Source organism: Camelus ferus, chromosome 28 (assembly GCF_009834535.1).
Source record: "Camelus ferus isolate YT-003-E chromosome 28, BCGSAC_Cfer_1.0, whole genome shotgun sequence".
In the NCBI taxonomy this organism is placed as follows: Eukaryota; Metazoa; Chordata; class Mammalia; order Artiodactyla; family Camelidae; genus Camelus; species Camelus ferus.
In genome coordinates this window covers 2,445,408-2,731,877 of record NC_045723.1, presented here as the reverse complement: position 1 = coordinate 2,731,877, position 286,470 = coordinate 2,445,408, and the positions used below count along the sequence as shown (strand labels likewise).

General features: G+C 47.1%; 3 protein-coding genes across 8 annotated transcripts in view; all 3 read left to right on the top strand.

The window, feature by feature from the left end:
* The window catches only part of VWA3B (von Willebrand factor A domain containing 3B), a 122,905-nt gene extending 30,426 nt beyond the window's left edge, over window positions 1-92,479 (top strand). Inside the window, 21 exon segments of the mRNA XM_032469556.1 lie at window positions 8,602-8,727; window positions 14,941-15,131; window positions 19,799-19,953; window positions 21,671-21,809; window positions 22,884-23,015; window positions 31,045-31,143; window positions 36,013-36,195; window positions 41,534-41,661; window positions 44,019-44,176; window positions 49,860-49,973; window positions 51,403-51,490; window positions 51,576-51,732; window positions 59,150-59,268; window positions 62,426-62,476; window positions 66,405-66,588; window positions 75,111-75,222; window positions 79,079-79,203; window positions 80,885-81,022; window positions 83,589-83,689; window positions 91,376-91,618; window positions 91,620-92,479. Coding sequence (XP_032325447.1) covers window positions 8,602-8,727; window positions 14,941-15,131; window positions 19,799-19,953; window positions 21,671-21,809; window positions 22,884-23,015; window positions 31,045-31,143; window positions 36,013-36,195; window positions 41,534-41,661; window positions 44,019-44,176; window positions 49,860-49,973; window positions 51,403-51,490; window positions 51,576-51,732; window positions 59,150-59,268; window positions 62,426-62,476; window positions 66,405-66,588; window positions 75,111-75,222; window positions 79,079-79,203; window positions 80,885-81,022; window positions 83,589-83,689; window positions 91,376-91,618; window positions 91,620-91,776 — 2,900 coding nt within the window. The 3' untranslated portion in view covers window positions 91,777-92,479.
* Window positions 92,480-118,300: 25,821 nt separating this feature from the next.
* On the top strand, window positions 118,301-145,604 carry CNGA3 (cyclic nucleotide gated channel subunit alpha 3). The gene is given in 9 exon segments (XM_032469580.1): window positions 118,301-118,378; window positions 118,380-118,417; window positions 125,976-126,089; window positions 128,338-128,517; window positions 131,652-131,705; window positions 137,622-137,693; window positions 138,987-139,094; window positions 139,937-140,043; window positions 142,572-145,604. Coding segments are annotated over 9 exon segments (2,139 nt in total). The 5' UTR covers window positions 118,301-118,315; the 3' UTR covers window positions 143,975-145,604.
* A 14,398-nt stretch (window positions 145,605-160,002) lies between these two features.
* INPP4A (inositol polyphosphate-4-phosphatase type I A) lies at window positions 160,003-277,345 on the top strand. Of its 6 annotated transcripts, none has more exons than XM_032469587.1 (26): window positions 160,003-160,272; window positions 222,514-222,584; window positions 223,506-223,714; window positions 224,305-224,349; window positions 230,843-230,961; window positions 233,170-233,286; window positions 233,554-233,633; window positions 235,188-235,299; window positions 236,088-236,178; window positions 236,642-236,789; window positions 239,193-239,323; window positions 241,166-241,270; window positions 241,776-241,884; window positions 243,196-243,213; window positions 245,699-245,882; window positions 247,189-247,407; window positions 248,402-248,540; window positions 252,279-252,311; window positions 256,449-256,621; window positions 257,467-257,590; window positions 258,461-258,587; window positions 258,838-258,978; window positions 261,116-261,213; window positions 263,307-263,419; window positions 265,991-266,145; window positions 274,686-277,345. In XM_032469587.1, the coding sequence occupies exons 3-26, from the start codon at window positions 223,609-223,611 to the stop codon at window positions 274,816-274,818; spliced, it is 2,820 nt and encodes a 939-aa protein (XP_032325478.1). In that variant the 5' UTR covers window positions 160,003-160,272; window positions 222,514-222,584; window positions 223,506-223,608; the 3' UTR covers window positions 274,819-277,345. The 6 variants fall into 6 exon arrangements, with proteins under 6 accessions (XP_032325478.1, XP_032325476.1, XP_032325479.1 ...); XM_032469585.1 differs by having other exon boundaries at window positions 248,402-248,657; XM_032469588.1 differs by lacking the exon at window positions 243,196-243,213.
* Window positions 277,346-286,470: the final 9,125 nt, after the last annotated feature.

Below are 286,470 nucleotides of genomic sequence, written 5' to 3'. Positions count from 1 at the left end.
ATCTTTAATTAGATGTTTAAGTTTACTGGCCCATCCCTCAGGCTTGGCACTGCTTCTTTGTTTCTAATCTCTAATTTAATTTAGAAGCACTGATTGGTGCCTGTTTAGAGCTGACTGAGAGCAGTTCTCTCAGAGGGCTCCTTCCTGCTCCCCAGAACTCAGTTTAATCCCGTGGATGGAGCAGGAGCAGCTGCACGTCCAAGACTGTTGCCACAGTGCAATTTACAAGGCTGAGACTTCAATTATCTCAGAGTCTTGTTCCTTCTAATCATGGCTTGCCTTGGATTCCTTATTACATCTATGAGACAATCCGTTGGTTAGTTAAGCATTTTTTAGTGCCTTCTGTGTGCTTTAGAGTCTCATTAGGGGTGAGGAGGAGATTCAAAAGGAATAAAAGACAGGTTTCCCATTCAGGGAACCCCAAACTCTTATGATGTCAGTTAGACTTCTGCTTGATGCATATAAATTGCTCCTTCCCACCATAACTCCAGGATCTCAGCTCAGGAGTTAAGAATTGCCCATCTACCCTTCACCCTCTTCTTTCCTTAGTTCACACCTTCACCTGATGTGTGCAAAGGTCTAGTTCTCCCAACGAGCGAGTAAGTCTCTTTAAGGGCAGGGAACCCCTGTATTCCTTCCCCCATAGTGGGTTTATATTCTGAGTTCCCTGTTTATTCTTAGCTCCAGGCTGCTATACAGCCATATAACCGGGACACCTGCCCTGCTCTCTGGAGCCTTCTCTTGGCCCCTGGAAGTGTGGCGGGCTCAGCCCAGTTCTTTGGTACCAGCATAATCAATCTTTTAGGGTTACACCGAAATAATTGAGTGGATCCACATCCCGCATCACTTAACAAAACATTGAGAAGTCTCTCAAAATTCTTTTAAAAATTAAATTGAATTACTAGGAAACAGACCTAGTGTGGACTTCTGATTACATTTGAATACACTTGTTCTGATTTTGGGATGAGAGATCTGCTCCACATGTGTTATTTGAAAGTGGAGCATTGTACTGAGCTCTGAGGATACAATGATGAAAAACAGAGGAGGTTCCTTCTCTTCTAGACACTTATGTTCGGGAGCAGCCTGTCTGGACTTGCCTACCGGGTGTCAGAGACGTGACAGGAAGAATAGTTACGAAAAGGGGTAAACGTAGTTCTATCGTCAAAGAAATCACAGTTTGATAAAGGAGATAAGCATGCAGCTAGAAGAAGCCCAACACTGGAGACCTCTCAGACTTAGTAACCCCATCCTGCCTGTCCAATGGTGACTGCCAATCCCAGTGCAGGTAGATCACAGCTCCTCTGGCAGGTGTGTGCTGCGACTCATCAGAGTGTCACATTAGGCCCTGGCCTTGGGGATACAGCTCACCAACCATCATCACCTACATAGCAGAATTGCAGACTGGGTGGTTTCTGTACTGGGAAGACATGGGCCTATAAGGCCCTTGAAGGAAGCAAAAAACAACCCTTATATAGCAGATGAGGTTTGCTTACACAGATCCTGTGTTGTGATAATTTTCAAGGATACACAAGGACAGTGTTCCACATGGAAAGAGTATGGGGGCTTTGGAGACGGAAAGAGTATGGGGGCTTTGGAGACAGATAGACCCGAGGCTGAAGCCTGACTTCATCACTTGTTAGTTGTGTGGCCTGGCACAAGTTCCTTAATTTCTCTGAACTACAGTTTTCTCATGTTAGATGGGAGTGATGATCCCTACTGAGATGATGGTTCTGAGAGCAAGTTTGTTTAAGTGCCCGATGCAGTGGCTGGCACGTAGCAGGTATGAAGTGAATTTTGCTTTCTCCCTTTTTCTCTCTCTTTATGTATCAGCAGGAAGCAGCCATTATAAAATACACCTAAAATGAGCAACACTCTTAGAAGTAGAACGTTAGGAACCATATCAATGAGAATGACCTGGAACGGGAATCTAGAAGATGGTTATGTCAGGGACTCTCCAGGGCTTTGAAGGGAAAAGAGCTCTGACTTCTCTGAGGGGTGTTTTTTAGAGCAGAAATGGGGACATCAGGGTATTAGAATACTGTTCCCAGAAATCATGCAACTTTACTTTTTTTTCTCCAAAAATATGCTAGATAGAAATAATTTGTTTACATGCCTGACTTACCTAAGAGACTAAAGCTTCGCAAACGTTTCTTGCGAACTAATCACGGGGGTGGCTTTAAGAGTACCATTTCCTCAGAATGAGTCTGGGGGGTGACCTGGGAACCCGCATTTGGATAAGCTGGTCAGAGGGTTCTGTCACAGCTCTGGGGACCACACTGTGGGAGGACCACACTGGAGTGAGAGCCTCTTCAAAGCTCACGCTGTTTCCTGTTCGCTCCGTGTCTCCAGTGGCCAGACAGAATGGACACTGATGGGGTTTTGTTGAATAAATGAGTGAATGATGATTCTCCAAGAAGACATCCTGTTGTGAAGAGGATATTTTTAAATAATTGGCTTCCTGGTTTCTAGGTCAGTCTCTTGTGAGTTTGAAGAAAATAACGAGTCCCCTAAAGCTTGCTCATTCCTGGATGACCCGGCAGAGCTGGGGAGAGACCTCACCATGTGAGTGAGACCCAGGCCCAGTAGCCCACGTGACCCGCTGTCACTAAAGCGGGCTTCCATGGAGGACAGCAGATGCTAGCGTGCTGTCCCCACCCCCACTGCCCTCAAATGGGAGTCCTAGCGTGTTATTTCTCTGTCTGTTCAGGGTTGGTTGATAGAAATCAGGGAGTAGCCCTGTGACCATCTTGCATTCTTCTGGGGGCATTGCAGGTCCCTTAGAACCAAGAGAAGTTCAGTTCCTTTTTTGTGATTGGAAAAACTGAAAAACAAAAATAAATTAATCAATTTGCTTTAAAGGAAGCACATAAAGCTCCCTTGAATTTACCATTTCATTAAAATACTTGCCTTATGAGTTGGTGTCTTTTAAATGGTAATAGCTATTCTAAATAGAATTGATTTATTCAGTGGAACTTTAGCTCATAGGCATTTGGGGCATTTTTTCTTTGGCTATTCCTTCTTTATCCTTGTGTCCAGTTCTTTATCACCTGCTCTCCAGAAGCACCCAGGGTCACGCTTCTTCCTGGGTTTGGTGGAACACTTGTTTACTGCGTGGGGAGAAGAGTGGTGGTTTATATTCAGATTTTCCATGCGAATGTCAGACAATTAGGCTGCATTACATTTGCATTTTACAGTGTTCCACTTAGAAGAGACAGGCCCCAGGAGAGAGCACCTTACCCACCCACTGCAAGTTGCCCATACTTGATGTTTGAAATTGCTTTTAAGACATGATGCTTGTGAAACACCTATATTCATTGTCCCAAGAAAACATGAAGACATTTATCAAGATGGTGAAATGACTCTATTTGCTTTAAATCAATTAGTGGCTAATTTCCATAGGGTGAGACTGAGCAAAACATCTCCACTACATAATTTAACACAAGGGACTGGGAATTTTTCCATTACAACAGAAACTACTGATTCCACTACTTTCAATCCCTTGATGGATGTCATATGCCCCCTTTTACCAGATCCATGTTGTAATTTTTGGTTTCTGTGAATTTTCATCACTTCATAGTTTGTTATTATTTTTAAATGTCTCATCGCTTTCTGAAAATAGATGTGCCGAGTTTTCCTGAAAATACTGCCTTTTGATGGTTCTGTTCAGCTCTTTCAGAGCCTCATGACCAGGGAGGAGTTCAGGGCTCAGGCAGACAGCAAAGTCTCCACCCCGTGGGGCCAGATGTACCTCAGGAATCCTGGGTGATGGGGAAAGGGCCACAGTCAGATGAGCCCACAGTAGGACCAGGGGATGGTCTGGGATTCATGGTTGCCGAGGGTGGTTTTGATTTAATTTACTTGCTTTTCCCCTCCCGCCCCTGGCATGGCTAGTATGTCAGATACGTGGGCAGCTGTGGCACAGGATCTAAAACGAAATGACTTACTGCTGTAGGGTGTGTCACTATTAATGTCTGGGACACCTCAGGCATAGCCATTTGCTCCAATGATATAAGTCTGTTACATACCGTTCGGAAGAGTTTCTTGCATTTTAGGGGGCTGTCAATTATGAGACAGGGCGATTCCTTGAGGAAAGAACGTATTGAATGTGCGGTCATTGTTTCTTTGTAATGAGGACAAATAAAAAGAAGGAAGGATAGGAATTCTTACTGAAAACCCCGGATCCTGTGCTGGGTGCTGGGGAGGATGCAAACAGAGAAGAGACATTGTGCCCACCGGCAAGACATTTGCAAGCCATTGAGCAATGCCAGCCGGTGCGGACACACACTGTAAGCCAAGACTGCGGGCTCGTTTGGTGGGAAGGCTGTAGATCACAGCTCCGAGCCGTGGACACACCGCTGAGTGGTGAGCTGTCTTGTAAGCAGCTGCTTACTAAAAATAAAGCCTCGTGTTTGTGAAGGATTGACTTAAATTAGCCTGGATTCAAGGTCTCAATATACTAATTCGGCACCCCCGGCTAGTGCTTTTTCTGCTCTTTGGAATTATTGGAGGCTGGGGAGCTAGGCTGCCAGGGGTTCCATGTGCCGCCCACCTGTCTCATGGCTAGGCCCGAGAGTGTGTCCTGGCAGCAGAAGCACTGAGAGCAGTGGCTGTGGCTGGTTCATCCCTCGGGAATTGGGAGGGAGCAGGAGGCAGATGGCTGTTTCCTGGGGTGGCTGGGCACAGCTTTGTGGTGGAGTCAGGCTGGTGCCTTGAATGGAGGTTGAGGCAGGGTGGGGGCAGTGGAGGCCTGTGAGTCCCCGATAGGGAGGACAGTGGGCTTGCAGGGGCCCTGGGGGGCTGGAGGGCCAGTGCTCTGGCTGGGTTCATGGTGGCAGAGTATTACAGGGGGTGTGATGGGGGGACCTTGAACCCTGGACTTGAATGCCAGCACAGGGAGCAGGGCCCTGTTCACTGCTGTGCCCTTAGCACTGGCAGGGCCCACCCACGCCACGGTAAGTACTCAACAAATATTTGTCAAGTGAGTAGTTGAATGAGTTGGACTCTGACAACTGGACTTTATCTTGCAAGTGAGACAAGGAAGCTTTGACAGGGAGGTGGCATTTTGTGGCAGGGACCCTGTGGGCTGTTCCCCCGACCCATCGAAATGTACCTGACTGGGGTCTCCTTCATTTGTTAAACTAGCCAGTCTGTGAAGTCAGTCCCTGGCGCTGAGGGAAAACAGCAGCTTAGTGTGGCACGCCTCCCAGCAGGTGTCAGCATTCTGTGAGCCTGCGAAGTGTTACCACACAGCACATGGGGGATGTCAGGGGTGGTATGGGAGGGGCCCATTTAGGTTGGGGGATCTTTTAGGTCACCTGGATGTCTCTATGAATAGCCATATCCGGTTTCTGTGCATGGCAGGTCTTGGCTGGCTTATACCTCGATGGTCAAGGTCCACGAGGTTTCATCGTGGTTTCGTCTCCTCCCTGGCTGAGCCTGGAGACTTTCAAGCTCACAGCACTCCCAGAACACTGAAATTTCCTGTGACTTCTCCTCCCTGCTCGTCTGATCCCAGTGGGGCTGCCTTCCTTGGCTGCAGCTGTCTGATTCCCCAGCTACGTCCCTTGGACGTGGCCCAGATGAAAAGGGCAGCCCTTCCTCACTGCCTGTAGAATAACTTAAATTAAACCTCTGCCTTCTGAGTTAGGCTTTTTATTGCCTGTGGTTTCCTCGTTTACTTGCTGGTCTTGTATCCTTTTGTTTTGCTTTTAAAGCAGACCTCTTTAAATGGATATCGAGTTGTTTTGTTTTCTGATCACCAGCGTAGGAGTCTGCAGCTGCTGAACTGTGACGACTAACGCAGTGTAGTGTTAGTCTAATTACTACTTGCGCAGGGGAGGCCGTCCCAGGTCACTGCTGCTGCTTCAACACACTTTCGTGTCCCTAGATCAGCGAGAGTCAACTGTGTTTCCTTGGAAGTTTTCCTCTGATGCTGACCAGTGTCTACTCCTTCTTAAGATATTGTTGACTAAGTCTGGGGGAAATGGAAAGCCTTGACTCAGTTGAAACTTCTTTAGAGAGAATTCTACTGCTTAACAGCTCCAGGCTGAAGAAAGCAGCTGGAAGTCTGTTTTGCTTTCCCAGGGTCAGACAGTCCTGTGGGCCCCAGGTTTGCATTTGGCAGCAGCCTGCGATATTTTGGGAGCTCTGACGTGGAGCTGGGTTCACATTGCATTGTAGTCCCTGGTGTGTTGATGGCTGCAGAGCCCTGGTGGCCATCTATCCCTGTCAGGGCTCGTCACTTGCTTCTTAGTGAACACAGATATTAATCCTCTCTCAGTTGACCTGGCCAATTTCAGGAGCTCTGGTGTCCCATTACTTCTGCCCTGCCCTCCTGGGCAACATTTCAAAAGTCAGAAGCCTCGACCCTGGTCTTCCCCTTTCTGTTCTGACAGCTTAAGATCAGTCCTTTTTGGCCCTGGGGAGGTGAATCTCCTGGGGCAGCCCCTAGACCTGCTGGTGGCCCCTCACTCTCCGTGCCTGTGGGATCTCATGCATCTGTGACCTGTTATGTAGACGCACTGGTAAAGTGGATTTCATCAGTGGCTGGAGGAGGGTGCTGCAGGGGTCCCCTGGAAACCAATCATCCCTTTTCCAGGACAACCGGTCAGGGTGTCTGAGTTGGTACAGTCACACCAGCTTGGACTTGGCACCCTGCTCTGTCTCTCATTGACGGCGTGAACTTGGACAAGTAGCTCTGCCTCAGTTTACACAGCTGTAAAGTGGGGACAGGGCTAGTATTTGCCTGCAGAGTTGTGGTGAAGAGAAACAAGAAAATATTTAGACAAGTCTAAGCACAATGCCAGACACATAGCAGGTGCCTTAAAGGGCTATTTATCTGAGAATTTGAACTCAGCTTACTTAAATACTAACAGCATCGGCATTCTTTGAGCCAACTGTATACGGTCTGTGAAATAGATTTGTTGTGCGTGTCTTTTTAAATAGACTTTTATTGGAATGGAATCTTAAAAAATAGAGAATACGTCTGCTAAATTATTGTCCGTACAAGCTTTTAGTAGCATCCCAAAGCAGGGACTCCCCTGTAGCACCCATGATGCCTTGAGTGGGGCCAGGCCGGTGGCTGGGCCCACAGATGCCACTGAAAATGGGTGAGTGGCATCTTTGGAGTCACCACTGTCCTCGTGTGCACAGCAAGTTCTGGCAGAGAGACGTGCAGAGAGAATTGTAGGTTCACGTATAGTTGTAAGAAGTAATAGAGATGCCCACGTGTTCTTTACTGAGTTTCCCCAGAGCAACATGTTACAGACTAAAGGCCGATGTCACAAGAAGGATATTGATACTGATGCTGTCAAGATACAACTGCAGGTTCCCTATGTTGCACTTTTATAGTCACACTTCTCTCCCTCCTGCTCCTTCACCCTCCTTAACCTCTGGAGACTGCTGATCTGTTAGAGGCAGGGTCTTGGTGGAGGAAGAGCCTCTATCCCAGCCTTGGACCTCTTACCCATGGGATGAACTTTGATTGACTGATGGATTGCTAGAATGATATAAGTATCTATATTAATTATGACATACTGTTGCAGCAAAGTGTGTTACAGCTCAGTGTTACAGCTCAGTTGTGACCACAACTTGGATCCTTACAAGAGACCAAGCAGCACTTGGAGAGTTGGAGAACTCAGGTTTATTACACGGGCGGGCCCAGAGGAGTTAACACTCCAAGCTCTGGACCCCATTTGTAGGTTTACACAGGCTTCTATAGGCTGCCAGTCTAGACTTTGCAACATCATATACAAATAAGGTGTAATAAAGTTGACTAATCAGGAATGAGCTTTTTAGAAATGGACCAATCAGGAGTGATAGAAATGGACCAATCAGGAGTGAGTTTTATGCAAATGAGGTGTTACAATTGGACCGATCAGGAGTGAGCTCAGGGAACCAACAGAATCTTAGGGGTAAGTTCCGCTTTCCTAGAAGTAAGCCATTTTATAGAGGCAAAAATCGAGATAATGCTGCTGGGCCAGGGAACCGGATGGCGCTGGCAGGAAAGTAGTGGCTCTGCCTGGGGGTCCTGCCGGTCTTTTTCATGGGGCTTCCCACCTCAATATCATTAAAAAAAAGTCACACAGCCAAACCTAGCCCTTAACTGAGACAACAGAGGTCCAGAAAAAGAGACTAAAGAATTGTTATTACATTAGGGAAAAAGACAGCTGTGAAGGTGGTTTCAAAGAAGCAGGAAATCTCAGCTAAGTCAAGAAAGGTGAAGGGGTGTAACTTTCCTATTCCACTGAGTTCCCCTTCCCCACCGTGGTCACCTTGGCTTTTATTAGGTGCTTTTGAATATTTGTATCCTTTATCTTATTTGGGGGGATTATCAATAATTCATCTTAAAATATCCTGGCTCCTTAGAAATATTTACTTTATGAGGATTTATTGCATCCTAAAGTCTTGAGGATTTCTTGAGATGACCGCATTTTCTTAGGGATTTCACCTCTGAATCTCGGAAAGATATTAGTGGGGAAAGTGGAACTGGATGTTCAGAAATGTTCTGGAAACTTGGCCAGGGTGTGCCAGGCCTGCTAGGAGCACCAGATGGTTCTGGGGCCTTCCACAGACGCCTGCTCACATGCGTTTCTCTTCCAGGAGCTGGGGTCAGAGAGGATGTGTTTCTCATCTGGAGGGAGATGGAGGAGGCCAGTAGCACGCTGGCCCAGATCCAGAGGCTGGTGGCTGAGCCTCCCAAGACCGACATGGCCACAGCAGACCGTGGTGGGTACGGTTTATGGTCACCAGTGTAAAAGAGTCATTCTGTGGCTGGAGGGGATGGGGCTGGTGCCATGTCCTTACCAAGGACAGCTCCTTCGCCTGGCTGTGAGCGCTCGTGGGGGGAGCCTCCAGAGCTCTGCTGTGGTGGTGGGGGGTGGGGGTGTCATATGCGTGTGTGTATGCACATGTGTGTATGCAGGTTGTTCAAGCCATACCAGAGCTGGACAGTCAAATGGTAAAAACAGGTTCTATTCAGAGACTATCACAAGAGGGGAAAAGAAACCTCAGTGTGGAACTGGCTCAGTTATAAATAAACATGGACAAGTGCAGGTTTACAGCCACGGAGCAGCATGGAAGGTTGGCGGATGGAAAATTCCTGAGAGGAAACATCAGGGTGAAAAGGGGATTTCTGGCTAAACCCACCTGACAGGATTCTTGCTGAAGGCAGGCAGGTGCCCAGGCATCACCTGGCCAGGGTGGGAAGGTGAGGGATGGTAATGAGGAATTTGCAGTTATGGAGGGTGGGGGATTCTGGATAAACTGTCTTAGCAGGATTTTTGCTAACGTTGGGCAATGCAGAGACAAACACAGAAGTCCTAAGGTCAAGGTCTAGTTGAAAAGAGGATTCAGAGGAGCCTGAGTTTGGAGGGAGAGAGACCTGGGTGTAAATCCCAACTCCTTCACTAGATTAAGCTGTATCTGTCTCGTTTAGCCTTAGTTTATTCTTCCATTAAATAATTATAATATTGGCCTTGAGAGATTATTGTAGAAATTCAGTAAAATAATGCATGCTTTGCACCCAGCAGGTACTCGGGAAATGTTAGCTCAATCTTTTCCACTTTCACGGTTAGGGGAGTGAGTATATTAATTCTCCTTTCTGAGCTCTTGAGTTAGTGATGGCTTTTCCTCCGAGCGCCCTGGTTTCCTTTCAGGCCCCGCTAGTGAAAATGGTAGTTAACAAGGCATATACCTTACATGGCAGGTGCTGTTCTAGGCTCATCATGAGTATAAACGCATTTAATCCTGACCACCATCGTATAAGATAGATGCCACTGTTATCTTCATTTAGGGTTAAGTAACTTGCCCAAGGCCACACTAGAAGTTGTGAAGCTGGGATTCAAAACCTCCTTCCTCCGGAAAAATACTGATGTCTGGCTCCCAACCCAAACATTCTGACTTAGTCTATAAATGATGCAATCTGGAGACTGGGAGTTTTGAAAGCTCCCCAGGCAATCCTAATGTGCAGCAAGATTTGGGAACCTCTGCCACGCTGTATTGCCTCCTGGTACCTACCCTGCCCGTATTACAGAGTCTTAGTGTGGAAGGAGAGCAAAGAGGCCTCCTTGCTAGGGACAGGCATGCAGTTGAGGAGGAGAAATGCGGAGGGGGACATGGGTAGAGGGAGGAAGAGGTGGAACCAAAGGTGAGCTCACCCTGTGTGACCTGATGAATTTCTGGTGACAGTGACTTTGTCCTGTGAGTGGGTGTCCTGATGGGGGACCGGAGCGGCAGCAGCTGCAGTTGCTTTGCCAGGACCAGCTCTCTGGGGTTTCCGAGGAGGAGCTGAATCCGGCTTGTCTGGAGGGGGCCGCTCACTTGTAGTCACACCCCCTCAATGTGAGCTTAGCGTTGAGAACTCAGAGAGTCCTCTGTCATCCTGAGAGACTGCAAGTGAAGCAAGGGACCTGGGATATAGTCAACATCCATGCCAGGCAAACAGAATGGTGACCCTGCTGCAAAGGTGTGCATTTAGGGGGGCGCCATGGGCTGAACTGTCCCCCAAATTCATATGCTGAAGCCCTAACTCCAGTGTCTGTGTTTGGAGATAGGGCCTTCAAGGAGGTAGCTAAAGTTAAATGAGATCGTAAGGGAGGGGCCCTAATCTAACAGGACTGATGTTCTTATAAGAGGAGGAGAGACGACGGAGACCTCAGTGAGAAGGTGGCTTCAGCAGAAACCAAACCTACGGGCACCTAGATCTTGGACTTCCAGCCTCCAGGACTGTGAGAAAATGACTTTCTCTTCTTGAAGCTGCCCAGCCTAGAGTATTTCGTTATGACAGCCCAAGTAGACGAATACAGGGAATATTTAAGCCTGGGGTAGTTAGTCTTCTGGGTTAATGGAAGGTTTTATATACTATTCTAAAGGAAACAGAAGAGCTGTTTGCCTCTGTAGTCTTTAGAAGGATAGATCGTTATCCTTTGTTTCAACCTAATACACGCACCCCCCCAAAAAACTAAAAACCGAAATGACTCCAGGTATAAAATTTCAAAAGATGCTTTAAATGTACCACCTCTATTTGAAAAGGAAAATTTGGTCAGGACCTTTCCACTGTTGGGTACCCACTGAAGCTTTTGTAACCTTGCTGTGGCTCCCGAGGCCACATGTAGTGTTTGACTCGCTCCTCTTGCCCCCCACAGCCCACGTAATTGAGGCAAAGGCCGTGTCAGCCCAAGCCCTGGGTCTGCTTTGTGTGAAGGCAGCAGCCATTCTCTGAGTTTGGCTGCCCAAAGCCTGCAGGTGGTGATCAGGGAGCCATCTAGGAGGGGAAGGGCCAGGATGGAGGCCATCAGGTGGGCTTCCATTGCCCATGAAACCTTTATGTGAATTAGACAGCCTCCCTTCCTGGGCATAGCAGCTCCCACCGGCCCCCTGGGCTGCGCGCACTGGTTCAGAACCAGCTGGCACCTCTAACCACAGGACCAAGAGGGAAGTTTCTGGCAGATGCCAGTAGCCTCATGCCCGGAATAAGAAGATGGTGAGGCCACACACTCTGGCCATTGGTTATTTTGACCTCTTTTAATTACCAAGAGCAGGACATGAGAATTCCCTGAGGGGAAAAAAAAACTGACAAAAATATATGAAACATTGGTCTTTTAAGACACTGGACATCAAGCAACAAAGGCCAGTGGTCCCTGGGGTACAGGAAGATCCAAGGTGGACTCTGCTTCTCCCAGCTTCATGCTTTGAGAGAGTTTCCATGGTGTAGGGAGAAGGGCCCCAGGTGGAGCACAGCAGGCTTCCAAGTTTGGGAGATAGAGCTGAGAGTTCAGGGAGGTCAAGCAATCTGTAAAGTTAGTCTCACTTTAAAAAACCTTCACAGAAACATCTAGAGTATTGTTTGGCAAAATATCTGGGTAGTGTGGCCCGGCCAAGTTGACACATAAGATTAACCCTCACCATGGGGAGGGCAGTTATGGTGGTGGTAAACCCTTGATGGCTGTGAGCCTCTGGGGAGGAGTGGGCACTGATAAACTGTGTTCAATTCGCCTTTTGGCTTGGCAGTAGCAGTGATGTTTCAAAAGCATTGGCTGGTAGGTCTCACTCATTAAAACATGTTCTGAGATTGATCAGTAGGACAGGAGGACTAGACAGGTTAATCCTGCAGCATAGGTGTGATTTGCTGTGTGAGTCTCCTGCCCGTCTGTGAGAGAAAATCGTTACAGTCTGGCGCATAGAGTAGGAAAGCCCTGTAATCAGGATGCGCTGTGAGCTCACTTCTCTGTCATAAATGAAGGTGTTATCCTAGGCTCTGTAGGTGAGAATATATGTGACACTTTTAATTCAGATAACTGCAGGAAATTGGGAAGGACCCCTTAGTAAGTGACTCTAATGAACACATGACACCCTCCCCTCTCCTCTCCCTGGGAATATGAGGCTCAGACACTGGTGGTGTAATTAGCACTGAGAGTGAAAAGATCTCCGCCTCTCTCTCCCTTCTTCAGCTTTGTTTCCTCAGGTTCTTTGTTTTCACAAGATTGACTGCCCCTTCTTTCCTTTATGAAGTTCAAGTTGCTTTGGGGTCTTCCTCCCAAACCCCTTTTCAGAGGGTAATTGGGAGCCTGAATCATGCCCTCAGGGTGACTACACTGCCTGGTCCTGGGTGAAGCGAGGAGTCAAAATTAGTCTCTTCTTAGAACTAGATGTGTTTCTAGGTTTGACGTGTTTCTAGGAGGTTCTTTTATGGTCAGCTCGAGTTTATAATTGATAAAGGGCTCTTGTCTTTGTAAAACAAGGCAACCTGAAACAGAGCGGAGCAGGTGCCAGTGTGTATGTTGCTATGGAAATAATTGAAAGAAAAGTTTATTTCCTGCCACACCTATTGATCATAAAGAAGGGAGGAGAATAATGTAGGAATAGAGAGGAGACAAAGGTATAGAAGATAATCAACAATCATTGAGGAAAAATAGTCACCCAAAGGGTTTCTCCAAGGAGGCCGACCCCACTGACAAAAGTGGCTCCATTCTCTTTTTGCTGTTTCCCTGTGATGCAGGAGAACACGCTGGAGCACCTTGAGTCAGAAGTGCCGGGAAGCCTCTGATTTCAGCCCCCGGTCGGTGCAGGGTGAAAAGACACTTTGTGAATCACGTAGAAACCAACTGCTGGCATTGGCGATGGTGCCCAAAGGGGCTTTTGATGCCAGATTGGCTTAAAGTTCAAAAGCAAAAATCGAGCTTCTCTGAGAAGTTCCAGCTCTAGTAGATTTCAGAGTGCATTATTTAAAAGCTCTTCTATTAAAATTTCAGGACGTGGCTTGTATGTAATATTAATGGACAGACCCTTTATATATTACTGAGAAAAAATTGGCCCTGAAGTATTTGATATCTTCAAACATTATTCTAACTATAAATCCCCTTACATATACTAATGGGTAACTGTGGGTAATATTTTTGTTTCCCCAATAATGAGTGCTACTTTTTAATTAAAAATATAATTTAACTCGAACCTGCATTTGGTAGAAGTGTTAAGTCATGGGATACCCAGGTTAGCATTTAGAAAGCTCTCATCATCTTCCTCTAGGTGCAGAGCTTGGCTGCACAGTATAATCACCTGGGGAACTTGGAAAAATCATTCAATATCCAGATTGATTAAAACAGAATCTAACTGTGTGAGGCACAGGCATCAGTATATTCTAAAACTCCTCAGAGGATTCCAATGTGCAGGATTGAGAACCACTGACCTAAGTAAAAATGTACAAACTCTGTAGGGCCGGTAGATCTCATGTCTGGTAGCACCCGTAATCAAAACCACGTCTCTGCCCAGCACCGCCTCCCGGTCGTCCTAAGGCTTTGCTGGTCCCAGTGGGGCCAAAAGCTCAGGGTCCTTTCTGCCTTCCTTCCAGGGGCATGCAGACACATGTTATCCAACGCCCTCTGGAGTAAGAAAATCCTAATTTGTAGCATCTGCTGATTTTCAGATTCTGTAAATTCTCCCGGCATGGTCAATTTCACCTTACGACGTGCTACCACTGAATGTGAAGTCGGGAAGGGCCACACAGTCAGCTCTCAGGGCCAGCTCCAGACACCCCTGCCTCCTCTGTGCCCACCCCCAGATACCCCGCTCTCCCTTAGGTGGCAGTAGGGGTTTTGAGCCTATCTAGATAAATACTTTGCTGTCTGTATCATAAGCTGGAGTCTGTGGCATGTTCTGCTCAGTTAACTAACACCTCCTTCCACTTAAAGAAACACCAAAGGAATGTGCCTAAGGCTAGGGATATTTGGGCAATTGGCCTTCTAATTGAACCTGTGACCCTGATGTAGGTGAGTCGTAGATACAGCTCCAGGCACCTGAGCTGATAGGAGCTTCCTGAGCCTGCAGAGTTGAGAGCCAGGCCCTGAATCAGAATAAATTCACCACGGGAGAGCTCGCGGGAGGCGGCCTGCCAGCCTTCTAGGGTTGCCTGACTTCCACCTCAACGCAGGCTGTATGCCCGTGCTTCGCCTGCCCCCTCGTTACAGCGCACTTTCACGTGGCTTTTCATGTTGATTCACTTCCACGCACTTGGGAAGGCCGAGCAGATGCTATCTGCAGGGGAAGATTTCTGCCGAAGCTCAGGGGGTTCAGTGGGGTGACTCACCCAAGTTTGAGCAACTTGCCCAAGCTAGTGATTGATGGAGCCAGGACTTGAACCCAGAGCTTCTGACCCCAGGTTTAATGCTCTCCTGACACACTGGTCTATCAGCCACCTCCACCCAAGCATGGGTCCAGTCAACTTAGGTAGTGGAGGAAGTAAAGTGAAAACTAGCAGATTCCTGCTTTCCGGTCTTGTGAATGAATTCTCTGCCAGTCCTGCTTCGGAACGCATGCTTCCTGAACCGAATGTGATCTGACAAAGAGCATGTTTCAGCTTGGGAAAAATACTAAGTTGAGGATGACATATGAATGTCTTGTGTAATATGAATGGTTGATGAACTGTGATTCCCAAAATACAATCAGGAGCAACCTCTGTTGAAAATGAGTCAAATCCAGAGGACACCTGGGACTCTGAGAAGTGGCTACAGAAATATGGTTTGAAAGCCCAGAAGCTGTCATTTTATGATGTCATCGCTGACTGCGCCTTCCGCCATGCTGATGGAGTTGTTGATATAAAAGCCAAACCAGAGGACGAGTCCCTGCAGACCAGTGCGGTAAGTGAGGTGAACTCCTGGGTGGGGCTGTGGCCTTCCCTTGATGCCCCAAGTGAGGCATCAGGGGCCAAGGTTGGACCCAGAGCAGGACCAAGGTTGACAGGAGGATGCCCTTTCTGCTTCTCTGAATGGTACTTGTGCGAGTGGAGATCAAACCTTGAGAATGGCTTCTACGAATAAATGAGTTAGACAATAATTATACATAAGCCAGGAGCTGCGCTTGTAGAAATGCAGGCATTATGAGCCATAGAATTATTCCACATTATGTCAAAAGGATGCCCTTTGTTCCCCCCATACTGAATGGAAGAGAGAGACTGCTGGTGCATGTACCCCAAAGCAGGCACTTCTGTGGTCCCCTGGTATTGTCACTGTCTTGGAGGTACATTATTTTAGTGACTATCCGCCAGCATTTAGTGGATTCCCAGTAAATATAAAATCATATTTTCTAAGGGGTTATAGCACGAGAAGGGTCTGTATTGTAAACTTCTGGAAGCTGCAGTTCCATTGTGACAGTGGGTCTGAAAGTGGCTTCTCAAGGTGCCCGACTCCAGCTCACGAAGGAGGGATGATGACCTGTAGTGGTGGCTCCTCCCTCTAGCATGCATGAGTACGTGGGTTTGAGGCCAGGCCCAAGAACCTGCATTTGTAACAATGCCCAGTGGACGCTGAAGCCGCTGGTCCAGGGGCCACACTTTGAGAAACACTGATGTGTGAAACAGGACCCAGAAGACTGTCCAAGGTTTAGAATTAAGGAAAGACTAAAAAGCATTTCAGTATGAAACGGAACATCAGGATAAAACGAATATTCTGAATTTGTAAAACTGTAGGAAGTCTCTTTTAGGAGGTTACTACCTTCTAAGGACCCAGATAACACACTGTGAGCTGACAGCTAAAACTAAAAGCCTCAGAGCAGACATGCCAGTAGTGGAGAGACTGCTGGCGGAGGAAGTCAAGGTCCTTCCCAAAGGCAGTACCCCTTTTTGTATTCAGTGTCAAGATCATCAGTGCAATGTCTCTCAGCCCTGCAGAGGTGGAGCCCCTGTCTCTTTGACGCTCCCTCTGAGGCGGGCTGGCCCCTGGGCTCCGCACGTCCTCCGGAAAAGAGGGCTGTTTTCTTCGGGGCCACATTAGCCACTTGATGCTCTGCTTTACCCTCTTACTGCCATGTGTTTACAATGAACTGCAGGGAAGAAAATACTGAAATTGAATTAGAAAAAAAATGCAGAACTGACGCAAGACTGGCTTCCTGGCTGACATATTGGGACCCAGAGTAATTGTTCTGTTGCAGGGAAATCTCATTTGTGGGTTTCCTCCCCCACCACAGTTTTCTGATTTTGTAGACATCATTCGGTAATGCTATTAGTTTAGGAAATCATACCTAATTAAACTCTCATTTTTAAAATATATTCGGCCCTGGATTTTTAAAAATATTAATTCCTGTCCACTTGAACACAGCTTACAGCCAGCCCCTGACGGTGTGGGGTGCTCCGTTCTTCTCTACTGCTGATTTTCCCCTTTCCTTTCTGGACAATTTTAAATGAACTTTTACAGGGGCAGTTTGAAGCATTTGGCTTATCAGTGGGCGATTTTACCTCAGATTTCTGATGCTAACAAATAATAATATAGTAAAAGCTGAGAAGGGTACCGTATAACTATCACTCTTTCACAAATATTGATGAAAAGGGGACAGTTTTATTTTTAGTATTTGGGGCTACCTGTCTCAACTGGATTTGCACCTAAAATGTATATAAGTTGCATATAAGGTGTATAAGGTGGAGAGAAACTGAGGCTGTGAAATAGGTTGATTACTTGGGGTTCCTGCAGACTCCCACTGGGAAGGACCCCCTAAACTTTTAACTATAAAAACTGGGTTGGAGGTACGGATCCAGGAAATTCATTGACTAAAAATAAATAAATGACTGAAAAAGGTCTTGCTCTGTGCCATTTCTAAGATGAGTGAGCAGGTGAAAGGAGGAGATAAAATGCATTTTTTTTAGAGTTTTATATATATATATATATTTTAACCTTTAATTTCATGGCCATTTTTATTATAAAGGTGAACCCTGGTCTTCATAGTGGGCTCATTGGTAGGGTTTCTGATAGTGAGCACGGGCACCAGGACCTCCAAACCTTTTGGATTTGCAGCGACGGGGAGCAGCTACCAGTAGGATCTGGCCATTTTGGATGAGCATGTCTTTGATCTCCTTTTTTGTTTTTGTTTTTTGGAGGGGGAGGTATTTAGGTTTGTTTATTTATTATTTATTTTTAATGGAGGTACTGAGGATTGAACCCAGGACCTTGTGCATGCTAGGCACATACTCTAATACTGAGCTTCACCCTTCCCTCCCCACTAAAATGCAATTCTAATTAGGGAATTTCAAGCAAAATCTAGTAACTTGATACCTGGGGGCACCCCTGAAGTCACCTTGCATTCATGGCCACTTGAACACAAAGCCAGCCCTGATGTTCAGAAACTCACTCCAGTCTCATCATTTATTCCTCGAACAAATATTTATTGAACCTTCACCACGTACCAGTTAGTGTGGTGTGGTGGAAAGTGAGCTGGATTTGGATGAGAAGACCTGGGTGTTAATGCTTCCTTTTACCAGTTTCTGACTATGAATTGTTGAGCAAATAATTTAACCTGTTTGAGTCACACTCTCCACATCTATAAAATGGGTGGTGCAAAGTCCATAAATTTAAAAATTGTATGTCTGAACCCAGCGCCTGGCACTTAGGAGATGCCCAGTAAACTTTACTTTCCTTGCTTTCTTTATTGCAAACATTTTGAGTCAGAAAGGAGCATACATTCTCGAAGTGATCTTGTCCGGCCCCGTGGCTTTTAATACTGTGTGCATACTTTCGAATACTTTTAAATATAAGTCTCCAGCCCAAGTCCTTCCCTGACCTTCACCTGACTATTTGCCGCGTTACTGGGGTGTCTAATAGGCATCTGGAACCTAACAAACACATCAGACACCAAATCCCCATCTTTCCCTTCAAGGCCACTCTCCCAGAATCTTCTATCAATTTATTGCCACTCCACTTTTTTAGTTCTCTGGGCCGAAAACCCCTGTCATTCCTGTCTCCTCTTTTATCTCACACCCGCATCTGACCTCTCATTAAATCCTATCTATTCTATCTTCATAATATTCAGAATCTGGCCACTTCTCACCATGTCTGTTACTACCCCGGCCCAAGCCTCCGAACTGACCTCCTGACTCTGCCCTTGACTGTCTACAGAGTATCCACAGTAATGAATCAAACTTTCAAATTATACGTAACACTTAAAGCTATAAATTGTGTCATTTCTCTAAGTGAAGAGATCTTTAGAGTTCTCATCACAAGAAAAAAAATTGTAACCAAGTGGTGATAGATGTCAACTAAACTTATGGTGATCACTTCTCAGCATATCCATGTATCGGATCATGGTGTTGTACACCTACAGCTAATCTTAAATGGCAATGGGAGCTCAGTTTAAAAAAATTAAAAATATTAAGACCCTTGGGTGGTTCCTTTTTCTCTTGTGGGAAAAGCCAGAATCCTCTCCATCAGTGAGGAGGCCTTACAGCATCTGCACCCTGGTCCTCCTCCTCGTGTTTCTTGGCTTCATCTTGCTCTTTCCCTGCTCCCTCTATTTCAGCTACACTGGGCTTCCCCAAATTCTATAGACCCGCACAGGCTTACCTCAGGGCTTTGGTACTTGCTCCGTCCTCACACACACCCCTCCACTCCCCACCTCCCCTTCCCTCCAAAGGGCCACACTCTTCACTCCTTCAAGTTTTGCCCAGATTTCACCTTATCTTTGAGGCTTTCCCTTGTAGGTTTTAACTTGTCCCCACCCTTCCCCTCTCCCCCGGTACCCTCTGTTCTCCTTCCTTGCCTTATTTGTCTCCATAGCATTTGTCATCATCTGAACTTCTGGGTAATTACTGGTTTATTATCAGACTCTTTTCCTGTAATGTGAGCTCCATGACTGCAGGAATTCTGGACTTTGTTTATGGATGGTGTTCTTGGTGCCTAGAGGAGGGCCTGGCGTGGAGCAGTGCCTGATACATTTCTAGACCGGTTGGACAAGTGATAGAGAGCAAACGGCCTTATGAAAGCTCTCCTTGGGGGAAGACATTTGTCCCCGGGCCAGTGCTGTATGTCCAGGAGAGGGTGCTCCATGTGGACTGGGTTCTTCGCTACTTTTCTTCGTTTGGGGCTGGGAGTAGCAGTGGAAAGATGTTTTGTGTGTCTCAAGTCCCATCTGCTTTAGATCTCCCCGACCCTCTAGTCCACTGTGAACTCTTTCTTCTTTGCCAGAACTTCCCCTGTCATTACTGTCTCAACCCAGGACCAGGTACTAGGTATCTAGTGCTCTGATTGCTACTTTCTATGTGTGTGTGTGTGTGTGTGTGTGTGTGTGTAGTGTCTCCCCACTGGAAATGTTAGCCTCTCTCAGATGGGATTGCACATGTTTTTCTGACCATCATTCATGACGTCCAGCACAGGGCTCAGTGTGGAGCAGGTCCTGGTATATGTTTGGTTGAACCAACTGCTAATTTTACAGTAGGAGTGAGTACTAGGAGCTGGATAAGTAAGGCAGAGGTGGAGGCGTCATCTGGGGACTGTTCTTCTTTGAATGGTTTCTGAGTGGCTACTGACCTTTGCCTTCTCCTTAGGAGACCAACAAGAAGACAGTCCATGCGAAATACTGCAGCAGATTTGTCCACGCTCCCTGGAAGGATGGGAGCTTGGTCCACGTCTGCATTACCAAGGAGAAGTGCATGTGGTACAGTGAGAGAATTCACGTGGTCCTGGCCCGGATCCAGAGGAGGTTGGGATATTTGCGGGGAGGTACAAGTGGTCCAGTCTCTTGTGAAATTCAGATCTGCCTGCCCTCTTGGTAGAGCTCAACCAAGAGAAATGGCCAATGAGCGTTGTTATGTCAAAGTTGCCATCTGATAGTTAGTTTGTTGGTGGCATTGTTGTTAATAACATAAGGGGATGTTTGGATGCAGATTCTGAGCTGCCTTGATGCCAGTGTAGAATCTTAAAAACAGCAAGCAAAGCTGTAGTTATCAGGACGATTGTGCATCACTGCTGAAGGTGAAGGAGCGCCTCTGCTTATGTCTTGCATTTTTTTATGGGCCTTAGGCATAGAGAAGACTGTGTTATACCTGTCCTCTGTCCTCTCGAATATTACTTTTCAAGGCAACTATTACAATGTTGTGAAACATTTGAATACAAAGGACTTTTATATATAATTATATATATTTATTTGTTTCTAAATGTATATATTTTTTAGTAATCAGCTAAAAATAGCTTGATGTAATCCCTCTCAACCCTGATGGTTCTTAAAATCTGGCAATGCTCATGAGCATCTAGTGTTCTAGTCCTGTGACCTCAACACCAGCTCCGTGGGGTGACCTTCCTTAATGCTTTTACCTCCTGGATGCCAGGGGATCCATGCTCTAGACCATGAAGACCAAGTCCATTTAGGTGCCTGGGTTCTAAGGTCAGATAGAGCTGGATTCTAATCCCAGCCTGCCATTTGCTGTGACTCTGGGCAGGTTAGTCAATGTCTCTGTGCATTAGCTTTCTCATTTATAAAGTGGGAATAATGTCATTTATAAATGTGTTCTGTGGGTTAGATTAGATACTAAATCTAATGAGTTTAGGCTAGTACCCAGCCTGCAGTAGCAACTTGCAGTCAGAACTCCTGCCCTCCTTCCGTGTTTTCTGTTATACAGCCACAAGCTGCAGACACCTGTCTGCCCCTATACATACATACTCTGCAGAGCCCAAGTTTCTCAAAACTCTGGCTGGTTGGAAGATGAAGTATTCTCAGCCTTGTGCAAGCTCTGAGGGGTCGGTCCCGCTACTCCTTTTTTTGGTGATTCGTTCTCTGGCTTCAGTAGTATCTTCGCAGGCATTCCCTAATCATTCTTTTGCCAAAATCTCCAGGGCACCCTTCTGCAGATCTCTCTCCGTTTTGCTCTTTCCATCCCTCTCCTACCCTGTTTCTTTCTTTTTATGCAATAATCTCTTCTTCAGTGTTTTGCCCTATAATATCTAGTTGTCTGGGCCTCACTGAACTCTGAACTCATTTTAAGCATTTCTTTTGGTCTGCCCCACCCTCTCGCCCAGGCATTGCCAGCAGCCATGAACTTAATTTTAAGTCCTGTGTTGGGATCCTGAGCCTGGACCACAGAAACAGCCCTGCTCACACAACTACCTAGCGCTTGGCTATTATTGGGATCTGGGGTTGCTTGATTCTGTCCATAAGCATCATTGAAGCTTCAGGAATGTGCTGGCATTACTAGCTTGACTGTAGTCAGCAGGGATAGAAGAATAAATGGTATGAATTCATAGCTGAGGGCCTCAAAATACCAGATGATTGGAAGTCATTTACTTTTGGCTTTGGAGCCCAGTATTGGATTCATTTCTCTGTCCTGTTGATTTTCCTTTGTAGATGTATCATTAAGTTCTTAAGAAATTACTCTCATTGCCACAGGCTCTAACCTTTCGCTTTCAACCTGTTTCCTGCCTAGAATTAAGTGGCTACAGGATGGCAGTCAACTCCTCTTTGGAAAAGTGCGTAGTGATTGTGTCTACATCCTCATCGACACGTCTCACTCCATGAAGGCAAAACTGGAGCTGGTGAAGGACAAGATCATCCAGCTCATCCAGGTGAGATGGAGCCCTCGGGTCTGTGCATCTGGGCGCCTGTGTGTCAGGAGTGCGTCTCCACCCGTCATCCCCTGCAGTGGTTATGAGAGTGCACAGGCCAGGTGTGCTCTCAGAAACCCACAGGGAAGCCACTTCAGGAAAAGGCTCCCTTTTGCCAGTGAGAGAATCGTCAGTGTCCTTTGCCAGCAGACCCTTCCGTCACTGGGTCCCACCTGTAAGGTTGCTAAGGGAGTTTCTATGTCCATTGCTCCAGGCTTTCTCTGTCCTGAATCTGTGGTGTGCACACAGCCGTGTTGCTTTCCCAGATACTCTGTAGCTCAGCGTTTTTATTTTAATTTCCACTACGTACTAGGGATGCCACGTGCCCTGGCCCCAAAACTGACATGTGGGAGGAGCACAGGCCGATGGGCAGGAGATTCCAGTTCTTTTTCCACCTGTGCTGCCTCCGAGTCGTGCAACCTGAGGCCGACTGCTTATGACCCCTAACTATTAGTTCCCACACCTATAAATGGGTATCAGAGTACTGTCCTGAGCTGGTGGTATTGATGTGAGTATTAACCACAGAAAACAATCGTGGGGAGTGTTTGACAAACACAAAATACAATTTTTAATTTGATGAACTTCTACTGGAGAAACGTGGGCCAATGGAAGGCAAGTGAATAAATCTGCAACCGAATAATAGCCTTACCGAAAAAGACAAGGACCAAAATGACGACACTGTTTTGGATTTCTTTTTTTTTTTTTAAAGCAAATTTCATTTAGTGTGCATATCCAGCATACCATTAATGTCAGTATTAAAGACAAGATTTGATGTCACATTATACATACAAGCTTATACATTTATGGGATATATATGTTCATACATATGTACATTTGTAAAGATTTAACATCCAAACTGTAAATTTTATTTAAATGCCTTTTGTACTAGAAGAGATTTTCTCTATCGAATGTAATTCTTAGCTTCTAGGACTGAAATGGATATCATAGTGAGTAAAATGTATCAAACCATGGCCTGTACTAATCTTTTCTCACATTTGAGTGGTTTTATGGCTAAATAATAATTGTCTCTTACAGGAACAGCTGAAATATAAAAGGAAATTTAATTTTGTGCAGTTTGATGCTCAAGCCATTGCTTGGCGGGAAAAACTTGTTGAAATCAATGAGGATACTTTGAAAGGGGCCCAGGCCTGGGTTAGAGACATGAAGGTAAGGAGGAGGCTGGGTCTGGGAGAGGAAGCAGGACGTAATCCCCTGCTGAGATCAGGATAGAGATGCTTGAGAAAGTGCTCTGAACTCCAAGGATGGCCTGTCTTTGCCTAGGCATTCATTTTGTCTACAAAGGTCACATAAATCCAGTCTTTTTAGTCAATATCTTAACTTTTATTTATTTTTTTAACATTTTTTATTGAATTATAATCATTTTACAATGTTGTGTCAAATTCCAGTGTTCAGCACAATTTTTCAGTCATATATGGACATACACACACTCATTGTCACATTTTTTTCTCTGTGAGCTACCATAACATTTTGTGTATATTTCCCTGTGCTATACAGTATAATCTTGTTTATCTACTCTACAATTTTGAAATCCCAGTCTATCTGTTCCCACCCTCCGCCCCTCTGGCCACCACAAGTCTGTATTCTCTGTCTATGAGTCTATTTCTGTCCTGTATTTACGCTTTGTTTTTGTTTGTTTGTTTGTTTGTTTTTGTTTTTGTTTTTTAGATTCCACGTATGAGTGATCTCATATGGTATTTTTCTTTCTCTTTCTGGCTTACTTCACTTAGAATGACATTCTCCAGGAGCATCCATGTTGCTGCAAATGGCATTATGTTGTTGGTTTTTATGGCTGAGTAGTATTCCATTGTATAAATATACATCTTCTTTATCCAGTCACATGTTGATGGACATTTGGGCTGTTTCCATGTCTAGGGTATTGTAAATAGTGCTGCTATGAACATTGGGGTGCAGGTGTCATCCTGAAGTAGGGTTCCTTCTGGATACAAGCCCAGGAGTGGGATTCCTGGGTCATACAGTAAGTCTATTCCTAGTCTTCTGAGGAATCTCCACACTGTTTTCCACAGTGGCTGCACCAAACTGCATTCCCACCAGCAGTGTAGGAGGGTTCCCCTTTCTCCACAGCCTCTCCAGCATTTGTCATTTGTGGATTTTTGAATGACGGCCATTCTGACTGGTGTGAGGTGATACCTCATTGTAGTTTTGATTTGCATTTCTCTGATAATTAGTGATATTGAGCATTTTTTCATGTGCCTTTTGATCATTTATATGTCTTCCTTGGAGAATTGCTTGTTTAGGTCTTCTGCCCATTTTTGGATTGGGTTCTTTGTTTTTTTCTTATTGAGTTGTATGAGCAATATCTTAACATTTAGATAAGCTTCTATTGGCAGCACTCCATTTCCAGATATGCCCTTGGCTCAAGTCTAAGCACCTTTATGAAAACAAATTTCAGAATATAATTTTCTTTAACTCAAACATTTTTATTTGTTTCTTTTGAAACTTCATTATTGTTTCGAACGACATATTACCGCTATTTTTAACAGTGGACTTTCTTCATTATACCTGTTGATATAGTGAGTTACGTTTATTGGTTTTTTAAATTCTGAGCCAGCCCTGCATGCATAGAATAAATCCCATACAGGAATGGTATAGTATTCATTTTATACGTTGGATTAAATTTGCTAAAATTTTGTTGAAAATTTTTGCATCTAAGTTCATGAGAGATGTTGGTCTGTAGTTTTTGGTTCTGTCTTTGTATGGTTTGGGTAACAGGGTAATGGTGGCATCATGAAAAGAGTTGAGAAGTGTTCCTTCCTTTTCTGTCTTCTGGAATAGATTGTGTAAAGTTGGCATTCTTTGAACGTTTGATTAAATTCTCCAGTGTAACGTTTGATAAAATTCTCCAGTGTAAAGATTTCTTTTTGAGGACTTTTTAATTACAAGTTTAATTTAATAGGGAGAGAAATACTCAGATTATCTTTTCCATCTTGGTGGAGTTTTAGTTGTTTGTGGCTTTTGAGAAATTGTTCTATTTCTTCTAAGCTGTCAAATTCATAAGCATAAAGGTTTTTGTAATACTCTCTTATCCTGTCAGTAGCTGTAGGAGATACTGTGATACCCCCTGTTTTGTACCTAATATTGGTGACTTGTGTCATTTTTCTTTTTATCTTGTCAGTTTCACTAGAGGCCTGTCAGTTTTATTGATTCTTTTTTGAATAGCCAGGATTTTGTTTCATTAATTTTCTCTATTGTTTCACTGTTTGAATTCCAATGATTTCTGCTCTCACCTTTATTATTTCCTTCCTTCTGCTCTCTTTGGCTTGATTTTGCTCTTCTTTTTCTAGGTCCTTGAAACAGGGACAGAGATGATTGATTGAGATAGTTCCTCTTTTCTAATGCAGGCTTTGAGTGCCAGAAATTCCTTCTCAGCACTGCCTCAGCTGCATCCCACAAATTTTTATCCAATTCCATGCAGCTTTTAATTTTCTTTGTGATTAATTTTTTGAGCCATGAATTATTTGAAGCATGTTCTTAAATTTTCTTTCCATATGTTTGGAGATTTTCATGTTGACATTCTGTTACTGATTTCTATTTTGATCCCACTATGGTTAGAGGACATACTCTGTTTGATTTCAATTGTCTTAAATTTGTTAAAGTTTGCTTTATGACTCAATTTATGGTCTGTCCTTGTGAATGGTCAATGTTTGCTTGAAAGTAATATGTATTCTGTTGTTGGGTGGAGCATTCTATAAACGTTAATTTGACGTGGTTAGTTTGTTATTCAGCTCTTCCGTATCCTCGTTGACAGTTAAGTAGTGCTATCAACTGGTAAGAGTGGGGTATTGAAATCCCCAACCATATTTGTTGATTTGTCTATCGTTCCTTCCAGCTCCATTAGATTTTACTTTACATGTTTTGAAACTCTGTTTTTTGACACATACATATTTAGAATTGTGGTCTTCTTGGTGGAGTGATCTTTTTATCATGTAATGTCCCTTTTTGTTCCTAGTAATTTTCTTTGCTTTAAAGTCTACTTTATGTGATATTAATAAAGTTACTTATTGTTTTTAAAAATTAACATTTACATAATGTATTTTTCCCATTCTTTACTTTCAACCAACCTATGTTGTTATGTTTGAAGTGAGTTTCTTATAGACTGTATAGAGCTGGTCATGTTTTTGTCCTGTCTCCAATCTCTATCAAGTAATTTGTATATTTAGACCATTTATGTGTAAAGTAATTATTGATATTTAAGACTTAAGCCTCTTGTTTTGTTGTTGCCTGTGTATTTCTTCTGTTTCTCATTTCTCTTATTTTTTTTTTTTTTGCCTTCCTATGGATTATTTGGAAAAATATTTTAGTCATCTATTCTGATATATTTATAATTTTTTGAGTGTATTGTCTTGTATAGTTTTCTTCCTGGTTGCTCTAGGTGTTTCCATATATATGTATATATTTCATATATATATGTAACCTGTCACAGCCCACTGATATTGATGGTTTACCACTTCAAGTTAAGTGTACAAAACTTCCTTCCATTTAGGTCCCTTTACTCTCACCATTTAAAAACTGGAATTGCCTGAAGTATTTCCTCTACGTACATTATATACCATGTTATATGATGTTAAACTTTTGCTTCAATCGTAAAACATGGTTAAAGAAGCTCATGAGGTTATAGGTTGTCTATTTTGTTTACTTTTATATTCACCCATTCCATTGTTCTTTTTTCATTTCTGAGAGTCCAACTTTCTTCTTATTTGGAGAGCTTCCAGGAGCTATTCTTTCAGAGTGGGTCTCCCAGCAATAAATTTTCTGTGTTTTCCTTCTCCTTCAACCCTGGAGGGTGTTTTCACCAGATCCGTGATTCATGGTTTACAGTTCTTTCCTTTAGGCGCTTGAAAACTGTGCCACCTCCTTCTGGTCTCAATGCTTTCAGATTAGAAACTGATGTCATTTGAACTGGTGTTCCTTTATAGTTGGTGTTATTTCTCTTTAGCTGTTTTTAGGATTTTTCTTTGTCTTTAGTTTTCATAAGTATAATACAACATGTCTTGATGTGGATTTCTTTGGTTTTACCCTAATCTGGGTTTAAAATAAAAAAATACCGTATCCATTTACAATCACCCCTCCAAAATAAAACATTTAAGTGTAAATTTAACAAAATATATACAGGACTTGTATGATGGAAGACTACACAACACTGATGAAAGAAATCAAAGAAGACCTAAATAAATGGAAACACAGACTGTGTTCATGAATTGAAAGACTGAGGATAGTTAAGATATCAATTTTCCCCAAATTGATATACAGGTTTAATGCAATTTCTATAAAAGTAACACCAAGATAACTTGTAGATGTATACAAGATTATTCTAAAATTTATATGGAAAGGCAATGGAACACAAAGAAAGACAATATTGGAAAAGAGGAATAAAGTAGAGGAAATAGTCTAATTGAGCTTGAATTATTTTATGGCTGCAATAATTAAGACTCTGTGATATAGGTGGAGAAATGGATATGTGGATCAGCGAAACGGTGACAAATAGAGCTGGAGCAACAGGATGTTTGGGCCAAAAAAAAAAAAAAAAGAGAAAAGAAAAAAAGAAGCCTAAGGGTCACAGCTTGTACAAAAATTATCTCAAAAAAGATGATGAACTTAAGTGTAAAACACAAAAGTATAAAATCTTTGAATACTAGACATTTTTGTTTTATGTTATGAGACTCTGGCTATTATTCTGACCTTCTGTTTAGTTGGCTCTGTCTGAAACCTCTACGTCAGGGGATGGGTGGGCCCTGCCTCAGACTTCCAGGTGAGGTTTGAAGTTCAAGTTCCCCTGAACCTGTTGACGCCTGATAGGATAGAGCACCTTGTCACTGCTGGGTGAGAGTGTTACTGAAGAGTAGGTTCTTGTCTCTTTGCACAAAGAATTCACAGATGAAGCACAAAGGTCAAAAAAACAAAGTGAAGATTTATTAAGTTATACTACACTCTCAGGAGAGAGAGTGGGCAGGCTCAGGTGAGTAGCTGCCCTGAGTTCCTTTGGCAAACTGGTTATATGGGGTGTGAAAATGATTGGGCAGAATATTCTTTGAGGAGGGAGAGGTTTGGGGTTGTATTTCCTGATTTCCATCCCAGCTTCACCTTCCCTAGGGGAGGAAGGATTTTTGTCCTTATTTAGTCTTGATTGGAAGTGTCATGGCGTCAGCGCACGATGAGTACTTCTTACTTGCAAGACTCGTTTAATTGTAATGAGAGCACAATGAGCAAAGAGTTACATTCAGATACTGGAGATTCCTGCGTTTTGCCACCTTTCTTTCTCTGCCTCTTGGACCCCTGTTATTCACAAGATGTGTGGTTTCCTGCCACGTGACCTGTGCCCCTCTCTCTCTGCTTGTATCTGGCTAACTACCTTCTCTAACGGGAGTGGACATCACTGAGCGGGGAGGACATGCCATAGTCAGTGGGGATGAAAGTCCCAGCTTACTACTTGGCCTTCTTAGACGCCACTCTGGCAGGAGGGTTAGGTCATTTTATTTTGTTTATCCTACTTGGTGTTTTCTGACCTTCTTGGATCCTTGGGGTTGTGACTGTCATTGTTTTTGGAAAATTCTCAGCCATTATTTTTTCAAGTATTTCTTCTACCCTGTTTCCCTCTTTTCCTGTGCTTCTTATTAAGTGTATGTCAGACTGTTTGATGTTGGTCCATGGCTCTTTGATGCTCTTTTTCATTTTGATTTGTTTCTCCCTCTTTCTATTTTAGTTTAGATAATTTCTATTGCACTATCTTCATGCTCACTACTTCCTTCCTTGGCTGTTTTGAATCTACAGTTATCTTTCTGTATCTACAGGTTCTGCACTCGCAGATTCAATCAACCTCAGATGGAAAATACATTTAAAAAAAAAATTCCAGAAAGTTCCAAAAAGCAAAACTTGAATTTGCTGCACACTGGCAACTATTTACATAGCACTTAAATTATATGAGGTATTATAAGTAATCTAGAGATGATCTAAAGTATATGGGAGGATATGCATGGGTTATATACAAACATTATGCCATTTTATATAATGGACTTGAGAATATGCAGATTTTGGTATCCATGAGGGGAAGGGGGTCCTAGATCAACCCCTGTGAATACCAGGGGACAGCTGTACTTCGATCGCTTTGAAAAACTTCTTCTTCTTACTACTGTGTTATTTTTTTAACTATTTTTAAAATTAAAGTATAGTTAATGTAGAACGTTGTGTTAGTTTTAGGTGTACAGCAAAGCGATTCAGTTATACACATATATGTATCTATTCTTTTTCAGATTCCTTTCCATTATAAGTTATTACAAGATATTGAATATAGTTCCCTGTGCTGTACAGTAGGTTCTTGTTGTTCATTTTATAAATACTACTTGTGTTTTTTATCATTAGCATTTCCATTGTATTACTTCTTATTCATCTCTGCTGAAGTTACGCATCTGGTCTTGAATGTTCACCTTTGGCATTAGGTGTTTTAATGTATGAATCACAGTTATTTTTAATTTTCTGTCAGGTGGTTTCAGCATCTGTGTCATATCTGAGATTGCTTCTGATGAGTACTTTTATCTCTTGGTAGTATGTTGTTTATTCTTCTCTTTAATATGCATTCTTTTTGGTTAAAAGCTGAACGTCATATGCAGTAGGTAGAAACTGAAATAAATATATTTTTTTGCCTGGAAATGAGCATGCCTTTCTTTTTTGTGGCGTGGGTTAAAATTAATCTACTTAGGATCTGGGCTGAGTTTGAGGTTAGTTTGTTACTGCTACCTTCAGTGCACTACCCTCAAATTCTTGCAGTGGTACTCTGTGTTAGGGGGGAAGGTGATGTGCTAGAGGATTGCCTGCTCCAGGCTTGGCTCTTTTTTTTTGAGAAGGGGGGCAGGTAATTAGGTTTATTTTATTTATTTTGATGGAGGTGCTGGGGATTGAACCCAGCAAGGCAAGCACTCCAGCACTGAGGTATAGCCCCCCCATCCTTGGCTTTTGATTTTTCCCTTTACGCTAGGTCTCAGAGACTCTTTCTCTTGCAAGTTACTTGTTAGTTGATGTTTCTAGGGAGTGATGGAGGTGGGTGATCTCTGAATAAGTCTTAGTAGTTAGTCGGCTTGGTGTCCAGGAGTCTCAGGAGTGAGCCCAGCACCTGGCCCTGCTCCTTCTGCAGGGGTAGAGTTTGTTATTTCCTCTTCCCTCCCCCAGCCATTCTGGGTTTTCACCTGTGTTTGTTGCCTTCCCGCTCCCCCACCGCCACCCTACAGACACAAATGAAGGCTTTGGTTCTGCAGGGGGGAGAGAGGAGAGGGTCTGGAGGTTTGGTTCACGCATCGCTGTTCCCCTCCCCCAGTTCTTTCTCTAGACTCTCCCGACCTATTCTGGGGGCACCCTATGGGGTCAGTGGTGAAACAACCTTCAAGAGAATTCAGATTCCCCCAAATCTGTGGCCTCTCACCACTATACACGGGGCCAGCCTCTACTGATTCACTAGTCACCCCAGCCCAGCTCTTCTTGCTAGTGTCTGGCTGCATCCTGTCCCAGAAAGCCAGCGCTTGCATCTCGCCTGACTGCAGGCGCCCATCTCTCCCCAGATTTGGGGCTAGTTGGTTGCCCTGTCACCTGAGCATAACAAAAGTCGTGCACTTGCTGTTTGTCCGGCTTTCTTTCATTATGAGTTTTGGAGTGACACTCCTCCCTGTGCTCGACATCCCTAGGCAGAAACTGCAGGAGTATAAAATTTTTTAGTTTCTTTCCTATGCCCCTAGATTGCCACACGCAACTTTTGCCAAATATCGGGTGTCACAAATAACTCCTGGTGTGAAACAAACATGGTCCCCACCAGGGTGTCTTCAGGCTGCATGTTTAAACCATGCTGACAGCTGAATGAACAGCAACTGAGTTAGTGCCTCCTACAGAAACACGCAAAGATACGATTGAATTAAGAGCTCTGTCATCAGGACAGGAAATCCATCGTCCTGGTTTCTAGCCGTCCTGAGACTGTCTGCAGAGACGCTTTTATGACACATCCAGGGATTCGGCTTCTTGGAATTACTGGGCTTAAATTATTATCTCAGTATAATTTTAATTTATCTTTTCTTTCACCAGGACTTTTCTTTTTTGGAAGCAGAGAATAAATAACACTTGTTTGTGAGATCTTTTTTTGAGATTCGAGTATATGTCTCTCTCTCTTTTTTTTCTGTAGATTGGAAGTTCCACAAACACCCTGAATGCCCTGCAGATTGCTTTTGCTGATAAAGAAACACAAGTAATCTACCTTTTGACAGATGGGAGACCTGATCAGGTACTTATCAAAGTTGAGAAGAAAGAGGGACTCACGCATACCCTGAAAGTGAACAGTGGGAGTGGGTTTGGGGGACCTTTTCATCTGCCATTAAAAACCTGTTGAAAGATACTTGCTTGGATTAGGGATCCAGAACTGAGGTTAGAAAAAAAATACACTGAGGAATTCCTTTGTCTACTACAACACTGAGGAGAGTTCACGTGACAGGAGTGTTGTCTGGTTAATATGACACATACCCAGAGGCCTGGAGACCAGCCCCATGAAAGGAGATGTCTGCCTCCCATTGAAGACTAGTTTGTATTTTATTATAAACTAAGAGTGAGGAGATTCTTTTTGATTTTTTTTTCCTTTGGGTACTCTGAATCTAAACATGTCACTGCACAATGTCCTTGGTTTTACCCCTAATTTTAACTTAGTCATCATTTAAACAAAGGCATGCCTTTCTGGTGAAATGTTCTTTGTTTTGTTTAGCCTGACTGGAAAATATTTGAAAAGTTTTAGCGGAGTCTGTTCATCTTCTTTTGAGCTTTGTGAATGAAAGACTAATGCTCTGGGCATTAAATAAATATACGGATGTGCAGGCCAGTACAATGTAAATTAACCGCTAAAGTGAATTAGCATCAACTTGCTTCCTTCATTGTGAAGTGTTTGCATGTGAAGACTGCTAGGCAAATATTGTAAACCATCCTGTGTCAAATGGCGCAGGGCTTACAAACCAAGGCAACTGGATTTTACAACAGTGTTAGATTTATGGCAGAGAAGTTGTATATAAAGTAAAATTTTATTTTGAATGATTTTCTTATCAACTTCACTCTACTTTCTATTCAGAGGCAATTTATTGTGCCTTGTTTATGCTCCTTGTGTGGCGCTGAGGTTTGAGGCTACAAAGATGAATAACACGCCGCCTTAGGGAAGCTTGCACGTTGGGGGATGTGCTAGACGTACACAGTTAATTCTGATATGACACAGGGAGTGGGGCTGCCTGTGCTATGGGATGTCAGGAAGCCCAGTGATGAATTCTGCTGCACCAGATGGAGAGAAGACCAGGCAGGGCCCCACCGAGAAGGGGACACTTCAGCTGTGTCTGGAAGGAGGAGACGGTATTTTCTAAACAGAAGAGATTACTGGTACCCTGGGCAGAAGGAACAGAGGTGTGAAAATAGGTGGGCCACTCAGGGGAGCAACCCGAGAGCAAGGGCAGTGATGGAAGAGTATCAGGGCTGAGTCTCAGGGGTTAGGTTCGGGGAGATTGTGAAGGTCCTTAAATGCCACAAAGGAAGGGTAGGCTTTACCTCAGTGGGGGCTCTCAGAGAAGCAGATGGTCCCATCCACCTGTACTTTGGAAATATGCCTCAGTAGCACCAGGGAAAGACTAGATCTTGGTCTGGTGAGGACCCACCTCAGGTAAGAGCAGCAAAAATGGGGAAGAGACAACGCTTCAGAGCTGAGATCAGAGAAGCAGCATCAAAGGACTTGGTGGCCCATCTGGGAGCAGGCGGTGGAAGGCTGGGTGAGAAGTGGGAATGACGGAGAAAGGGGCCGAGATGACTGATTTCTGGTTTCTAGTCATTGTTATTAACTGATTTAAATTTCAAGAAGATGCGGGCTGTGGGGTTGATGGTGAGGGAAGCTGAGTGTGAGCATCTGTGGTTCATGGCTGTCCAGAAGCTCCCAGAAATCTGGGGCTGCCATCTGGGGAAGATGTAGGCTGGAGATCCTGATTTGCAAGTCATCTGAACAAGGGGTCTTCTTCTTTTTAATAAATTCTAACTGATTTTATTGCCATTTAGAGCATATAGATAAACATAAGGAAAAATAAGACGTAAATCGTTCAGAATTCAATTTTGTGTTCTGCTCTTTCTCATCTAATATATACAATTTTGCCCAGTCATGAGAAATTCTTCAGAAACAACATTCTCAATGACTGCATCATATTAAATTACATAGATTTAATAAAACTATCTTAAAATCGATTTTGTTAATTTTTGAATAGTAATGCAGTCATATAGTACAAATTAAGAAGGTACAAAAGGATCTGTAGAGAAAATTCTCCCCCCCCCTTTTCATCAGCTAAGAGGCAGAGTGTACTACCAGTTTCTCTCAGAGACAGTTTGTAGGCAAACAGGTATGTGTTTATATATATTTCCTTTTTAAATACATAAACGGTAGTGTATTACACATACAATTCTGCACCTTTATTTATAAAACAATATACTTCGGAGATTGCTTAATCTCATTTCATAAAGAACTTTCTCATTTTTAAAAGAGCTGCCTACTATTCCATCACACAGCAACTTAGTCATGGTCCTTGGAGATGAACCTTCAGGTTGTTTGCAATCTTAATGTTATACACCAGGTTGCAAAAGGAACTGTGCACATCTATCATTTTGCACATGTATGAGTTTATCTGCAGCATAAATTCGGAGAAGTGGACTCAGTCAAATGGTACGTGTTTTGATAGATACCACCGAATAGCCCCCAGAGAGGGTGTACCAAGTAACACTCCCGCTAGCAGAGAGTGTGTTGAGAAGGATTCTTGGTCTAGAGTTCATCATAGACTTCCGAGGGTCTGGAATCTCTCCAAAGTACATAAAATTGCACTCATACATTTCTCTGGGGAGAAGATCAATAGCTGTCACCAGATTCTCAGAGAGTCTGAGGTCCACTTAACCATGAAGGACTAGCGATGTGGATGACAGCTAGAATCAGAAATATGCAAATTACTGGAAGCGTGATTTACATGCTCTTCCTCTAGTATTTCATATTCATACCTGCCCTTTCCCCACATGCAATCTATTTATTCTGCATTATCCTTCAGATGCTCTCAGAAAAGGCAAGTGGATATTTGATATTCATGTTCTTTGTCGAGGACATTAAGATGGACCACTCAATCTCTATTTGGTTTTGAATTTTCATAGGACTTTGTAGGATCCAAATATGTAAGGCCAATGTTATTATTCCTGATATTCAGCAGAATTTTCTATCTGGAAGTACATACAGAGACGCAGTTCAGGATTCAAGTCCATAGACACCAGCTCACTATTTGTTTATTAAATGTCCAGGGCAGAAGTATATAGAGGACATGTCTTTAAAATTAATCAAGTTAACAGGGTTCTAGTAAAACGAGTTTTCACTAACATGGAGTTGATGGGGGTCCTTTGGTGGGCATCTCTAGGTGTGAGTGAGCACCGTAGGGTCTCTGCCAGAATCAGCCCAGCACATTTTGGCTGCAGTTTTGGGGGGACTTCTTTCGAGTTAGGGATGGAATCAAGAAGATGGGAGTGAGGAAGCATGTGCGCCATTCTAAACAAGAACAAATGGATGGTATAGCCTCACGTGTGGTACGAGGGGTGGGGGCAGCGGAAGGCATGGGTTGAGCCACCTGGGCAAGCAGACCTCCTTCAGGCAGTTGGGAGACCCTGTCGCTGCCTCTCTTGCCACCCAAGTTGACCTTTGTGGTGAAAGGGCCATCGGGCTGCACACCTGTTTAGACTCAGGGAAGACATCACTGGGGAGAGTGTCTCAGGTGTTCATCTTAGGGACTGATGGGACCTCTGAGGGGAACACGCTAAGGAGTCCTGGACTGAGAAAATCTTCCTTGGTGTCCTTTGGGAGTTCCCCAGGGCGTGGCCCCCACATTCCACAGCCCACCGGAGCTGAGCTGCTGCAGCAAGCGGCCGGGTTAGTCAGGCTGCAGTGGTGAAAGGTTTACTTCAGCGTACCGGGTCTCTTTGCAAGGCTGTGTGGACGCATACCAGTGAAAGGAATCCCTGGGGGGTGCGGGGGTTTGTGGCGGGGTCGGGGGGCAGGAGGACAGGAATGACTGCTTGCCATGGCAGGGATGGAGCTCATTCTGATCAGGTGCAGCCCCGCCCTCTGCCCAGCTCTCCACCACCACCCTGGGCACTAGAACATCATGCCAGCTTAGCAAACACTGCCTGGGGCTGCCATGGCTTAGAGCTAATGCTCCTCCTCTCAGGGTTGCCGTGAACAGATGAGATGATGTCCTCGTGAATGCATCCCACATATATTTACCACGCACCTTTTCTGTGCCAGGTACTGCCATCTTGGACACAGTGGGGAGCAAGATAGGCAAGGTGCCTGCCTTCAGTGAAGCTTCTGTTTTATGGGGAGATAGTCAATGAGCAAATAAGTATATGAAATAATGTCAGGTAGCATATGAAAGATGAAAATGACACAGCACCTGGTACCCACACAACAGCGCTAAATCAACCTTGGTTTCTTTCCTGTCCCAAATGTCTCAGCTGTAAGTCAATATAGAAGTAGTTTCTAGCCGAAATGAACAGAATTTAGGTCCAGTCTGGTGTATGGGGCTGAGGGGCAGTGGCCAGAGGTCCCTGGGAAGAAATGAGGATCATGATAGTACCTTCCTCAGAGCGTTGTAGGGAGGATGCAGGGACAGAGCCCAGGCAGAGCCCTGAGTGCCTAGCACGTAGTACATGCTCAAAATGGAAGCTAAGCTGATGAAAAGGAAGGTAGCAAAGAGGACTTTGCTCTGTCTTTGAAGTTGACAAGACAGATGGGGTCAGCCCTTCAGCTAGGTTAGGTTGCTGTTTGGTTAGTCAAATCTTTCTCCAAGATTTGTCCCACCAAAATGTGAGCCCTCAGAGGACAAGAGCTGAGTCACTGGTCTTAATACTCTCACCATCTAATAGTGTTTGTTTTGTTTATTGAATTGAATTGACACCTCCCAAGAAGTCACTCTCCACTGTGTAATGAATTCCTAGTTGAGAGTTTCACTATCTGTAGCAAATGCTGAGGATTTTCATGTCTTTTTTTTTTTTTTTTTGTCTTTTCCTCTCTCTTTCTCTATCTCCACTCCCCCGCTCTCAAAATGTATCATTTTAGCCACCTGAAATGGTTTTAGATCAAGTCAAAGTTTTTCAGAAAATTCCAATTTATACCATCTCCTTCTGTTACAATGATGAGATTGCAAATGGGTTTTTGAAAGAGCTTGCATCTTTGACTGGAGGAGAGTTCCATTCTTATCATTTTGGCTGCAAGGATCCCTGTCCACCAGAGGCTGTTCAGGTAAGAGCTTAATGAACTGAGAGGAGAGTGTTCACTTATGGCTATAGACCCACAGACAGTACCTTAGTTGGGAAAACAGCAACCACGAAAACGACTAAATTGAGAAAATGAATTCCTTGAAAGCAAGTGTACCACAAAATGTGGTCTAAGGACAATCTGAGCTAGGGCACCTGTGAAAAGGCAGATCCCTGGGTCCCACTTCAGAGCTACTAAATCAGGCTGTAGGCAAGAGGCCCAGGAAATTTAATGTATTTTGTTTTTCTTCTAAGTTTTTTTATTGTGGAACGTTTCAAACAAACACAAAAGTAGAGGCATAGATGGACACCATCCCAAGTACTTATCAGTCACATTTAACAATTGTCAACATTTTGCCAAACTGCAGGAATCTGTCATTTCAACAAGCACCCCAGGGAGTCCGTATGTGAAGTTTGTTAGCTGCTGCTGTTTACAGACCTTTGTGGGAAACTCAGAAAAATTCAGACACTAGGTAGTTGCCTTCTGACTTTTCAGGCTGTATAATCATGTGACCATCTGATAAAGCATTTCATTCTAACGGGTTAATGGGAGAAAGGAAATAAAATTCAATCCTTCAGTCCTTCAGTCTTGGCTTGAAGAAATGCATTTCAAGAATGCCCTTCTAGAGAGTTTGTTTCTTATTGTCTGTTCTGAGGAATGACTTTAAATCCAGGACAAGCCAGAGTACTGATCAGTGCTTCCAAATGAGGAAACTTCCAGAGCCCGGAAGATAGTCGGAGGGAAGAGCACTCTAAGCTCACGCAGGGCAGGGAATAGTGACCCCTTCCACTGGCTAGACTGGAAAACCTTATCATCTTTTGGGCATTGGGTAGAGTTTAAAGAAGGATCTTGCCTCAGTAGTGGGAACAATCAAACACTGCTCCAGTCCTGTCTAGAAAATCTTAAATGTAAGACTTGAAAGTATCAATCCATTTCCAAGCAACTTAACTACATCCCTGAACAAACTTCAAGAATAATTATAGGAAAGCAAAAATTTCCACCACTCAAGAAAGTAAAATTTACAATTTCTAGTATCCAGTCAAATAGAACCAGGTATGTGAAGAAGCAGGCACATACAGGTCCATAATGAAGAGGAAAAGCAAACAGAAAATAAAAACATAAGTGTAACTGACTCAGATATTAGTATTAGAGCATTAAAACAGTTATTTTAACTGTATTGGTTTGTTGAAAAAGTTAGGGAGAGACATAGAAGATACAAGTAAGACACAAATCAAACTTCTAGAGAGAAAAAATGCAATATATGAGATGAAAAATACATGGAACAGCAGATAAGACATTGCAGAACAAAACATTAGTAAACTGCAAGGCAGCAGTAGAAATATCCAAGGTGTAACACAGAAAAGAAAGAGAATTAAAACCAAAAAACAAACAAAAAATAGAAAAGAAGGCATCAATGAACTGTGGAAAAATTCAAGTTGCTTAATAAACATAACTGAAGCAATAGTGACCAGAAATTTTACAAAATGGATTAAAACTGTAAACCAGAGATTAAGCGAGTTCAGAAAGTGACTGATTACAAGATCAGTACATAAAATTCAAGCACATTTTGATAAAGTAAAAATGAACATGCAGAAGTCAAAATTAAATTTTTAGTACCGTTTACAATTGCTTCAAAGAAAATGAAATATAGGTATATATTTTTAAATATGTACAGAATTGTTATGCTGAAAATCACAAAACGCTGAAGAAAGATGTCAAAGAAAACCTAAATAAATGGACAGGCATATACCATGTTTATGGATTGAACGAGTGAACATGTTAGAGATCTATTTGATCTATAGGTTTGATTCAATTCTGATCAAAATCCCAGAATTGTTTTTTACAGATGTAGTTGAGCTTATGCTTAAATTTATATGGCAAGTCACAGACCCTAGAAAATATGAAAAAATCTTGAAAAAGAAGAATAAAGTGGGAGAAATCATTGTTTGCAATATTAAGGCTTATGATATAGCTGCATTAATCAAAGCATTGTGGCTTTGGTGGAGAAATAGACACCTAGACCAGTGGAACCCGGAACCTAGAAGTATACCCAAATTGATTTTTAACAAAGGTGCAAAAGCAGTTCAATGGAGGAAACGAACCTTTTCTAAAAGAAATGGTTGGAGCAATGGACCATTCAAATGCAAAATAATGAACCTTAACCTAAGCCTCACCCCTCTTGCAAATATTCACTCAAAATGGATCATGGGCTTAAATGTAGAACATAAAACTATAACAATTCTGGAAAGGAATATGGAAGAAAATCTTGAGGACCTTGGGCTAGGCAAAAAATTTTTGGTCTTGAGACCAAAAGCATGATCCATAAAAGAAAAGGCTGATAAACTGGACCTCAGCAAAATTAAAACCTTTTGTTTTGTGAGAGACCTTGTTAAGAGGATGAAAAGACAGGCTACAGACTGGTATAAAGTATCTGCAGTTCCCATTGGGGAAAATCGGGTAAAGAGTATATGGAATCTCTCTGTATTATTACAGCTGCATGTGAATCTACAGTTATAGCAAAATAAAAAGTTTAATTTTAAAAACCCAATTTTCTGGTAAAGCAAAAAATAATAATAAATTCAACATCTAAAAGATGCTGCTCAAAAAGTCACAAATTACCAAAACTCTTTCAAGAAGAAGTAGATAACCTGAACAGCCCTACATACATTCAAGAAATTGAACTTGTAATTGAAAACCTTTCTGCAAAGGACTCAAGTCCAAGAAGACTTCAGTGCTGACTTGTATCAAACATTTGAAGGAGAAAATAATATCAATTCTACACAAACTCTTCCAGAAAACTGAAAGGAGGGAATGCTTACCAGCTCATTCTAATGAGGCTGATACTAACCTGATACCACAATCTCACAAATACATTATAAGAAATATATTGTGTAATATCCTTTAGGCATACAGATGCAGAAATTCAGAACAAAGTTTAGCCAGTTGAAATCAATAATATATAAAGAGTCCATGCATAATTATCCCAGAAATGCAAGGTTGGTTTAACATCTGAAAATCAATATGCAATTCACCATATTAATATACTTTTTAAAAAGTTTGCAATCATCTCAATTTATGCAGAAAAAGTTTTGACAAAATCCAACATTCATATCTAATGAAAGCTCTCAACAAAGTAGGAACTGAATGGACTTTTTAAATCTCAATGGCACTTAGGAAAAACCTACAGCTAATACCATACTTTAATAGTATAAGATTATATGCTTTCACCCTAATGTCAGGAAAATGACAAGGATGACTGTCACTATTCCTATTCAACAGTATAACAGAAATTCTGGTTAGCATGATAAAAGCAAAGGGCAGGAAGGCCATTGAGAAAGAATGAAGTAGAACTCTATTTTCATTCCACATGGTTATATGTGCAGAAAATTCAATGGAATATACAAAAATGCTACTCGAACTAATAATTGAATTTAGCAAGATTGTAGAATACAAGGTCAACATACAAAAGTGAATTTTGTTTCTACAAAGAACAATAAAAATTGAAATAAATTATTGTTTGCAATAGCATCAAAAATATGAAATATGTAGGGGAAAATTTGTCAAAATATGTGAAAGGCCTATACCCTGAAAACAAGACATTGCTGAGAGATGTATCTTGTGTATGGGTCAGAAGACATCACAATGCTAAGATGTGCTTTTTCCCTCAGTTGATCCATAGACTCAATAAAATTCCAAACAAAATCCCAGCAGATTTTTTGTAAACATTGACAAACTGATTCCACGGAAATGCAGAGAATTCTAAATAGCCAAAACAGCTTTGAAAAAAGAAAATCAAAGTTGGGGGACTAATACCTAATCTCAAGACTTATCATAAAGCTTTAGTAATCAAGACAGGGTGGTATTAGTGTAAAGATAGATACACAGATCAACAGAACAGAATATAAAAGCAAGAAATAAACTGACACTTACATGGACAACTGATTTTCAACGAAGATTCAAAGGTAATTTAGTGGAGAAAGGATGTAGCTTCCCCCCCCCCCAAAATGGTGTTGAGACAATTGGATATCCATATGGAAATAAATACACTTTACTCCCTACATCACACCATATTCAAAAATTAAAATGATACATGGACCTAAATGTAAAATCTAGGGTTCCCTCCGTCTAGAGGAGAACATATGAAAAAGCCTTTAAGGCATTGTGTTAGACCAAAAAAAAAAAAAAAAAATTAACTAGGTTATCAAGAACATGGTTCATATAAAAACTAATTGATAACTTTGGTTTGATCAAAATTAAAAGCTTCTCTTTAAAAGACAATGGCAAGATAATGAAAAGACAAGTTGTAGACTGGGAGAAAATGTTTTCAATTTGTATATCCAATAAAGGACTTAAATGCGTAATATATAATGATCTCTCAAAACTCAAGGAAACAAAAAAGGGGCAAAGGATTTGAACAGATACTTCCCAAAGAAGAAATATACATGGCGAATAAGATCATGAAAAGATGCTTACCATCATTAGTCATTAGGGAAATATGAATTAACCTTGATGAGATACCACTATGCAGCTATTAAAATGGCTAAAATTATATAACTGACCACCTTAAGTGTTTCCAAGTGGAGGAACTAGAACTCTCACACATGACTGGTGGGAATGTAAACTAGTACAACCATTTTGGAAAACAGTTTGATAGTTTCTTTAAAAGTTCAGTATCATCAATCATTCCACTCCCTAGATACATACTTAAGAGAAATGAAATCAGATGTCCTTACAAAGACTTGTGCACAGATGTTTCTAGCCTTAGCATTTATGATAGCCCAAACCTGGAAACTCAAATGTCCATCCACAGGTGACTAAATTTTGGTATTTGGTACACGGTAGAATACTACTCAGCCATAAAAATGAATGTACTATTGACCAAAAAAAAAAAAAAAAAAAAAAAAGAAAAGGGGTATATACTGTATGATTCCATTTAAATAAAATTCCAGAAAATTGAAACTAATATACAGGGACAGAAAGCAGATGAGTAGTTGCTTGGAGGAAGAGGTAAGAGGGAGGGCAGATTTACAATGGGACACCAGGAGACTTTGGGGGATAGTGGATGTGTTTAGTATCTTGATTGCAGTGATGACTTCACAGGCTTGAATGTCAAAACTATTCAAGTGGTACACTATACATACATTGTTTATTTTACTATAAGTGAATTATACCTCAGTTAGGCTGTTTAAAAATAGAACAATATAAGAACTGCATGAAATTCTTCAGATTCTTCATTTCCTGATACAGTTGGCTTCCTGTTAGAAATGTTTGAAATTTGAACTCTCATACAATCTCGTAATGTACTCATTTATTATTTTGGCAGAATGAAGACCTGACTCTTTTAATTAAGGAAATGGAGCAGGGATGTAGTGACCTGGAGAAGGTACAAGACCTTTACTCAGAGTCCTTGGTCATGGACTGGTGGTACAACGGCGAAAAGGATGGAGACAGGTGCGCGTGCCAACGAGCCCAGTCGCCCCTCGCGGGGGGCTCCGCTCTGATGCTCTGCTCGCTCTCCTTGCCACTTCTTTCTGCAACACTTTGTGAGACTTCTTTTAAAGAATCACATAGCATGATTGCGTTAGGAATTTTGTTTAAGCAAAGGCAAGTCAGAATCTAATAATTTAATAACTCTTGGCTTACAGAGGCCATGTATTCACTTCTCTATGTAAGTTCTGAAATCCCTGCAGGCCCCAGAGGATGGCTTATCACCACCCAGTGTGGACAGGCCCCCCAGTCCAAGCTGTGACAGAGCATGAGCAAGAATGCTATGTGGTGAAGGAGGTTTGACTCTGGGTCTGGAGGTTCGAGGTCCAGACTTCATTTTGTGCATGTGACCTTGGTGAATCCCTAACTTCTCTCCACACCTGTTGGTTGCTCTAGGCCTCCATTTCCTCATCTTTAAAATGATGGCTATGGTGGTAGGATTTAAGATAGATTTCTCAGGCCTTTTCCCACCCTATATTCTAATATGTTTCTAAGTAGTCCTTAAAAATCAAAACCACCCCAATACTCAGAAAATGTAATGTCATCTTATTTAAATGATTTCACATTGTACAGATAATCAAGTGTGCCAGCTTCCTATAAATACCCTAAAAAGAAGATGTCTTTTTATTTAAAAGAGTGATAACAAGATGGAAAGAAGTTGAGAATACATATTAATCAGGATTTTATCTTCTCTGAAACGTACTGTCTTCCTGTTAGCAAATTAAGCATTTAATGTGTGTGGGCACAGGGCATGAGCATGGAACCAGTAAACAGAGATAAGTGTTATACCAGGCATCTCTTGTGAGATGTTACAACACTATTTTTTAAAAAAATATTTGTTTGGGAAAGCTCAGATACATCTAAATCTGGAGATTTTGAGCAAATAAACTAAGAATCAGTAAGTGGGCAGCATATCAGTGTAACTTGCCTTCTCTGTTCTCTCAGCCAGTGCCTTACCTGTCTTCTTCCCCTTGCTTAATCAAACTAAAATACCCCGGGACAAAATAACAAGCTGTTGCATGGAAGTTGGCGTGGTCAGTTGACTGTATCTGCTACTGATTGACTAGTAAATGTATTCGTGGTTTTATATACATATACTTATATATTTTGGGGGCTGGAAGGGGCAGGTTCTAGAGTTATGCAGAGGAGTGTTTTAATCCAGGCTTCCCACCATTACATGTTAGCTAACTTTGGGCAAGTTACTTAACCTCACTGAGCCTGGGTTTCATCTATAATGGGAATAATGGTAGTCATGGGGTTGTTGGGTGGATTAAATGAAGGCGTGCCTGGCACATAATAAGAGCTCTGAATTAATATAAAGGAAAGAGTAAAATGCAGGGCCTCATTCTACAAATATCATATTTCCATATATCCTGGGTAACTTCCGTATCATTAGGAAAAGTTAATTCACCCACTTAGCTATAATTGAAAACAAATCGCTTTGTTCGAGCTTTCCACCAGGTGAAAAAAATGTTATAGACCCCAGATCTCCTCTCCCTTCTTTCTTTTTTCAAACATTCATTGAGTGCAAATCATGCACCAGGTGAACTGGGATGCACAGATAATGTAAGCCTGGTCCCTTGTCACAGGATGCACGCACAAAGGATTAGGGAACACTGGGTGGGTAGGCATGGGGGTGCGGGGTGAAGGGAGGATGGCGTGCTTTCCAGTGTTGGAACAGGAGATTGTTCTGGAAAGTCCTTCCTGTGGCTGCTATGTTCAGAGCTTCAAAGCTTCGGAGAAGGCATGTCTGGGAAAATACTCAGGCGTTTTGGGGATCCCTCCTGGCCCGAGATCTTCACCAGAATGGCTCACCATGATCTGGTGCTGGCGGGGGGGTCTAAGGCTGGGGTTTCCCTGGCTTTTATAAGAGCAAGCTCTTCAACTCTTTGGTTAGAGAAAAAAGGTTTGTGTAATGCTTTCTGGTTTACAGCAGGCTCTCTGTGTTAATCCTCACATCAGCTCCATTCTGTCAGTGCCCAGCTGACATTTCCTGCAGTTCATAGATGAGGAGCGTGACAAAGTTTAGAGAGGACTGAGTGACTTCACTTAGTCACGTGGCTGGGCAGGAACAGAGCTGCGATGTGAGCCGTATCTAATGACTCCAGGGCTGGGCTCCTGTCCACCCTTCTGCGGGGAGCAGGCATAAATGGCTATTCTTCTGTTAACTAAATATAAGGGGAGAGGCTCACTTCCTTAAGTTTGCAGCATTCAGCACGATTGTATTGATCTAACTCTGCCTTCTTGATGAAAATTTTGTTTCCCTCTCCTTTTTGTCTCTTTTCCTCTTCTTTGTCTACTTTTTATCTAAATCAAAACAGGCATCAAAAAGAAATCTTTTCTATGGCTTCAACCCCAGAAAAATGTGCAAAACCTCATTCTGATGTCGAATCAACACGAATGTCATCCCCAAATATGTCGAAAGTAATAGAGGACCTTTCAAGTCAAAAGATTCAGAAAAAGAAAGTTCTCCACGCAGGTATCAGTGAACAAAATGGCCTAAATCTCATTACTGGTTTTCCTTCAATGCAAGAAGTTAGAACAAAACCAAAGCCACATAGTATTTTAAAAGAAGACCAATCCTGGTTTTTTTTTTAATTGAAATTTTCATTGTATATTCACAAGCAGTTGTGAGAAATAGTACAAAGAGATCCCATATACCTACTCTTTACCTAGTTTCCCTAAATGTGACATCTTGGGGGGAAAAAAAGTCCAATTTTTCAGCTAGGATAATGACATTGATACAACCTGTGATCTTACTCAGATTGTCCCAGCTTTACATGTGTTCATTTGTATGTGTGTGTGTGTGTATTTCTATATGATTTTTTTTTATCACATGTGGTTTCTTATTTCCACTACCACAGTCAAGATACAGAATATTTCCATCACCACAGGGATCCCCTGCATTGCTCTTTTATGCTCACACCCATCTCCCTCCCAACCCTTGGGAACCACTGAGTTCTCCATTTCTAAGATATGTTAATTTCAAAATGTTATATAAATAGAATCATACAGTATATAACCTCTGGGGTTTGGCTTTTTTCACTCAGCTTATTTTCCTGGGGATTCATCCAAAATTTTTTGCAGGTATCAACAGTTCATTCCTTTTCATTGCTGAGTAGTATCCTGTGATATGGATGGACCAGACTTGGTTTAACCATTCATCTGCTGAAGGACACATCTGGGCTGTTTCCAGTTATGGGACTGTTACAAAGAAAGCAGTTATAAATATTTATGCAAACATAATTTTTTCATTTCTTTAAGATAAATGCCCAGGAATGCAATTACTGGGTCATATAGTAATTGAATGTTTAGTTTTATGAGGAACTGCCAAACTATTTGCCAGAGTGGTGTGCCATTTTTCATTATCACAGCAATGAATGAGTGATTCAGTTTCCCCACATTCTCACCAGAACCTGGTACTGATTGTCGCTATTTTTTATTTTAACTGTTCTGCAGTTTGTCTTTTCATCCTCTAATTAGAGTCTTCTGCCAAGCAAAAACTTTTAATTTTGATAAGATCCAGTTTATCACTCTTCCCTTTTATGGATAATGCATTTGGTGTCAAATCTCAGAACTCTTTCCCTAGTCCGAACTCCTGAAGTTTGCTTTTACGTTTTCTTCCTACAATTTTTGTAGTTTTATATTTTACATTGAAGCCCATGATCCACTTGAGTTAATTTTGTATGAGGTGTGAGGTTTAGATCAAGGTTCTTTTTCTTTTTTCTTTTTTAACCTATACCTGTTGCTTCAGCACCTTTTGTTGGAAAGGCTATACTTAGTCCATTGAATTAATTTTGCATCTTTGTGAAAAATCATTTGGGCGTATCATTGTGGGTTAAATCTGGATTGCAAGTTTTGTTTCATTGACCTATGTGTATATCTCTCCACCGATACAATGTCTTGATTAATGCAGCTGCATGGTAAGCTTTAATATTCTTCCAACTTTATTTTTCTTTTGCAAAATTATTTTAGCTATTTGAGGGCCTGAAATTTATGCTTAAATTTTAGAATATATTTGTCTATGTTTATTAAAAAGCCTCTCTGAGATTTCAGTTGGAAATGAATTAAACCTATAGGTCAATCTGAGAACAACTGACATCTCTACGATGTTGATTCATCCAGCCTCTGAATGTGCCATTACCCAGGAACATGACCCATGAATGTGACCGTATATTTAAGTCTTCTTTGATGTCTTACAGCAGCATTTTCAGCTTATGCCTCCTATACAGGTTTTGTTAAGTGTATACCTAATTATTTCATTTTATGTGGAATAATTATAAATGGTATTGGTTTTTAAATATAGGTTTCCATATGCTCATTGTTAGTATATCAAAATGAGATTGATTTTGTGTGTTGATCCCATAACTGAAAATCTTACAGAACTCATTTAGTGGTTCTAGGAATTTTTTTTTGTTTTTTTGTATTTTGGTTGGTTGGTTGGTTTGGGGGGTGTATGTGTGTATTCCTTACGATTTTCCGCGTGGACAATATGTTATCTGCAAGTTGGGACAACGTTGTCTTCCTTTCCAGTCTTTCTGGCTTTATTTCTTTTTCTTGCCTTGTTGCAGAAGCTGGAACTTCCAGCACTGTGCTTCATAAGAGTGATGAGACCGGGCATCCTTGCCTTTCTCCTGGTCTTAAGGGGAAAAGATATTTAGTCTTTCACCATAAGTATGATTTTAGCTATAGTTTTTTTTATAGATATTCTTTATCAAGTTGAGGAAGTTCCTCTCATTCCCAGTTTTCTGAGAGTTTTTATCATGAATTGAGTACTGGATTTTGTCAAATGCTTTTTCTGTGTCAGTTGATACATCATCTGATTTTTATTCTTTAATCTGCTGATATGGTAGATTACACTGATTGCTTTCAAATGTTGGAGCAGGCTTGTATGTCTGGCATATCTCCTACTTGGTCTCAGTGTATAGTTTTGGTTTATTTGCAGTGCTTTTGAGTGTAACTCTTTGTATGGTTTTGTAATGGTTTCTCTGGGTATAACAGCGTATGTATGTGACTTTTAACAGTCTTCTGGTATCAACATTTTACCATTTTATGTGAGTTTGGAAATCTTAATTCAATTTAGGTTTCTTTACCTTCCCCAGTTTTAAATATCATTGTCTTAAGTATCAGGTGGTGCTATAATTTTTATTAAAATCATCAAATATGGTTTATAAATCTCATGAGGAAAGTGTAATCGATTGCATTTACTGTATTTTTGCTCTCTTTTTTTTTCTTCCTTTCTGATTCCCCCAAATTCCTTCTTTTATCATTTCCTTTCTGTTTGAAGAACTTCCTGTGTTTAGTCTTAAAGGATAGATCTGCCGCCCACAATTATTTTTTACTTTTTCTTCGTCTGGGGATGTTTTTATTTTCTCTTCATTCCTGAAGGACACTTTTGCCATATTCAGAATTTGCAGGTGATTGTTCTTTCCTTTCTGTAGTTGGAAAATGTGCCTCTTCCTTGGGCCTCCTGCCCTGTAAGTGAGAAATCTGCTGTGGTTTGAGTTGGTGCTTCTCTCTATGTAATGCATCCTTTCTCCCCAGCTGCTTTCAAGATTTTTTGGTCTCTAATTTTCAAATGTTTAACTATAATGCATCTTGGCATGGATTTCTTCGGGTTTATTCTGTTTGGGATCTGCTCAGCTTCTTGATCCATGTGTTATGTCTTCTGCCAAATTGGGGAAGTTTTCAACTATTGTTTTTTCGAGTGGTCTCCCAGTCCCACTTTTTTTTCTCCTTGTCCTTTTGGGACTTGGAAGATATGAATGGCGGATATTTTGTTATTATTCTACAGATCCCTAAGGCTCTGTGTCTTTTTTCATTGTATTTCTGTCATTTTCACTCTGCTACTGAGTTCATTGAACAAGTTTTTTGTTTCTGTTGCTTTATTTTTCAGTTCTGCAGTTTTCACCTAGAAATGTTTATAACTTCGTTTCTTAGCTGAGATTTTCTGATTGTTCATTTGTTTGAAGAAAATTCATAATTAATCGTTGAAGCGTTTTTCTAATGGCTTCTCTGAAATCCTTGTCAGATAATTTCAACTTGTGATTCATTATGGTACTGGCACCATTTGATTGCTTTTTCTTAATTAAAGTGTGATTTTATTGGTTCTTGATACGATAGGTGATTTTCTTACAGTATCCTGAGCATTTTGTCTGTTATGTTAGGGACCCTGGGTGCTATTTAAGTCTTTTCATTTTAGGAAGTAGTTGTCCTGTTTAAAGTTAGCACATAGGCCTTGGCCTGCTTTTATGAGCTCCGGTTCCAATGGCAATTTCCTTTTCACAGCCTTCATGGTATTATTTTGATGCTTGATTTTCTGGTGTCACTGGGGCTCCTCCTGGTCCCTGCTGGTGCTGCCTGAGAGAGCCAGAATGCTAGATGTCTCTCAGTGCTGGCAGAGGGGGTAGTGGTGGCTTCCCCCATCACACACACAGTCTCTTGAGGGTCCCTGTGTCTCTGGGCAGGAGAGGAGAGCCTCAAACCCATAAGAACCCAGAGCTGTTTGCTGTAGCTTGGTCTCTTGTATGATCTGTCTACTTGTTCTGATACCTCTGGTCAAGGGAAGAATATCTTGGGCCAATGGGGACAAAGAGGATTCCCATACTGGCCACTTGTATGGCAGCATCCCTTCTCTGAGTTCTGCCCGCCCATTCCAGTAAACCTGAGTTTTGCTAGAAATGCTGCTTGCTGTTCGTCCTGAACGTTCTAATGGCCTTTTGTCGCTTCTACCATTTCCCTTAGATTCCCAAAATCTAAGGCATCCCTGTACTGAATTTTTATTCCATTTCAATTTTTAATGTGGTAGAGTGATGAAATGTGGGGACTGACTGTACAGAGCCGGGGGAGTAGTTAAATGCTTGAATCCACTGCCAGGTAAATGTCTTTATTCATTGTTTGCAGAGTTTGCGAATAGTACAGTTTTTGTGCTTGGGGACTTTTGGGGCTAAATTCACTTTCATTTTGACACACCTCTTGTTTTTGCCCAATGATTTTGATCAAGGTGGCTTGCCCGTGTAGTCAGGGGCAGGAGTTCAGCTCTCCTGTATGTATCATTTGTCTCTCTTGCTCACAGACTGTAGCTCCCAAGAAAATTTATCCTTCTTAATTCTTTGTTATAGAGGCAACCAAAATAGGAATCATCCTATTTGTTGCCTAGAAAAGCAAGGAATAGCACATAGCACACTCCTTACCTTTCTGTGCATAAGACAGACAATTTGCAGATCATTAGCTAATTTTCACACTAATTATCTAATTTCTTGTAAGAGAGGATAAGTCCCTTCTTGTAGAAAATAGGACGCATTTCATTTATGAATATGACATAAAGCCTTGGGGTATACATAAGGCTTCTGGATTGTGAAGTACAGAACACTTTTACAATTAGTGCGGTTTCTGTGATCATGTAGGAAAAGTAATCGGCATGTTTTGGTGCAAAGTCATTATCCTCTAGAGCACACAGGATTAAATGTCAGTATTTGCTAAGTGTCTACTTGCTAGTTGAAGGGACTCAACAGAGGGTAGAAAATAATACAAAGGTCTGGACAGCAACTGAGGTTGGCAGAGTCTCTTAAACGGTCTTCCGATGACGTCCCACTCTAAACCCCGCAACCTGGGAATATGATAAGGCATCACTTCCGTGGATGTGTTATGTGGCCCCAAGCCAGGGTTGTCTGGGAGAGCCCGGTGTACTCACAGGAGCCCCTAACAGCAAGGGCTTTTTCCAGCTGGTGGCAGAAGAGGAAGTTAGAGAGACTTGGAGCCCCAGGGGAATGAGTGTGCCATTGCTGGCTTGAAGGTGGAGGGGGCCAGTGAGTAGGAATGTGGGTGCTTAAGGAGCTGTCAGGCCTCCCCCCCACCCCAGCCCCCGATTGACAGCCAGCAAGGAAACAGGACCTCGGACCTGCAACTGCAAGGAAATAAATTCTGCCGACAACCTGAATGAGCTTGGAAGCAGGTTTCTGTCCAAGAGGGGTGGAGCTGGAGCTCAGATCAGTGGCATAAGCCCTTACTGCAGCATTTCCTTGGTGACAGAACTATCCCTCGAGGCTTGGGAAACTGAACCGGCTTTTTTTTAAAATAGGGTCCAAGGAGATATTTGCATCTCATCAAGTACCTCCTTCCATGCCAAATTTCTTTAACCCTTCTCCCTGTGTTACCCACAGAACCAACCAAAACCAGCCTGCTCAGAAGTCAGATGTCTGCCCTTAGGAGCTCAGCTTGCAGTGGGAGGAAGGATGGCCCATCTGATGCCGGCAGGAACATGCCAAGTGACGAAGGCAAGCCAACGAGGGTCTCTGTGTCAGGAAGCCCAGGCTGTCCCCCCTGAGCCCAGTGTGTCTGCTCCTAGAAGAGCTGGGGAGAGATACTTTGAGGGGAAACAAACCATTTTTAAGTGAGTCCAAATTTATTCCCCTTCAAAGGGCTCCCTGGTAAATTAGGTCTGCTTCCTTTAGTGAACTGGATTTCCTTAGGGCCAGACGTGCCTCTGTCGTGCCTGAGTGGTTCAACACACCGCGGCTCTCACATAACTGCGGTGCTGGTGGTAATGCCTGCCACCACGCCATGGTTTGAATTGTAAAACCTAATACTTCATGGCTGGTTTATTTTCTTCCCTTCATTCACAAGAGGCGCCATCGGATGAGCCCCTCTCTGATCCATATTGTCAGCCTTTTGGCGGCTAAATGTGAGGAAAATATGATTTTTCCACTCAATTTTTATTACTATTGATAAAGATCATTATTCTTAAAATAGGAAAGTTCTAGACATTTAATTCCTGTAGTACTTTTCCCTACGTTTCAAAGAGTTGATAAATAATCAGCCCCAGCTAAACACACACACACACACACACACACACACACACACTCAATCCCCTAAGCAGTAGGAAGCACCTGAATGACAAATTTGCTCCTGTTGTTATGGGTCATAGCTTAATCAAACCTTGTGTTCTTCAGTGCTGACTGGTGTGATGGCTTTTCCTCAGTTTCAGTTAACCTGCCGTCTCTCCTACGTCTGCTACACGCACTGTCCTTTAAAGGGCTTGTCATCTGATGATTAGAGTATGATTTCTCAGGCATTTAACCAGGTCTCTCCCAAACACCCCTCCGTCTAGATGCTGCTGATTCTACTGGCTAATACTCCTTTCATCTATAAATCCAAGCTTATGTAAGGATATACACATAAAACTCTAAATAGTAATGTGAAAATCTGAACCTACAACTAAACAGGACCTAATAGGGATTTCAGTCTTCCACACAGAGCTGAGGAATTATGGGTGGGTAAGGGGGAACTGTCAAAAACTGAAATGAGCAAGGCTCTCCTGTGTAATTAAGGGGGAGTCTAATGAGGGCGACTCTGAACGATCAGTGGTAGGTGGTGTTCTTGTTTAACATGTTAAAGGTGTTTTCTGGAGAGAGAGAGGAGGAGTGTGTCTCATCCTTCCATGGGGAGAGATCTCAGTTGGTATGGGGTGTGGCAGATGAGGGAAACAAGAGTAGCACCCTGCTCACCCACACGCTGGTCTTTAGTGTCAACTGCGAATGAATCTTGCCTGAGAACCCGTGCTGACAGATCGGTGTTCTCCAAAATATCGTCCATTTATTGGCCCTCAGTCACAGCTGAACTCAGAGATAAGTGTGGAGTGGTCTGTATTGTGATATGAACCTCACAGATGAGGAAATCATACAGCCGCTATTTCCCTTTCCACAGAAATGGGCCTCCTGCTGACAGATGAGTTTCCCGATGACAAGACATTAGAGAGATTGACCCGAGAAGGAAGCCAAGTTTCTGACCAAGAGTGAGTACTTGAAGTTTTCCTAGAACAGCTTTGTTATGTTTTTGTTTGATTGAAGTTTTAAAACGTCAGAGTCTTGTGTTCTTAGTTCTTCAGAGATGTCTTCAGCAGACTGGCTCAAGACCCATGGCTTGGCCGCCAAGAAGCTCACCATCATGGATGCTTTGTCAGTGACAGCGGTCCCCCACAACCCCACCTACGTCCCCATCCTCGACAAGCATGTCGTTTCCAAGGTCTTTGATGAGGTAAAACTGATTTTCTGTATGTGCTCTGCTTAAGGTGCTTTTCATTTCCACCTTAAATAAAAGTAGTCCATTGAGTGTCTTGTGTAGTTGTAATGGATTTCAGCCATTGGGAAAAAAATTATTTGCAAAGGCAGTAAAAAGGAGAGAGAGAATATCTTAAGCATTTTGGCTTCTAAGCTGAGAAGAAATTGGCCTTTGTTGGCTTGGCAGTTCATGGCTCGTTGTGATGGGTGGCAGTGTGGAGCTGCAGAAATGTCTGAGAAGCCTCTAAGTCAGGGTCATGAGTGAATGTCATTCAATATCAAAGGACAGGGAGAACACGTGAGACATTCTGTCTTTCTTTTGCTTATCTTTTTTTCCTGAATATGGTGGCATCTTTTTAATCATAAAAGTCTCCAAAGGAAAAAGACAGAGAAAGAGGGATGGAAAGAGAAGCAGAGACAGAGACAGAGACACAGAGGAAGAGAGTGGTTGAGAGAGAGACTGAGAGTGAGTCATCAGAGTGAGAGTCCTGTCCTAGATCTAAGGAGAGAAAGAGCTTCCGGTAGGAGGGTGTGGTAGGGTTACTGTGGAGGAGGGCCCGTAGGTACAGTAAAGTTTGCCTTGAGTTGGGCAACCGGAAGGCACTTGCCCTGAGCAAGAACAGAGCCAGGGGAGCAGCAGTCAGACTGCGCGGGGATGAGAAACACAAAAGAAACAAAAGAACTCTGTATGAGGATTGGACCTTGATGCTTCCTGGCAAATATAGCAGCAATGAATGATTTAAATAAGAAATAATATCCTTCAAAGACCTTATCTCATACTGAAATATTTACAGAGGAAATGAAGGATATTTGGGATTTGCTTCCATATAATCTGGGGGTGGGGGTAGTTGGGGGGAAGGGAGGAGTAGATAAAGCAAGATGGGCCATGAGCTGATAATTGCTAAATTTGGATAAGAAGAATATTGAGTAGGAGGAGGCTCATTCTACTATTCTCTCCGCTTTTTTATGTATTTGGATTTTTCCATAATAAAAAGTTGAGAAAAATCGAAGGCAGGAAAACTTTTTTTTAAAAAGGGCTTTATCTAACTGGTCTTATAATAGCTGAGATTTGATGTATTTGGAAGAAGCAGATGAAGTGGTGGACTCCTTCTACTGGTCACATTTAAGCAGTTATACCCATGGAGTTCAACATGCGTCCTGGTTTGACATGACCAGCAATTCCTGTTCAGGAAGTTGGGTGTGTGATCTCTTAGACTGGGTTCCTGATGACTTTGCCTCAGGGTGAGCAGTCCTGTCCCTGGCTGTGACCTTGTGACTGGCAGATTCTGTTTAAACCTCCAGTGAACACTAACCTGATTAGTCAGATACCAGCTTATCACTTGAACTTGTCTCTTCCAGCAGCAAGAAACTGAACACTGATTTATTTCATCTAGGAAGTGTGGTGACAGCTTCTCATATTCTCTGCATTTATTTTATTAATATTCTTGAGTTTTATTTGAAAGAAAATATATTTAGTGAACTCTCCCCAGAAACAGAATTTTGTTGTGCTTATCACGTCTCCTTCTAAGCTTCCCAACAACCTGAGATACATTGAAAAGTAAATTCTCAAAACACAAATATGAGAAGTTAGGAAAGCAAACACATAAAATCAAAGGAAAGATTTATATTAAAGTGTTATTAAAATTAAATGTTATTAAAAATTAAAATGTTATTTTTGCATAAAGCATATAAATAAAAAAAGGCAGATCTCAGACAAATATTGATAACATATACAACAAAGAGTTATAAGAGTAATATCTTAAATATGTGTGTTTGTGTTTGTATCCGTGTAAGGTAACAAGTGCGCATGGTATGTGTGTATGTAAGTCAGCACTCAGTACACACACAAACATACACCCATATCATAGAGGAATAAGAACATGATAAATATCCTAGTGGAAAATCTAAAGGAAAAAAAGTCAAAACCGCATACAAAAATATTTCTTACTGATAACCAAATATATGCATTTTTGAAAAAATGCAAATTGAAAAAAAACAATTAGACAGCTTTCCCCCATTAGCAAATTTGTAAGGTTAAAAACGATAGTAAAATAGTGATAGCAAAAAATAGGATGAAATTAGAACTTTTACATCCTGCTGGGCAGAATATAAATTGGTGTAACCTTGGCAATATATTCAGAGGTGTTAAGGGCTACAATCTTTCCTCCAGCAAATCCATATGTAGATATTCCATAATCTCCAGAAGGAAATAATCAGAAATACTGAAGAGTATGTTCAGTGAATAATTACTGTTGCCTTATATCTAACAGAGAGAAAGTTGGAAACAACCTAAATGTCCAGTAGGTACATCCATGTGATGGAAGATCGTACATTTATGGAATGTCATGTTTCTGAAGAATAAATAATGCCATGGGGGAAAGCTCTCAAAATAATGCGAAATGAAAAACTCGGGGCACAAAACCGCATAGATAGTATGTTCATTTGGTTACCCTTTGCTCTTTTACCAAAGTGATACTAGTGTTTATCTGAGGGGTGAGATTATTAGTGATTTGGGGGGTTTGTTTGTATAACTTCTCATTTTTGTTGTAGTACTTTCAACTCTGGACATACATTAATGATATGCTGGGGGGAAAAAGTTAAGAAAAACAGATCGAGAGTAAGTGGTAAAATGGTGCAAGTGTAAAGGAAATGACATTTAGTTTATTTAGTGGTTTATTTCTATTTGATAAGTAATATATGAATACATTCTCAGTACAGAATGACCATATAGAAGTCTTTAGAGGGAAATGGGAAAGCTCTCTCCACCACTCTTAGTTATGAAGGAAACACTCTGAATAGTTTGGTGAATAGCTTTCCAATCCTTTTCCTACACACACAGACACACAAATACATACGTGTGCACACATACATACACATTATTTATACATATATACACATAACAATTTAAATATACAGAACAATTCTAATAAGGCAATACCATATGGATTTGCTATTTTATCTTTCAAAATTATATCTTAGAGACCTTTCTGTGTGTGTAGATATGGGTCTGTCTCATTTTTGTTGGTTGCATTATTAATGGACATTTACATTATGTCCTTCTTTTCCTTATTACAAACAATCCTGTGATGGATTTTCTTGGACAGAGATTTTTGGGCACACGGACAAGTCTATCTTTGTGATAGATGGATTGCTAGACCCAAAGGATGTGTACCTTTAAATTTTTGGCAGGGTAAACCAAATCCACCTTCCAAATAGATTATATGGTTCCACTCATTTATATCCCCAAGGACAGCCTTGTTCCTAAGAAGAACCATGTATAATATTTGTGGATAAGCTCTAATTCTGCGAGTATAGAGATACTTTGGAAACCCCAAAAATAGTATGCAGACATGGAATCTTATTCTTATTCAACTGGTCTTCCCCTCATATTTGGAAGAAGAAAACAGTAACTCACCCCAGCACTTAGAAGTCTGCTCTCCAGGATGGATGCAATATACCTGTAGTCTGGAGATGATAACATACTTACTCAGAGACTGTTACAGGATATGTAATATACTATAGATAGATAGATAGATAAATAGATAGATTTATATAAAAGAAGTAATGCATTTAATAGACAGCATTTGGCAAGCACTCAATAAATGCTGGCTTTAATTATAAAAATATTCAATAAATATTACATGCCTACTGTATGCAGTCCCTGAGCTGGGCTCTAGAATACAGCCAAACAAGACTGCCAAATTCCTGCCCAGTCGCAACTTACAGTCTCATGGAGGAAACAGCAGTTAAGAAACGAAGTTCTAGTTAAACGTAATGGGTGGGAAGTACAGAGTGAAGATACCCAGGGGGCCCCTACCAGCTTCATTGTCAGAGAAGGCTTGGGACCTGGCCTGGAGAGTTCAGACCTGGGGGTTCTGTTCAGTCCAGGTGTGGACCCCAGGGAGGAGGAGTTGAGAAGCTGATGAGGTGGAGAGGACCGACCTAGGCAGAGTGGGAACGTGGGGGGGGAATCTAAGGGTCAGAGAAAGTTCATCATTCCAAAGAACATTTAGTCTGACTGGAGAAAGGTGTGAAAGCTAGTGAAGGAAGGACCTTGGTTGAGTTAAGGATCTTTTGAAGGTCATCCTGAGGGAAACGGAAGGGTTTTTAGCAGAGGAGAGAGAGAAGATCAGTGTGGGCTTTGGCTGCTATGTGGGGAACAGTTGGAGAGGTCCGAGGCTGGGATGCCGGGGGCAGTTAGGAAGCAAGGATTAGGTGGCTAGCATCCAGGTGACAACACTGGGGATGGATCCAGGGCTGTTTATAAAGTCAAGTCGACAGGACTAAACTACGGGGGGCTGAGAGACAGAAAAGTGTCGAGTGGTTTCCAAGAAGGGAAAAATAAAAGAGCAGTGACAGTCTTGTTCTTCTGGAGAGCAAACTAGTCTTCTGACTCTAGAAAGCAAAGCCAAGGAAGACGATGTACATTCTTCCAAGTGCATCCTACCGTGGGCCCTTGTGCTCCGTGCCTTTTGTGGCATGGTAAATTCTCATCACAAACCTGTGGGTAGGTAGCACCCTGCCCTGTGTGCTCTCCCTCCTCCTTTGTTGTGATTATCATGAATTTGGTAAGGCTTCTAAGTTAACCTCAAGAGAATAGAAATAGGTAATACCTTGAGGCTCCCTTTTGTTATCAAATATTGCCCAAAAGGGTCCTCCATTAGTTGGTAATGCTTGATTTGCATTATAAGAGGTCATAAGTAAAACATTTTGTAAGGAGGTGTGACCAGGTGGTTTCATCGCCTCTCAAACAGAGTGTCATTTCCTATTAACCGCACTCTCCTCCCCACTTGTGTCCATACAGAAGCTGGGCGGCCATGATTCTGAACCCCCAAGAATGCCCCTTATGACCTCATAGTCACACTAAATTTGACATCATAAAGAGAATATCCCGTGGGACCTTCACCTGACCATCATGTTGTAAAACCTAAGACCACATACTGAAGGTGTGGAGTATGACTTTGTCTTTCCCTAAATCTGCACACAGAAAGGAATGAGAGTGGGTGCACACGAGCCAAATTTGAACTCCTACCACACCGAAGTCCGCGATGGCCACGCAAGGCATGAAATCCAAATCCACGAAAGAGGGAGGTAGAAGATTGTTTAAAAGCACTGGGTTTTCTTTTAGTCCCTTTCATCAGGAGTCAAGCGGATCCTGGTGAAATGTTACAGTGTTGTGAAATACTTTGTGGTGTTGATTTGTAATTGAGCCATAAGTTGATAACTTGAAGAGCTATTTATAGACTTTTAGTCTTTTTCCCAGGGGAGATAAAAATGTAAGGGTCTTTCATTTTGGTGAGACTGATTTTTTTTTCCTCTGAAAGTTTATTTGACATTTTGAGAGATGGTGGGGTGTTTATTTGTTTGTCTCCACTTCTGCAAGTTTCATTCAGTTTTCAAAGTCCAGTCAACCCACTTTTTAACCCACTGTTCTGACTCCTTTTCTTCGATGAAGAGTGCTTAGAAGCCATGTGGTGAATTCTTGTGTCTGACAAGTAGCGAGCTTTGACTATTCAGCTTAACTTAATTCCTTCCTTTTCAGTTTTCTGAATCTGGCTATTTTTTGTTTGTTTTGGTCTTGATGTTTTCATTATGAAATTAATACATGTAACTTTCCATTTCAGTGTCTGTTTTTTACATGATTTAGTTTTATTGTTCAAAACGTTATTCTTTTTCTCATCCGTGTGTTCTTATGACGCATCTATTTGTTCTTCTACTTTTATATGACAGTTATATCTTTGACCAACCTAAACATAATTAATTTTAATCGCAATTAGTATAAAGTTATTGTTAGATAGCTCATAAAATTAGTTTCTTCTCAGGTGAATTGATGGTTTGCTTATTGATTTGTTCAGCTATCATTTTTGGCATTTTTGGGGTGCATATTTTGAAATTTTAGTATGCCACCTCATTTGAACAAGATTTTTAAAAATCTGTTCTTTTCTTCCTTCTTCTGTTTTGCAGTTGCCTCCCCTCACCCCAGTCACTGGCATTTAGAGCTCTTGTCCCATGGTGATACTGGGATAGTATAGATTGAGGGTGGCCTGATTTCGTTCTTGGTTGGGAGGCTACACCAGTGTCCTCTCTCACCAGGCAGGGCCGCCTTTCATGGGTGAAAGGACCTCATTCTAGTGCTGGCTTCAGGCACCGAGCCTGACTCATGGTCCCACTCTCTTTCTGGGCATTGAGCTTCCATGGTCCCTGCCATCTTTGGACACAAGAGTTAACATACCCAGAGCTTCAGCCCTGCTGACTTGTTCAGTTTTTTGTCTATAAAAATATATCAACCATGCATATTTCTTTTTCCTTCTTTCCTTCTTCATTTCTTTCCATTTTTTTCTATGCATTTTCCCCCTTAAGTGACAATACAATTTTTGTATGATTTTGGAGGCAAGGGAGAACATAAAAGCATGAACTCCGTATCATCTGGAATGAAAGTAAAAATTTACTTCTTAAAAGTAATTCCCCACATTTCCAAAATGCCTGTGCTCCTTGTGGTTGGGTCACACACAATATCAAAACGCTGTTATACGTCAGTATTCTCCTGTTAGGCTTTTTCTTTTTTTATGTAAATATTAAGATATGGACTATATCTTTTTGTGAATATACATTTATTCATTAATCAACAAATATTTGTAGAGGGCCAGGCACTGTTCTAGGTGATAGAAATACAGCAGTGAATGAAACAAAGTTCTGCTCTTAGGGAGCTTAAGTTCCTAGGGAGAAAGAGGTAATACGCAAACAGGTAAGTGTGTATTACAGGTACTGTTAAGAGAGCATGGAATTAGAGGCGTCCCCAGACCCAGAAGCAAGTGTCAGATGCAGACAGAAAGAACTTAAAAATTTTCCCTCTCTGGTACTCTGCGGTTCTCACAGAACATGGTTTCATTGATCACTAAGCCTTCTCTATTTGATGTGTATAAGAATCTCTTATAAACTGATAAAGGAAGTAATCAAAATCAATAACCACATATTCTCAAAAGAAAATCAAAATTTAAGTAAATATACAACAAAGATGTTTAACCCAACTAGAAATTTACAAAGTAGCTACAAATGAGATCCTGTTTCTTATCACTTACACCCATCAATTTGACAGAAGCTTATGAAGATAATACTTGATTCTGACTAGGGTTTCCTGAAACAGTTTTTGTTTTTGTTTTGGTTGTGGTGATTGTTTTTTAAAAGTTATGTAGTTTTAAAAATTGGAAGGAAAAGATTGGCAATGATATCTGATTCTCATTTTTTCTTTTCGATTTTCTATATTTTCTAATTTTTCTACAAATATAATATATTGATTTTATCATCAGAAAAACATACTGTATAGCCATGAGATCCGTTCTTGAAGGCCTGTAGTAACCTATCAAGTGACACTTTCCTTTGGCATTGGTGTATAGGTCTTTCCTCTGGCACATGTGTGCAATGACACAAATAAGATGACTTTAATTAACCCCCAAGGAGTGAAGCTGGATATCTACAAGCAAAAAGTGGAGCAGGCAATTAAGTCCTATGAAAAGTGAGTATCACCTGGCTTTGTTCTTCCACGGATGTGGAATTTGGGCTTGTTTTCCCTTGTTTCAGGCTTAGATTTTTCATCAGGAGAAGCTATGTAACAATTGTCCATCAGAGGTATTAACAGCCGCAGCAGCAGCTCACATAAGAGGCTTCCTCTGCCAGCGCTGCGTTAAGTACGTTTCCTGAAAGTGTCCAACAGACTTAAGGAAACCATCATCCCTTTCCAAAATCTGAGAAATCTCATGCTTCCGTGAACTCTTTGCAGCTTTCCTTTTAGCAGCATGAATTGGGCCACTTTAGCATCTAACATTCTGTACAGTGACTAATAAAACGCCACAATAATGAGATAATGGAGATAATCTGTTATTATTTAAATAATTTTTATATCAAAATCAAGAAAAGGACCCAGTTGAGTACCATGAAAATTATACTCTTAAATAGTCTCTGTGTTAGTGCTGAGCTAGGAGCCTCTTTTCACAAGGGCAGGTAACCCCACATCCCCCTTGCCCAGCTCTCTAATCCCCTCCCCTCCCCCCGCCCGGCCCCCTGCACTTACTAATCCTCGGTGCACGTGCTGCGTTGAACTTGAGCTACCCGGCTCTTCCAGGCCAGCCTGTTCTTGGTTCTGGCAACTGTGCAGTTGGGTTTTCGTTTACTACCGTGTGGTTGGGAAAAATGAAATAAAATAGACGAAAGTGAATGACGTGGCCCAGGCCAGCATTTACTGGTCTGCTGTCATTTTGCAGAATGTCTAGTGTGTGTGCAGAATGATATAAGGCCTGACTCCTGCCGCTTGGAGTGCATGGTCCAGCCCAGTGGCTGGCCTTCCCTCAGGCCGCTCCGGGTCTCCTCACACTCGGGCCTCTTCCACCTCAGAGCTGAGGCTGTCTCCTAAGACCTGGTGCTGTCAGTTCCTTCAGCTGCCTCCAGGGGCTCTCCCGGACTCCTCTGAGTTCCCTCAAAGGCAGGCTGAATGCTGCCAAGGCGAACCCTCCTCCTCCGGTCTGAGACTTGGCTCTGGAGTTACCCTCTCTCACTGGTGTATCCCCCTTTCCCTACCTCTCCCCCTGCACCAGGCAGGACTTCTCTTGCTTCCAAGCTCCACTGCCCCCTTTCTGCCCCCTAGCTGTCCTCCTTCATCTCTTCTGGCCTCAGCACCAGTGGACCTCCCTAGAGAGGCCTTTCCACGGTGACTCTCTACCTCCTGCCTTGCGTGGGGCCCTTGGAGCGCTCACTGCTTCTGCCCAGCTGTGCGCATGTTGGCCCCCCAGGGCAGGGGCTGGGCTGCTGGCTTTCCCCTGCTCTCTTCTTCCTAGCAGGGGTAGCTATATATATCTTTGACTATTGGAATTTAATTTGAATTTGATCTAATTCAAGTTTAGTTATTCAAATTCAGTTATTCAAAGTGTAATATAATAATAGCATTCGTATTATAATTGAATTTGCTTGAATCACTCAAATGTTTGAGTGCTCTAATTACCTGGTCCGTGAAGGCCTGGTGCAGGGCTACAAGCTGGGGCTTCAAGGGTTTCATTCTTGGTAAGAAAACAGAGTTTCAAAAAGTTATGTAACAGGATCACACAGCAGCAAAGTGGAGACACAGATTTTTTTTTTATTAACAGATGTATTTAATTTATATTGTACTAAATTTTTATGATTATTCTTCCTTTTTTATTGACATATAGTCAATGTTGTGTTAATTTCTGGTGTACAGCATAGTGATTCATTTATACACATATATATATTCCTTTTCATATTCTTTTTCATTGTAGACCATTACAAGGTATTGACTATGGTTCCCTGTGCTATAGAGTAGGACCTTGGTAGTCTATCTATTTTATATATAGTGATTGATATCTGCTAAATCCTGAACTCCCAGTTTATCCCTCCCCAACATTGAGATTTGAACCCAGACCCCTTGGAGCTCCCAAGTCCTTGTCTACACTCCCAGCCTCCCAAGTGTACTGCCTACACTCTCAAAGTTTAGATTTAAAAGGATTTTTAAATGGTTTTTTTTTTTTTAGAAATGCACACACGTCTTAGATGCCCTGATCATTGTTACATCAACTACATGATTAAAGAAAAAAAAGAAACCCAATTTCCAAATAGGCCCCAAAGAACCAAAAAACTTCAAGTGAGACAGAAGCAGAGCTGGCATATTTCCTGCTTCCTGACTCTTTCTGTCACAGAGCATTTACCTGCATCGGACACAGTTCTCTGTGCCGTGCACACACCTGCTTGTTGAGTCCGCACCAGCAGCTCTGGGAGAGCGGTGCTGTTATACTCCAGGAAGGTTCAGGAAGCGTGCCTCCTGGGGAGTGGCGGCATTCTCCCACCTCATCTTACTGAAGCTTTTTTCCTTCCTGGAACAGCAGCTCACAGCCCGTGGAGCCAGGTTCTGTGCCTGGTACTCCAGGAAGCCTGATTTGGGTAGTGATGTAGCAGTACAGAACTGGGCTGGGAGCTCTCAGAAAAGCACCGCTGGTTAGTATCAAGAAAAGGCGCTGTCACTACCTGATAGAAAGCACCAGTTTCCTTCCTTCCTCTCGGATTGCCGGCGTCTCTCTGCAAATCCCTTCAGTGACGAGCTCTAGTCTCAGTCCTGCCAGCTCACTGTGTTGGATGAGTAAGGCGCTTCATCTGTCTGCCCCTCTCAGCGGCCATATTTGGAAAACGAGGTCACACTGAGTGATCTCTAAAGTGTGTCCCAATCCTCTTATTTGTGACCCTATAACATTTTTTTTTCTTTTTTTTGCTCTGAGCAACCAGATAGAAGAATGTCTACAGAAGGCAGGCTAAGGGCACACTTATATTTTTCCTTAAGAAGAAAAACGGTGGGTGTTTAGAAATACCTCCATGCAGAGATAATGAGGTCCAGCTTGCTTATTGCCTTTTCTCAGCCTGGGTTTACCTGATGGAGCTGAGAGCTACGCCCTCCTTTACTATTTAGCATGGTTGCCACAAAGCCATGAGGCTTCTGCATTGATGCTGAGGGAGGGAGATGGTCACATCCAATCTCTTTAAGCAGGTGACAGGGGTGTGGTCCAGTGGTGGTGGGGGGGATGGTGCTTGGCTTGGGCTCTCCCTGCCTGGAGTAGCCTTTTTGTCATGAAATGAAGTATTGCTACTAAATAAAATTGTTGATTTTTTTTAAACAGGCGCTTGAATAAAATTGTTTGGAGAGCATTATCTCAAGAAGAAAAAGAAAAGTAAGCCAGTTCCTTCTCATTTTTTAAAAAAAATTTGGTGAAATTCATATAACCTACAATTAACTATTATAAAGTGTTCAATTCAGTGGTATTTAAGTTATTAAAAATATGCAAACCACCACCTTCCTCTAGTTTCAAAACTTAAAAATCACTTCAGAAAACACCTTGTGCCCAGTAAGTAATTCTTCCCTGTTCCTCTCTCCCCCTCTGATAACTGCCGGTCTGTCTTCTGTCTCTGTGAATTGGCCTCGTCTGGATATAACATATGAAAGGAGTCATACATCGTGTGCCCTTTTGTGTCTGGCTTCTTTTACTTAGTTAATGCAAAAACTTAATGTTTTCAAGGTTCATCCAAGTTGTGGCATATAAAGTATTTCCTTCTTCTTTCAGTATCTGTTGTATGTATACATCAGTTTGTTTTTCCATTACCCTTTTCTCCCTCATTTCCCTTTGACACTCTCATAAGACATATGTTGGTAAGCTTGACAGTATCCCACGTGTCCCTTAGACTCTGTTCTGCATTCATGTATTCTTTCTGCTCTTCGGACTTTGTAATCTCATTTGATCTATCTGTGAGTTTGCTGATTCTACAGCCTGCTCAGATCTACTGTTAAAACCATCTAATGAATTTTTCATTTCAGCTATTGTGCCTTTCAGAATTTCTATTTAGTTCATTTTTCATAATTTCTCTCTCTTTATTGATATCGTCTAGTTTCTCCTGCATCATTCTCTTGATTTCTTTGGTCCTTGGTCCATGGTTTCCTTCACCTCTTTGAGCTCTTTAAGATGGTTATTTTAAAGCTTTTGTCTACCACCCTAGTGTCTGGATCTGTCCATTTCTTTTTTTCCACCTGTGGATGAGCTCTGCTTGCATGTTTCTTTATATGCTTTGTAATTTTTTGTTGAGAACTGAACATTTTGGACATTGTAATGTAGCAACTCTGGAAATCAGATTCTCTTTCCTCCCCAGAAATGGCTGGTGTTATTTGATGGAGGCTGTGTTTGTCTCTCCACACTGTTTTTGTAAAGACTATATTCCTTGTCATGGGGGCTCCCTGAAGTATTGTCGTGTCATCTCTGTGGTTAGCCAGTGATCTGACAGAGATTTCCTTAAATGCCAGCCTCTCTCTTCAGCAAGCATTCTCCTGGGTGCTGTATCCCACTACATTCCAGAATTCCAAAATAGTTCATTCTAGCATTTATTGCTGGTTCAATAGTTGTTTTGGTAAAAAGACTAATTCCTTGATTCTTCTACTCCATTATCTTTCATGGCATCACTTCCCTCCTCACTGTTGAAAGCAAGGTGTGAGTGGGCTATGTGCTATCAGTCTGATGCCCATTCTTTCCTTGTTGAGTGCACATAACTCATTGGCTCTTCTGTCCCACCTTTCCAGAAAGCTGCTTATGGCCTGGAAGGTGAGAGCTGAACCAAGTAGGGGGTTTTCCCTCAGAGAACGCCCTGCTTTGTAATGATCATATTTTGTGCACATAGACAATAATAGTACAAGATCAAATGAGAGAGAAATACTTACGGAAATTGGTGTTAAGGGAAATGAAAGATCAAAGAGAGAAATCTCTTAAGCCTTGGATGGACTCAGGCTTGTTTCTTTATGTGTGGTTTGTCCTGGAGAGAATGTTCCATGTGCACTTAAGAAGAATATGTATTCTGCTGTTGGCTGGTGGTGTGTCCTGTATTTGTCTGTTAGGTCCAATTAGTCTAGAGTGTTAAGTCCTCTGTTTCCTTATTGGTCTTCTGTTTGGTGTTTCATTATTGAAAATGGAAATTGAAATCTCTTCCTTTAATTCTGTTGTCTATTTCTCCCTTCAATTCTGTTAATATTTGCTTCTATATTTGGGAGCTCTGACATTAGAGACATTATGTGCATATATATTTATAATTGTCATATCTTCCTGATGGATTGACTATTTTACCATTATATAATGTCCTCCTTTGCCTCTCGTAACAATTTGTGACTTAAAATAGTCATAATTTGCTGATTTTTTTCTTCTGATTGACCAAGTCTGCTTTTGAACCTCTCTAGTGAATTTTTCAATTCAGTATTGTGTTCTTCAGATCCAGAATTTCCATTTGGTTCTTTTTTATAGTTTCTATATCTTTGTTGATCTTCTCATTTTGTTCATGCATCATTTTCCTGATTTCATTTAGTTATGTATCTGTATTCTGTTTGAGTTCACTGAGCATCTTTAAAACTGTTATTTTGAATTCTTTGTCAGATAATTCGTAGATCTCCATTTCTTTAGGGTAGATTTCTGGAGATTGATTTCATTCATTTGATTCGTCCATCTTTCCCTGTTTCTTTGTATATTTTAGTATCTTTAGGTGAGATTTGGGCATTTGGGTAAAAAACAGGCACTCCTCCCAGTCTTCACAGATGGCTTCTTACAGGGGAGACCTCCGCCAGTCACCCTGACTAGGGGTTCTGCGGACCTCGCGTACCTTTCCTGGGGAGATGTCTTCTCTAGGTCTGTGTGTGTAATTTCCCAGTTAAAGAGGTTTGCCCTTGTTTTTTTCTCAGGAGCCCATGAGTCTTTGCTCTTGCTAGAGTCTGTCTTTGGTACTGCAGAATACCTGGTGGTATAATTTGCCTTTGTTCTCAGCTGCCCCTAACCTGGCATCCAAAGTATACCGCCATTCTTATTAGTGCTCTGAGTCAGGCGAGACAGATGCCAGTCTCTCGGGCAGCTCCACAAAAGACCAGAATGTTGGATGCATGTTCCGCTCTTCTCTTTCCCTCCCCAGGGATAAGCCAGGATTTAAGAGTTTTCTCCCAATTGCATTACAGTGTGCCAGGGAAGGAGAGGGGCTAGGCCAGGCAAGATGCAGTAAACTTTCATACTTACCTCAACGCCTGCTCTTCTTGGCTTTGTGCTCCTGGAGGGCTGTGACCTCTTAACTGGCTTCTGGAATTCTCACAAAGGCAATTTGGTCCATGTACTGTTGCTAAGTCGGTGTCTCTGTAGGAGAACGAGGGCCTGGGGTTTCTTACTTCACCGTCTTGCTGACATCACTCCAATTTAGATTTTTAATAAGAATTTTTGCTGTCTTCTGGAGACAAGTTTGTTTGTGGATTGAGTCATGTGGTTGTACTGGGTTTACACTGTGCTCTTCCAACATCCGATATCTAAAAAAAGGAAATGTCACCTTCAGCAATAACAGAATGATAATTAGGAGATGCTTTTCCTCCCATATCTCTCTCAGTTGATCAATCCCCCCACTTCTTCCAGGAGTGTCTGACTCAAAAGTAGCTGGTACTGAAAACAGAATCCAGAACTTGGGCCCTCCATTCCACACTGGCTTCCCCTGGACTCACACATTCTGTCCATCAGCTGGTAGAAAGTCTGGCTTCTGTTTTTTGTGCACCAAACAGTGAAGCCAGAAAGTTTAGGCCTATTTAAGCTTACAAGAGGAGAGGAGATAAAAATAGCTAAAATGAGCTAGTATGAGAATTATTGCACTGAGACAAACATTTGGGTTTAGGTTTTTTTTTTTTTTTTCCCCCACTTTGTTTTGTTTTCCAGAATCACTGCTAGGCATAGTTGTGTGAAATCTCTTTGAAACTCACTTTTGGTTCTGCCAAATGTTAGGCCTCAGGAGAAAGGAATGGGTTCCAAATATGCTGAAAAAAAATTGTTGAAAAAAAGTGCTATGTATCAAACTTCTATAAAATCAGACAACCAAATTAGGTAATGGGGAAAAGTGCCTACTCAGACTCAGAGATGATTTTTTTCTCACTTGTGCAGGTTGCCAATGCCCTGATGGACCAGAGGGCATGGCTGAGATTCTGTTCACTGACACCTAACTTCTGCTTTGACAGGTGTTTCTCAGGGGAGAGTTTACTGAAAAACCATCTTCCCATATTTTTTTCTATTAGAGTCACTTTCTGTTTCTTCCTCTTCTTTTTTTTAGGTTAGATGCAAACAAACCAATGCGGTACTTGGAAAACAAGGCAACTTTAAACGAGGCGTTAGAACGGTTGAATTGGCCCATTTCATTGAAGGAGCTGTCAGTGCTAGAGAATGAAATCCTAGCCGGGAAAATGTATGTGCAGCAGGCCATGGAGCTCCAGGAGGCTGCCAAGAAGGAGAATCACGTGAGCAGGGCGCTCGGAGAGGCGCGTGCCGTGGAGACTGTGTCTGTGTCCTCCCTCCCCTCTGTCCCAAGTCATTGCCATCCCTGCGCCGGCCTCCCCCCACCTCTCCCATCTCTCACCACACTGCTTTCTAAGAGTTAGAGTGAACCCGCTTACGGTCTCAGGACTTCTTTCAACAGAAAGGAAATACCATTTGATTTTAATCTGGCCTGGTTTTTTAACAATACATTTTTTAATTGAAAAATAAAACTAAACAGAAGTATAATGTAGTGATTAAAAGCCTGGACTTTGACACGAGCCAGACCAAAGTGCGGCCTCAGATCTGCCACCTAATCTCTGCATGATCCTGGCCAGTGACTGCTGTCTCTCTCAACCTTAGCTGTTGTTGTTTTTAATCTGAAAAATAAGAGTTTTAACAGTAGCTGCCTCACAGGGTTGTTATGAGAGTAAAATGAGCATTTTAAAGTACTTAGTATTGAAAGCCACCCATAAGTATTAGCAATTATTATTGCTAATAAAACAGACCTTCTAAAAAGAAAATTTAATATTTGACAGCCTTATTATTTATTACCACATTGGATCCTTTACTTTTTTTTTTCGTAGTATAGTCAGATTATTTAGATCATTTACTTTTAATTTTTTTCGTTGAATAGGTTTTATACATAGATGCAGTCAGAATGACCATAATCTTGTTGTTACATAATCCTGCTAGTGGAGGAGATGTACTGGAATAGAACATAACCTCAGTGAGGGCTGAGATCCTGTCTGGCCTTACTCATAGCTGTATCTGTAGCACCAAGAATGATGACAGGCATGCAGTGGGCACTTGACAAATGCTTATTGAAGAAATGAAACCGAAGTCCTTATAGCAGAGTGTTGTAAATATGACAGCAGAGGCACAGTCATAGAACTGCTGGAAGATGGGGGTTCTGGCTGAGGAGTTGAGGAAGTCTTCATGGAGGAGGATGATTAAACTGGGTCTGGAAGGACGTGTAGGAATTTGAGGGTGGAGGTGTGAGACATGTTCTGAGTGAGAGAAACAGCTTGTGCAAAGCCAGGAAGGTGGGAAGAACATGGCATGTGCACCAGGGGCATGGCAGGAGACAGTTGGGAGAGGGAAGATGGCCCTAGAATACAAGGAACTTGGACATCTCTCCTAGGATCTGGGACTTAAGCCTGTAGAAAGTGGATACCAGCGAGGGATTTTTGGCAAGCAGAAGACTTGTGTCTTGGTAACAGATTTGTGTCTTGGAAAGATTATTCTGGCAGCCAGATGAGGCTAACGTAGAGGGGAAAGACCAAAACCAGGTGCGAACTCCATCGAGAGGTGCTGAGTCCTTGAGGCAGGCCAGTACAGTGGGGAGGGAATAGGTAAAAGAGACAGGAGTTGGTGGAAAGTAAGGTGTGGGGTGAGCCAGAGGGCAAAGTTGAGGATACCCTCCAACTTCCTGTCTTGGACACCTGGGAGACAGAGGCATTGCTCATAGCATATCCATCGCACCTCTGCTCCTCAAGGAGACAGCCCCTCGAAACACTCTGTCATTCTCTAACCCCTTTCCACATTTTTGTTTTCGTCACAGCACGTTTCACCACTGGACATTGTGCACATATTTGTTTATGGTCTGTCTCCTCTGCTAGAATGAGGCTGGGACTTGGTCCATCATGTTCTAGGTACTCCTGGTGCCTGGAGTATTGCTTGGCACCTTGTAGGCACTTCCAAGCATTCAAATGAACGAATGAAAGAATGAGAGGAAGAGGTCCCATGAGAGGAAGAGTGGGTTTTCAGGGAAAGGTAATTCACTTTAGGTCTTCTTGATTCTTGGATGTCCACAAAGCATCTGGGTGAGAAAGGTCAGCAGGCAGCCACATGTTTGGCGCTTAGGAGAGAAATCTGAGTTAAGGAGATAGATTTGGAGGTCATTTGAGGTGCTAAGGGAGGAAGAGAAGACTGTGGAAGGGGCCAAGACAGGAAAGTCAGAGGAGCAGAAGGCCCGGGGTAGGGAGCTGTGGTGCCAGAGCCCGAGGAGGAGAGGCAGCAAGAGCCCTGGGCCTGGAGTCAGACAGACCCCAACGCACGTCTCAGCACTGCCACGTTCTAACCGTGGGACCTTCTCAGGCCCTCTAAGCCTAGGGCGCTCATCTTTAAATTAGAAGAAGCATTGCCCACCAGAAAGATGGCTGTGAGACAAGCACACAGACTGTGCTCAGGATGGTGTGCAGCGCTAAGCGCTCCACAAGAACTGCCCTCAGCGTACATCGCCCATGACTGCTGTGTCCATTACGAAAGTATGACCGAGGAGCTCTGAGAAGTCCTGCGGGGTGATGTCGGAAAGCCGCATGCGTTTCAAGAGGGAGATCGTTTGTGATCTTCGCCAGAACAATTTCAGTGGAAATTTAAGAGTGGAAACCAGTTTGCAGTGGGTGGAGGCATGGATGGAAGTTGGGAAAGTAAAGGTAGAAAGTGAACACTTTTGTTTCAAGATCTTTGTAGGAAAGAAAAGAGAAAAAAGCTAGAGGGAACTTGACCTGTGTGCCAGAGCAGGAGGAGACATTTAGTTTGTGTAATGGAAGTGATGGGTCCATTGGTGCCCCCTTTCTCAGTTGGGGGCTAAGGCTCTCCTTTCCCTGCCTGGCCCCTACCTAAGGTGTCTAAGGCCCCCACTGTCTGTCCAGGGCAGCACCCATGTCCCCAGGATAATTGTCTGTAGGTAATGAATGGGCAGGGAGAGATTCATAATTTGACAGTTTATCTACAGAGTTCTTTCCTCTCTTTGAGTAATCCTCTATGATGAAAGACTTTGTATATTATTTTCTTAAAACAATACTTCTGCTCACCATTTTTTTTTCATGCCCAGCTGATTTGATCCCATGACCCACTAACAGGTGTCAACCTTCAGTGTGAAATACGGTTGGAACCAAATCTCAAGATTGCAAGGCTTTGAGATCCTGGGGTGAAAATTCATCACAGATGGAAGTCATCTTTAATGATTCATACATAAATAGGGTCTCATTTTAAATTCTCTTGGCAAAGACCAAAGATTTTGATCAAGGATGGTGATTTGGAGAGGAAGAAACCTTCCATTTTTCATTAAGACACCCTAGAGTTTACTGATAGCACGTAGCCAAAGGTAATCAAAGTTGGTTGGAAGGGGACCCCATCAGAAATGCCCATGCACGTTCAGAAGGGAGTGGTCACGGGATTTGATCCACTCCAGGGCGCCTTGTGGAGTCTGGATGTTGGTGGCTCTCTGATAACTGTCCTCTGTCACATGTTGGCATTGAGAGTAGCTGCTACAGTGGTTCCTGAGTTTGGGAGAGCTTCATGATTTTTCTGTTGGTGAGGATCAGAGATGGGGAGAGGTGGCTACACATGCCAGTGTCTGGCTAGTCTGCACCCTGATTTTCCACTCCGGCTTTCACTAGCAGTCCCTTATTGGCCCCAGGATCAGACATAGGTGAGAACTATTATCCACATGCTTTGCCCAGCACCCTACATGGGGCACATTCCATGCTTAATTGTTCCCCCTTATTTCCATAATCCACTGATTTTGTGGCATCCCCGGAGATGGGCGCTTAGCTTACTGACTACAGAATGAAAGGAGAGATCTTAATTCTGAAATTTTACATTCCCCTTGAAAACTCCCTTCACCAGAGCCCTATCGTTGCCATGATTGTAGATTTCAGCATCATTGGCCAATCCTGAGCCCTCAGAGCTGCAATATGGTGGAAGTCACCAAGGGCATCTGAACTATAATTAATCTTCCCTAGTTCTCTCCGGGAGCCTGATCTAGGGCAGCCCCTGCAATGTTGTCCTGCAACATTTCCTTCGTCAATAAGGATTGTTCTCCAGAGCAAATCCCAAAAATCCAGGCCCAGAAAGATCCAACAGGCTCTCTGCACCCATAACTTTGACTGCCTTGAAAAATGTTGGAGGCAGAAAATCTTGTTAAGCTGTAAGCAGCTATAAGCAGCACTAAAAGAGGACTTGGAAATGTACTGACACAGCTGACTGCACGTGGTTACTTCTCCAGGTTGTGACTGGCAAGGAATCTGGAGTCTGTGGCCTTGAGGGAAGGCGACTTGAGCACTCCACTTCATGAAAAACCATCCAGGAGGAAGGGTGGTTAGGAAAATGCATAGCGGGAGGGAGGATGGGGGTGAGGCTGGGGAGAATGAAGAAGGGACGACCAGAGACCACTTGGATTTGAAAACAATATCTTGGGTTGTGACTTAGTTGGGGAGACTTAGGAATTTCTTTGAGTTGCATAAATGAAAGTCAGGATCAGCAGAGTTATATTTGCTCCCGAATAACATTTGGACCAATTGTCATTCCTGCTCTGTAGCTCATCCTTTGACAGTTCTCAGTAGCCCCTCTTTAAAGGGCCAAGGGAGGCATCACACCTCAACCCCCTCTGACTAGTCAGCCTTTATCATCCCACAAGTAGAAACTTCAGTCTCTCCTGCTGATTCCTGGGTCTGGTAGGAAGACTAACTCCCTGGTGACTGTGACCTGTTCTCCAGGGACACTTGAGACCCCCTGAGGAGAAGGTGGGGAATTAGCCAGTCTGGGTTGTGTATCAGCGATGCTGTCACACAGAGAATGACACTTGGAATGAGGGTGGAAAGAAGGAAAGCCTATCGATTATATCCAATTCTGCATAATCACTGAATTTACTTATATTTTAAATGATATTAGAATCAACTGTATGTATATTTCGTATCATTTCTTATTTAACATTATATCTTAAGCAATACTCCATTGAATTAAATATTATTTTAAAACATGAAAAAAAAAAGAGACACATGCACATTCAGCCAGTACCTCGGTGATAAGTTAACATCTGGAAATGGGACCTGAGGGAGGATGTAGGACATGTGACCAGGGGGGACTGAAATCTCAGAGAGAGAGGTGCCCTGATGGGATGGGTGAGGATGCTGGAGGGAAAATGCTGCCAACCTCATGATTGCACCACAGTTAGCAGGGATTTAAGAGAGGGTCCAGCTCAGGAACACCAGCCACTGAAAGAAATTCAACGGGAGGAAAAACTCCCACCAACTCTAAATATTATCTGAAAAGGTGTCTGTCTAGTATCTTGATGTTCACGAGTGGAAGGGGGGTGGAAATCAGCTCTAGGGACAAAGATCACGACCGGATTGTCTTTTCCTTCTAAAGCTAAAGACAACCCTCTGGGCTGGAGATTTCAGCTGGGTGGACCCCAGCACCCTCCTGCCATGAGGCTTATCTTTTTTCATTGGCTAAATTCTACTCTAAACAGGTTTGGGGATGGTCACTGACCTCCCTGTTTGGAGTAGATGAAATGAGTGCAGGGGGGCTTATCCATAGGGTCCAGGCAGGAACAGCATCCCATTTAGTTGCTTCAAGTGAAGACACATGAATGAAGGGACTATTCGCAGAGATGGAGGCGGCCACCAGGGGATTTCACCCCCGCACTGGGGATAGCGGGAAGTTGTCGTCACCCCTAGACTTGAAGGGTACGGGGGAAAGTGCAGGTACTGAAGCTGGTGAGAGTGAAGCCCACCAGCAGGAGAGGGAGGTGTTCCTAGAGAGACGGAGGGAGGGAGTGAGGGAGCCAATACCCCAGTCTCCTCCTGCTGCTGCCCTCTGACCTCCTGCCTCCCATTGGCTCACCCTATCGGGAAGTCAGCCAGCAAGGGAGACTGGGGCGTGTTGTCCTTGGGGGTCCTGGGGCGTGGAGCCGGACAGGGCCGGGCAGAGAATGGACCTGGTGAGTGACCCGAGTAACCAGCACAGAGATCTCTTGAAAAATTTTCTTAAAGCATTTTTTTTTATTTTAATGCCATAGCCTCATGCGAGATGTCTGTATACAACCATAGTAGCCAGCTGGTGGTGGTCCACACTGCAGGCAGTGACACAAAAGTGGCTCCAGAGTGTGGCTATTGTGCACCTCTGGAGTAGGGATAACTGTAGCAGTAACATCCGAATGACAAATCGCAGAGCTGTAGTGATTCTCAGGTTTAAATAACTTAAAGCATTTCATCCCTCAAAGAACAGTAAGGGAATATTCCCCGAGAAGATATTACAAGTTTGCTCTTCAAGCTCGGGGAAGCAAGCGTTTCATTCAGCAGAATAATGCATATTTATGGTTAGGGTCCTTTGCTGCTACCAAAAAGAGAAAAACTAACACCCTCCAAAAGTTCCCCCTTTCACAAAAACCCTTTGAGTTGCTATTGGTTAAGGCTGGATTGGAGCTTTTTGCTTTCAGGGTGGTTACCTCTTCCCCACAGCCCAGTGCTGCTCTGGGCTGGGGACTAGAATACCGTCTGGTAATTCAGGGCTTCATCCTGTGATTGTTTCTTGTGCTTCCTAATGGGCCACTCGCACAGCACCAGGGACCACACTGGGCTGAGGGTAAGACTAGACAGCTCTGCTCGGGAAGCAGCCCCCGCAGAGGGAAGTTGGAAACCAACGTAGAAGTTTTGGGGACGTGTGTTCATCAGACTGTGTTTTCTAAAGTGATGACAGACGTTCCCCAAGGAGGAGGGGAAAAACAACTCCACAAAAGCAAGTCTGCTTTGGATTTTAAAGCAACACTAAATGCCCAAGGCTTCTTAAAGGGGATGATAACTCTCTCTGCACGTCCTCCTGGCCAAAGCTTCCCCCTTAAGCCTTAGGCGCACCCAGTGTCCTCATTGTCCCCGTGATCCCCGTGCCAATGTGCTGTGCTTGTGAGAGGTCTTGCAAGGAGATTTAGCTTCCTCTTCAAACAGGAGGGGCTGAGGCAGGAAATTCCACTTGGAGCTTCATCCTTTGGCCTAAGGTTTTGACTCCTGATAAAATGCAAATACCCTGGGAAGGAATGCGCTCTAAGCCTTTCATTTCTCTCTCACTTTTTTAATTGAAGTACCGTCAGTTACAGCGTGTCAGTCTGGTGTACAGCACAATGTTCCAGTCATGCATATACATGCATGTACTTGTTTTCATATTTTTTTTCCATTAAAGGTTATTACAAGATGATGAGCATAGTTCCCTGTGCTATATACAACAGGAACTTTTTTTTAAAATCTATTTTTATATACCGTCGGTTACTCCTCACTCTGCTGCCAAGATGGGTTGGGCAAGAGTTTGCCACCCCTGATTTACATTTTCCCGTGAGGATTTTTTCTCATTTTCTTTCAAGGGCTCATTTCTAAAAGGGACGCAGACCCTGGATCCTCTTGTGGTAGAGAAAACCCCTCCAAATCTGAATAAGGGGAGAGACAGTGGAGGTCAGAAAACGCTCCAGGCTGGCCCTGATCTCCTCATCAAGGTTTTAAAAAAGAGTTGAATTATTCACAGAGACAGTTTGCGAATGTTCTGGTCTAATAATCAGCAATCCTAGCCAGAGAAAAGGTCAGAACATGCCTGCCACCACATGTATTATCCTATTACAGCAGTCACAGACTTTCCTCGGCTTTAGGGACAAACATGGACAGACAAGCACGTTGGAGCCGCCGCTGGTACAGCTGAGAGGCTGCATGCAGCAGAGTTCAGTGATTTGGGTCAGGAAAATACATAGTGGTTTTATAACAAGATTCCAAGCCAAAGACTAGTTCTATTTACATCACAGAAATGCATTCTGTACCTGATGTGGAAACGTTGTTTGTTAAATGGAAAATTCGAAGGTGTCAAACACTGAGTGATTTCACCCCGCCAATGCAAACATGAGAGCATGACCTTGGAGCTAAGTAATGAAACGAAAGGAGGGTGGCACCATTTGGATCCTGATCTACATCCCTTGGTAATGGAATCTGGCAGAGAAGTGAATTGGATTCTCTGAATTTTGGAGACAAGGCAAAATCGAATGGCCCAGTGGACAGCATCCTTACTGCCTGTGTCCTTGCCCACCTGACTTCCTCAGTGAAATTGGCATGCAGCTACCCCCATGCACCTAAGCCTGGAGATGTGCTGGTTTATTGGTTTAGTGCTAGCATGTCTTGTTCTCATTCTCTGACTCTTATCCTCTATGGATTCTTTTTAAAACCCAGTGGCATCCTTGTATTGCACATGGCAGGAACGAAACAGGGTGGAGAGCGTTCTCTGGCATGGGCTGTACATACATGTATGTATGTCTCTAAAGTCTTTGGCAAGATTCAAAAGCAGCAGGATATCGTCTTCCTGGACAGGTGCTGTCAACCTTGTGACTGAAGGGATGGTGTGTCTAGCTGCCCTGACTGATGTCCTTCCATCCCGGGAAAGTGATGCTCTGTTTCTGTGAACGAACCGTTGTGTTTGTTTTAACAAAGCTTGATGAGATTTAGGCTGCAAATTCTGCCTTACTTTCTATGTACAGTGGTCCCCATATCAGTTCAGTTTTTAAGAGCCTGTTCCCAACAGCATAGAATAGAAGGTACTCAGAGTGAGAACATAGTATGTGCACATTGTATAATTCTTCAACAGTGTGATTCAAGTAGAGAATCCCAAGCTATCCTGTGTGGTTTTCACTGTCTGCATTGAATTTTTCTACCAATTATTAATGTTTTATCTTTTTTTTTCTCTTAAGCAACAGAAAAGTCAAGGAACTCCAACAAAGAAAATCAAATCCAAAAAACCGGATCCACTCAAAGGCCAGAAGGTGATTGCAAGATGTGATGAAAATGGCTTTTATTTTCCAGGTAGATGTTTTATTTTGTAAGATTCCTTTGTTAAGTAATGTGGTATCAGGAATTAGAATTTCTCAAACTGTGCTTTCCCTAAAACACTGACACTTGATGAGCTGTATGAAGGTACTCCACTTCTAAAATGAAATGATGGTGAGGTTTCTCCTCATATTTGTGGGGAAATAATAGCCAGAAAAACTTGTTTATTTTAAATCTCTCATTTAGTAAACACATTTTTACTACATATCTATTATGTTCCATGAGTGTAATATTACTAAGTATTCTAGTGTAGTGAGGAAACAGAAGAAAATTCTTGTCTTTGTGGAGCTTACTTGCTAGTGAAGGAGACAGACAAGCAACCAAATAAATAAAATATGTAGTGTCTCAGATCCAGGGCTGTGAAGAAAAATCAAACCACAAAGGGAGTTGAGAGTGTCAAGGTGAAGGTTGCAATTCTAAATATGGTGGCTAGACTGGGATTTCAAAATTGTAGAAGAGATAAACAAGATTATACTGTATAGCACAGGGAAATATACACAAAATATTATGATAACTCACAGAGAAAAAAATGTGACAATGAGCATGTATATGTCCATGAATGACTGAAAAATTGTGCTGAACACTGGAATTTGACACAACATTGTAAAATGATTATAAATCAATTAAAAAATGTTTAAAATAAATAAATAAATAAATATGGTGGCTAATGAAGAGCTTCTGGGGAAGGTGGCCTATGAATAAGGACTTGAAAAAGGACAGGAAAGCCATGAGATTCTTTAGGGGAGAGAGCTCTAAGCACAGAGAACAGCAGTACAAAGTCCTGAGGCTGGAGTGCCCACGACATCCTCTTCCCGGGAGCCAGTGTGGCTGGATCCAAGAGGTTTGCTGAAGACATCTGGGGCAAGTGATCCTGAAGGAATCAGCCAGGTGAGGTTCAGCAAGAGCTCTATGGATAGTGAAAATGGTATGTGTGAAGCTCTAGAGGTGAAAAAAAGCATATGTCTGGAGAAATAAAATAGATTATGGCTGGGACCTAGAATGCAAAGGAAGGGTAGACGGTAACAAAGCTCTTCAGAGAAGGTGGGTATGGGGCTGTTCATAATGGGTCATGTTAAGAAGTTGGGACTTTATTGTGGAGCCACATTTAAAGCAGGAAGAAACATAATCATACTTGAAGTTTTGAAAAAATCTCTCCCATTGCTGTGTGAAGAGTATATACAAAGAGGATTAGGATGTCACTTAGGTCCCTGGCTTGGGCCATAAGGTAAATGATGGCACCTGTCGGAGATGGTGTGGACAGGAAGATAACGAGGTATGTCTGGGACATGATGAGCTGTAGGTGCACCATGAGGCACTGGAGTTCTCAGAGAGGCTGTTGGAGATATGGGTCTAGAGTCTGGAGAGGAAATCTGTCTGGAGATAGAGATTTTTGACACTTCAACACAAAAGTCGTCATTGAAATCATGGTAAAGTCCTACTGGGAAAAGAAAGCTTAGAGAAAGAACCCTGAGGAAGAGCTGTCAAGAGATTATACTTCGAAATATAGCTGCTCTTACATGTAGGCATTATCTGTCAATCACCAGTTAAAAAATAATTATTTATTAAGCATAATTAAATCAAATCTGCCTTTGAAGTGGGAAAATACTTCAACAGGAGTTTGGGTTTCCTGCAGGCACATGTGTAGAGCTGACAACTAGGATATTTCATTTGAAACTGGGTAAATGTGCTTGGAAGTTGATGGGATGGGAGTAAATACGGATCTGGATGTGTGAGATAATGAAACTCTGCTTTTCAAGAGCAGGGCCTGAGCACCTTCCATTTCTCTGGGGCTCAGATTTGCTGAGAGGTGATCATAGGAGGCCAGCCCTGCTTGGTTTTCTGAATCTGAGCCGTAGCAAGGGATCCAAGGCTAATTTGGCAGTTGAATGGAAATACATGAAAGGACTGGGTTCCCAATGTGCCTGGATTAAGGCTTGGGATCAGTTTGCTGGCCAAGGTCCCAGGAAAAAGTAGTATTGCTCGAACTTTTCCCCAGCACCTTCCCTGTATGATAAGAAAATGCAGAAGACTAACTGCCGCTCACCCGGGGAATCGGGGAAACGGGGCCCACACTTAGCCACCGCAGTACCTGAGGCCACGTGGGCAGTGATCATTGCCCCGGTGGTTTTAAATATGCAGCTAGAAGCAGGGGACACGCACTCCTAATAGCTCCATGGGATTTGGCCATTTGGGAATTTTTAATTTGTGGCTCAAATAAGTCATTTTAAAGTTAATAAACATTTTAATTTAGTCCTATACTCAGTTATTGTGATTAGTGGCTAGTTAGTAAATATTGACTCTGCCGAATTAAATGATGAGGCCTGGGTAACTGGATGTCCTTAATTTTTGTTCCCCTCCCCTCAGTCCTCCTCCCTTTGCACCGAAGTCAATGAATCTTTTCTTTAATTGGGAATTTCAACTCTATTTTACCCTTATAGAGTTTTTTTTTTTTATAAAAAATAATTTTACACTTACAGAAAATTTGCAAGAATAATAAACTCCCACATACTCTTTGCCCAGATTTACCAATTTTTAACATTTTGTCACATTTATTTTACCACCGTTATTATTTTATTTTTCTATTCTCTCTCTCTCTGTCTCCTTCGCTCTACCCATAACACACACATTATTTTTTCTGAACTATTTGAGATTAGGTAATGTCATCATGCCCCTTTGCCCCTTAATCCATCAGTGTGTATTTCTCAGGAACAAGGGTATTCTCTTAATAAAACCACAGTTGAGTTATCAAATTCAGGAAATTCAATATTATTATATACTCTTTTAACTATATATTTCAATTATCTTAATTGTCCCAATAATAGCCTTTATAGCATTTGTTTCTCTCCTACAAGGTCTCAATTCAGAATCGTTATTAAAATTTAGTTACCGTGTCTCTTTTGTCATCTTTAATCTAGAATCATTTTCTAGCCTTTCCTATCATCTGTCATGATACTGACATTAAAAAAAAATTGTTTTCCCTTTCTTTGGCCATTTAAAACAAGACACGTGAACTTGAGAATCGAAAATCAGCAGCTATTTCTTTGCCACATGAAAGGACATGGGATTTGTCAAAGCCAGCATGGGAGCTGGAGCAGGGGTGCCAGGCACTCACACCCTGGGAGCCCAGTGGGGTCGAGCACATTTCTGTCTCGGACTAGGGGGTCCAAGTGCAGCTGTCACTGCCAGGGAAATGTCATGTCAAAACTTCCCCCTAATACTTATAATCCCTTTTTAATGGGAAAAGAAATTTCAACTAGGATAAATGACAAAATACGTGCACCTTAACACCAGTATTTTCTTTTCCTGTTAGAATAATCTCTATGTATATAACTAAAAGACAAGAAAACTTGCTGCTTTTTCTTTTCTTCCTTCACTGATTGTATATTTTAGGGAAGCCATTGGGTGTGTAATATTAGCTGATAAGTTGATGAGGGGAATTCATATTTCCTTTCACGTTCACAACGTAACAATAACGATTTTCTATCTCCAAGTGTTACAGAAGGAAATATGGCTAAAAGAAACAAACAAGGGAATAGGATGCTAGGACGTGTCTGGGGAGAGGACATTTCTAGGAACAATGTTCCCATCAGGACGGTGCTGGTGATGCTGGTTGAACGGGCTTCCGTGTGTTCTCTCAGCTTCCCAGCTCAGCTCCAGACCACTCTGACCGAGCAGGCATCCCACAGGATCCAGTGTTATGTGGTGGAGAAATGAAGTGGCACACTGATTGAAACGGGCAAAGTGTTACAGCTCAGTGAAGTCAACAGGCTGGGGCAAGCCTAAGGGAATAGGCATTGTCTTTATATTTTGTTTTAAATCTGACTCCTTACAGGGCTTGTGAAGAAGTGTGTGAGCCCCACCCATGCGCTCGTGGGCTTCCGGTATGGAGACACCAAGGTCGTGCCCATCTCATTCATCACACCTGTAGGGGGCGCCATGCCCTGCCCGCTGCTCCAGGTACCTGCTCCAGCCATCTCTTCCCGGGCCCCTTTTCACCATTCCCAGAGCTCTGGATAACAGTGGCCCCTGTTCCTATGACCTCTTGCCTAGCAATCTCTTTGCTCCTGACCCTGATCTGCTAACACCCTGTTAAGGAGCTCAGGACAGCACAGACCTGTTTGCATAGCCCCTTGAGGCCCTTGTCACTTAACAGACACTAGACAGTTGGGGGAAAGGATTTGCTATGGCTGCTGGTACTCATGAACTGCAGAAGTTGATACTAAAACAGATTTAATAACAAGAGCAGAGAGAAACTGTAAACTGACTATACTTCAATTAAGAAAAAAAAAAGCGCAGAGGTAGCACGTTCCTTGACATCGTAGTCAGCTGATGCCAGACCTTGATGCCTAGAACATACATTTGAGGGGTGAGCCAGGCTGATGTGCTCTCATCTGCTTATAAATTCGTCAAAGCGGTGCTGTGTCTAGCCTGTCCCCTTGCGCTATCCTCATCCCAGCACCAAGGCCAGAGAGTAGAAAAAGCCCTCCCCCATCTCCACTGCTGCTGTTTCTTTGATACTGTGAGCCAGGGCAAAGAGCACCCTGGGAGCACTCACAGGATTCCACGTTGGTGTCTGTCCCCGCCTCCCCCGGGCAGACTTGGGGCACACATCAGTGCACTTTGCCCCTGACCATTAATCCTCCCCACCTGACAGATGCCCAGCAGCCCTGGGTGCCCCTTCATGAGATTTGCTTTCTACTGGAACTTCTCTCTTGGTGACTTTTCCCCATGTATGTGCTTCAGAGCCACATTAAACAAACCTCGTCCTTTCCTCTGCCCTGATCACCCTTCAGATGTGTAGGGCGCTGTTCATTCTCTCTGTGGTCCTCGTGTGAAACTGTTACTGACCCGGGTTCCTGGACCCTTTAATCAATAGAAATCCATAAGAGGCCAGAGGAGGAATTCAGGCAAGGCTTTACTGGGACTTGTGCTGCAGCAAAAAAAAAGTAACAGGCGCCCTTGCTCACTCCCTGGGGGGTTGGGAGGGACCAGCTGGTTCCTAGAATGGGGTGAGGGTAGGAGCAGGTCAAGAGGGTCGGGTCAGAGGGGTGGCTCAGGTAGTCTGCCCACCCCCTTGGTGGTGCTGTGTGGCAGTGCCCTGCTTTTGCTCCCCGCACCTCAGAAGTGGCAGTTGGGTTTTTGTTCTTATTATATCTTATTGCTCATAACTCACCCCAACTTCACATGCACACAGTTACTTTTGGCCCCTTATAGTTTCTTTGTATTCTGTTGCTCAAGGAAACATTTGTCCAGGTGCAGGCACTGCAGCAAAGGGCCCCAGGTCCCAGGTCCCAGGTCCCAGCCTGTCTCTAGACATTCCAGGTTCCTTCAACCAGTCTTTGTAGGATATGGTTTCCAGACCCCTTGCCATCTTGCTAGCTGTCCCTGGGACCCTTGTCAGGTGAAGTCCTGCTAAAAATGAGGCTTTCCCAAACTGATCACAAGTTTCTAGCTGTGGCCCAGTGAGCCCAGAGAATTTTGGAACTAGTGACTCTTTCCAATTGAGAAAAAAGAAATATTTGAATTCTAGCATTAGTACTTGCTAATCATCTTGGGGGATGTAAAACAAGCTTATATTGATATTGTCTATAACATCTGTAAGCAAAATATTTGCTATGAATTATGTTCTCATCTACAGGTTGGAGATTACGTGTTTGCCAAAATTGTGGTACCCAAAGGATTTGACTTTTATGTCCCCGCCATTGTCATAGCCCTTCCAAACCAAGATGCAGCTGAAGATAAATTCTACACAGTTTTAAAGTGTAACAACCGGAGAGTAAGTAGACTTTCATTTAGAAAAGAACTTTCTCTGTAAGCAGAAAGTAGCTTCTTTTACCCCTGCCTTTCTTGTGGGCAATGCTTCTCTCTTTCCTGGCACTACTGGAAGTCTCTAAAGTGATTTTTTAGCTGTATCTATCCACCACCACCCCGACATCCACTCCCTGTGGTTAGAGATCTGTTCACTGTGCAACACAGAATCTGCCCTCACTAAGGTCGCCATGGCCTCCTAGCACACCTTCACCCATCAGATGGTCTTTGGGGCTCTCATTCCACATCTGATGGCTGGGGAGGCTCACTCCAATCCTGGCCTCGGCCACAGCCTCCCCGGGTTCTTACTGCACCACTCTCTCTCTGCCTTCAGTTGAGAAGGCTGTACCCCCATGAGCAGGGGTTTGGACAACATCCTGGGGACAAAGGGAGCTAGGTGAGCAGCACTTTGAGATAAGAGAGGGCAGGTGCCAGGGTGGCAGGCGGTGGAGTGGGGCTGTAGAGGGGGCCCAGGGAGGGCTGAGACGTGACCTGGGTCTGCCCTCAGAGAATGGTGGTGCTGTTACAGATCCTCCCGTTCTGCTAGAGGCTGAGACCGAGCGTGCTGTAAGGGAAGCAGGAAGCTGGACCAGGAGCTAGGGACTCAAGGATCCCGAGAGGAAACTTCATTAACCCATTTTAGAGATAGGACTCAACTACTGCGGCTGAGTCTGCTGTCCTTCCCTGTGTATTTTCCCTGAAATTCTAGAAAACAATCTTTATCAGTTTACTAATCTGATGATATCACTTGCCTGCCTGATGTACCCTCCCTGCCCCCAAACTCACTTCTCAGAAAACTCAAGGAAAAGCACAATGTGACCCCAGCCCAAGCCCAGCCTGCCCTGTGAGCTTGGCTTCCAGCTCTGTGGAAGGCTCACTGCTCCATGAACACGGGGCTTTTTCAAGCCCCTGGGTGTTACCTCTTCCTGAACCACCTCCCCATCTTCTTTCCATAAGAGCTCCTGCCACCCCAAGACTCTGCCCAACTTCTGCCGAGACCCTCAGGTTCCCCCGCACATTGTCCTGCCTTCCTCCCACGCTGGCTGCCTCTCCGATCACCCCACTCCTTAAAGGCAGGGACTGCGTCCTAGTTGTCTTTGCATCCCTGGCACGGCTCCTGACGAAGAGCAAGGTCTCACAACTGCTTTATAAAGTACTTGAATGCATGATGTTTCTAATGGAAATAACATCATTTTGATGGTCCACTTAATATGCCTGAAAAATGTATTGGCAGCACCGAGCAGCGAACCAAACAGCAGCGCTCACTGTGTTACACACTTCTTACGCAGCACAAATACTAACCCGAGTGCCTCCCACGGTGAACAGCTGAACGCTCACAACTCTGTGAGGTGGGGGGTGGGGGTGCAGCTCAGTGGTAGAGCGCGTGCTGGGCAGGCACAAGGTCCTGGGTTCAGTTCCCAGCGCCTCTGTTAAGGGGGAAGAAATAAAGCTTAAAAGGTCTGTACTATTATCCCCATCCTCAGATAAGAAACCCGAAGCAGAGAGGTGCACCACACCCAGGCTAAGCGGTGGGACGGGTGTCTGAGCCCAGGCAGTCTGGTTCAGTCGCCTGCACCCTGAATGTCTGTGCCCAGCTGCCTGTATTTAAATAATATCCAGTCAGTCGTTGACTGTAGCGCAAGGCATGTCCATCAGGGAAGTGGTCATGGTGAATGGATTTTAGGATGAAGGGTTGAATTTTAGGGTGGATGAGTGGAGACCATCGGAGCCAGTGGCCCCAGGAGCGCGGTATCCAATCTAACAGAACAAGACAGGGAAAGGGCGTCTTCTTACCAACCCAGGAAAATTCCCTGAGAGACAACGGGCTTTCCTGGAGCTGTTTGGATGGCAGTGAAGAAGCAGCCTGGAAGGGCAGCGGGTGGGAACATCTCAGCCCGGTGGCCCTGCTCTGAGGCTGTAGACCAGGCAAGAGAGGAGAAAGCAGAACAAGGGACGTTAGAAGGGACGGGGCCCTGGGCAGGTCCCAGATGTGGGGAGAGATGAAGCAGGGGACCCAGAATCCCTGACAAAGAGCCTCAGAGCCCAGGAAGGACCTTGGAAGTTACCCACAGGGCAGTGGGGCCCTGGACCGGATGGCATGGTCTTAGGGAGGGACACTGAGGACAATTCTGATAGAAATTCTAGGAGACTCGAGCTGATGGTGGGACATTCAGCAAGGGGTGGCGGTGACAGTTTATAAGTCTAGGAAAGAGATGGCCAAGGCTGAAATTAAGATAGACGGGAAGGTGTGTACATGAAGGAGTGTTTGTGTGTGCTCACACAACGTGTACACACACATCTTATGTGGACGGACTTGGCAAATAATCCAGGATATGGGGAAATAACAAAGAGGACCAAATGATGACTTTTATTCCATGTAAAATTATCAAGCATTTAAACTGCCCTTTAAGTACCGCCTGGAACAGGATAATGGCCTAGTAGCTGTTCTAATGGGTTGAGCTAGAATAAAATTACATCTGAATTGTGGACATTTCTGATTTAAATTTGAATGAACTCTTTTGGTATTTTTACAGGAATTTTGCCCTCGGAGTGCACTTATCAAGATCAGCCAAAACAAATATGCTCTCTCTTGCTCTCATATAAAATCACCTCCAATTCTGGAAGATTCAAAAGTGTAAGTGGACCCAACTTTTTTACTTTCTGAATTTTATTTATATCTTTGCACCTTTACTCTGTTTCTGAGTTGAGATCCATGATCTCTAAATACCTGGGGAGAAAAGCAAGGGTGGGGGACCTCCTGCTTAAAATGCAGCTCCATGACGACTGTCCCTGCCTTCAGCGTCACACCTTATACCTGCTGGCTGTTTGTCTGTCTGGTTCTGACCTCAGATTCAACATTACGTATTTTACTGACCCTTCCAAAAAGTGTTCAATCCTGCCACAAATCTGAGGGATTTATTTTCCTTTTATTTGTAAGGATTCAAATAATGAAGTCTCACCATAAAGTACTAGTTAGATTAAGTTGCAGTTGGGACCAGTCACCTGTCACCTCTCCCTTTTCCGGGTGAGAGTGAGGTGCTGGCCCTGGCTTGCCTGTGCCCAGGTGAGTGGCGGGGATGGGGTGGATCTCCAGGGGCGACAGCAGGGTGAACACATTTTCATCTGAGGCAGCAGGATTGCTAAAAGCTGGAAAGGTGGATTAAAGCAAAATCAGTACGAAAAAGCTGAGGCCTGGAGAGCAGGCAAAACCCCAAGTCCCTGGGGCCAACGAGGGGCATCAAAGTTGGAATCCGGAGCCCTGACCTTGGAGGTGGAGGTGGGTTTTGAGCATGAGCTGGGGAAAGGGATCCAGGAAACACCTTACAACTTCACTTGGAATTTGCGGCCATCTTCGGGTGCCAACATCCATCTCCAAATGGCCTCACCTCGTACTTCATGAACAGGAACCACCAGACATTCTCTCCCTGAGCTTCCTTCCCCAGCCCTGGGCTTGTGCAAGCCTGTATCATCCCCGCAGTGTCAAAGTCCCTCCTCTCGTCCAAGTCTGATCTGTCCACCAGGCCCTTCCCCTCTGCCCGTGTCCTGGACTCTCCTCCCCTCTCACCTTAGCTCCTCTCTCCCAATGCCTTCACCTCAGCGAAAACCCACAGTTGCCTCCCCTATTACACACGTGCACACACCTGTGCACACACATCCTAAACAAGTAGACATCCCTGCGCTCTGCAGGGCAGTCCAGCACTGCCTTTGCCTTCGCCGCCCGGCTCTGCGTGCAGACTCACAGCCCGTCAGCTCAGCTGTCTCACCTCCTGCTGACTCCCTAAGCCTGGGGTGTGGCACCCTGCCCCCTGCAGGAACTGCTTGCACAAGGCCCTCTCAGCACCTCACACACTCACACCCACCATCTCCACTCATGCTGACCTGCCTGTCGGCCACGCCCTCCTTCTCTAAGCCCCACCTCTTGAGGCTGGTCCTCTCTCTGGACATCCTCCTTGCCTGATTTGACCCTCATCCAATGCTTCATGGCTCTGTTGACACTGAGGACCTCTTATCTCCATCTCCATCCCAGACTGCTCCTGTGCTCTTGCCTCAGAATCACAGTTTGAGAGTGGGACCTGGGATCAGGTTGTTTAAAGCTCCCTGAGTGGTTGCAGTGTGCCACCATGGTTGACGACTGCAGTGGAAAAGGCGTCGGAAACTAAGACCTGGGCTCTTGTCCCAGCCCCACACTCACTCAGTTATGTGTCCCTGGCAGGTTGCTTATCATCTCAGAAGTTGTGCTTCATCATGAGGTTAGGGTGGTGTGAGCACTGGAGACGGCCATTGCCATGCCTGGTGCAAAGCAGGTGCTTGACACACAGTGGGAATCGTCTCGTTCCTGCTACCAGATCGAACTTGGGTCCGTTGGCCTGCGTGCAGCAAAGCCAATCTACTGACACCAGGTTGTGGTGAAGGAAAGTACATTTATTGCAGGGCACTGAGCAAGGAGAATAGGTAGCTAATGTTCAAAACACCCGAACTCCCTGATGGCTTTCAGGGAAGGGTTTTAAATGGCAACATTTGGGGTGAGGGTTGCATAGTGCATGATCAGTTTGTGGACTTTCTTCTGATTGGTTGGTGGTGAGGTAACAGGGTGGTGTTTCAGGAATCTTGATCATTAGCCTTCAAGTTCCAACCAGTCTGGGGTCTCCGTGCAGGTGGTCGGCATGTAGTCACCACCCTCCCCCTGGGTCAGTGGAGGGGGTGGTCTTAATGTTTGCAGAACAACTCAAAGATATGTGTCAGATTGTTATTTTTATCCCTTGAGGAAGAACTAGTTCTCTGTTTTGTCACTAAACTGTTGTTTGCGTTATCATCACTTTTCTTGCTTGACTGATTTCCCTCTGTCTCTGCAGCCCCTCACTCCCCAAATTAGTAACTGTTTGAATCTCTCCTGGTTCGTAAAGAGGGTGGTACACAGTGAAGGCAGGAAGGAAAGCATTTGGAAGGGGAAGGGGTTCAAAATTGTCAGAATATGGCCACCGCTGATGCAAATTTTCATTTTCAGTTCAAAATTTTGACACTTAAATGATTCTTCAAGACTTATAGCAAGGTTGGCTTGTAAAATATGTTACCTGTTTTGCTAAATGCGAAAGAACTAATTCTTAAAGGAGAGAATTTTAGTATCACTGTATTTGTGGTGTGAAATGAAGTGAGGCTGTTGCAGTTTTCTCCTTCCCTGGCAACCTGGTGACCGCGTTCTCTAACACCTCCTGAGAGAGCTGTGTCTCCTGAGAGGGTGGAGGGGAATGATTGCTCTTGCCTCACCTTCAGGAAAGTCCGTGAGCTCTTCTACAGTTCGTGGCATCAGAGATGTCTGTTCTAAACGAAAATATTCCCTAACGTGTCTATAACTTTGTCCATTTAGAGAACACACGTGTAATTTCTCCTAACTCCAAGAAGCGAGTGGACCAGAAGGAATTCTCCCCCATCTTGGCCTCCTCCCTCCTCACCAGGCTGGTGATTCACAGCCCCAGCTCCTCCCTGACTACCTCCTGCACCCTGAGGTCCTGGTCACGTCAGAAGGCTGTGACCTCTGGCCCCTTCAGGGGAAACATCCTGGTGGGCTTCATGCTCTGACTTCTGGTTTTCTCCAGTGAAGGGACGTGCCTCAACCACCCTCAGGCGGGGACCACATGCTTCTGTGGGCAGGGCGCCCCTGGCAGGCCTGGGCTGAATCCACGTGGCTGGTGCCGTGTAGCGGGCTGGGAATTCCTCCCAGCAGAGCTGGAATCCATTCTCCCTTCCTTCTTGGCAGAGCAAGACTCGGGCAAATTACCTTCAAGTTCCCTCTTTAAGAAGATTTGCCTTAGAGGGAGTTTGATTTCTTGAAGAAATGAGCCAGCTTCTAAGTGTGGTCAAAGCGAGGCCAGACTGGACGAATCGTTTCCTCTGTGCTCCGGAAAAGTCACCGGGCATCTAAAGGAGGCTGTTGGGCAGTGAGCTCCTGAAGACAGGAGTGTTCTTTTGCTGATGTGTGCCGGTAACTGTGTGGCCTTGGGGCCAGGGCTGGGCATGAGAGTCCTGGAGAGGAGACCCCGTCCCGGGGCTCACATGAGGTTTGTCTGGGTCTGCGGCCAGCTCTCAGTTTCTGTTACACAAAATATTCGTCTCTCGTTATCTTTCCTTGAGCAGTTAATTTTCCATCAAGCTATTTGGATTTAGGAGTGTGCCTCCAAGGAAATTATAATTCCCATACTGTTGGATACCCCTCCCCTTACTCCGTGTCACACGGCCTCACGTTGCCTTCCCGACAGCACGGATGTTAAGTCATTGATGAAAACTTCAAGATTCAGCGCGGCCTCTGACATTGCATGAGATGAATCACTTCTCATAATCTCGCTTGGCCACTACTGACTATTTTCCCTTAGAAGGAGCTGTGCCTCTGAACCCGTTAAGCCCATGTATGTCACGCGCTTCCTCGGTCCCTTCTGGTCAGGTCCTGAGGCTGGGAAAGCAGGCATTCAGCATTTACCCTGTCTGTGTGTCCTACCTTATCTGGGGGGACAGATGCTATTGCGTCTTCAAAAAGCGTGCTCGGGCTTGGGATGAGAACGCAGAGAGTCGTGGAGATTCGTTACTCCTGAGGGCCAGTGGGAGCTGTTTGGATGACAACAGCCTTTTCTCATCAGCCTCTCCATTTTCTGCCCCTGCATTGCTAAAACTCGGGGGCCTCCTGGTCCTTATCAGACACCTGTTCGGTGCTGACTCCATAGTTCCTCCTGTTCTTCATGTTCTATGAGACACACTTAGGGCAGAATAGAAGCGAGCCCTGGGGGCAGAGTACAGCTCAGTGGTACAGCGCATGCTTAGCATGCACAAGGTCCTGGGTTCAATCCCCAGTACCTCCAGTTGAAGAAAAAAAAAAAATGCCTGAATGGCTTAAAACAAAACCTGAGGCCTCAGGAAACCAGCAAGAACAGGGCCAAGGGGACAATACCTGATCAAGCGAACCGGTGGGTCTAGCTAGACACAGAGAGGGAGCAGGGAGAGGGTGCTCAGCTGTCTCTTCCCTGAAGTGGAACCAGCTGCTTCTGAAGAGCCCGCGAAGGTCAGCGAAGGTCACAAAGGTACAGTGCCTGGCTCCCCGCAGTGTTGGCCCATTTGTCATGTTATTTAACCAATTCTGTAGCCTAAAGTTATGCATAGGGGACTTAACTTAACTCTATTGGGCATGAGATGGGGCAAAAGAAAGCCATTTAGCAGTGCCTTTCCAAGCCTGCTGATGGAGACGGTCCACCAGCCCACCAGCCGGTGTCAAAAGGTCGGCCACCCCTCCCCTTCCCACAGAGTGGGCTGGGCCAAGCAGAGGGAAGGTGCCTGGATGGGGAGGGCGTGGCTAAGAGCTTTCACATCAGATCGCACCTACCCTGCTCCCCCATCCCATGAGGGGACATTTCCTTGTGGAATATCTTCAACTTGGTCAACTTCCGTCATTCTGGAGAGTAAATAGGGTGGCCCAGCAGCGTATGCTTTGTTTATGTAAATAAAGGCTTTTCCTTTTCCAGGATCAAAATCCCGGCCCGTATTTATTCTAATCATGACAACTTATGTGGTTTTCTTCTTATTCCAAAAGTAATGCATAGTTAATAGAATTTAGGAATTAAAAGCAAAAGGGATATAAAAAAACATCTATAGTCCCTCATTTCAAAAATAAACGTTTATACTTTGATATGTATGTCTTTCTAGAGTGTTTTCTCTGCTATGTTGATTCTTTCTCCTCAAAATAAAAAGCCTTGTTTCTCATTATTTATGACAGTTGAGAAAAGATTGTTTAATATGGAGGAAGTGAGAATTCCACTGGCCTCCATTTCCCTGAGGCAACGATTAAGAGATTGAATCAAAGGTTTCCAATCATCCCATGCATTCAGTCTTAAAAACAGAAATGAAGCTGTACCATACATTCTGGTTTGCAGATTTTTTTTCCATATAATATATTATTTGCATCTTTGCATGACAAGGGCACCTCTGTTTCATTATTGCCTGCCTCCAATGTAATCCTTCAGGTTGTTCATAACTTAGGTGACAAACCCCCTACTGAGGGCCAGATGTGCGCTGCTCTTGGTCTTAGAGTCTCTTCTTCCTGGGTTCCTCCCAAGATCATCTTCCTAGTGTCCTTCAGGTGGGTTGGTAGCCCCTCCTCTACCTTACTCTTTGGGTACCTCTGATGCACCTGAAAAATTCTCTTCCCACGCCTCCTTCCTTGTTTCTCTTCTTTCTGACAGGTTATAGCTTGTAAACTGGACTGGGACCAATCCTAATACATGGGAGATAGAGAAAAACCTCTGAGAAGGAAGTAGTATATATCAACTTGGTCTACTCTGGAGGGAGGTAGCAATTTGAGGGATAAGTTGATGGTAGTGTGGTGGATAAGACTTTAGACTTCGAAGAACAAGGCTGGTGATTACAACCCTGCAGTGTGATTTCAAGATGAGTCTCCGAGAACCTGGCCTCACAGAACTTAGACATCCACACAGGTGCTGGCATTAACATTTCAAGATGATCTTGTTGGTGGTCTCCTGGGAAGAATTTTGCCAATGCTACTGCTACTAGTCAGACCATTTTTTAAAAATTTACAGTCAAATATACCAAACATAAAATTTAACCGTTTTAATGCATGCAGATCAATTGCATTAAATACATTCACACTGTTATACAATCATCACCACCATTCACCTCCAGAACTTCCTCCCAAATTGAGACTCTGCACCTGTGAACTCTGCACCGCATTCCCTCTCCCCGCTACCCCGCCCTTGGCAACCACCATGTTATGTTCTAGCTCTATGATTTTGACTAGGGACCTTGTATACGTGGAATCATAGTGTTTGTCATCTTGTGATGAGCTTATTTCACTTGGCTTAACATTTATCCATGTTATAGCAAGTGCCAGAATTTCCTCCCTTTTTAAGGCTAAACAATATTCCATTGCATGATTTTGCCATATTTTGTTTATCCACTTGTCTGTCAATGAACACTTGGGTTTCTTTTACCTTTTGGCTATTGTGAATAATGCTTCTATGAACATCAGTGTACAGATCTGTTTGGGTCCCTTTTTGTGAGTATGTAACCAGCAGTGGAATTGATGGATCATATAATTCTATTGTTACTATCTTGAGGGACTGCCATACTGTTTTTCACAGCAGCTGCACCATTTTACATTCCCACCATCAGTGCACAAGAGTTCCAATTTCTCCACATCCTTGCCAACACTTGTTAACTTTTTGGTTTTGTTTTTTCTTTTTTTCGGCAACAGCTATCCTAGTAGCGGGTGGCCAGTTTTTTAATCTCTCTTGGAAATTACCTCCTGGGTCTTTGAAAAGTATCACATGTAGATGACTCTTAATCCTTGGAAGAGGGATTTGATTGATGGGATTTTCTGTTTAAAAATAACTAAAAATCTTTTCTCACATCTGCTAATTTTTTCTTCACAATTTCCAAAAGGTTCTGAAGCAGCCATGGTCACATTTATTCAGAGTGAAAGCTGGGTGATCCAAGATGGCAGATACCGATTATGGAAACAAAATAAGTTTTAACACTAGGCAGCTGTTGTCCTTAATTTACCCTTGAAGGCTTTGAAAAAAGCAAGTTCCCAAAATGGAGTGTCATGATGGCATGGCTAGAATGGGGTCATGGTGTTCCCAAGATGGCCTTTTTCGAAGGACAACACTTCTAGATAAAATAAACTGCCCAATATATTTTATTTTATTTCTTATACCCTTTGACCAACATCTCCGCGTTTCTCCCACTCCCCCAGCCTGCTGGCAACCATCATGCTATTCTCTGTTTCTATGAGTTTGGCTTTTTTTAGGTTTCACATATGAGTGAGATCTTACAGCATTTGTCTTTCTCTGTCTGACGTATTTCAATCAGCATAAGGCCCTCAGGGTCCATCCATGTTGTCACAAATGGCAAATTTCCTTCTTTTTTATGGCTAAATAATATTTCATACATATCACATTTTCTTTATTCATTCACCCACCAACAGACATTTAGTTACCATATCTCGGCTATCGTAAATAATGTTGCAGTGAACAGGGGAGGGCAGATATCTCTTCAAGATACTGATTTCATTTACTTGGGCTTTTTGACCCAGAAGTAGAGTTGCTGCATCAGATGGTGGTTCTATTTTTCATTTTTTAAGGACCCTGCATACTGATTTCTGTAGTGTCTGCACCAGTTTACCTTCCTACCAACAGTGCATGAGGGTTCCCTTTTCTCCACATCCTCACCCACACTTGTTACCTCTTGGCTTGGACATCTCTGTAGACAGATCAGCTGTCAAGACCAGGGCAACCCTGATCTCTCTCTTTCTCTCTCTTTCTAGGGAAGACATGGACATGAGAAACTCTACTTTACCAGTATGGCCAATCCAAGAAGCTGACACTGGGGATTCACAAGCACTAAAACAGGAGAACTCTAGAAGGAAGAAAAAGAAAGCTGCCAAGAGGCTGCCTCTCCAGGAGATGGCATCCTCGGACTCAGACGACTCTTCCCGTGGCAACAGGTCCCGAGAGTCCTGCCCCAAGAGACACGGCAAGCCCAAGGTGGGAGGGGGACGACATCGTTTGTCTCCGGAACACCCTGAGACCTCTCCCAGGGATAGTGCACATGCGGTCACTGCCCAGGTTCTGGGCCAGTTTAGGCCACACCACAGCAAAAACTCTAACACCCTTAAGTAACGCTGACATCCACTTCCCAGAGAAGGTCCTCGGCCCTGGGGTCTAGGAGTCAACCAGCTACACCATCGCTGCCACGCCTCCACCTGGAGCAGTCCCACCCTGCCCTTGTAAAGCAGCAAAGGGCTGAGGAGCATCGCTGGGAAAGCTTAAAGCAGCTGGTGGCAACCATGTAGGAGAGAGCCAGTGTCCCTCCAGGGCTGCCTCAGCCACCGGACACTGTGGGACTAGCCCCCCTGCTGAGGTAAGGCCACCCTCCCCCCACCCTCCCCGCCCTGGTTGCAGCACAGGCGGATTCCCTGCCGCCCTCCACCCGGATCCCCTGCCTGTTTGAGCTTAGTGGTTCTGGCTTTTCCGGGCCATTCTTTATCCCGTTCTTCTCCCTGTCCTCACGGAACTGTACTCAGTCTTCCGGTAAACTCCCCACGCCACCCAGAAGTTTGATCTGACAGATTACTGTCATGGGATTTTTAAATTTTTTGAAATCTGTAGTTCTAATCTTGAAATGATGTAGTTCCAATCCAAGTCTGCCATCTTATTTTAAATTGAGCATCTCATCTGGATTAGGAATTTTATCATTTAATGTTAGGACTGAAATTAAGACCTAGTAACTTGTCTGAGAGCTGCAAGGCTGAACATTACCTATCTTACTGTTTTCTGGAAATTTTTATTGAGCCCTCCCTAATTATTTTTGTCTCTAGTCTGTTGTAGGTCCCTCTAATCGAGCGTGGAAGCAGAATAAAAGCTCTTACACTGGGAACATTCCAAAACTGTCGGGCTGTTTGTTACTGTTGTCTTTGAACACATTTTAACAATGACATACAAAATTATTCACTTCTGTTCAATGATTTTTGGTAAAATTAGCTTCATTAATTTCAAAAATGAAAAAAAATCCCCCCAATTCTCTTCTTCTTGTCAGTAATAGCCCTGGGGCTAGATAAGAATAGGGTACAGATTATTAATAAGGAAAATCTTAGTTGCTTTTTGCAAATAGAAAAGGAAAGGCAGCATTGTGATACCCTCAAATTCACAACCTAATTAAAAGTGATGCGTACATTCCCAAAAGCAGGGGGGTCACCAGGATTATGACAAAGAGCTTAAAGGAGGAATCCACTTCCAAAAATATGAAAGAAGAAGAGACATCAGCTCAGCATCAGACTAAAAGTATTAATGCAGGGAGGCAGGAACTGAGGAGTAAGGGAGGGATCTAGAACAAGGCAGGAGACTGTGTGGGGAAGCACACTGTCCCCCAGAACTCTGGAAGGCCCTGGAGCAGGTATCTGGGTTTGGTCTGCACGGTGGAGAACTGGTGGGGTGGGAGAGAAGCCATTCATCCAACCATAGTGATTCATTCGTACATGCATGCATTCATGTAAACCTGCATGTGTTCATTCAGTTATTCAACAAGCAGCTGAGTGCTGACAGTGTGCCAGGCTGCAGAGAGACCATTAGACTGTTCTGTCCCTCTTCATCTCCCCGGGGATGCAAGGCTGGACTACAGGACAGATATGCATGCTAGTTTATCGATATTACATTGCCATGCATGTTATGTTCAATGACATTAAGTGATATGTTCAATGATAACGCCCAGTTTCTGTGTGCTGGGAAAAACTGCAGTAATGACAGTGTATTTCCACTTCCAGCCAGTATGGAATAACAGGAACTGGATTTCCACCCCCACCCCCTCCCCCACCCCCTGCCTGAAACAACTAAAACACCTGATAAAAATGTATGTCACAGTGGTTTCAAAAACACTGGACAGAGGCATTGATCTCCGAGAAACAAATGAGCTGAGCTGCAGCAAAGGGAGGGGATGCATTTCCATCCACGCTGCACGTGCATCTATGTGCATTGCCTCAGGTAATTTGTGTGTTTCATTTTCACAAATGTATTATTTGCACTTTTAGCATATGACAGAAAAAGTAATAAAAGGGGTTCAATCTTTAAAAAAAAATTAATAGTAGCTAAATATCCAGATTTTATAGCCATCCTATGTGATTGGCCTGGACCTTAAGCCAGGGGCAGGAGCGTCAGAATGGAGTGACTGACAACCACCCAGAACTATGGGGAATGAGTACAGGGCGATAAGCCCTTGCCAGAAGAAGGGGAACAGATAGTTCAAGAGGAGACCAAGTGACGGCTTGAGTGATGTAAGAAAGATCCATGCGTCAAGTGACAGAATCACTAACATGACCTCTGAGTTCTTTCTAACTCCAGGAGTCTATGAAACAATAACCTAGACCATTACCAATTTCAGATCAGTTCCATATAGATGAAAAGCCAGCCTTATGAAAGCAGGGAGGTGTTGTAGCTAACACAATTAGATAAGAAACACTAATTAGAGGAATAGAATTGAAAAAGAAGTAAAATTATATTTGCATATGATAAAAAATTATACCTGAAGAAACTGAGAGAATAAATGATACTCATTCTAACCAAAAAAAAAAAAAAAAAATTCAGTGATGTGGCAAGATAGAAATTTGATACACAGAAATCAGTAGACTTCCTGTGTGCACAAATAGCGATCAATTAGAAGATATACTGATAGAGAAAAACCTCATTTATAATAGCAACAGAGAAAATTAAATACAGTCATATTTGTATGTTATGTAAATGAAAAAGGCATCTGTGCAATGGTCCCTCGGTCGTTTATTTCTTCACTGCAGGCTGAGACCATTTGCTCAAGAGCCTCCCGGCACCAAAATCAGAATTTCGCACTTTAAGTTATTTTTAAAATAGTCCAAACAAGTGTATTTTTAGTTATTTAGACGCTGCCTGCTTTTCATACCCATGAAACCTCACTCAACAGCTGTTCCCTACACATTGATAAGCTCGGGCCTTGTGGTTATTAGTTACCAGGCTCCAAAGCAGCTGCTGCCCTTCAGAGCTTTCTCACCTGGAGACTCCCTGCCTTGCTGCTGAGTGACGTCACCTAGACACACAGGCCGTCTCTCCCGCCTTCCTGTCCCCAAGCAGGTCCCTTGCCTGCCTTCCAGAAGAGGCCGTCACTGTAAGCCTTTGAAAGTCCTCATGCTGTTAGGGACTTTCTCTCTCATTCAACCCTACCCACATGCCACCCAGTAGTTTGTTGTGGTGTGTTACTATCTCACCCAATATCTTTTCTTGATCAGTCCCCAAAACCCTCAAACCCCCTTCAGATATCTACAAAAAACAAAACAAAACAAAACAAAACAAAACAAAACCTACAGCTACTATCACACTTAGTGTTGAAGGAATGAATGCTTTCCCTTACAACTGAGAGCAAGGCAGGGGAGCTCACTTCCACCACTTCATTAAATATTATACTGAGGTTCCTAGTCAGTGGAGTAGGCAAGAAAAGGGCATAAAACTCATAAGGATCAGAGAATAAGTTTTAAAAAATTCTGTTTTAAAAATTCTATTCAAAATAATGTTAAAAACCACAAAGTACTTAATAATATAAAAATTTAACCCAAAAAGTGACCACCTCTATGCTGTAAACTACAAAACATTCCTTAGAGAAATTAGAGAAGACCCAAATAAGTAGCTATACCATGTTTATAGTTTGGAAAAATCAAATTTACTAAGATGTGAATTGTCCTCAAATTTATCTATAGATTCAATGTAATTCCACCCATAATTCCAGCAGGTTTTTTGATAGAAATTGAGAATCTGATTCTAAAATGTATATGGAAGTGCAAAAGAATTAGAATTTCCAAAGCATTCTTGAAAGAGAACAATGTTGGGTAACTTAAATTACCTGATATCAAGACTTACTCTAAAGCTACGGTAAACAAGAGTGTGGTGTCGGTGAAAGAATTGCCATATGTATCTTTGGAATGGAAAAGAGAGTCCAGAAATGGACTCACACACATATGATCAATTGATCTTCAACAAAGGTGGCAATGCAGTTCAATGAGAATAGAAGTTACTTTCACTAAATTACTGGAAATACTGGATATGCATGTGGCAAAAGGTGAACATCAACCTTTACAGCAAACCATAAATAAAAATTAACTTGAAACGGGTCATAGACCTAAATGTAAATTATAAAACTATAAAACATCTAGAACATAGGATAAAATCTTTGTGACCATGAGAGTAGGCCAGTACTTCTTTGTCAGGTCAAGATCACAAAAGCAATAAACATAAAAGAAAAAAATGAATAAATTGATTTTCATCAAAATTTACAACTCCTGCTCAATACCAATAAAGAAATGCATAAACATGCCACAGATTAGAAGAAAATGTTTGCAAAACATGTTATCTAATAAAGAACTGGTATTTAGGATATTAAAGTTACTCTTAAAACTCAATAATAAAAAAGCAGACAAACGAATTTTTTTTTAAAGTTTAAGATTGTATTGCATACTTCACAAAACAAGATATATGACTGGCCACAAGTGCATGAAAAACTGGTCCACATCTTTAGCCACTGGGGAACCTCTGATGGTCTTTTTTTGTGTCAATTTGGCTAAACTACAGGCCCCAGTTATTCAAACACTAATCTAGTTGTTGCAATGAAGGTATTTTGTAGATATGAGTAAAGTCTACAACCAGTTGTCCGTAAGAGAGATTATCCCGGATAATCTGGGTGGGCCTGATTCAATCAGTTGAAAGGCCTCAAGAGTGGAACTGAAGCTTCCCTGATGAAGAAGGACTTCTTCCTGTGGACGGTAGTGCCCAAGAGTTCCAGCTTGCCCTTCTGACAGCCGGCCCTTTGCACGTCAGTTTGGCTGGACTGGAGAGGGTGAAGGTGAGCGCTGGGAGGGGTGTTGTCTGGCAGCCCTTCAGAAGACCCTAGAGGACGCAAGATGTTGCACTGTGATCTTTAGATCTAGAACAACCAGGGCAGAAACACCACATATCCTGCTGCATTCTGGGGCTGCTTCTCTCGTGTGGGTTGCCTGGGACAGTAGGCTCACCATCTTCCACAAGAGGGATGACACTGGGCCATTCAGGGTTCCAGGAACATTCTGGGACTAGATGGCCAGCCTCAGAACCTTGCCTGTACCCTTTTACCAACCCCTAGCCTCCAAAAGAGAATGGTGCCTGAGAAGTCTTTTTCCTTTACTTTCGCCAAGGGCTAGGATTTGGAAGACAGTGGCTCTGGGGACATTCAGTTCCAGGATTGCTCTGGAAGGTTAATTGAATAATGCACTCCCTCCTCCGGCTTTTTCACATCTCCTCTCTTTGTTGATACGTTTAACCTGAGCCTTGCGTCCAGTAGAGAAACACCTTATGTGCTGTTTTGCTGTGACTGAGATCCTGGGAAACACATCAAGTTTTACCAACAGGTCAGTTTCCAAGGCACCTCCCATACCTCTGCTCCCTGGGCAATGGTCTATTTCTCTCTGAATTATCTGTATTCATGTTTGAATTATTCTAGACACCTCTGGGGAGGACTCTGCAGTTTCTTCTTACTCCCCATGACACACCCTTGGGTGTCTGGGCCAGGTGGCATTTAACCAGGAGTCTACATCAGGCAGGCCTTCTCTGACCCCTGCAGGAGTGTGTCACTGCAGAAGCTTGGCTTATGCTGCAAAGGCTGAGATGCCCTGTGCTCCTTGAGGTGGCCCTTTTCACTTGTAAGTAACTCTGCCATCATTTGGATTTATACTCTGCTGGAGAGCGTCATGAGGTTTCAGACTTCTCTGTCTGGGATTTTTTGGAGGCACAACCTAGCAATCCGATCTACGTTATCAGGAACCTTCACTGGTGTTCCTCTTCTGCCAGAGTAAATTTGAATATAAATGATTCACCTCCTGCCAGGAACACAAAATTATATTCCTTATAGGTGGGTCTTCCCAATACTTCAGTCTTTCCCGTAGAGCAAACTACCAACCGTCCAAGGTACGAATTACACCCTACAGTGAAAGTCTGCTGACTTTAATATGTCTCTAAATCGCCCTGTAGAAGATGCAGAATCCTGGGTTCCACTGCCAGAGATTTGAATTCAGCAGGCTTGGGATGGAGACTGACATTCTGTATTTTTAACAAGCTCCTGAGCAGGACCTCAGCAAATCATACACAGGGACCCAGTACCAGGGCACTGCACATGATTGCTGCACACAGCGCCACCACAGGGGTGGGCAGACCTAAGCCACCCCTCCAGCCCCATCTGCAGATCTGCCACCATGCTGACCCGATTAAGGGATCCAGCTCACACCCCCTCAGGGAGCAAGCCGAGCCACCGGTTACTTGTTTTTGCTTGCTCGTGCTACAGCACGAGTCCCAGCAGAGCCTCGCCCGAATTCCTCATCTGGCCTCTGATCAATTTCTATTGATTAAAGGGTCCAAGGACCCAGGTCCGTAACACTCCCCCCTGTTAACCTTCCCAGTGACTCTGCAGGGGGTCTGGATGGACTGAGAACATCACAGACAAGTCAACAACAGTTGTTGTGGCCTGAGGGTTCACACCCCTCTGCCTGGGTGTCTGGTGGGAGCGTTCTGAGTCCCAGAAGGACTTGGGGGCCCAGCCTCCTGGTGTGACAGAGATCCCAGGGACCCAGCTTAAATGTAGCACCACTGGTGCCAGCCTAGCTCTATGGTGGTGGACACCTCTCCTGTGCCTCAGTTTCCCCCATTGTTATTATGAAAAGTAAATGACTTAATTTACAAGTGCTTTGTAGTGCGTGGCTCAGAGTAAGTGATGAGAAGGTGTTAACTATTTTAATCAACAGGGCTCAAGTTTTCTCAGCATCTCTCTCTAAGCAGCAGGCAGATTTCATCCCTGCAGGATTGTAGCTTCTGTGAAAAAAGCAAGCTTTTGCTCTCCAAAAGCACAAAGCTGTCAGTTTGTTCGACAGTTCCGCAAAATTCTGTGCTTTCTTTTTCATAGGCTGAACGTGTAGCAGGGAACGTGAGGGGCAGGAGTTCTGGCTAGAAAGATAGCCAGAACCTGATCACAAAAGATGGTCCTGAGTGAGCAGCAAAACAAACTCTTCATTTAACCTGGAGTTAGTTACTGCCCACTCTGAGTCTCAGTTTTCTTTATCTGTACAATGGGCAGGTTTGAGGAATGGGGTCAGGTGCATGAGAGGGGATCTACTGCATCCAAGGATCCCTAAAGAATGTGGAGATACAATTGTCCTCAAAAGGTAGGTGGAAGCCAGGGTGGGGAGGGGGTGGAATGGAGAAAAGGAGTGGAAGGGAGGGAGAGAAAGGAGAAAGATTGATAGAAAAATAGTGGAGGGAGTGGGAGGAAGGAGGGGAGAGAGGAAGAAGAAAAAAGATAAATTCCTTTCTGTATGCACTTGATAAGAAATCAGAATTCGATAGAGAAGAAAAATTCATGATGGAAATGTAAAGTATCCTTGTCTCCTCTGAAATATGTTACACATTGCTCTGTGCCACTGCAGATGTATGTGTCCACTACAGATAAGCAGGATGCATTTGCATGATTTAAATGTCACCCAGATCTTGTGAGTAATAAACTGTGTGAAGTCATTCCAGAGGGTCTGAATCACTTGCCCTGGAAACCTTGACTTCATCAACTCAGCCTCCGCGGGAGGGTTTGAAATTCTAGACGCCTGTGACTTCTTGTTGCACTGTCTCTTTAAGAGGCCTCAGGATCAAAACAAATCATGTTCCCTTCGTCAGCAGCTTTCAAACACCTCTAGTATCTGGGGCCACCTCCTCCTCATCACAAATCCGTTAGACCTAGTACCTGTCGCCAGGAATTTTTATGTCCAGCACTGACATAGGCAAGATACACACATCTGCAGGGTGAGAAACAAGGAAGGTGGTTATTGATGTGTAGGGAAAATGAGGACCTTCCAGAGTAGCATTCACTGGAATCTGAGCATTTTGACACATCTTATTCCCATGATCTGTGTGGTAGAGAAAATCTCTTCCCCCTGCTTGTATTTCTGGAGCTTGGTATCCAAACCTAGAAGTCACACATTTAGCAAGTATTTATTTTATCTTATTTTAAATTGAAGTATAGTTGAGTTACAATATTGTGTTAATTTCTGGTGTACAGCATAGTGATTCAGTTATACACATATATATTCTTTTTCTTATTCTTTTTCACTGAAGGTTATTATAAGCTATTGAATATAGTTCCCTGTGCTATACAGTAGGACCTTGTTGTTTATTTATTTTATGTATACTAGTTTGTATCTGCTAATCTCAAACTCCTAATTTATCCCTCCCCCTCCCCAACCTTTCCCCTTTGGTAACCATAAATTTGTTTTCCATGTCTGTGACTCTGTTCCTGTTTTGTAAATGAGTTCATTTGTGTCATTTTTTTAAGATTCCGTATGTAAGTGATATGATATTTGTCTTTGATTTACTTCACTTAGTATGATAATCTCTAGGTCCATCGATATTGCTGCAAATGGCATTATTTCATTTTTATGGCTGAGTAGTATTTCATTGCATGTGTACGTGAGATATATATATATATCTCACACCTTCTTTATCCAATCATCTGTCTATGGAGATATCTTGGCTACTGTAAACAGTGCTGCTATGAACATTGGGGTGCATATATCTTTTTGAATTAGAGTTTTCTCCAGATATATGCCCAGAAGCGGAATTGCTGGGTCATTTGATAAGTCTATTGTTAGTTTTTTGAGTAACCTCCATACTGTTTTCCATAATGGCTGCACCAATTTACATTCCCACCAACGGTGTAGAAGAGTTCCCTTTTCTCCAGCATGTATCGTTTGTGGATGTTTAATGACGGCAATTCTTACTGGTGTGAAGTGTTACCTCAGTATAGCTTTGATTTGCATTTCTCTGATAACTAGTGCTATTGAGCATCTTTTCATGTGCCTAGTAGCCGTCTATGTCTTCATTGAAGAAACTATCTGTTTAGGCTTCTGCCCGTTTTTTGATTGGGTTTTTTTTTTTTAATTGAGTTGTATGAGCTGCTTGTATATTTTGGAAGTTAAGCCCTTGTCAGTTGCATCGTTTCCAGATGTTTTCTCCCAGCCCATAAGTTGTCTTTTTGTTTTATGATTTCCTTTACTGTGCAAAAGCTTAAAAGTTTAATTAGGTCCCATCTGTGGACTGGTGTAGTAGAAATTGCTACAATTTATGTCAGAGAATGTTTTGCCTTTGTTCTCTACTAGGAGGTTTATGGTGTCTTGTCTTATGTTTAAGTCTTAAAGTCATTGTGAGTTTATTTTTGTGCATGGTGTAAGGGAGTGTTCTAATTTTATTGATTTACATGCAGCTGTCCAGCTTTCCCAACATCACTTGCTGAAGAGACTGTCTTTTCTTCATTGTGTATTCTTGCCTCCTTTGTCAAAGATTAATTGACCATAGGTGCATGGATTTATTTCTGTCCTCTCTGTTCTGTTCTATTGATCCATGTGTCTGTTTTTGTGCCAATAACCACACTGTTTTGATTACTGTAACTTTGTAGTATTGTCTGGGGTCTGGGAGGGTTATTCCTCCAGCTTCATTCTTTTTCTTCAGTATTGCTTTGGTGATTCTGGGTCTTTTGTGATTCCTTAAAATTTTAGGATTATTTGTTCTAGCCTCTGTGAAAAATGACCTGGGTGATTTGATAGAGATCACATTAAATCTCTAGATTGCTTTGGATAGTATGGCCATTGTAACAATATTAATTCTTCTAATCCAAGAGCATGGAATATCTTTCCGTTTTTTATAATCATCTTTAGTTTCCTTTATCAGTGTTTTATAGTTCTCAGCATAAAAGTCTTTCACCTCCTTAGTCAGGTTTATTCCCAAGTGTTTTATTTTTTTATGTGATTTTACAAAAGATTGTTTTTTTAACTTTCCTTTTCTGATATTTCGTTGTTAGTGTAAAGAAATGCAACAGATTTCTGTATGTTAATCTTGTATCCTACCACCTTGCTGTATTTGTTTATCCACTCTACTAGTTTTTGTGTGGAATCTAGCAAGTGTTTTTTGAGTTGTTACTACATGCCAGACTTTATTCTAGGCACTGGAATAATGTAGTAATAAACATAGGAGATAAATATCCCTGTCCTCATGGTGCTTACAGATAGAAAATAATATATATGGTATGTCAGGGAAAGTGTGATGGAGAAAAATAAATCAGGAAAAGGGAGATGGGTAGCCTGGGCAGGTCAGAATGAGGGTCTTGAAGTTTTGAATAGGGTATTCAGGAAATGTTTTCTTAAGACATTGTATATGAGCAAAGACATGAAGGAAGTGAGGGAGGGAGCCACATGGATGACTGTACCAGATGGAGGGAAGAGCAAATGCAAAGGCCCTGAGGCAGAAACTTTCCTGGCTGTTTGAGGATTAACAAGGGTAGGAGCAGTGGGACCAGTTGGGAGGCAATTGCAGTGATGCCGGCAAGACACGGCACAATGGATAATGTTGGAAGTAGTGAGAAGCCATCAAGTCTAGAACTTATTGAAGGTAGAACAGGTGAGATATGCTACTGGAGTGGATGTGGGTTATAAAAGAAATAGAGGCATCAAGGATGACTGACTCTAAGATTTTAGGCCTGAGCTCCTTGAAGGCTGACATTGTCCTTACCAAGAAGGTCTTTAGTAATGCAATTCAAACTGGAGAAGGAAGCCATGAGCCTTTTAGCATAACGCTCCCCAGGAAGTGAGTCACGGAGGAGGGAAAGGCTGGGACCAGACTCTGGGGAATGAATTCCCACCTTCTTCACCCATCAGCGCCAAACACCCATCCTCATCCCACCTTATTTCCCTTTTAGTGGTCACTGATTTTTTAAAAATGTTTAATACAGTTTTTAAATGAGTTATACTTTATATATAAGAAAATGCATAGACCTTAAGTGCTCAGTTCAATGATTTTTGACAATTGTATACACCCATGACAACACCACCCAAAACCAGATATAGAACATTTCTATCACCCCAGAAAGTCCCTTCATGCTGGGTTGCAGTCATCTCCACCCTGACTCCCAGGGAGCCAATGTTCTGATTTCTCTGTACCATGGATCAGTCTGACCTGCTCTAGGACTTCATGTAAAGGGAATCAGGCTGTGTGTTCTCTTGTGTCTGAGTTCTTTTCCTCAACACAATGCTTTTGAAAACCATCCACACTGCTGCCTGTTTCAGTAGTCCTTCATTCTCATTGCTGAGTTGTGTTCCATGTTTGAATAAATCACTATCTGTTTATCCCTTCAACTATTGATGGACATGTGGTTTATTTCTAGTTTGGGGCTCTTATAAATACAGCTGCTATGAATGTTTGTGTACAAATCATTTTGATGACATGTGTTCTCATTTCTCTTGAGAAAGTAAGAGTGGAAATGTGGGGTCATGAGGTAAGTGTGCATTTAACTTTATAAGAAAATGCCAAATAAAGTAGTTGCATCATTTTACATTCCCACCAGCTATGTACGTGTTACTCCATATCCTGTCCAGATTTAGTGCTGTTGGTCTTTCTAACATTAGTCATTCTGGTGGGTGTGAATTACTATTTCACTGTGGTTTTAATTTATATTTCTAATTCGTAATTTGATTACTAATGACACTGAGTACTTTTCATTTATGTATTTTTCATCCATATTTATCCTTTGATGAAATGTCTGTTCAAAGATTTTCCCCATTTTTTAATTGGGTTGTCTTTTTATTGTTGATTTATATAAAATGTTTATATACTTAGGAAATGAATCGTTTGTCAGATATAGGTATTGTGAATAATTTGTCTATACATTTCCCTTTTAATGATGTAAGACTTACAGAAAAGTTGCAAAAGTAGTCCAAAGAATTTCCACATGTCCTTCACCCAGGACCCATAAATGTTAACATTTTACCAATTACCATGTTGACTTTATCAGCCTCTGTCTCTCTCACCTTCTCTCTCTCCCTCACACATACACAGTAATTTTTTTTTCTGAACCATTATCCACTAAGTGACAGAGTTGATGCTTCTTTATCTTTAATACCTCAATGAATATTTTCTAAAAACAAGGATGTCTTCTTACTTAACCATAGTACCATTGTCAGAATTGGTAAACTAACACTGACACACAACTGTTGTGTAATTACAGATCTTGTTCAAAATTCATCATTTGTCCTTACAGTGTCCTTTATAGCAAAAGAAAACAAATTGCTAGAGTCAAGAATCCAAACCAAAATCATGTTGCATTTAGTTGTCATTTATCTTTAGTCTTTCTTAATCTAGAACAGTTCCTCAGCCTGCTTGTCTGCCTGTCTTTCAGTCTGTTATTTATTTATTGTCTTTCATGATCTGGACAGTTTTGAAGAGTACATACCATTTATTTTGTAGACTGTCTCCTTCATGTCCTTAATGGCATCTTGTGATAAAGAGAAGCTTTTATTTTGATGAAGTACAATTTATAACGATTTTTTATGGCTAGTGCCTTTTGGTCCTAAGAAAGTTCTGCCCACCCTCGATTCATGAAAATATTCTTTTTGTTTGTTTGTTTCTATGCATTTTGGTTGCACCTTTTATATTTAGGTCTATCTATGGTCCACCTCAACTAAATTTCCTGTGTGGAGTGAGATAGGAGTTGAGATTTGCTTTTATCCATACATATCCTAGTTGTTTTACCATCATTTCTTGATTCTTTTGCTTCTTGATGAATTTCCTTTCCCCACTGAATTGCATTGGCAACTTTATCAAAAATCAACTGACCATATATACTTGGGTTTTTCTTTCTGGAGTTTCTATTTTGTTCCACTAGCCTGTTCTTCATGTCAACACCACACTGTTTTAACTACTGTAGTTTTATTATGTCTTGAGATTAAGTAGTATAAATCCTCCAACTTTGTTCTTCTTTTTCAAGATTATTTTTATCTAAAAAAAAAAAAAAAGAGTAGGGGAACATGGTAAATGATACCACAAGGAAGCAACCAACCAAATGTGGACTGTAGGAAATGCAGCAGGACAAACAACCTGGTGGTTTTAACAAGTAAATGAGGTGAAAGGACATGAGGGGAAGGGAGACCGTTAGGGATGAAAAAAAACCTTAGAGACAGTCAAATGCAGTGTATGGAAGCTTACCTGGACTCTGATTTCAATTAACTAACCATACAATGTTATGTTTGAGACAATCGGAGGAGTAGAAACCCAAACGGAGTAATAGATGATACTGAGGAATTGTTCATTTTGCTAAGAGAACATTGTACTGTGGTTATCTTAAAAAAATCTTAGGATGATATAAAGTATTTATGGGCAAAGGATATAAAATATGGGATTTGCTTTAGGATACTTTAGCCATCATTTCCAAAAAAGTATGTGACTGAATGATAAAACAAGATTTTTTTAATGTTGCTAATTCTTCAGCTGATTATGGTTTATATGTCTATTCTTTCTGTATTTGAGTATGTTTTAAAATAAATGTCCAGAATAAAATGCTTACAAAACTTAAAAAAAAAAAAAAAGATTATTTTATCTAATGTAGGGCCTTTGCATTTCCATAAAATTTTAGAATCCAATTCCTTTTTTTAAAAAAAGCCTGTTGGGGTTTTGATTGGGATTGCATAGAATCTACAGATCAGTTTGGGGAGAGAGAATCTTTACTGAGATTTCATAAACATATACCATACCATTTACATTTATTTAGGTCTTCTTTAATTTTTCTTAGCAGTGTCTTACAAGTCTTGCACATAGTCCTAGACTGATTCTTAAGTAATTATGTCTATGATACTATTGTAAATGGTATTTTTAAAATTTCACTTTTTATTGTTTGTTGCTAAACTTTTAAGTACAATTGAGTTCTGTATATTAGCTTTGTTTCTTGCAATCTTATTAAATTCACTTATTAGTTCTAATATTTTTTGTAGATTAGATAGGATTTTTTATATACACAATCATGCTGTCTTCAAGTAACAGCAGTTATGTTTTCCTCATCTTTATGCCACAGGGTTTATTTTCCTTTTTTTCTGTATTGTATTGCCTAGGACTTTCAAGGCAAAGGTGAATAGAGGGGCTGAAGGTGAACATCATTGCCTTGGTCGTGAGCTCAGTCTTCAAATCAAGCATGATGTTAACTGTAAGCTTCTCTAAGATGACTTTTATCAACTCGAGGAAGTTCCTTTCTATTCTTTATTTGCTGAAAGATTTGTTTTTCTTTTTTTAACATGAATGAGTGTTGAATTTTGTGACAGAAACCATTTGGCCTGAAAGCCTAGAATACTTACCATCCAGCCCCTTAAGAAAAAGTTTCCCAATGGAATACTACTCAGCCATAAAAACTGACAACATAACGCCATTTGCAGCAACAAGGATACTCCTGGAGAATGTCATTCTAAGTGAAGTAAGCCAGAAATAGAAAGAAAAATACCATATGAGATCACTCATATGTGGAATCTAACAAACAAACAAAGCATAAATACAAAACAGAAATAGACTCATAGACATAGAATACAAACTTGTGGTTGCCAAGGGGGCAGGAGGTGGGAAGAGATAGACTGGGATTTCAAAATTGTAGAATAGATAAACAAGATTATACTATATAGCACAGGGAAGTATATACAAGATCTTACGGTAGCTCACAGAGAAAAAAAATGTGACAATGACTATATATATTTTCATGTATAACTGAAAAATTGTGCTCTACACTGGAATTTGACACAACATTGTAAAATGATTATAAATCAATAAAAAATGTTTAAAAAAAAGTTTCTGACCCCTTCTATAGATAAAAATATAAAACATACCCTGGTTCAAAGCATGTATAGCAATATGGATCTAATCAAGAGACAGAACCCACACAATAATTCAAACAGGAGAAGGTTAATATCAAGATCATTAAACCGTGATAAACCATAAGATGTAGGAGAATCTCCATGACAGCCCATGGTTGAAGGAGAGCAACCAAGGAAGGATAAACCTGGAATGGGGACCCCCTCCCCAAGGCTATCATTTAGACCTTGTTGGATCTGGTATAACTGCAGCCCAATGGAAGGCAGAGAGGTTCACTGGTTTGTACAGGCCTGAGCTGGTCTGCAGTTGCTGGACCAACAGGATGGGGTGAGCCACAACCAGCGGCTGGCCAATACAGGTGTGCAAAGAAAGTGAGGGCACCAGGGTGAGAAGGAGACCTGGAGCTGTGGTGCTGTGTGAGAAGGGCTGTGGCACCAGGAGGTCCCAGGAGACAAGCCTGGGGGATGGGAGCACAGGGAAGCACACGGAGTTGGAGCAAGCAGGATTGACTGCAGCATTCCCTGTCCATGCTGAGAGAGCTGCAGGAAGGTGACCAGCAGGTCAGACTGGGGCTGAGACACCATCAGGGACCCCTGTGTTCTAGGCATATGATGGGGGCAGAGCACCACTGGTCATTCATTCTCACACCCTCATTCCAGACCAGTGGTGTAGCCGCCAGAAACAGCAGGAGAGTTCCTTCCCGTTTCAGTATCACTTCTGCTTCCTCTACTGAGAAAGCTGAACATCTTGCTGCAAGCTGTAAAGAAGAAATGCTTAAAGTCATACTGGGGAGCAGGTAATACTAGGGAGCTGAGAGGTAATGAATTGATAATGGACGCAGCGTGGTTGAGGACTGGTGTATGATGGGCAGTTAAGTATTTGACCCACCCCATATTCTATTAGAGGATTTTGGAATAAAAGTGGCAAGTAGTATTTTTTTTTTTAAACAAATGAGAAACCTGAGTCCTACATTAACTTAATTGCTCAAATTTATGGAGGTTTTAAGTAAAATTCTAGACTTTATGTTAAAATAAGTCCAATTATATTAAAGAGTTAATATTAAGAATAAAAACATATAAGATCATCAAAAAATAGTAGACATCATATGTGTAGTGGAATTATGCATTCTTGGCTTTCAATGGATTGAATGAATCTCAGTGGGAAACATTTGCAAGTCTGTAGAATAAATCTTATAACTCAAATAAAAAGGCAAGCCAGCTGAGAGAAATCTTTTCATCAAGTAAACCAGAGAAAAGTCTCACCATTGAAAAAGCTCATGAAAATTGAAGGGAACAACATTAACTTTAATGTAAATAGAACAAGGACGTGAATAGGTGAGTCACAAAGAGGAAACACAAGTAATAGACAGACATAAGAAAATGTTCAACTTTACTACTTCTTATTGAGATGCAAATTAAAATATAATGGGGTAAAGTTTTGCATGAAATTCAAAAAATAAAATAGAATGCTGGTGAAAAAAAAATTGTGGAACTGGTAAATGATTGATGGCAATAGAAATTGCTAAAACTTCTCTTGAATCCAGATGTTTATATCTCTGGAGTAATCCTACTTCTGGGAATATAATCTAAGGAAATAATTACCAAAAAATAAGAAAAGATTCTATGCATGTTTCTATGGCAGTCATTTAAAGGATTAAAAAATGGGAAATAATTTAAATGTACATTAAAAAGGTCAATAATTATGTAAATCATTCTCTTAATCATGTAATTCATTTGGCCATGATCATGGCCCGTGATAAATGATTTGGCCATGACCAAAAAGCATTGGAAACTAATGGATCAGCACCACAGTCCTCCTCCGGCTCTTAATGCTATTTGGATGGAATTCATGACTTCAAATTTCATTAATTTAATTTTAATTTCCTTCTATTCTCCCAACCTCCAGGTAAGTGAGGGAAACAGATGTGATCATCTTCATTGTCTGCAAAGGAAGCAGGCAAACTGGGCCTTAAAAATTAAAAACCACTGTTTCTCCCCACCTTGGGGACCCTTTCCCCCAGACTTCTTTGCACTGACCGGGAGAAGTTGTGCTGGGGAAAGTGATGCATCGTTGCTTCTCGTGTGAACCTTGCCTGCCTCTGCATAAATATTTTATTTCCCAAAAGCCATTCCTACCAATTGCCTTGTCATTTACCAAGGATCTGGACCACCTGCCAAGGCAGGCCCACACCCTCCCTCTTACTGATAAGTGGGCTTACCTGTTTGAATTTCTACTTCTCATCTGCTAGTCTGGTTTATCTCCTTGTCAGATCGCGTGTTCTTTAACACACTGGACACCAGATGGCCCCAGCAGAAGTGGCTGCTTTGTTGCCCACCCATGGGTACAAATTATGTGCCTTTCGACACTAACCTGTAATTATCAGCTCCCCAGTACACTTGAAATTTGCTTGGACTGGGCAGATATTACATAATTAGAATAGCAAAAAATTAGTTCCCTTCCCCAGTTTTAAAAATCAAAGTGTATCGTGTGCACCCAGAATAAATAAGAAATTGTATTTTTCCAGGGTAAAACGGAAAGACCGATACCTACAATAATATCATCACTGAATCTTGACTGAAAAAAAAAGCAAATCCCAGAGACTATATAGACCATAATCATACTATTTATAATTTTTAAACAATTAAAACTGCATATCACTGCGGAGTCCCCTAAGTCACACCTGTGCATGCTCAGTCATGGGCATGGTTAGCATTTCATTTCTGGGGCACTGAAGTCACAGGTGAGTACTGGGCCCACGAGGTTCCCTGTGGCCAGCCTTCCTCAGCTCCTCATAGTTGGGTACCACCCTTTTCCCCACAGACCCCTTCTCATTCTTTAGTGAGTCCTGACAGAGGCTGAAGCAACCTGGGATTCACCTAGTCCTTCCCTTCTCTTCGTCTCACCTGCCCCATCAGGATGAGGGAGAGATGCCTTCTCCGTAGCGTCCTTGGCACTGTGGTCTCCCTCTTCCGGCACGAGGCTTTGGGTTTCTGAAGATCCCTCTGCTGGATCTCCTGATACCATGAACCTGTTAGGACATCCCACTAACTCATCAGGGATTACCTGGTGCTGAGTGTGTCCTGCAGCTTGACAAAAATCGCTGCCCCTTCCACACTGCGCCATACATACCTGGTTGTACCTCTGATGAAGCTGAGCAATAGGACAGGCCCCCAGAGGCCACCCCACTCAGTGTGTCTTTGGCCAAATCTGGAGCCTCCATCGTAGGAGCCCAGGATCTTGCTGCTGGATGCCTTTTCAGGCAGATTCATAGGTACATCTTCTCCAGGCTCTTCCTGCTCATTTCCAGTCTCAATTCATCTGCTTCCACCTTTCAGGTGCCGAAAGTTCTCCAATGATAACTATCGCCACCCGCATAATTTCCCACAGGCCAGTTATGTGCTGGGTCCTGTCACGGATTCTTTGTTTCATCAGACTCATGTACTGACCCATGTCACGGTCAATTCTGGAAGTTCTTGTTTTCCCTCTCAGATCTTAGAAAAGGTCAGCATTTCAAATACAAAGTCCAAATGGACTTTTCATTTTTTAGTATTATGCCTTAAAATTGTCTATGACAATGACTACATTCTCCAAGATCAGAATTTAAGATTCTTTAGAAACTCTGAAGTATTTCTAGGCAACAAAGGAAAACCACCTGCTTCCTGTCTTCCCTGAGGACAAGTCAACAGGAAACAGCTTTAACTTGTATCATAAATTATGGGGATTAGAGGAAATACAACATTTCCCAAGAATGAGGACTGTTCAAAAAAATTTGCACAGGATAACTGTTGTATGTTGGAGACTCTCTGGATTAAGGAGATGAAAGGTCTTGATGAGGCCCTTGTCTCATGAATTATCTCTTCTCTTGTGTTAGATTCACTTCGGGTTTCTTCCAGGAACCCAAATGATAAAACAAGAACTCCCTCGCCTCTGCCTTTTGTAGCTTCAACTTTGTTTTGTTGATTTACTGCTTTTATTCATTTGCTTTCCCAGGACCAGAATCCTTTGACTCCTAACAATTAAGTCTGACTTTTCTTCAGGGAAATTTTTTTTCTAGGCTTTGCTTCCCTTTTTAAAAAAGATGAATGTGTGTACATGTGTGCATGTGCCCATGAGCCATTCTAAATCTTTATTTCTCCAGTGAATAGTATACACCTCATCTCTCCCTTCAAGGGTTGCATGAACTTGAAAACTTAGACAATCTGCTCCATAAATAGACAACTTGATAGTTATTTTCAAGAAATACCATGTACTTCAAGTCCTCAGGGAAGCCTCTCATTTTCAGGCTGCTGGGAGATCTGCTCCTGCAGAGTTTCTTCCTCTAAGAGTGTCATTCACAGGAATCTGGAACCCAAGAGGCCAAAAAGACTTGATTCCTCCTGGAATCTGTTCCTTCCCTCCAGAACCAAAGAGTGAGAGGGTGGTGAGATTAGGTCATCTCTCCCGACGTGTGTGTCCATAGATATATACCTCTGTGGAGAAAGTGAGGTTGGAGAAATGTGGAGGCTTTGTTATTTCTATGTTTTAAGTTATTTTCTTCAAAAAGAGTTTAAGTTCCTTTGGCTTCCATAGAAGGCAATGAATACCAGCTGGATTAGTGGGGTTTAGTTTTTAGTTCAGGGAGTCTGGTGTTATCTGGTGTGGTAGAAGGAAACAATTTCTGCAAGGAGAATACACAATATCCCTGAGACATTTGTTTCTAAAACCCTCCCCCTAAGATTGTCAACGAGTTTAAGGGGATGTGTATTCCCACCTTTAGACTCAGACTCCCGCATTTCCGCTGTGTCCTCGTGTAGCATGGATTACACTACGGGCAAAACATCCCAGGGAAGTGTCCAAGGAAGCCGCTCGCGGCTAGGAGAGAGTCCGTAGTTGACAAATGGACTTTCCTGCTTTCTTGCTCCTGGCTCGCCCCCTCTTCCCTTGGAAGGCACGGTGATACGAGTGAGTGGCTTCTGCCTCTTCCGGGACCGCCTTTGAGGCTCCAGAGCCTCACCTGACTTTCCCAGAGAGAGGGAGGCAACCGGCTCCTTCCGCCGCCCGCAGAGGAGGGTCCTGGGGCCGGAGCGTGTGGGAGGGAGTGAGGCCAGAGACGCTGCCCAGAACCGGGAGGGAGCGAGGAGGAGACGCTCTGCCAGACACAGGCGCGCCGCGAAGAGCTCAAACTTTGGTGGGGTAAGGATTTTAGGGGCTCTTGAACTGGTTGTTCTTGGGGCGCTGGGAGGTGCGCTGGGGACGCAGACTCCAGCCTGGAGGTGGATTTGAAAAGTATGCGCAGGGGAGTGGGGTGGCGGGGCCTGAGGGCGGGCGTGGAGCTGTCCGCAGCCCCCGGTGCTGAAACGGGCCGCTTCTCTGCGAGAGAGAAATAGGCAGCAGAACCAAGGGTCAACTCCGGCAGTTGCTCCCACCCCAGGCACACACACACCCACACCCCTTCAGCCGGTATCAAAGGACTAGAAGCCGTCCTCTGTGCCTCCCAAGTCCATCGCATCCTCTTCTACTCACGTCCCGCAGCCGCGCTGGGCCGAGTCTTGTTGAGCCGTCGGGGCAGGAGGCAGAAGTAGGTAGGCTCCTTCAGCAAAAGGATGTCCAGACTGACAACACCCCCGGGACACCTCCCCAAGATTCCTTGTACCCGGAGGCCGCGCCCCGCGCCTCCTCGGCTGCCCTTCTGGGAAGAAGCTCCTAGCCGCCTCGTTTGCTCGGCTCCAGATCGGGGTCCTGCGCGGAGTTTCCGCGAGTACGCGCTGCGCATGGGGAAGTTGTGTTCGCGGCTTAGAGGGAGCGGGGGCTAAGAGGAGCGCGGACGGGGGTTGGGGGACTGTCTTGGCCTGACCCTACTCAGCCCTGGGGATCCAAAGAGACAGGTGAGCTGAGGAGGAGGCAAAGAATGAAAATTCTTTTGGAGAACGAACAATCACTCTCTCTTTCATTTATTTATTTTTTGTAACGATAAAATCATAATCCTCGATCTTGGCTGCTCAGGCCTTAGGGGCTTAGTGCTCAGGAGGGAGGAGAAGGGGCGGAGGTCCTCTGATCCTTTGCAATCCTCTAACCGGATACTCACACGGGCTTTCTGTCTTGTTCTCAGGCTCTTCTCCCCAGCCCAGCCTCCACCCCCACTCCCAATTCCCAAGGGGGCTCAGCCAGCTGCCCCTCACGCTCTGACCATCTTGTGCAAGGACTGGGTGACTGGAGGGAGGGAAGGGCCGATTCATTTTTGCTCCTTGTAATTCTCCAATTCACAATTTCCCTACTTTACTTTATGCAAAGACTTTAAACTTTGTCATTCTGAAGAGGGTATCTCTAACTAAAGGCGACATGTGGCCGAGAATGAGGGGGACAAGAGCAGAGAGAACCCAGAGCCAGCGGCTGGGCCTCCTTGGCAGTAGACTGGGTGCAGGGGACATGCAATTCTCGTGCTTGGGACTCTCCCTGCGAGTAGTTCTGAGGGCGCAACCCCTCTCCTGGAAACGCGACAGCTGGGTGCTCCTCACCAAATCTTCCAGAGTTGTAAAGCTGGGGTCAGCGTCGTGCCTGGTACCTCAAACTCTGGGGCAATGGCCCCCCACCTGGGTTGCGGCTCTATCCCAGAGTGGTCAGCCTAGACCCCCGTCTCTAGGGACCTGTCTGCCAAACCACTCCCCCCACCCTGCACACACACACACACACACACACACACACACACACACACACACACACTCTTTCATTCATAAAAATGGGCAAGATATTGTTGCCTGGGCATATGATCACAGACCCCTTAAGTTAGAAATCACTGGAGGGGGCAAAGGAAAGTTGGTCAGGGAGAAGGGAGGTGACCACTCCCTTCACAGCCACTCTCCAAGCTAAGTCTTGTGTACGCCAAAGTCCTGGATTCTTGAAAATTCTGCCAGGTCAGGGAACCTAGTAAGGACTTCACTGAATTAGTGGGAAATCCTTTGGCCGGGAGGGGGTGTGGCAGGGAAGAAAAGAACTTCTCTTACTTCATATGAACCCCCAAATGCACACTATTTTTCCTCTTCAGCCTCTGTTCGGCTATAAACAGACATTTGTCCGGGGTGAGATGCCAGGAGAGGGTGAATAGCGGCTCTCTGGGTGACAGACTGGTCAGTGCAAGATCTCAGTCACTTTAGCTGGAACTTTGGCCAGGACTGTGTGTGCCTCTTCCCTTTGATGTGCCTGCGTTTATGACTTTTCTGTCCTCATTCACTATCTGCCAGCAGTAGTTGCATCTGGTTAATAATGGAGTTGCCATGGAGACCAATCTCCCGTCGCCATGGTACCCAGGAGGTAAACAGTTGGAAGCTATAGAAGCTCTTCACTGTCTCCCCCAGATCTTGCACAGGCTGCGGGTTTCCTGTGGTTGTGAGGGAGGGATGGCAATGACCAGGTCTGCGAACCTCCCCCGACCCCACCCTATCCCCCCAAACAAATATACACTACCTAGCTGCCTATTCACCTGAAATCCTATCAAATGCCAGCCAATCACTGCAGCCTCCAGGTTGCAATGGGTCAAGCTTTTATCTCTATCCCCCAATTGTGTACACTGAGGCTGGGGGTGAATGATTTTCCTTCTGACCTAATTCATGTCAGCTGCACACTGACTACTCCTGAGTACAAATCACTAGATGAAGCCCTGTGGGAGACAAAATTAATTAAACAAACAGCCCCTGGCCTCTGGACATCACGGTGTAGAGGTGACCTCCCCTCTGGGCTGAAACAGAGGTGATAACAGTGCCAGGAGAGTAAGGAGAGGTGGAAGCGACAGACTCCCAGGGAGGTCATACTGGAGTTGGAAGTAAGGAATTTCAACTGGCAAGCAAAAGGGAAAATGTCTCTCTAGGCAGGGGGACTAGCAAAGGCGAAGATGTGAGTATTACACAGGGGAGGATAGGCCCTGCTGTGGTAACACATAGATTTGGAACTTCTGATGGCTTAGTCCATCGCTTATGCAATATCTGAGGTTCTGAGGCTTTGGGGAACCCTGCATCATGGGGGGAGTCTGCTGGTCAGAGCCTGTCACTCAGCCCTCAGCTGGCCTGGAGGGGAGACAGAGATATCCAGCCAGCACAGGGCTTTGGTGAGCAGCCTCTACCAATAGGTGGGAAGAGAAAATTCATGCCACCCTTGAGGAAAGGGTGAGTAATTTGGTTTAAATGGAACATCCCTTAGGCTAATATGATCCAGGTTTTTAAAAAATCTTGAATGTTAAGCTAAGACCACATGCTGGAGAAAAGAGGCAATCTCTGAAAGTTTCTGAGTGACATGATTAGAACTATCTTTTAGAAAAACCCTGGTGTTAGTGCAAGAGGTTCATTCATTCTTTCGTTCCACACTCACTGAGCCCCTTTTAAGGGCCAGGCCTTGAATGGATTGCAGAGGTGAGACTAAAGATGAAAGATGAGCAAAGGGAGTTGTTTCAATAATCCCGGGGAGGGGGGCGAGGGCCTGGACAAAGATGAAGGCAGAACTCAAGGAGGCCAGGAGCTGCTCTGGCTTGTTCACTATTACACCCCCACTGCCTGGCACAGTCCTGGCACATGGTTAGGGCTCAGTCTATCTCTGAATTAGTGAATGGATGAGTGGCAACAGAGAAGACAGAAAGTTGGTGGTGTAACGGAGGGGACTTGGTGATGATGGAGCCTAGGAAGTGAGGGAGAGGGAAGAGTATACTGAGTCTTTGCTAGGTGATCTGTTAGCTCCAGGCGGCATCCATGGGGCATTAACCAGGACAGGACTTGGGAGAGGAAGGGCGTATGTGGGAGCAGTTGGAATGGTGCCATTTGGGGCAGTTGGTTTTGTACCAACAAAAGCTCTCCCCAGGATACACTGCCTCCTCACACAGCCCACACCCTGGACCTCTTCCAACCCCCAGAGCACTTCTTGTGTCTGTCTTTGAGGAACTGCACCCACTCCATCTTGTATCATAATAATGCAGTGTAGGGGTGAAACCCAAACAGGCTTTTATTTCCCAGTCCTGCCACTGGGTGACTTTGAAGGAGTCATTAACCATTCTGAGTCTCAGTTCCTTCATGTGTAAATTGGGAGCTAGTAGTTATAATATCCACCTCCTTGGGTTGTCTTGTTGGGAGAAGTAAATGAAGCAACCGGAGTGAATTCCTCAGCACAGTGCCTGCATGGCAAGTGCTGAAAGTTGGATATGACCATCTTATTATTTCCTGTAATGACAGTGGATTACTTTTATAATCATATCCCAATAGTTAATTAAGGAAAAAAGAAACACACACTTTACCCCCTGTGCCTGCAGCTAAGCTTGGTGAACTAGGTCCTTGGGGAAGGAAAGGAGGTCCTTCGCCTGGCTTTGTTGACTGTGTGTGTGTGTGTGTGTGTGTGTGTGTGTGTGTGTGTGTGTGTGTGTGTGTGTGTTGGAAGGTAGGGGATGCAGATGGAATTCTGGGGAGCAGCATCTGTAGGGCTGGCTACAGAAATCTGGGTTCTCCAGCTCTAGCAACATCTAGAAAGCAGTTTCATCCTCTCGGAATCTCACCCTGAGCAGCTGAATCTTATTGCAAAGCAGTCATCTAGAGACTGACTGCACTTGAAGCAGAGGAAACCAGAGTCCTGTTAACTGTGCGTCATCTGTGCGGAAGACCAAGACACTTTCTAGGCAGGAGGCAAGCCTCTGTCTAGTGGTTGAGTAACATAATTGATAACCTTGTTACGATTTCAGTGCATTCTGTTTCACCCCAAATTTCTTCCTGTTGGGGGTGGGGGGGGTGAAGACGTTAGCTCTTCTTAGGCAAGAATTGAGAGTCTGCAGCTGGCACCTGCAGGCTTCCCTTTGCTTGTGTTATAAAAAGGCATGGAGTCCATGGAGTCCATGCCTCACAGACATTCAGAGTCTGCCCTGGGAAACAAAGCGCAGCTCCCCTAGATCAGACCAGCCTTCCTGTCTTGGTTCAGTGACGTCCTTGGGTTTGCCTAGCCTCCACTCCACAGAAAAGGGAGAATGGGGATTCTGGCCTCCATTTCCCTGCATCAACCTGGAAGCTCAACTCTAAGTGTCAGTGGATAGAGACCCCTCCAAATTAGAAAGCCCGCCAAAAGTGTGGGGTTCTTGCCTGCCAGTTAAGAAGGAATTCTCAGCGGAGGCAGAGGGACAAAGCGAGAGGCTGCTTTATTGCTCAAAAAAAGGAGAAGACACTCGAGTGGGGGAACTGTAAGCCACAAGCCCAGGTGGCTTGACGGGAGAGCTCCCACTTTTGGGGTCACAGCTGGGTACTTTTATCTGTTCTCTTTGGTGCTTCTTGTCCTCTTTTCATTGGCTGCCCTTCTTGTGCTCATTTCTCCAGCTCGTTCTGCTCTGTGGAGCAAGCACTTTGCAAAAAACACGATTTAGCAAGCAGGCCCCACAAACAATGTGGTTATATATATTAAATCAAGTCAGGGCTTTGTGTTTCCATGAAATAGCTTTTTCCATTACCCAAGCAAAAGTATTTCCTAAGGCCAACTATAGGTTAATTTTAAACCTTTAAAAAGGTCTCTAGACAATAGATCTGAGCTTCAGTTCCCTAGCTCCCTGCCTCCCTCATGGGCACAACTGGACACACTCTCTGTGGTCAAAGACCTGAGCTATCCTTTCAGAATTTTTCTTGGGCAGATAGAGGGTACTTTTAGACCTCAGTGGTCCCGGAGGCAGAACTACTCCCCGCCACCCACATTACTCCCCATCATGTCTCTGTCTCTATTTCAGCATTTTTCCTTCCTCTCCCTCACTGCCTGTTTCTCCATGAAATTTTGTGCTTTCAAAGACAAGGATCCATCTCCAACTTCATAGTCCTCAGGGCCAGGTGCAATGCCTGGGACAATAAGCATGTTGGTGGGAAGAAAACATGTTGGGTTTAGTGATGCTGTAAAGAAAATGAGAATTGTCTGAAATGGCATCTTCTTAGTTCCCCAGTCAAGCCCTAGAAAACACAATTGTTTGCGAGAGGCTCACAAACCACTCAAGCCTGGGATCCACTTCAAGGTCACCCTGGTCGTTGGCAGGACTCATCTTCCAATGCTTGAAATTTTAAATTATATTTGTGCACTTCTAATCTCCTGCAGTGGGTGTGATAAACCAAACAAACTGCAACACGGGCTTCAGGGTCAGACAGACCCTATCTTGCATTTCCTCATCTGCAAAATCAGCACCACTGTGACCTCTTGGGGTTCCTGAGGGTTAACAAGTAATGGATATGCAAGTGCTTCACACGCGGGGGCCCTGGCTGGATGGGAGTTTTCATTTTCAACAGAGCCTCAGGATCACTGATTGTAATTTCATGATCTCATTTGTGAGTTCTCCTAGAGTTTATGGGGCTAAGAGATGTGAAGACACTCGAGTGGTTGGGGAATCACTTAGGATGTCATGGCTTAAAAGCTGGTAAATAGGCAGAAAGAATTAAGTGTTTATCCTGTCTTTTCTGTATGAGTTGTACCACTGAGCAGCAAAATAATAAGTCAGATTTTCTTTCTAAAGAATATTTCAGCTAACTGATGAAGGAATGATGGAATATCACCAATTTGCAACTCCTTATGAATCAATTTTGGCTTTTTATGCTTTGTTTTAAAATAAGATTTGGGGAGATCCTAAAACATTGCAAAGTTATAAAATAAAAAAGTAAGCAAGAAAACCAGAGTCAAGAGGGACATTGCATGATCAAAGAAAATCATAAGGGTTTTAGCTTTCTTACATCAGATATCAACTTGGCCATTCGTTTGTGAGATCAGCACTTAACTTTAAGCAGCTCTTAGCGTGCGGCATATCCAAAGGAGTGAAAGAACTTGTTTGTGCTTCAGGCTGGAAAGAAGAGCCCGGAGAGACCCAACTAAAACAGTGTGGCAGGAACTGTGAGAGAAAATGGAGGAGGGCATGTGTGCCCAGGCTTGCCTGGGGGAGTAGCCCTCCCATTTGAGCTGCGTTTGCAGTTACTCCCTCGTCCTGATGACATGTATGCTTTGTGTTCATATTTCAGCAGCCACCTTGGGGCTGAATGTGACCAAGCAAGAAGATGGCCAAGATTAGCACCCAATACTCCCAGCCCTCCGGGACCCACCTCGCTGTAAGGACCACAGGACAGAGATCTCAATCACATTGAGAATGGCCTCAGCAGGTACGATGGGCTTTTAATTTCATGCCTGGAACAGGCTATTCCCAAAGCAGATCTAGGCCGTGGGGGGAAGAATGACTTAGCCTGTGACCAACCACAGGGTGGAGGGCGGGGGCTATTCACAGCACTCCTCCTAACTTTACTTTTCATGTCCCTTACTCCTCACAACCCACACTGCAGTAGTTTTTATTCTCATTTTAGAGATGTGGGGAAATGAGGCTCAAAAAGTTACATAACTTCTACAAGGCAAGAAAATGAAGATTCAAATGCAGCAGATTAAATTCTACTATAAAAATGCCCCCAGACTGCCACCGTTTCCCGTGTATACATCAAACATTTATCAGGCTCTGTCTGTGTGCTGGCCACTGTCCTGGGCACTGGGGATGGAGTATAAGCAGATGTGCTGTCTCTCACTTCAACTGTGCTCATGGGCCTGTGGGTAGAGGGCCATGCCTTGCCAGCAAAGCCATCAGCCCCATCAGTGACATCCCGACACAGGCAGCCTCCTGGAAATCTGGGGCTTCGTGTTCTTCTAACCTTGTTCCTAACTTACTTGGAGACCTGGGAAAACCCACATTTTTATGTTTCTTCAATTCTCAATGAGTTGATTGAGTTGGACCGGGAGAAACTTTATTTCCAATATTTACGTTATTTTTGTTCTACATATATAACCCTGAAAACTTCTCCCTCCTATGAAAACTGCGTATTATCTGGGTGGCCAAAAATGCAGTGACAGTCCCTCAGCCCTCACATCCCTGGCATCGGATCCTCATCCATCATTTCTCCTCACTCACTTCCTCTCTCAGGCACACATTTGGTTTTTTTTCTGTATTTAGGGTCTTTATCCTAGTTCTTTAGCAAACTCTGCTAATAAGTGATGGATGACAATGTCCCTACTGTTGCAAACTTAGGTAGTCTTTGGACCCCCACCTCCTAGGATTCAGGCAAAGGAAGGAAGATCTCAAAGCATATCAACAGATATTTATTTCTGCCAACTATTTTAAGTTGGTGCTGGGGCCCCAGGAAATTTGATATGACTCATATCATCAGAAGGGCATCAGAAATTCTCACCGTACTCAAAGCTCTCCCTTCTAACTGGCCCATTGTTAATACCTGCGTTCCACTGCTGGGGACCTATTCCCTTAGGTTAAGGTATTGCCCCTTATTTAAAAGAAAAAAAAAAAACAGTATTAGGACAGTCATCTGCTATTAAGACTTTGTTATGCATTAATATTTCTTTCCCACATCTGAGCTAATAAACCCCCTTGAAGAGGGTTGTGGTAGAGGGGAGAAAAGGCCCCAGCTGGGGACACAGCAGGTAAGTCAGGATCCTAGGGTCCTGAGCACAATGGGAGGAGGACAGAGGCTGTTGGGATCAGGAAGCATTTCAAGAAAAATGGAACTTTTCCCCATTGCCCCCTTTTGCCTCAAGTAGGACATAACCAGAGCATCTCCTGGAGCTTCCAGACTCCCTGGGGCTCAGAAGGTAATAGCAGGGTCTCAGGCTGGCTCCTTCCAGTGGGATATTCAGGAGAATGCAGGCCCAGAAGGTGGGCTGGGGGTCCTGCCCAGAATGCCTGCTTGACCCAATGTGACCGTGGTCCAGCTCTGCCTGACTCATCCTGGCTCTGCCTCAGCCAGCGGCCTACAAGGCCAGTCGGACTTGTGGGCTGTTGAAGAGCATCTGGCTTCCAGGAACCTCACTGTGGACTCACACCGGGTCTATGCACAGTCAGGGGCTAGGTCAGCCACACAGCCTGGGGCTCTGAAGTGATGCCCTTTGCTATCTCATGGGTGAGAAACTGTCTTCCCCTCCCCCTCCCATCCCCATGCCACTGACCAGCATGGTGACTAACAGCACAGGTCAGACCACTGGGTTTGAAAACTGGCTCTGAAAAGCTGCTCCACAGCTCCAAGCCTCAGTTTCCTCATCTGCAAAGTGTACTAGTAGAGGACCTCAGAGGGCAGCCATGAGGTTAAAATGGATTAAAGTTCTTGGCACAGCCCCTGACATGTAGTCAGCACTTAACCCATGCTCACTGCCAGTCTTGGAGATGCTGCTTCTCTGGTGTCCCAGGCTGGAAGCCTTCTCCACCTTCTCTGAGCTCAGACAGCCTCAGCTGTCCTGACATCTGGAACCATTGTTAATTCAGCAACAAATTTTTGGCAAGCCAGCCGGGAGGGCAGCCTTGGAGCTGCCATTCCGTCCAGTAATTCACCCAGGGTTTGCTAGCTGACCTACGGTCGACAAAAGCAGGCTAAATAACTGGACAGTTTGCCCCAATCCTTGACCTCTGGGCCAGCGAGGGCTACTGAGTTCATTCTGAGATCAAAAAGCAGCCAAGGGTTAGGTGGAGAGCTCCCCAAGTAAAGACCCCACACTCACCCCAGCACGTCTACAGCCAGGACTGCAGACAGGGGTAGCGCTCAAGGGATCTTTGACCCAGCCATTTCCTGCCTTCGTCTTTGTCATGCTTCCTCAGCGTGACCACTAGCCCAGTCTCAATGAGCCCACCTTGGAGCCATGCCCAACCACACATGTGGTAAATGCTTGTTGACAGATTAGTACAGAATCCCATGGAAACACCATAGAGATTTCAAAAGGAAAGAGAGGAAAAATGCTTCCTTCATAAGAGAGATGTTGGGTTTATCTCATGGAGGCAATAGTGGGTTAACGGACAGAAGTTTCCAAAATGGTTCCTTAGCATCACCAAGGATTGAGAATATGAGTTCATTTTGGGGGCAGAGCAGCCTTGGGCCCAGAGGTTGGGTCAAGGGCCCTCTCCTGCTTCCCAGAGAAACCCAACATCTGTTTATTCACAGACTGGTCTTCCCTGTAAGATTTATTTGAGCAAAGGACTCTGGTAAATACACAAAAATTTTTAAGTTTCAGATCCCTATATTAGAGGAGGAAATGGTGTTTGAACACTTCATAGATCTTTGCCTTGAAATTCCAATCCTTTTAGAAAGCTTTTGGGAGGAACAATTGCAAATGTGTGTCCTTAAATATTAATCACTCTTTATCCTCAATGATATCAGGCAGCTGTGCTGGGAACTGGGTGTAACTGTGGCCCTTGCTGAGCCCCAGAAGGTGGGGGGAGATAGTGTGTCCTCATCCCCTGAGACATCCCTGCTCCCAGGTCTTACACCAAATTAGAGACCCAGGTTCCTGTTTCTCTTCAAATTATTGAGGTCATTTTTCTAGCGAGGAGTCATAAGGAGGGATGAAAATGTTTCATTTAAACAAAAAATTTAAGTTTATACCTTGAAAAGACCAGAAATAAAAATGTCTTGAATTTTGCTTTTTCTATTTAGAGCTGTTTAGTTGACTCAATTACTTAAGAACTGTCTGGCATAATTTTTGAAGATAATGCAATAGAGAAAGACTTTAGAATCTGCTTCTGAGACTTGCAGCTAGGACCAGGGCACCCCAAGCCCCAGGTCAATCTCCTGCTGTAGCTATGTTAGGTATGCTTTGAGGCATAGGCGTTTGTGTCCCATGGACGAGGAGACTTCGTGCTGCTCCCGGAGCAGACCTCAAAGCAATTATCACAAAAGAAAACCATTTTCAACCTGCTTGCCCAGAACCAAAGACAAAAATGTACCGGCTTGAGTTCCTCAGTCACATGGGGCCAGGGCAGTGCCTTTGATCAGTCTAGTTCCTCAGGGCTTGGGAGGAGGAGCAGAGAAATAAGGTATTGTATTCTCTACCCTTGTCCTGAAAGGTCACTTCTGTTTACTCTCACGTCCCCAAAGTCACCGGAGGAAGACACCAGCTCCACGGAGCGCAAAGTTAATTACCAGTTCCCGTTCTGATGAGAATCTCTACTCTCTCCCAGGGACAGAGGAAAGCTTGACCTCATGGACAGTAATTCCTCTGTATGAAAAACTTAGAAGATGAGCTTTACAAATTGAAAAGGACCTTGTCTTTCAAAACAGTCACTTCATCGTGTTTCACCAGCCGCCCTGGTCCTTGCTAATCACCAACTTCACAGGGCTTCTTTCTGCCGAGACATCATCACCACTGAGAACCCGAGCCTGCAGGTTGGAGGCAACTTCAGGTTGTCCTGGCCTCATCTGCTGGTTTTACAAAGACCGATGCCTGTTAAGTCCTCAGCCAGCTCCAGGCAGGACAGGGCCTGGGCCCCAGTCTCTCCTGCCTCTGTATTTCCCAGGGAGGTTCTAGATCCCCATTCTTGCACTGATTGCCAAAACTTTTTTCCGTTTTAGCAGCACCTGTGTGTCCTTGGGAACACAAGGTGTCACCTCAGACATTCAGTTCCTCTCCTCTCTTCTGTCTCCTCTTCGATCTACCTGGTAAAATCAGTTTCTCTGGGGAGTCACTAATTGGGTTTGCTATTTAAATACTCACAGGCATTTAACAAAGTTGGAGACTCTGGCGTTAGAAGAGAGACATCGTGGTAGAATGTCAGGCATCAAGAAACAAGTGGGGAGATGCGTCGCAAAGAAAAGACCCCTTGGGTCCCTTGAACTTACGTCATAGAAGACCCTCCTGACTCTTCACTGCTAAATGTGCCTTTCTGGACTTGGGTGTTTGAACAATACTTAAATCAATAGGAAATCACCAATTTTTCCTCTTTTTTTTTCTTTCTTTTTGAAGACCAGAAAACATAAACTTCGGGAGGGGAGGGTCAGCGGCCAGCCCACAGTATACCCGGCTAATCGGTGCCGGGTGGTGATCAGAACCCAGGCCTCCCGGCTCCCCACTACGCTGCCTCCCCTTCACATGTCATGGGCTCAGTCCACACTTGGTAGCTCCCCCTGCTGCCAAGTGCAGACCTGCTTTGCAGTTCTGAGCGAGTTCTGCCCTCCTCACCCACCCACAAGCCCCGCTGTCATGGGCATTGATTCCTTTGCTGCTGATGCAAATAAATCTGGTGTCAGGATGTGCCCTCACATAATTAACAGAAAGGAGACTAGGCAGAAGTGCTGGGCCGACTGCTCGGTGCCCAGAGCTCCCTGAGGAGCTGCTGGTGGGAACGGAACAGCTCCATCCTGGGGGTTGCCTCCAGATCTTCCGGGCGCAGAGGCTGTGACAGAGCCCCAGCCCAGCTGTCAGTTGCTGGCCCCCACCTCCAACTCTCCACCCCTAAGCATGCCAGCTGCTAAGATCCAGGGACAGGAGAGATGAACTCACTTGTCCCCCTGACTACTACCCCCCCGTAACAGACCCAGATGCCTTGGAACATGCAGCGCACCTCTGTAGTACACAGAGTATCAGTAGAAGGGCAAGGGAATCGTAGCTTCTTACTTGCAGCTGGGCTTCTGACTGCATCTCTTATATGTATGAGGACGAGTTGTGAGTGGTCTCTTCCGGGTCTAGAGGAAGAATTCAGTTAGGCGGTTTGGAAGCACAAAGCCATGCCCACATAGTGCAGCCATGTCTCTAGTGGAATGCCACAGGGCTCAGTCCTCAGCCATGTCCTATTCAACTTTTGCTTTAATTGGTATATATGAAAACACAGAAGGCAGATTCATGGGGTAGGTGAGAGCAAGTTTTGAAATGGGAAGGAATGGCATTCAAATCTCAGCTTTGCCTCTTGGCTGTGTGACCTTGAGGAAGTTACTTAACCTCTCTGAACCTGTTTCCTCTCTAGCAGGGTTGTTGTGTGGATTAAATGATAACATGTGTGTGGCTAACATACAGAAAGCAGTCAATAAATGGCATATAGTTTGTGTATGGCACCTGTAAATGAGACAGAGTTGGGAGGACCCTGCACACCAAGGGTCCCCATACCTCAAGCGACTCAGATAAATGGGGAGGTCCAGTACTTACTTCCAACAAATCAATTTTACTTGCATAAGATAGGGCCTTCTGGCTTAGCAGCAGCGCATGTTAAAAGACTTTGGGTTTTGGATGATGGCAGTTGGTGACAGCAACACCAAAAGCACCAGTGGGCTCCAGTGATAGCAGGATGGTCTCAGTTTCCAGGCACTGTCAGGCAAGAGCACAGGAACCTGCTCACCGGACAATGACCATGACAGGGAAGAGACTTGAGCCTGGCTAGGAAAGATGATGAGAAAGATGAGAACGACAGGCAGTGCCGGCCTGAGAGCCGGCCCATCGTGGAAGGCAGTCATTTAGAAGATGTAGTGACTCCATGTGGTTCCCGTTGTTATACATTTTGAGTATTTAGATGAGAATGTTATTGGAATGGAATGGAATTTTCTTAACCCAACAGGTAATACTTATAATGCATAATCATTGTAGTGAATTGTTTAAAGTTGTTAACACTTATTTCAAATTTTTTTACACTATAGAATTTATACAATGGTTTATAAAATTCATGGGATTATTTTTATCAGTATGGAAACTAATTAAAACTTGGAATCTTCTTTTTGTTAAAAAGCAAAAAAAAAAAAAAAAGAAAAAGAAAAGTATCCTTGATATGGGGAATCTGAGGGAGAGAAGAACCTGGAAGCAGTCAGGACTGTGCAGAGACGGCCTGGACCGGCCACGGCTCGGGGGTGAGCCCCCTGCCGCTGGAGATGGCAGCTGGGATTCAGGATTCTGACTTCTAATCATTCACGGCCGAGAGAGAGCCTTTACCCTGACATTAATTCTTGCTTACTTCTTCAGCCGTGTTGCTGCCTTGTTAAGAAGACTAATTAGGTTGGAAGAGGTCATGTGATAGAATTAATTTGTCTTGCCTGGGCTCTTCAAGGCTGGAATGAAGCACAAATCCCCAGAGGCCAATGCCTGGATGACTTTTAATCAGGCTGATCAAACTTCAGCTCTAGGAGGTTTTAAAAGAAAGGGAAAGAAAGGTCTTATTGCAGGAAATTCAGCAAACGCCAGGCTCCGCTGATGCTCAGATTGAGCAGTGGGTGCCTGTCTTAGGCGTGCTCATGATCTGCGCCCTGAACTGCACAGGTGAGGTCCCCGCCCCCAGTTACCTCTGCAATGCAGGGGTCAGAGGTTAGGGCTTGGCAAAAGGACACAGTGGCAGTGGATTTTCATTCACAAGCACTGTACCAGTGCATGTGGAGAGCTATGCCAATTCCATACCGTATTCCAGGGTCGCCCTCGTAACCAGTGGGGTCCTGGGAAGGCTGCCCAGTTAATGTGACTGCGGTGCACACACATTAGGAGAGGGGCGGGGAGGTGTCTTGAAGGAGGTAGCACTTGATTTGGCCTTAGAAGAGAGGATTTCAGCATGCAGAGATGTGTTTGAACCAAAATCCTTGTTATGGAATCTTTGTATGGAAATGGCTGCTCTGGCTCCAGATGCTGACACGGAACCTCCCCTCCCGATGCTCTAATAAGGACCACTTTCCTATGGCTTGCCCCTTTCACCTCGCCCATGGGCAGCAGCCTCTTCGGTCAGGCTTGCCATAAAGGAAAGGCCACGTTTATTCTAAAAGCCAGGATCTGCTGGATCCAGCTGGGGTATGAACTGAAGTGAGGGGCCCTGGGGTGAGGACACGTGACGTCAGCTTTCCTCTTTAAGCAGGACATCTGGCCGTCTCAGTCCTTAACATGTTCAGGAGGTGGACGAGCTTGAAATCAATTTTGCCTGCTGCACATTTGATTTCCTAGGACCCACTCTCCATGCGAGGAGACGTCGTCAGAACTGCAGGAAGGCATCGCCATGGAGACCAGAGGACTGGCTGAATCCAGGAGAAGCTCCTTCACCAGCCAGGGGCCAGCCAGGTAACTGACCCATTTCAGCCCTTGCTTGGGCAAGGGGAGACTGGGGCAGAGAGAAGATAGATACGTCTTAGGAAGAAATGGTGGGTGAGGGTGGGGTTTGGAGAAGAAAGCAGTTAGAAATCTATCATTTGTATGGGGGTTTATAGCTCAGTGGTAGAGTGCAGGCACAGGGTCCTGGGTTCAATCCCCAGTACCTCCATTGAAAAAAAAAATCTATCAGGGAGTAATTTCCTCCTGGGGCAGGTGTTCTGAGCTCAGAAAAGTCTAAGAAAAACTGCCTTTACCTGAAATTTCTCTAATAAAAAGTAATTTTGAGGTCTTTGCTCAATCCTGAAAGAATTCAGAAAAAAAAAAAAAGCCAACCAGGGAAATTTCAGAAGAGAATTCAGAAACAAGACCAGCCAGCTATGGGAAGCTGTTGGGTGGCCCAGAGTGGCACGCAGACAACAATCATGGCTTTGGCAGGTCCTCACACATACGTACCTAGACTTCACAGCATACTTGCAAAAGCATTTGGAAGATTAACTAGGCTCTGAGTTCTGTGTTCCTTCTGATGACATCTGTCCTCTGGCTTCAGTAGCTGCACCACCTGGAGGAAGTCATTGCACCTTTCAAGTCTCATCTAAAGATGCATCTCACAACACAAGGGCTGCGTCAGAGCTTACGGCTGACTCACGATAAACACTCAGCAAATGTGTGGCACAATATTTCCCTCCACCAGTTTTCCTACCAGAGCCCTAGTTTCATACAGTCATGTGTTCTGCAGTTTCTGCTTAAGATTATTGAAAAAAATGAATTTATCTAGTTCTTCTTTATGTTTTTCACTGCAGAGGATTATTTATTTCACTAGCCCCTTGTAGCTGGTGTTTAAGTGATGTTCAGTGTCTTTTGTCTTACAATTAAAATGCTGTATTAAGGCTTGTTGATTGCCAGGAACAGAATGCCTGCAAACCAGCTCAAATTAAAAGGGTAGGGCTGGGGCAGGAGCTGGGACAAGCTGAGATCCAGGCCACCCCATGGGAATGGAGCCAGTGGGGCTCCTGACAGGAGCTGGGGAGGCAGTGTTTCCTGGTCTTTGTACTTTTTCCTGCCTGTCTCCTCCGATTCTGCCTTTCTCTGCTCACACACCAGCAGCCACACACAGGCTGAAAACAGCCGTCACCATATGATCCTGAGTTGAAACGCCCAATCCCATCTTGGACTGGCCTTTAGTTCTGAGGCTGTGGGTCAGTCGTCCACCTCCGAGCCTGCTGGCTGAGGCTGGAGCCAGGAGGCTGACCTTGGTCCCACTCCCCCAGCAGAGGGAGGACGCGGGTGGAGGGCTGGACAGGCACCCACATATGTCTCCAACAGCAGCTGTAAGCTTCTCTGTTCCTGGGATGTTTCGTTGCTTCAACTTATTCCCTTAGGCTATGGTCACAAGTGTGTGTTTGGGATCAAAGTATGTGACAATTCATGACTGCGTGCCAGGTAGCTCAGAACTGATTTTATTGAAGACGTGGCGTACACGGCAGATGCCAAGTCAGGGAAACCAGACACCAAAAAACAGAGTTGAGTCTCTTCCTGTTCCCCTTGGCCAAGATGAGGAAGGCTGAAGACAGGGCTGCGGGCAGGTTTCTCATGGAAACTGGATCTAAGATGAGCTCTGGGGACATGGCTGCCTGGCCTTAGGTGCTGGAGGCCCCGGGTGGGGTCTGGCTCCAGAAGAGAAGACAGGGCACATTGCAAAGGAATGTCTGCACAAGCCTGGGGAGAAAATAAGAGTTTGTCTAAGAAGCAATTCATAGGGCAAGGGCCAGGGAAAGATCCTAAGTTGTATCTGGGTACTTGTTCCTTTAAACCTGGCCCTGAATTGACTCACTATTTGGAAATTATTTTTTTTTTATTTTATTTTATTTTTTTTTTTTTTTGCTGTTTCTGTATTTACCAGTCATAACAAAGAGTTCCACGTGGGGCAACAGGAAAGATGGGCAGGAAAGCTTGCTAACGCCCCACTGGAAGGCTCATGCCTTTGATGGAGTCCAGGTGTCAAAGGCACGAAGCCATAATGAAGACAGTGTCCCTTATGGAGGGAGCTGTGTCCCAGACTGCAGGTGGCAGAGGAGACGGGAAGAGGCTGGGACGAGTAGGGGTGCAAACCCGAGCCCGGGGCCCCCTGGACCCGCATGTATGCCTCCGCCCCAGCCCTCGGGTAGGGGGCTTCTGTCACCTTCCGCTCCGCCCGCGCTGCCTGTCTGTGCCCTTCCAGGCTGTCGCGGCTCATCGTCTCGCTGCGCGCCTGGGCCGCCAGGCACTCACACCGCGAGGACCAGAGGCCCGACTCTTTCCTGGAGCGCTTCCGCGGAGCCGAGCTCAAGGAGGTGTCCCGCCGAGAAAGCCACGCCCAGGCAATCGTGGGCAGCCAGGAGCCACCGGACCGAGGCAGAAGGTAAGGGAGGCAAGGACCCCCGCACCCGGCGGGGCGGGAAGCATCTGCTGCTCCTTCCGTCCAGCTTAGATCCACCTTCCTGGTCGTCTGGAGCACCGGTTCCTTCCGCGGTTCCTGGAAGGAGTCTGTCTGGGGGGAACACTGCGTGCTCTACCAGTCTCCCCCCGAGTGCAGGAAGCCCCAAGGGAGAGGAAATCCTTTAACCAGAGTCCCCAACCTCGTTTGACCGTTGACCCGGTCCTTCACGTGGCTCCCACTAGCGCCCCCTGGAATTGTTGCGCTCAGAATCGCACCTGGGGATATGGGCCTCGCCAATCTCTCTCCATCAAAGGACCCTGCGATGTGACCCACCTTGCTAAAAAACTGGGGCTTCTGTCCCATGAGCCTCGAGGAGTACTTTCTTTGTACCCACAGTTTTATGGCTAGGGGTACGTGCATTCTTCTGGGAAGACAGTCTAAAGGTTGGCTAGAATTTGTAAGGGGAACCATCCACATCTCAAGTTAGATTAAGAACTATGGGGGGCAGAGTAGGTGGGAGTAGGGTGGGGGATGGGGAGAGGTAGGAGAAGGGTCTGCAGAACGTCAGCTCTGCGCCCCTGGCACAGCCCACGAGCCCAGTGCGAGCTTGTGGCCAGTGCTGTCTGGTGCAGACATGTAGAGAAATCTGCGGGCGCCAGGCTGACATCCCCCCACTCCGCCCCACCCCACACACAGAGCTGTCTGCTCCCTCCTCTCTTGCCGTTGAGAAGTCCCCCCAGCCTGTGGTCAGTGGGGAGACCACTTGGCCACCACTGGGTGAATTAATTGCTGCTGATCAGCAGAGGGTCTCGTTAGGACTGCGGGGCAGTTGGGGAGAGGAGAGGAGAGGCGGGCAGGGGACAGGCCTCCTCTCAGCCTCACAAGCAGGAGGACTCTGGCTCAGAACCTGCCCTCTGAAAAAGGGGGCTTGAAAAGATCTTTTGGCCAAATTCTCTAGGTAATGCCAGGGTTTAGAAGATGGAGAGGGTGGAAAGAACATGATTGTTGCAGAACAGACAGTCCCTATATACTTTACAAGAGAAAATGCTGTCTGTTTTGATGTCAAATGAACCGAAACACTCAGATGTGGGCGCCTCATACGGGCCAAGGGAGCCCCTGGGGAGTGAAGGCCATGAAGCCTCAGAGGGAGCAGGAGGGACCCTCCTGGAGCTTCAGTTTCATTTCCATCTTGGGGTGCGGGTAATTTTTATTATAGGTTATGCAATGCATTGTGAAATGTATAAAATATGCAAACATGTTTAAGATAAGACATGGGAGTTCAAAGAAAGTCCTTGCTAGTGACATTAGGAGACCCACACCAGTCTTCTCTGCCGGGGGGAGGTGTGAGAATTGCAGGCTGAGAGGCGAGGTCCCACTGGAGCTGCATTCTCCAGCTCCCACTGCACATGAGCTTTGACTATAGACCCTCAGGCTCCCTGGGCTTGGGAGGGGGATCCTGGAGGGCCTGGGTGCTGGCTGGACATGTGTAGGGCCACCCCAGGTTCCCAGGGCCGGGCATCCCAGACTGTGAGGGAGTTCCAGGACCACGAGGCCTGCATGCTGTGCACTGCTGAGTCAGAGAGAGGAGGGATGGAGGCTAAGGAAGAAGAGAAGATGGATAAAGAGGAGGAGGAGGAGGAGGAGGAGGAGGAGGAGGAGAGGGAGGGAGGTTTGCCAGCAAGCCAGCCAAGCTGGTTCAGTTCCTTTTGGGCGAGCAAAGACTTCCTTGGCTTAATTGACCAAACTGTCTTCTCTACAACTTTACACTGATGGAGAGGAACATCAGACTTTGTCTGTTTCCCTATGGGACCAGGTGAGTGGAGGGTTGAGCTAGGACCCCATCAGGGCCAGTCCCCGACTATACCACTAATGCCAGGTCACTCTCTAGAAGGTTCAGAGTGGGCAGGTGAATGCAGTGGTGCATGATGGGAGCTGATCAATCAGGGAGACTTCCTGGGGGAAGAAGACCTTGAATTTTGGAGGCCAAGTCCCATCAGCAAAGCAATGCATAGGCAGAGATGGGTCTTGGTTCTCCTGTGGATTTGGCCCGACGAGATGATGTGCTCAGGGGTGTGACACACCCTGGCCACTGCACCCCAGAGAGCTAAGCTTTCCTCATAATCACATGGGAGTTTTGATTCCCCAGGGGATTTTCAGGTGATCAGAACCAATCCTGAAACAAGCAGTTAGAGCCACTCCCTGGATGCAGAGGGAGGCTCGGGCGGCGGGGAGCAGAAGTACCACAGAGGCATTTGGCTGGATGTTCAGCATCATGGAAGAAGTGCCCTGAGAGTCAGGCTGGAGTGTCACCAGCCACCGGCTTTAGTCCCCAGGGCCTCCAGTGCTGTGTATGATCTGCAGTGACCATGGACAGGCAAGCCACCCTCCAGTTCTGTGAGGCCAGACTTAAACCAGCTGTCAAACATGTGGACTGGCAGTTGAGCTTGGGGAGATCACACCTTTTCCTAAAGAACGTCGTCAAGTACTGCCCCGGCCGGCTTTAAATAAAGAGTTGGGTTGGAAACCGGCCCCTACCTTCTGCCAGATTCTCACATGGATTTGGGGTGGCAGACCCTGAAGTTTTAAGATGAATGTGGGAGCAGGGGACGGAGGAGGATAGACTGAAACCCAGGGCAGCTCTGCCCACGGTCTGTTTTTCGCCCCGAGTATTGGAAGCGGCCCCAATGTGATGGGGCTGCCGAGGGAGGGGCCCCGTGGGAGTCGTGTCTCTGCAGAGCGTGCCCACTCTGGTAAAAGGCGCTCGTACCCCCCATAGCAGCACCTGGCACGCTGCCTGGCACGGGCTTAAACTGACGGAAATTGAGAGTAGTTTAAGGCTAGGATGCTGGGTGGGATCCAAAGAGTTTCTCCCTGTTTATTCAGAAGCCTCAGTTTACCTGCGTGCTCATCCTCTCTTCCCCCAAGGCTTTCCACCAAGGCTACCTCATCACACAGATGGTTTGTCCTGGATAATAACAACTCCCTCTGTTCTTCAAGCTGTGTGGAAAGGCCCGGGAGACAGGGGTGGGAGTCCCAGAATAACCGCCTGGGGCGAGGGGTCCCCCGCAACGGCACTGAGCTCAGATTCCCACGCTGCGCTCTTTTACCTCCTGCAGTGACTGGCCCCTGGCCAGAAACAATACGAACACCTGCAACAACTCCGAGAAGGAGTGAGTACCTCTGCTCCCCAGCAGCGCCCCGCTCGCCCTCCGCTCCCGGTGGCCACCCCACTCCCCGTAGACACCCCAGCTTAGTACCGCTGCTTCCCCAAGCTCCTCTAGACCGTTCTAGACTCCTGCTCCTTTTACTGGAAACCCATCCCCGTGGACAAGCAGGGGGTGGGACCTGGACTGTGTGACTTCGTTGGGCAAGTCATTTTCTGTCTCTCATTGTTCTCATCTCTAAAGCGAAGGGGTGGGATCGGATCAACGTTTTCAGCGCGAGCGCCGTCTATTGCTCTCTATTGGACGGTGCAAAGCTGGAGTCCCTTTACAGTGGGTGTTCTCTTGCATGATGACAATGCATTTTCCATCCTACATCCTCAGACTCCTGTGTGCCAGCGAAATGCCCTTGTCATAAGGCTAATTCGGGCCAGTTTGCAGGGTGTAATCAGGGTAGTAGAAAGAGGAAATTTAAATATTTCCAGAGAGTAGCCTCTTGAAACGGTGACCCGTTGTAGTTACTCCCAACCACCTGGTGCTGAGCTGGCAGAGCGGTCTGATGTGTGATTCCTGGCAAAGGCCACCCAAGAGCCCAGGGAGGAAGTGTGCGTGCGTGTGATCACACGTGTGTGTGAGCGTGTGTGCATGCACACCCTGTTCTCCAGCTTCCCTTTACAGAACCATCGTGGGGGGAGGTTGGGGAGGGGGGTCTCAGTTGGAGCTTAGGGAAAAACCATCGATATCAGTGAGAAAGGCCCATTTCTAGAGCTCTAGTTGAAAGAGAAATGTATCGAGGCCATTTCTTACTTCCCTTTGTTCCTCTGATAGAACATTTTTTCCATTTCCCTCCATGAACCATAGCTGCATGTTGTTTACGTAAGTTTGAACATCAAATCCAAAGACCCAGATGCCAATAATCAAGAAAAATGAAATGACCGAATCTGAGAAACCATAGCTGTTGCGATATGTGCTGGATTTAAAGGCAAACCTGATATTAACCCCCCCTGGAAACCTCGTGCTGAGTCCTGCAGCCAGGCTAAGGCTCTGGCCCCAGAAACCATGGACAGAGGTCCTGTGGGTCCCCAGGCTTTTTCGTCCTGGGGCTGGGATGTGGGCAAGGATGGGAGTGGACGGCAGTCGGCTGCATCAGGCTCTTATAAATCTTTTCAGATGGGTTCATATCATAGGTCCACACTGCAGCCAAGGACCGAGGGACAGAATTGGGGATTGTCCCAAAATGAGGCCACCTGGGCATAGAGATACAGAAATAATTCTTATGGACACCCTCCCCCATCCTTCCATCACACTTCTGGCATTTTCTGGCATTTTCATGGGTCCTGAATAATTTCTTTCTCCCAATCAAATTCTCCCAGCCAAAACCAGCATCGTTTTATAGCTCGGGGTAGGTTCCCTGGGACAATACTGGGTGGATTTGGGGACACAGCTGGACGGCGAGGAGTCTTTCCTAGGCCCTCAGCAGGTTGGTAGCCAGAGGAAAGGCCAAAGCTTATAACCTGGGGCCACAAATCCTGAACAAGAGTGGCAGAGCCAGGTGTCATTAACTCCCAGCAGGGCTGTGTGGGCCCATAAGCTCGTGGGCAGTGCCCTCTGCTGGTGTCTTGACATTAAGACTTCAGTGCCAGAAAGACCAGTGGATTCAAGAGAACAGGGGATGATGCTCTTCTCAGTTAATGATCCGAAAAACTTCTTATTACTCATATATTAATATACTTATTACTTATTTATTAATATACTTCTTGTCAAAAACTTGGAAAACACAGAAGAGCACCCACGAGCATACATCTGCAAGAAGTACGCTTTATATTAACAGTTGAACCCCATTATCAGAGACAACCCCTCTTAACATGATGGCAAATGTCCCTCCAAGTTTTCTCCAGGTATCTACATTGAATAGATAGATGACAGATAGGTAGACAGATAGATGTGATATATTTAATATATGTCCTGGTTAAGAGCTTTTGTATCCCAACTCGGCCACCTAAGAGCTTTGTGACCTTGGGCAAGTTACTTGACCTCTCTGTGCATCAGTTTCCCGACTTGTAAAATAGGGATTGTAACTGGTGTCTTACTTACAGAGCTGTATTAAGACTAATGTGAAGTGCTTCCAACAGCGCCTGGTACATAGTAAACGATCAATACATATTGATGAACGTGGGAAGCAGAACAATCTCACAACCACAACGCAGCCAAAGATATTTACATACTAATCCCTGGAACCTGTGAGCAGATTACCTTACGAGGCAAAGGAGACTTTGTAAATATGATTAAATGTAAGGACCTTCAGATGGAGAGATTATCTTGGATTATCAAGGTGGCCCCAGTGTACTCACGTAAGTTCTTAAAAGCAGAAGCTGGAGGCAAGAGAGTGGATCAGGGACAGGAGATGGAAGGAGAAGGAGAGAGACTTGGCCCATCACAGCTGAATTTGAAGATGAAGCAAGAAGGACACGAGCCAGGGACGCAGCAGCCTCAAAAAGCCAGGAGTGGCCCTCCACTTCCAGCCAGCAGCAAAACAGGGACCTTGGTCCTCAACTTCAAGAAACTGAATTCTGCCATCGATCCCAGGGAGCAGAAAGTGGATTTTCCCCCAGAGCCTTCAGAGAGGAACATAGCCGGATGACACCTTGATTTTCATCCAGTCAGATTATACCAGACTTCTCATCTCCAGAACTGTAAGATGGTAAACTTGGCTTGTTCTAAGATGCTACATTTGCAGTCATTTGTTTTAGCAACAATAGAAAACTAGTAACACAGCTTTCGATCCCAGAAGTGGGCTGTTGCTATTAACAAGTGGGAAGTGGCTTTGGAATTGATCACTAGGCAGGATCGAGAAGAATTTTAAGGAGAGTGTTGTTTGTTTGTTTGATTTTTGCCAAGATTGCTTTGAACAGGTTGTTAAAAACAAATGGATGTTAAAGACTCTACCAGTGAGGGTTCAGAAGGAAATGGGAGAGCTTTACAGAGAAAACCTAAATGGCCTACATACCTAATACCTAAATGGTCAAAACAGGCTACTGGTAGAAATCTGGGCTTTAGGCATGCTGATGGTGAGGGTTCTTAAGGAATGAGGGTCAAGCTATTGAAAACCAAAGGAAAGAGGATGCTTGTTGAGTGACACAAAGCTGAGCAGGGTGATGTCCTGCAAGGATGCAGACAGCAAACCTTGTATGCAGTGAGCTTGAATATTTACCTGAGGATGTTTCCAAGCAAAAGTACTGAAGGTGCAGCCTGGTTTATGTTTGCTACTTATGGTGAAACTTGAGAGGAGAGAGAGAAGTTGAAGGAAGAACTGTTAAATGAAAAGGAAACAAGACTTGATGATTTGGGAAATTCTCAGCCTGCTCAAATGGCAAAAGATACTAAGTTTTTAAAACTTACTGGCAGGAAAGCGTGCCTTGGGGAAAAAGCTGAGGGTGTGGCTAAACTTTTGCTAATAACTCAGAAAGATCCAAAGTTCTGGGGGTTCAGTCCCATAAAAGACCCCCTGAAAAGACTGAGGGTGTGATGTATGGCTCCCCTCGGCCATCTCAGCAAACACAGAGATGAGATTTCTCAGATCATCTACGAATGAGCCTCCTGTGTAGTGGAGTGAATCCCTCTGGTATATGGGACACATAAACTTCTAGAAGATTTTAGACCAGCAGAAACACTGCCAGCTTGGACCGGAAGGGACAGAAGCAGTACAAATGAAGGAAGAATTCTGGACCCCTAAATTCTAGATGAGGGAAGCAGGCTGATAAAGCTACTCAGCTACACACAGGTGCTACCTTTTCAAGAAAATGGAAGGATGGCTTGGAGGGCGGAGCCATGAACTACAGAGGGTTGTTTTCAGGTCTTGAAACAGTGGCGACTCCCTGCTGAATTTCAAAATTGCTTGGAACCAGTGACTCCTTTGGTCCTCCCATCTTCTGCCTTGTTGAACTAGAATATCTGCATCTGTTATCCCATGCCTGCCCCTCCACTGTGTTTTTGGAGATGATTTGTTTCTTTAATGTCACAGGTCCACAGGTAGCAAGGACTCGTGTGTAGGATGACTCACACCACGGTCCACACATTTGGATGATGAGATTTGGGACTTCTAAGCTGTTGAGACTTAAATGATATTTTTGGACTCTGAATTGATGCTGTAATGGAATGAGGCTGAGGGATCTTGGGATGGGAGTGAAGTCATTTTGCCCACAGGATGCATGTAAATCTTTGAGGGCCAGTGATGACCGTAGTAGGTAGAACAGTGATTCTCTGAGATGCCCTCAGTCTTAATCCCCACATCCTGTGACAGTGTTATCCTACATGCAAAAGGGACTTCGCAGATGTGATTAAGTTTAAGGACCTTGAGATGCGGAAATTAGCCTGGATTTATCAAGGTGGGCCCAATCTAATCCCAGACATCCTTAAAAGTGGAGAACATTTCCCAGCTGCAGAGAACCAGAGAGCTGGTGTCTTAAGGACTCAACCTGCTGTTGCTGGCTTTGAAGATGGAGGAAGGGCACCAAGGACCATGAACCAAGGATGCAGCAGCCCTTAAAAGCTGGGAATGCCTCCACTTACAGCCAGCAAGAAATGAAGATATTTGTCCCCCTTTTGCAAGGAACTGTATTCCGCCAACAAATCAAATGAGCAGGAAACAGATCCTGCCATAGCATCTTCAGCAAGAATCACAGCCCTGCCGACACCTTGGCTTGACTTGGGTGAGACCCATGTCAAACCTCTGACCTACAGATCCGAAAGATAATGCATTTGGGCTGCTTTAAGCCACTAAGTTTATGACAGTTTGTTCTGGCAGCGATAGAAAACGTGTACAGCTATGTTGTAGTCTGCTTTCTACTGTAGCAAAATACAAGGCGCATTTCCCCCATCACTGAATATGCTTCCCCAAGCCCGTTGTAAGTGGCCTCGCGGAATTCTGCGGCAGATGGCGAATCTCCTCTGTTGTGTGACCGGACCCCTTACGCGCTGACTGTCAGGAATGATGGTGGTGATTGTGCTCCTGGCGTGTTTGCTCACGTCTCTGATTGTTTCCTGAAGAAGCATCCTGGTCTTCATGGACAAGTGTTTAATTAGGACTTATTCTCAACCCTTCCCTCCTCCAGGGTGTGAGCAGGGGAATCTGACCAGGGAGGCCCCGAGGCAAGCGGGGTTTCCTCAGCAGATCGGTGGGCAGTAACGCCCGCCTGGCAGAACCCCTCTAACTAGGGCTAGGTAACCCTCATCGCCATGCGCGTCCCAGGAAGGACACACGGAGCAAAGCTCTGTGCGGAGGAGACACCTGCCCTCACAGGCCCTGCTCTGCAGAGGCAGGCAGGGGGCCCGGTTCCACCCACAGCGTTACAGCCAGCGAAGTCTGGAGGCGTCCAAGTGTGGCTGCCTTGGCCTCAGATGACGCGAGGATGTGCCTCAACACGGCCCACCCGTCCTGCCTGCGGGCTCTGCTTCCCTTCTGTCCCCTGGCTTCCTTGTCGAGAGCCAGGGTTTCATTTGACCCAGAACAACAGAAAGTCCTTCCCCTTTCCTAAACAGAACAAAGAGCTTTCCATGTGATTCTGAGTGATTTTCCACCCAAAAGGTGTAGATTTGGGTTTATTTCCTGTTACGTCAAAAGGTCTCCAGTCGCAAGCTGCTTGCGGCTTCCTAGGGGCTCATGAAAATAGGTCGGAAATCCTAGAATATTAGACTGAACCACCATGCACACTTCAGTGTTTACAATGTACACTTCAGCGGAGGTGGTTTATCTCACCTTTTAGGAATAATAATAATACTAATAAGATCAGTAACTTCATTTCATCCCAATGTGCTGGAAAGATCCGTTTCCCGCACCAAGCCCCCTCTCCCCCCTGTGGCCTGCCCTCTCCCCCGGGCGTGTCCTTGGTATGTCACAATTGCTGAATGTCACCCCGTGTCATCCAGTGACAAGGCGAAAAAGGAGGAGAAAGAGAAAAAGGAAGACGAGAAAAAAGAAAACTGCCCCCAAAAAGAGGAGTAAGTACTAGAGAAACTGCCCCCGAAGAGGGGGTTCCATGGTCACCGCGGGCCGGCCCCTCCACGGGGAGGAGAGGGGTGCCATCAGGATTTAGCATGTGTGGGAAAGGGGTCGGTCCTGGTGGGGATCAGGCCTCCTGAGACCACACGAGGGGCCTGTTCTGTGGGGAGAGTCCAGCCCCAGCTCGGGGGACCCAAGGCGGGCTGCAGGCTGGGAGGCTGTCCCCAGCCTCGGGTGAGCCGTTCGGGGCTTCCCTGGGAGGCTGCTCCGGTGCCCTCCCCTGGGGCGCTCTGTTTGCCAGAAGGCAGCTGTCCGCACCGTCGGGTTAAGCGGAGGCCTTCTTCTGGGCACTAGAAAATACTGTATTCACAAACTTTAATCCAAGGCCCGTGGTGATGAGTGTTGGGCACTTCCAAAGCCCCGTCAGTGAGCAGCTGATCTGGCACTTGCTGAATCGGGGTGAAAGCAGAAAGGCACCCCAGGGTCTCCTCTGGGGCGTGGGAGCAGCTCTGCAGGCCTAGGTGGGCAGGGGGAGCAGGTGGGGTGGGGGAGGAGACACATGGACCCAAAGAAAAGATCTCCAGTACTGCCTATAAACTCAAATCCTCCAAAAACCCAGCAAATAAAATCAGGAAGTTCCCTGAGCTATTTCTTCCGTTCAGAGTTGGCCGACATCACCCAGGTGACTCCCAGGGTGGTGGGTTTTGATGGAGAGGCAGGATCCCAGGGCTTGGAAATGAGTCTTTAGAACATCTGCACAAATGCAGTTAGTAGGGTGGAGAGAGAGCGTTCTCAAGGGAGTGCTCCGGGGCTCCCAGAGTCAGTCCAGAGAGGAGCTGCGTCAGCACCACCCAGGGTGATGGTTAAGCGCACACTCCCAGGCCCCGGGGTGCTGCTGGGTGGGCCTGGGAACCAGCATTTTCACAAAGCTTCCCGAGATGGTTCCAACATCACCATGCTCCACGCTCCTCCCCTGCATCCTGAAGGGCATGGATGATACCACGTGGGAATGTCATCCCCGTGGTTTTATAGTCCGTCGTGGCTTCCTGGGGAGCTGAGCTGGGAGGGAGGGTCCCCCAGAGGCTACCCTGCTCCCAGCCTGTGTGGGGGCACCCATCCAGGGACACCCATGTGACCTCCCCCCGAGACTGACAGCACCCTGTCTGGGACAGCCATCTCTTTAGCTTCAGCCTGTAATTGCCCCGGGGTCTCTAAGCTGGGCCAGGTGTCTGAGCCCCTCCCAAGCTGTGCTCTTCCAACACACTGTGCTGCTTGTGTGTCGATGTTTCTAGAAAGAAGAAGGACTCCGTCGTGGTGGACCCGTCCAGCAACATGTACTACCACTGGCTGACCATCATTGCCACGCCTGTCTTCTACAACTGGTGTCTGCTCGTGTGCAGGTCGGGGCGTGGGGGGTGCTTCCACCCCGAGGGGCAGGGGGAGCCAGTGGGAGGGAATCAGGGCAGCCTGGCCTCAAGACAGACCTCTGGGTCCCCTCGAGGCCACCATCCTGCTGTATGTGCCTCCGTTTCTCTGTTTACAAGGAAAGCCCGAGAGAGGGCTGCTCGGGTTTCCTGGGAGCACTGGTGGGGACCCGTGTCGGAGATCCAAACAAGGATCCGGGCACCTTGGAGACTTTTTAATGGAGTCACTGCTCTCAGAGAAGACATGGGAGGGGCTGGGTCATTCTTGAGCAGACCCGCAGGATAGGGATGCAGGCAAGAGGCGGCGTTCTCTGCTGCGAGCCGTGGACTGTGGGCTTTCCGCGCGGTTGCCGTGGGTGGCTGCGGGGCCAGCTCCTGCTGCTCCCAGCTGGCCTGCAGGACAGAGACAGCGAGTGAGCTGCTGCTTTGTGAGGGTCGATGCGGCTTGTTCTGTTGTTAATCTCTCAGAAATTGTATCTTTGGGGGGCATTTGGCCCCAAAAAGGGCAAGTTCTCAACCTGCTGAGGCCTGGAAACTTCCACCCCCACCCCAACTGGGGTCTTGGAGCTGAGTGCTGAGAGGCAACAGGGCCACTCTTTGGGGTCAATCCCAGCTCCTCTTAGGAGCTCTGTGACCTCGGGAGAGAGAAGTTGGGGAGTCTGGGTCTCCTTATCAGAGCCTGGGGTGATGACACGGGGGTACAAGCCCTGCAGGCAGGGCTGTTAGTGGGATGAAGTGACCCAGGGCTTGCAGCACAGAGCTGCTGCCCACGTTGGACCCTGCCCCAGATACACCTGCCCCTTCTTGTGCTTGTTCAGGGCCTGTTTTGATGAGCTTCAGTCCGAGCACCTGATGCTTTGGCTGGTCCTGGACTACTCGGCAGACGTCCTCTACGGCTTGGACGTGCTGGTGCGAGCCCGGACAGGTGAGCATGCGCGGGGCCAGGGTCTTCCCTGGTGCATCCGGAGGGGGACCTGGGGGCCACGGGCAGGTTCAGGGAGATCAAGAACTGGAGCCTTGGGAGTTCCTCTTCTTGGGCAATCAGAGGAGACAGGACATGTTACCCCGTGGCTTTGAGAGGAGTTGTAATAGACAGAGAAATAAAATCTGAAACAGGGCTTGGGCACAGGATGACTTCCTTCAAATGAAGATAGGCTGGGACCTGGGACCCTCTACCGGAGCATTTGCACCTGCAACTGAATGAACGAACGTCTTGAGTAACAGAACACAAAGAAACTACAAGAGACTGAGAATAACTCATGTAGGCGCAGACCACCTAAGCCACCCCTCCCCTCACCCCATTTAAAGGACCAGCTTGCCTTCGCCTCGTAACAAACAAGGGCACCTGTCGCTTGTTTTCGCTCCCTTCTGCTGCAGCGCGAGTCTCAGTAAAGCCTCGCCTGAATTCCTCCTCTGGCCTTTTATGAATTTCTACTGATTAAAGAGTCCAAGAACCCAAGTTCACGATCACTTCTGGTTGTGAGCAGGGGCTAAAGCCCCGCTCATGTCTCAGGCTCCAAGCTGTGCATCCTTAGGGTTCCTTTTCCTAATTTGCATAAAGATATCACATAAGCTGGTAAAGGCTCTACTTACCACTTTCAAGATTATTAAACAAAAAACCTTGTCATGGTGGTGGATATAAACATCAAAACCTCCGGGTGGCTTCATGGTGTACAGAGCATTCTAAGCACTTCTTTTCTCATCAGAACTGTTCAGTGAGACCAGAAATGTGGGCAAGATTATCTCCGTCTTACTGCCTTAGAAACTGGGGGCCGAGAGACACTGAGTGACGGGCCCCAAGTCCATGGTCACCACCCAGCAGGCCAGACGGGCACCCCCTCTGCTCCTGAATTAGTGCCCGGCATCATGACTTAGAAGATCTCAAGAGCACAGCTTGAGGCTTGCATGGGTGACTCAGCCAGCCCTGGTGGTCTGCTGCTCCACAGTCACGTGAGCCTGTGGAGATAAAAGAGCCCTGCGAGTGGTCAACTCACTGGAGTGACCCCCTGCTTCACTCAGGCTTCAGGGACAGGCCACTGACACTCAGACGTTGACCCCACTCTTTTTGTGCTTACTGCTGTCCTTGGCAACCTAAGATGCAGCGAGAGCGGGAAGTAAAGGGGACAGGGGAGAGCAGACACCAAGAGGCCATGGATCATACTCCAAGGGGAAAAACCATCAGAACTGAGGGAAGATTATTAAGGAAGGAGCGAGGGGTCCCAATGCACGAGAGTACCATGTCATGATCTAGGCACTCAATAAACACCATGTAACCAAAGTATGAAACAGGAAATGGGGGCTGGGGAGCAGGGTGTCCCTAACATGTGACAACAGACTTGCTGTTTGCTTTTCACAGAGGGGGCAGCCCTACCTCAGTCCAGCCTCAAAGTGTGGCCCTGGACCAGCCATCACCCGAGAGTTGTCAGAGGTGCCCCAGACCCATGGGACCAAAGTCTGGGGACAGGCCCAGCACTCTGTGTCTTACAGAGCCCTCGGGGTGGTTCCGATGCTCACCTGAATCTAAAGAGCCTCCGTTGTATTATCTCTCTCCTGTTGTGCAGAGAGATGGCAGATTATGGCCTATTTGATTGATTTTGCCAGTAATAACACCTCACCACTCCCAAGGTCCAGCCCATCCCCAGACCAGGCTGGGTCCCAGGGGGTGGGCTCCAGGCTCATATGTTTTAAAAGCCCCCTGGGTGACAGTATTGTGCAGCCAGAAAGAACTGCTGTGCCCCTGAGCCAGGTTTTAAACAGATGGGTCGTGCCCCATTAGTGACTGGTGAAGTCAATTCGATAGTCCATGACCAGTGTTTTAAAAATTTTTATTATTAATATTTTCTAACATATATAAAACCGAGAAGGTAGCATTATGAATCCGCCCCCCAACCCAGCTCCAACCGTTATCAACATTTGCTAATTTTCTTTCATTTTTCCTCCCACACCCTGTTCTTGGATGGAGTTTTTTAAGGCAAATCTTAGATAGTAAACATGTTAGCATGTATCTTTAATTTTAAGGGACTCCTTTTTAAAAATATAACTTCCATTTATCTCTGAAAATTTAATAATCATTCCCCACTTCCAACGAATACCCAATCCACATGCAAATTTACCCAATTGAGCTATGTTTTTAATTGAATGAAATAGATTAGAACATCATTGAATGGAAAATACCAGAGTGCGTTTCCTGCAGTAGGGGTAAGTGTGTTTTTTTTGAGGTTGTTTCTGTTATATACATATAATTATACCTCATGTAGTCTCGAGGTAGAATATGTTTCTGTGAGCCATGGTCATAAATAGGCAGCCTCTTTTTTTTTTTTTTTTGATGGAGGTCCTGGGGATTGAACCCGGGACCTTGTGCATGCTAAGCATATGTGCTCTGCCACTGAGCTGTACCCTCCCCACAACAGGCAGCATCTCTGATGCCCAAGTGATCTCTGTCTTCTTCGCTAGGCTTCCTGGAGCAAGGCTTGATGGTCACAGATGCCGACAGGCTGTGGAAGCACTACACAAAGACCTTGCACTTCAAGCTGGACATGCTGTCCCTGGTCCCCACGGACCTGGCTTATTTTAAGCTGGGCATGAACTGCCCGGAACTGAGGTTCAACCGCCTCCTGAAGTTGGCCCGGCTCTTCGAGTTCTTTGACCGCACAGAGACACGGACCAACTACCCCAACATGTTCAGGATCGGGAACCTGGTCTTGTACATCCTCATCATCATCCACTGGAATGCCTGCATCTACTTTGCCATTTCCAAGTTCATCGGCTTCGGGACCGATTCCTGGGTCTACCCAAACGTCTCAATCCCAGAGTATGGGCGCCTCTCCAGGAAGTACATTTACAGTCTCTACTGGTCCACCTTGACCCTGACCACCATCGGTGAGACCCCACCCCCTGTGAAGGACGAGGAGTATCTCTTTGTGGTCATAGACTTCCTGGTGGGCGTCCTGATTTTTGCCACCATCGTGGGCAATGTGGGTTCCATGATCTCGAACATGAATGCTTCCCGGGCCGAGTTTCAGGCTAAGATTGACTCCATCAAGCAGTACATGCAATTCCGCAAGGTGACCAAGGACTTGGAGACGCGGGTGATCCGGTGGTTTGACTACCTGTGGGCCAACAAAAAGACAGTGGATGAGAAGGAGGTGCTCAAGAGCCTCCCCGACAAGCTGAAGGCGGAGATCGCCATCAACGTGCACCTGGACACTCTGAGGAAGGTCCGCATCTTCCAGGACTGCGAGGCGGGGCTGCTGGTGGAGCTGGTGCTGAAGCTGCGGCCGGCAGTGTTCAGCCCCGGGGACTACATCTGCAAGAAGGGGGACATCGGGAGGGAGATGTACATCATCAAGGAGGGCAAGCTGGCTGTGGTGGCCGAGGACGGGGTCACCCAGTTCGTGGTCCTCAGTGACGGGAGTTACTTTGGGGAGATCAGCATCTTGAACATCAAAGGGAGCAAGTCAGGGAACCGCCGGACGGCCAACATCAGGAGCATTGGCTACTCGGACCTGTTCTGCCTTTCCAAGGACGATCTGATGGAGGCTCTCACCGAGTACCCTGAGGCCAAGAAGGCGCTGGAGGAGAAGGGACGGCAGATCCTGATGAAGGACAACCTGATCGACGAGGAACTGGCCAAGGCTGGGGCAGACCCCAAGGACATCGAGGAGAAGGTGGAGCACCTGGAGTCCTCCCTGGACACCCTGCAGACCAGGTTTGCACGGCTCCTGGCCGAGTACAACGCCACCCAGATGAAAGTGAAGCAGCGTCTCAGCCAACTGGAAAGCCAGGTGAAGATCGGTCTTCCGTCTAACGAGGATGCTCCCGGGGATGCTCCGCAAGCAGAGACCGCACAACAGTGAAGACGCGGATGCCTGTCCCCTGCTTCCCAGAGTCAGTGGTCAGTGTGCTGCTGTCTATCTGCAGCCGCACAGTGTGGGACATGGCCGGGGTTGAATTCCAGCTTTCCTTACCCTTTGTGAGCTGTGTGGCCTCAAGAGAGAGCCTCAGTTTCTTCATCTAGGAAACAGGACTCAGTACGTCGGCCCCAGTCAGGTGGCAGGTTACCGTGAGCTGCGTGATGCGGGGCTTTGTAGAGTGTGAGGTGTCCCCAGTCCACGGGTATGAAAGTGCAAGGGCAGAACTCTTATTTTTTTTTATCCATGAGGAATTTTTAGACTTCTGAGCTTCATTTTTTTTGTAAATAGAAGATTATTTCATCACCCACCCCCTCCCGCAGTACACTCCACCACCGTCTGATGAGGGAGAGGAAACAGAAGTGGAAAATAACTGTGGTAACAAATTCGATGCACGAGACAGTCTGGGGCATATTTCTCACTCTGGTATCTCCTCGTGTGCTCTTTGGGACCCAAGGAACCCTGGCCTTTGGTGGTGCTGTGACAAGCATAAAGTCAGGTTGCCCCATCTGAGGTCACTTCAAGTCTGACAAACAAATCCAGGCTCCCAGCCATCTGGCCCCTGTGACACCGGAATCTGTTTTATAGAAAAGAGTATCTCCGTTTGGGAAAGACACATCTCCAAACTTGCCAAGAGGGTTCAAAGACAGTCTCTCTCCTGGCATCCCTGACTCGGGGATCTGGGGCAGCCTGTTCTGGCTTTGAGTGAGAGTTATGTTCAGGGGAGAGCCTCTCGGTTTGGAGGTTGAAATGGGGTCCCAAGCAAAACATGCTGACCACTAGGATTTTTAGGAGTTGAGACCCTGAGTCCACATCTTTGCAAGCTGCTCCTCTTTCCGCCAAGAGGAAGCCTCGCTCTCCCTTGGAATTACACCCTGAGGCAAAGCTCCTGGCTAGCCAAAAATGTGCAGAGCGTAGAACCTGGCTCTTTTTGTTTAATCCAGTCGCTAGAATTCCATGGACATTTTGTAAGATAGCTATAGATTTGGGTTCTACGATTGTGCATTATAACCTTGATGGTCCATCCTTGGCTTAATACACGTTGTCAGTTACCCAGAGATGATTCGCTTGCTTGATGCAGAGAAGCCACAGAGGCAGGTTTCCCGGCTTTTCTCTTCAATCTCCCTCTGTGTCTCCATCTCCCCTCCCCACTTCTTCCTTCCTTCTCTTCTCTTCTCCCTACTTGTCTTCTCATTCTTTTTTTCTCAGACAAGATGCCCCATTTGCTTTGGCAACTTTCAGGTCTCTGATGTTACAATCCATACACTATGTAACGGGCCCCTGATGTAGTTCATACAAAAGGTGCTGCATTTTCAGGGATGTATTTTGGATCTCTGTAGGTCTCCTCTGTTTTTTTCTTTTTCTTTTTTTTTTTTTTTTTTTTACTGTGGACCATTTGACCATTTGAACTTTTAAAAATGAATTTCAAAGGCCTATTAAAGAAGAGTGTGATCCAAGCTCATATCATCCACAAAATGTAACTGGCCATGTGCATATATTTTAAAAGCCTTAACGATTAAGTATGCCTACATCCATATTTGCACAGGAAAAATAGAGACCTGGATTTTAAAAGATATTGAATGACTCCTGTTTCATATTTTGTCATAAGGGAAGATTTGGTCCTGGGGTATGTTTCCAAATGAGCCTGGCTTCCCCAGAGGGTGCAGGCGCTGGTGAATAGGGCCAGCACACGCTCCGTGGGGGGCCGGGGGAAGGATGTGCACAGACGCAGGTAAGAAAGTGCGACCAAAGCTGCAGCATTTGTCAGAGCAAGTGATTCAAAGCACTCAAATCTATAAGAAGGGTGTCCCAGGCAGCCTGCTAAATTTCTTTTGTCTAAGCTAGCCACGTTCGGGCAGTTCAGGGAGGCGTGCATAGACAGGAGGCAGGGTAAGCCTTTGCCCAGCTTTTTCCAATGCTTATGCCCTAGGCGTTTGGATGGTAAGTTAGAACGTGGGCTTCGGGGAGTCAGGGCTGCACTTGCTCAAGTCATAACCCTGCCACTCAGGCAAGTAATTTTACCTCTCTAGACTTCATTTTCCTCGCCTGAAACATGGGAATGACACTGCCCACCTCACAGAGCTGTTGTGAATAAACTTCTCAGTAACACAGGATAATGGGGGTGGCCCATTCAACTTCTTGGGTGCAGAAAACATCACATTATTTTTCTAGAGGAATAAATGAATGCAGTTTCATCACGTTGGCTGCCAGCTGCCGAGGTTGTTGGGAAGTTGAGTCTCAGGTTGTTCGCTGTCTGGGAAACTGGGACAGAGTCTGTGGTCTCCCAGCCGTGGTGCCGCTACCCGATGCCACCTCTCCCTCTGCCCCGGCTTCAGCCATGGGGATCCAGGCTGGGAGACAGCTTCTCTTTGTGCCTTTGTGGGGATCTAAGCTCATGGAAGTCCATGTTTGTGTGTGTGTCTCAGGAGAGAGATTCCTCGAGACAGGAAAGGAAGAAAAGGTTGGTGGGCACCACTCAAGGTATGGGCTGATTGCAGGTTCCGTGGCAGAACCCCAGGGGAGGTAGGAGGTAGAGGACCTCCGAGGAGAGGGCTGGAAGCTTTGGCTGTGGGGAACCCAGCCTGGCAAAGGTTCCAGTGCCTCAAGCTTGAAAAGTCCCAAAGCTACCAGACCTCAAGGAACCATGCAGAGCTGGACAAAGGCTATCTTGGCAGTGTCTGAAAATATTTGTTACTCCAATGATTGAATAAGGGAGTAGCCTGCTCCATCCCGCTGAAGCAGTGGCCCTCGGACCTGTGATGCTACAAACTCCCAAAGCTAAACCAGGCCAGGGATCTATTAAAACTTTATCAGGCAAACTGTGGTCCCTTCTGCTAGGGGTCTGTCACACAGAAGCCAAGGCAGCTTCCTGCTCTGGGTCTGGGGGCCATTAGTAATACCCTGAGGAGCGGAAGGTGATGAATGAAATGGAGAAAAAATGCTTCTCTGAAGTGCAGGCAGTGATTTTGTTTAGTAAAGTTGAAGCCTCATACCTGTAACCTAGCGACCCAACCTCTAGTTCCATATGACAGGAAAGCTTTCGCCTGTGCGTCCCCAGAGACACGTACCCATGCTTACTGCAGCACTGTTCTAATACGAAAATGTGCAATGTATTCATTCTCCAGTCTGTGGGTTGCCCACCCTCGGGGTATGGGGCTTGATTGTATCACGACTCTGCCTCTCCTCCCTGTCTCATGGTTCCACTTGACGCCAGAAGACCACAGAGTAACACATTTAATATATTCCAAGAAAGGAAGTATGAACCATAAATTTTAGATCCAGCCAACCTGACCTTGAAGTGTAAAGACCACAGACAGTTACCGACAGGCAACAACTCAAAGAATATTATTTCCAAGAGCCCTTCCTGAGAAATTTACAAAAGTATGTCAAGTGTCTGATGATGAGAAAGAGAAGATGTTGACATAAGGACCTGTGTGTGCTCTGTCCATAGAAAAAGCTCAGAAACAATGATAATCCTGCAGTGTGAGCATCCATAGACCCCAGACTGTAATCTCTAAACACAGTTTCACAGTTAGGAAACCAAGATGAGCCTGGAACATTTTGTTTTGCCCGAAAGCAAGGCAGCTATCAAAGACTACTCACTGCGGTGATGAAAGCAGGACCCAGGAGCTGACCTGAATGAACTTCCACTGGGCAACAATGGGAGACTTTGAGCATCAAACAGAAAAGGAACTGCAATGATTTGAACTAAATCGAATAGCTAGATAGATATTTTAATCTGCGAGTTTATAATTATCCTAACAAATATTTCATTGGTCACCTTTGCAACAACATTCTAAAAACCACCAAAGGGAAAGAAATCCAGCGTATATCCTGACTTCCCCGTGTGAATTATATTTCAGAGCAACCTAAACAGTTGAGGAAGGAAAGTTCTTCTTCATAGAAGAATTTCAACTAAAAAATATCCCCTTATGAAATATTGGATCTAGGCAATAATATAAAATGGGTGTCAAAACTGCTGGTTGAAAAGTTGATGGGGGACTTTATCATGGAAGGATCAGGCTGAGAAATCTGTATTCAGTGATTTCATTTGACGTCACTCCAGGTGGGTCAATCAGGCATCATGGCCCCTGCCCCATTTATGTTATAAAAAGCTCACACCACCAGTGATGAAATGTTTTTACCAAAAGTGAAAGGAAGGGAGCAAGAGGAGGGAGGCAAGGAAAGAGACACCTCCTCCCTACCACTTCATCCCCTGAAATATGATAGTGTTTATAGAAAAGATGACCTTGGAGATGTTCTGGCCCCTCAAGCGCTGTGCTCGGATCAGGTGAGCGAGAATATGCGGTTACAGCAAAGAGGACAGTCTCAGAAAGGCCTGGCTGGGTGCAGGGGGCTTTCTCCCACCACCTGCACTTGCCACCACTGGGTGGTTCTCCTGAAAGAAGGAGCAGGAAGCAGCCTTGCAGAGAGCTTGTTCAGGGATCCTCAAGCCATGTTCCCATGGAATAGGAAAGTGATGCTTGTACTCTGTGCTGAGATTTAGAAGGGCTATCCTGCACCAAATAACAGAAAACAGGGATGGCCTTAGTTTTTCATTTTCCTCCGTACAGATTGCTGGAACTTACTGTTAGCAGACAAAATACATTAATTAATTAGCAAATCATATTAAGATAATGCTAGCCACTGTAATAACTAAACTCCCAAAGTGTGGTGACTTGAGGCAGTGCAAATTGTTTCCTCTGTAACAGTGCAGTGTGGGTGTTCCCGGCTGGCAGGGATGTAGGCTGTGTCCATCTGGGGGTTCTGTCTGCCTCTTGGGTCTCAGAGCTCTGAAGCCTGCAGCTGGGGCAAGGGAGATGGAGAAGACACCTCTACTTTCATCATCACTTCAGCCTAGAAGAGATATACTTCTGTGGGTAAAAACTCATCACATCTAGATGCAGGGAGGGTGTGGAAATTGTGGTCGTTGACTAGGCAGACCCTTCCTGGTGACACCTCTACACTCTAGGAAGGGGGCACATTTTTTAACAGACATATAGTTGTCCATGGAAATTAAAATTAGCTGAAAAGTCCTTCAGAATTCACGCAGTTCAATAGTTTCCTTCTATGTCCTCATACTTGCTCTTGAATTTGATGCAATTTCATGTACATGTAATAGAATCAGTCCTAGTCTCTGCTGGCTAAACATGCCAGGGAAACAGGGTCACCCTTTGTATAAAGGCTGGGTAAGGAGAATATCAAGTGTAGTCAAAATTACCCTGGGCAATCTCCTGACTTGCCCTGTGGGTACAGTCTAGAATCGTTAAGTCCAGCATAGCCAGTATTCCCTTCAGTGGAGCGGATTGCTCACTTTTTGGATGGGAACCAGAGGAAGGATGTGGCTTGTATTTAGTGACTATGTTCAGGGCTGCCACATAGGGTTGGTCTAGGGTCTGCCCTAAAGGGTCCCTTCTAAAGAGGTATCTTGCAGTGTCACCATCCCAGTTTTTTGTACTTATTATGACAGATTTCCAGCAGATGGCAGTAGAGGGTCTTATGCGACTATGGTAAGTATAGTATGACGATTGTCCAACAGGGGGCGGTAAAGAGTCTCGTCTGAACAGGGCAGCAACGCATCTTTCCCTTCTATGTAACTGTGCACCATTCTGCACTAGGATTCAGGACCGCATTTTCTGGTCCAGTGTGTAGCTCAGTCCCGGGCCGGGGCTCAGTATTGCAGACTGAAGTGGCTATTCATTTAAGCTCCCGCTGAAGAGTGAAAAGTGGCTGCTGCCTGCATTGCCTTGAGGCTTGGCTTTCTGGAACCTCTCCTCCTTTGTGGACAGAGATGCTGGGACTATTGAAATAGGTTACTGAAAGCTCAGTGTCTGACCTTTATTTCATGCTACCAGCATCATTCCTTTATTTATTCATTCATTCTACAGCCTGTAACGCTAGAACATAAAAATTGAGAGTGGCTTGAGATAAAATAGGAGGGACAGGCAAGGGTTCGACCACCTTATTTCATGACACATCTCCCTCCTCCCAACCGTCACTGCTGATGATGCTTCTCCCAGGACATGAAGCCAGCCCACTGATAGTCTCCTGAAGATTGGCATGCCAAAGAGTTTGACTTCCCCTACGGCACTAAAGAGATCCTGGCAGGTTCTGAGCTGCCTCCTCACTCAGCCACTGATGACGATTTGGGAGTTGGATTTGGAGACCCAGGGAGTCCAGTTGGGAGACTTTAGCAGTGGTCCAGGTAGTGGGGATGGCAGACTGAACAGTGGAGAGGCAGGGAGAGAGTCAAAAAACTTTGAAGAGGCCAAGGAGTAAGCGGTTTTTTTAAAGCCTGGGGAGCATCACCATTTTTAAAGGGTAGGAGAAATAAGACATGCCCACAAAACCTGCAGAGAATGAAGGGACAGGCACGTGGGTCGGGAATGTGGTTTAAGTCAGAGATGGAAATTCAAGGAGGAGGGTGTGATCGCCGATGTCACGTTCTGGGAAGAGTTGCAAAGTGTGCATTGAATTTGGTAGCGAGGACATTGGTGACTTTAGCAAAGTTCTCTTGTGCTCAGTCTCATTCTTTCATTCTCAAAGAGTTAGGAATGATAGTGAAAGATGGAAAGATACACACACTGCATCCTTAACACCATTGTCTCCCAGTAGAATTGTAAGTGATTTTTTTGTCCTTCTTTGCTTATTTGGGCCTTCCATTTTTTTTTTTAATCACAAGCATGTATTTATTTTCTTATTTATTTATGATAAAAAAGAGACATGAGGAAGGCAGAACCCCAGGCCAGGGGCCCTCAGATCCTTTGATAAGCAGCTCTAGTCTTCCAAGTCCTGTCTTGGCCAGACAGGATCCCATACATCTAATACGCTATTCTCCAAGTCTTCTGTTTTCACACTTTGCTTTAAGGTTGTACTGCTAACCCTCACCATGAACACAGAGAACAGATCAGTAGGTAAACATGAATGAAAGCATTAAAATTAAAAAGATGGACTGATTTATTTTTTATATGCAAGAATTTCATGATGATTGGATTTTACAGAACCACAAGAAAACAAGATTTTGGGGAAGAATAAAATCCATGCCTATGGCACTGTACTTCAAAAGCAGCCTTTCCCTAAGACAAGGCAGACAAGGCTTTAATTTACATCTAGCAATTGCTACAACGTGTCGACTGCAGTCCACAAGCCTCTGATGACAATGACCTTGAATGTAACCATGTAACCTTGTGACTGGCTCCCCAACCTGGGCAGTGATGCTTTAGATACCGAGGATAAACTTCTTTTTTTTTTTTTTTTTAAATGAAGCATCTGTCTTGAAAGAGTGGGTTCTAAAAACTTCAAAACTCTTTTGGCAGCTCCTTTGAAATAATCTGAGTTCTGTTTCACTAAGCCAAGGATTTTAAGATGAGAATTTCAAGATGATCTTTGGAAATTTTTTTCAACTTTAGGTATCCTTTCAAATATTGAATTTAAATTTTGGTCAGTATGTTAATAGACATCTTGTATTACCAATGAAATTGCCTAAGATTAGACAGTTATGAATGCCACATTATGAATCATTCAGGTAGCATTTCCCCCTGGGGCTTGGTAGAACCACAGAAGCAAGCTCGTCATGGCTGTTGGCAGCAGTGGTTAACCTTCGACCCAGATGACAAGTCTGCTTTGATAGCATGACTTTATTCTTCCATCCATTTCAGGTGGGTATGCAACATGCATGCTGTTGATAGAAATCAGTGTTTACGGAGTTGGCAATGTTGAACTCTCATGGTTTAAGTACAGTCTATATCTTTCCTAAATGCATTAGAGGAGAAATCATGTATGTGTAATTGTTGTACACACAGTTGAGGTTAATAATCAGGGAAGGGAGGGATCCAGTGGGAATGTCTGCCAGCGCTTGGGGTGGTTTTCCAGGGGAAGCATAGGCTGAACCAGGCACACATTCCCACCCAATTAAGTCAAGATGCCAAAGCAAGAATGTGCTTGACACCATTTGTAGAATTTAAGATCCAATGACTGATAATAAATAAACACCTAGGTGTTTGTTCCTCTCCCTGGGTGGGTGGCATCTGACAACAGTGGCGATGATCACAAGCAACTTCTCTTCTTCCTCATCTCTGTGGTGAGGCCATGGTGAGGGCTCACTGTCAGACACTGAAGCCCTTCTCTGCCTCCCTTGAAGTTATGCTGACTAGGGGACCAGCTGTGGCCAGAGTCGTGTGAACGGAAATGGTATGTCTGTGTGTGCCCGCCCCATGCTTTCCTCCTCCTCCTTGGCAATTGTGTAGACCTCAAGCTGAAAAGGCTGCATCTCCAAGTCATTGCTGCAGCCCACTGTGATGTGAGTGAGAAATAAGCCTTCACTGTGTAAAGCCAATGACACTTGGTGTCTATTTTTAACGTTTTATAATATTTGCCTTTGAATAAGGAAGGAAGCATTTTACTTCCGGTGCGAGCAGATTGGGGTTAAATTTCTATATAAGTTGTTTCCAAACCTGCCTCTTGACCCATGATGCTCCTGAAGGCTCTGTCTCCATCCCAGTCCTCCTGCAGTGCCTCTCTGCCCAGTGCTGCCTAGAAAGCCTTGGGTCCAGAGGCACCTCGGTTATTGTTTACATGTGGGATGGCTAAGGTTGAGCTCAATTTTAAGACAGATTTAAGGAGGAGGAAGTGGCTATAATTATTCCCATTTTCAAATGAGGAACTGAGCCTGAGCAAAATGAAATCACTTGTTCAGAGCATACAGCTTTGAAACCAGGCAGGGATTCCGGAAGCCACGTGTTTCAACCACTGTGCTTAACTGTATCTCAGGAGCTGGATCAGCTTGACAAGTTCAAACGGAGTAAGTCCAACTGCTTTCCTTGCAAATTTACTGTGATTCTGTGAAAAGCATTTTTTTTTTCCAAATTGTTGGTTGTAATCCATCATTGGGTCATGAAATCAATCTAATGACAAATTTTCGGGGAATATAACAGACTGTAACAGACCACACTGTCGTCATTCACAGGGGTTATTGCTCCATGAACATTGTGTTCATTATGCTCACATGTCATGTGTTTGATTGAGACATAAAATTCCATCTTTTGCTGCAGACTGTGGTCAGCAGAGTCTGACAGCCCCACAGGAATTAGGCCCCAGGTGTTTGTGAGTTTAATGGAAAAATGTTGCATTTGTAGGTAATCTGTGATGCTTAATAGGCCAGTCCTCAAAAATGCCCCACTATACTTTGATTCCAAAAGCACAAGGTGAGTGAACCTGCTTTATTTAACCTGTAGGGAAGGCACCCATGGCAGCATGCTCCCTGGCAACAAGATGGCAGCCCTCCAGCACACCTAGATCATTCCCAGTGAACTGGCAGTGTCAGACAGGAGTCATCCCTTCCAAACAGCCTGTGCCTGAGGCCTCCCATGAAATGCTTCCATCTCTTTCTCTCCGAGGGCCAGCCTCACCGTCCCTCTTCCCTCCCACACATGGGGAATCCACTGTCCACCAGCTCATCGCTCCCCTGCCTGGTCTCAACCTGCTTTGTGCCAGATGTTCCTTTTTAGCTGGAGAATAGACTAGAATAGGGTACTCCTTTTTACAGGAAAGAAAATCAGAGTAGATTAGAAACAAAATAAAATTCACAGTGAGCCAGCAGTTTGACAATTGTATGATCTCGACAGCACTGTTTCCCAGACCTCAGTGTGCATGTGCGATCCACCTTGAGGACCTTGTTAAATGCAAATCCTGAGTCAGTAGGTCTGGGATGGAGCCTGAGATTCTGCATTTCTAACGTTCCCTGGTGTAGCAAGCTTGTGTTGCTGGTCCACAAAACACACTTTGCTTAGCCAGGGTTGGTCTACACAGTGCCTGGCAGAATAGGCACTCAAAAAACTTTGCTAAATTGAATTAAATTTCAGGAGAAGCTGGTTTTATGGCAAAACTCACCAGCGAGAGCAAATGTGATAAGATGAAGCAACCAATAAAACCGGTGGTTTGCAACCTTGGCTTCAGATTAAAAACGCCAGTGCTTGGGCTCCATTCTCAGAGGTTCTGATTTAATTGGTCTTGGGGAGGAGCCTGGACAGCTACAGCTTTAAAACCCTCTCCAGATGTTCCTAATATGCAGCCAAGTTAAAGAATTTCTGGGAAGAAAGTTTTGTTGAATGCATGCTATGTGTCTGGCGTGCGCTGAGTGAGGCACTAACAATAGGGTTGAGTCAGACCAGGTCCCTGCCCCCAGTGAACTTGTTGACTAATAGGGGAACTAGGTCTGTGTGTGACTATAATGCAAAAAAGTGCTATAGTACATTTGTATAAATTTGTTTAGGGAATACAGATAATGGAGGAACTGATTCAGTCAGAGGCAAAAACAACTGCCCAAGAAGTAATGCTATTTGGATCTTAAAGGATGAATGGGAGTTCACCAGGCAAATAAAGGGAGTAGCTGTCCCAGCCTCTCTCTGTTCTTCCTCATCATTAGCCATAGGGAGAGGATGTTCGGCCAGGACCCAGGATCCCAAATTTTGGACCAGCTGTCTACTGCTTCTTATGAGATTTATGAGGAAGATCTATGTGCAGAGAAGAAGGTCAGTCAATGCATGTTCTTTCTTTTTACCAGCGAGGGGTATTTGAGAAGCCCTATGTAATCTGCCAGCATATACTCTCAGTCAGGGTGCAGTCAGGAAAACAGCCCACATTAGATACTCCATATAAAAAAAATTTGGTTTTTTTTTATTTTTATTTTTTATTATGTAGTTGATTTACAATGTTAGTTTCAGGTGTGTAGAAAAGAAATTCTGATATATATAGATAGATATCTATATATATTTTTTCAAATTCTTTTCCATTATAGCTTATTACAAGAAATACAGCTTTCTGTGCTATACAGTAGGTCCCTCTTGTTTGTATATTTTCTATATAGTAGTGTGTCTCTGTTAATCCCAAACTCCTAATTTACCCCTCCCCCACCACTTCCCACTTTGGTAACCATAGTTTGTTTTCTAGGTCTGTGAGTCTATTTCTAGTTTGTAAATAAAATGTGTATTTTTTTTAGATTCCACATATAAGTGATAATCATGTGATATTTGTCTTTCTCTGTCTGACTTACTTCACCTAATATGATAATTTCCAGGTCTACACATTGTTGCTGCAAATAGCATTACTTCATTCCTTTTATGACTGAGTAATATTCCATCATATATATATATGTGTGTGTGATATATATACATACATCATACATACATATATCACACACACACACACATTTATATATATATACCACATCTGCTTTATCCATTCATCTGTCAATGGACATTTAGGTTGTTTCCATGTCTTGGCTATTGTAAACAGTGCTGCTATGAATATTGGGGTTCATGTGTCTTTTCAAATTAGAATTTTTTCTGGATATATGCCCAGAAGTGGGATTGCTGGATCATACAGTAAGTCTATCTTTAGTTTTCTAAGGAACCTCCATTCTGTCCTCCATAGTGGCTGCACCAATTCACATTCCCACCAACAGCAGTAGGAGTGTTCCTTCTTCTCCACACCCAATAGAGAGAATTTGATAGAGGAACTAGTTACATGATAAGAGTTGCTGAAAATCCAAACAGGGAACCATAAGGTAACCCAGAGATTAGCAGGGAGCCCAAAAGGTGAAGGGCTGTGAGGATGTGGTGGAAATACCAGAATCCAGGGATCTGAGTTGTCTAATGGGAGCTGGAAACACAGCAAGGACTGCACAAAGGGAGCTGAGCTGACCCAGGAGAAGCAGCCACTGCCAATGATGCAAAGATGACACCCACTGGTCAAAGGACACAAGGATGCCTAGATTCCCCCTTCCACCTGCTCCCCAGTTTCCTGATAGTGCATGCCATTGTGAAAACCAAACAGAGGTCAGTTGGCAAAGGAGCCTAGGAGATAGCTTTCAGGGGTCAGCCCTTGAAGGTTGGGAAATGAATCTGGATGTTTACAGGCTTGATTGATACATTCTGGACTTCTGGCCCACAGCCTAGACCAAAATCAGACTGAGAAGCCTCTTTTACATCTAACACTTTATCTTGGCCTGGAGCAGAGACGCTCAACTGAGATGCTGGAGACATTTCCATGACAGGGTCTGGGGAGGTGAGAATCCCTAAGCAGCTTACCTCCAGCTGCAAGGCACATTTCATTTACTGAATGATCCTAGAAAATATATTTTCTGGGTAACAAGGAATAAAAATATCTTGGAATACTAGGAAGAAGCAAAGAATGGAAGGTGTTGGAGGAAGCCCACACTTAGGAAGAGAAGGTGCTTCTAGAGCAGAGGCCCACCTTGAGGGTCCAAGGTGAGACAGTCCCAGACGCATCCAGTTGTACTAGCAAGGAGAGAAGCAATCAAAGGATGGAGCCAATACCCCAAAGGAGAAGTATGACCAAAATGCACTCTCCTCACGGAATCCTGAAAGTGGAAGACTTGAAATGAAACCAAAATTTCTCCCAGCCTCAGATTTTGAAAGAAGTAACAGGATGCTACAGAATGTTCTACATCTTAAGCAGCTGCTCCTCTCAATTCCTATATGCAAAGAAACAGGAAAATGTGACCCATACACAGAAAACAAATATAAACAAAAAATAGGCAATGGAAACTACCTGGGAGAGAGCCCAGACTGTATTTCACAGACAAAGACCTCAAAGCTATTATTACAAATGTATTCAAAGAACAAAAGGAAAACATGCTTAAAGAATTTTTAAAAAAGATTATGATAATGTTTTGTGAAATAAAGAATATCAATAAAGAGACAGAAATTATTTTTAAAAATCAAATAGGTATTTTGGGGTTGAGAAGTATGATAATTGCCATGAAAGATTCACTAGAGGGGTTTGACCGTAAATATGAACTGGTGGAAAAAGGATCAGTCAACTTGAAGCTAGAGATGATGCAATCCAAAGAAAAAAGGGAATAAAGAATGAAGAAAAATTAACAGCATCTCTTCGTTCCTTTGTTCTTTTTTCTTTTCTTTCTTTCTTTCTTTTTTTAATATAGGTGTTTCCAGCCATAAATTTTCCTCTAAGCACTGCTTTAGCTGCATCCCAAAAGTTTGGTATGTTGAGTTTTCATTTTACTTTTTCTCAGAATATTTTCTCATTTCCCTTTTGAGTTCTTTTTTAACCTCTTGGTTATCGAGGGCTGTGCCATTTAATTTCTACTTATCATTTCCTTCTGTTGTTGATTTCTATTTTAATACAACTGGGGTCACACTTTGTGTGATTTTAATTCTCTTTAATTTATTGAGGCTTTTTTATGGTCAACCAACTCTCTTTTTGTTGCTCTCATACTTTCCTTTAACTTCTGAGACATGGTTTCCTTCAGTTCTTTGAACATGCTTATGATAACTGATTAAAAGTTTTTGTCGTAGTAAGTCCAACATTTGTGTTTTCTCATGGGCATTCTATTGACTACCTTTAAGCCTGTGTCCTTTCATTTTTCTTTATGTGTCCCATAACTTTTTGCTTAAAACAGGACATTTTAAATTATACAATGTGGCAATTCTGGAAATCATATTTTCCTCTACTCCAGGGTTTGTTGTTGCTTTTTGTTTGTTTGGTGACTCTCTCAGGATGATTCTATAAAGTCTGTATTCTGTGTCATTTATAACCACCAAAGTCCTTGCTTGGTTAGCTTAATTCCTATCTTTTTATTGATATTCTTTGTGTAGATTTGTTAGTTATTATACAAAGATATTCTCAAATGCTAGAATGAATAAGTTTTTATGGAGGGCTCTCTGTGTACGCTGAGGCATGTCCTCAGTGCTCAGGTAGGGAATTTAAACTCTGCCTTAGCCTTCATTTCTTGCTTGCTCCAAGCCTCAGGGTCAGCCAGAAGTGAGAGATCATGGCCTTCTCAAGTCTTTCCTGGACATGTGCACAGTTGTACACATGTGTGTATCCTTTCAGATTCCAAGAAATACATCAGCTCTTTCTAAAACTTCCCTGTGTACATCTTCCTCATTCTTTCTTCTTAATTGGTCAGCCTCTTGCTAGATCCACTGGTATTACCACCTTGGGCAGCCACACTGTTAAATGATTGCCACTGATTACTTTCACCAATGCTTTGTGGATAGAGCCATTTGCACCGAGTAAGTGCTGAGTCAGGTCAATTAAAAACAAGCCCTGAGAATGAAGTTTCTCCAGTAAGCTGCCAGACCAGTGAAATAGTGACAACTCTCTGGAGATAGGGCTTTCTGAGTTGCACCAAATCCTTTTTTGCCCCTCCAGTGGGCACTAGGCTGCTGTTTTTCATAGCAGGACTATTGGTTTTCAATGCTACATATATTCTCTAATGAAAACACATATAAACATTACTATATCATGTTTAATGGCCCCCAGAGAAATTCTCATGTAGGTCCCCAAAATAGCACTGCTCAGCTCTTAATTATCACATATAGATGATCTAAGTCAGCTTGCTTATTGTATATAGATTATCTAGATCCATATGTTTATCAGAATCCCTCAAGTCTTGTTAAAATACAGTTTGCTTGGTCCCACTTTCAGAGTTTCTAATTCAGCAGGACTGGCAGAGGGCTGGGAATTTGAATTTCTAGCAAGTTCTGAGAGGATGTTAGTGCTGCTGTTTGGGGACCACATGCTGAGAGTTTCTAAAGGACAGGGGATATTTTCCCATAAGCACACTTCTAGAATACTTTCTTCTATCATGTTGTGGTGCTTAGAGAATGCATAGCACCATATTTACTCACAAACTTGGCTCCTTTGATAATGTTCACTCTATAGTTAAATTGGGGCCCCATTCCTCGCCCCACAGAAAAGGTGATTAAGCTTTATAAGATCATCCTGAATTACACAGCAGTCAAGTGACAAATGTTATTGGGAGCCTGGTCTTCATTCAGTGTTTGTTACTATGCTAAATGAATGAATGGTTGAATTTAGACTGATGCCTATTTTTAAAAGTGAATTTAAACTTGTGTCTTTTTTTAAGCTAATGATTTAATAACTCCCTTGGTTTGATTAAAGTTATTGTGGCCATAAAAATGCATTGTCTGAACCCTTTTGAGAACACTTGAGAATGAAAGGGGACCATCTTTATTCCAGATTGTTGTCCGCATTAGGTTTTTGGTGACATAGGGAAGGTCAGATCTAATTGTACATGATATTAGAGAATTTTTGTTTAATTTTCATTTCTAACAGGTTAATATCCTTTTCTTTTTAAAGTATATTATAAATGCTTCTTTTTATACCCGAGGGATGTGAGCTCTCACTGAGAAGTGTTCTGGTTTATGAATTAAAGTAGTTTTCGTTTAAAAATTTTTAAGGAGAATTTTTTTATGATAAAATTCATACACTTAAAAATAAATGTTTATACTCATTCCAGTATTTACCCTTGCTCAAACAGAAATATTAAGGTTTAAAGTCATATTATGGTGAATTTTTTCTTCCAAAACTTCTAATTCTATTTTTTCCCCCTATGGAAAAATAGAACTTTGAGACAGAAGTGTAAGTAGCTAATATTTGGTGAGAGTTTATAAATGTATATATTTATACAATATGCCAGAACAGTCTGGAAGGATGTTAGCAATTTCTCCCTTCTTTTTGCTTATCTGCATCTTCAAAGCACTATTTTAATTTTTGCTTGTTTCTGGGTTGAATGTTCAGTCCCTAAGCGTCTCGGAGCGCCTGCGCACGTTAGCACCGGGGTAAGCGCGCTCAGCCCGGGGGCAAAGGGCCGGAGAGGCTCCCCGGTCGCGGCTCTTCCCAGAAATCTTTTTCCTTGGGGATGCGTCAGGGCCCCAAAACCCTCAGTATTTGTGAGGGCGAAAGTGGCATCGTCCAGTGAACTGCAGATGTTCAAGAACTCTTTGCAGGCGGGCGATTCACTCACAGCTGAGAGTGGGTTCTCGCAGGGTCCCAGGAGAGGTCAGCGTGCGCAGCTCTGACGCCGGGCGAGGAGAGGCAGAGGAGGACCCGCCGGGTGGGGGCGGTCCGCACGGGGCTCGCAGAGCGCGCATGCGCGGCGAGGGGCGGGGCCAGGGCGGGGCTGGCGGGGCCACCTGAGCAGCGGCGGCGGCGGCGGCGGCACCGGCGGCACCGGCAGAGGCGGGTCTGGGGCTGCGGCGCGGACGGCGGGTTCGCGGCTGAGGTGGGCGCCGCGGGCCGGGACAGGAGGACCAGCGCTTGGAGCCGGGCCGCAGCCCACGACTTCGGGACCGGGCGGCGGCGGCGCTGCTGCTGCCGGACTCGGGCGCGCGGCCCGGCGGGACCGAGGACGGTGGGGCGGCAGGGCGCGGGCGCCGCGGGCCGGGACGCGCCAGGTAGGTGGGCCGGGCCGGGCGCGACGCGGCGGCCGCTAGCCGCCAGGTGCGGGGATGCTCCCCGGGCGGGGCGGGGCGGGGCGGGGCGCGGCGCGGCGCGCTTCCAGACACCCGGCGAGCCGGACGCGCACGGCGCCCGCGGTTGTCATGGAAATCCTCAGTCTAGCGGCTCCCGTGCGGTTGCGTCTGAACCTTCCGACCCTGGCGACCCCTAGCGAGACGTCGCCGCGGGCCTCCTCGGGCTGAGGGCGGTGCGGCGCTGGAGCGGGCGGCGGGGAGCCGGGATGCGGGACGCGGCGCCCCCGCGGCCAGGTCTCGGCTCCTGCTTGGTGCGTCTCCAGGACTGGATCCAGTGACTCCAGACGCCGAAGGCCTCGCGGCGTTTCGGGTATAAACACAACCGGGTAGAAATAAACCTGTACCTTGGTGCAGGGAAATCTGGTCCCCATCCTCCCAAACTCTTCCCTTTTTTGCCGGCCCAGAGCCCCCGACAGCATCTCTGGCATCTTGTTTCTGGTATTTTATTTCTGCATGGCTTTGCCAGTTGATTAACTGAGGCCTGAGAAACCTGCAGGGATCTGTGACCGTCTCTCTAAAAGCCATTCATGAGTGTGTAGGCCAGGCAAGATTGAAACACTGAAAACGTCAACGGTTAATTTACGTCTTTGTGGGCGAAAGGAGCCGTAATAGGCGCCGCTTTCCCTCCCCTTGTCGCCTGCCCTCTGACATTACATAATGATGTGTTCCTCCTGCCCCGAGTTCATCCGTAATGACAGATCATGAAAATATTCCTCTGGGTAAAAAAAAAAAAAAAGTATGAACCCATCTTCGTGTCTTTTGCTTTGCCACTAAATGTATTTTGTTTTGGGAGACTGCTTAAGAGTTGAATTCTATTTGCCACCTGCCGCTTAGGGCGTCTGAAACGAGGGAGTAGGGGGTGGGGTGGCAGTTGAATGTTGCAGAGAAATTCTGCCTGATTCATCTTCGTGGTGGATTGTGTGGACTGTGGGCAAGCCAGTGAGGTTGGAGACTGAACAGGCTGGGATGTGAATCCTGAATCTGCCAGTTGCTAACTCTGGTTCTCACTTTTCTCATCTCCGGAAGGAGAGAACAGAACCTACTTTGCTGAGTTTGTTTTGGAATCTAGATGCTGTTATTCACGTAGAATAGCTAGAAGTTGTCCTAGAATTAGACCTAATTTTTCTTTGGTTCAGAACAGGCTTTCTTTAACAGTAATTTTGTCTTTGGATCTAGGCTAGGGGCCTTTGGGGGCGTTGTTTTCTGAAATGCTTACTCCTGGAAGATTCAGTTCACTGGTTTCCTTGAAGAAAGTTGAATGGTGGTGCCCACGTGGGAGGGTCATTGTGGTTGTTGGAGGGTTGGTGTCCGAAGACCATGATTCTGTCCCAGGGGTGGTGGTGTGCGTGAACAGAGCCCACAAGGCCTAGTACCTTGTGGTGTCTTGCAAACAAGCCTCTGTAGCAACAAGCCAAAGTTACAGGGAGAATTTGCCCTGAAGACAGGGCTTAAAGGAAGGGATGCTGAAAAAACTCAGAGAAAGTAGAGCTCTATTTCTACTGAGATCAGTGGTAGCATTCGTTGTACTAATCCTACTAGCTACTTGTCTGTTTTTCATTCGGCTTATGCCGTCTGAGTGTTTATCTGCTCAGTTACAAGTCCTGTCTTCCAACTAGACTCAAGGGTAGACATTATATCCCATTGTTTTTGGAAACTGGATATTTTGTTGTAATGCTGTTAAACTGAATGCCATTGGGGTTTTAAAAAAATCACTTTAAGGAAAGGATGAAATAAAATAATACACCTGAGAGGTAGTGGTCAGCTGTAAAGCTCTGGAGAGACAGGATGTGTATGACAGAACTACTGACCCTGCAAGCCTCCTTAGCCAGCAGCCCACCTGGGAGTGTCCTCCTCAGCCACCAGATCTGCAGATGCACCAAAGAAACGGAACAAGAAGGCGCTTGGGACCAGCTGACCACCAACCCCCACCCGATGGCTTAACATTTCAAGAATCCAGTAAGAGTAGAAGGGGAGACTTTGGACCAAGACTATTTTATCCTGGTTTCTAATGAAAAAAAACCCCTTTATAGATTATTCCAGGAAGGTCCCTATAGCATCACCAGCTGCTCATACTATCAGGATGCTTTGGCTTTGACCAAGGGAAAAATAGCACAAATTTGCAGTGATGGCTTGATTATGTCTGTGCCTCATCTGTGGAACTTGATTAATAATGAGCTATTCCTGAGAGATCCTTCAAAACAGCTTTCTCCAATGCCCTGGAACAGAAGCTCTGTGAGGAGAGCATATTCTGGGGAGACCAGGATTAACGTCAGGGCAGGCCTGCTTCATTTTGTCTCTCTGTGCTTTTAAGGAAGATACTGTCGTCACCTTAGTCCCCAGGAATTTACTTGTGTTTCTAATCATATGTGCACCTTGCTTTCTTAAGGAATTTTTTTGATGTTATTTCAGATTTACTGGAAAGTTGCAAGAATAATCCAAAGAGTTCCCAGATATCCTTTACCTAGATTCTCCAAATGTTGACATTTACTACATTTGCTTTATCCTTTCTCATATTTGTGTGTGTGATTACTTTTCTCTGAAATGTTTAATGGTAAGTTGCAGACTTGATTCGCCTTTACCTCTAAATACTTTATTGTGTATTTTGTAAAAGCAAGGACAGTCTCGTATGAAACAACTGTATGATTATTAAAAATCAGGAAATTAAATGCTGATGTAACACTGTTGTTTAATCTGTGGGTCTTTTTCAGATCTTGCCAGTAGCCCCTTTAGAGCAGAAGAAAATCCAAGGTTATGTGTTGCATTAAATCGTCCTGTCTCTTTAGTCTCCTTTAATCTGGAGCAGTTCCTGAGTCTTTCTTTGTATTTCATGACTTTGGCATTTTTGAAGACTACTGCCTGTGTTTTGGATAATGTCCCACAACCTGGGTTTGCCTGCGGTTTCCTCAGGCTTAGATTCAGATTATGCACATTTGGCGGGTGTAGCACAAGGTGATAGTGTCGCCGTCTTAGCGGGTCCCACAGTGGGGGCATATGCTGCTGATTAGTCCCATTCACTGGTCATATTAACTTTGATCACTTGATTAAGGTGCTGTCTGCCAGGTTCCCTCTCAGAGAGTTACCATGTTTACCTTTGTAATTAATATGGATCTTCTAGTAAGATAACATGAGACTATGTGAATATACCGTTTTATTCCTCATTCTTTCACCCACCAGTTTTAGAATTCATTGATGATTCTTACCAGATCAGTTACAATAGTTGACAGATGGTAATTTTATAATACCATGTTTCTCTCTACACTTCTTAGTTGGAAGTGTACTAAAAGGAAGAACTTTCTCTTTCCCTCATTTACTCTTTGATTTACGTATCTGCACTCATGAATTCCTGCTTTCTGCAAGAGATTATAGTTTGTTACCCTCATTGTTTATTTTGTTGCTTAAATCATCCCAGACTTGGCCTGCAGGAGCCCCTTCCAGCTGGCTCTTGTGACCTTTTGACGTGTCCTCATCATTCTTTGAGGACTTCTTTACTTTCTGGCACAAAACTGTCAAGACTGAGCTTGTACTTTCCAGCCCTGGAACCAGCCATTTCTGCGAAGAGTCCCGGTTGCCTTTTAGTGGAGAGTGGTTTTCTAAAAACCCATATCTGGGTGCTTAGGTCGGCTCCTTGCTGCCTCTAGGTTTTTTCAGTGGACAGTTGCTTTCACTATAAACATAAATGGAGATACATTAGACAAAATTCTGATTTGCTTTTTAAATTGAACACTATGTCCCAGAGGGCTATATGTAGTAATGTAAAAAGTTTGGTCTGTATTCCAGAGTGAGAGTGTACCATAATTTACTTAACTATCCTTTATTGATGGACACTTAGGTTGTTTCCAATATTCTGCTCTGAAAATAGTTGGGAATCTGTGAACCACATCACTGTCAACACTCACAAATATTTTGGCCTTCTATATTTCTGGGTAAAAGAGTAATATTAACTGGACAGCTTTACTGAATTGGCCCCCAATTCCAAGAGACTTTAATCCCTTTGTGCTCTTTTCATTGGTGTGTAAAATTGCCTTTTTCCTTTAACTCGGTCGACACTGAAGAGTTAAAAATCTTATTTTTGCCAATCTAATAGATAAAGAAGACATTGCTGTTTTAATTACATTTCCCAAGTTACCAAAAATATTGAAAACCTTTTCTTGCTAGTTTATATTTTAGCTTCTGTGAGTTACCTATTTATATTCTTTGCCCCCCCCTTTTTTTTTTTATCTTATTAGGTTGTGTATCTTGCTGGATTGTGGAAGTTACTATAAACTTTAGACTTCATTCTTGGCAGCCTTAATCATCTCCTTTAAATGTGATGCATTTTCATCCTAAAGGAGAAGGAAGCTAACATTTTCTGAGCACCCCTACATACAGGCCCTGGGCCAAGTGTCCCTGTGCATCCGCGGCAAGGTCCTGGGAGATGACCAGTGCTGAGGAAGAAGCTGAGGTGGTTATAACCCCAGGTCTGTCTGGATCTAGTGCCATTTGCCATGAAATTACATTGCTTCCTTCACAGGCTTTTAAATGAATGCTTTACTTTATGTATCAATGTAGGGATGAGGATTACTTGCCTGGAGTCCCCAGTATCCACAATTTCTGTTTTTAGTATTTTGATATATCAGTAAGGAACTTTTTTATTCGGTCCTGTTGGTTGAGCTCACACATCTCTCCAAACCATGTATTTGTATTCCTGGAACTACTGTGGACTCTGGAGCCAAACTTCCTGTGAGCCTCCAACTAGCTGTGTGACTTTAGGCAAGTAGCTTAATCTTTCTGCGCCCGGTTTTCTTATCTGCAAAACCGGGCTAATGGTAGTGTCTACCCCAGAGGCTTGTCGGAGGGGTCAGATAAGTTAATATACGTACAGTGCTTGGAATGGCACCTGAGGCCTGCTGCGCCCTCAAGGAGTGAAGCTTTGTGGTGAGTTCATATGGAGAAAACCTGCAGGCAGCCCACGTGGAACTTGGAATGAGAGCAGCCTTTTCTCATTGGGTTTATTCTCTTAACCATCCCTTTCGTCATAAGCTGGCAGGGCCGTGGGAAACCAGGCCCCCTGGCTGCTGTGCGCTTGTCTCTTCTCTATGGACCTTGCTCGTGCCCTGTCACGTGCCCTCATGTTTGTCCGTGGTCCCCAGCCTGGGGCAGGAGAGACACTGCAGGCCTTTCTATGTGGAGTCTGCTCAGTGGAGTTCTCCTGGCGAAGGCCTCAGAAGCAGCAAGTTTCCGGTGGAGGAGGATCAGGCTGTGCTGAAGCAGATGAGCTGTCCGTTTTCTGGAATGGGGTCAGGAAGAAAGAGGGATGTCCTCTGGCCTCCAGGATCTGCAGAGGGGACTGCTGGAGAGGTGAAGCATTCATCTCCCCCCAGCTTCTTTCCTGGGACCTCTCAGAGCCTTTCCCTCAGACTTCTGGTGAGTTCCTGAAGCACCCCTTCCATTACACTTACAGGTAGGATTCTGAGCTCCTGAAAAACCCCGCCTCTCTCCCTACCCCCATGCCTCCACCATTGCCCTTGGACAGCTGGTGTCAGCTGCTGTTACAGTAGCTGTCTGATAAAGTTAACTCACTCTCCAATGTGCAACTTCCTTTCTTTCCCTGTCCTCTGTTGCTTGCATTTCAAGTGGTACATTCTCTAACCCATTAATTAGAGGTTTCAAGAAGGATAACCTAGGTGTGCAAATTCTGGGAGTGTGAGGGAAATGCATGTAGGCAGGTGGGTGTTTCTGGTGAACAGGTCCTATTAGGAAGTGAGGATGCCCAGTTGAGGAGTCTCCCTGGGGTTATGGATTATGGGGTGTGTCATTTGGGGTGCTTTGGCTGCCAAGTAAACAGTAAGGCCATTTATTATCTTGCAGAACTGGAGTCCTGCTCTGTCCATAGTTTTGCGGTTTTGTCAGGACTCTTCTGCCTCACTGCTGGTTTCATCCCAGGGTCAGCCTCCTCATGATTATGAAATGGTTCTTAGCAGAAGTGAAACTGCATGTTTCCCTTCTCCTGATGGGACAGGAGACACGCCAGCCAGTCCCCAGCTGTCCTCCCTCCAGTCTACAGGAGCAGTGAGAATCACGCGACCTCCCCTGGAGGCTGTGAGTGCCGTGTGCCGAGACTCTGAGGTGGCCCGCAGGCCAGCAGCCTCAGCGTCACCTGCAACTTGTCAGATACAGGTCATGCCCCACCCAGCCCGCTGAATCAGAAACTCTGGGTTGGGGCCCGGCAGTGTGTTTTTAAACAAGCCCTCCAGGTGATTCTGATGCAAGGTCAAGTTCGAGAACTGCTTTCTTAGTCTAATCAAGACTGTCCTCACTCCTCTGCTGGAGGTGGGGCTGGTGTTCCTATATCCAGAGAGGAGAGTTCTCAGAGTAGGCCTAAAGGAGAGTGAAGTTGGTGGTCAGCCCCCCATGTGAGCTGAGGGGCACACCAAATCATTCAGGAGCCTGTGTGCAGCTCAGCTCTCCTTGGCCCCCTGCCCTGTGCCCCAGTTAATTGGCCCAGCTGAGCATCCCAGCTGCCATGCCGGCAGCCTCTCCAGCTCCCTGAGCATGGCCCACATCCTCCCTGTGGGGCTTGGCGCTGAAGGAAGCAGCGCTGGTGACACTCCTGCCCCAGCTTCTCCCTCTGGCCCAGTGGGGATGTAAACTTTGGGCCCTGCTGACTCCTTCCTGAAGCTGTTCCCCAGGCGTGTTCCAATGGGTAGGGTTTGCACACTCTACTACTTCTCAATCCATTAGGAAAAAATAGAGAGCAGTGCAGTTAGCAGGGGCTTGAGATGTTTAAGGAGGTGGCCTGGAGGGACAGGAGCCTAAGGGACTACTTTTAATGGCAGTGTGTACCTCTCTGGCGCTGCTGGTATGACCTGCTTTAATTGTCCCCTTTCAGGAACACAGCTCCAACTTCATGTTTGGGTGAAATAAATCAGCCACCTCCCCAGTGTAATTTGTGAGATCAGAATAGCCCACTGTTCCAGATTTTCCCTGGAACTAGTTTCTAGATTTTCTTGACTCTGCAAGGCTTTAAAGGTTCATCTTAATACATAAAAATGATGTATGGGAAGCACCTCGCTGAGTGCTGCCCCATCAGCTAATTGCCCAGGAAGGAGAGTGCGTAGCTGAGGAGGAGAAAGGCCAGGAAGGGTCCGGAACAGTGTTTCCAGACGGCAGTGGTTTGTGAAATCGATTTGAGGTTGTAACCAGCATTTAAAATTTTTTTTGAAGTAAAATAGAAAATATCCAAGTATATTTCCTACAGGGAGGGTAAGCATTTTTTGATAAAGCATGTAGTTATTTGCATGTGGTGTATATTTGAGTATTGTATTCAGCGTGAAGGTTTCTCACTGTCGGTTTTGGTAAAAATGTGTCAAATCCCAAGGGTTGAGCCCAGGGAGGAGTGGGCTACACTGGACGTGTACACACATGGGGTCTTTTCCTGAGAAGGGGGCTCCGGGGGTCTGTGGCTCATGCTAGGTGGAGAGCCACTTACCTGAAATGAGAGGGTCCTTTGAGCCGTGTAGGCTGGGGCAGTGGGGCCAGAGACACGAGGACAGCAGGAAAGAGGTCTAAACTCTGGTCTTGCTCTGGTTTATTGTTTGTGGTGTTTGACCAGCTGGACCAGGTCCTCCTGATGGTGTTGGGGGTCCTTAGCATGGCTGCTCTGAGAGGTGGGGTGGCAGTGGCAGGGAGCGTGGCAATTTGTCAGAGGTTGAAAATTTGACTCTGGACCAAAATTTGACTCCAGACACCTACGTCTTCATCCATCCTTCTAACAGGGTGGATGAGCGTATATCTACCTACAGAGATTGGGCGGAGGGGAAGGAGGCAGAGGTGGAGATAGATGTAGACGGATGTCTCGAGGCTGGCCCCATTGCTGCCTGGAGTCCCCCCCCACACTCCTTTGTGGCTTAACAGTGACAAGTCCACTCCCAAGTCACCTTGACTACCTTTGGGATGGTATGATATACATTATTTAATGCAGAGGTTAGTCTGGTTTGTGTCACAAGCAGAGTCATATGTAATGCAGGGGTGTCTGTGTTTTTTGAGGGGGGCAGGTTGGATTGTGGGAAGAAAAAACGCTGGACAAAAGCCTAAGTCAACTTCTCATCCATAAAACGGGGAAGATGCCTGGCTTACAGAGGCAGGTGAGGGGGGCTGTGCGGATTCAGTCATTCAGGCAGGAGGGTTCTGTGCGCTGCGGGGCTCTGGAACAGTGTGGGTGGGGGTTACTGTCTCACAGGAGGCCCAGTGTCTCCCCTCTCAACTTTCACACTTGATAACTGTCTTTCCTACAGTGCCCCTATTCTAAAAAATGCACTGAAAAGCCTAGAGTACCTCTCATCTCTGAGTCCTGCCCAGGGCACCTCTGAGGGGAAATCTTGCAGAGGAAGGTATTTTTGAGAGGCCAGGGACAGCTGGCAAAGGTCAGAGGAGAAGGATGTGGGGGGCCAGGGGGAAGTGGGAGGGGCCTGGGCGCCTAGATATTTACTCAGGTGGTCAGTGACCCAGCTGTCTTCTATTGACACTTTTTTTCTCCCTAAACCACATAGAAACTTGTGATTGTGTGCAGTGGAATGTTAAGTATTTTTGCATTTCCTCATTTATTGCTTTGATTATGTTCTGCAAAAACAATTGTTAAAGAAAATGATCACATTATACATTGAGCGATAATCAAATCAAATGACATGGAACAACTGACAGCACCCAGTTAGGATGGGACTGTGCGCCAAGAAATGTCAAGATGCCCCAGCTTCTTCCTAGCATTGTTACTCCGCTGGTTTGGAAGAGAAGAGATGGGTGAATGGGTTGGCCTTGGGGAAACACCTTGCTGGTCTGCAGTGCCCTCCTCGGGTGGAGGAAAGGGGCGCATTTGGGCTTTGCCCCAGCTTGTTGGTGAGTTGGTGAAGTCAGGCCTGAATCTTACCTCCTCCTTCCTTATTCATCTAGTGAAGATCAGTCCCTGCACTTCCTCCCGCCTCCGCCCCCACTCCTGTCTCGCAGCGGAGTGGTGATGGTGCCTGAGGGCTGCAGGGGTTGTCGTGTGTGCTTGATTTGGTTGACACTGGGCTCATACATGCACACGTACACAGAGGCTATTTAGGGAAGTGCTTCTTGAGTCTGTGGCCTTGGAAATCACCCCCTGCCTCTGTGCTCTTTCGCTTTCTCTCCCCTCTGCCATGACTCAGCAGGAGCTTTCTAGCATGAAGACGAGTCAGAGATTCTGGAGGACCCTGGGTATGTCCGTGGAGATGGAAGCTGCTTGCACATCATGCAGACCAAACCCCTCCTGGTCCTTCCCTGGCGGCTCCACCCTGTGCCCCTCCCCGCATCCCTACTCTGAGGCTCTTTGCGGAGAGTCCCCCAGTACAACTCCATTTTATGTTGAAGCCCAGATCCTTGCCATTCTCCACTGGCTGATGGAGACCACTCTGCTCCCTGGTATTTTCCCTGATCATTATGCTCAGCTGTTGTCTGATTCAGCTGTGGATTCTCTTTCTGGCAGCTTGACATCCTTCTCTGACTTCTTTATCTACCTCTCTGATCTCCTTTTACTTTATTTTTGACCTCTTTTATTCCCTATTAGCCATTCCTGACCTTCTACATAAAGGGTACATGGAGTTTAAGTTACCAGTCAAAGCACAAACTGATTAAAAAGAAGAAAAGAAAGAGCCTCAGATGGATCCACCTCTGTGAGTACCGTGCCTTCAAGAGGAGTCTTCATATCTCAGGGCTGCTGCCATTCATGAAAGCCTTCACAGTCTTCGTTTGTGTGTCTTTCTCCTTGAAACACGGTGGAACCCATGAGAACAGGAACCTGTCTTACTTGAAAGCACAATTTGCCTTGCAAGTAGTTGGTGTTCTATGAGTGATTGCTCCAGCACATGTTTGATGGTTATCGTTGTAGATGCCTTCAGAGTGTGTGGTATTTTGAATAACTTCAGTGGAGGAAGGAAGATCTTTGCATTTTTGAGTCAACTTAATTATGTAATCATTCTTTAATTAGTAACGTATCTTTACCAAACTCGGTATTCACCTCATTGGTCAAGGAAAGAAGAAAAGCCAGCAGATGGATCAGGAAGCAGTGAGGGGCCCTTTGTAGGGTTGGTTCACGGGCTCAAAGAGGAAGGATGCTTCCGTGACAGGAGCTCCACCATCTTGACTGTTAAGAAGATCCAGGTTTTAAAGTTAATCTCCATCAGTTTTGAACCTGTGGTGACATAGGCCTTTTGCACTGGACACTTGCCTGGTGGACTGTGACCTTGTGTGCACCCTGGTCCTGTTGCTCTTGGAGCCCCAGGCCACCCTGTCTAATGTGCAGGTTTGTCCTTGTCACAAGCAGCCAGTGCAGCCTCAGCCCCTTCTATGGCACAGAGGGTTCTAAGCTCTGGATGCAACTCATTTCAAACAGTATTAGATGAGATATGATCAAATTCCAGGGCAGTAATCACTGTATCATTCCTTGGAACTGGGCATGACAGGGTCTGACCAGTGTTATATACCCATAGGTTGGCTGTTTCATAAACTGTTAAGGATTGTACCAGTGTTTGCATGGCAACGGGCAGCCCGTGGCTTAGACTGTGGACCAAATTTAATGGATTGACTGTAATGGAAAAAAATGGGCTATTTTTACTTCATAGCTGGATTCATCTGCTCTAAATATGTAAGCCAAGCTATTAAGTGTTTGGGGCAGTAAACAAGAATTTGGTAGTAGTAAGGCTTTTTGAACTTGCCGCTCAGGCAGGCCTGGAAATAGGATTGGTTAGCTTTTTTAGGATTAGAAGTGTTGGTTATATTAGGGAGAAACCATTTTATAAAATAACTACAACAAAATGAATCTTCTTATGCTTATAAGGCCCTGTGAGAATGTACTCACTCCAGCCTGGAGCCCAGGGTAAATTTGAGAATGCTTTATTTAAAGGCCTCTTTCTGGGAAAATGGGATTGTTAATGAACTTAAATCTAAAATAACATCCCTCGTTATTCCCAGCTCTCAGCATCCCAGGGCGGTGACCTCCTCCACCATTGGGTGTACGTGGGAAATGGTGAAGTGCTTGGGATTGACATCTGAATGTTTGTAGCAGAGCAGGTCTGGGGGAAAAGAGGCTTATTCAAGGCAGGCATTTCTTCCTCTTTCATGTAGTGAGGTCTGGAGGTAGGCAGGCAGAGCTTGTGGCCCGCCATCGCTGAGCCCAGGCCTCATGTCCAGGACGGCGGCTAGAGGTCCAGCCAGCTCGTGGGAGTTCCAGACACCAGGCTGCAGGGAGGCAGACTGCCTAGGAGCTCATCAGACCAGGTCCTTATATCCTGGTGGCAAGAACTGAACCGCTGGCCACATCTATCTCAAAGGGAGGGGGCCATGCCAACTGGAAGTCAGAGTCCTGGGCTTGTTACTAAGGAGGAAGGGGACTGGCTGTGCCTTTTCTATAGGTTGTTGTCTTTTTTGGAAGATGAGTTTTGTCCTTGTTGGGCAGATGTTGATAGAACGTTGGGAAATTTCTGTGGGGAAACTAGGTGTGGGCAGCCAACTGAAAGCCGAGGGCTTGAGACCTTTCTCACTTCCACATGGGCCTTTATATTCAAGCCTGAAAGAGGTTACTGATCCCTCTGTGCCTTCATTTCCTCATTTAAAGAATAGAAATGGTAGAAGTCTAGTAAGTTCTCAGGGCCAGTGCTGAGGCTCGCAGACCCGAGTTGCTTTCCCCGGGAGTCCCCCTGGTGTTGCCGGACCCACGGGTGTGTCTAGAAAGCAGGGGCTGCCTGGCGCAGGGATGTTGGGTGGAGGACAAGATGCCCTGAGCAGAAAGGGGCCTGGAGTGGAGGCCCAGGAGGGGCAGACGGGTTTCTCCCACCAGATTCTCCAGGCCTGGCTCGTCCACCCCAGCCTGAGCCCACCACAGACGGCCCCCTGCCCTGAACTGAGAGGCATCAGGGTCTGTTTGTGTATCTCTCCTGCCGCTTTCCCTCCTCAGCCTGCTTTTCCTTTCAGAAGGGTGATCCCCAGTGCCCACTCCCTGACAACCATTTCACTCTAGGTGTCAGCGAAATGGGATGCACCCTGCTTTTTGAGGCATTTGCATTTTAAGAAGGATACGTGTGCTCACAGGCCCAGATGCTCGGATGGCAGGCCCAGGAACAGACATGGGTGGGGGAAGGCTGGGGCCCTCCTTGTGCCACCGACCGCTGGGCATAAGCATTTGTCTGTGGCACATCCGGGTAAAGCTGGCCAGGCTGGCTGCTCCTGGGACCTTCCCTCCATCCCACCGCAACACGTGTGTGCTCACACACCATCACACCACTCACACCTGCCGCTTGCACACGTGCACCCTTTGCGTGCGTGTGCACGCACACACCCACCCCTAAGGAGGCAGTAGCCCCCAGAAGTTGAACTCCTAGAGGGGCCATGTGTTGCTTTCTGGCTGACTGGAATCCCTGAGAGTTGGGGGTCTGGAGTTGCATGTATTCAAGAATCTTTACAGAGAAACACTCCTTGAATTCATGCCTCTAAAATCAGGAAGTTCCTTTTTGTGTTTTCTACAACTAATGATGAAAATGTGCTCACCTGTAACAACAGTTTTTCCTAGCCTCTAAATTTAGATTGTTTTAACTTCACATTTTGAAAATGCAAAGATTGTCAAATGGCCTTTTCTCACCTCCTCCACCCTGGAAGCGGCCACGGCGGGCAGTGCGTGAACTCGGCATCTTTCCTGGTACCCGACGTGTGTCTGCCGCCCGAGCTGGGGCTCACCTTCTAGGCTGTTGTGCTGCCCAGTTCTTTCTCAGTAAAAGCATAGCTTTTTTTTTTTTTTTCATATTTGAAGGTGAAATATTTTGCTTAAAGTGATGACCATCAAACTTCAGAGAACCACCTTTCCTCCCCCTCGCAGGTGTGCCCATCCCTGTGTTACTTGGGGCTTGCTTTCCTAGTCCCACAGGTGCCATGGGTGGGCGTCTGGCCCCACTGACCAGATGCTGCATGTGTTTTTCAGAGGCAACAGAGACTGTTGGGACATCCTAAGGATGCAGCGAGAATGCAGAAAGTGAGGCCCTGGCCGGGAGGGAGGTGGTTCTGATTTCCATGTTTTGTCTCCCACTCTTAAAGGGGAAGGCACTGTCAGTGGTGTGGAGCAGGGGAGAGGAGTGCGGAGGAGGTGGAAGGCCTTGAAAGCATTGCTGTCCGTGGGAGGTGGCTGTCAGCACACATTGTGTGGCCCCCAGCTTGGTGACCCTTGTTAGGGATGTCACAGGCACTGGGGGAACATCTGAGTTCAGGATGGCGACATCACAGGCCCAGAGACACCGGAAGTGTGAATGGAGCATCCATGGGGCACAGAACGTGGTCCCAGGTCAGGATCATGGAGCGCTCAGGGGGAGCTGTGTCCTGTGGGGTTGATGCTCCTGTGGGACAGACAGTGCAGGTCTGGACTGGCCCAGGGGTGGGTGTTACACTGACTGAGTGGACCTGGGTCAGGTCCCTCACCCTTGATGTTAAAGAACTGGACATTCTGATTGCCTGGCATGGGTCTTTTGACCACCCCTGCCCGGCCAAGCTGAGTGGCCTGAGACAGGGTGAGCGGCGTGGTTACTTGAACAGAGTGCAGGCAGCTGTTATCAGGAGGAAGAGGGTGAGTGCTGGGCAGCCAAGGGGAAAAGCAGCATCAGAGTAAAGTAACCTACCGCAGGCCGCTGCAGGGCTGGCCGGTGTGGTGCTGAGCGGCTGGGTCCTGTGCCCTGAAGGGTCTGGAGGAATCGCTGAAGCTGTTCTTTTCTGCTTTACTGCGTCTCATGGGGACCTGTGTCCCACATGGCATCTGCAGATGTGCAGGTTGTTCTCAGGGGCCATGCCCAGTGGACATAACGGATCCAGGGTGTCCTAAGACATAGGTGTCCTTCAGGATAGGGACAGTAGCTCCATTTTCTTTGTATCCCCAGGGCATCCTTCAGTGCCTGGCACGAAAATAATCAATGTTTGTTGAGTGAATGAAAGAACAAAGCTACTACGTCATTGTTAGAAGTGCAAGAAAAACCTCAACCTCTCCTGGGAAGGTAGCCTGTTCCCCAGAGGTTAAGATGGGGTTCAGTCTAACTTAGGAAAGGGAGGTGAGAGCAGTGCCTGTGGCCACCCAAGTAGGTTCTCTAGGTGACACCAGACCCATCAGCTTGTCCCCCTGTATGGATGTGTCCTCACTGTGCAGTGATGTTTTGTGTCCTCTGCACACAGCCCTCTCATCCAGCTGGCTGCCCCCCGGGGCTGCTGCTGCTCCTCGGGGAGGAAGGAGCCAGCCTTAGGGCTTGGTCATCTTGGATGTTTTCTTTCTAAAGTTAATCAAACTAAGAGAGGAATAGAGTTTCCATCTGCACAGAGTTGTGAGTGTGGAATCATGGGGACTAAAAGACTAAGAGAAGCCAGAGAGGGTGGGGTGCATAGAAGAAGGGGCTTCCTCCTCTCCTGGGCCTTCAGGGGCATCGCAGGGCTTCACGGAGAGATGTCAAGTGTCGGGTGGAGGTGATGGCTTGAGCTGGGGGCTCAAGAGAGAAGTGCAGGCAGGACGGCTGGGGGTAACCCATCGGGAAGGAGGCCCAGGAGAAGCAAGGCCAGCTCAGGACTTGGGATTTCATTCATCCCACACTGGAGTTTCTTCAGACTTTTAAATTCTGTTTTGCTTGTATCATTATTATTATTTTAAATGACAAAAGCAACTCCATAATCTTCAGTGGTCTGAGGACACCCTTCCTGAGGTTGCAGTAGTTCTTACGCCCACCTCTGTGCTGTAACCGGGTTTGGGGCCAAAAGTGGTTTCCTCCTCTCCACTCAGGGTTGGGCCAGCAGACGTGGGCCCCGCAGCTCTCCGAGCCCTGCCTGGCGGTGGGCCTGGTGCTGGTGGCCGGAGTGAAGTGCCCGGCCTCAGGAGGGGTGTCCCCAGAGTCTGCAGTTGGTGGTGGGAGCCGTGTCTCCTAAGTGATAAAAATGAAACCAGTGCTGGGGAAGAATATTCTAAACTGCTGGGAAAACTGGGCTGTGAGGAAGCAGCAGCATTGGGGTGTGATGAACCCTAGCATTTCGGGTTCCTAGAAGTGAATTTAGAGTCCCCGGGTCGTCTTCCTGCAGTGGAACAGCTGAGCGGGCAGCTTCGGTTGTCCCCAAGTTCTCCACTGTCATGCTCTCCCCGTGACCTCGTGGGGTCTCCGCATGGTGAGTGCAGAGCTGCCGTGAGACACAGTCCAGCCAGCAGTGGCTGGGGAGGGGGCTTTGGTGCTGAGTGATTATTGGGACAGGGCTTGGCAGGGCTTGGCTTGTGTCCTCTGAGGCACATTCCGGCTCTAAGATTCTGGGACTTGGAGCCTAACTGTCCCTGTGCCATGTGATGTAGTGAGGTCATCAGGGAGAAAGACATGGTGGGAGGTGCCTGGTTGGAGAAGAGGGAAGTGAAGGCAGAGCAAGGGATGCCGGCGGTGGAGAGGTGATGGAGGTCATTGCTGGAAACAGGCAGCCCTCTCCTCGGTTCCCTCACCTGCTGGGCCGTTGCTGCCTCACAGGAGGGCCCCCTGATGTCCCGTACCCTCACTAATGTCACTTGGTGGGAGCCCTCAAAACCTGCCTGTACTGAGCTTGATTTGGTACAACTTTGGTAACATTTTATGTAATATTTTACAATAGGCATTCATTTTTATGGTTCAAAAATTATAAGGTGTCCAGCAGGATGAATTGTAAAGTCTGCCTCCTGCTCCACCCCCCAGCCACCCAGATCCCTCAGATCCCTCCCCAGAGACACCAGTGCTGTGTGCTTCTTATGGATTCTTCCTGGGGGATTCTGTGCATAAGCCAGCAAACGTGTGTGTTTTATGTCAAGCATGTTCACATTGACCTTCTTTTCGCACCCATGGCGTCATGCCCCATGTCTGTGGCGCCCTCACCCTGCTTCACCCTGACTGTATCTGGTCCTCACCTCCCTGGGAAACACAGACTTTCTCTTTGGCCCAGCTGCACAGCATCCCCCTGCCAGGCTGGACTGTGGACTCTCTCAGCAGAGCCCTCCTGCTGCCTGATGGGCTCTCTCCAGCCCCTGCTTGGCACTCGTGTGTTAACTGCACCGCCTTGTCCTGAGATGTGGATTGAATGTTGCCCTGGCTGGAGGGACAGCGTGGGATTAGATGATGTCTGGATGTTCCTCCCCATTTACTGCAATTCTCGTCTGGCCTGTGACTGTTTCTTGGTTAGATATTATTATTTGTAAGATGTGCTTCTTGAAAAAATTACCTTCTAGTTACACGCAGACCTTTCAGGCTAACTCGTAGCATCATGAGTGAGGCCTGTCAAGGCTACCTTGACCTCAGCTTCAAGAGCAGTGGCTCTCAGGGGCTCTCCTCTGCTTGGCCCACCACAGGGCCAAGCATTGGGTTCTCCTGGTGGTTCTGGGAGGACGTGTCAAACAGCCAGGCGCAGGTGTGCACAGTGCCTGGGAATTGAGCCGGTTCCTAGCTGGGACAGCATCAGGCTGAGGCTGGTGCTGGCTCTACCCTCCCAGCATGCCAGCTGCTCCCACCATCATGCCTGCGTCTGAGAGGGAAGGGAAAAGTCTGGACATGGGACATTTCGGAGTCATGTTGTATGGTCCTCATCAGCTTCTAAGTCTGAGTCGGCCCTGGGATTTTATCACTGGAGTAGGTGTGTAGTGACATCACACAGCAGCGTGGTACTGGCAGGGAGGTTTGCAAGCCACCCCTATCAGGCCTGGGCGGTTGGGTTTCAGAGGCTCTGGGTTCATGCCTGCCTGTTTGCGTTCCCTCCGAGGACATTTCAGGCATAGGGGAGTGAGTGTGGCCATAAGGTCTAGCCCCTGGCCCCGGGGATGCTTCAGAGAGCAGGCCTGGTGACGACCCCCCACTCAGAGCCTCTGGGAGGCTGCTCACAAGCGCCTGCTGGGGTTTAGCAGGACAGGTCCAAGCTGCGAGGCCTCTGCAACGGAGTGAGCAGGGGCACGTGTTAGATGTGAGCCCTGGGTCTGCTGTGTGCGGTGCCTGTGGCCGAGGAGCACTGAGGTGGTTCTTCCTTACGGCCATGGCTCAATCCGTACACACCGCTGTCCCCTCTGGCCTGGGAGTGGCCTGTCAGCTAGCCCAGGGCACAAGCCTCCCCGGAGCGAAGCCAGCCCTTGCACCCGTGCAGGTCAGAGGAGGCAGCTCAGAGGGCCTGTAGATGACTGCTTTCAGGAAGCGAATGGGCTTCCTCTTTCTGTTCATTTTTTCTTTAAAATGCTCGTGAGGTTTCGAGGCTCCACCCTGGGCCCTTTGTGGCTGAGGGTGGCTTGGCCTGTGAAAGGGATGGTCTTCAAAGCTTGTGCAGGCGGGAGTCGGGGTGGTGGGGCCCTGGGATAGCACAACCTGACTCTGAAACCAGGAGCAGGGGAGGGGCAGAAGAGCCACCAGGATCTGGGGGCCACATCTGTGCGGGGCAGAGGGTGGCCACCAACACCAGAGGAAGTGGAATTATTGCACATGGTGCATTTCAACATTGGGACCCAACCCTCAAGAAGGAAAACCGAGAGCAGGGCTGTGGAGCCAGGGCTGAAGAAATGAAAAGAAGAGGGCAGAGAGCCAGATGTTAACCACCTGGTCTTTTGCTGGCCCAGCCTGCCCTTCTCTTGGGTTCTTAGGGTGGGGCTCTCAGGCCCCACATCAGGGACCCGCCTCCAGCCCCTCCTTTGGCAGCTGCAGGGCCTATGGCTGGGAGAAGTGCTTTTGCTGTGTTTATTCAAGGTAAGGGGGCCCTGATCACAGCTCAGGATGCCCAAAGTCAGGAGGGCCCACTCTGTGAGAGGTCAGCAGAGGTCAACTGTGAAATAGCTGAGTTACTGTACTGGGTGTTTAAGACAAATGCCTGTGGCAAAGTTGTGTTCATATATAGGATGAGCTAAGAGTTTGGGCAGCCTTGGAAGTTCCCTTCTGGGACAGAATCAGGAGAGAATATATATGAAAGAGGTTTTGAAATGTAAGCAGGATAATTGCAACATAAGGCTGTAGCTCTTTGCATAGCTTGAAAGACAGGCTGGTGGTCCATCTTGGTTGAGGCTCTTGAATTCCTGGTGGCTTCACCTGTACTTCCCATGTAATCCCCTGTGGCAGTTTCCTAGGGCTGCTGTCACAAATTCTTACAGACTTGTTGGCTTAACACAACAGAAGGTTATTCTCTTGCAGTTCTGGAGGCTAGAATCCAAGTCGGCATCCCAGGGTCAAAATCAAGGTATTAGCAGGGCCAGGGTGGCTGTAGAGGAGAACGTATTCCTCGCCTCGTCCAGAATGGCTGCCCGCATTCCTTGGACTCATGGTCCCCCCCTCCATCCAGGCCAGCTGTGTAGCATCTTCTCTGTGACTACGCCTCCCTCTGCTTTATATGGCTTTCTTCTCTTCTGTCTGAAGTCTCCTCCACCTCCTTTCTCTCGGGACATCTGTGGTTGGATTTAGGGCCCACCAGTGTGATCCGGGATGGTCTCCCTGCTCAGGATCCTCAACTTAATCACAGCTGCAAAAGTCCGTGCCACGTAAATACCACCCGCAGGCTGCAGGGCTTAGAACATGGACATCTTTTTTGGGGGGGGGTTGTTATTTGACCTCCCACATCCTGCAGCAGCCTGGTGAGGATGGCACTGCAGACGTAATGGGGAAGTCGAGGCTGAGGGGCTGTTGGGCAGACATGGTCCTTCCTCTCCAGAGCGGCAGCAGGGCCGTTTTGTGATGTTGCTGGACATGCACTCAATGAACAGATAAGTCCTGTTATCTTCCTGTGGTTACATTGGTTTGAAAAAAATAAAAGCTTTGGATGGGGCCATGCTGCACCTTGCTAGGGGCATGTTTGTTGATAGGTTAATTTGTTTTCATTGTGGCCAGGTGGCTCCAGGCAGCCTCATTCTCCTCATCTGTGTGTCGATGACTGAACAGCCTGAGGATTAGATGGTGTCACCTGGGTGAATGGCCCAGCAAGGGTCTGTGTGCCGGGTCCTTATTCAGTGTGAGTTCCCAGCAAGGGGTAGTCACATGAGCACGGCCACGTGACAGTGAAGGATGGATTGTGTTAATACCTGAAAGAAGTCATGCCCTGGGAGGTGTGCAGAGAGTTGACTCACTGATACAGCAAATGCTTATTGAATGCCTGCCGGCGCCAGGGAGTCAGGTGGGCAAAATGGAAAGAAGAGCAAACAAAACAGAGGACACACGTCAAAAAGGTCATTTTCCCAGCTGTGGACTGAGACAAGTCGTCTTTGATGTGAAGATGAAGAGACATGCGTCTATTACATGTTCATTTACACTTCTGTGTTGTAAATAATGTGATGACAGTTCGTGGTGGTCCCTGTTCATGAATCTTTCCTGTGTCTTCAGCTTGTCTTCTTTTTCTCACCCACCTTGGTGGCTCGTTGTGGGTCACCAAGGTCCCTCAGTGGCTGGTCAAAGATTCCCCGAAGTCCCCTAGTTGCTGGCTTTCAGGTCCCTGATAAGTGACTAGGCCCAGTTATCTCTTTCGCCAGGGAGTGGGGCCTGCTTCCGACCCCATCTCAGGTCGGGGCCTGTGGCTTCTCCTCCTGGTGTAGCCCTGGCTTCGGCCCAGCCTTCAGGGGGACAGCAGCTCGGCCCTCGGGCTCTGGTCTCCCTCTGATCCCCTGGCTCCGGGCCAGTGTCTCCCACCTTGCTGAGTCTTCCTCGGTCTCTCACAGGTCCTGCTCCCATCTCTTCCCCCAGCTACTTAGGAAGGGACCTGTCCTTGTGTTTCTTCCCTTAACCTTACTGAGCACCAGGGCCTGCTGGCTCCAGACGGGTGATGCTCATTCCCTGTCACAGATTCCCTGAGCTGCGGGGGCTCCCGGAACCTTGCAGAGTGTGCACGGCTCCCTTTAATACACCCGAGTGATGCGTGTCCATCCTCCCACTTTTCAGATGAGAAGTGAAGTCACCCAGTGGTCAGTGGCAGAGCAGGATTCGCAGGTCGTTCTGTCCACAAAGCCCCTCACTGTTACTATGCCAGGTGGGCCTGGTGCAGTGATAGACCGGCCACTAAACTCACAGGGTGACAATGTCCGTCTGTGTTCTTTTGGATGGAGACTCAGCTTTACTTCCATCTCTGTCTCTTTAGTCCTTGCCTCATGCTGGCGTATGTTCCCCTCGGGTGCCTTGTGCCTGTGCTGTACATACCTCCCTCCCCCTTGTCTGTTTACTGCTCACCGTGAACTTGGTCTCTCCACCTGTTTGACTCCTTTCCCTTCCCTGTGTTACAAGTTAACACTGAGACCTGCTAGCAATCCTAGTGACTCCCTGACATGAGGCACTGGGTTTAGAGGTGAGACTCAGCAGTTTTGGTGTCCTCCCCCTTGGAAGAGAGCTCTTCTTGGTTCTGTGTGCCTGAGGGAAAGCTTCTCTCCCTTAAGTAACGAGTTTTTGCATACACCCAGTGTGCATACACTCACATTTGGGTTTTCTTGTATATGTAGATGCACATGCAAATCCACATTTTATTTTCTTGTATTATAGTAACATTTTTCTTATTTTAAATTAGCAAAAGAACAAATGAGTTAAATAGGCATTTTCCAATTAGCTTGGGAACTTAAATCCCAATTTAATGGTGATTTTATATGAAAAGAAATAGTCTGTAGGTTCCAGATAACTTATACTTGGGTTTTTGGAAAGCAAAACCATGGTTGAACTGCCCATAGATTCACCTTCACCTCTGTGGGATTCTAGAACTGAGTTTCAGAGTGATTCATGACTGGTAGTGCTTTGTTTACCTTCCACTGCAAGGAGACTGTGAACTAGATTAATACATGATGACTCTAAGTAAGAGGGACAGTAGTAAAATTTTGAGGTTTGACAGTAAGGAGGTGAGAGCCTTAGATGCCCCAATTTTGATGTCTCAGAAAACATAAAATTTAAAGATTCCACCAGGGAGGGGTAATAAAGGAAGGAAGGGGAATAAAACCAAACCAGAGTCGTACTGTGCAGTGAGAGGCTGGCAGGCCACGTCCCCGCTCCTGAGACCTGTGGCATTGCTCTTTTGATGGTCTTGACCCGAACCCAGTGAGACTTCAATTTGTGAAGGCGAAATGGCACACTCTGGCTGGTGAGGGATCGAAGTCTGTGACGCCTCCCGGGTTCATGAGGGTCATAGTTCACCTGAGACCAGATGCAGAGCTCATGGCTGGACATCGAGGGCTGGGGAGACCCGCCACCACACCTCTGTCCCTGGTCACTGGGAGCTCCCAGCCCAGGAGGCTGGGTGGGTTGGTTCCTCCTGACGGCATCGCTGAGATGGCAGAGGAGATGGCCTGACAGGACAAATGTGGGAATTCCGGAGAAAAGGAATCACTGGGGTGGGAGTGGGGTTGGGGGGAGCAGAGCAGGTGATGGGAAGTCCCCCACCCTGGCTACACATTCTCACCTGGGGGCTTTCTACCCTCTTACCCAGACTCAAGGCCAATAAAATAATGTGGGGGTGGGGCCAGCACTGGCTTTTGTTACCTTTTCCACCAGGTGATTCTAAGGTGCAGCTGAGTTTCAGAGGTTCGGAACTTGGGCTTCTGAACTGGACCAGCTTGTTTAGAATCCCCGAGTAGCTGTGTCGAGCCGGTCTCTTACCTGCTGAGCCTCTGTGCCCCCGCCTCTTGGAGGCTGCAAAGGTTGGGGAGGGATGTATTCAGCGCAGCGGGCTCTGCTGGGTACCAGGGCCTCCATGGCAGGAGTGGCTGATTGTCACTGATCTGAAAGGGCTGGCAGCAAAGGGCCTCCCTGTCCCCTCTCCCTTTTTGGTAAAACCACAACCCTGGTTAGAGCTACTTCTCCATGCAGTGGAACGTGACTGGAAAACCCAAACCACGTTGACGGGTCTCTAAATTCATGGCCACAGAGCGTGGCAGGGACCTCTTGGCACCCAGAACATGTTTTCCCCCCGTCCTAGACCAGGGCCAGACAGGTAACGTTTCAGGCTTTGTGGGCCAAGCAGGCCCTGCCCTGGCACCGCTAAGCTGGCATAGCGTGAAAGCGGCCCCAGGCAGTAGGTAGACAGACAGACCTGGCTATGTTCCAGTAAAGCTTCGTTTTACAAAAGCACAGTGGGCGGGCTTTGCCCAGTGTGCCGATCCCTGTCCTAGAACTGTTACTTCACACTTTCTCCTCAGCCTCATCCCGCCCCCCTCCCTACTGCTGGCCTTGTTTCCAGTTTCCTGAGGAAACAGGCACTTCTGTGGACTGACCGGCCAGCATGTGCACCATCCACTTGGCCTCCCGACCTCCCTTCCCCTGACAGTGGTCAGTCCCCAGGCTTTGTCCTTGGTGGCCTGTCAGCAGCATCTCACCACTCCCACATCCTTTAGGCCTTCTCCCCTCAGTTCCTGGGACCCCTCACTTGGCATTGCCCCCCTGTTTCACTCAGACTCCGTGGCTGATTTCTCCTCCACTCCCAGTCCTGGGACATCTTCTCTCTGCTCCCTTCCTGTGTGGTGTCATCCATTCTGGAGCTTTACTCACCATGTTTAGGCTGACAACTCCTGGCTTTATTAACCCAGTGCAGACTTTTCCCCTCAACTCCAGGCCCTTACATCCACTGCCTTCCTGACAGTGAGCAGCTCAGACCTGCTTGTTCAGAACCAGACTCCTGCTGGTACCTCCTTCCTCACCCTGTGAATGTCCACATGCTCCTGCTCTGCTTGGTGTCCAGGGAAACCTCGAATCACCCCTGGCAGCTCTTCACTGCCTGTGTCGGCTCTGTCAGGAAGTCCTGCTGGCGGCCTCCGCACACACACTTCTCCTTTCTTGGTGTCCTCACCTCTTGCCTTCATTCTTGCACTGTCTTCAGAGCACCTGGTCTCCCCGCTGCTGCCCTGGCCCTGTCAGTCTGTTTCTAGCAGAGGAGCCAGAGGGGGCTTTTGAGACCAAAGTCAGACCAGCTCACTCCCCTGCTCAGAACCCTCCAGAGGCCTCTCGCTTGTGTAAAGCAGTGGTCCTGAGGCCCCACATCAAATCCCTCCCTGCCCCATCTCTCCTCCGGTCTCCTCCCCCATCTCCTCCTCCTCTCCCTGCTCCAGCCTCAGGCCGGTTGCCCTGGCTTGCCCTTCTACATGGTAGTCTCTTCCCTCAGACACCTGTGTTGCTTACTTGCTCTCATAGCGTCTCTGGGTCTTTGCTCACATGTCCCCTTCTGAGGAAGACCCCTTCTGACAACTGTATTTAAAATTGAGCCCCCGTCCCTCCCCCACTTTGCCCTGCAGGCTCTGCCCGAGTGGCCGGGGCACTACCTTGGTGCCTTAGGATCATGATGTTGGCTCAGGATGGGTCCTTCCTGAGTCCCTCCACCCAGGCACCTGTTTCCAGATCCCTTTTAGCAGGGTGTGGCCATATTTGCAGCACGCGTCGTCCTGTGAGTGGCCTGGCTGGGTATGTCCCTTAGCCAAGTGCCCTGCGTGGTGATGGGAGGAGGGGGTCGGGGGTCAGCTACAGGAAAGCCCTGCTTTCTTCTTGAGAACAAAGGCTACTTGACTTTTTATTAAGAGCTTAGGATTTACAGCCACAAAGCCTTTTTAATGACATTGTTTATTAAAGTCATGTTCACCTTAGACATGAAAAGGGGTAACGTGGGCTGAGGGTGTGAGGTGTTAGCCCATCTGGCAGGGTCAGTCTCAGACCAGCTGCTGTACATAGGATTTGTGGCTTCCACCAAGACTGCCCAAACTTTTTCTTTTCTCTTTTTCCTTTCCTTTTCTCTTGAGATTTCGGAGTACTACTTTTCGCTTCATTACACCCCTGGATATTAAGGAGCCCAGCTCAGGACCAGGTGGTACAGGTTCCAAGAGGTGGCGGGTGTGCCCCACCCCGGGTGCCTCCTGACCCCCTGCCCTGGGCACCTCCTGACTGGAGCTCCCGGTTGTGGGAGGGGAGGGGAAGGGTGAGGTTCACTGGCTGCTGATTCTGAGCCATAAGGGGACCAAGGGCTTGCCTGGCAAGTCTGTGTCCCTGAGTGGACAGCCTTTCCCTTCCCTCTATCTGGAGCTGGAGACCAGAGCCTTAGCCCATGGGCCTGTGGTGTTGCCTCTGGTCAGGCGTGGATCAGGGCCACACCGTGGGAGGAGCTGAGACAGTTCCTGAGAAACCTTCACTGGCTGCCTTTGAATAGGTTTCAATATGGGTTTCATTTTTGTGACAGTCCACTTGATCTGTAGTCTCAGAAACCAGAATTATTTGGGCAAACTTTTGATTTGAGGTCATGTTAAAACAGTTTGGCCATGGGTGTTAACGTGCGTGTGTACACGTGTGTTCCTGAGTGTGCTTGCGTATGCCTGTGTCTGTGGCTCCACCGCGGACCTGGACAGCCAGCAGGAACAGTGTCCAACCCGAGTCCTGTGAAAACACCGTTTCACTACTTCATAGTCACTACATGTAGGAGAGAAGGATGACACGGTGGGGGTTAAAAAGAATTTGAGTTTTGAAAAGCCTTTTTTCCTCTTTAAACTTGGCAGTCTCTCTAAGCTATCAGGGGAAAATGTGGAATTAAAATATATAACAGGTGGGAGTGTGTGTGTGTGTTTTTTTTTTTTAAACTTACATTTGCGATTCCTATGGTATCTTATCACATGTGGAATATTTCTCTTCGGCCATCTGAGAAGTTAAGCTGTGGAGGAGGGTGAGGAGTTTCTGCACAGAAGCTGAGGCTTCTCGAGGCTAAAAGCCTCAGGCTGAGCTTTCAGGGAGCAGGGATGGAGCTCAGTGTTTGCTAAGTGGACTGTGCACACTTGAAATGCTTAGCCCAGTGGCCCATGAGCTTTTTAAAAAAATAGTCCTATAAATGTTGAAGCTCCCCAAGATGTGATCCTGTACATGGAATGGATTTCGTGGATATCTGCCCCCCACCCCCGCCCTCTCCCTTCCCCCAGGGCAGCTGCTGTCCCAGATGGTGCCATGGAGATAAGGTTATAGATCTGGGATTTACCTCGTACAGGCAAACTGTGCTGGAGGACCCCGCCCAGGTGTGGGCTGATTTAGGCAGGAGCCATAGTGGGTGACTCTGAAGGCGCTTGGATGGGGGCTCCCTCTGACTGTGGCCTTGGTGTTGGGTTTGTCCCACCCTCTGTGCCCTGCAGGGAGTGTGTGGGAACCTCGAGTGTTGCCTGGGCTGTGGGCGGCTCCAGCAAGGCCCCTTTTTCCATCTCTCATGTGAGTCCATTTTCTCTTTCTCTCCTTCAGCTTATTTCTGCCCCTCCTGGGCCAGCAGCACCATCTGCACTGGTGGAGAGTCGGGGGGCCTGGGTGGTAGTGAGCATGAGCCATGGGTGGGGTCCTCAGTGAGGAAGGCGGGTGCGTGGTACATGGCTGGCTCAAGCTCAGCGTCTCCCGATAGCTTCCTCAAAGCATGTCCAGAGTGGAAAGGTCAGAGGTGTGAGTGTCATGCTGGCGGCAGTCCCCAGAGCACTGATTCCTCCAGCAGGTGTGCACTTCTGTCCTGCGTGCCAGGCTCTGCCCCAGCACCTCTGGCTGTGGCGGGGATGGGAATGGAGGCTCCCCAGGTGGAGAAGCTGACCCCAAGTGGGAGAGAGGAGCATTGTGGGAAGTGACCCAGGAGGCAGACCACTCTTGCAGAGGGAGTGATGCTGGCATTGGTCTGCTTCTCCAGCTGTTTCTGCCGAAGTCCCTCTCCTTAGTGCAGCTGTTTCTCATGTGTCACCTGGCCTGCGGATGGTGACTTCATGGAGAGGCCATAGAGGACTTCTGTGTCACCTCCCCTAGCCCCAGCCTCACTGGTGGTCTCAATGGGCCCTTGGAGTCCATGCACTTCAGCCTAAGGCATCTGCGGAAGGGGCTGTGAGGTCCTCCTGTTCCATGTGAGGGGACTGAGGGCCAGCAGGGTCTGGTGACTTGCCTGGAGGCTCACAGCTTAGCCAGGGCCCTGGTGCACCTGTCTGTAAGGGGCTCCTTCCCACTGATCTGAGCTGCTTTTCCACTCAACACGGAGTGGGACGAGGGGAGGGCATTGTAGATGGGTGTGGAGGATGTCTCCCTCTCCTGCCCTGGACCCTGACCATGACCACTGCAAAGGGAGTCTGTGGTGGGGTCTGCACCTCACCTGGGCCCAGCAGTGGCCACGGGGCTGGGCACTGTCTCTCAAGCCCTGGTGAGCTGGTGGGTGGCGGTGACACTCTGGGCCTGCTGAGTGGGGCTCCTTCCTTGGGTCAGCTTTGTGCTCAGCACCGAAGGGTTAAAGACAAAGATGACTCAGTTCCTTTCCTTAAGGAGCTCAGGGGAGGTTGGGATTTATAGTATTAAAGGTTTTTTCTTTATGGTATAGAGACGGCTGTGTCAGGAAGAGCAGAAAGTGTGTGTTTCTGGCTGGGAAAAGCTTCAGAGAGGAATTGCTGTTTAAACTGGTCGTGAAGCATGAACAGGAATTGCCCACAGGACAAGAGCTGAAGGGTATTCCTGGCAGAGGGGACAGCCTGAGCAAAGGTGTGGAGAGTGCAGTTTTGTGTGGTCCTCAGTGAGCTTGGGGAAGGTAGACCGGTGAAGGACCTTGGACTGCATCCCGTTTGTGCTGAGAAAGTCACAGGGATTTAAGCCAGCTAGTTGGCCCGTCAGATTTACAGGTTACAGAGCTCGCTAAAACCCCGTGGTTCAAGTAGCAAAGTCGTCCGCCTCGCTCAGTTCCTTAAACTCGTGTCTTGTTCATCCAGGATGCCAGGTGAGATAGGAGAGGAAGGCCAGGCTTTGGACAGAGCAAAATCGGGATAACACAGGCGTCAAAACGTAGTACAAAATGAGTTTAGTCTGCTTCAGATTACATTTAAAATTTAGCAGCACACTGAACTTTTACAGAAATACTGTTTTTATACCTTAAGGCTCAATATTGCGCTGTATGACTGAAAATGGTCCTGATCCCTGTCCTTGGTTGTGGCAGTCGGGGCTGTGTGGGGCAGGCGTGGGACTCGGCAGCCCGCTCCCTCCACATGGGGCAGGGGGTGGGGGAGCAGCGGAAGGTCGGGCCTCTGTAGGGGGCCCTGTGTGTCCCCGTTGTTGCAGTAATTCCAAATAACTGTGTGGAGTGAGTTGTAATAGCTTTTCACCACCACAAATGCACTGTCTTCTCATTGTTTACCGAGGCTAATCCACAACCCACCCACGGGTAGTCAAGATTTGAAGGCAGGATCTTACTAAAATCAACTCCAAATAGCTTTGTGGTAACCACATTCTCTGCTATGAGGTTTGCCCACGTTTCTCTCTTAAATATAATGAGTCAGACTTGCCACCTGAGCTATTTTTAATCTTAACCTTTTTGGAGAATTTAATTAGAATGGGTGCACAGGATAATGAAGATTCATAGTGTAGAAACTTTAAAGGTTTCACTAGTTCCTCGAGTTTCAGTTTTGCTTGTTCAGAGCTAGGTTGGAGAGCCAGCGCCCCGGGTCTTGGGTCAGGTCTTGCTGGGACGCACACGCTGGTGCCAAGTGACTGAGCTCTAAGTTCTGTGTGAGGGGACCTTGGCAGGAGTCTGTGGGTCTGCACAGTTGAGTGGAGTTGGCCCTGCTTGCCTGCACCCCGCAGCTCCCCAGAGCAGGACCCTCTCCAACTGGATCCAACTGGGCTGGACCCTGGGCTCTGGGGACGAGCCGCCTCCCCTGCTCCCACCTTTGGTGTCCAGTCTCCAACCCTGGAGTCAGGGTGGCCCTCACGAGGCGCCTTGTGTGGGGAGGAAACGCCGCAGCGAGAGGGTGTGGATCCCGGAGGCCTCTCTGTCCAGGGAGGAGCGAGGCCCCGCTCCGTCTGAGGTCCTGGTTACCAAGGTTGTTTCCCTGGGGCAACGGCAGCCAATTGGACTTGCCTCGCCCCCCTTTCTGCCTTCCACACATGCTCCTGGGGCTCTCTGGCCCATTCTTCTCACCAGGTTTTTAATGGGTACTTTTAGTAGGTTTATTGACCTTCTTCAAGGCCCTATTTCCTGTTGTAAGCTGTCCTGTGTTCTCTGGGTACTTAGAGCCCCTTCCCTGCTGTCCTTGATCCCGCGGCTTGGCCTGAGCACTTCCAGAACCTTGTTCCTGAATGGGTAGAAGAGGCCCAGGGCCTTGGGAGTGTCAGATGGGCTTGGGAGTAGTGCTGGTAGTAACAACAGCAAACACTTACACTGCGCTTCTGCGTGCCAGGTGCAGTCCACAGGCTGGAACCATCCAGTCCTTGAACAGCCCGCGGAGGAGGGTGCTTGTTACGCCCACTTCGGAGGGGCAACTGAGGAGCAGAAGGGTGAGCAGGCTGCCCCTGGCTATTTGTTATCTGGTGAGTGGCAGGGTCGGGACTGGGACAGATGGGCTGGCTCGGGCTGTGCTCCTGCCTGTGAGGCTCAGACCCCTTTCGGGACAGGAGGCACGCAGTGCTGCCCCACCTGCCGACCTTTTCTCCCTGAACTGCCCGCATCTGCAGCTTCTTGACCCTTTGTCCTGAGCAGGTGTGGTAGCACATCCTTGTCCTGCCTGGACTGGTGAAGCCACGGCCCTACGGCGTCCCAGTTCTCAGCAAGTGACAGCTCTAGGCCCCATTTCCAAATTCTGGGGGCATCTTTGCTTCAGCCTTTCTCTATGTGAGGTGCTGGAACATGGTGTTCCCAGAGCACTGCCCAGTGAGCGAGGACTTACCAAAACCTCCATCTTAGCAGGTCCCTGCCTGGCCTGTGTCTCCAGGACATCATTTTGGTGATGAGAGAGAGAATCACCCTTTGTGAGAGAGAATACAACTGTGGCAGCCCCTGTCCCTGTGGTGGTGTCCGTCGTCTTCAACCCGAAGCTCAGGGGTCTGAAGAGCAGGGGCTTTCTCCCCATGCCCCCCCGACCCGTATCTCTCCCTGCTCGGTGCCTGCTTCCTCAAGTGCTCGTCCTGCCGGAGACCACAGTTGGATGAAGGAGGGGATCCCTAGGGCCCCTCTGACTTGACGGCCCGACTGCGCAGTGGACGAGAGCTGCGTAGGAGAGGCGGGAAGAAGAAGGTGGAATCTGAGTCAGGAGGACTCAGGCAGCCATTTTAGCTCTTGGACCTCAGTCTCCTGGTCCTTAAAATGGGGCTGGAGTAGGAGGTGGTTGAATAGCATGCCCATGCCCTGCAGCTCCCAGCCCTCTGTTATTACACAGTCTTGATCTTCCAAACTCTGGGTCTATTTTGCGGCCCATTTAGGAGCTGCCTTTGATCTTCCTAAAATAGAATATTCTGTTTTGGACATTGCTGTCTGGGAGAGAGATGTGTGTTTAAAGCTAAAATAGGCTGTACTTTTAAATTTGTGGGTGTTTCCTTTTCTGTGTCAGCCACCCTGTGTTCAGGTCATAGCACCCCTCCCTCCCACGTAGGAGGACAGCCGCAGACCCGGCCGGGGACGGCCTCCCTCCTCAGGGCGTGCAGGGAGGGCTCCCGCCCGCTTCGGACCCAGGACTCCTTCACATCTGGGGCGCTCTTACAATGTCTGTTCTTTGTCCGCTGACCCGAGGACCAGTTTATTTGCCCAGGAGCCTGAGGGAGTCTGGGGTCTTAGGTGGCCAAGTGCCTTTCATCCAGTTGAGCTGCTGGGTGGTTTCCCACTGGGCTGGGCTGCAGCTCGAGTCCAAGTTGGGAGTGAGGGGAGTCCACAGCCTGGATCCTGGGTTAACCGCTGTCAAGTGTCACATTTGCGCGTGCACACACCCTTGCATCAGATGCGGAGACCTTTCTTTTCGGCCTTTCTGATGGTCACCAGTGTGACTGTGAAGAGGGTGCTGTCCCTGTAGGGGAGGGGGAGGGGGGAGGGGGTGGGACTGCTGAGCAGGGCGCGGCTGTTTGTCCGTTCTGCCTGGCTTACCCTGCCTGCAGCTCTGCTGTCGGAGCGTGGACACAGCCCACACCCTGTGTTTCTGTCATAGAGCTGATTTTCAGTTTACAGAGGAGGGAGGCCTAGTTTTCATACATCATTGGGACTTAATTGGAAACAGTTGTGTAAAGCTTCAGGCCTCTTTCTAAGACAGCAGACTAGACACAGCTTCTCCAACTTCAGTGCCTGTGAATCACCTGAGGGGCTTGTTCCTGGGACTTCATTGGCTTCACCCCCAGGTGGTCGGCTTTAATAGGTTGGGCGTTTCCTACACGCTTCCAGGTGATGCTGCCCTTCCGTGCACCACACTTCATGCTGTCCTGGGGCCCTCCGTCCTCTTCCACCCCCCACTCAAGGTATTGGCTTGTTTATATTGCCTTCTTTCAGTGCTAACTGAGAGCGCCTCTAATTCCCAGAGCATGGAGGGCTTCCTGTCCCTGCTTTAATTGGCAGCAGTTCTGATGGGGGACAGAATTGCTGTGCTCCAGCCAGGAGCTCCTGCCTTGTGAGATGCCACAAGTCTACCCCAGTGCGATGCGTGGAGCAGCGTGTCATAAAATCCAGGAGCCTCGCTGTTTCATCAAAATAATCACAGGCCAGGTCTGTTTTCTGGAGGCTGCAGAGATCAGTGTGTACGCGTTGGTGGCGTCTCTGCTTGAGAGTCACTGGTCCCACCACGGGGGCCGGAGCTGTGACCCTGCTGTGTATGAAGCAGGATCTTCAGGAGGCACGGAGCCCACTTGTAGCCTGTCATCCATGGTGTCTGTGACGGGGCAGTGAGGCTGATGGGCAGGATACTCGTTGCAAATGGAATTTGGGGACAAAGGATAACAAACTTGTTCTTCCGTCTTCCCCAAGAGATGGTCACTTATAAAGAAAACTGAGCTCAGCCTGGTCTCCTTGGTTCCCGTTTGGCTACTTGGGTTGAGCTGTTCCCACGAGATGATCTTTGGAGGCCTTCATGCCTGGCCTGGGCTGAGCCTCTTCCTCAGGTTTTGTTTGGGCTCTGTCTGAATCTCATACTGCCCCAAGTCCCAGTGTGTGACTTTCTCAAGGCCTTAGAAATTGCCCCCAGACAGCCCAGCGGGGTGGGGGTCTCCCCGCTTGCCCTGCTGCCCTCCAGCAGCGGGGCAGTCCCTCGGCTCTCAGCCTCTGCTGAAGCAGCAAACCTTTATTCCTGCTTCTGCAGGGCACCTGCTGGAGCCCCTGGGAGGGGCGTGGCTCTCTCGTCGCCTTGGGCAGGAGGAGAGCTCACCCCAGAGGTGGGCTCCCGTGCCGGCCTTGTGCGGGTGTTTCCCGGGAGCAGTGTATGACTCCCCGGCTACCCGGTGAGGTGATTATTATTTACTTCCAGGTGCAGGGGAGGGAAGGAAAGCTCGGAGCAGGGTCCAGTGTCTTGCCCAGATTTGATCACGTGTCCTGTCCTGTGTCCCTGTGATTCAGCTTTTGTGTCATAATCTGGCCCGTGAGGAACATCACTGTGTTGTCTGTCAGTTCTGGGGAGCAGGGTTTGAGTCTGGGCCGGCTCCCTTGTGGCTCTTGGCCTTCTCCCACGGTCTCAGGCCTGGGTGGGCTGTCTGGGTTCTGGAGGGTAAATGACCCAGGTGGCCAGCCAGCTCTTGTGCGTTTGGTTCCTCGTTCCTGGCTGGCAGAATGGGCCCATCTGCAGCCTCCAGAGTGGCTGGCAGCCTCAGGCCCCGCAGGGCGCTGAATCTGCAACCACCCTGCCCTGCCAGTTGCGCCTGCCCTCGTCCCCTGGAGCCCGTGTGTCTGTCTCCCCAGCCCAATTCCCCTGCTCCGGCTGTGGAGGGCGAGCGGTGGGCAGGGCCACCACGTGCCTGGGGCCCTTCCGGCCACGGGAACAAGTGCTGTGCCCTATCCTTATGTGCTGGTCAGGCCGAAGCTGTGTGGGGAGCCCCTTGTAGCAGGCAGCGTGCCACTCGTGCAGATGAGGAACTGAGGCCCAGAGAGGGGAAAGGAGCGCATGGGAATTGACACGGTGTCAGCTGGGTCACAAACGTGCTGCTCGGTAACCTGCTAGTTACCCTTCAGCTCCAGAACTGTTTGAAGATGGCGATCCTAACAAACCAGAATTTAACCAGTGACGTTTTCCTGCATCTGGTGCTTCCATCGCAGGGTCATAGGCGTCCTGGGTGTTGCTCAGCGTAAGCCCTCGCCCCATGGAGTGGCCAGGGTTCAGATGCTCTGGAGGGAGGGAACTGTGTGCTTTTCCCCACAGCCTTGAAGTGTTGTATGTACCAAAGCCAGCATTCATGTATTCTGACCTCCAGTGACCCCTGGAGAACCCTCCGACCTGGCGAGGGTGCTGGTTCTCTGTGGAGCTGCTTTTGGCTTAAGGTTGGCATGTGTCTTACATGACTAAGTGGGTTTAGGTATAAATTTCAGTGACATAATTTCCCACATGATTTAACGCCACAGTTCTCCATATGAAATGATCTGACTGAACTGAGCCTCAAGAAAAGAATCACAGGGAAGCTTTGTAGGTGATGCAGTGTAAGCAGGCAGGCTTGTGTATGAGGCTGATTCTAAGGTTTGACTGTTCCCCCGACTAACTGTGCTTGCAGAGTCCCGGGAAGATGAGGGAAGCCGCTGCAGCCTGCAGGTGTGATGCTTGACTGAAGCTGAGAATCTGGTCTCAAGAGTGCGCCCCACGTCCGCCTCCTCCGGGCTGGGCTCTCTGCTCTTTGGGGAAAGATCTCATCATCCGTACTTTTTGCTTTTCCTTGAAAAGTTTAAACAAGCAGAAGCAGTGTTAAAGCGGCGCAGCAGGTGATGTGCGGGGCCCTGGATTCTGGTCCCTTTCCTCTCTGCCTTTATACCTGCAGCCACTGCAGTATCACATTTTGGGGCTAAGACTTGGAGGTCTGGGTAAAATCGCCCCCAGGGACCACAGGTGCAGTGGTTCCTTGGACTGTCTGGGACAGGTGTGGTTTAGCTTATTAGCACAAGTCACAGGAGGGCCTTGATGGATGTCAAAGCTCAGTCACACCTGGTCCTAGGGGTGGGGCCCTACAAGGAGGGCAGCCTTATGGGGGGCAAAACATGGGAGATGGGCACCTCTAGACAGGTGAAACCAGCTCTAGCAGAAGGTGGAGAGGGGCAGGCTGTGGGCAAGAGGGAGGTGGCCCCTCCACCTGTCATCTCGCCCGAATGGGGTTGTCTCCCCAGTGGGCCTGTTGGTGGGGACAGATGCCAGCAACCAGCTAGTCAGTGCTGACAGTGGGCAAGTGTGGCTGACACCCAAGGATGTGCTGGACAATGATAGGTATATACCCTCCTGTTTAAAAGGAATGTGTGGCCCCTGATCTAAACTGAAAAAAAGATTTTTTATTATATTTACGTTGCTTTTTTGAAAAGAAAAATTAAAAAAGTCAAACTATAATAGACAGTAATTTGGGGATATACTTTATTTTATTATAGTAAAAATATTTATTAGGTGATACTTTATATGAAAAACCATGGGAAGAATAACACAGTAAATGACCACTCGGCTTAAGTTCTTTTCATTCCCAGTACATTTGAAACTGCATACCTTCACCCCGAGGTTACCATCATCCTCAGGTTGTGTTTTGTTATTTCTGTTCACTTAATTCTTTGTATTTTGTGACCCAATCTTTACATATTTTTTCTGCTGTGGGATGGGAAGGAAGTTAATCTTAGTTTCAGTCTTGTGATGCTTAAGGTCAGAGACAGCTAATTCTTGAAATTGGGCTTGTGGCACCCTGGGTGGCCCAGGTGGTAGGGGAACAGTCAAGTTCAGGGTAGGACTGGGTCCTGGTGGATTATGCTCCCTCCCCCTTCTCGTCCTTCGGCCTGCCCTGTGGTCGTGGGCCGGTGTGGGTGGGCAGGGACCTGTTCTGGTTCCCAGCACAGAGCACAGGCTGGTCTGTGTCTGCCTTTGCTGCAGAGTTGGTTTCATTTGGGCAGGTTCTCAGATCATGTGGTCTCTGTGCCCTCTTCCCGGGCCTGCCCCACCTGCCTGTAGGCCACTCCGTTCCCAGGGATGGTGTGCAGCTGTCCAAGGCCTGGTGAGCACACACGTCTGACAGGCAGACTTTATATAAAGTCTTCTCTTCCTTTCCATCTCTGCCTGGAGTCTTTCCTTCGGCATAAAGAAGCCCCCGCCCCCCTCCGCGGCCCCCTGCTCCTTTGCTCATGCCCCTTTGCCTCCTCATAGAAACCCAAACGTGCCTGGTTCTCCCAGGAGAGCCAGGGGCCTTGCAGCGGTTGAGTCCTTTCTCTTCTCAGCCTACATTTCTGCATTTCTTCTCAGGAGTTTGCTCCTCCTTGACCCACGACGTGCTATCCTCTCCACCCCGTGTCACTGCCCTCTGTCATCACCCCACTTACCCCAGTCTCCAGAGAGAACTGGGCACCGGCCTCTGGAATCCTGTCACCTCCTATGACTCCGTGTCTGCAGGGTATCTGGCGTCACCAAGCCTGTGGCCTTCAGCTTCCTGTCTCATGGTCGTTCCTGAAACTGTCCCCTAGGTCTCCCCCCACCCAGAAGATCCCAGCCTCCAGAACTCCCACCTCCCTCCTGTGTGTACATCTTCTTGGCACCCACTTTCTCCCCATCTGTCAGGTCCTTGGGAGCTTCTTGTCCGTTGGCACAGGGATGACCAAGTCCCATCACTGCTCCCATAGCCGGGTGTGAGATGTGACAGTTTTCCTGCCACTTGCTGGTGGAGAAGACACGCAGAGTGAGTGACTGGGGGAGGCGGTGTGGGATGTGAGGCAGCCTCTGGGAGGAGGGCTCTTCTGGCTGAATCTGGAGGGTTGTAGGGAAAGGCATTTGCCCTGGAGTGAGGTGGGAAGGGAGGCTGGAGCACTGCGAGGGGGCACCAGACCACCTCACCTCGGTGCATTTTTCCAGCAAGTAAAATTTTATGTACTTATTGTGAAGGGTTTAGAGAAATGTCCAGTTAATAAAAAAGAAAATCATGGTACACCTACTATCAGTGTTAACATTTTAGTGTTGTCTTCTAACCTTTTCCCTGTTTTTTTGGTGTGTATGTGCCTCTGTGTATTTATGTTGGTAGGTCTTATAATTTTAGGTTTTCATTTGACAAGTTATTATAAGCGCAGTGATTTCCATTTCAAATGTCTACATAGTATTTCACCATATGACTGAACCATAATTCGCTGTTTCCCTGACAGGCATTTAGGCTGCTGTTAAATCTTACAGCTCATGGTATGAGACACGTCGCGGCAAAGGTAGTACTGCAGTGAACATCCTTGTCTGAGGTCAGTCTTCGAATCTCACTTCTTTTAGCCAACATCCTGCCTCCTCTCCAGCGACCCCAGTGGCCAAGTAAATTCTGGCTGCTGCACTTCTGTCCTGTGGATGGATGGCCAGGCCTGAGTGGGTGTGACCTCATTCCACATAGAGGTCTTGTCTTCCTGCCGATGGAGACCACGCCTAACCACAGACAGGGGCCTAGCTACTGTGCCAGCTGGCCCATGGCTGCTTAGGAGCTGAAGAAGATGGCCACGTGTCATCTTTGTAGGATGTATTTTAGGTTAAAAAATGCATGAAGATGTTGTTGCAGTCTTGAAACTATGGTAATCATGCAGCCTGGCAACAACAGGAACTGTGTTTACAGTTTACCATTCAAGTGAAAAAGCAGGATTCTTCCCTTTTGTACCCACTGACCTCATCTGTGTAAAATATGCAAAACCCTGACGCTAGTTAAGGTGTGATTATGGGTGGGATTTCCTCTTTTCTTTCCACGCTTGCAGCAAGGGAGCTATGGGGATCATTTTTCTTTTTCAAGTTTCTGTGCTTTCTGTCCTTGGCTGACTACAGGGTCAGAATCCTTGAAAGCCCCCAGGGTGGGTCCTGGGGTGACCTGACTGCCAGGCGGGCGGTGTGTGTCTGGTCCCCCCCCTGCACTTGGGACCAGCGTCCCTTAGGGACCCCCCGGCAGCTCTTCTGGTGATGAGAACCTACTTGCCAGTTCCTTTGTTTTGTTGATTTCCGAGTATCAGCATCTTACTAATTTGAAAGTATTTTGATTTTTAAATAAGACTTCTGAGAACTTTTTCATTCATCATCCTTTGAATAGTTAATCCAGAGTTTTGTTGTTAGACTAGAAGACTCTTTTCCTGGGTTGACTCTGCAGCTGCGCTCACAGGAATCTGGTAGAAGCCCTTTGTCTAAAGCACTGCAGCGTGCTGTTTGCTGACCACCTACATGGAATGCTTCTCTTCATAAAAATTTAAGTTTTATTGAAAAGGTTACTGCTTATTAAAACAAGGGGAGGGAGGCCTTTGGATGAAAAAGTTAAATTAGAAACAGGACTGTTTAACAGTTTTGACTCTCAGTCTTCAGCTGAAGATTCAGCACAGTTGCACGCCGTGGACCACAGCGGCTTTCCCGGGTCCCCGGCAGGCAGTTCCTCTGCCCTCATTCCCCCCTACAATGGAAGGCTCCATTTCTGACTTTACCTCTTTTTTTTTCTGGGTATCGTCACGCGGTACCGTAATTGCGTTGATGGGGTTGTGTTGTTTCCTGGAGTCTCGTTAATAAACTGGGCTGAGCTTAATGGAAATACACTTACGTTGCGGGCGCTCTTTCAAGATGGTGTAAGAACTGGATGCGTCCCTGTGATGTTTGTGCTATGAACCCTCCGGTCCTGAAAGTCTGGGAGGTTTGACGGATCTTCCTCAGTGTCCAGGCCGGTTTCTTTTCTCTGGTCTCCTCCTTTCCTGTCCTGCTCCTTTCCTTGCCCTTGGTCATCTTCTGAAAGAGGAGACCCTTCTACTTCCCCTACGTTTTTCCCAGCCTGTGCATCCTTTCTCCCCGCGTGTGCATCCTTTCTCCCCAGCGCAGTGCTGCCTCGATGACCTAACACAGTGTAGAGACCATTGGATCTGCAGGTGAGCCAGAGGAAGGGAGACCGGATGAGGCCAGGCCAGGCTCCCAGGGTTGCCCAGAGGGCCTGCAGTTCGGCAGGGAGGCAGACCACAGAGCTCTTAGCTCACTGGATGCCTGCAGAAGAGTTACGTCAGAGGAGCCCAGGAATAGCAGTCAGTTCTTAGAAGGCTGGGTTGCATGAAGGGCAAGGCAGCTGCTTATCGGGTGTCTGATGGCTCTGATACTGATGGCCTCTGCCTGGAGGCCACTGTCCTGTAACGGGTCTGTGTCAGTGACCTCAGCCAACGGCTGGAGGGGGCAGGGGAGGCTGGAAGCTGAGTCCTCTGGGGAGATAAATATATCAAGTCTAGCTTACCATCTTTGCTCTTTTTTTTTAAAAAAGGAAAAGTGAATGGATTCAGAGCTAAGATTATTTTTTAAAAATAAGCTTTAAAATTTTAGAATACTTTTAGATTTATAGAAAAGTTGCAAAGATAGTACAGAGAGCGCTTCTATATCTCCCCTCCCCCCACCTGCCCAGTTTCCCATGTTGTTAACATCTTACATTGTGGTACATTGGTCACAACTAATAAACCAACACTGATACGTTGTTATTAACTAAACTCCACACTTTTTTTGGATTTCTCTAGTTTTTTTTTTTTTTACCAAATGCCCTTTTTCTGTCCCAGGATTCTGTCCAGGACACCGTATTATACTTATTTCCTTAGCATCCTCTTGATTGTGAGGTATTCTCAGACTTTGCTTCTTTTTGATGACTTTGATAGTTTTAAGGAATAATGTTCAGGCATTTGTAGAATGCCCTTCATTTTGGGGATGTCTGAGGTTTTCCTCGTGATTGTACTGGGGTTATTGGTTTGGGGGAGGAAGACCACAGAGACGAAGTGCATCCTAGTCACATCCTAGTAGGGTACGTACTGTCAGCCTAACATGACCACCTGGCTGAGATGGTGTTTGCCAGGTTTACCCACTGTAGAGTTACACTTCCCACCTCCCCTATAATGTTCTCTTTGGAAGGCAGTCACTATGCGCAGCCCACAAGTAAGCACCCTGCGTTGTCTGGAGGTTGGCGCAGGGAGCTGCCCCTCATGCTGTGTGGCGCATGGGCACAGGGTGCCGAAGCACAAGCAGAAGCCGTCATCCCCACACCACTGCTGGCACCAGGTGCCAGCTGGTTCAGGGTCTCTTATGTCGGGGATTCTGCATTACTGTGCTGCGACCCCGAGGTGCCCAGCTCCTTTGACAATCTCACGCTGAGGGAAATTTAACCCTAATGTTTTCTTGGCAAAGCAAACCCTACTCCTCCCCTTCCTGGGGCTGCGAGGATGCGTGAGAATGTGCTCCTCCATTTGATCATGGGTGTGTAACTTGTTTCCGGGAGGGAGGTGGTGTGGGGGCCTCTCTAACTATTTGTTGTGAGTTTTGTCCTTGGATGACACGGTATTTTGTGTAGGGTTTTTCTGTCATCCCTCCACGTGGCCATGAAATTCTGACTGCCTTTTCCGCTCCTTCTGTAAGGAGTTAGCATCTTCGTGGGATCCACGTCCCCGTGGAAGGATGTGAATAGTCTAGAAAGGCCCAGGGTGATGGAGCTTATCCAGAACTCCTGTGAGTTATGGAGTGATGGCTGGGACCAAGGTGGGAGCTGTGGTGATGGTGAGCAGGGCTCCAGTTCTGGGTGTGTCACCAGGACTTGGTAGGTTGGATATGGGGGAGGGAGGGACTGATAGGAAGTGAGGAAGACTCCACGTTTTTGGAGGATGGAGATGGAGTAGAGTAGGTGTGGAGCTGGAGGGAAGCAGGGGCCACATGGACGGTCCCAGAAAGGTGACGATGTCCTCTGAAAGGGCTGGGTTCTTCTGGTTTCCTTTTTCTGAGAGTGCTGCTTATCATGCGGGAGTCTCTAAAAAGGGAGAAGATGGTTTCAGGAACGGTACCTGGCTCCGGAGAATGGAGCCCATGTGAAGTGAGGATGCCCACATGGGAGGGGCTGCATCCATCCCGTGATAGTCCTCTCAGTTGGGCTCACAGAGGTCCCCCAGGTCCCTGGCCTGTGACGGTTAAATATGGAGGAGGAACTTGGTTTGGGCGAGGGAGTTTGACGCTTCACTGGTTTAATACTAGGTGCTTCTGGAGGCATTTGTGGCCTGGTTCGGTCCTGACCTGTTTATTGTCCTCATGGGGGTGCCTTCCTTCCTCTCGTTCTGTTTGAAACTAGGATTCCACATCTCTTTGCCCCAGAATCACATTCACCTGTAACAGCAGTGCCTCGGAGTGGACGGGTGGGTGGAGTCTAGGGTGACCCACCTGCTGCCCGTGTCGGCGGCGACAGCTCGGCGAGGGGTGGCGAGCTAGTGCCAGCATCTGGCAGGAGAACACACGGAGCTGAAATACTTGGTCCTTTAGGTGTTGGAATGGGTCATGAAGGGTTCGTGTTCCAAAATCACTATTTTGCAGAACGTGGACTCCCTCTGCTTAGAAAAAAGTACAACACTTTCCAAAGAAATGCATTTTAATACTAAGTTCTTAATTTAAAAAATTGCAATGGGGAAAAATAAAATGAGGTTGCCTTTTTTTATGGTGATGGAGAAAAAAAATCAAAACCCGAACTGGGTCAGGCAGACAATAGTAGGAACAGTGAGTTCAGTCCGTATCTAATTGCAGCTGAGACCCAGTTAATCAAAAACAAATTGTATTTCCAAAAGGGAGTGGGAGGTGAGCTTCCTGCACTCTCAGAGGGTTTTCACACAATGGGTAGTAACATGTCAGAGAGAGTGGGTGTTTTACGTTTGGGGTAAGGCCTCTGTTTTCAGCATTTGGCTCCCTGATAAAGGAGGATCTCAGGAGCCCCCAGCCATAGACCCAGTGCTGGGTAAACCTTGGAGCCCCCAAGGCCTTACCCTGGCTATGCTCTCTCAGGTGCTCACACTCACTCACGCGTGATCTCTCTGGACTGGTTTGGTTTCCAAGGAGAAGTGGCACATTTCCGTCAATGAAAGCTGCTAACCTGATTGCAGATGAAGAGAGTAAAGCCGTCATAACGAGGAGATGGAGAAGGAGCAGCAAGCCAGGTGCATTTCACATGGAAACAAGGGAGAAGGCACCTTTGTGCGCAGTCACGTCCCTAGTGAGTGGAGTTCATCCTCCTCCCCAGTCTGCAGAGGGGAAGGCAGCCCCAGGGCCCATAAGTCAGGGACGGGTCAGAGCTGTGTGATGCATCTCTCGTTCAGAATAGTCCTTAACACCAGGGAGGAGGGTAGTACATTTTACAATAGTTTTCTTCTAGTGTGGTTTGCTTTTTAAAAATTACCACCCAGGTGATCTCTCACTGGCCAGAAGCAGCTACCAGAGGTGCCCTCCTGGACCATCTCTCATGTTGTGGGAAGGGCAGGCCCTGTTGATACGCTGTCCTGGGGGCCAGTACACCATGTCCTTTTCTCACTCACTCCTGTCGTGCTCCTAGAATCTGGCCTACCTGCAGCTGGCTGGGAAGAGATCTCAGAGGGCTGTGCAGGCAGGACCCCTGTGATGCCAGGGGTGTTCACGGGGGTGAGCACAGCTGGGTTCCAGGGGAGGTCCCGGCAGGGGCTTCTCTGAGAGGGTGCCCATGGGGCCTGTACAGCAGCATGATCCTTGGAGCGTTTAGTATCTGGTTAATGGGGAAACAGAGCCCACGAGGGCCCCTGTCCAGAATAACGTTAGTTGCTTGTGCTGACTTTGGGCTTCATAGGTGTCTGGGGCTGGAGGGGGATCCAAGGTCCAGTCCAGTTCTCAGCTCCTGCATGACAGAGCCAGCACTGGGGCCATCCTACCCGCTTCTTCACCCTCACCCTGCCCATCGGGTGGAGATCCTTGGCTGGTGTCTTCACATTCCCAGCCCTCGCCTCAATTTGGATTCTGAGAATGCATCTGTCGCCCATGGGGAGTAGGCCACACTTGGTGGCTTCCAGGAATGTGCTGGCAGCTCTTTTCTCTCCCTTGTCTGGTTACCCCAAGCCAATTGTTGTTTTGAGAGGGATGAGTACCGTATTTGTTTTGAATATTGATTAGAACCCTTTTGGCCTCCCCAGCTGAGTGGCCCAGAGTGAAATGAGCCCATTTATGTGGAGGGGCTCCTTGCGATGGGTTTATTTATGAGGGATGTGTGTGGCTTGTCTGAGATCACTCTGACCTGTGATCACACACCTCTCATGCATGGTAATATTTCCTCACATTTTACAAATGACATGCTGATCAGGATATACATCTGGGTGACTTTTTTTTTTTTTTTTTTAACAAATACAATGTATTTTTCAAGACATGGCTTAGTTCCTCCTGGGGGGACGTTACCTCATGTTGTGTAGAATTCACGTTCTGCTGGTTAATGCCAGCTTCCCTAATGTGAGGTGTCAGACAAAGAGGACCTTGCACGTAGTATTTTGTTGATTGTTAGAAATTACGTATAAGTTTTATTGGCATCCACTTCTGGAATGGTAGTATTAGGAGCTCCATAGACTTGTTGCTCAGCAAAACAACAATAATTGGTGAAAATTGTTTTTAAGAAAATCAGTTAAAATATCCAGAAACTGTCCTAAGGATGTGCAGCAAATGAGGAAACATTTATTTAGGAAAGCCTACCAGTATATCAGTAACCACATCAAGGGTCTGCAGCCCTGGAGCCGTGGCCCACTCCCTCCTGCCCCGCTTGGTATGACAGAGGCTGTGCTCTGGCCGGGTGTGGCCGAGGACATGTGGCTCCCTCGCCCTAGTTTCCATCAAGGGCTGCAGTAGCGCCCTCGGATGGGCAGGCTGCCGGCGCTTCTCATTCCCCTCAAGCTCCGTGTTGCAAAGGCTGAATTCCAGTAACGTGCACCCAGCTTCTCCTCATGGGGTGGAGGCTCTATACCAAGCTGAGGATACAGGGGCCCCAGTTGTCCCCTGTCATGCCAGTCTGCTTGTAGGCTGGAGGTTTAATTTCAGAAGAGTTGAGATAAGGTCAAAGATGACTGCCCCTACCCAGCATTGTGTTCATAAAGTGAAGGTGTCACTCTGAGAGCAGTGAGCCACTGTCCTTACCCCAACTCCAGAGCCGTGAGTCAAGTTTTGCCAAGGAGAAGAGACAGGTCATAAGAACAGAAAGCTCTGAGGCTTTCCCCAAAGGTACTGAGTTTATTTATAACAGAGTGTGGGGACGTTCGGGCCTAAGCATGCTGTCAGATACAATACCAGGGGATTTTGGTGGTAAGCAGCTAACAAGAGGCTGGTAGCTCCACCAGTGCAACAGTTGAAATTTTTGGCTAGAGAAAATCGGGGAAAGAGACAGTCAGGAAGAGCCCTCGGGGGTCAGAACAGACCTCAAGCACCGACATCAAAAATTATTCCTGCAAAAAGCCTGCATTTCTTGATCAGGCTGTGCAGCTGTTGGTGTTCCAGGATGTTGTCACGAACAGTAGAGAAGTCAGCCAGCAATTCATGGAGCCTAATAGCTGGGTGTGATAACATCAGAGCAAGCACCTTTACAGAGAGAGCAGAGAAAATAAAAAGAGAGCCCTTCTAAAACGACTGTCATCCCAGGGAGACCACACACCCAAGGCAGTGCCCTCTGAGGACCGGCATCCGAGGCTGCACACTCTGGGGGAAGTGGGCAGTGGTGGGCTGAGACTTCACCAAACTGGGTCAGCCAATTCACTGAAAAAACAGAACAAAAACAAGCCCTTACAGGGAGAGGATCAGTATTCAGAACTGCTACAATGTATTATCTTAAAGGTCCAGTTTTCAAGAGAAAAGGATAACATATAAAGAAATAAGCAAGTGTGATGGGATTTTAAAAAAAGTAGCAAACTGCCTGACAGGGCCCAGATGTTGGATTTAACGGGCAAAGACTTCAAAGCAGGCATTATAAATATATTCAAAGAACTAAAGGAAATCATGCTTAAAGAAAGATCTGATGACAGTACAGTGTCTGATCAACTGAAGAATACCAGTCCAAAGACAGAAAGTATGAAATGAACCAAATGGAAACTTTGGAGTTGAAATGTAAAATAACTGTTACGAAGAATTCACTGGAGGACCGCAGCAGTAGATGTTAACTAGAGGAAGACAGAATAAGTAAACTTGAAGGTAGAGTGATGGAGATTATGTAGTTCAGATGACAGAGTGAAGAAATGAAGAAAATGAACGGAGCCTCATGGGACACAATTAAGCACACCAATGTCCGCATAATATGAGTACCACGAGCAGAGGAGAGAGAGAGAAACAGAAGAAAATGTTAGAAGAAATAGTCTTGAAACTCCACAGATTTGATGAAAAACAGTCTCCACATCCAAGAAATGCAATAAACTCCAAGTGGCATAAACACAAAGAAGTCCACACCCAGGCACATCGTAGTAAAACGTACTGACAGAGAACTCTTGAAAGCAGCAAGAGAAAGATGTCTCGCATTGTGCTGAGAATCTCTGAGAGTAAGAGCTGACTTCTCATTAGAAGCAGTGGAGACCGGCAGGTAGGGGGATGGAAGGCATATTCCGAGTCCTGAAAGAAAAAAAAACCTCAGTTGAAGATCTTATATCCAGCAAAACTGTCTCTCAAAAAATGAAGGTAAAATAAGGATATTCTGAAATTAAAAAATAAACAAAAAACCCTCCAGAGAGGCTGTGGTCAGCACACCCACCTTACAGAAAATCTGAATTTCGTTCTTTGGGCTGAAAGCTAATGACTATAGATGATTATTCAAATCCATATGAGAAGACGGAGAATGCCAGTCAAGTGTAGTATATAATTATAAGAGACAGCGTAAATGCATTTCTCCTCTTTCTTAACTGATTTAAAAAGGAATTTTATAAAATTATATGTATGTATATAAAATTATGTTTTGGAGCCAGGACATTTAGAAAAGTGATGTATTTGACAATAACAGCGTAAAGGAGGGGAACGAGCAGAACTGCACTGGAGCAGGGAAGTGACACTGCATTAATGAGGTCACCCGAGTCCACAGGTCAATAGAAAGAGAACCAGAAATGGGGGGAAAAAGTCAGTGTAACAAACTCTGTAGACATAGACTTGCTTTCCTTTTCTTATCTCACTTCTTTAAAAACTTGAAGTTAAATAAATAATAGCAATAGAATTTGGGGTTTGTAATACACATAGGTCTAATATGTATAACAGTAATTGAAGAAAAAAGAGGGAAAAGGAACAGAACTGTATAGGAGGAATGTTTCCATAGCTCACTGGAATTGTGTGGGTAAAGGAATTAAAGTTACGCTAGAAGGTATTCACTTAATGCAAAGGAAGGCAGGAAATGAGGAAGAGAAGAATAGAAAAGGCAGACTTCTCTGCCCTTGCCACCTTCAGATGATCTTTATTACAAGGTTATAAACGAAATATTAGAGTTTGTGTTTCTTTAATTCCACATGAAAAGAAATTTTATTCGCTTTCTCTGGATAGTGCTCTCATCTGTGTGCCATTTATTCTGGGTCTTTTTGTCAAAGGTGAATTTTAAATGTGCTCAGAGCGTATGCACACCCCACCAGGAGGCTGTGCAGGGAGGAGATGCTTGCGGCCAGGAGCTTACAATAGGAGGTTGGTGTGTCCTGGCTCTGCTACGGCCCGCCTTGTGACCTTGAACTGGTCACTTTTATGTCTCTGACACCAGGCTCAGATGTTAAAAGGTCACCTTGAGCACTCAGTGAGACAATGACTGGGAAGTGCTCGACCATAGCCCCCCCCTCTACCCCGCACCGGCACCCCAGAAGATCACATGTGGGGAGGCCAGGGGAGGGATTCAGGTTCTCTGCCTCAGTGCGAGGGCTGTGTTCTTTGTAAGGAGAAATTGGGGGGGAGGTGGAGGCTGCTTTACCGCCTCTGGTCCTTGACCTCTTGACCTGTGGCAGCACCCTTGAACTCAGATGCTAGGCTTGTGCGATGTATTAGATTAGAGGATGCCAGGCTGTGCAAAGCGTGTTGTTATGGACTGGATTGTGTGCCTCCCCCGCACCTACCCCCCACAACCAAATTCAGATGCTGCAGTCCTGATCCCCAGTGTGACTGTATTTGGAGACTGCATCTCTAAAGAGTTAATTAAGTTTAAACAAGATCATAAGAGTGGGCCCCAATCCAATAGAACTGGTGTCCTTATAAGAAGAGGAAGAGACATCGAGCGTGCCCATGCAGAGAGAAGAGTCCACGTGAGGACATGGGGAGAAGGCGGCCGTCTGCACGCCAAGGAGAGAGGCTTCAGGAGAAACTCAGCCTACTGGCACCTTGCTCTTGGACTAGCAGGCTCCAGAACTGCGAGAAAACAGATCTGTGTCAGTGTGTGGGGCCGAGCAGACTAGGGCATGGCTGGGGTAGAATCTCAGTGTTCATTCTTCATACCCACCACCATCACTGCCAGGTTGGTCCACTGAGGAGCTGCGAAAGCAGTCCACTCAGAATTAGATATGTGCAAGATAACTCCAAATAAAAAGACTGTTTTGGAGATTGTCTTCTCTCTGTCCTCCTTCAGATCTATTTAATGACCAGCCTGGTGACAGAAGCTATCTGAGTCACCCTGGCTGAGGAGGCTAGGGGTCTGGTGTGTGCCGTGGTGCCAGAACAGGGTTGCATGGCAGCCGTTATCCCAGAAATGCCAGGTTTGCCTTGGATTTTGATGCACTCCGTGTTTCTCCCCCAAAACCGTGGTGGTGGATAATCACGCGGTATTTTTAGAGCTGCTTTGCAATTTCTCTGTGCAAACCTTTCCTCGGGTACATGGTTTAATCCTCTCATACAGCTTGTTTAAGAGCTACAGAGTGCTATATTTATTTGACTTTATTTGAAATTTCAAGGCTTTTCAGAATGTAGCTCCAAGAAATCTGCTGAATACGAATACGGAACTCTCGAACTTCTGCCTTAAAAGGCTTAGCTACTGATATGTGTGTAGTTTTCTTATGACTTATTTCCCCCTTTTTTTCTAGAACATCTAGGGCAGGGCAGCTAAAAGCCCCCTTGGAATTAGTGTCAGTTCTTTTTAAAAGTTAATTTTATTTTTTTAGAGTAGTTTTGAATTCATAGCAAAAATGGAGCAGGAAGTACAGAGAGTTCCCACATATGCTCTGTCCCCACACAGAAAGTTTCTTGGTTGTGCTCTTGTAACTTTTCAAGGACAAAAGGGAAATATTCTCCTTTTTAAAGAAGTAGTATGTTTCTTGGCTAGATTGACGACCTTAAGTGATCGGGTGGAGGGCGAGTGTCAGACTGACCATCTCAATCTGCAGCTGCAGAGACCTTGGGCCTGACACCCAGCAGAGGCTCCCTATGCCCACTGTGGGCCCGATGGAGTCACGGGAGGTGTGACTGGCCCACCCAGATCTAATTCCCAGGGAGGCCTTCCCACTGCTCACAACTTCAAGCTGTATGTATCATCGTCTGGAAAGAATATGTCACTTAAGGATTTTTTAAGTCCTAACTCCTACCTTTTCAAAGTGCTTTTGCCTTTGTATCTCAGGTGTGTCTTAGCAAGGCCCAGTGTCACTTACATTTAACTGAGTAACTTGTGATCTACAGAGCCTTCACACACACTTAATTGAGATTTGCAGGAAACCTCCAGGGTGGAAATGTCTCCCCCACTAGATGACAGAGGACATGGGCTCCCAGTGGAGCCTTCTCGCAGTCAGTGGCTGGTTGGGGGCTGGGGACAGAGGGGGATGCTGTGCCCTGGGCCCACTGTCCTCTGAAGGGGCGTGTGTACCACTGGAGGGTTGCATGCCAGCCTTATATCTGAAGAGTTAAATTCATTTCTGTGTACACTTGAGTGTTTAACTAGTTCAAAGTATTATGTGTTGTAAATTAAGCTAAAACACTTATTTAAAGAAACATCAATGAGCTGCAGTAGACCACGGTCATGGAGCCATGCCCCCCGAGTGCCTGCCATTCAGGAGGTACCGAGTGTCTGTGCTAACTCTGTGAGGTGCCCAGAGGAGCAGTCAGAGTCCTGCTTTCTGGCCCAGCCTTGCTGGTTGTCTGCAGGATGACTTGGGGAAGGCACCCCTCTTCTCTGAACCTTGGTGTCCTCACTGAGTCAGGGAGCAATGATTTCCCTGTGGCTGGGACAGGCCTTGTGGAGAGCAAATGACAGAGCAGAATAAACACAGTTTGTACCATTTGGGGCACTTGACTGGTATAGGATGGTAGATTGGGGGGAGGGGATTGGGGGACAGGGCTACATCGGCACTGGGGACATCGAAGTGCCCAGTTTGTGATTTGCCTGAGATCTGATAGCTGTTTGTTAAGCCGGTAGTTTTAATTAAACCCGAAGCAGACCAAGAGGCGGACTATGTGTCAGTTACGTTTCCTTGAACTTCTCTCCTCCGATTCACGGTCGCGGAGCGTGCCGGTGCACCGGCTGCTGCTCGGCTGAGTGGCGCCCCGACAGCTGGCCGCTGCGTGGCTGCTGTGAGCCTTGGCCCGACGCAGGGATCTGACGGAGCCCAGAGTCCAGCCGGGTCTATCAGTGGCTGCTCCCTCCGGTACATTATCGGAAAGATGTGTATTCACGCCTGCCCGACGGGTGTGCCCCTCCAAGAGCTAGTCCTCACTGAACCCCGGTGACGGGGCTAGGTGATAGTCCTGGGGGCGTTGGGTGGTACCTGTGTGAGGTTGTTAGACTTTTGTTCTCTGATAACCTCTGAGTCACCAGAGGAGGAGAACGTTCCACCTGCTGGAGGCCTGGCTCGCTGTCAGTGTCCTGGTGGGCTCCGAAGGGGCAGGGCCTGAGGCTGGCCGGTAAGGTGGGGCTTGAGGTGGCCTAGAGGGTGTACCTCTTATACGCCAGCTTCCAGTTTTTAGTTCTTCTACAGATTTCTTCTAGTAGGAGATGGGAGCAAATCTAAAAAATGAATTTAGAAGGCACGTTTTCCCTGATCTCGTTACTCAACTGCCAAGAATGTTTAAAAAAAGATGTTAATGCACAAGTAGAGATTTTAATTAGTTTTCACTGTCACTGCTCTTGGTGGTGGTAATTTTACATGAGATACGTGACCGGAAGATGCTTTACGGGGGCTTCGTTCTCAGTGTGTTCTCTACACCAAGGGACTCAACTATGAATTTCAGAGAAAAATAATGACAGAGGTATCTCTTGACACTTTTCTGATTATTAAATAGGTGTTCTGACTCATTAGCATTCTTTTTCTAAACAAAAGCACAACCAGCCTATGAATGTTTCTGGAACAATGGGACAGCAAAAGAAAAGGAAGATGGTTCTGGCAACTTTCTTGAGTGGTCTCACTCTCCCATGGCTTAGGGTGAGGTCTTCTGGGAGAGCCTCTCAAAGGCGAAGATGGCCCTGGTGTGAGGTATTTGCTAATAGACCTGAAATTGCTTGGTCTTTTCAGTTACTCAGTGGTTTTAGTTCCTTTTGTGGTTGTTGCCTTGCTGGGTTTCACTTTTTATTTGCAGAGTTGAGTAGTGCTTCCTTCAGAGCTAGTTAGCATGTCCTGACTTCAGGGTTAGTTGTGTTGATGACACAAAGCATGGCCTTTGAACCCCTGGAGACCTGCCAGGACAGGAGAGCTGTCCTTTACGTATTGGTCATGGACGTTTCCTGTCTGTTCTGGGGCAGGTGCCGTCTTGGTCCAGCCTTGGTCCAGACTCAAACCAGTCTGAGCTGGTTTGTACCCAGTGAGCAAAAGGTTTGTTTTCAAAAGCCCAAGACAAGGGTTCAGGAGAGTACAAGAGAGCTCTGGGTTGCCTACTCGCTCAAGCCCAGTGCCATGCTCTGGTTTGGTGCCTCCCAGAATTGACCCTGTCCTGACCCTCCAGCCTGTGCCCTCTGTCCCCTACAGCAGCAGGACTCCCTGTTCCCTGAGTGAGCCTGTACCTTTGAAGTCGGATCTGCCCACATGGCACCTAGACCACCTTTGGCCAGATTTAAGGATTCCTCCTCACCTCCCCACAGCCTGGGCAGGTGTTTCATTTTGTCTGGGTGTTGTCTTGTCTGAATGTCTGACTCCATCGTTATGCTGCTAGGTAACAGAACCAGCAGGCAGGGGTCACTTCTGACTCACCTTGTGTTCCCTTGAAGTGCCTGGCTCGGCACCTGTCAAACCAACAAATGAGCAACTCCAGTGCCAGGTTGCAGGCTCCTATGAGCCCTCAGAGGGTGTCAGGCTGTCAGGCCAGGCTGGCCTCCCAGGGACAGAAACACCTGCAGAGCTGCTCTCTGTCCCTTGCCCCCAGTCCCCCCCGTGTTGGCCTCATGGCCACTGGTGGCTGGGGAGGGGTGCCAAGTAGATGTGCTTTTGAGCGCAAACTGGGTAGCGCCCCCCCCCCCCCCCCCGGTCTGGTGGAGCTCGCTCACCGCGCCTAGGCGGGCAGCTTGAGCACTGCCTGGAGAGATGCTGGGCCTCCGGTCACTGCCTGTGGCGCTCCCTCTAAAATTACTTTCTTGGGTTCTCATCATCCCTGCCACCATCAGCTTGGCAATAGGATCTGTGACCAGGCTCCCATGCGAGAGGGCCCTGGAAGGCCTCCCATGGGGGTCCTCTTTGCCCTGGTCAGGAGGCGGCGTCCTGTGAAGGGGAAACACTGATGGGGGAACCGAGAACCCTCCCCACCGCCCCCACCCTCCTGGTCATCTCTGAGAGGGAAGGGTTGGAAAAGGCAGACTGGGAGGGGACCCTGGGGAGGGATGCTGACTTCGGTTTGGCCGTGCCCTCTCCTCCTGGCACGAATGCACGGATGAAATGCAGGGAAGAAAGGACACGCCCCTTTGTGCCAGATGGACCTCCCAGCCGATGGGCCGCAGAGCTGACCCCCCATCTCCGCTGCATCACAGCACTGCCGAGCAGCACGGCTGAGCAGCCGAGGCTGTAGAGCTCTCTGCTTTTTATTTTTGTAAGAGGACGGGGGATACTGAAGTCCTTTCAGAGTCCTCTCTGTGTCCCCACACAGTGATGGGTTAAAACAGGGTTCCACTAGAGCAGCCAAAGCAGCAGATAATCTTCACAGAGATTGGCACGTAGTGCAGCTCACAGGAAAGTGCCCGCTTTGTGTTTCCACGGTATGTAGAAGACCAGGGCTTCTCTCATCTGGGTGTGTTGGTGCAGGAGCTAAAAGCAGCCAGGCTGGGTGTGGCCCACTTGGAGGCCTTGGGCTGGCCATCCCTAGACTCCTGGCTCCCTGCCTTGTTCCAGAAATAACTTTGTCTTCCCGGCATTTCATTGATCTGTGGTTGTTGCCTCGCATTTATAGCCCTTTATGGAATTCTGTTTCTGCTCAGAAAGTTTTATGTTCTCTCATGAGTATAAAGCCAACTTTGACACTTCTGGATTAGAAAACAAGGTTTCTTAGTGATCATAAAAAGAAATGGAACCCACCTGACTCAGTCAACTGAAGCACGTGGGACATTCAAATTATTGTCAGTCCCACTCCGGCGATGGCAGCCCAGAAGGAAACATTACACAGTGTGACAACTGTGACAGTGGAGGACCCTGCAGAAGGTGCTGGCGCGAGGGGTCCAGGAGGAGCCAGGCCGCCCCTAGCTGTGGCTGGTGGGAAGCTCTGTGCGGCGTGATGCCAGCGCACAGACCCAGAGTGGGGATGAGCCCTGGGAATTGGATCTTCCTTTGTTTTGCCCAAGCTCCGTTAGCATGGAGTTTGGAAAGTTAAAGTCCTGCACTAATTACCTGTTTTCTAATAAAACCAAAGCCTGGCTTCACGGTTGCTGGCTGGCCAGCGGCACGTGGAGCTGCACCCGGCCAGGTCTGACTCGCTCGCTGTGGGCTGGTGTGGACACCCAACTTCCCTGCCAAGAGTGCACTCTGCCATCAGAGGACACCCTGATTTTTTTTATTTGTGAAAAATACTGGGCAGGTCTTTGGGACTGTGGTGTCTCCCCAGCAGTCTTGCCTTGGTCAGGGCCTGTGTGTCCCCACATCGGGCCCACCACTTTCGTGTCCAGCCACTGTCCAAGCAACGAGCTGCTTCACTTTCCCTGCACTGCGTCCCTGAACAGACCTGAAGGAGGACGTGGGCATTTTCTAAGAAGGGGGAGGATGAGTGTGCTATTCTTGAGTTGTAGAGTGTGTCACCAGTGTGAACTGGGGACAGTGCGGTGACTGTTTCCCTAAACTCCCTGACACATTCTGCACTCACTTAACCAGGATATTCTACAGTGAATGAATCAAACCTTTTGGAAACAGTTCAAAGAAGGAAATGGCAAGAAAGCTCCAGCAGTTGTGCAGAATGAGCATAACCTGCTAACTGGGTTAATGTGTCACCACTGAAACTAGGTCTTAGTGACAACTCGCCGGTGTGGGGGTCAGCACATTTCCCATCCTACTTGCCCATTGAAATATAACGCGTCTGTACGATGTTCTATAAGCCCTGTCTCTACCATCAAAAATGCAGAGCATTATGTATATATTTTTTACTTCAATATTAGTTGGTGTTATTGGCTAGATTTTGTCTGTTTAATCCTTTTCACAAATTTTTGTGTTTTTTGAAAATGTATCTTGAAATATTTTGACAAAAATATTGACTGTTTTTGTCATAGAGCTTAATTTCAGCTTAGGAAAAGAAAATCAAACATGAATTGATGTGAAAAAGAAGCTGCCCTCATCCTGAAGTTCTCTCTCTTGCCTTCTCAGGGAAGGTCTGTTTCCTGCCTTGTGTCTGGTGGTGCTGATGTGAACACCTGACATGGGGTCAGGACCGAGGAACCAGAGGGGGCACTTGTAAAGATTGTGGGTGGTGACAGAGGGAAATATTGTTCGTGTGTCTTGGATCTGAACTGTTTTCTTCCAGGGGGTCCTGAAAAGGAATGTAGGTAAACATTGTAAGAAGAAAATAACATTTGTGAAAGTGTGAGGAATTCTACAAGTGGAAAAGATTGTGCCTTCTGCTAACGTTTGTTTGTAGCTTGAATTAATGTGCTCTGCACTCTTTTGCGTTTGGGAGGTAACCGGCCTTTTCAGCCTTACACTTTCCCCTGTGACTCTTTTGATTTCATGGAAAAGAGCAGAACACCATGTTGGGATGCCCTGAGGTCCGGCGCCCCTAAATCCCTGTCCACAGTCCAGGGAGTGGCACCGCGTCCCGGCTCCTCTCCTGCTCAACAGCTCCCTTTTTGGGGGGAACGGTGGCTGCTGGCCATGGTTATTTTGACCAGATGGCTGCTGGGTGGATCGAAGTGGCCATGGTGGGGCGTTTCTGGCCTCAGACCAGACAGGGGTGGAATGGAAGGGGTGGCAGGAGAGGCCTTCAGAGTCACTCAGGGTCATGTCTGTGTGATGGTCTCTGTGCTGCAGCCTCGACTGCCACGTTAAGTTAAGGAAACCCGAGTTCATTCGTGTTGAGGTTCTGCCTCTTCATAATTTGTTGATCTTTCTTAGTTTTATGAGTAGTTTAAAAGCTCTAAGAAAAAGAGTATACCTAATTTTATGTGTATGTTACCTACTTTAAATAATAGAAAAAACAGTGAGCCCTGGGAGTTCTTTGACTTTTCTCTTTGAAGTTTGAGAAACATCTGCTGTATGTGTTGTGGGACATGGATGGCCGGTGTCGCAGGCGGTGAAAATTCAGCGAAGTATGAGAATAGAAAGAGTTGGTTAGGTTTCATGGCCACGGACAGCAGCGGGCCACACAGAGAGGTGGCTGTGTGAGCGCTGAGGGTCAGTTGTTGGGGTCTTTTATTGGGGGGGGAACATCAGTACCGCACAAGTTTTTGATTGGTTGTAGGTGAGATAAGAAGTTTAGGGTCTGTGAAGGGGCGGTGGGGTTTGCAACTCTGATAAGGTGGAGATGTGACTGTTGTGAGATTAGGCATTACCCAGGGCTCTTAGGGGAGACCTGCCCAGTAAAGAATGTGCTTTATCTGTTGAGGGATCACAGGCAGACATCTGAGAGCCCAGGAATGGGGGTGGTTGGACTTTGAAGGACGCCAGTTGGCCCCACAATAGGGTCTCCCGTTGGGCTGCTGAAAGTTGTGGATTGAGCCTATTCTGTCCAGCACCCCCACCCGCCCCCTCGTGTGGACATGCTCCCCCACCAAGCTCAGGTCTCAGGGCCACACCCGAGCTACACTGTGTCCCCTCTGCCCCGGGGGGCACCTGGCCCAAGCAAGGCCCACAGAGAGCTGGGCTGGAGGCTCGGGAGGATCCAGGCGTTCCGCCTCCTCAGTGGCCACAGCCGGAGAATTTAAAGTGGGGGCTTCGGCCCACCTTGTGCATGGTGGGGTGATGACATAGGGGAGCAGAGGGAGCCTGGAAGAGCTGTCTGTACTGCTAACGTAGGGGCCACAGGCCAGCTCAGCTGGTTTTCTGCTCAGGTTTTGTCAGTCAGCCCGCAACTTTTTGCTGAAACTCACCTGAATTGGATTCTCTGACCTGCAGCAGAGATCCTGTCTGTCGAGGATAGTGTTTCGCCAGGATAGGAGTGCCCTGAGTGCTCGCTGCGACAGCCCCAAGGACTGGGGCGGGGGAGCCCCGTGAGCAGGGCAGAGGGAGTTGCTGTCACTGGGGTGTAAGCCACTGCCCTGGGGGCACCCTCTCTCTGCACTGTGATCCTGAGGGGCCTTGAGCAGCTGTGTCCACACCCACAGTGGCCTTTCCTGTGGGTGAAAGAACAGACCTCTCCCAAAAGGGAAGAGGACAAAACCGGGTCTGGGGTGACTTCCTTCCTGGTAGCTGGAGGAGGTCAGGGTCCAGCTTCCTGGTGGTCAGTTCTAAGCAGGGGGAGGTAGAAACAGGCACCAGGCCAGGCCCTACAGCTTAGATTTTGGGTGGAAAAGAGAAAAAAGTCTCAGGTGATGATGGGGTCCATCCCAGCGGGTGTTGGAGCAGAGCCGCCGGCCAGCCCTGGAGGAGCCAGGGTTCTCTGCTAGCTGCCCTCCTGGAGCCCAGCTGTGAGTGAGTGCCCGGGGGTGTGTGTGGGGCATCTGGATGTGGGTGACACCTTCCTTCACTGACTGGTGGGGCGTTATGGAGCCCTACCTGGAGATGAGCTGAGCCGCAGGTCACAGGAAAGCCGTTGTCCTCTCCTCTTTCTCTCTGAGTTCCCCGGGGGCTGCGTGTCTTCATTGACAGTGGAATATTGGATGGTTTCCTCAGTCCTTTATATACCTGTTTGGAAATTTCTGCGGTACTGCTGAGAGGCGAACACACAGATGAACTTCCAGTTAATTATGTGAGGGCTTTGAGTGGCTGTGTTGACAATGGAGCAAGACACGAGGCTTGTCACAGTCGTGGGCCTCCTGGGAGCGAGAAGACCGGCCTTGACCCTGGAGTACATTGTCTCCGGTACTGACAGGCGGCTCTTAGAGTGGACGCAGGTGCTCAGGGTCTGCATTGTCTTTGTGGTGTCTGGGGAACTTATGTGGTAACCAAGTGACAGCTGAAGCCTTGGTGCATGGGAGTGAGAGGGGTGATGTGTAGAACACTGGGTCCATTCATCCCAAGAAAGAGCCTTCAGAATCCCTGGTTCCAGCACCGGGGCGCCCCTGCTGGAAAGGGGGTGAGAGCGGAGCAGCCCCTCCCGCAAGGAGGTCTCGGGAGGGGCTTCACCAGCACCCGCGTGGCCCTCAGATTGTCCTCCCTTCATGTTTCTGTTAGATTTCTTGTGGCACACTTCCTGACCAAGCCTCCCTGTTCATCTTGTGTCCATGACAGACCCTCGCTGTTGGGAGATGGTCAGTGTAGAGAAGACTGCAGAATGTGGGGAAGTGAGAAGGTGTCGGTGCCTGAGGAAGGCACTGGGGTGCGGGGTGGGGGTGGCTGGTCACGGCAGGGGGGCTGGGGACCCCCCCAAGCTGCTGCTGGCACTTCCCCCATGTTGCTCTTGCTTGTTATTAATGGGTCTCCTCTCCCAGGGGTGTGCACCCCGACCCACACGGCTCAGCACAAGCACTTCTAAGCACTTCATTCAGGGTGACTTAGTTTCAAACTACTTTCTACAGAAAGTCCCCCAGAGGTTCATGGTTTGCAAGTGAGCCTCAGGGGCTGTGCCGCACTGCAGTTTTAAACACGGCTGTCCCCAAGGCCCTCTGGAGAAGCCAATTTTTAGGAAGCATGTACAGGAGGTGAGGGAGCTGCCGTGTTGTCCAGGGAAGAGCAGCTGTGTGGAGGGTCGCCGGCCGGGGAGGTCTCCATGGCTAGGAGGCCAGGGCAGGAGCCAGGTGAAGGGGGGGATGGAAGGTCACGGGGCGGCGGGGTCCTGGCAGAGCTGGGGCAGTGGGGCAGGCGTGCCGAGCTGGGCTGAAGTCCGGCTCGATGGGGCAGACACAGCTGGCAGAGTTGCTGAGGGACTGGGTGGGGTGTGCGCGGAGAAGGATCCAGGGCCTGCACTGACTTTGTTTCGTGGCTGGAGCAGGGGTGGACGGGGCTGCCGTTGACAGGGTGGGAAAACTGAGGGGCTGGGAGACAGGGCGAGTCTGGTCATGCTCGGGGCGCTGCCCTGCTTGTCGTCCCTCCCCCGCTGTCCTTTAGAGGAGTATCCACGGGCCAGCCAGGGATGACTCCTCCAACTGGAGTCCAGAGGTGTGCGTTTGAATCTGGGTTAAGGCGCTTAATTCTGTCAGCTGCCATGTTCATTAAACGAATGAGGAAGGTTAGTTAATTAAATCCGGTGAACTCGCGGCCACTGCTCCCAGTTCAGCATCGCTGGCGGAGAGAGGGCTGGAGGAAATGGGAGCAGGAGGTGAAAGATGGACTGTCTCCTGCTGAGCGCAGGCTGGTGGGGCCCTGGGTTGGCTTGTTTGCGTCTGCAGGTGAGAACATACACCAAGCTGCAGCGCATCTCTTGTGCTTGCTTTTCGAAGGCTCGTCATTCTCCGGCATTTGAATACCAGAGACACTGGACCAGTGCTTTGCAGCACGCTCCCAGGCTAGGCCTTGTTCTTTGAGTCTTCCTTTTTGTGAATGAAAAATATTTCCTGCCAGTAAACAAAAGATGGTGCGGCCATCAAGTCATGACCCATTAAGGGCCAGGCCCTCCCTGCACTGGGGCTGGAGCAGGAAGTAGAGGAGAGCTGGGTCCCTGCTCAGAAGTGGAAGGAGGAAGCAGGCCTCCCTACAGGCCTTCTCCAACACAGGGACCGGTGCCACCCTCTGGAGAACAGGTTCTAAGGGATGTCCTGCCCGGGGCATAATCCTAGTGGCTGGGGCACGTCTCCTTCAACACAGGGGGTGGGGGCAACGTGGGTTCCTTCCACTGGAAGTTGTATCCTCATCTGACAGATGAGCTGAGGCGCAGAGAAGGTGCCTTGCGACGGTGACATGGCTCCTTGTGGTTGACCAGGTCTGACACTGGTGCCTAGGCTCCCCCACCAAATCCCATCACCTCCAGGAACAGTCCTCTGTTCACCTGTTCCTCCTGGCAGCAGCCTTTAGGCCTAATTTTTTTGGGATATTGTTAGAAAACATGATCACTATAAACTGAAGCACGAGCAAAATGCCATGGACCCCGGTGAAGAGTTCTGGTTGGAGAGGCTCAGTGGGGCTGGAATAGACTTAACAGGAGGGAAGGCCTTCCAGGCTCACAGATGCCCCAGGACAAGTGCAGTGTGGACCAGATGCCTGGGAGGTTAGGAAAAGCCCAGGTGAGAAACTTGCCAGGTGCTGCGTGGACTTGTCAGCGTGTTTCTTTGCATCTGTGCTTGCTCCTTGGTGCATCCCAGCGAGGTAGGTGCTGTTACTTCTGTTTTACAGATTATGAAACTGAGGCTGGGAGCTCAGTAGCTGTCACCTGTGCAGGAGGAGGAGTCTTAAGTGACATTAACCAAGTGGGTGCTTGGACACACGAGCCGGGCTATGGGCCTCTGCAGGTTGAGTCCAGGCCCCAGAAGGGCAGGTGTTAAGAGTCCTGTGCACCAGGGAGTCAGGGGCCTGGTGGGCTTGGGGCCAAGACTAAAGCCTCTCTCTGCCTCCTTAGAGCCCTCTGAGATCCTCTCTGCCCTTGTCTCTGTTCCTGGGGCATCTGGCCTTTCCTGCCCAGTTAATACCTTTACCGCAGGCCGCCTTCCTCACTTTTTATGGTGAGGAGGCATACTTGAAAGACGAAAATCTTTCCTAGGCAGTTGGCTTGTTTAAACAGAAAAGAAAAAAGGAAGACCTGCTTGCTTCTGCTATTCTGCATTTTAGGGTGGGGAGAGGAGCAGAGGACTGGAGCATCCAGTGGGTGAAGAAGTCCCCAGGTGGGCAAGTCAGAATAAAGGAGCCCTGACAGCAAAGCCCACTCCTCCTGCCCCACCTCCAAGAACCTGTCCCTTTCGATGACTCGTCCCCACCCCGCAGCCCCTCTCTGCTTTATATCAGATGGCCGTGTTCCCTTTTGTTTAATGTTCTATTCTTTGACCTTCTCGGCAGCCTTCTTGTGTTTGTCTTATTTCAGGACAGATAAGTTTGGGTGTGTCCCCCTTACCCCGGGAGCACGCTCCTCTGTCCACAGCTAGGCTGTCATTTTCTTTTCATCAGAACTTGCTTCGTAGCATTTAAATTTCTGAGTCATCGCGTAGAAGCACACATTCATCCATGCATTCCAAATATAAGCCAGAGGAATTTTATGCTGCCATTGGCTGTTGCTCTGGAGCGTTCAGAATCCAGGCCTTCCTGGTCCTCGCCCATATGCTGAGTCTTCCTTTGCTGGAGACTGACCTGGGCAGATGTCTGGGAGCAGGAGGTGAGCTGTCTGTGGGTATGCTGGACTCCACCTGGGCCAGCGCTGCCTTTTCCTGGAGCCTCCAGTTGGCTGCTCACCCTTGCCCTTGGCTGTTCTGAGGACACTGCCCATGTTCCTCTGTGTTGGCCTTGCCTGTCCCTCCTATCCCAGCCACCATGGCTCTGACCCATTTGATTTTTTTCATTAGCAGCTGCACTCCCCCCCCCCCCCCCGCCTACTCCCAGGTTTGTGCCCTGTCCTGGAGTTTGCATCCATGCTGTGGTCGTTCTCTTATTTACTAGCCTTCAAGAAATTGGTGGCCCTGAATCCCCAAGGGTATCAAGTTTCTTGCTGGGTATAGACTGGGTCTGGGTGGCCTCAGTTTCCAGCTGACTCCAGGGAACCCATGGGACCAGAGGCTGATTTGGGTGCCAGTGGTGGAGATGCGTCCCTTTTTCTCTCTTGGTTGAATTAGCAGCCCTAGGGCCACCTCAAAGGGGAGGGGCCTGACCTGGAAAGGAGAAGGTGACAGGTTTGTCTGGTTGGCTACCTGCTAAAGTGGAGTTTTTTCCTTCTCTGTCCTCTTTGCACTTCCTGGAGCCCTGTGGTGGTGTCCCAGCCACCTGTGGGCGCTCTTCTCATGAACTGGGCTACCTCCTCCAGAGCACAGAACACCCTTCTTTCCCAGGCATTGTGCAGTAAGTTTTAACTAGTGGTTGTAATTTTTACTTTCATCATAACCATTTATTGAGCGCCTGAAACGTGCCAGACTTGAGTCAAGTAGCTAACATTAGCTGCTCTAACCACCACCTACCTCCCAAGTCTCAGTGGCCTCACACAGCAAAGGTTTATTTCTTATTCAGGTTAAGCTCAGCGTAGGTTGTGTGTGGGGAACAGCCGGGAGCTGGGGCTCTGCTCCTGCTGCGCAGTCTCAGGGACCTAGTTTCCTTCCATCGCGTGACTCCACCTTACCCTGGGGCCGTGGAATTACCCACCCATCCCCGAAGCCAGGAATCCAGCAAAGAGTGTGGGAGGCTCCCATGAGCCTTTGCACCGTCTCCATCTGTGGTGTGGGGCGTCTGCACTCACCGCTTCCCTGCACTGGGAGGGGCTGGGAGGGGCTGGAGGGGCTGATGGGTCGGGGAGCCTGGCGGGCAGGTGCAGTCTGCCACGCACCTCCATGGTGTCTTTACTCTGTAGGTGTCATTAGACCCTGGGTCCACGTTTAGGCTTGAGCTTGGTACCCAGGAGGATGTGGAGGAAGCAAGGACTTGAAGTCTAATGTTCACGAGACACAAGGTGCCCAGCCAGTCATCGCACTGCTACATGGGATGGGCATCGCCCGAGGTAGTTAGGGATTCTCTGTGAGGCAGGGCTCTTGGCTGCAGGGATGGCTTCACACGGGAGGGATCCGCTGTCTCTCTCAGATTATAGCTAGTCGTGATTTTCGGTGCCGGTGAGCAGTGTGACGCCACATCCACCAGAGACTCTGGCCACCTTGGATTGCAGGGGTTTGAGAGAAATCGCGTACCCTTTCGACTCCTGAACTAGCCTCCTCCTCAGGGGCTGCTCTGACGCACCCAGCGTTGGCCTGATTTTCCCCGGCGGAGAGCAGGGCACCGTGAAGGTTGCCCTTGGCCTGTTTGCTGCTCACAGGGACAGCGATGGGGGCGGAGGGGTGGGGAGAGCAGCTGTATGGGGGCTTCCTGCTTGGGGTCAATGTTGATAGTTCAGCCTTTGCCTCCGTGTGACCTTGAGGAAGTCACCCTGTCTGGATTTCCGTGACTTCCTCTGCAGCTCCTTTTTAGGATGATTTTCAGGAGAACCTCAGTGTTCTGACAGATACACATGGAGCTGTCTGGTTAGTCCTCTTCCCTCAGTTCCCAATCAGCAGAAGTAACAGAGTTGGAAGGGCCTGCAGACCGCTCCCAGGCCTGAGACTCCTTGAGGAGGAGGGCAGGCCTTTCCCAAGACCAGTTCCTGGAGAAGCTTCCGGATAGTCATTGCCGACCCTCATGAATCCCATGCACTTATCCTAACATTCTCTTCATCATGCCTATGCTCCCCTCGGCCATATCTTCCTGTCCCTACAGGGTGGAGGGGACGTTATCGGGATGGAAGAGACACATGTCTTTCACAGAATGAGAAGATGAGGCAGTTTTATGAGTTACTGCTTCTTTCTTGCCCCCAAAGAAAAAAATTCCAGCCCCCTACACAACTCTCACACACCACTGTTGTCCTCTTTAAGTGCAATTTTTCTTGCTAATGAGCTCTGGTCTTCATTGGGGCTAGGAGGAAAGACAAGGACCTTGGGAATGTAAGAATCCTTGGTGAATTACCTTAAATTAATGAGACTAATAAGGGAAGTTGAGTTCAGCTGTCAAATTAGCTTTATGTTTTGGGTCTTGATGACTTAAATTGCAGATCCTAATTAGATGCCCCCATATAAGCATGAAGCGGCTTTTAAAGTGCTTTTGACCTAAAAGCTTCTCTGATCCATGAATTCTAGCAAGTATAAAATTAGCCTGTGGGTGTTCCCCTTTAAGCACGTCTATCTGGAGTCTCAAGGTGCCTCGAAGGGGAAGGGGCGGGGGGTGTAGGGGGGACGCCCTGCAAGGGGAGGAGGGTTGGGGAACCTCCTTGAGGGGGACGTTGGGGTACCGATGTTCCCCTCTGTTAGGTGGCATGTCCCCACTGTCCTGTGTAAAGAGGGGTGACTGCAGCTCACTAGCAAGCTGAGCAGGACAGCCAGGCAGAGTGAGAGAATGCTGAGGACACAAGGGGAAAGGCCAAGAAGCCCTCCTGGAGCCCCTTCAGGCCCAGGGTGCCGCCTCTACCTCTGGCCAGCATGGGGTGCAACTTTCAGTGACACAAGAGGGTGATAGCTAAGAAAGAAAGCGGTTCCCCATGGTCACGCCCCCAAACATGGCCATCACCTCAATGCCATCTCCTACTGGCTCTGTCCCTCTCTGTCCTGTCTTTTAGAACAGCATTAGCCGAGCACAGGTAGAACATTTCATTAAAAACATATAGGATGCAGAACTGATGTAAACACTTTTTCATGCTGTGTTGTCTTTATTATACTCATTAAAAGAATTAAACTTTTTATTGGGTATAAAGATCGTTCACGTACAGCTTGGTGAGTTTTCCCACAGTAAATCCACTCATGGACTCAGTGCCCGCATCGGGAGACAGAGCACCCCAGAGCCCCGCAAGCCCCCTCCCGCCCCTCCCCCAGTCAGCCCTGCCCCCAGAGGTGCGGCTGCCCTGACTTCTGACACCACAGACTCATTTGGCCAGTGCTCGGACGTCACAGAGACGGGATTGCCTAAAATTGCCTAGAATAAGGGGTCTGGCTTTCCCCCTTGACACTGTTCTAAGAGTCTCCTGTGTTGTTTTGTCCATTCTACTGTTGACAGACACTTGGGTTGTGTTTCCTGTTGGCAGTTCCGGTCTGAGCTGCACACCGGTCATGGGGTGGGTACAGGTGCAGGGCGAGTAGGTCCCGCCGGTTTCCGAGCATGGCTGAGCCATCTTACGCACCACTAGCAGTGTGTCGGGGCCCCCGTTAATTCCACAGCCTGTGCCAGCACTCGTGTCTGTCTGCCTTTCATTTTCGCTCTTCTAGTGGGTGTGCAGAGGTATCTCATGGTTATAATTAGCGTTTTCCTGACAACTAATGAGGTTGAAGAACTTTTCATGTGTGTATTGGCTTTGTTATGATCTTTTTAACAGCCGTATAATAGTGTCTCATAGACGTCCCAGAGTGCACTTACCCGTAGCTGGGCATTTAGGTTGGTTCCAGTGTTTGTCATGACTGGACTACAGGCAAGAATTTTGTTACTGTTTACAGATTTTGATAAATAATGTCAAACCGCTTTCTGAAATACTCCCACCTCTCTAAAATGTTACCAACAGTATGTATAGAGTTTCCCCTACGTCTGCCAGCAAAGCGTATTCTCGTTAGAAGAAGGAACAAACCTCTTTGAGAAGCCTGCTTAGGTGACTATAGGTACATTTAGCATTGCTTTCATTAGTACAATTGAGTTTGGTCACTTTTCCAATATATTTTCCACATGTATTCATCTTATGAACTCATACCTTTTGCTGCTTGTGTTTTTGGTGTTTTGGTGGCTGTTCATTTGTATAAGCATCACTGAAATACAGGGGTTAGAGCTGCAGGTGCTTTCCTAGTCTCCCCCGTTGTCCTGACATGTATGCCTTCTAAAGTCAGCAAACAAGTGAGTCTTCCCCTTGGTGACTTCGGCTGGGACTCCCCAGTCAGGCTGCTGCCCTCCCTGCTCAGGGCCCCAATGGGAGGGGAGGAGCACAGCCCGCAGGGGAAGCCTGGGTTGCCTGAGGGCCCCGCGCGCTGGTCCTCCTGTCCCCTCAGTTTCAGATGGCTCTTGCGCTGGGCCCTGCCATCTGCCAGACAGCCCCCCAATGGTGCGGGGACAGAGTCAGAGCCTGGGCGTCCTGCTCCACGGAAGGCGGGGTGGCTGGCGTTTGTGAGCAGGAAGACTGGGGCTCAGACTCTTCCCTCCACATTTCCCCGAACCACATCGCAACTGCCTGGGCAGCTCTTCGGGGCAGGCCCCAGTTCCCCTGGGTCACCCTGGGAGGGGGACAGGAATAGGTACTTTCTGTCTCTCTTTTGGGCTTTGTGCAAAGACTTTGTTTTTGAGCCAAACGGCTAGATTGATGTGTGGAGCTCAGGGGAGCACGTGGTAGCTCTTGGCTTCCCGATGTTTCTAGGCACTGACATGATTACATACACATTATAATAAGTATTCCTGAGAACTTCGTGTTTGACCAGTTTGTTTATAATTTTCTATTTTTAGATGATGGATTTGGATGTGCTTCTATGAAGAAATGCCACATGTCTCTACTGGTCCAAGAACAAACATGTCCAGTAAGTTGTTTGGTGAATTAACTGAAGAGCAGGACCATAGGCCCTTCAGGTGCAAAGGTGTGTGGACACACTTTGAGAAGACAAGGGTGTCTGGATATATGGGGACCTTTGAGAGGGGTGTTTTAAACCAATCTTGTTGCTCACTCTAATAATCTAAACTTCTAAAGTTTGGTCCTTTTGAGAGCGAGCAGGAATTGTAGCATATCGATTCGGGAAAACATGACACTCATTCCTTGCTGCTTATTAATCCACTTAGAGCAACATGTGAGTTCCGAGCTGGGCTGGGGTGTCTGTCTGGCTCAGCCAGCGGTGGCCCTTTGCCCAGAGACCCCTATATCCACACAGAGCACTATCCACAGTAGTGATGCGTGGGTTGTCACTTTTGGCGGGAAAGAGAGAGCCCGAGGCTGACACACGTGAAGTTCCTGTAGCTCTGGGAGGAAGAGGGCAAGGTCCCCGCTGCTCAGCCTTGCTGCCCTGGCCCGCACGCAGCAGCCTCTTCCTGCATCCTTGTCCTTCCAACAGAGATGGGAGTGAACTGATTTAAGACTTTAAAGATTCTCTGAGACTTGCTGATGGAAAAGCATAATAAAGCAAACAGGAAAATCTCAAGAGTCATAGTTTACGATTTAATTTAAGCCACTGTTTAACGTGGCATGTCTCTGTTGAGAGCATGATTTCTCTATGGGATCCCGTGAGCGGGCCACGTTGGTGTGTGTGCGAGGGCAGAGGAAGAGGTGATTACACGGGGCCTAGATCATCAGGCTCTCCACCCAGCTGCCTCATCTGCCAGAGGACCCTGGCTTCACTGCATCTTGCCCGTGGAGGTCACATGCTCTCTCCATGGGAGCACAGTGTCTCTCTGTCACCACCCCTGTGTGTGTGTGTGTGTTTTAACCGGTGTTTGTTCCTGTTTCTCAGAACTGCTGCCACTTTAGGGGACTAGGGCTTGGTGACAGTGCTTCCCGGGGAATCAGGCGTGGTCTGACCCAGGAACAGGAAGCACAGCATCACCAATGACACCATGACAGCAAGAGAGCACAGCCCTCGCCATGGCGCCAGGGCCCGTGCGATGCAGCGGGCTTCCACCATCGACGTGGCAGCTGACATGCTTGGCCTCTCTCTGGCAGGTGAGCCTCACGGGGCCTGCCCTGGGCTCCTGGTGGGAGCTCTCAGTGTGCGGGCCCCGCACCGTGGCAGCGCTGGGAGGGCCGGGCCTGGCATTCCTCTAGTTGAACAAGAATAGGTGGAAGTCAGCCCTCTCCCTGGGAATTGCTTCCGCTGGAACCTGCCAGCCATCAGTTTTTCAGTTTGCGTGGGCACCTCCAGGGCTCATTTGCGAGTAGACAACATGGGAACGTCCCCAGTTCCTCTCTGGCCAGTGCCCTGGCCATAGTAAAAGCCCTTTGTGTTGTGGTTGTGCAGACCCAAGCGGGAGGGGTTTGATCTCGGGGTCGGAGACTTCTGAGGAATTGCTAAACAAAATGTCTAGAAAACGAAGAAATCAACTCATAGAACAACTTGGGAGGGAAGAGAAAGTAGAGTGCTGGGTTCCCCCAGTTTTACTTGATGTAAGTTTAAAATGTACAGCTTGCTGGTTTGGTTTTACATACATTGTGAAATGATCCCCACCAGTGGGTTGGGTTTTTTGCATAAAATCTGAAAGCATGGAAAAGTTTATCAAGGATGATTTTTCCTGTCATTTCTTTTTTGAATACAGGAAATATACAAGATCCAGATGAGCCCATTTTAGAATTCAGCTTAGGTAGGTGCCTTTTTCCATTTTTTTGTCTTAAACTAAATGTTGCTTAAAAAACAAAAACCCCACGACTGGCGTGAGTTTGTCTCAGAAATCTTGCTGCTGCCACCACTGCTGCTAAAGTGTTTCTGAGATGGTGACACCACCAGGCTGCTCTGCACATCCCGTGGGTGGGAGCAGACCCTGGAGGCTGCCTGCCCTCAGGACTCGTGTCTCAGCTCGTGCCCCACCCAGGCTGGCAGTGGGGAGCAGGGCAGGAGGTGAGCCCATCCAGAGCAGGGAAGACAGCCTCCCCTCCCCTCCCCTCCCCTCTCGTGCCCTTCTGGGAGGGGCAGGGAGTGGGGAGAAGACGGGGTTTCTGGCCAGCGTTGTCAGCCCCTGGCCGCAAGGTGCTGTAGGGGTGTGTTTAGCTTACCGTTGCTCGGCTCTCTACTCCATGAGTGGAGGTGATGGCACGTGGGTGCTCCCCTCTCCTGAGCATCACATGAGAGAACATCCTGACCACTGTCCTGGGCTGTGCCGGCTCCGGGCTCAGGAAGTGGGCTTCTCTGTGGCTTACCTGCAGAAGCTCCTTCTCCAGGATTCGGCGCTCTCTGGTGTTCCTCTGCCCTCCCCTCTTCCTCTCATCCTAATTCTGCCAGGCAGGAGGGTCTCTCTCTGGAGAAAGTAAACCACCCACTCTCACTCCCCACAAAAAGACAAAGAGCTGCTGGCCTTCTGGAATCAAAGCAAGCCGGCCAGGCACCCAAGTCACTGTCATGGGAGCTGCCTAGCCCACCCATGCACCTCAACCTTCAGACACCTCATTCTTAAAAATGAATGGGTATTTATTGGTGCTCACAAAGATCGGTGCATGCATGTTGATTGCAGCTTTATTCATAACAGCCAGCTCTGGAAACAACCACATGTCCATCAGCAGGAAAATTAACTATGTTACATGCACACAGTGGACAGCTGCTCAGCTGGGAAAAGGACTGACCACTGATACACACACACCCCATGTGTGCATTGCAAAGGCACTGTGCAAAGAGCCCGTATGTTGTGTGATTCCTTTTATGTGAAACTCAGAAGGACCAGTCTGTAGTGAGATAAAACAGGCTAGTGGTTATCTAGGAGTGAGGGTGAGAACTGACTGGAAAGGGGTTCAGGGTACCCTTTGGGTGACAGAAGTGGTCTGTGTCTGGACAGTGGTGTTGGGTACATTTTACATATAAATTATACTTCAAAGTTGATTTAAAACAAAATGAAAGAGTAGATCACCAGACCTTTGTGGAAGGCCCACAACATGAAAAAAAAAAAAAAAAGAACTTGGAAGAAACAGAGATATTGAAGAAAGTAGAAGAAAATGTCAAAGAAATTACAGTGTGTGTCCTCAAGAGAAGATGGTATATCCTTAAAACAAAAACAGGAAACTATGAAGAAAAAAACAATTGAAGAACCCGTACAATCTTAGGAATTTAAAATATAATATAGTATTTTATTTTTTTAAACTTTTTTTACTGAGTTATAGTCATTTTTAATACATAGTATTTTAAAATTCAGCACAGGTTGGAAGATATTTGAGGAATTACCCAGAAAGTAAAATTTTAAAAGCCAAATAGAAAGTGGGAGAGAGATAGAAAATTAGCAAATTCAGGAGGCCCAACATTTAGAAGAGAAAATAAGAAAGAACATAATTGGGGTGGGGAATTAGCAAGAAGCAGTACAAGCAGTCTCTCAGAACTCAGAATGTGCTTCTAGGTTAAGAATGCCCACCAAGTCCGGGCATAGTGGTTGAGAAGGGCCTGTAACGAGCTCAGCATGGTGAAATTTCAGAACACTCGGAATAAAATGAAGATCCTAAAAACTTCCAGAGAGGAAGAAACCAACAGGTGCTTCCTAAGAGCCAGGGATGGAGCTGGCATGGAGGGACTCAGGGACACTGGAAGCTTGAAGACAGCGAGGCAGTGTCTTTAATCTGAGCGGAAAAATGTTTTCCGTCTACAGTTCTCTGCTCAACTGGATGATGTGTCAGTGTGACACTAGAAAGAGGTTTGTTTCACTATGCAGGGTCTCAGATAAGTTTAGTTCACCCCACATCCTTTTTCTGGATGTTAGTGGAGGCTGTGCTCTGCCCTGAAGAGGGAATAAACTGAGAAGAAAGATCGAGGAAACAGGGCGCAACACAGGAGAGATGGAGAAGAAATCCCTAATGAATAATATTTGCTTGGCTTTAATAATGCAGAACACGGATTTAACAACAACAACAAAAAAGAGTGACTGAGTGTAGAGAGAGAAGGAGAGTTGGCATAACTAATTTAAAAATCTTCACCTCTGTAATGCGAATCAGGACTTCTCTGAATCTGGCAAAGCCGGAGCAGTGATATAGTCATGTTAATCAGACAGATGGAGAAAGAAACAGTTTTAAAAGGTGAGGGCGAATTTTATGTAAATGAATTTTACCACAGTTTTTTTTTTAATATGTGAAGAGTAGGAGCCAGATGATTGGTCAAATATTTTATCTTAAAATAAAAATAAAAGTTTAAAATTAAGAAGTACTTATTTAAAAACCTGTAATACAGAAAGAAAATATTAGAAGAGAAAACCCATCAGAGAGAGCTAATCACAATTGGCATTTTGGTGTATTTCCTTCCACATGTTTTTTTACACCCACACAGTGCTGTACAGAGAATTTTAATGATTTTTGGTTGCGGAGGTGATGGAATTATTTACAAAAATGTCATTCTAGTGTTCTTAACGTGATTTTTTCATGTAGCAAAAGATCACTGGCGTCTTTTCATTTTAGCCAACGTTGCCTCATCGTGGATGCCTGAACAGAGTCTATCGTGTGGCTTGGCCATGTTTATTTTAACCAGTCTCCTACTGTGGGACACTTAGGTCTTTCTAATTTGCCATTATCACCACCACTACAGTGAACATACTTATACACAGATCTTTCATATATTTTGCTCCTTATTTCCTTGGGGTAAACTCTTGGATATAGAATTGCTGAGTCAAGTGGTATGTCTTACCTACTGTTTACCTCAATAGCATCGATTCAGCTGGGACTGCATATGATCTGGTTGGTGCAACAAGGCATACCTGTCAGAGATTAATGGTTTCTGTGGAAATATGCCAGTGGAGTGATGTAAGTGATAAACAGGAGACAGGACTGTGGGCCACTGAGAGAAAGCCTCCTGGAAGCTGCGGAACGTGAGCTAGGAGTTGAACCTCGGGTGATACTTATATAGGCTGGGTGGAGACGAGGCCAGGAGAGAATGTCACGTGTAGGAAGGTGTGTCCTGAAGGTGGCAGTTGGCCCATTAGCCCTTAAACTGATCTCTATCTTTCCTGCCTTTGGCCACCTGCTATGTCTCAGCCTATCTGCCATCACTTGTGCTTGAGAGACTCAAATGTCCTAACCTTGCATGATGAAAAGGCAGGCCAGGAGGGACTAGACCAGGGTCATGTAAGGGTGTAGCTTAAAGAAGGGAAAGCAAATGGAACAGTCAAATCTCTTGATTCCTGTTGAGACAGACATCATAAAAGAAATAGAAGAGAACTTTAAACATAATAAAACCTTGAAGCTTCTGGAAGAAAACAAAGAATAATTCACAACTGCAGCTTCAGGGTAGGCAAAGATTTCTTGTCAGAAAGCACTGACTCTATGCTTTAGTTTGCTGTTGCCGCCATGACAAATTACCACTGTATAACACCTGAAACCAACCCAAACTTACTATCTTACAGTTCTCTTGGGCCAAAACCCCAAAGGGCTCAGCTGGGTTTCTACCTAGAGTTTTATAACACCAGAATCAAAGTATCAGCAAGATGCTCTGGGGGCTCTAGGTGGGGATCTGTTTACTTGCTCATTCAGATTGTGGGCAGAATGACTTTCTGGTTTTAGGTCTGAGTTCCCCATTCCTCCCCCTAACCCCAGTATCTTTGCCTTTTAAAGTAAGATTTGTTTTCATCATTTCTGAGTGTAACATATTTCTTCTGAAAATAGAGCTCTTTGCTTGTTCTGAAACTCCTTAACTTTCACTTGGAGGTGAAGGGGAATGACTGTAATTCTGGGGTGACACTGTCAATGTTTCCTAGTCACGGCTGAGGTCCCCATTTCTTTGCTAGCTACCAGTTGTGCCCTGTTCTCAGCTTATAAAGGCCATGCACATTCCATGGCTTGTGGACCCTTCCTCTGTCTTCAGAGCCAGCAGTGGCAGGTCAAGTGCCTTTCATGCTTAGAATCACTCCTGCCTCCTTTTTTTTAAAGTTATTGTTATTGTCGCATCTAATTCACTCTTATACCTTCCTCTTCTACTTTTAAGAACTCATGTGATTAGATTAAGCCCACTCAGATAATAAGGAATAACCTCTCCATGTCAAGATTCCATGACCTTAATCACATTTATAACGTCCTTTTTGCCTGTATATACTCACAGATTCCAGGGGTTAGGACGTGGATGCTTTTTCAGGCAGAGGGACATTTTATCTGCCTGCCACTCCCTAAAATTAAAAGTCTAAAATAAAAACATCAAAAAAATCTTTAAGAAAGTGAATAAACCACAGACTGGGGAAAAAAAATACAACACATACTTGACAAAGGACAGAGCCAGAATAAAATGCTTACAAGTCAACAGTAAAAAAAAAAAAAAAAATTCAGTTTAAAAATAAGCAAAAGACTTCAGCAGACTCTTGACAAAAGAAGTTATAAAAATGAACAATAAGCACATGGTGAGAAGATGCTAAACGTCATTAGCCATCACGAAAGTGCAAATTAAAACAACTGAAAAAAAACTGACCCCACCAAATGGTGGTGGTGTGCCGAGCAGCCGGAACTCATGTAAACTGCTGGTGAGATTGTAAAATGATACAACCACTTCAGAAAAACTAGTTTAGAAAACTGTTAGTTGCTTACAGAGCTAGGCGTATACTCTACTATAACCCAGAAATTCCACTCTTAGGTGCTTATGCAAAAGAAATGAAAACATGTTCAGAAAAAGACATGAATAAGAATGTTTATAGCACCTTTATTTATAATGGTTCAAAACTGGAAACAACCAGATGTCTGTTAACAGTAGAACTGGTAAGTAAATTTTGATACATTCTTAAGAAGGAATATAATTCATCTTTTTTTTAAAGAATGAATTATCAGTATATAAATATGCAATATATATGACTCTTAAAACCATTCCATTAGAAATTCAAGAACAGGCAAGTGACAGAAATCAGAAAGTGGTTGCAGAGGTAGAGGAGTTGACTGGGATGTATGAGAGGGAACTTTGATGGAAGAAGTTATCTTGTTTTGATGATGGTTACATGGGTGTATATGATCATCAAAATCCATTGAACTGAAAACCTAAGCTGTTTGTATTTTATTATATCCAATACGTAATGAAAGTCTATAAAGACGCATGAGAAGATAGGACAAAGGGGTTAATTTTCACAAGTAAATGAATTTGCAGAAGTAAAAACCAGTTTCTGAATTTTAAGTCACTAGCAAGCATTTAAAAAAATCAATGTGAATGCTGAGAGCAGGAGTAAAGACTGCTAAAAACCCTCTCCTCCATGAAAGCAGTGAAGACGTGGTCAAAGTCACTGTTTCAGAGCCCTGGGAATTAACCACAGGCTTGCAGCACATTGGAGCGTGTTGACTGCCCCTCCAGAAAGGCTGATTCTTTTTACTAGTGTTGAGCTTTGATTTACCGTGTATTTCGTCAGTTACAGATGGATATTTTTTCATCTTTTAATATCTCTTTAATCAGAAAGTATCTTATAATCACTGGCATATTATAGACTAATGGCAGTGGACCTTTTTTTTCCCCCTCCCTAATGTATCTTACAACAGCATGTCAGATTCAATGAAATATGATCGTTTTTCCTGTGGGTCCCTTCTATGATAGGAGTATCTGAGTCTTATAATCTATTTCAAAATGCTTAGTACAGTACATTTTCTAACTGAAACAGTTCTACAGGGTACCTTTTGTTCTAAAAAAAAAGTCACATTTTTAGTAATCTTGCATTTGATATGAGTCTTCTAAGGAGAATAAATGAACACTGACTTCCTTTAAAGAAAAAAAAAGCTTTGTTTATTTTGACATAGAATTTTAATTTGCTTCCAACATACATCACACAGAGACCCGGGGGCACCATAAGCTTACTCTGTGGCTGCTTAGCTCAGTTGGTTAGAAGTTCGATTAGTTATTAATGTCCAACTTTATGGGTCAGGCCCTTCCTGTGTCGTCCCCTCCATGGATCTAGAAATAGAAAGCCCCTTTCCCCACTGCCCTCCGTTGTCAGTTAAGGCCGTGCTAGCCTGGGGGCCGGCTGAGGAGGCGGGGAGGCGTGAGAGGAGGTTGCTTCCAATGTAAAAAATTCCCTCCCTGTGACAACTGGCAATGCAATCGTCTCAGCCCTTTGAGTGTCACTTACTTTTTTTTGCCTTCTTTGGGTGCGTTTGGAGCGGAGAACTAACTAGAGGCTGACTTTAGAGACTGACTTCTTTCCTTTTCTAATTCTATAGCTTGCAGTGAGCTGCATACCCCATCGCTAGATCGGAAACCAAATAGCTTTGTAGCAGTGAGTGTGACCACCCCGCCTCAGGCGTTCTGGACGAAGCACGCACAGACGGAGATCATCGAGGTGGGTGCTGGGGCTCCCGGCAGCTTGGCGGTGGGGTTTTCGGCCCCTGTGGGCCGGCTCTTCAGTGGCTGAGCACCTGTAGCTGCTGCTATATTCCTGTGAATTGTTGCTGTCTTCCCGGGGTTTTCAGTACATTAATATTTTTCATCACACTTACTCACCTGGGTGGCATTTACATTTGCCATTATCTATTGCAATTATCTATTGACTAGCTGTTTTTGAACAGTGATCCTCAAGGTTGATTGCCGTTAAGAGGTAAGACCCAGTTCTTCCTTGTCACCTCCCGCTGGCTGCTGCTTTTGGAGAACTGTGCTCATTAATCATAGTTTGGAGAGTGTTAACTATTAACCCACCCTCCTGCCAGACGTCCCTTTATTTTTATTAGTTTTTATTTTTATATCCTTTTGAGAGATGTATTGTATATTTACTTTTTACATTCAGTGAAATGATATGCATTCACTCACCTTGGGGATTTTACACAATTTCCTTAGATAGTTGAGCACATTATGTAAGTTGTGAAGCTAAACTGTAGGAGTTGGCTGGTGTGAGGTCCTACAGGATTTTGTTGGTGACACGAGCCCCTGTGTGAATTGCCCCCTCGCTAGCAATCTCAAACAAACAAACTGCATTTCCTTTTTCCCAGTTTCACATTTTGGAAGATAGACCCTTTTTTTGTTCTCTTGGAAATTAATTTCCAAGTTCAAGCCAACAATTTTGTTTTCTAAGCATTTGTCCAGCCCTGCCTACACATGGAGTGCAGTTCTGGGTGCTGTGGATGACACAGACCCCTGAGGCCCCGGCCCTGCCCTCAAGAAGTCTGCCATCCTGTGGCGGGGTGTGGTGGAGATGAATGTGGCTCCATCCAGGCACAGCAGAGTATGAGCAGTGTTAGAGCAGAGAGTCGAGGACGCACCCGGAGGACAGGGTCCCCTCCAGCTCTGGGGACCAGAGAAGGCTTCCTCTGGTGGGGCTTAGTGAAATTCTGACCTAATAGGGCTGGGGTGGGGCCCAAGATCCTGCATTTCTCACAAACTCTTAGGTGATGCCCACGCTGCCAGTCCACGGGACCACATGTAGAAGAGCACGTGGAGTTCTGTGGGAGTTGTGCAAAGGCCTGTCGCTAGGACAGCGTTGTGTGGGTTTGGAGGGTGACTTGATCCTAGGTGGTGCAGGCACCAGGCACAGGCAGGAGCGCAGGGGAGGGGGCAGTGTGTGGCGGCCAGTGCAGGCTCTTCCGCAGGGGAGTCACCTGACCAGGTGTGTTTCAGAGAGGTCCTGAGTCAGAGGTCACGGGAGGAGGGAGAGTGATGGGGGACCTGACTGGTGGCAGGAAGGAGTGGAAAGAAGGGGACAAGTGAGGGAGGCTGTGGAGGTGGAACTTGAAGGGGGAGTTCATCGCTGGGTGGCTGAGAACAGCAGAGAAGACAGCACTGAAGCAGATGCCCAGGTTTGTATCCTTTTTGGAAAGAGTGTCAGAGGGGGTCTGAACCAATGGATGCCGGGAGAGGGTGGGTGGGGCTGTGGCCCCAGCAGGCCGCCCGGGAGGGGCTGTCCAGCAGGCATTGAGACAGTGGATCCAGAGCTGCAGGTAGTGTTGGGAACCGTTAACTGTCTGGCTGAGATAGCGAACCACTGCCCGGGGAAGAGAATGTGATACGGTGGGGCTTTGGAGGGCAGGGCCCAGCTGCCAGGAAATAGCTACCTGTGATCTAGAAACTAGCAGCTGTCCTCAGAAAAGGATAGCCTTAAAAAAGTCGGACTTTAATTACTCCAAACCCAGGATTCTAGAAATAAGAAACGACTCTAGCCATTCATTTCCTCTTCCATCTGCCTTTCTACATCTTAAAGGAATAGCCTGCAGTAGTAGATCCAAATAAGTAACTCATATAAAGCTGTGAGGCTAAGAATATGTGTGGACATTTCCCTCATTTTAGTTTTAGAAAATCCTTCCTACCAAATGAGAAATCCTTAGAACGAGCCCTTGAGTCCAGCTTGTGTGGTGCCTATTGGTTGCATCTGGACCTATAAAACTGTCCTTTTTGGAAAGCAGTGTTTTTGGTTGTATGCATCCACTTAAGCCCCATTAGCCTTTGTGTTGATCCAAGTTGGTGAGAATGTTAGTTTCTCCTTCTGAAAATGTTGGTATATTTCAAAACAACCATTTACAAAAAAAATCCGACTCTGTATTCTGATTCTTTTCTTTTCTAGGGAACCAACGATCCTATATTTCTAAGCAGTATTGCCTTCTTTCAAGACTCGCTTATCAATCAGATGACACAAATCAAACTCTCCGTGTATGATGTCAAAGATAGATCTCAGGGAACAGTTAAGTGCCATGTTGTGGTTAGTGGGATAGCCTTCCCTTTGTTTTTAAGTTATGTAATCATTTTGGACTGGCCTCCCTCCTGGCTCACCAATGAATGTCCAAATGTGCTTGTCTTTGGGAAATTCTTCTGAGCCTCCCTGTTGGGCTCCGGAGATGAGGAGGTCAGACATGTGGAGGGAACCAGCCAGCTGGGCACCCCAGCGCCTGGCAGTTGGAGCAGAGGCAGAGCACGTTGCACTAACGTTATCTCTCCCCCTCTTCCTCAGATGTACTTACTGGGCTCTGGAACGTTCATTGTCAAAGATCTGCTCCAGGACAGGCGTCATAGGTTGTATTTAACGCTAAGGTTGGTATTTAATTTTATTCCTGTGAAAGGATTGGGAATTATGAGGTCCAGGGCCAGATAGAGAAAGGCCCTACTTCCTGTACTGAGAGAGCATCCTGTCCCCACCGCCACCCTCCCAGAGGCCAGTCTCGGGTGGCAGGTGGTTGTCACTGAGGAGAGAAAAAAGCCCTCAGCCAGTCAGAAGACCTGTCACGAAATGGAAATGTGCAATTTTATAGGAGGTACTCAGACCCAAAGGAAAACCTAGATACACATCTAATAATGCCAGCGCATTTGTCTGTTATCCATCCCCTCCCAAATAGGACGTAACCTGCCAGGGAGCAGGGATGTTTGATGGTTTTGCTTACCAAGCACCTAGAACAGTGCCTGATGTTTAATAAATATTTGTGGAAGGGAAGGGAGAAAAGAAAGGGACAACTCTTCTATGTTGGGGTCAAGATGTAAGCCTTTCCCAAATTCATTTTAGGGGCAGTTCCCACCCTGACATGGTGACATGGTGTTCTTTTTTTTCCCCCTAAAATGGTGTAAAAATTGTGAAAATAGTCCAAAATAGCAAAGACAGTTTTGACAAGGAAGATGAATTCCCTGCTAGTAGTGTGACATTTGGAAAGTGCAGGGAGGACAGCGTTGCAGGCACTGGGCAGGGGGAGCTCTGCACTGGTCCCCTGTGTGCACTGATCCTTGGTGCGTGTGGGAGCCTGAGTCAGTTCAAAGGGAGAGCCTCGGGGGAAACAGGACCGGTCATGTAGGGGGAGGGCCTTAGAGAAAAACACTCAATAAGTCATGTGCTGGAGCTGATTCTACTTGGATTAGAGGCAAATGTAAGAAATCATCAATTTTAAAAGGAGCTAGAGATGACCGTTGAACAGAGAGCCTAGGGGAGCTTTTCCAGGCAGGAAAACAGTGAGAGTCACAGAGCAAATGGCCAGTGGATGTGACCACATACAAATTTAGAATCTGGCTAAGTCCCACCTCTTAAATAGCAAGCCTGTGGCTTCTCTGAATGAATCAGGGATTCACTGGGGCTTCCCTAGGTGAATCAAATGGGCTCAGGCAGCCAGCAGCCACTCTGAGGGGCCTTAGGGGCGAAGTTCACTGGGGCTAGAGTGGCATCAGCTGTATCGTGCCAGGATTCAGAGGCTTTGGGAAATCCTGGGCGGCATCAGCTTACTTGGAGTCCAGCCTTAGGCCCTGAGGCTAATCAAAGCTTGAGGGTGGGTAGGAAGGGGCAGAGAGGGGTCCAGTGCCAGAAGAAGATGCTCTCAGGTCCTGACTCCGAGATGTGTCTCTATCACTCTCTGGGTCAGGGTCAGCCCAGGGCTGATGGGCAGGCCCCTCTGGCCTCACCAGGCATGTCCTTCCTTCCACTCTCATCCCTTCTCTCTGCCCCCATGGTTTCCTCTTCTGCCTCCCCTGGAGCCTGTGTGTGCAGTAAATGCTGTCTGACTGACCAGCTGGCCGGATCCTGGTGCCCCCAGGACCCTGAGCTTGGCGTTTAGCAGAAAATGAAACTCAATCACGGCATTTCTTACCGAAGCCTGTGGCTGGTTGCAGGTCTGCGGAGAGTGACCGCGTGGGTAACATCACCGTGATGGGCTGGCAGATGGAGGAGAAGTCTGACCAGCGGCCTCCCGTGACCCGGTCTCTGGACACCGTCAATGGGAGGGTGAGTGTGCCCCCTTCCTCCTGTCTGTTAGGTGGACTTGGCCTCTGAGTTCAGGCGAGAGTAAGGCAGGGCCTGCTGCTTAATGCAGCCCCCTTCCGGACAGGCCAGCCCCCCTCCCAGGCACTTCTCCAAGTAGAGAGAAAGGGGTCCCCTGCCTCCGCTCCGGGCCACATTGGTCCCTCCAGGGAATGGGGGCTGCAGTCGGGAGGGGAGAGGTGGCCAGTGGGATGTGGAATGAGACCAAGGTCACCTCTGATAGCTTGTTACTGTCCTCCTGTCCCAGACACTCGTGTGCCCCAGAGCCGCCTTCCCCACGTCTCACCTGCACCCCTGTCCTGCCTCCTGCGCCCCACTCCTCCCCGTCTCCCTCACTCTCTCTCTCTCTCACCCCCTTTCATGCACAGTCGCTCACACAGACACAGTCTCCAACAAGAATTCTAATTTAAGAGCCCAAACACTGGTAAGTAGTCATTGTAGAATACGGAGATCTCTCATTTTACCCAAAATAAGCCCAGAACCTCAGCTGTGGAAGTACTTCTGGGATCATCTACTCCCGCCCTTTCATTCTACACAGCAAAACGCCAAAAGACAGTGGAAGTGACTTGGTTGAAAGACACGCATGTCTAGAAGAGTGTGTGTGTGCGGAGTACACTCAGCGTATGGGTGGCGGATTCGTTTGTCTGTGGCTAGGGCGGTGTGTTTATCATGGTGGATCCTAGTTGCAAGAGTTCTTTTATGATGCCGTGTGTATGATGTGCTCCGAGTCAGTTTTCTGTCCCTGTTCTTAGATGGTTCTGCCCGTCGATGAGAGTTTGACCGAGGCTTTGGGAATCCGATCCAAGTACGCTTCGTTGCGAAAAGACACTTTACTGAAATCGGGTAAACAGCTTCCTCCATTGGTACTCTCGCCACTCTTGTGAGTGTCCCCTCGGGCCCGTGGTCCCCCTCTCCCCGCCTGCTCTGATTGTCAGGGCCACGTACCCCAGTTGTCACCTCTCTCCGCACGACAACGTGCTGTTATTTATGTCTGCATATCGGGAGCCAGGAATGCCCCGAGGGAGGCGTTCTGTCTCCTTGGGTTCAGGGACTGACAGCCTCCCCGCGCACCCAGCCCCGGCACATTAGAGCCAGTTACACATTCTGGGACCACAAGATTGCACGTTGTAGGAGAGGAGCGTTCAGACTCGGTCTCTTGATGGGTTTGGGTTTAAATGTTTTAATTCCCTTGAGATGAACAGTAAGAAGCCTTGGGGGTGACGGCCCTGTTGAGGGCCTGGGCGGAGGGCCCATGCAGCGGGTCTGCAGCCAGCTCACCGGCGGCCTGTCCCCCTCCCCCACCCAGTGTTCGGTGGTGCCATCTGCCGCATGTACCGGTTCCCAACCACTGAGGGCAACCACCTGCGGATCCTGGAGCAGATGGCGGAGAGCGTGCTCTCCCTGCACGTGCCGCGGCAGTTCGTGAAACTCCTGCTGGAGGAGGATGCCGCCAGGTGAGGACGCCTGGAGGGACCAGCCCCCCCTGACCCCTGTCACCTGCCTCTTCCTTTCTGGAAAGCTCTTAGATGTATGGGTGGAGCCCTGGCATCAGATGGGCCAGACTGCAGACCCAGCCCCCACCACTCACCTGCTCTGCTGGGGCCGCAAAGCCTCATTTTGCTCATCTGGGTCCTGGGGTTCGCGAGCAAGGACGTCACAAGAGAGCACGCCTGACGCAGCAGCTGCATGCCTGGCACTGAGTACGGGTCCCTTCCTGTCCCCTCCTTTCCTCCCATCTGGCCTTGAGATGGTTAGAAAGAGCTGGTCCCTCTCTGGCTCTGGCTGCCTGGGTCACAGTTTCCTGGGGTCCAGGCTCCAGAGGGCTGAGGAGGACCGTCAGGGCGCCCTGGTCCACAGCGTATTTCACTGGTCCTGAGGCAGGAGGAGCCTGAGAGGCGGTGCAGGCACTGCTGAGCGTCTCTGCCTGTGTCAGGGTCATCTCTGCTCCTCGTCAGGAAGCGACGCTAATTATAAACAGCCCAGCAGGAGCAGGAGGGAGAGCAGTGCAGCCAGGTCCCACTGCTTTTCATTTCTTTTAATCTTAAATTCAAACTTAGAGAAAAATGGCAAGAATGATGCAAGGAGCTGCTTTATCTCCCTGTGTATGTGTATTCCTGTAGTTAATTTTTTAAGATTCCCTTTCAGCTTTTCTGCACTTGTATCTATTTGTGTAGCTACCAGCTGCTTTTCCACATATCTTCAGTTTTCACATTACAGTTTTTAGTGTTGCATAATTTCCCCCTGTTCGGTGTACTGTAACTTGGAAGGGTTCATTCCTTGCTGTGGTCGGGAGGGCTTTGTTGTTTTCCCCACTGGCCACGTGGCCCGTGCTGTGCTCACTGCAGGGGCGGGGGGGGTTGCTGATGAACTGAGACAGACTGTGAGAGGCAGTCAGTAAAGGGACCTGGGGCCACAGCGGGGCCCCGGCCTTGTCAGCAGTGTGTGGGAATTAAAGGAGGCAGTGAGGGAGGAGGAGGGTGGTCCTGGCAGGCCTGCTGAGAGATGGCGAAAGCTGAACCTGAAGCATAAGAGGGAGCCACATGACACATGGGCTGCGACCCAGAGACAGAAGGGCCTGCAGTGGTGTGGCCCGTGGCCCGTGTGCGGACCCGAGGCCGCAGGGCCGCCCTGCTAGCTGTGCGTGGGGTCGTCGCCGCCCCACGGCCTCGCCTGCGCGGGGGTCTTTTACATTGATTTTGCTGATTTAAAAATAATAAAATGGTACAACGTTTGTAAAACCTCAGACAATTTAAGTAGATTTTTTAAAACTTTTATAAAATTAGCTTCCCCCGCCCCTCAGAGAAAAACATGCATAGTAAAAGCCAAAGAACACAAAGGCTTTTCACAAAAAACGTAAGTCTTGGGATGCTCAACTTTCTGATCACTTCCCTATAGAAACAACCACTTTTAGCCGTTTTACTGTTTTCGGCTGTATTTCTGAATATATGTAGAGGGTGCTCTCTTAATTAATCAGTTTTAGGGATTAACTGGTGACTTCCTATGATGAGAATTTTAGGGCTTTTATACTTTCCCCCCAGTTTCCTAAGTTTCATATAATGGTTATCCCCTTTTTAAAAAACCCATTTTGCATGTTCGTTACTGTGATTATGTCGCTGTCCTTTCCTGTTGAGCTGAGAAGTTTGTATTTCAGTTCTTAAGCAGCTTTCATTTTTGTGGAGATAATGGATTTCTCTTCTTTTCTAGTCCTCTTCTCCCCCCAGTCCCTGTGTACTTTTAGATTTAGGCGGTTCATCACTTATCACGCAGTGAAGGAAGCAAAAGCCAACGTTGCCAGCTTTCTGGGGTCCTTGTCCCAGACCCCAAAGGGATGACAGTGAAACACGAGGGTCCGGGCAACCACAGCAGGAGTCTCAGGACCCCCGTTGTTGAGCCACTGGCTGCAGACTTGCAGGACAGCGTTGTATTCTGCAGCGCAGTTCTGGGGAGGGCAGAAGGCCCCACACCTCCAGCACCTGGAGGCAGGGACAATCCCTGTGGAGAGAGGAGAGGCCCAGGTAGCAGTTGCCCTCATCCTCTCGTGTTCCGGGAGGGTCAGACTCCGACGGGCTGCAGCTCAGGCCTTCGGCCCTGTGGCCTGTAGACATGTGCAGGGTTGTCAGGGTGCCCTGGTGGAGCCACGCCTCTCGCCACTTGTTCATCTATTGTCTGCCCTTGATACAGTCACTCTTGGAGCCACCTGTTGTCCTGCCCCATGGCTGGCCCTCTAGACCTGCAGGGTCATCTCTGAGCAGCAGTGACATGTCCACCTCCATTGGTTGTCCTGACTGGTCTGGACTCCTGTGCCTCTGCTGGGAGGGAGCCGGCGCCACCGCCTCACGTGTGTGTCTTGCCTGCAGAGTGTGTGAACTGGAGGAGCTGGGGGAGCTGTCCCCCTGCTGGGAGAGCCTCCGGCGCCAAATTGTCACTCAGTACCAAACCATCATCCTCACGTACCAGGAGAACCTGACTGATCTCCATCAGTACAGAGGTGAGTGCCAGCACTTGTCCCGCCGTGGCTCGCACACTAGTTTTCCCGGCTGCAAATCTGGAACCCAAGGTCCCACACATCTTCTTGCCAACAGACACTCTAATGGATTTTTAAAAATAGATTCTCATGTAGGTGTGAATTCTTTCAAATACAGAGTTTTCAAATCTTAATTAAGAAGACAGATCTGTGAATTGCATTGAAAATTCCTTCTGTGGTGTCATCTGCTGAAACAACCACTGTAGGGTGAAATTTCAGAGAGACAGAGTCACAGGGTCATGTTGTTATTTCTTCTTCTTGGTATAATATTAGTGAAATGACCAAAAAGATGCAGACCATTCGCCTTGAGGCAAAGCAGGGCAAGATTTTGTAGATTTCCTAGTTTTAACAGTTTTGTGGTCCTTGTACTGAACATATGAATTGAGTGAGACTCTCCATTTTAAGGTTCAAAAGAGAGAGTGAAATAGAGACATCTTTTCTTCTTGAAAAATGCCAATTAATTAGATTTTCAGAACATTCTCAGGATAGCGTATTCTTAACTCATTCCCTTTTAATTCAAAATGGAATGTTTTTTTTTTTACTTTTCTATTACTTCATTCTCTATCTTCAGATTCCTTCCTCCTTCCCCTCTTTATAATGGCATTTCATAGTTTAAGGAAAATCATAAGCCCTTAATGTGGTTTTTGACACAGAACATAGGAGCATGTCCGTGAACTTGACTGAGAAGACACCAAATACAGGGAAGATGACAAGATGATGGTGCCCTGGGTTTGGTTTGAATCTGAAGATTCTTAGAGTATTTCTAAGAGAAGTGGCAATGTTTGCCTGGAGGGAACTTAAGGACCTGCCCATGCTGGATGCCTGTTACTGGGAAAGTCTGAAACCCGCACACCTTGAGTTTTCTGGAGCAGAACTTTTCAGCTGTCAGTGTGCATCTAAGTCCCCAGAGAATCTTAATCGGCAGATCTGGGTTTTTGATTTCTAACAGGCTCCCGGGATGCCAGTGCTGCTGGTCCATAGGCCATCCCGTCAGTAGCTCAAGAACAGTCTCATGTGACAAAGACAGACAGTGCATTTTGTATACTGGCAAAATAAATGTGCCTTTTTTCACCAGTTGGAGTGTTTATTTCTCCGATTGTCAGTAGAATGTATAATCCCTTTTTTAGGCATGTAGTTCTTCACTTAGTTAAGTATTCCGATTATAGAAATATGATTCTGCATATTTGTAACAAAACGTGGTCCAAACTCCTGGGCCACCCAAGGGTGAATGAGGAAACACACTAAGTATGTGTCCCAGAGGGCCAGAATCGATGCTCTGTGGCTTTCACTCATCTTGGTAGACCTGGGGTGATGAGCAGACCATCTCATCACTTCATAGTTGGGGTGTGTTGCTCTCATCGAACCAGTGTCTTAGACCTTGGGTGACAGCGGTCTCTAAGAGGCGTCGGGACAGGCCTTCCTGGCACGGGCCCACTTGCTTTTCATAGCAGTTCTGACGTCGTGCTGCCCCAGCCCTGTCTCTGTGTCATGCCTCCCACCTGCGAGCTGAGTGATGGGAAGGCCCAGCGTCCTTCCTCCGCCCTCTGAAGGTGGCTACTCCTGGCTCCAGTCAGCACCTCAGCATCCAGGGCCCATCCTCTGGCCGGGAGCTGCTCTCCCTTCAATGTTTCACCCACCCCCTGTCTGGGAATGAAACGCATTCATGGGCAACTCAGAATTTCCCAGGCCGCTGTCAACATAACACCTGCTTACCTGCAGCGGCGTCCTCAACATGCCCCTTGTCTGCTCGCCGTGCCTGTGGGGTATGGGGTGACCGGCCTTGTTTGTTCCTATTCTGTTTCTTAGGTCCCTCGTTTAAAGCAAGCAGTTTGAAAGCCGATAAAAAGTTAGAATTTGTTCCCACAAACCTGCACATACAAAGGATGAGAGTTCAAGACGACGGAGGAGCAGGTAACTTTTTCTGCCCCATTTGCCGAATCACATTCCACTTCTTTCCCCTGTGTGCTTGGTCCCTGAGCTGCCCCACATCTGCCCCCACCTCCCCTGTGTGTTGTGCTGCTGGATCCTCAAAGAGGCACAGCACAAGGACCTGTGTAAGGCCTTCGTAAAGAGCTCAAACCCCTTCTGTTTGTCCTCCTTCCGGTTTCCCTTTATGTTTGTGTGGCAGAAAATTGCCCGTCCCAAATTGTCCTGCTGAAGGAGAGATGCAAACTGAGTGTAGCTGGTAGTGGCCCCGGCCCTGGGGGGCTCCACCCTGAGACATACAGAGCCCTTCTTTGCTGAGGTGCTGGTGCTGGGCTCCCAAGGCCGCAGACAGCCCGGCCGGGGAACTGAGGGAACATAGGCTGCTTGGAAATGGGCTGGCGGGGACCCCACAGTTGTGTATGTATCCCTGTAGCTGGCTTGTCCACAGGCCTGAGCCCAGAGTAACGGAGGAGAGCTTTCTGTCATTCAGATCAGAACTACGACGTTGTCACCATCGGGGCACCAGCAGCACACTGCCAAGGTTTTAAGTCAGGAGGTCTCCGCAAAAAGCTGCACAAATTTGAAGAGACCAAGAAACAGTAAGTTCTTGGAGGGTGTTCATTGTCCTTGTACAGGTGTCTGATGCTTCCGAGGTTAAAAAAAAAATCAAAATAAAACCGCAAAAACACCAGCATCTGATCTGCTTTTGTATGGCAGGGGGACCCTGTGCTGCTCTGTGCGTGCGACTGAGCTGGGTGGGTGGCAAGGTGCCTTATCCGTGGTCCTATCCTTGCAAAATGACCAGCAGGTTGCAATCCTTCTCGGGAGTGGTTTCGTGGGGAATGTGGGGATGACTGGGCCGGACTGGAGCAGTTTGGAGGCGGTGAAACCAAGGCCCGGGAGTATCAGGAGGACCCACAGAGCAATCGGCTGGAGCCTTGGGTCAGAGCCTGGCTCTGTGTCTCTGGGGCGGGAGTCAGGACGAAACTTGAGAAAGTTCACCTTGGACAGCGCGGTCTTGGGGAGAAAGGCAGGGGCGGTGGTCTGTGGGCTGAGCAGTGAGCAGGTTGGGGGAGAGAGCACACTGGGAAGTTGGGGTTAGAGCTGTGCACTGGTTCGGAGCCTAGGAGTCCTGAGACAGGAGAGGGCAGAAAGGGCCGTGGGAGGGGGAGTTTGAGCCTCAGCCTGGGCAGGTTCTCTGGGAGGTCCCTGGCAGCCTCCTCGACCTTGTGTCATCCCCACCAAGGGGTCCTCCCTGTGCAGACAGACCAGGCCGTCAGGCCCCCAAGGGATTCCCCGACTCGGTGCTCCTCTGGGAATTAGGACAAAAGCTAGCTTCTTGTGCCCACCCCAGCTCTGCACAGCCAGCCGGGGGTCGTGTCTGTCGCTGCATCGCATGTGGCCACGTGGAGGTGTGAGTGTGCGATGTGAGGCTGGCGTGGGGGCCCCGGAGGGGAAAGTCAGTCAAGTGGGGCGCCCTGGCGGTTCTGTCCACGGAAGGTCGAAGTGTTGACAGCTAATTACTCTGCGTGTTAACTTAAGAACTTTTTCTTCCCCAAATGCCTCTGTAGTACTTTCCTAACGTGTAATGTGCATTTTTGTTTATTTCCCACCAACGTTATAAAACCACCTGCAGGAATGGTTTGCACCCTGTGAACTTGCCCTTCAGTGCAGACGTAACTTGCCCTGGGTGGGCCGTCTCCCCGGGCGTCGAGCGCACGCGCGCGCGCACAGATGTTGCTCTGACGCGTGAGCACGTTGGGCTCCTAAGTTTTATCGTCCCTGTAGTCAGGCCCTTGACAGGTCATTCAAGAATTTTGACAGAAGATAACTTGTCTTTCAGATTTTTTGTTTTGCATTTGGTGTTTGCTAACAGACTGCTAATACTTCGTTTTGGTTCTTTTCTTTAGCAGTTTTGAGGAGTGTTGGTGAGTTTTCTGTCTGTGGAGAGAGTGTGTGTTTGGGTCTTGCTCTCATGCAGAGAAAGCCTACGCTTTCCCTCCTCCGGGAGGCGCTTCACCCTCTGTGCCGCCCTGGGCTCCCAGTTACAGCCTCGTAGACAGAGTTGTCCCTTCCATCTGCAATGTTCTTTGGCAATGAATAGCCCATCTCCAGTCTGTTGTTTAAAACCTTTAAAATCTGACAGCAGCTCAGGGGTGCGCTTACTCTGAGGAGACCCAGTCTGTTTCTGCAGGATGAGGAGGTGCCTAGGCCGGGCACGTCCCCCACCTGGGTGCTGGGATTTCGCATCAGCCCAGCGGTGCGTTTGGGAGTCCCTTTCCAGCTTCTTCTACAAGAATCTAGGACTCTTCAGGTTTCACTTTCACCCCCTTGTAAGAATGAAGCCAGCTTATATTTTTATGATATTAGCTAATAGAGATTTTAAAAATAGTGTTAGTTGGGTCAGTTTTACCCCTGGAGGGCAAACCAAGAATTAAAATGAGTTTTCCCAGCAAAGAATTAGACGGCAGCCAGAAACCACCGTGTCTGCTGCCTGGGGTCCCCAGTGCTGCTCCAGGCCTCCCCAGTCATACCCAGAGTGCTTGCTCTGGTGCTCCTGGAGACATCTGCAGCCCTTAGGAGCGGGGCCAGCTCAGGGCTGTGGCTGTCCTGCTGGAGACGCCCCGTCTCTGCTGGGAACATCTGACCACAGGAAGTCCTGAGGAGCACCTGTCCCCCACAGCTGAGGCCTCTCTCAGTTTTAGACCTGTGTGGGTGAGCTCACACGCTCGTGTGTTCATCCCTAAACAGCAGCTCTTTGAAATGTATTCCTCCTCACTTGCGCCATATTCTTCCTGTGCGTACGTCCCTGGACTGCTACTAGAGTATGAGCCGTGAGAACGCATGGTGAGTAGGGGGTGATGCCTTCCCTCCGGCTTCGGGAGGGGGTGTGTGTGCTGAAATGTACACAGCCGCCTACACACACACCACACACGCGCGCGCGCGTATCTACATGCAGCACACAATACGTGTATTAGGGCCTGGGAAGAACAGATTTGAAAAATTCGATTTTGAGATTGTATTCTTAAGACTGAATTGTCTTCAGTAGCGGCTATTCATTTGGAAGAGCGATTGCAGATTGGAAAGCCGTGTGTGCACCTTGTCTGTGGAATGACTCTGGTCGGACCACGCTGGCTTGACCGCGATCTGCTGCATGGGCTTCTGGCAGCTCCATCGTTTTTTGTTGTGGTGTGTGGGCTCGGGGTGTTGTTTCCCTCTGGGATGCTTCGATTTTCATTTTTGCATGTTTACCCCATAGTCCGTCAAGGGAAAGGGCAGGGCAGTTTTTTCGTGACCACCTTTGGGTGACTCTGGAAAGAGCCCAGCAGGGAAGGGTCTCAGCCCTGACCACGTGACCCTCACCTCCAGGGGAGGTGATGGAGGGTGTGATCCTCCACCTTTGCCCTCTTTCCCCAAACTCAAAGGGCAGCCCTTTTAGGGAGCCAGTCAGGGCCCCTCATTCCATGAAGGGTAGGACAGCCATTTCAGCCAGAGCTTGCAACTTCAGATTGTAGGAGACACCCTCACTGGTGCCTTCTACTTCTCCTTGCTTTCCTCGGCTTCCTCAGACAGTCTGAAAAACAAATACTATATTCGATTGATTTGGGATTTGAGCTGAGAGACATGCAGTTTATCATCTCTGTGTGGAAGAGCCAAAGAGGCTGGCCAGGTGCCATGCAGCCGGGGACATGGAGTTGGTTCTCTGGAGGCTGGTGTTCATGCCAGGCAGTGGGTGGGCTGTAGCTTTGACATTAGATCCCAAGATACACACGCTGCTCAGAGGCAGGTGCGGAGGAAGGAGGAAGGACAGGTTTTCAAAGCCCTCGAGGTGCCCAGGCCTGGCATCTGGCTTGGCCTGTTCTCCACCTCCTCCTCCTCTGATGGAACATTATTTTTTAAGTGGGGGAGTCCTGGAGCAGGGGAGAGGGGACAGAAGCCCAATTTTCTGGGGACTTGCTGGGGTGGACATGCAAAAAGTTTGAAGTCCCGATTGGCCTGATGAAAAAGCAGGTTTCTTTTGGCAAAGTCCAGCCCCCACTGCAGTCTCCCTTCACTGTGATAAACCGACTCCTTCCGGCGCTAGCCAACCCCGTGTCTCTTCTTAGGTACTGCGTAGTCAACAGAAGAGGTTCTTAGCTGAAACATTATGAGTATTCGGGTAATTACTGGGTTTAGTATCTGTACACACATATATAAGCACAGTAAAAATACAGACACATGCAAATATAAATAGAGACTTAACTGTGTTTTAACATTTCAGGCCTCTGCCATAGAAACAGAATGGATCTCCTGAGATTTACTCTTGCCCGTCAACGACTAGACTAGGCTGGGAAAACATCCCTGAGTAACAGGAGACACTGTTTCGTGATTGATTTAGGAGAGCCCCTTAGAATCTGTTCTTATCCTTTTCAGTACATCGTCCAACTGCCAGTCCATAATCTACATACCGCAGGACATTGTCCGAGCCAAGGAGATCATTGCCCAGATCAACACCCTGAAAACCCAAGTGAGTTACTACGCAGAGCGGCTCTCGAGGGCGGCCAAGGACAGATCTGCCACCGGCCTCGAGAGAACACTCGCCATCCTGGCAGACAAGGTAGGAGGGGCTACCCTGCTGCATGTGTGTGTGTAGGGGGTGCTCGCTTGGGTTTTTGAAGACCCCCAGACACCTCATGTGTGTACAGAGCTGTCCACACCATTGGTGACCTTGGGGTGAACTTGGAGGTCTGGCTTCAGATACCGTTCTCACAAAGGCCCAGGTCGGGGTTGGGGGCAGTTGGTGATTTGCCGCTGGTCGAAGAGCTGGATTGGGGCAGGCCAGCAACAGAGCCTGGGCTCAGGGCCCTCAGCTCTGGCTCCTGTGCTCGGCTTTCTAACAAGTGCATGGTGGCCATTGTTGAAGCTGGGGCAGCTCCACAGCTTCCCTGGTAACTGCCCACTCAGCGCATTTTGGGCCACATTTCTGTTGTCCTTGAAGTTTGAAAAAAGAAACAATTATTATACAGACATGAGATAAGAAAAGTATCATTTTATTGGCTTACATATAATCTGTAAACCAGCTTCTAACTATCTTTTGGTCCTGATTAGAAATATATAAATATTATTGCATACTTGGGGAGTGGGTACAGCACATCCTTTTGATGGATGATGCTTTTTCATATGACTCAGTGTCTCTCTCTACATCCCCCCCCCCCGACCTACACACACAGGCACAAGTGCACACAGAAGCACACATGCGCACACAGATTTTGAGCACACTTTACCACTCACACCTGCTTGCCTGGGCTGAACTGCTGTTCCTGATCAGAACGTCTTGCAGCCTTCACATGTGTTTATGCAGTAAAAAGATTGAGAGCTGGGGTTTAGATCCACTCATGAAGAAACATGTTGTTGTCAGAAGTAAAATTATGAGCAGAGAACCCTTGTCATGTGCAGAAGTCCCCAGAACCAGAAGGGCTGTGCCAGAGCCCCCGTCCCTCCTGCTGCCCAGAGCCGAGGGCTTCAGGTGTTAGATGCAGAATGTAAGACTTCAGTGACCAAACAGAAGTGAGGCCTTCCCCCTGGATTCGAGGGACAGCCCAGAGAGCCAGCGAAGGCTGGGTGCTGGGCTTCCTGCAGGCCCCTTGTCTAGCAATGCTGGGCTCCGGTGGGGCTGGAAGAGTCGCAGAGGTTTCTCTTCCCTTCCTTGTGTTCTGTCTTCTGAGGGAAGTTCTTGCTAAGCTTCAGCCGGCACGTCAGGTGGCAGCCTTTGAAGTGGGTCGTCCTGAGGGCTGCAGCTCTTGGGTGGTTTGCCTGTGGAGGAAGCAGGGGGAGGTATGCTGGGCCTTGGCAGTGGGAGAGGCCGGCCCCGCGGCCCCCACTTGGGTGCTCAGTGGCCGTTTGTGTGTGTGTGTGTCCCCCAGACCAGGCAGCTGGTCACTGTGTGCGACTGCAAGCTGCTGGCCACTTCCATCCACGGGCTGAACGCGGCTCGGCCCGACTACATCGCCTCCAAGGCCTCACCCAGCTCAGCCGAGGAGGAGCAGGTGATGTTGAGGAATGACCAGGACACCCTCGCGGCCAGGTGGACGGGCAGGAACAGCCGGTCCTCCCTGCAGGCGGACTGGCACGAGGAGGAGTGGGTGAGTCTGCCACCCGTGCCCTGCTGCTGAGCTGGGCTGGCATGTGTGAGGCCTCCTCCCCTCCGAGGTGCCTGGGGCGGGGTTAGCCCCTTTGCAGACAGGCCCCAGGTCTCACCACTGGGTGGCACTTGGGAAGAAGATGGAATGTTCACGCCTCACGTCCATCGGGGAGTAGGGCTGCTGTGGGCGGGGCCAGTCAGGCCTGGCTGTGGAGGGCCAATGCCGTGCTTGCGGGCTTGGGGCCCGCTCGGCCCCTGCCTCCTTGGTCTCTGCGGGCCGCTGGCCCTTCCAGGGCGGTGTGTGTCTCTGGAGAAGTGGCAGCTGGGTGTGGATTTGGGAGATGTAGCCCCGACCCTGTACCACATCACTGCTTCCCGAGTTGGCCCTGAGACCAGGGTATGTCTGTGTCTCCTGAGAGAGTGACACATCACAAACTGGCTTTCGTCATCTGTTGGAACTGCTCTTCAAAGGCATTGTTCTGGGAGGCCCTGAGTTAGCAGCCAGCAGCACTGGGCTCCTCTGGCTCTGCTTGGGCATCCTGAGCTCTGGGTGGGTCTCCACAGGCCCCCCGCCCCCTTCCTGACTGCTCAGCTGTTTCCATTCTCCTCCATCCACAAGACCTCAGTCCTCAGTGATGGCTGAAATAGGTTTGCAGTGGAGGGAGAAGAAGACAAGGCGGCTCCCTGGGCCCTGTGGCCCTTCTGGGCCCTGGGAAGTCCTATCTGGCCTCCACGACAGCTACTAGCAGACGTCTCCCTCACTTTAAAATTGACGACCACAGGACATTGACTTGTCTTTGGAAAAGCAGATATAACTCTAGTGGGGAATCCTGAATTATCTTGATATGTCTGGACCTCATGGTGTTTTAATGAGCACAGTGGCTCTGGTGGGGGTCAGTGTGTGGTGGAGTGGGGTGTCTGTTGTGGGGGTGGAGTTCATGTTCCGTTTCTCCCACTGGGAGAGCTGACCCACGGGGGTGCCTTTGATTTGGAAGGAGAAAGTGTGGCTGAACGTGGACAAGAGCCTGGAGTGTATCATCCAGCGGGTGGACAAGCTGCTGCAGCGGGAGCGCCTGCAGGGCGGGGGCTGCGACGACGTCTTCCCCTGCACCAGCAGCTGCACCAGCAGGAAAGGTAACCAGGCCAGCCACGCCTACTGGATCCGGCCGGAGGACCCCTTCTGCGACACCCCCTCCTCGCCATGCCCCTCCACCACGCCCCCCGCTGCATGCCGCCCTCCCCCGACCACACGTGCGTATGCATCATGCGTCCCGCCGCCTCCACTCACGCTGCGTTCGTCTGTCCATTTGTGTGTCTGACTCCATGACCCCTTCCCCACGCAGACTGCAGGGAGCGCTGTCAGCAGAGCGGGGTTTGCAGTGCATGGGGCAGTGGGCGAGGAGGGCGGAGGTTCCTTACGTCTTCGTGGCCGTGGAGCCCACGTGTGCATCTGCGGGTCCGGTGAAGGCAGGGCCTCAGGGCCCTCCTGGGTGTCACGCTGCTGCGTGCGGGAGGGTCGGGCTCCTGGGCTTTTCTGGTTTGTAAACCAACCTGAGAACCTGGAGGAGGCTGTAGATGCCATCTGATGAGATGGCTTATCGCATCAGGAATCAAAAAGGTGAATTGTGCAGGGACAGAGCCAGGTGAGAGCTGAGAGCAGGCCAGCAGACTTGTGTAAAGGCTGGTCGTCCTTGCAGGGTGCACTTTTATCCAGCAGAGGCGTGTTGCCTTGGGCCTTGTTGGTAACCCAGTCCGATGGTGGGTCCCACTCCCGAGACTGGGTCAGGTGGTTCCTCTCTTCGGCACCACCTCCAGGGTGGGGCTCTCAATAGATGACAGGACGTTGGTGTGAAGCAGCAGGCTTCAGAACCAGCTGGCTGTCTGCAGATACCCAGCGTAAGCAGACACTCTGCCCTGCTGGTGCCTTAGAGCTGGAGGACATGTGCTTTCTAAACAGGTGGGTGTGTGGTCCCTGCTGCTCTGGCCTTTCCCTGGAAGAGCTGGCGGGATCGTGGCCCGTGCAGCTGAGACCTGGCCTCAGACCCGGCTGCTGCCGCCTCTTTGCTCCCCTTTGGGAATATTAAGCTGTAGGAAGTCAGGCCCAGATGGGCCAGGGTTGGTCCTCCTGCAGCAGGGCTTTCTGAACTGGGCAACTTTCACTCAAGGCAGAGTCAGACTCCTTGATCATAGCATCTTGGTAAATCCTTCTTTGTTTGTCAGACACTCCTCCCCTCATCAATCTGCCTGCAGTCTGTCCCCCGGGCGCTCTCTCACTTGAGCCTCTGTTTTCACAGTGTTCTGTCCTCCACTCTCCATCTGCCAGAGATTCGGCTTTTAGTTCCCCAGATCTGTGATTGGTTCATGGAGCTGTCTCGTCTTTGTCCGTGTTTTCATTGTTTAGTGCAAATCGTGTCTCTTTAAAAAATTTCTGAACTTTCATTGCTCATTTCTCTTTAATATTGTCTTGCTTGTAATTTAAACAGTTTTCTGCAGATTCAAAAAGTAATTTATTGGGCTTTTTTTTTTAATGCAGGAGCTAGTTGATTTAATCAGGCATACTGTTGTATTCATAACTTCAATGTCATCTTTTTCTAGGTACATCCTGTATTGTCCAAATATATAGACAAATTTGAATGCAGTTGTAAAGTTATTTAAATGAGCATTTATTTAGGACATTTAGGGCTGGACTTGGAACTGGGTGCCATACAGATCAGCTCTGTTGTGCTCATGGGAATAGGAAGCGTGTCTGAGAGAGTCTGACCCTGCTCACCAGCACTCAAAGAAGTATGTGAAACCACGTGCCTCTAAATTAACTGCAGATGATCCTTCATTTAAAAATCCAAGCACAGCCAGGAAGCTGTTCAGACCTGGGCATGATCCGGAGGATCAGAAAGAGCCAGACTGTGAGCCATTCATTTCACTTACCCTCGTCCTCTAGGGCCAGAGCCGGGCCCTGCCCCGGCCCCTCCTGCCCATCCAGGTTTCTGCAGCAGGGGTTTCGGCCTCACAAGCAGGCTGTTCACATCAGTGTTTATTACCTGTGAACAACTCCATTCCTTTTTTTCCTTTTTTCTTCTTTTTTTTTTTTTTTAAACTCTGTGCCTTTTGAAGGGCATTTTATCACTTTTCATTCCGATTCTCTACCCTGTCCTGAGTCCTTGGTTTTCATCTTTGATCAAGGAGTTGCCCAGCCTCAGCCTTGCCTGGCGGGCAGTGATAACCCAGAGCCAGGGCTCTGCGCCACCCACTGACCAGCCCCTGCCAGAGGGTACCGCAGAGGCTCCGGGAGCCTCCCTCTCCTCCTGGTTTCCCCACCAGTGACCCTTCTGCACCTCCCACCCCTGCACCTGCCAGGATTTGGTGACTTCATCACCTTCCACATACACACTCCCTTTCTCTCCTCATCCCAAAGAGTTACTGAAATCCTGGACCAGGTTTTTCTTAACTTGAGGTCTATGCATTGCACCCCACGTTCGTGTGCCCCTGTGATTACATGCTAAAATTTGCATGTGTATGGAGAAGTCATAGTGGGTCATCAAATCTCAAGGGATTCTGTGACCTAAGACCACTGCAAGAGACCCCACCTCTCCCCATTGACTGAAAGATGAAGTTACCCCACGGGTTTAACCCCGACACCTCCTCAGCCAAGGTCCCAGCCCAGCTGCTTGGGACCACCATGGAGCATGAAAACAGGCTTTCTAGACCCTTCTCCTCATACAGACTCGGGATCTTGGAGCAAGGGTCACAGGGAGGCAGAAATCTGTGTCTTCCCAAGGCCTGGGGTAGTTCTGACAGCCAGACAGATTCTGAAGAGTCACTGCTCCGTGCCACACTGCCTCACGGTGGTTTGTTTCCCTCTTGGTTAAGTAGATGGTCTCAGGATATTTGAGCTTCTATGAAGAAGCTGAGGGTTCTGACTCTCTGATTTTGCTCTATTTCTGTCCCCGTGGCCAGTTTAAGAAGTCACTGCCAAAGATGATTAGAGAGAAGGATCCGTCGCCCCCAGCCTTCCAGCCGTCAGGTTGTCCATTCAGTCTCCTCCCAGCTGGTTCTGGCTATTCTTGGGGATCTGAAAATACCTGTGTCAGTATCCTGAGACCTTCTTTGAGCTGAAAAAAGTTCAGACATAAAATAAAATAAACTTTCCCTCTAAACGATCCCTTTTCAAACTTGCTGCTTTCAGGTGGCACACCCAGTTACCCAGGAATTTTAGTTTTTAAGGGAAAGGTGAACTTGAAATGAGTACCTCCCAATATGACTCAGTGTAGGTGAAATTGGATTAAACGTGGCATTCTTTGAGGGGCCTGGAGGGAGGTTCTAACTCTCCACTTCCCTCAATCATAAAGGTTTTGCACTTGGTTTACATTTGAAAGTTGGGCACAGAGGCATTAGGTATATGGGTCTCATGACCGGATCCTAACCTTTTGGATCCCAGTGGTGGACCCTTAACCCAGTTTCCACAGTCAGTCAGGGCGGTGGGCTTGGAACAGGCCGCTCCATTTCCTGGTCAGTCTCTCTCACTACGCGTTTGCTTCCAGACGTTGTGAGCCAACACAGGCCCCGCCACATACAGTGTGATGGGCGCCGGGCCCTTCTCACATTGTTACCCGTCAGCTTGCTCGTCCTGAAGAGCATTTTATGTTGAAGTATTGGCAACATGAATGCTGACGCCGGTGGATCGGGCAGCGCCCTGGGCAGCCCGACCACCTTGGTGTGGCTCGTTGGGAAGCGGCAGGCGGGCCTGGCCTCTTCTCTGTCCAGTTTAGCCGCCTTCCTGCAGGCTGCGGATGCAGCTGCTCTGAGCGTCGAGTTGTCGTGTTTGAACCGTGTGCTGCTCCCTAATCATCCATGTCGCCCTCCATTTCTGTGCAGATCGCAGCCCCCCTCCTGAAGAGTCCAGCCCAGGTACGTGGTTTCCGTTCAAGGCTTCTGCAGATGTCTTTTTAACATTCAGGTAGTGTTTGTGGCTAAATTGTGAAAGATGACTGTGTACTCCCAGAATTGGGAAAATATTTTAGGAGCTTTCTTCATTGTGAGGCATGTGGCAACTTTTCTTAGGTTTGGTGATGGGCCAGTTGGGCTGGGGGTGGTGGCCGGAAGCAGGCTCCACCTACAATTTCCTACTCTCCTGCCCTAGAACCTTTTCAGGTGGTTAACATCCGTGAGCGCATTGGGCTTCCTGAGGTGGGCAACCTATTCAGAGGGGTCCATGTCTGTAAATGGTGCTTCCTGTGATCTCACCTGAACCACTAGTGGCACCCGGAGGGGATGGTCAGATAACACGTGGCCGTCCAGATATGGTGACATTGTCACATGGCATTCTGTGTTCTGGGTCTGGCTGCAGCCTGAGAAGTCCTGTCCGGCATTGCTGCGGGCGTTGGCTGGAGTTAGCAGTAGAAGTGGGAGTCAGTGTTGATGGCTCTAGTTCAGGGGTCGGCAAACCATTTCTAAGCTGAATCCCACCCCCTGCCTGTGCTTGTAAATGCCGTTCTCCCAGAGACAAGTCATGCCGAGTGTTCACGGATGGTCCGTGGCTGCTGCTGTGCGGCAATGCCGGGGTCGGGGAGTGACCACAGAGACCCCCATGGCCTTCAGAGTCTAAAACATTGACTGTCTAGCCCTTGACAGAAGAAGTGTGCTGACCCTGCTCTAGTTGTGCATATTGAATTTCCTGGTTGTGGCTTGTGGTCTTCCCTGAGAGTGCATGAGACTCCCCCAATACAATTTTTCTTTCTTATCCTTATACTCCAAAAGCAGCTACCTAATCAGCCTGCGGAGCCCGTGTTTCTGACGGGCGTAAACATGACCCGGCAGGACACCTGCTTTCTGTCTAGTGCGCAGCCCCCGGTGACTGGGGTTTACGGGACTCTTCCCATCAGCTGGGAGATGGTCCGCTCTGCTCCCTGCGCTGACTCTCGGCAGCACCCCCGGAACCCCATTTGGAGTTAGCTCACCAGTGGGCCAATCTGACTGGGTACCTTCTAGTCCCCCCAGTTTTCTTTTAGCCCTTTCAGTTTCTCTCTCCGAAAAAGTCAGTTTGGTCATGAGTGGATCGCCAGCTCCAGTCCCCTGGACTTTCAGGGTCCCCGAGGCCTTGGAGCTGCACGGATGTTTCCCTTAGTCCCTCCTCTCCTGGCCCGTGCCTTCTCCTCCACATCTGTCCCTGGACCCCAGTCCCCTCCAGCTGAGTTCCATGGCGGGTCGGTGCCTGCACACTGGGCTGTCTCCCGAGCCCTGAGGCGGTGAGGTCCGGGACCGTCCCCAGCCCCTGAGACCAGGGAAGGTGTTGGGGGTGGCATCACGAACCTGCCTCTGGAAGCTCGGGGACTCTCCTCAGCAGTTTGTAGAGCTGAAGCCAAGCGGGCTCCCAGGCAGCCCTGGGGCAGACAGTGCCTGGCTGGTACCGCTCTCCTTGTCTTCTGTCAGCTCTGTCACTTCCAGAAGCTCTGGTGGCTTGTCCACAGTTGATGTCAGATGGACTAAAATGGTCCCCTGCTGAGAGTTCCTTTAGCTTTTCCCACAGAGCTGTGTTTTGTCTGAGTTAGAACATACATTCTTTCTTTCTCTCAGTCTCCCTGCTTCCTTCCTTCTCTCCTCTGTTAATGAGGGAAAAGAAATAAAAAAGCAAAGTGCTTTAAAGTAGTATGTCCTGGCCTGGCCGCCAGGCAGTGCGTCAGGTGGGCCGCTCGGTGAGGAGCTGGTCTCTCAAGGGGAATCAGCTGGTACTTTCCTTCACAGCGAGACCTTCTCGATGCAGGAGGCAGAGTAAAGCCCTTCACCAGCCAGAACATCCCAGATGCCAGTACTTAACTAGCTTCCGGTAGAAATCTCGTTACTGTTCCTGGAATTAATTCTGTTTGCAAGTGTAAAATTTTAGTTTCTCTTCACACTGACCCAAAACGTATTATCCCCAGCCAGTACCTGCTGCAGAGTCAGACGTGTGTACAAATGGCAGATCTTTTTGTGTGTCTGGGGAGACACTGAAGCTTTCTGAGCCTGTCTCCTTACCCATATTAATAATGGGTTATAATTAATAGCCTTATGTCTGTGGGTTGAATGAGAAAACAGTTACAAAGTGAAGCACTGACAGGTATTGCATGGCTGGTGTTTGACACTCTTCCTGAGCTCGGTGGGGTCGTCCAGATGTGTCTGAGCCCTTCTCCGGGCGGACGGTGGAGTCACCTCCCCTCCAGGCTCTCTCTCTTTTCTCCAGGACACACTCCAAGCGCTTTTTAACCATTCTTCCAATAGTATAGTTTTTTTTGGTGTTTTTTTTTCCCTCCTAATATAGCAAAACTGAGTCATTCTTAATTGATTTTGTTTAAACAGAAGTAGGCAAAGTCAAAACCTGTTGTGTGCAGAGGGCTTGCTTAGTCAGATGAGACCACTGGTATATTCCAGTCATTTTCAGGTTAAGATGATCATAATTTGCATATTAATTCATTTACTTCTTGGTGAAGAACAGTCTTAATGACTGCCTGCCTTTCCCCAAACTACTTAACTGCCACCGGCCTTTTTTGATAGTTGCTGAGTATAACCAATGTGCATTCAACAGAGTTCTTCAAAGAAACAAGGATGTGGTCTCTGAGAACTTTAGATGCAGAAGGAGACATGGATGTTACCTAGAACAGCAGTTTCATTTTACTGAGAAGGGCCCCAGGGCTGAGGGGTCGGGGGCCTGCCGGCAGCCCACCACTGCTCGGCAAGCCGGGGCCTCGAGTTTTCACTCGTCAGTCCAGTGTCCTTTGTCACCATGATTTGTTTGCTAAGACCTTTCTGCTGTAGACTTTCTAAACTTAAGCCTGCTTTTTTCCATTACAGATACAAATCCTTGTCCACGTACAATTTGCCTGCGTATACACTGAGATCTTTTCCAAATTTTGACTCCCTCTGTAGACTTGAAAATCTGTGTTTAACCAAACACTGAGTGTAGGGAAGTCCTTTGCAGGTTTTAGGCGTTTCTCTAAATGTTTCTCAACAGAGTAGGAAGCACACAGTTGGAGAGGGCAGAGCCACAGTGACCTCTCTTTTTATGATTCTGTTTCTCTGAGCTGGAGCTGACCATCCTCCCAGTGCAGGGGCCTGTCCTATGTGTGGTGACGGTCATGGGCATTCTGTGACTCACACCCCATCCTCTGAGGGCAGCGCTGACCGGGCTGCACTCCGTTTGGGGTGGGCTCACCTGGTGGTGGTGATCCAATGCATGTTAAAAATATGACTGATGGGGGCATGTCTTTTTTCTTTTAAATGTCCTCTAAATAAGAAGGAAAAAAAGAGCCCAAACCAAAAATACCTTTCACTCTGCTTTTCTCCCCTGAGGTTCTATCTAAAAAGTTGTTTTGGTACAGGGTCAAAGTTTCCTTATATTCCTCCCACCAACCCTCCCCACCCCCAAAAAATAAAAAAAAAAAAAACTAAGCTAGAAATAGAGGACACCAGGGAGAAGGAAGCTGGGGGTGGGGAAGAAAGTGCAGGCAGGATGAAGGGACAGAGGGCTGAAGACAGCGGCAGCCATGGGGGAGGGTCCTTCCCCAGACACGGGGGGGGGGGGGCCTGAGCACAGGTGCGCGAAGGCTCGGCGAGGGTGTGTTGTCCTTGGCGTACGTGCACAGGGCTCTCTGCCTTAGTACCTGGGTCAAGAGGAGCAGGATGACCCATCTCCCAGTGGAGGAACGGTGGTGCCGTGGAGGGGGACCTGCCTCTGCAGACTACTAGAATATTCTCTTGCTCATTCATGCCTCCCAGGAGTCTTTTTGTCATTTTCCTCAAAAGGAGTAGTCGTGAGTGTTGACGTGGAGAGACCCCAGCGGTTCGGGGGCCGGGTGTGCGTTGCGGTCCCCGGGAAGGGCTGATGGTGGTTTGGTTGGAAAAGCTTCAGGCTAGAAGGTCAGAGAGCAGGTTGCTTCTGGGCAGAACTTGGCCCCAGTTCTGGGCAGGGGGGCTGCGAGGAGGCAGAAGCTGCGGATGGGGTGGCAGGGGCTGCGGTGCAGGGCCAGGGACCTTGGGAAGCCTGCCTTCTGAGCCGACTGTCCCTCATGCCAGGTGAGTGGAGCGAGGCCTTGTACCCGCTGCTGACCACCCTCACGGACTGCGTGGCCATGATGAGCGACAAGGCCAAGAAGGCCATGGTCTTCCTGCTCATGCAGGACAGCGCTCCCACCATCGCCACCTTCCTGAGCCTGCAGTACCGCCGCGACGTGGTCTTCTGCCAGACTGTAAGCCCAGGGCCCCCGCCCCCCAAAACAGGCCTAGAGGTTCTTCCCTCTCCCACACGTTGAGCAGACCCATGACGGTGGCTCTTCCCTCCTCCTGTGGCTCTGCCGTGTGTGGCATGAGGCCTCAGGGCAGCGGGGAGGGCGGAGACCTCTCCGTCGCGTGGGTTCAGGAGGGGCGGACTCCACACTCACTCCCCCAGGAGGCAGCCCGAGGAGCCTGGGGCGGCGCAGGCCCCTGTGCCACCTTTCTTTCTTCCCTACAAAGGAGTTTATCTGTTTTCTTGTTCATAAAACAGCAGGTGATCAATCTGCTCGTGTGCAGCTCTGCGCTGGTGGTTTGATTTCCCTGCAGAGAAGGGAAGAGCTTAAACGGGCACCACCAGTGTGCAGAGGCGGCAGCCTGGGCAGCTGGCTGAACGCTGGCAGAGGCGGCGCCGGTTCCCTGCGTTCCCTCCCAGCCCCGCGAGGCTGTCGTGCCCAGGGAGCCTCCTGCCCAGGAGACTTGGGAGGGACGTGTTCTCCCCTCCTGCTCCTCATTGTGAGCGCCTCGGTCTCCAGCCAGAGCCTGTCTGGATCTCTGGGCACAGAGGCCCTTCCTTTCACTGTGGGGAATTAATCCTGGGCTTCCAGAAGGTTCTGGCCCAGGAGGAACTCCAAGGTTGGGTCAGAAGCTGAGCCCAAACCAGACTGACCTTCGGGAGCCCTCTGCCCCCGTGGTCCCTCGTGCCCGTGGCCTCTGCCTCCCGGCCCCACATGGGCGGTCCCCCACATCCCGGGCCCCAGGGGAGAGGGGCTGTGGCAGTGAGCGCGGCAGGGCGCGGGCTGAGGCGCGTCTGTCCCCGCAGCTGACAGCACTCATCTGTGGCTTCATCATCAAGCTGAGGAACTGCCTGCACGACGACGGCTTCCTGCGGCAGCTCTACACCATCGGGCTGCTCGCCCAGTTCGAGAGCCTGCTCAGCACCTACGGTGAGGCTGGGCGGGTCCGCGGGGGCCGTGTGTGCCCATCCTCCTGCCCGCGCCGTCTCTGATGCCAGGTGTAGTGGCCGCCGACTCAGATGTGGGCAGACACCCCCAAAGTGTGCCACAGAGAGCCAGATGAAAGCCCTGCGTGGTCCCGCGTGCACACACGCACACACACACCTCTGTTGGTTTTGTTGTTGTTTGTTACACATCTTGAAGATCTTTCTATTTGAGAATGGATGATTGTTACTAAAGCAATAACTTCCTATAGGACATTCGGGCCATTTTTGAATTGTTCCTATTAAAACATCTCTGCATGTACACTTTTGTGTGCCTGTGGCCCATTTCTGCACCCGCTAAATTACTAGAAGGAAAGTTGCTGGGTCAGAAAGTAGAGATATTTCAAAAATCCACTGATACTTCCAAATTACCCTCTAAAAGGCTCTCTTCTCCTTACCTTCATTTTCTGTTTATTTCTTCTTAGGAGGTAAAAGTGGATAACTTTTTTTAAAGTATCTGTTAATCATTGGAGTTATAAGACATTAAAGAAATAGCAAAAGACCTAAAGATTATCAAAAGATCACAATATCCAAAGAGCCAGCTTTGCCTCCTGAGATTCCCTGCCTGTCAGCCCTCCCATCCCACCCCACGCCACCCCACCCCACCCTCGCCTCCTTCCTTCACCAGAAAAGAGCCAGGAAGGACAAGGCTGGTCTCCACCAGCTGCGCTTTCTAACGTGGCTGCGGGAGAAGCTGGGGCGGCCCCTCCAGCGGTCTCATCACAGCTGCCCTGACCTCGTTGCCTCTGTAGCCTTTCTGGGTCCAGGGTTGCGCGGGTCCCCTCCCTGAGCACCCCCTTGCCTCTCTTGCCTCCAGGGGAGGAGCTGGCCATGCTGGAGGACATGAGCCTTGGGATCATGGACCTGAGGAACGTGACCTTCAAAGTCACGCAGGCCACGTCTAATGCATCGACTGACATGCTGCCCGTCATCACAGGAAATCGGTAGAAATATTTTTCTGATTCTCAGAACTAGCACAGTGTTTTAGTTTACATTTGTTGTATGCAAGGCATGCTTAATTTTTGCTTTATTCCGTTTCATTAAGTTAGAAATGCTACTCACAGCCTCTCCATTAACCTCACAGCCCTTCACGGGTCCTGCCCAATAGTAGGGAACCACGCGTTTCTGTGTCCAGGCAAGCTGGGCTTCCCTCTCTCATCTCCGCGTCCCCTCTCCCTCTCTCTCTGTTGGCAGTGACGGCTTTAACGTGCGAATCCCCCTGCCGGGCCCCCTGTTCGACGCACTGCCCCGGGAGATCCAGAGCGGGATGCTGCTGCGGGTGCAGCCCGTGCTCTTCAACGTGGGCATCAACGAGCAGCAGACTCTGGCTGAGAGGTGCGCCGCCCTCCGCGGGGGACATGCCCCAGCAAGTGTGCGCCGTCCTCTCTGGGCTCCCAGAGCCACGTGTCCTCCTTCCTCCCTTTGGCCAACATGCTCTAAGTGCAGCCACGGACCTGGCCCCGGCCCTGGTGCCAGGACACAGAGACGAACCGGACATGGTCTGTGTCCCTGAGAGACTCGGGCTGGTAGCAGAGAGACAAGGGTGCAGGGATGATTTTAAATGCAGGACATGGGGCTCTAGCGAGCTCTCTGAGTGTCTGAGAGGGCTTCCTGGAAGGGGTGATGGCTGAAGTGGGTTTTAAAGAGTAAGTAGGAGTTGGTCAGACGAGGAAGTGGAGGAGACCTGGTGTCCCAGGTCAAGGAGCCTGAGCAAAAGCAGGTGGAGAGAAACCACATGGAGCCAAAGGCCCGGGTCCCAGGCAGGGATGGACAGAGGTGAGGTTGGAGAGGCCTGGATGCCAGGCTGAGAGCCATGCCTTGATCCAAACGGCCTGTGCCTCGTAAACTCCTCTAGGGTCACCTGCCAGGCAGCAGGGAGGAGTTGTGTGCCCACGTGTGTGCATGTGTGTTGGAGAGGAGGAGGGGGTGGATGTGTGTAGCCTCTAATGACCTCCTAATGGTACATGAAATACTTCCCTGTTGTATCATGATGTTCATGTGATATGTGTATTTTAGAATTAAAAGATACATTGCTGTTAAAGACATTTAGTCTCTAGGACACAATATGCCACATTCCTGTTGGGCCTGTTGAGCTCTGTAGTCAGTGTCCATCAACCCCTTAGTGTGGGTCATCCCCATGTGGCACACAGACCTTTCAGTGGGGCTGGACGTGATCCGACTCACACTTGCTGGCCACGTACTGGAGAGATGTGAGGGGGACAGAGGTGATAAGGAGGTTGTCAGGAAGAGTCCACGCCGGAGGCCATGACCTGGATCAGGCAGGGACAGTGCAGATGGCGAGGGCCGGACCGGGGAGCTGTAAGGCACGGGCCTCAGCCGGGTGGTGTGTGGGGGTCGGCGAGCAGAGTTGCAGAGCCGGGCCGCTAGTGGGTGGTGAGTAGCTGGTCCTCAGGAACCAGGAGGAGGGTCACGCTGGGGGCAGATGGCGAGCTGGCCTCAGGCTGAGGGCACCAGCCCAGGAAGCAGAGGCCTGGAGGGTGTGGGCAGAGCTGAGGGACCCACTTCAGGGAGAGTGGGCAGTGTCAGGGCCCCGGCAGGGAGGTGTCCTTATGTCTGGCAGCTGCTGTTCCTGACCCTGCGAGAGCGGCTACAGGAAAGGGCATTTCTGGGAATGTACCGCAAAGGGTTGAGGCGAGGCCAGATGGCAGGGAACACAGGGCCAGGTGGAGGAGGATGAGGCTGTGGGGCGGGGGCTGAGGGGAGCAGGGTCTTTGCTTGCTTATCTGCTCCTGGGATGCTCTCCCTCAGCTTACCTGTATCCCAGGGAGACCCCGAGGGAGCAGGTGCCTAGAAAGCCACTAGGCATGGATGGGCCCACAGGAGGGAGTCCTGCCCCAGAAAGAGTGACCTGGGACAGTGAAGAAGCTAATGTGCATGGTGATCACTGGGTGGAGAGGTGGTAGAGGGGATGGGCATCCAGGCCTGGGGCCCCAGGGCTGCGTGTTTCAGTGACCACATGTGCCTTCTCGTGGGCGGCTCTCCTCCTCAGCCCCCTTACACCTCCGGCACGTCCTGGCTGCCCGTAAGGTGTGCAAGGTGAACCTGCATGGCAAGAGGAGGGCTGGTGCCTCATGCAAGGCCCAGCAGGGACAGCTGGTCATTCAGCAGCCCAATGACTTCAGATTTGAGAACAGGACTGTCCTTACTGCCCAGCCATAGCCCCACTGCCAGCCCCGCTCCTGAGCACTCGGGGATGGGAGGACATGGGGTCTGGCTGTCTCCTGGCGCATCTGTAACAGATCATGCAGGGTTCCTGCTGATGAGACATATTCAGACTTGTCACCAACCCAGGAGAGACGACCTTATGCTTGGGAGGAGGAACGTGGTTAGAGTTTAGACGTGCGCAGTGAATGATGGAGAGAATCAGCCTCGCTAGTCCTCATGCAGGCGCGTTGTTGCTAGAGGTAAAAAACATTAGCCAGTTAATGGTGTCCCCTTGCGACCTCCGAAGGTTTGGCGATACGTCTTTACAAGAAGTTATCAACGTGGAGAGTTTGGTGCGGTTAAATTCCTACTTCGAGCAGTTTAAGGAAGTCTTGCCAGAAGATTGTAAGTATTTCTTTACTCACAGTGAGTTTCACTTGTCTTTTGTCCCTGAGGGTCTTTGAGGTTTGCTTGGTGACCCTCCGGGTGCCGCTGCGTACTGGGCACTGATCTCCCTTGCTTCCCATCCCCACTGCCACCTGGGCACCTGCTCAGGCCCCTCAGCTGGGCCTCCACCCAGAGAAGCTTCCCTCAGGCCACGGCCCTTCCTGCCTGACCCTCCTCTCCCTGTGTGGCGGGCTTCCTTGCACACCGTCTTAGTCTGTGGTGCTCACGCCTGCATTCAGTGGCCACCTTGTGCTTTTGCTGGTGGGACAGGTAGGGTTACAGAGGCAGGACCCCAACTCGACCAGGGATTGGGGATTGACTTGCCTCCCCCCGACCATGAGGTGTGAGATCCCCACAGCCCCTTCCGTGGCTCGTAGAGTAAGATGCTGGGCGGGCACCCACTGCTGGGTGGGGGCAGGTGGGCTGTCCCCATGTCCCTGGAGGCAGTCAGAGGGACAGCGGCACCCCTCACTGACACACAGCCCCGTGCCGCCCATCTCAGGCAGGAACCCGGGGCTCACTGCGCTGTGTCTGCATGGGGGATTCTCTCCCAGACTCACCGAGCACCGGCCCCTGTCAGGCATGCACTCTGCCTCTCTGTGCTGGCGCTGCTCCAGCCCCTGGGGGTCCTCTAAAGGGGTCCCCGTGGAGGGAAGATGTGGAGAGGCGTCCGTGGCGGTCTCAGGCCTCTGATGCGAAAGTGATGACATTGAAGAAGTTCTGAGGACTCAGCTGAAGGTCACCAGCACCTGGGCTCTTGGGATCCCAGATACGTGAGTCGGCAGTGACTGCAGTGACGAGGGACAGACTTGTCAAGTCCCTGCACATGCCAGGCCCTCTACACGGTTTACATGAGTATCTATCTGATCCCACAGCAGCCTTGGGAGAAGGCCTGGTTTCACACCCCTTTGACCAATGGGGGCACAGAGGGCGAGTCTTCAGGAGCCCGGGTCAGGCCCAGGCAGGAGCAGCCGGGGGTGAAAGGCCAGGAAGGGCGGGGCCTGTAGGAGCAAAAGCAGAGCAGGCGTGGCCTGTCCAGGGCGGCCAGCAGCACTGCCCATGAGCTGGGATGCTGGGGGAGCCGCCGCCCCCAGGGCCCTCGGCCCAGAACTTCTGGTCCCTGAGGCTGAGCAGACGGAGCCCACCTAGTGAATGGTGACTGTCCCCTAGTCTGCTTAGTGCATCAATGCCGGGTGTTCGTTGACAGGGCGGCAAGGAGGTGGGGGAAGCTACAGTTGATCTCAGGAGGGAAGGCTGTGCATCTCCTGACCAGCTCACCGCCTCGGGGTTCCCACGGCCCCATCACAGACTGCGTCCCACACGTGCAGGCGCCTCCTTCCCGTTTCTCTGCTTCTGCCCCCGTCCTCTGACCAGCGTGGTGCTGGGCATGCTCTGGGAGGGTGAGGTGGTTAGCGGGGGACGCTGTGTGCACCGGGGAAGGCTGTGTGGTGGAAATGGATGTGCAGTGAGATCCCAGAACGCCGTGTCGTGGGTTTTGATTTGTGGATTCAGGCACCCTTGTTGTTTTCCCTAGACATGACCTCGAGGCTTTTTCTCTGATGATCCTGGTGTTTGAAAACCTTAGGTTTCTGAGGTGAGGTGATCTGACTGATCTAGCTCAAAGGGTCCTGAAGGGCCTGGACACTGTCATGGTGGAGGAAGCTGCCCAACCCTCGTCCCCTAAGAATGGCTGAGCCCTCTCAGTGTTGAGACCTCAGCCCTAAGCATCCTCCATCCCTGACGGCTCTCCCTTATCCCTCTCAGCTCCCTCCTATCCTCAGAGGTCTCAGTTCCCTTTCCAGCCCCTGAGCTGAAAGGAGGCCAGGTGGTTGCCGTCTGCAGGTGGCACTGCAGTGCTGGTGGGAGCAGCGGAGGGCTCCGCCCTGCTGGGACCAGGCGGGGCCCCGAGCACAGCTCTCCCTTCTTGCTTTCATCACCCTGAACGTCCACTTGGCCGGGCCTCGTCACCTGGCTGTTTCCAGGCTGCAGCGGCTGACCTGGGCCAAGTCCCTGGGCATGGCCCCAGCCCCACGACCCCTCCTCTCTCCCAGGCCTACCTCGATCGCGGAGCCAGACATGCCTGCCGGAGCTGCTGCGCTTCCTGGGGCAGAACGTGCACGCCAGGAAGAACAAGAACGTGGACATTCTCTGGCAAGCTGCTGAGGTACTGGCCGTAGTGAGGACACAGTGTCAATCATGGTGATGATGACACAGCAGAGCCTCAGCCAGGGTGGAGAGGGCGCGTTTCTCCACACGGAAACCAGGGAGTCACTGAACATATTGCCAGACTCTGGAAGGTGCTGGAAGTTGCCCGTGAGTTCCTGACTTTAGGGCTGCCTGAATTCTCGTAAGCTGGACACAGGATCCACCCCCTGGGGCATCTAATAACTGGGCTGAGGACAGGTGTCACCTTCAGAAGCCCACACAGTCGATAACCAGCTGAAACTCACTGCACCTTTTGTCAGGTTCAAAGGGAGACCGCGGGAACCTTTACCTTCTCTTTAAACAGTGTTTCTTCTACGGTGCTGTTCAGATCTCCTCATTTCCCCTGAAATGAAGTACTTACACTTCAGATAGTTTCTCATGAATTTAATTCTGGGGTTCCAAGTCCCTGCTCTGAGCCCGTAGTGGGGCAGGTTCAAAACTAGTCGCCCGCTCACCCACTCACCCTGGGTCACCCGTGGTGACCCAGCCGGTCCCTCCACACAGTGGCACAGGGCGGGCACTCATGTATCTCTCTCCATGTCTCTCGGAATAAACTCGCAGGTGGCCTTACAGAGAGTGCATGCAGAGCCCTGGGCGTGCCTCGTTTGGGACCTGTGGTTCTGTCTCACTATAGGATAGAAAAGCCGTCAGCTGTGGGGGTGATCTGCCATCCCCTGTAACCAGGTCAAACAAGCAGTTCATCCAGCCCCTTATTTTTTGTCCCCAGCAGAAATACAGAAGCAGAGATTTAGAGGTGGACAGGTCTCAGAGACCTGTGGACGCGTTGGTCCTCATATTGTCCACCTGGGGCTCCTAGGGGGCAGGTGGGCATGGGGGCAGCAGTGCCCAGCCACTCAGCCACCCATCCCACCCATCCCTCCCATCCCCAACCCGCGGAGAGCTGCCCTCCCTTCTTGGACCTTATTTATTTTCACTTCTGTGTATGAACAAGGGTTCCCTGGCTGAACAGTTGGAATATTGCTAGGTCTGACCCCTCGTTTCACACATCAGGGGACCAGCCAGAGCCCCAGAGCGGCTAGGGCTCCCCCAAGACTGGAGCCTGGTGCTGCAGACAGCTCTCTTGGCCAGGACACTCCTCTGGCCCTGCCTCCTTCCAGAACCTCACATGGCACCAGGTACACTGTCTATGGATGTAACTTTCTTTGACCCTGTTTGCCCTTCCGGCTCATTCCATGTGTCTGGGTCATGAGCTCTCCAGCTGGTGGAACTGAGTGAGTGCATCCACTTCATCAGTTAGGATTTTACAAATCTGGATTAATTCACTCTCCACTTTGCTCTGGCTACTTACAATCTTTTTTATTTTCTTTTTAAAATTTTTTTGTCTGTTCTCAGAAGCAGCCCATCCTCTTCCTGATGGTCTTGGCTGAACTTGTTGAGGCCTTTTCTGTATTGTCCCTCTCTAGACACGGTGCTTAGGACCACACTGTGTCCTCTGCCGAGTGGCATCCCTGGCAGTGGCCACATGGTCCCAGCTGAGACCCGCTGGCTGGAGAAGCTGGCCTGGTGCTGTCTACAGGGCAGCCGGCAGGCCTCGGGGTTTTTTCTGTGAACAGCGGGGTCACAGAGCCCAGTGTCATGCTTGCCTGACTCTTCGTTAGATCCCAGCGGTCTCACAGTGTGGGATCTGGTATGGGGCCGCAGGCCTGCATCTGAAGCTCTGTGGCCATGTGTTTTGGAATTCACAGGTTTCCGTGTTTGAGAAAGGCGATACAGTGCACAGCTGGCCACAGGTGTGTGACGCGGTTGTGGGGTATCACTGTGTGTGATGCGGCACAGGCAGACGATATCACAGCCCCAGGGGGTCTGGGGCAGCCCTCTGGTAGCAAATGCACGAATATTCTTTCACTGAAAAGCATGAATATTTATACAAATGGGATAAATAAAAATTATAAATAGTCTGACATCCACTCAGATGGGGTCATGCTGCCAAATGCCACAAACTTACAAAAAAAAAAAAAGGTCTTTTGTTCTGGGGCTTTATGGATTTGGGGGCTGTGTACCTAGGATTGTACCTAGTGGTGCAGGGGAAATGCTCCCAGATGTCCTTCCCATTGGGAAAGGAGGTGCCCTAAGGTGGCTGCTTCACACGAGCTCGTCCCTTGGGAGGGGAGGTGCACTGGGACCTAATCCTGTGCCAGGGCCCCAGGTGGAGCTGGAGGGTGGCCTAGTGGTCAGGAGGGGAGTCAGTCCACTGAGCTGTTCCCACTCATGCAGACAGTAGAGTTGAGACCGGGGTTCTGTGCTGTGCCTTCCAGAAGCCCCTAGAGACTCGCTGGGAGCTGGGCATCCTGGGAGCTGCTCTGACCTCCCTGAGTTGGGGGGGGTCCTGGGGCAGCGACCTGTGTTGGTGACTGGCTCTGGCAGGAGTGGAACTAGGGTGCAGGCGCAGAGGGAACGCCAGGCCTGGGAGTTGAGTGCTTGCCCCCAGCCCGTGGGATGTCCGGAGCCCCTGCCCTGTTTCCATCCGTGGGGTCTCCCCTCTAAGCACAGCCTGTCTTCCTGTTGGCAGGTCTGCCGCCGCCTTAACGGGGTCCGGTTCACCAGCTGCAAGAGTGCCAAGGACCGCACGGCCATGTCGGTGACGCTGGAGCAGTGCCTGATCCTGCAGCACGAGCACGGCATGGCCCCGCAGGTCTTCACGCAGGCGCTGGAGTGCATGCGCAGGTGAGTCCCTGCCGCCGCCGCCGCCGCATGTCCACAGAGTCAAACCAGTGGCACTGTCACATGGAGGCGGTGTTCTCTGGAGTCAGGGGGAAACAGGCCCAGTGGTGTCTGTGAGCAGGACCAGGCACCTGGGGCCGGCCGAGGTGGCAGGAGCGTGCGCGGGGAGCTCGGATGCAGCCATGTGACCGTCCTCCGGCACACGGCGTCCCCGGCCCCCGCCGCCTCCCTCCTGGGGTGATTCAGGGCCCGAGCTGAGGACATCACCCATAGACCTCTTTCCTGTCTGGAAGGAAGACACTGCGTCTGCGGGCCGCGCTGGTGTTCTCCGCTCCGCTCCTCCCCATTGGCCCGCAGGGTGTGCTCTCATGAGCACAGTGTCCAGGGAGTGTTTTCTGGTCACGGCAGCAGCCCTGTCTCCTGTCCCAGCGCCGTGGCCACCTCACCCTAATGATGTTCTGATTCCGAGGCAGCAGGCGTGTTTGCAGAGTGAAACCGGGGACTAAACTCTGTCCGCTGTTGAGCGATGCCTTGTTTCCAGCAGTGCTGGGGAGCACCTCACCTCGCATACCAAAAGAAAGGATAAGAAACTGCTTTCCCGTCTCCTTCAATGTAGCCACCAATGCTGTTCAAGTCTCGTTTCCAAGTCATTTCTACTGAATGTTCTCTATCATTTGTCCTCTCACCAAATTCTTTAAAGCGTTCAATTCTCTTATCCTTTCTGTATGTTTCTGCTGTTTGACCTTCTCACAATCATGTACCAAAGCGATGCCTGAGCCCCTGCCTCTTGACAGTAGCATTTTGTAAAAGTGGAACCGTTGTGTCCTGTTCTGTCTTTCCCAGTTCATCCAAATCTTGTGACCACAGGGCCACCTGCTGACGAGAGCATCAGGGAGGCAGAGGCGGCTCAGCGGCCCCGGTGCCCAGGGGAGGCAGGGCCTACACCCCGTTAGCTGCGAGGTGGGGGGAAGGACCGCTCTGGTGAGATGCGGACCTCCGCCAGCGAGGAAGCGAGACAAACGGAGGGCACAGCTGAGGGTGTGGGAGCAAATGTTAGGACCAGGTCCGTTCAGGAGACCAGGCCCTGAGACAGCCGTCCAGTTAGTACACTTCTGTCAAGGCTTCTATCTAGTCTTGGCTCCCGGAACAGACTTGATGAGAACAGCTGCTCCTTCTGACTGCATCTGAGCACAGAGGTCTCCTTAGAGAGACAGACACGTGGGCGGCCCTGCCCGCTGGCCCGCAGCCCGCCCAGGGCTGTGCACGGTTCGTCTGTGACAGCTTACAACACGCAAAGAAAGCACTTTTACAGCTGGTACCACGTGAGTGATGGGTGGATATTCCTTGTAGGAAAATGAGAAAGTACAGCTAAGCCCCCACCCCAGTGACTCTCACACCGACCTACACCCCCGCCAGGCCCCCGCGGCTACAGGGAACCACTCTGGCATGTTGATGCCTGCTCTGTGGCAGGTCCGCGCGCACGCGCCGTGTGAGCAAGGTTGACCCGCGCGACGGTTAACCAGCTCCTGAATGATACACGAAGCAGAGCGCACGTGTGAACAGACGCATTTATGTGTGTGGCTCTGCCCGTTGCTTTGGCCTGCCCGTCTCACTTAACTGTCTCGTGAGCGTTTTTTCAGGTCAGGAACCGCAGGCCTTGCGCCCAGCACACCGCGATTTGCCCCGTTTGCTGTCACTGAGTACGCCAGCTGTCTCTGGTGTTCTAGCACTTTAGACAAGGGCGCAGTGGGCACCCCTGTGTGTTCTCTTCCCCACGTTTGCCCCACTGATTCCTTAGGTTAAAAGGTGTCCGCCGTCGGAAGGCTTTTACAGTTTGACAGGATGCTAGTCACACTCCCACCCAGTGTCCCAAGGGCCTGCTCACCTGCCCTCTGGGTAGTCGTTCCTGTCACCATTCTGAGTGCTTCTGAGTCTGGAAAGTCGCGTTGTTTTCCTTCATGACGGGTAAGGACCCAAGGAAGGTCCTGTGCTGGGAAGGACCTTCCTGCCATGGAAACAGGCCTCTCTCTGCCTCCCTAAATCCCCCACCTGCCTCCAGTTACAGGTGTCTCTTTAAAGTTTCTTGTTTATGTTGTCCTGGACTTTTTGAAATCTCTGCTGTAAATACATATTACTTTAGTAATCACTGAAGAAGTTATTCAAAATGAAAACAGAGTTCAGTGCCATGTCGCCTCTGCCGCCCCAGGGCCCCCCGGTGCCTGCCGCTGCCTTGTCCCCCTGAGCTCACAGCCTCTCAGGCTCTGGCCTCGTGCACTTTTCTTAATGTGACACTGTTATGCCTGACCTCAGTGTTTTCTGGATTTTCCCATGTGGGGAAGACGTATCAGTTCTCAGGCTGCCAGCCCGGGGTGGCCGGGTCAGTGGCCGGAGCCCCGAGGGGCAGCACGGATTCGGCTGTGCCCCTGCGTGGAGGGATGCGCTTTGGTTCTCGTGCTTTCTGGCTTGCATCTCACGAGGTGGAAGAGTGGAGCGTGCAGGCAGGGGGTGGGGCGGCCGGGGGAGGGAGGGTGGGGAGGAGGGCTGGGGGAAGGGCAGAGCTGACACTCGGCTGGCTTTGTCCTGGGGGCCCAGGGTGAGCAGTGGCCAGTGATGGGCTAGCAGGTGTCTGACAACCAGCTCTCTCTCCAAAGAAGCAAACAAAACCCCCAAACAAACAAAAAAAGCAAAAAACCACCTGATCTGCTGTGCTTGCCAGTTTTTATGGTCATTTCCAGGGTGTAACTGCTCCCACCGAGCCCGAGTCAGGATGACACCGTGGCACGCGGAGCTGGGAAGAGATGTGTACGCTTGGCTCTCGCCATCTGACTCGATTGTAGCTCACTGCTGGTGGGCGCCCTCTGTCCCCAGTCCCAGTTCCCAGGCAGCCACAGCGACCCCCGGCACTGCCCCGGCGGGGGACGTGACAGCCAGCACTCACAGCAGGAGAAGGGTCCCCAGTCAGGACGGCACATCCCGCAGGGTCCTTCCAGGGCATCCAGGGTCCTCGGGGAACCTCACCTCGGGACATTTCTTCATGGCATCAAAGGCGGGACCCCAGATTTCCAGTGAGCTGGGTTGGACTCCATTCTTGGTCTATCCCATCATGCAGTGACTGACCTGCAGCTCCCAGCTGGCACTGCTCAGCCTGAAGCCCAGGTGGGTCTGCGGGAGGCTCCGCCTCGGGGCGGTCCTAGAGCTAAACGGGCATCATTCGAGCCCTTACTTGGGAGGCAGCTCTGGCGAAGTACGCTGCAGCGCGCCCGGCTCAGGCATTTGTGAGAAGGTCAAACCCCCAATGGTTCTTCATGTCCAGCCTGCTTTCTGGAGTCTGCGTCTGGCCGCATGTGAGCATGGCGGGGCGGCATGCGGGGCGCCGGGCCAGCCAGACAGTGAACACGGAAAACCATTTAGTCAGCCTCCACGTGTTTGTTTTCAGTAGACTACAGTATTTTTTCTTATTTTCACTTCTCTTTCTCTCCTTTTTTCTTGTAACTGTGCTCGTTTTGTTTTGGTATTCTGTTCACACCCTTTTCTGCATATCATCTTTTCTTTCTGTTGTGGCCTCATTCCATTTTTTTTTTATTATCTTTTGGTTCTCCTACTTTTTCCCCATACTTTTGATAAAATCCATTGCACGTGTCTTTTTTTTTTTTTCCTTTATTTTTCCCCCTTTTTCTTTTCCTTTCTCCCAACCTTCTTCCTTTTCACAGCATTGGAACACGGGAGGTAGTCACCCAGAAGAACTTGAGCGGCCTGGTGCCCATCCGAGACTTAAGACTAGACCCCAGCCTCCTCTGTTCCATCCCTTTACTCGCTCTGAGCCCCAATTTACTGATTGTGTGGCTCTGCCTGAGTATAGCATACCTCGTGGCCAAATTGCGTTGTAAATGAGTATCATTATGAAAAATAATTCACAAGAAAAACAAAAGTGCCAGAACACATCCAGCCACCGTGTACCTAACTGGACAGAAGGAATGTGTCCAAGCATGGTCTGCCAAGAAATATTCCATGCCTTACAGTTTGACATTTTGTTGTTCTGAAATGTAAATACCTGCCAAATCACTTTATCAAGAGGGTGTGTTCATTTAAATTCTGTAGAGTTTTCAGCGCTTGTGACATGTTCTTACAGTACAGAGCCCTGTTACTGCTATGTTTAGCTGGCCTGGAATTACCTGTACCAAATCTTTTCTTTCTGATGTAAAACTATTTATTATCTGTATATCTCATGTGCCCTGTTTCCTAGAGAAAGGAATTCTGTCTGAAAAGAATTTGTATATTTGACACTATTTAAATGTACGGCTACCCTTTCCTTTCCTTTTGAAGAGAAATGAGTAAGACAGATGCTTTCTAACCAGCTCTTCTGGATACACCTATTGACTAGGACATGTACTTTCTGCTTTCATTTCAAAGCGTAGTCCCTGAAATTACAGTAGCAAACAGTTTGCAGAATCATAACATTTCCTTGCTTATGTTATTACTTCCGAGTTAGGATGACACAAAGCTGTGACTACAGTGGCTCATTGTACCAAGTTAGGCACATAAAAACAACATATCGCATGTGACTTTAGAATTACTCTTTTATATCTTCAAGGATCATTAAACTGATCCAGGAATTAATGCGTATAGTAACAAAAGGCTGTTAACATTATATACATTTATTTTTCTTGAAATAGCATTTTTCATTTTAAAAACCTGCATCTTTAATTCCAGATTCAAGTCCAGATAGCTTTTCTCTCTCACAAATCAAATATGGTTAGTAACGAGAAAAAAATTACCAAAACATGAGGCCTGCCTTTTGAGTGGTTGTGCCAGGCGGAGCCGAGAGAGAAGCGGTTGCTGTGGTTTCTGCCATTATCACTCTTAATTTTAACACGGCACTGTCCATAAAACGGGACAACTGTGATCTTAACAGTCGCGTGCAGAAGGGAGATGACACATCTAAGAAGGTCGCTGCACAGACTGCGGGGAAGCCCCCAGATCTTCTACGAGCAATGGGCGGTGGCCTGTTTTCTAGCTCGAATTACGTTGTGCTTCTGTCTTGGCCTCCCGCCGGCGCCCCATACACTGCATTTATGGAAATGTGTTTCTTTTCACCAGCTTAGAAACACTGCAGTGAATTTAGAGAAGCTGGCTTTTTCAGAAACTTCACACCCAGGCAGACACACAGACTCAGTCCAGCACGAAGTCTGGCCTTTCCATTCCCTTCCGCAGACTTCCAGAACCTGTTCTGGGGTTTCTCTGCTTTGGCCTCAGATCTGAGTCCGGGTTCTGGGAATTGTAGAAGCGGTTAGCAGGGGATGACAGACGCCAGACGCAGACCTCCAGTTCTAAGACGGGAGGCCGTCCTCCTCATACCCCCGCATCCCAGACCTCCTGGGCCCTGCAGGTGTCACACCTGCAGGTGAGGCCACTCTCCTCACAAGTGCAGTGTGGTCACCCTGTCTTTTCTAGAATAAATGAAGTGGCTGCTCTGTGGCACAGCTGCTGACATCCTTCGGGAGGGCGTCTCTCACCAACTGCCAAATGATGGGTGGAGTTAAGTTGTAGCAAAGTGACACTGGTCACAGGCAAGGTTCTGTCAGGCCTGTGATCTTCGAGAGGTGTCCTCCTTCACATTGAGGTGCGCCCGTCAACTCTCTGCAACCATCTTGTTGCTTTATTGGAGAGTGGGCAGGTAGGGTCCACGGTTCACAGCCCACCGCCCCAGCCCTGCTCTGGGCAACGCACTCCTGCTGCCCGTGGGCTGACACACACTGTGCCCACCTCTAGGCCGGCAGAGACTGTGTGCGGATGGCCACACACACACAGCACTCCCTCCTCTGCCCAGGATCCCCCTCCCAGTAAAGGGGGGCCATGGCCAGCTAGACAAGCCCCCCAGGGGGGCCTTGTGGACACCACGACCTGTCATGGTGCCAGCCAGGCCTTCCTGCCCCTTGTAGGTCTGGCTGCTAAGATGAGAGAGAAATGGATGGAAGGAGAGAGGGTAAGGGTTTGGGGGTCTCTTTTCAGGGGCCATTCAAAAGGCAGTACATTCTAACTCTGTAGTCACGAGGCTCGATTGAGAAAGGACACTGAGATCAGCCGAGGCTGTGGGTGGTGGTGGTTCTTTAGAATATCTAAGAAAAGAAATTCAGGATGCTCACCCTTGAGCTGAGTTTAATGTCACTGAGGCCTTATGAAATCAGGCTAAAGATATATTTGAAGTCTTTTCTGCTTTAGTAGAAACAGGCAGGATAAAACAAAGACAGGGAGATGATTAGGAAAGGGGAGTCATTGATATTTGGTGGTGGTTTTCGGGTTGCTCCTAAGCTAATGCTGGCGCTTGCACACTGGCAGCAGCAGCTGACTGGAGATTTTCAGGATCACTAGACGCTGACATGCCCAGATGCGTTCTAAAGTGGACGGTCCCCACTGGAAAGGGAAAACAGGGGTGGCGCTAAAATTAGCTGCCACTTGGGGTTTCAGTTCTAATTTTTAATTTAAAAAGTAGATGTCCTTGAAATAATTTATCGATATAATGAAAAAATCTTATAGCTTTGAAATAATTAAATCCCTCTTTCTAAAATCTATCCAAGACCTTCTCCATGTATTCCTGACTCCTAAAAATTACACAGCCAACGTGATGTATGAAAATGTCCTACCTGAGGGTGGAGGCAGGGCTCTGCAGCAGGGAATGCCAGTTCCCACAGCATGGCCTCCCCTCCCCACACCTCCTCCCAAGACCAAGCTGAGCTTGGCTAAACACTGGGTGCCAATGTGTGTGCAATCAGCCTCATTAGTCAGATTTTGTAACTTCAAACCAAATTCAAACATTTGAGGGAAAGTAAACACAATTTAATTTTAAAATTTAACTTGAAATAAAAGTGTAATCTTGCTTATAATTTCACATATAGTATATTCAGCCAGCTAAACCAGTAATTAGCCTCTAACGTGTAAATAAAAGAGAATGTCGAAGTTCACAAATTATTTTTCTTTGTTCCTCAAAGCAGTTTGACTTTTACTAGTTACTAGTGGTTTTTGAGAAGTGTGTATATTTCTATGTCAATGGAGAAGCCATATCTGAAATAGTCTGATAATGTAAGAACTTCCAAAGATTAAAGAAGAACCGATATAGCTTCTGTTTTAAATGGAGTGATATTTTTATCTGATCATTGGATGTTAGACGAACGTGATCTTCACTTACTCTAGTGGCTCCCTGCTCACACGGCCTAGGCGATCAGCTCAGATGACACCCATCCAGCTGAGGGCTTTGCAGCTCTGGCGACAAGAAAGCATATTTGAGTTACTAACTTACTTATTAACAAGCAGGTGGCTACTTTTCTAAAATACCTGAGTTTATCTTTTGAATAAAATTACTGTCTTACCAAAGTATTTTACATATTCTTGATAATGAAGTTGTCACTTTCACTTTAAAAGGCTTGAGCAATTGCCACTGATATTTTTTTAAAATGCATGACACAATGGTCTTCATACAACTGGAAATATTTTTTTAAACCCTGTTTCTTGGTAACTGCAAATTTTACATCTCATGAAGGGGATTTTGTACTAAATTTAATAACTAGTTGAATTAATTGCTAGATTGTCTTAGAATAATATAAAACTATAAAGATACTGTGCTATAGGAAGTCATTTCTATTTAGACTCGCTTTTGTCTGTTACCTTGATGTCTACCAGAACATGTCCCAGAGAGCTCCCCTGATGCTCCCACCTGGGACTGTGAGGCCTGCTTGACGGCTCATCCTCCTGTTCAGCATTTGCTTTGCCCGCTGGGTTGCCATGACAACCCTTGATCAGTGCAGCAGGGGAAGATGCTGGTAGCATGCTCTCCAGGGAAGGGCACCCGTGGGCTCTCACCGGCTCAGTGGCACTCTTCTGAGGTGACTGTAGCGAGGGCAGCTTACCTGGAGAAGGCAGCCTCAGTGGGGTCACTCCTTGACGCCCTGGTGCTCACGGCCGTGCAGCCATCGCCCAGGCCCACGGGGCTGCTGTGCCCCCAGGACAGCTGCGTCCTAGGTGGAGACAGCATGTTAGAGCAGCCTTTGGAGCCAGATGGTTTTGCAGCATGTTCAATTCTGCAAGGAAAATCAGCATTTTGAACTTGCGATGGTCAGCAGCTGTTGCTAATATAGAAAAATGCAGCTCTTTAAAGGCTTTGGGTTAAGAGCAGCACTTTTCCATTTAATTTGCTGTGTGACAGAACTTTTGAACTATAGTTATGATAGACCTCTCAGATAACCAGATGCAAAGTAGTTGAAATCATTAACTTCAAAACAGAAAAGCTGTCCTCCGCTTGAACACAGCGCTGCTTTCGAAGCGGACCCTCGCAGTCGCTCACAGCATGTGTCCATCTCTGTGCTTCTCAGCTGCCTTGTTCAGAAACTGCCATCTTGCGTGTGTATTGTTGTAAATGAGTCTGGCACCCATTTAAACTAATCAGCTTTTTTTTTTTTAATGCTATGAAAATAGTTCATTTCATCTGAGTTTAAGTCTTTTCTTTTTTCCTTTTTTACTGCTGTCATTTCTTGTGCTTGTTTTTTCCCCAGTGAGGGTTGTCGAAGAGAAAATACAATGAAGAATGTTGGAAGTCGCAAATATGCATTTAATTCCCTGCAGCTGAAGGCTTTTCCCAAGCATTACAGGCCTCCTGAAGGGACTTACGGAAAAGTTGAAACATGAACACACGGTTTCCTCTAATTAGCTGTTACGTAATACATGTGGGTACCCTCTAGTGTCGTATATGAATTCTTCAAGAAGACCTGAAGGATTGGTTTTTATTTTGTGTTTTTTAAAAAATATCTCACTAAAGAGTCTATGGAGCATGTTTTTTGCATTGGATCCATAGCAGGTGATGTTGGGCCCAGCAGTGCGGATGGTGACGACTGCCCGTTCAGACAGCCTCGGCCGTAACACACGGTTGTCAGTGGTTACTGATAGCGATCAAGCTAAGAACGTCTGAAATGCTAGAAAAACTTTTTAAAATGCCCACCTAGGCAGCTGCTTACCTAACTGTGTTTTTTTTTTTTTTTTACTGAGTAACTCAAAATTGAGCGTTGATTTACAGTCTACTTTTTAAAAATCTCAATGTAAACCAGTAATAAGTTTCACTGATTAAATCCTGGGCTGACCACTAAATGTTAAATCTTAAGAGAGTTTTGGGGAAAGCAGCTCACTGTCTTCTGATGCAGTGGCCTGTCTGCAGCTCCGCAGGTGGAACCAGGAGCTGACCTAAAGGCTGACAAATCAGAGATAAGACTATTAGATCACACCCGCACAGATGCCCACACTGCGGGGCCAGTTCTGTCCTGAAAAACAGGGTGTCTGCTTGAGGACTCGAGGCCCACTGTCTGCTGTTCTCACGCCCATGCCTGGTCCCATGGTCCCAGGGCACATCTCCCCCTCTCCCGGTCAGGACCTCCCGCAGGGTCTGTACAACACGTCAGTCAACAAGGGGGGAGCGTGCATATAGTGGAAACCTAAATATTTGCAGAATAGGTGTCCTTTGGTGGGTTTCCCATTTTTTCATCTTTTAAAAGACAATACAATCATGTTTGAATGTCTGATGAAAGTCTTTCAGGTCTGCAGTAACTGTTATTATCCTCCATTCATTCTGTATATAAGACTGCTACTGAGAAAGCTGAAATAGCTCCTAAAATGAGATTTTGAAAGGGATTAGTGGGCCATAAAACTTAGGAATTTCATAGAAAATTATGTCTGGTCATCTATTATAAGATGATGATGAGTCTTATCTGCGCATAGCAGAGTTTTTTTCTTAGTTTGTATGTTTTAACAGTTCTGTTTTTACCGTTACTATGTTTACCTGTTATTTAAAGGCTGTAAAAGAAATACCTGTGGCATATGTTCGTCATGCTGATCCTAATGACTTGTGAACCCTGAGGAAGTTCCTTTGTCTAAAATTCTCAATGTTATTCTTCGGGCTCCTTGAGAAATGCCACTTGGAAACATGTAACAAACTTGGGCCTGGGGAGCTGAAGTACAGCAGGACCGGCCGTTGGCAGGGACACAGGGTGGGTGTCAGGTAAGGGTGGACCCAGATGACCTTCCAGACCCCTTCCTGCTCAGAAGCCAGGCACAGACGGAGCCTGCTGTCTCCTGATGCCCGCCGGGTGGGGAGACCCCCACGGTCTGGTGTGACCTGGTGTGGAGGGCGAGTCAGAGGGGCGTGGGTCGTGGTTCGTGCTCCCTGGCCCTCGTGCAGCTGGGTTCACTGGAGGGCAGAGGCAGGGAAACCTGTCCGCCGAACCCACTGCACAGGTGGCGGCAGCTGGTGTCGGAGTCTCCTGTGTGTCAGTCCCTGTTCAAAGACAGTTTCCAATACGGTCTTCACCTTGCCACCATTTCATTTATTTTGTAATTTTCTGTTATCTATATATTTCCATCATTTCTCATTTTAGCATCACTACCTTTTTAAAAAATCCCTTGTATTTTGAATTAAATGTTACTCATACAGCTTTCAGAATTTTTTTTTTTGTCTGAAGAGCATTAAATACCTGCATTTATCAAAAGGGAATATAGCAAATGTTGAGTCATTTGTTAGCAGTTTTGCATGTGGCACCTTTATGTGAATTATTTCCCTAATTTTGGCTTCATACTATGAATCACCATACAAGTCTAAGACTCGGCTAACCATGTAGGAAATATTCAGGTTTCAGTATTAACGTGCACGCCACTCCTGGGCTCCTGTGTGATTGTCAGCCTCCCGGCGGCACGGTGGACCTTCCAAACTTGCTGAGCGGGGCCCACGGCCCCCCGTCGTGGTGGCCGCAGCTCCTCAGGTCACATGGGAGCTTGAGTTTTCAGTTGGAGAAGGCAGGCAGTTTTACAGGTTCCCATAAAATGCAGATTCCATCCAGCATTCCTTCTAAGGGCCCCTCTAAAAGAAGCGCTGAGACACTGAAAACGCCGATGTGATGTGGATTCTGTCAAAGCACCTGCAGCACAGTTGCCTTTGGTTTCCTTTAAAAATGTACAAATGTTGTATAATACAGTTTCGTCCCTACACAATTGTATTTGCCAAGCTTAGTGCATTAAGGTACTTTTATTTATTTGTTTTTGGGCAGTATTAATATATATATAAACGTATAGTTACTGTTTTATATATTCTTAGCTCATTCGAAGCCATGTATGCTGTAAATGTGCTCGTCTTTAGAATGACAGACAATAAACAACTGACAAGAATGGTAAACCTGGTCTGCCTGCTTCATTCTGTTACATGAGCACTAGGTCTGCGGCTGGCATCTGGCTGGACTGTCACTGAGGGGCACTGCATCGAACACTTGGTATTTGTAAACATGAGAGATTTCTGTTTTCTAACCTTGTTTTCCGTTAATTGGAAGCAGAGGGCAGTGGAGTGTGGGATTAAGAGTGTGGACTTCAGCTTCAGATGGACCCAGACCCCAGTCCCCAAACCTGTGTGCCTCTCACTGGCTGGTGACGGAGCAAGTTGCTTGCCCTCTCAGCCTGCATGTGCTACGTGCGGACACAGCGGTCCATCCTCTGTGCGGCAGCGGCAAGGTGACTGGAGTTCAGCGTTCCTGAGTGTTACTGTGGGTCCTGCCCGGCCACCGCCGTGAGTGTGGGCAGGTCTTCTCTGTGGGCTGCGCTCCATTCATGGTCTGATTGTTCGTGACTCTGCATCTTATGCTTGGTGCGTGTGCCCTGGGATCTCCACTGGATAAATTCCTGGCAGCAGAAATGTACAAAGGATAATTTAAATGTCCTGAAAATTTTGAACTTTTAATGTTACCAGGTTACTGGTAGCAGAATACACGCTACCACCAGAGCACCTGCCTCCCCTTAGTTCTCCTTGGAGCTGAAGAGGACACCGTATTGCACTGTCATTCCTTTGATTACACAAACTGAACATCTTTTATACTTTTATTCCTGTTTCTACTTTTGTGATTTTGAGTATTGGTCTTTTTCATATGCATTAAGTATTTCTAATATATATTAACCCCTCTATCGTAGTTTGCAGTTTCTTAAGATGTATTTGTCAGTTGTCTTTTGGTTTCGTTTATAAGTAGGGGTCTACAGAAGTTATAAAATCTTATGTAGTGAAATATGCCTGTCTTTCTCTTTTTGATGTTTGTTCTGCAGTCGAGTCCTGGCCTCCCCTCTGGAGGTGACACAGATAGCCCCCCATCCTTGTCCACGAGAGGGTGTCATGCTGTGCCCTCGCTAAGGGATGGCACTGGAACAATCAGCACTGCACCTGGCACCTTGTACACTCTTGGTTTATTGATACCATTCCTGGTTTCTACCTTTGTTCTCATACTCTGAGGTTATTTTTAAAACATTAACCTAGTCTTATTTCTAGTACCTTTATGATTTCAGTTTTACATTTAGACCCATTCATCTGGAATTATTTTTGGCATAAGGCAAGTGTTAGAGTTTGCTATGGTCGGCAGGACTTCCTCCTCTAACGTTGCTTTATTTATTTATTTAAATTTAAAAAAATTTTTTAAGTTGAAGTAGTGTCAGTTACATACAAAATGTCAATTTCTGGTGTACAGAAAAATGTCCCAGTCATGTGTGTGTGTATATATATACATATATATACACACACACACACATACATATAGTCATTTTTAATTTTTTCATTAAAGATTATTGTAAGATACTTAACAGTTCCCTGTGCTATACATCAGAAACTTTTTAAAAAATTATTTTTATATATAGTGGCTAACATTTGTAAATCTCAAACTCCCAAATTTGTCCTTTTCCCACTCCCTTTCCCTGGTAACCATGATTGTTTACTATGTCTGCAAGTCTGTTTCTCTTTTGTAGATGAGTTCATAGTGTTTTTCTTTTCTTTTTTTAATTCCACTTATGAGTGATATATGGTATTTTTCTTTCCCTTTCTGGCTTACTTCACTTAGAAGGATGATCTCTGGGTCCATCCACGTTGCTGCAAATGGCATGATTTCATTCTTTTTTATGGCTGAGTAGTAGTCCACTGTATAAATACACCACAGCTTCTTTACCCAGTCATCTGTCTATAGGTATTTAGGTTGCTTCTGTGTCTTGGCTGTTGTATATAGTTATTGCTGCTTTAAAGATAAGCAAGTGGAGACGTTTCAGGACCTGCAGACACTGTCACCACACATATCTTCCTGTCTCTTCACTCTTCTCAGGAGGTTTTGATCAGAGGAAGGTAAGGAACTGGTGGTTGGAGTTTCCTTGTTTCTGATTTTGCTGAGGACAAAAATGATTAGCTGTTGAAGGGCCATTGCTTTTGTTACTTCCTTGCAGGTGGTTCTGACAGGTCTCCCTTGTTCCTTACTGACAATATCAACCAGCAAGTTGGAACCACGTTTGAAGTTTTTTTGCAAGATCCTCATCAGCCTTGTGTGCTCCTCGTGTTGCAGTCGTGAGGCTGACCTTCCTGAATGGGCACACACTGGGTGTAGGACAAGCCTCAGTCATGTGGCAGAGCTGCCAACACGGCCATCTGTTCTGGCCCAGGAACTGCCGGGAGCCTGGACCCGTAGAAGGGCCAGACCTCACATCTGGACATCCTGTTGTGCACCAGGGATGGGCCCTTCCAGGACTGGCACCTTCCAGCAAGCCCTGGTGGAACTCTCCATTTGGAGATGGACAAACTTTTTTTTCCCCCAAAATACCTTCCCTAACAAGCCCTCACAGAGTCGATTTTTTGGTAAGTTGTAGTCTAGGTACTGCTCTGCATCCAGGAAACCCCAGTGTAGAAGCACACGGCCCCCTGGGAGGGCACAGCAGGCTGCCCGACCTCACCCCCGCTGCTCCGATGGCTGCCCAGAGGCGGGACAGGCTGCCTATAAGGCATCGATGAGTATTTTTATACTTTAAAATGTACATTCCTCTCAAAGGCCCTTTCCAAAAGTAGAAGGTAACTGAATCTACAGTGGATAAAATCCAATATTTGAGAACAGTAAGGAAATAGATAAAACAATGAAATCCCTGAGAAGTATATGTCAATCCAAAAGAGCTTTCTTTCATTCCCGTGGGCACCAAGCAGCCCAGGCACTGGCAGAGGGAGGGAAGTGAACTGGAGAGATGGAAACTCCTCTCTCACATGCCCCATGCTCCCACCAGGGTTCTGGAAGCAGAAGAGCGCTGCCAGAATTGACTGTCCAATGCTTGCTGACGCTGACCACGGCCGGAGACATGAGCATAGCAGATACCAGCCCAAGGGGCAGCCTACAACGTGTGTGGAAGCCAAGGGAGACTTTGAGGAGGAGAGTGTGGGTGGGGGCCTCGCCACGCTCTGAACCGCAGCGGGCCCTGTGAGTCTGCCTGCACCGGCGCCCTCCCCGCTGCGGCCCCAGGGAGACCCCTCCAGCCCCGAGTGACTGCTGGCCTGGGCCGCCCAGGGGAGAACGCCCTTCCCCAGTCTATGCTGAGACTGGGCAAATGGGTAGTAACTTTGCCTCCTTTTTTTTTTTTTCAGTTTGAGAATTTTTTTATTGACATTTACTTTATTGTGCAATGCTGTGTTAGTTTCTGGTGTACAGCAGTGATTCAGTTATATATTACTATTCATATTTTTTCATTACAGATTATTGTAAGATACATAGTTCCCTGTGCTGTACATTAGGACCTTGTTTTTCTATTTTATATATGGTAGTTTGTATCTGCTAATCCTAAAACTCTTAATTTATCTCTCCCCTCTGCCCTTTTCCCTTTGGTAACCATAAGTTTGTTTTCTATGTCTGAGTGTCTCTGTTTTGTGAATAAGTTCATTTGTATCATTTTAGATTCCACATATAAGTGACATCGTATGTCTTTCTCTGACTTACTTCACTTAGTATGATAATGTCTAGGTCCATCCTTGTTGCTGCAAATGGCATTTTATTCTTTTTTATTGCTGAGTACTATTCCACTGTATATATACCACATCTTTATCCAATCATCTCTCCACGGCATTCAGGTTGTCTCCATGTCTTGGCTATTGTAAATAGTGCTTCTGTGAACGTTGGGGTGCATGTGTCTTTTAATTAGGGTTTTCTCTGGATATATGTCCAGGAGTGGGATTGCTGGATCTTAAGGTAAGTCTATTTTTAGTTTAAGGAATCTCTATATTGTTTCCTACAGTGGCTGCACCAGTTTTCATTTCTACCAACAGTGTAGGAGGGTTTCCTGTTCTCCACACTAGCATTTATCATTCGTGGACTTTTTAATGATGGCCATTCAGACGGGTATGAAGTGATACCATATGGTACTTTTGGTTTACATTCTCTGGTAATTAGTGATACTGAGCATCTTTTCATGTGCCTGTTGGCCATCTGAATGTCTTCTTTGGAGAAATGTCAATGTAGATCTTCTGCCCATTTTTGATTGTTTTTTTTTTGTTACTGAGTTGTATGAGCTGTATATTCTGGAAATTAAGCCCTTGTCAGTCACAGGGTTTGCAAGTATTTTCTCCCAGTCTGTAGGTTGTCTTTTCGTTTTTAGTATCCTTTGCTGTACAAAAGCTTGTAAGTTTGATTAGGTCCCATCTGTTGTTGTTTTTTTGCCCCTTGTTTCTATTGCTTTGGAGGCTGACCTAGGAAAATATTGCTACGGTTTATGTCAGAGAATGTTTTGCCTACGTTCTCTTCTAGACGATTTATGGTGTCCTGCCTTTTAAGTCTTTAGGCCATTTGGAGTTTATTTTTGTGTATGGTGTGAGGGAGTGTTCCAGCTTCACTGATTTACATGCAGCTGTCCAGCTTTCCTAACACAACTTGCTGAACAGACTGTCTTTTCTCCACTGTATATTCTTGCCTCTTTTGTTGAAGATTGACTATAGGTGTGCTGGCTCACTTCTGGGCTCTCTGTTCTGTTCCATTGATCCATATGTCTTTGTTTATGCCAATACCATGTTGTTTGATCACTGTAGCTTTGAAGTATAAAGTCTGGAAAGGTTACGCTTCTAGCTTTTTGTTCTTGTTCCTCAGTATTGCTTTGAAAATTGAGTCTTCTGTGATACTACATACATTTTAGGATTGTTTGTTCCAGCTCTGTGAAAAATATCATGGGTAATTTGATAGGGAGTGCATTAAATCTTTAGATTGCTTTGGGTAATATGGCCATTTTAACAATATTAATTCTTCCAACCTAAAAGTGTGGGATCTCTTTCCATTTCTTTAAATCATCATTAATTTCCTTTATCAATGTAATACAGTTCTCATCCTGTGTCTTTGACCTCCTTGGTTAGTTTTTCTTTTTTAATCTATTTTTTTAAATTGAATTAGTTACAATGCATCAGTTTCTGGTGTATAGCACAATGTCCCAGTCATGCATATACATACATATATTCATTTTCATATTGTTTCATTAAGGTTATTACAAGATATTGAATATAGTTCCCTGTGCTTTATAGAAGAAACTTGCTTTTTTAAAACCTATTTTTATATATAGTGGCTAACATTTGCAAATCTCAAACTCCCAAATTTATCCTTTCCCACACACTTTCCCCTGGTAACCATAAGATTGTTTACTATATCTGTAAGTCTGTTTCTGTTTTGTAGATGAGTTCACTAGTGTCTTTTTTTTTTTAAGATTCCACATGAGTGATACCATATGGTATATTTTCTTTTTCTGGCTTACTTCACTTAGAATGACAATGTCCAGGTCCATCCCTGTTGCTGCAAATGGCATTATTTTATTTTTATGGCTGAGTAGTATTCCATTGTATAAATATGCCACAACCTCTTTATCCATTTACCTGTTGATGGACATTTAGATTGTTTCCATGTCTCAGCTATTGTATATAGTGCTGCTGTGAACATTGGGGTGCATTTATCTAAAGAGTTCCCTCCAGATATATGCCCAGGAGTGGGATTGCTGGATCATATGGTAAGTCTGTTTTTATTTTTTTGAAGAATCTCCACAGTATTTTCCATAGTGGCTGCACCAAAATACAATCCCACCAGTAATGTAGGAGGGTTCCCTTCTCTCTACACCCTCTCCAGCACTTATCATTTGTGGACTTTTGAATGATGGCCATTCTGTCTGGTGTGAGGTGATACCTCATAGTTCACCTCCTTGGTTAGTTTTATTCCTGGGTATTTTTCTTTTGATGTTATTTTTAAAGGTTTGTTTTTTTTTTTAACTTTCTCTGATATTTCATTGCTAGTGTAAAAAAATGCAACAGATTTCTGTAAATTAATCTTATATCCTGCCACCTTGCTGAATTTATCTTCTAGTAGTTTTTGTGTGGCATCTTCAGAGTTTTCTATATATAATAGCATATCACCTGCATATAATGACAGTTTTACCTCTTTCCTTCCAATTTGGATCCCTTTTGTTTTTCTTTCTTTTCTGACTGCTGTGGCTAGGACTTCCAATACTTTGAATAGAAATGGTGAGTGTGAGCATCCTTGTGTTCTTCCAGATTTTAGCAGGAAGGGTTTCAGCTTGTTAGGTTGGCTGTGGGTTTTTCATATTATGTTATGTTCCCTCTACTCCCACTTTGATAAGAGCTTTCATCATGAATTGATGTTGCATTTTATCAAATGCTTTTTCTGCATCTATTGAGATGATTGTGTGGTTTTTGTCTTTTTTGTTGATGTGGTATATGATGTTGATTGATTTTTGTATGTTGAACCATCCTTGTGACCCTGGGATAAATCAAATTTGATCGTGGTGTATGATCTTTTTTATGTGTTGTTGGAGTCGGTTTACTAGTATTTTGTTGAGAATTTTTGCATCTGTATCAGAGATGTTGGCTTGTAATTTTCTTTTTTGGTGGTGTCTGGTTCTGCTATCAGGGTGATGGTGCCTTCAGAAAGTGTCTTTGGGAGTGTTCTCTCCTCTTCAGTTTTTTTGGAAGAGTGAGAAAGATCAGTGTAAGTCATTCTTTGTTTGTTGGTAGAACTCCCCCAGTGAAACCATCCAGTCCTGGACTTTTGTTTGCAGGGAGTTTTTTGTTCTGTTTTGTTTTGTTTCTTAGCCATAGATTTTATTTCACTTGTGATTGATCTGTTCAGATTATGTTTCTTCTTGATTCAGTTTTGATTAACTGCATGTTTCTAGAAACTTGCCCATTTCTTCCAGGCTGTCCAATCTGTTGGCATGTAACTGTTCACAGTATTCTCTTTTGGCTTTTTAAAAAAATATCTGTGGTATCAGTTGTTATTTCTCCACTTTCATTTATTTTGTGTCTTTGGGTCCTCTCTCCCTCTTTCTCTTCTTAATGAGCCTGGCCAGAGGTTGATTTTGTTTACTCTTTTAAAAAACCACTCTTAGTTTTGACTTTCCACTATTATTTAAATCTCTATTTATTTCCTCTCTAATCTATTCTTTCTTTCCTTATGCTGACCTTAGGTTTTGTTTACTCTTCTTTTTGTAATTCTTTTAGGTGGTAGGTTAGGTTGTTTGGGATGTTTGTTTTTTGAGGAAGCCCTGTATTGCTCTGAACTTTCCTCCTAGGACTGCCTTTGCTGCATACCATGGGTTTTGTGTGGTTGTATTTTCACTGTCATTTGTGTCAAGGCATTTTTTCATTTCCTCTTTGATGTCATCGTTGATCCATCAGCTATTTAGTGGCATGATGTTCAGTCTATGCAGTAGTTTTTTTCTCTTTTCTCTTTCTTGGTTGACTTCTAGTTTCATGCCGCTGTGGTCAGAAAAGATGTTTGAAATAATGTCTATCATCTTAAATTTGTTGAGGCTTGTTTTGTGTCTGTCCTTGAGAATGATCTATATGCACCTGAGGAGAATGTATATTCTGGGGGGTCTGGGGGTAATGTGCTGAAAAATAGCAATTGAATTTTAGCTGTTCTATTGTGTCATTTAGGATCTCTGTTGTCATGCTGATTTTTTAATCTGGAAAATCTTCCTATTGATGTTAGTGGCATGTTAAAGTCTACTCTTACTGTATTCTCATCAGTTTCTTCCTTTACGCCTGTCAGTACCTGTTTTATGGATCTAGATGCCCCTATACTGGGTGCATGTATGTTGATGAGCAAGGGCTCCTCCTCTTATGCTGATCCTTCTACCATGTCATTCCCTTCTTTAGCTTTCTGGCCTTTGTTTTAAAGTCTATTTTGAATGATATGAATATTGCTACCTCTGCTTTCTTGTCATTTCCATTTGCATGAAGTTATCTTTTCCCATCCCCTTGCTTTCAATCTAGACAAGGTTTAAAATGGCAATACATTTAAACATACATACCTGTCAATAACTGCCATAAATGTCAATGGACTAAATGCTACAATCAAGAGAGAGTGGCAGACTGGGTAATAAAAGAAGAACAAGAGACCCACTTCAGGGCGAAGGACATATACAGTTTGAGCAATTTATTTATTTATTTTTCAACTCTGATTTTTTTTCATGAAGTATAGTTCAACTTTGTTTTCTTTTTTATTACAGCTGTCACTACCCAAGTTCTGACAGAGTGTGGGAATAGAATATCCTCAGATCCTCCCAGGGAGCCTTTTCAACCAGTCCAGGCAGGTCTGCAATCATAAATCTTCATGGTGCTATCAGTCTGTTGTACCATTTAACAGACCAAAATGCTGGGACAGGTTGGAGAGGATAGGAAATGTGCTTGTGTTTCTACTTATGCTAGACGGATGGAGAATACAGCACTTTATCGTGTCCTCTTCCCTGCAGCTCATCCCTCCCTTGGCTTCTGTGGCCTCATTCTCCTGGTCTCTCACTGTCTCTGACCATCCCTTCACTCTGACAGGGTTGTTGACCCCACCCACCACTAACACCGTGCTCCCCAGGTTTGCTGTCCATAACTTCTATCACACTTAACTCTTCATATTTGCTGATGACTCCCAGATTTCCAGGTCCATTCTAGACTCTACGTCCAAATCAATCTAAATATCCAACCACATCCTAGGCATTCTGCCTGAGTGTCCTGTGGGTGTCCCAAACACAGCATGTCAATACCAAGCGTGCTCCTTCCCACCTCCAAGCTGACCCAGCTCTCCTCTACTGATAAATGGCCTCACCTTCCACCCTGGGGTCACCTTCCTTCCCCTCCACATCCCATCAGCCACTAAGATCATCTCTCTTCAACCCATTCCAGAATTTAAATCCATACCCATCCCAGGATTTAACCATCCCAGAATTTACATCCCTGACTGTGTCCATGTTCCCTCTGATCTGGATAACCACCCCTCAATCTTCTTATTCCTCCTTCAAGAACTGTCTCACACATGCCTTCTTTTATTGTGATTTCTCCACAAAATGAGCTGGCCCTTAAATCAAGTCACACAGGAGCTACTCAAAAAAACCTATTTACCAGCCTGGGCAGGTGTCAAAGAGTCCTTCCTCCCTTCCTTCCAGGAGAGAAGGAAGAGAGAGAGAAGAAAGAACAGGTGCCTCTCTCTGCCT

What these genes read in the sequence shown, in the direction of transcription:
- INPP4A (XM_032469584.1), top strand. Translation starts at nt 223,609, where the DNA reads ATGACAGCAAGAGAGCACAGCCCTCGCCATGGCGCCAGGGCCCGTGCG. An exon ending in AAGATAGATCTCAGGGAACA is followed by an intron (nt 233,287 to 233,553) that starts GTTAAGTGCCAT and finishes CCTCTTCCTCAG; the next exon opens with ATGTACTTACTGGGCTCTGG. An exon ending in CAGCAGACTCTGGCTGAGAG is followed by an intron (nt 258,979 to 261,115) that starts GTGCGCCGCCCT and finishes CGACCTCCGAAG; the next exon opens with GTTTGGCGATACGTCTTTAC.